Below are 288358 nucleotides of genomic sequence, written 5' to 3'. Positions count from 1 at the left end.
TCCTAGGACAGGATTAATCTGCAAAGAGGGGAAACCATGCATACCACAGCACAGCTCCCCTCTGTTCATTGCACATTTTCATGGAGTAGGACACAACAGAATTTAAACACACATGCTGCTAGCACAGAATTTCTATATTACAGGCATTAAACAGTTAGTGTCAGATTATGTGGAAGGTGTATCACATGTTTGACGAATAACCCAAACACCAATGTAACCAGATTGATTAAAGCCCTAAGTGAAATTGAGGAAAAAGTTACTTGTAAGTCTCCTTGTCTTCCACAGGAACCAACTCACCCATTCCAAGTGGGAGATAACGTGCTGATAAAGAAATTAAAGTAAGGAAAATTTGCAGGAGACTTCACCTACGGACCACCGACTACAGTGGTAGCCGTGACCCACAGAGCTGTACTTACAGAAGAAGCACCTACCTGGGTCCATGCCACCAGAGTAAAACTGGTAAAGGAGGGACCCCAAAAGGAGGTAATAACGGGGACAGACAGTCCTGAACTCAAAAAAGGACAAAGTAAGGTACTAACGGGAGCAGACAGCTCTGACCTCCACCAGGATGCACGCCCTCAATTCTGGAAGATGACACAGATGGTCCACTTGGACTGTGGGATTACTGATGATCCTAATGACTCTGCCGGAGGATAACAAAGCTGAAGTTGCTATAACTCAGAAAGGTGAAATCACTACCTTCTGGTACAATTTCTCCAGTACTCACTTTGCAACTTACTCCTTCTGTTTATGCAGCATAATGAAGTGCAGTCCTTCCACGAGATGTGGCAACCACTATAAGAATGGAAAGGCTTATATCTGTATTACTAATCCTTATTGTGGTAATAGATGCGCATACTGGGGGTCAGTAGGATGGAATACAGTAGAAGACTGGGGGTATAAACCACAGAATGCCCTTAATCGAAAGGATAAGAATGGTAAATCCTTGATTAGTAAAATGACAATTATCAATGGAGGGGACTGTCACATAGATGTTAGCCTATATCTTACAGGGTGGGCATGCCCTAAGATGGTGTCTGAGATGAAAATAATTATAAACATAGAAAACCCCAACAAAGGTGATGAAGGAGATTACGTGCTGGGATGGTACTTTCACAACATGGGGGGGGGGGGGGGGGGGGGGGCAGAGATTTCAATGGTCACCAAACACTTTGAAATAAGATATATGTGTCAATCCTCAGAATGGACATACCCTTAGAAACAAACATACCCTCTAAAAACCCATATACAGTCCCTAGGAAACATACTGGCTATTTCTGACCTTACCTATGAGGATACCATGGCAGCATGGCAGCAGAAACTGGGTTCTCTGATGCCAACCTATGGTTAGAATGGATGAAGTACAGTGCAGCTTCAGTAAATAAAAGTAATTGTTATATATGTGGGACCGCTAAGCCTCACCTAGGTACTCTGCCCTTAATATTGCCCTCTAGTGTCGAGGAATGTTTTTTGCAATTATTTTCAAATTCATCTAGTAACCAGTCTGCATGTGAAGAATGGAAGCAAAAATACCCACTGCTCATAAAAACTCCCCGCCCTGGTGCAGGTATACATATCTATCCTGGAAACTATACCTGCCACAGAGGGGGAGATCAAGGAAGATCCGTGGGTAATTTCACTGAAGGATACTGTGCAACTTACAGTGAAACAGATACCTCACACAGAATCAAGTATACTCGATTGGAGATGTATATTCTCTCTAGTATAGCGACACCAATGAGAATAATTGGACACTGGTGACGTTGCTGGTTGCTATACAAAGCTGGGAAGAAATATAGTAACTAAACTATTACATGACAGGTGATTAGAAGGTCTAATGATAAAGGGCCAAGAAAAATTATAGTTTAAGTCCCATATATCAGTCCTCAAATGTAGGTAAAGCCAGAAAACCAAATACAAGGTAGATGAGGGATCACTACATAGGTTGATAGGTACCTACACTTGAGGACCGATATATGGGAAAGACTCTGTGAAGTCGAAACGTCGCACAGTTGGTGAATAAATCTCTATACTAGACAGAAGACAGTGAGTGCTGCGGTCATCAAATCTCTCTTTAAATAGGACATACTTTTGTAGGTAACCATCACCATACTCTGATGAGATGCTAGACACTATAGGCCTTCCTGGGTGTGCGGTGGCATTTTTGTGCCAGAAATTTTTGGAAGGTAATACATATCATTGGAATGTGGAGTAAAGCAATTTTTTATACAGTATTTCAGAAAATCATACTCTTCCTTATTTAGGACCCCTAGTATATGTGTGTAATATACAGCTTACAATAAGTATTCTATCATTGTTCTACATGGAATTCATTTGGTTAAATATTAAAGGGGTATTCCCATCACAGACAATGGGGGCTGTGACACAGCGAGGGGTTTTGTCTGGGAATGCAGGTATTTTGCTCCCAACATGTGCGGCTGGGCTGGTTTCCAGCCAGGTGAGGTCAAATACCGGACCGGAGTTTAAGTGCCGGTCTGGGTTTTGGCAGCACCTGGCTGTCCTTAAATAGGCAGCTGGGCTGAGCAGCTGAGTCTCTGTGTTGGGATCTGAGGTTTTGTGCCGGACTGGAGGGCTGAGACCCATGTGCAGGGGGAACAGGCCCCCTAAAGCCTGCTGTGGACTACTGGAGGCAGAACTGCCAACAGGGTGACTTGTGCAATATGAACTTTCCATTGTGTGTGAATTAACACCAAAGACTGCAAAGTGACGTGTTGTTTTGTGCAACTGCTACAAGTTTGAATAAACACTGAAGTTTGAGTTAAGAACTTGTATTTCGCCTCTGTACTGTGTCCGCTTACCCTATATACCAGAGCTTAACCCCACAGGGCATATCGATAGGATATGCCCCCATTGTCTGTGATAGGAATACCCCTTTAATATTAGCTTTTATGCCAACCTTCCGAATCAAATTCTGGGTGACGACAAACAGTGAAAGTGTCTAACATTTTACAGCCAAGTAGGTATGTCTGCAATATACTATACCCGTTGAAGGGGAAGAGCTGCTGTTACAAGTCATGTAGTGTAATTGGTTTCTTGGCAAGATTACTCTATTACAACAATGTTGGTCATGGGTATAATATGACATCTAACTACATTCTCTGTACTTATTCGAATTTCACAAGACACATGTTTACAGACAATACAAAAAAATCATAATGAGGCAAAACCTGTCAGCAGGATATTGGCCTTCAAACTGCCCACATTACCTTATCAATCCTTTCATGTCATCTCTGATGGCGTTCTTTTTCAAAGTTCTTCTGACTTCTGAATGCATAAAAAACATCTATTGTTTAATTGTATAAAATGCAATACTGAATCTTTTCCCACAAAACCATATATCAATCTGCTCAGCTCGTCCTGCTCTATATGCTTCCTGCAGATTACATTGCATTTTGTGGTAACAGGTTTTCTTTAAAGGGATCCTGTCACCATGAAAATCCAAAACAATCTGTAGGCAGCATGTTATAGAGGAGGTGCTGAGAAGACTCATTATATAGTTTTGTGGGAAAAGATTCATTATAACTTGTATTTCCTTCTTTTAAATTCCTGCTCACTCTTGGCTTTAAAGTCAAGGAGGCGGTCCTATCAGTGACTGACAGCTCTCTCTGTATACACAGTCATAGAGGATGGGCTGTCAATCACTGATGGGACCTCCTCCTTGACTTTAAAGCCCAGAATGTGCAGGAATATATAAAATACAGATTTTACTAATTCTTTTCCCATAAAACTATATATTAAAGTGTAACTGCTGTTTAATTTTTTTTTTTCCTAATGGTATAGTACACCCTGCTGGAAAAGTGCTTTTGTGATTTAAAATTTGATCATTTTCAGTTTTACCTGCTAATAACTCCCACAAATGCATGCTACTTTCCTATTCAGCAGCTCTCATCTCATAGCATTGCCATGTGCAGTCCGTCTTTTCAGTATTATAACAAGAGACGGGTGAGCTCTGGGAGGAGGAGCAAAGTGGAGGGGGGATGGCTGCTTTAGATGGTGATATCTTCTCAATGGTAGCAGATAGAAATATGCAACTGGTCTTGTTTGAAAGATGACAGTGCAGGCTTTCATTCAAGACCAGAATGACAGCTCTAGAAATAGAGTTGGGAATAATCGCGGGTTGGGAATAATCGCGGGTAAAATCTGCTTTTACTTTCAGCTTTATTCAGAGCATCCCGATTTCTATCATTGATATCTTCCCCCTAGATTTATGTAATTCTGGTATTGTCTTAAAGCTTGGAATGTCAGACAATACAAAGCCCATATTTCTAGCTGGTACCAAGCCAAACATATAAGCAGCTAAAGCTGAAATGCCCTGATGAGGCGAGTGGCTTTAATGTCCGACACCGGAACCCACATCCTCTCCTCAGGACCATAACCCTTCCAATGAACGAGGTACTGAAGAGAACCGCGGACAATGCGAGAGTCCACAATTCTGGAAACCTCAAACTCCAGATTGCCATCAACCAAAATCGGAGGAGGAGGCAAAGAGGAGGGTACCGTGGGCTGGACATATGGTTTTAAGAGAGATCTGTGAAATACATTATGTATCTTCCAAACCCGTGGAAGATCAAGACGGAAGGCAACAGGATTGATGACTGACAAGATTTTATAAGGCCCAATAAACTTGGGACCCAATTTCCAGGAGGGAACCTTCAACTTAATGTTTCTAGTAGACAACCACACCAGATCACCCACATTCAGGTCCGGACCAGGCACACGTCTCTTATCAGCCACACGCTTATACTTCTCACTCATCTTTTTAAGATTACTCTGAATCTTTTGCCAAATGGTAGACAAAGACGAGGAAAATCTCTCCTCCTCAGGTAAACCAGAAAGAGCCCCTCCCGAGAATGTCCCAAACTGCGGATGGAACCCATATGCACCAAAGAATGGTGACTTATCAGAAGATTCCTGACGACGGTTGTTCAGAGCAAACTCAGCAAGAGGGAGAAATGAACACCAATCCTCCTGGTTCTCTGCCACAAAACAGCGCAAATATGTCTCCAGATTCTGATTGAGGCGCTCAGTCTGACCATTCGACTGCGGATGAAAAGCAGAAGAGAAGGACAGCCGAACCCCCACGCGAGAACAGAAAGCCTTCCAGAACCTGGACACAAACTGCGTGCCTCTATCGGAAACAATATCAGAGGGAATGCCGTGCAATTTAACAATATGGTCAACAAAAGCTTGCGCCAACGTTTTAGCATTGGGTAAACCAGGAAAAGGTACGAAATGAGCCATCTTGCTAAAACGGTCCACCACCACCAGGATCACCGACTTCCCCGAGGAACGAGGAAGATCCGTGATAAAGTTCATGGACAGGTGTGTCCAAGGACGGGAAGGAATGGGTAACGGGAGAAGGGAACCTGAAGGCCGTGAACGAGGGACCTTAGCGCGAGCGCACGTCTCACAAGCAGCCACAAAACCCTCCACCGACTTACGAAGAGCCGGCCACCAAAATCTCCGAGCAATGAGATCTACCGTGGCTCTACTCCCGGGGTGACCAGCAAGAACCGTATCATGATGCTCCTTAAAGAGTTTGTGACGTAGCTCAGGAGGCACGAACAACTTCCCAGAAGGACAACGGGCAGGTGTCTCAGTCTGGGCAGCCTGGACCTCGGCCTCCAAATCGGAATAAAGAGCAGAAACAACTACCCCCTCCGCCAAAATGGGACCCGGGTCCTCGGAGTTTCCTCCTCCCGGAAAACAGCGAGAGAGAGCATCAGCCTTCACATTTTTTATCCCAGGTCGGAATGTAACAACAAAATTGAATCTGGAGAAGAACAGAGACCATCTGGCCTGTCTCGGATTCATACGCCTGGCCAACTCCAAGTATGCCAGATTCTTATGGTCGGTAAAAACGGTGATAGGGTGCCTGGCCCCCTCCAACCAATGGCGCCATTCCTCGAAAGCCAACTTGATGGCCAACAACTCCCTATCTCCCACATCATAGTTTCTCTCTGCCGGGGAGAGTTTTTTAGAGAAAAAGGCACAGGGTCGCCACTTGGCAGGGGAAGGGCCCTGGGACAAAACCGCACCCACACCCACCTCGGAAGCATCCACCTCAACAATAAAAGGTAAGGAAACATCGGGATGCACCAAGACGGGAGCAGACGCAAAATTCTCTTTAATCTTAGAAAAGGCTGTAAGCGCCTCCTCCGACCAAGAGGAAAAATCCGCCCCCTTTTTTGTCATGTCAGTGAGGGGTTTGACAACAGAGGAATAATTCAAAATGAACTTTCTGTAATAGTTCGCAAAACCCAGAAAGCGCATCAATGCCTTCTGATTCTCAGGAAGCTCCCACTCAAGTACAGCACGGACCTTCTCGGGATCCATGCGAAAACCAGAAGCAGAGAGGAGAAAACCCAGAAATTGAATCTCCGATACCATAAAAAGACATTTCTCCAGCTTGGCGTACAATTTATTTTCCCGCAGAATCTGCAGAACCTGAAAAAGATGATCCTGATGGGTCTGAACATCAGGGGAAAAAATCAAAATATCATCAAGATACACCAATACAAATTTCCCCATTAAATGATAGAAAATACTATTAACAAAATGCTGAAAGACGGCCGGAGCATTCATCAGGCCGAAAGGCATAACGAGATTCTCAAAATGCCCGTCAGGGGTATTAAAGGCTGTTTTCCATTCATCCCCCTCTCTGACCCTGACCAGGTTGTACGCGCCTCTCAAATCCAATTTGGAAAACACCTTGGCCCCAACAATTTGATTGAAGAGGTCCGGGATCAGAGGAAGGGGATAGGGATCGCGAATCGTGATACGATTCAGCTCCCTAAAATCTAGGCAAGGTCTCAGAGAGCCATCTTTCTTTTTAACAAAAAAAAAACCCGCGGCCACAGGTGACTTTGAGGGACGAATATGCCCCTTTGAGACTCTCGGAGATGTAAGTTCGCATAGCGATTCTTTCCGGTTGTGAGAGATTGTAGAGGCGTGCTTTTGGCAGCTTGGCGCCGGGAATGAGGTTAATGGGACAGTCAAACTCCCGCTGAGGAGGTAGCTCCTGAACACCGCTCTCGGAAAACACGTCCGAGAAATCAGAGAGAAATGATGGCACCGTTTTAGTAGACAGCTCTGCAAAAGTCGCTGTGAGACAATTTCTCTACAAAAATCACTCCACTCATTTATTTGCCTTCCTTGCCAATCAATAGTGGGGTTATGTCTAGTGAGCCAGGGTAACCCCAAAACTAGAGGAGACGGCAATCCGTTAAGGACAAAACAAGATATATCCTCCACGTGAGTGTCACCTACAGCTAGCCGGATATTGTGAACAATGCCCTTCAGAGATCTCTGTGAGAGTGGAGCAGAGTCAATAGCAAAAACAGGTATATCTTTATCTAATGTGCAAACCTGAAAACCATGCATGGCTACAAATTGAGTGTCAATAAGATTGACGGCCGCTCCACTATCGACAAAAATCTCACAAGAAATGACTTTGCTCTCTAGCGCCACCCTGGCAGACAGGAGAAAACGGGAACTGCAGGTCAGAGGAAAAGCATCAAATCCTACATCAACTTTGCCCAAAGTAGCAGATGAAGCAGAACCTGATGATTTACCTTTTGAGATTTTTCTCTTATTATCGCTCTTAGTACGGTTCAAGAAACTCCTAGACGGACAAACATTTGCCAAATGACCTATGCCCCCACAACAAAAACAGACCATACTCTGAGGACTAAATCCTCTTTTATCAGGGGCAAGTCGAGCTAGCTGCATGGGCTCCTCCTCAGAGGGGAGCGAGACAGGATGAGACCCCTGCACACTGAATGAGTCCGCACCACTGCCCCTAGACTGACAATGGTTGGACAGAGAGGTCTCGTTTCTTTCTCTTAGACGCCTGTCAAGGCGTACCGCCAATGACATGGCAAACTCTAAGGACGTTGGTCTCTCATGGAAAGCAAACGCATCTTTTAATCTCTCCGAGAGACCATGACAGAACTGACTCCGGAGTGCAGCATCATTCCAACCCGAATCAGCTGCCCATCTCCGAAATTCAGAACAATAAAGCTCCGCAGACCGTTTGTTCTGGCATAAAACACGTAGGTTAGATTCGGCCAGAGCAACACGATCCGGGTCATCATAAATCTGCCCCAGGGCCACAAAAAATCCCTCCACGGATCGAAGGGAGGGATCCCCTGATGGCAGCGAAAAAGCCCAAGTCTGAGCATTTCCCCTGAGCAGGGAAATGACAATCCTCACCCTCTGCTCCTGATTACCAGAAGAGTGAGAACACAAGCAAAAATGGAGTTTGCATGCCTCTCTGAAACGAACAAAATTCTCACTGCCCCCGGAGAACGTCTCCGGAAGTGAGACCTTTGGCTCGCAACAGACTCCATAAGCCGGAGCAGGGCCCAATGCTTGAAGCTGGGTCATAGATTGACGGAGATCCGCTACTTCCAAAGAAAGCCCCTGCATGCGGTCAACCAGGTCAGAAAGCGGATCCATGTCAAAAAAGGACGGTTTTGGTGGATTATAATGTCACGGCTGTATGTGAGCAACAATAGAAATACACAGTACAGAGCAACTGACTGGACCCAGAACTAGGGAGGATAAAGGGTGACCCCTGTCCGACCCTCAACGCTCTCCCTATTCTGCTAAAGCACATGCCCGGATCCCAATGGCGGAACGAGGCATGCCCACGTGCCTAAGACTAATGACCACTGTAACCCCTACAATAGTGGAAGGGGCACGGCCACCAGTGCCCTACTCAGTATATGGAGGGAACCGTGGCCACCTCAGATCCAGTCAGAAAACAAACAGGAACACAACAATGTCTGCAGACTTAGCTGAAGGTGTTGCAGCCACAGAGAAGACGGATCCAAGGACAGGCTGGCAATATCCGGAGTGCTAGCTGCAGCAGAACACAGATCCAGTGAACTGATAGCTACAAGGGAAGAAACTAAAGCAAGAGCTACAACTGAAGTGTGAACTATAATCCACATCCTATCATAGGAGGAGGGGTGATATAAAGAGAGGGAAATCAATCACATGAAAAACAGCTGTGGTGAAAGAAACCAAAAGTAAACAGAGTAGTGAGAACTCCTCCCAGCTCTAGTAGTGACATCATCACAGGAGTGGAGAAACAGAGCTGTGAGAACGTCCCAAAGCTCTGGTAGTGACACCAGGAAAGAGCTAGAGGGCTGCAAAAGGCAGCAACATGTAGGTAAATCCCCTGCAAACAAATGTGGATAGGGAAATGAATTAAAATAAAAATAAAATAAAAAAAATTAACCAATATCAATTGGACAGAGGTCCCATAGCAGAGAATCGGGCTTCACGTCAGCAGAGAATCAGTCTCTTCATGCCATAGCAGAGAATCTGGCTTCATGTCAGCAGAGAATCAGTCTCTTCATGCCATAGCAGAGAATCTGGCTTCATGTCAGCAGAGAATCAGTCTTCATGTCATAGCAGAGAATCAGGATTCACGTCACCCACCACTGGAACAGGCCACTGTCACATATTTAGGCCCAGGCACCCAGGCAGAGGAGAGAGGTCCCATAACAGAGATTCAGGCTTCATGTCAGCAGAGAATCAGTCTTCATGTCATAGCAGAGAATCAGGCTTCACGTCACCCACCACTGGAACAGGCCACTGTCACATATTTAGGCCCAGGCACCCAGGCAGAGGAGAGAGGTCCCATAACAGAGATTCAGGCTTCATGTCAGCAGAGAATCAGTCTTCATGTCATAGCAGAGAATCAGGCTTCACGTCACCCACCACTGGAACAGGCCACTGTCACATATTTAGGCCCATGTACCCAGGCAGAGGAGAGAGGTCCCATAACAGAGATTCAGGCTTCATGTCAGCAGAGAATCAGTCTTCATGTCATAGCAGAGAATCAGGCTTCACGTCACCCACCACTGGAACAGGCCACTGTCACATATTTAGGCCCATGTACCCAGGCAGAGGAGAGAGGTCCCATAACAGAGATTCAGGCTTCATGTCAGCAGAGAATCAGTCTTCATGTCATAGCAGAGAATCAGGCTTCACGTCACCCACCACTGGAACAGGCCACTGTCACATATTTAGGCCCCGGCACCCAGACAGAGGAGAGGTTCATTCAACTTTGGGTTGCCCCGCAATATAATGGTAAAATGAAAATAAAAATAGGATTGAATGAGGAAGTGCCCTGGAGTACAATAATATATTGTTAAGGGGAGGTAGTTAATGTCTAATCTGCACAAGGGATGGACAGGTCCTGTGGGATCCATGCCTGGTTCATTTTTATGAACGTCAGCTTGTCCACATTGGCTGTAGACAGGCGGCTGCGTTTGTCTGTAATGACGCCCCCTGCCGTGTTGAATACACGTTCAGACAAAACGCTGGCCGCCGGGCAGGCCAGCACCTTCAAGGCATAAAAGGCTAGCTCTGGCCACGTGGACAATTTGGAGACCCAGAAGTTTAATGGGGCCGAACCATCAGTCAGTACCTGGAGGGGTGTGCACAGGTACTGTTCCACCATGTTAGTGAAATGTTGCCTCCTGCTAACACGTTCCGTATCAGGTGGTGGTGCAGTTAGCTGTGGCGTGGTGACAAAACTTTTCCACATCTCTGCCATGCTAACCCTGCCCTCAGAGGAGCTGGCCGTGACACAGCTGCGTTGGCGACCTCTTGCTCCTCCTCTGCCTTCGCCTTGGGCTTCCACTGGTTCCCCTGTGACATTTGGGAATGCTCTCAGTAGCGCGTCTACCAATGTGCGCTTGTACTCGCGCATCTTCCTATCACGCTCCAGTGTAGGAAGTAAGGTGGGCACATTGTCTTTGTACCGGGGATCCAGCAGGGTGGCAACCCAGTAGTCCGCACACGTTAAAATGTGGGCAACTCTGCTGTCATTGCGCAGGCACTGCAGCATGTAGTCGCTCATGTGTGCCAGGCTGCCCAGAGGTAAGGACAAGCTGTCCTCTGTGGGAGGCGTATCGTCATCGTCCTGTGTTTCCCCCCAGCCACGCACCAGTGATGGGCCCGAGCTGCTTTGGGTGCCACCCCGCTGTGAACATGTTTCATCCTCATCCTCCTCCACCTCCTCCTCATCCTCGTCCTCCTCGTCCTCCAGTAGTGGGCCCTGTCTGGCCACATTTGTACCTGGCCTCTGCTGTTGCAAAAAAACTCCCTCTGAGTCAGTTCGAAGAGACTGGCCTGAAAGTGCTAAAAATGACCCCTCTTCCTCCTCGGCCACCTCCTCTTCCATCATCGCCCTAAGTGTTTTCTCAAGGAGACATAGAAGTAGTATTGTAACGCTGATAACGGCGTCATCGCCACTGGCCATGTTGGTGGAGTACTCGAAACAGCGCAACAGGGCACACAGGTCTCGCATGGAGGCTCAGTCATTGGTGGTGAAGTGGTGCTGTTCCGCAGTGCGACTGACCCGTGCGTGCTGCAGCTGAAACTCCACTATGGCCTGCTGCTGCTCGCACCTGGTGGGCACATCGCATATGAGGCGGTGAGCGGGAAGGCCGAAGTTACGCTGTAGCGCAGACAGGCGTGCAGCAGCAGGGTGTGAACGCCGGAAGCGCGAACAGACGGCCCGAACTTTATGCAGCAGCTCTGACATGTCGGGGTAGTTGCGAATGAACTTCTGCACCACCAAATTCAGCACATGCGCCAGGCAAGGGATGTGCGTCAAACCGGCTAGTCCCAGAGCTGCAACGAGATTTCGCCCATTATCGCACACCACCAGGCCGGGCTTGAGGCTCACCGGCACCAAACACTCGTCGGTCTGTTGTTCTATACCCCGCCACAACTCCTGTGTGGTGTGGGGCCTGTCCCCCAAACATATGAGTTTCAGAACGGCCTGCTGACGTTTAACGCGGGCTGTGCTGAAGTTGGTGGTGAAGGTGTGTGGCTGACTGGATGAGCAGGTGGAAGAAGAGGAGGAGGAAGATGAGTAGGAGGAGGAGGAGACAGGAGGCAAAGAATGTTGCCCTGCGATCCTTGGCGGCGGAAGGACGTGCGCCAAACAGCTCTCCGCCTGGGGCCCAGCCGCCACTACATTTACCCAGTGTGCAGTTAGGGAGATATAGCGTCCCTGGCCGTGCTTACTGGTCCACGTATCTGTGGTTAGGTGGACCTTGCCACAGATGGCGTTGCGCAGTGCACACTTGATTTTATCGGACACTTGGTTGTGCAGGGAAGGCACGGCTCTCTTGGAGAAGTAGTGGCGGCTGGGAACAACATACTGTGGGACAGCAAGCGACATGAGCTGTTTGAAGCTGTCTGTGTCCACCAGCCTAAATGACAGCATTTCATGGGCCAGTAGTTTAGAAATGCTGGCATTCAGGGCCAGGGATCGAGGGTGGCTAGGTGGGAATTTACGCTTTCTCTCAAATGTTTGTGAGATGGAGAGCTGAACGCTGCCGTGTGACATGGTTGAGATGCTTGGTGACGCAGGTGGTGGTGTTGGTGGTACATCCCATGTTTGTTGGGCGGCAGGTGCCAACGTTCCTCCAGAGGCGGAGGAAGAGGCCGAGGCGGCGGCAGCAGCAGAAGAGGCCGAGGCGGCAGCAGCAGAAGAGGTAGCAGGGGGAGCCTGAGTGACTTCTTTGTTTTTAAGGTGTTTACTCCACTGCAGTTCATGCTTTGCATGCAGGTGCTTGGTCATGCAGGTTGTGCTAAGGTTCAGAACGTTAATGCCTCGCTTCAGGCTCTGATGGCACAGCGTGCAAACCACTCGGGTCTTGTCATCAGCACATTGTTTAAAGAAGTGCCATGCCAGGGAACTCCTTGAAGCTGCCTTTGGGGTGCTCGGTCCCAGATGGCGGCGGTCAGTAGCAGGCGGAGTCTCTTGGCGGCGGGTGTTCTGATTTTGCCCACTGCTCCCTCTTTTGCTACGCTGTTGGCTCGGTCTCACCACTGCCTCTTCCTCCGAACTGTGAAAGTCAGTGGCACGACCTTCATTCCATGTGGGGTCTAGGACCTCATCGTCCCCTGCATCGTCTTCCACCCAGTCTTGATCCCTGACCTCCTGTTCAGTCTGCACACTGCAGAAAGACGCAGCAGTTGGCACCTGTGTTGCGTCATCATCAGAGACATGCTGAGGTGGTATTCCCATGTCCTCATCATCAGGAAACATAAGTGGTTGTGCGTTAGTGCATTCTATCTCTTCCACCCCTGGGGAAGGGCTAGGTGTATGCCCTTGGGAAACCCTGGCAGCAGAGTCTTCAAACAGCATAAGAGACTGCTGCATAACTTGAGGCTCAGACAGTTTCCCTGATATGCATGGGGGTGATGTGACAGACTGATGGGCTTGGTTTTCATGCGCCATCTGTGCGCTTTCTGCAGAAGACTGGGTGGGAGATAATGTGAACGTGCTGGATGCACTGTCGGCCACCCAATTGACTAATGCCTGTACCTGCTCAGGCCTTACCATCCTTAGAACGGCATTGGGCCCCACCAAATATCCCTGTAAATTCTGGCGGCTACTGGGACCTGAGGTAGTTGGTACACTAGGACGTGTGGCTGTGGCAGAACGGCCACGTCCTCTCCCAGCACCAGAGGGTCCACTAACACCACCACGACCATGTCCACATCCGCGTCCCTTATTAGATGTTTTCCTCATTGTTCCCGTTCACCACAATTTTGAGAATGGCAAATTTGGGAATAGTTTTTCAACCCAGAACAAAAACTGTGCTTTTACGGTCACTACAAATAATTTGACCAGCTAAAACAGTACAGATTTGGTTAAATATAAATATGAGGCCTATTTTTTTCGCGCTGTGTGACAGATATACCTTTAATCACAGAATTAGACTTGTATCTGCACGGTAGCGTGTGTTTTAAGTTTTTCAGAATGACACTATCAGCACCTTCAATCTAAGATATCCTTTTTGGGATAGATTTAAAGTAGGCCTGATATAGCAGAAACTACTAATTTTGAGAATGGCAAATTTGGGAATAGTTTTTCAACCCAGAACAAAAACTGTGCTTTTACGGTCACTACAAATAATTTGACCAGCTAAAACAGTACAGATTTGGTTGAATAGAAATGTAAGGCCTATTTTTTTCGCGCTGTGTGACAGATATACCTTTAATCACAGAATTAGACTTGTATCTGCACGGTAGCGTGTGTGTTAAGTTTTTCAGAATGACACTATCAGCACCTTCAATCTAAGATATCCTTTTTGGGATAGATTTAAAGTAGGCCTGATATAGCAGAAACTACTAATTTTGAGAATGGCAAATTTGGGAATAGTTTTTCAACCCAGAACAAAAACTGTGCTTTTACGGTCACTACAAATAATTTGACCAGCTAAAACAGTACAGATTTGGTTGAATATAAATGTGAGGCCTATTTTTTTCGCGCTGTGTGACAGATATACCTTTACCCACCTCAGCCCCTATAGCTTAAACACCCTGAAAGACCAGGCCACTTTTTACACTTCTGACCTACACTACTTTCACCGTTTATTGCTCAGTCATGCAACTTACCACCCAAATGAATTTTACCTCCTTTTCTTCTCACTAATAGAGCTTTCATTTGGTGGTATTTCATTGCTGCTGACATTTTTACTTTTTTTGTTATTAATCGAAATTTAACGATTTTTTTGCAAAAAAATGACATTTTTCACTTTCAGTTGTAAAATTTTGCAAAAAAACGACATCCATATATAAATTTTGCTCTAAATTTATTGTTCTACATGTCTTTGATAAAAAAAAAATGTTTGGGTATAAAAAAAATAGTTTGGGTAAAAGTTATAGTGTTTACAAAGTATGGTACAAAAATGTGAATTTCCGCTTTTTGAAGCAGCTCTGACTTTCTGAGAACCTGTCATGTTTCCTGAGGTTCTACAATGGCCAGACAGTACAAACACCCCAAAAATGACCCCATTTCGGAAAGTAGACACCCTAAGGTATTCACTGATGGGCATAGTGAGTTCATAGAACTTTTTATTTTTTGTCACAAGTTAGCGGAAAATGATGTTTTTTGTTTTTTTTCTTACAAAGTCTCACATTCCACTAACTTGTGACAAAAAATAAAAAGTTCTATGAACTCACTATGCCCATCAGCGAATACCTTGGGGTGTCTTATTTCCAAAATGGGGTCACTTGTGGGGTAGCTATACTGCCCTGGCATTCTAGGGGCCCAAATGTGTGGTAAGGAGTTTGAAATCAAATTCTGTAATAAATGGCCGATGAAATCCGAAAGGTGCTCTTTGGAATGTGGGCCCCTTTGCCCACCTAGGCTGCAAAAAAGTGTCACACATGTGGTATCTCCGTATTCAGGAGAAGTTGGGGAATGTGTTTTGGGGTGTCATTTTACATATACCCATGCTGGGTGAGATAAATATCTTGGTCAAATGCCAACTTTGCATAAAAAAATGGGAAAAGTTGTCTTTTGCCAAGATATATCTCTCACCCAGCATGGGTATATGTAAAATGACACCCCAAAACACATTCCCCAACTTCTCCTGAATACGGAGATACCAGATGTGTGACACTTTTTTGCAGCCTAGGCGGGCAAAGGGGCCCATATTTCAAAGAGCACCTTTCGGATTTCACTGGTCATTTTTACAGAATTTGATTTCAAACTCCTTACCACACATTTGGGCCCCTAGAATGCCAGGACAGTATAACTACCCCACAAGTGACCCCATTTTGGAAAGAATACACCCCATTCGCTGATGGGCATAGTGTTCATGGAAGTTTTTATTTTTTGTCACAAGTTAGTGGAATATGAGACTTTGTAAGAAAAAAAAAAATCATCATTTTCCACTAACTTGTGACAAAAAATAAAAAATTCTAGGAACTCGCCATGCCCCTCACGGAATACGTTGGGGTGTCTTCTTTCTAAAATGGGGTCACTTGTGGGGTAGTTATACTGCCCTGGCATTCTAGGGGCCCAAATGTGTGGTAAGTAGGTAAATGACCTGTGAAATCCGAAAGGTGCTCTTTGGAATGTGGGCCCCTTTGCCCACCTAGGCTGCAAAAAATGTCACACATGTGGTATCTCCGTATTCAGGAGAAGTTGGGGAATGTGTCTTGGGGTGTCATTTTACATATACCCATGCTGGGTGAGAGAAATATCTTGGCAAAAGACAACTTTTCCCATTTTTTTATACAAAGTTGGCATTTGACCAAGATATTTATCTCACCCAGCATGGGTATATGTAAAATGACACCCCAAAACACATTCCCCAACTTCTCCTGAATACGTAAATACCACATGTGTGACACTTTTTTGCAGCCTAGGTGGGCAAAGGGGCCCAAATTCCTTTTAGGAGGGCATTTTTAGACATTTGGATACCAGACTTCTTCTCACGCTTTGGGGCCCCTAAAATGCCAGGGCAGTATAAATACCCCACATGTGACCCCATTTTGGAAAGAAGACACTCCAAGGTATTCAATGAGGGGCATGGCGAGTTCATCGAAAAAAAAAATTTGGCACAAGTTAGCGGAAATTGATTTTTTTCTCACAAAGTCTCCCTTTCCGCTAACTTGGGACAAAAATTTCAATCTTTCATGGACTCATTATGCCCCTCAGCGAATACCTTGGGGTGTCTTCTTTCCAAAATGGTGTTATTTGTGGGGTGTTTGTACTGCCCGGGCATTTGAGGGTCTCCGCAATCATTACATGTATGCCCAGCATTAGGAGTTTCTGCTATTCTCCTTATATTGAGCATACGGGTAATGAGATTTTTTTTTTCCGTTCAGCCTCTGGGCTGAAAGAAAAAAATGAACGGCACAGATTTCTTCATTCGCATCAATCAATGTGGATGAAAAAATCTCTGCCAAAAAAAGAAAAAGGAGGGGAAAGGCGTCTGCCAGGACATAGGAGCTCCGCCCAACATCCATACCCACTTAGCTCGTATGCCCTGGCAAACCAGATTTCTCCATTCACATCAATCAATGTGGATGAATAAATCATTGCCGGGATTTTTTTTTTTTTATATATATACAAAGTGTTTGCCAAAGTATATGAACACCGCCACCTCCTCAGCTCATATGCCTCAGCAAACGTATCTTTTACTGCAGAGGAGAAATCTCGTCTTGCAGCGCCACATACACCGACTTGCGTGTAATCTGACAGCAGCGCAATGCTTCTGTCAGAATGCACATCAGTGCTGCAGCTAGTCGATCGGTTGGTCCACCTGGAAGGTAAAAAAAACAAAACAAAAAAGAAAAAACCAGGCCGCAACGCAATAAATTTATTAACTTTAGAACAGAACATATTAACTTTTTTTAACTTTTTTAACTTTTTTACTTACCGGTAATTTTTTTTTTGTTTAGTTTTTTTTACCTTTATAGAACAAACCTCTCCTTCCCCATGGGACAATGTGCAAAGCGCAAATCGCCCAAAGATGTGGCGAAGTACGTTATGCACTTTATCCCAGGTGAAAGGAGAGGTTTGCAGCAGCTGTGAGTAAAAGGGCCCTAATAGCCCTGTGTGCCTGTCCTGTGAGATGCAATCCCTATGCTAGGTGTACCTGTGTGTGGTACTTCCGGAAACACTCTCCTAAGCATAGGGCAGGGTGGTCAGGACAGTCAGGACAGAAATAGCGGGTGTCACGCCTTATTCCACTCCTGCTACAGAAACGACATTTTTTTCGGGGTGGCGGTTGGGTTGAGGTACCAGCAACGACACTGGGGAAATGTCGCTCATGTAGACGGCTAACTACACTGGTGGATGGGGCCACGGAACCTTCTGGATACAGGAGGTTCTCGATGATCTCTTCCTGGAATTTGAGGAAGGATCGTGTTCTCCCAGCCTTACTGTAGAGAACAAAACTATTATACAGAGCCAATTGAATTAAATATACAGACACCTTCTTATACCAGCGTCTGGTTCTGCGGGAAACTAAATAGGGAGCCAACATCTGGTCATTGAAGTCCACCCCTCCCATGAGCGCATTATAGTCGTGGACTGAGAGGGGCTTTTCAATGACACGGGTTGCCCTTTCAATTTGGATTGTCGTGTCTGCGTGAATAGAGGAGAGCATGTAAACGTCACGCTTGTCTCTCCATTTCACCGCGAGCAGTTCTTCATTACACAAGGCAGCCCTCTCCCCCCTTGCAAGACGGGTGGTAACGAGCCGTTGGGGGAAGCCCACGCGACTAGTTCGCGCGGTGCCACAGGCGCAAATCCGTTCTAGAAACAAATGCCTAAAGAGGGCCACACTTGTGTAAAAATTGTCCACATAAAGATGGTACCCCTTGCCGAATAAGGGTGACACCAAGTCCCAGACTGTCTTCCCACTGCTCCCCAGGTAGTCAGGGCAACCGACCAGCTCCAGGGTCTGATCTTTTCCCTCATAGATCCGGAATTTGTGGGTATAGCCTGTGGCCCTTTCACAGAGCTTATACAATTTGACCCCATACCGGGCACGCTTGCTTGGGATCTATTGTTTGAAGCCAAGGCGCCCGGTAAAATGTATTAGGGACTCGTCTACGCAGATGTTTTGCTCAGGGGTATACAAATCTGCAAATTTCTGGTTGAAATGGTCTATGAGGGGCCGAATTTTGTGGAGCCGGTCAAAAGCTGGGTGGCCTCTGGGATGGGAGGTGGTGTTGTCGCTAAAATGCAGAAAACGCAGGATGGTCTCAAATCGTGTCCTGGACATAGCAGCAGAGAACATGGGCATGTGATGAATTGGGTTCGTGGACCAATATGACCGCAATTCATGCTTTTTAGTTAGACCCATGTTGAGGAGAAGGCCCAGAAAAATTTTAAGTTCGGAAACTTGGACTGGTTTCCACCGGAAAGGCTGGGCATAATAGCTTCCCGGGTTTGCGGTTATAAATTGTGTGGCATACCGGTTTGTCTCTGCCACGACTAAGTCCAAGAGCTCCGCAGTCAAGAACAGCTCAAAAAATCCCAGGGCCGAACCGATCTGAGCTGTCTCAACCCGAACTCCAGACTGGGCGGTGAAAGGGGGAACTACTGGTGCGGCTGAAGTTGGTGACTGCCAATCAGGGTTTGCCAGCACCTCAGGGACTCTAGGGGCTCTACGGGCCTGTCTGTGCGCTGGCTGCGACGGGGTAAATACTGCATGTGCCACCGTACCAGCTTCAACTGCCCTTCTGGTGCTCGCTACTTCACCAGGTTGTATGGCAGTGCTGGTACTAGGTCCAGGAAGGGCTGCGCTGCTGGTGTATGCCTCACCACGTGATCCGGCAGCGACAGCCCCACTCTGCTGCTCTTGAAGCGGATCCTGCGCAACCTGTGGTCTAGCGACACGGGGTTGGGTACGCCTGGTTCTATCAGGGACCTCCACCTCCTCGTCCAAACTTTGGGTCAGAGAGCCACTGCTTTCTACAGGTTCATATTCTGACCCGCTAGATTCGTCAGATGAGGGTTCCCATTCCTCATCCGACTGGGTCAGAATCCTGTAGGCCTCTTCAGAAGAATACCCCCTGTTTGACATTTTGGACTACTAAATTTAGGGGTATTCCCTGAGACTACCCAAGAAAAAAAGCAAGCCTGTCTTACAAAGGGGAGGCTAGCGAAGTACCGGAGGCCGCTGCGGTTGATAAAAAATATCAAAACTGATTTTTTTATCGCCGCAGTGCGTGTAAAGTGAATGTGCAGTGATCAAAAAAAAATAATTTTTTGTCACTGCGGTGGGGCGGGCGTGGGTGAACGCACGTGTGGGCGAACGATCAGGCCTGATCGGGCAAACACTGCGTTTTGGGTGGAGGGCGAGCTAAGGTGACACTAATACAATTATAGATCTGACCGTGATCAGTTTTGATCACTTACAGATACTATAAAAGTACAAATGCTGATTAGCGATACGCTAATCAGCGAATAAAAGTGACTGCGGTGCGGTGGGCTGGGCGCTAACTGACGCTAACTACCTAACCAAGGGGCCTAAACTATCCCTAAAACCTAACAGCCAATACTAGTGGGAAAAAAAAGTGACAGATTACACTGATCACTTTTTGTCTTTCACTAGTGATTGACAGGGGCGATCAAAGGGGTGATCAAAGGGTTAATTGGGGTGCAGGGGGGTGATCTGGGGCTAAGGTGTAGTGTTGGTGCTACTCACTGTGAAGTCTGCACCTCTGCTGGATCCAACTGACGAAAAGGACCAGCAGAGGAGCAGAGAAGCCATATAACAGATCATATTTACTAATATGATCTGTTATATGGCTTGTGATTCGATTTTTTAAAAATCAGCAACCTGCCAGCGACGATCATTGGCTGGCAGGTTGCTGATGCAATTCTCCTCAAACTTTTGCCGGCCCGCGATGCGCATGCGCGGGCCGGCTGTGACCGAAATCTCGCGTCTCGCGAGAGGACGCGCCGGCGCGTCCGGGCGGAATGAAACAACCACCTCCAGGACGCGTCGCTGCGTTCGGCGGTCCGGAGGTGGTTAATCACAGAATTAGACTTGTATCTGCACGGTAGCGTGTGTGTTAAGTTTTTCAGAATGACACTATCAGCACCTTGAATCTAAGATATCCTTTTTGGGATAGATTTAAAGTAGGCCTGATATAGCAGAAACTACTAATTTTGAGAATGGCAAATTTGGGAATAGTTTTTCAACCCAGAACAAAAACTGTGCTTTTACGGTCACTACAAATAATTTGACCAGCTAAAACAGTACAGATTTGGTTGAATAGAAATGTGAGGCCTATTTTTTTCGCGCTGTGTGACAGATATACCTTTAATCACAGAATTAGACTTGTATCTGCACGGTAGCGTGTGTGTTAAGTTTTTCAGAATGACACTTCAATCTAAGATATCCTTTTTGGGATAGATTTAAAGTAGTCCTGATATAGCAGAAACTACTAATTTTGAGAATGGCAAATTTGGGAATAGTTTTTCAACCCAGAACAAAAACTGTGCTTTTACGGTCACTACAAATAATTTGACCAGCTAAAACAGTACAGATTTGGTTGAATAGAAATGTGAGGCCTATTTTTTACGTGCTGTGTGACAGATATACCTTTAATCACAGAATTAGACTTGTATCTGCACGGTAGCGTGTGTGTTAAGTTTTTCAGAATGACACTATCAGCACCTTCAATCTAAGATATCCTTTTTGGGATAGATTTAAAGTAGGCCTGATATAGCAGAAACTACTAATTTTGAGAATGGCAAATTTGGGAATAGTTTTTCAACCCAGAACAAAAACTGTGCTTTTACGGTCACTACAAATAATTTGACCAGCTAAAACAGTACAGATTTGGTTGAATAGAAATGTGAGGCCTATTTTTTACGCGCTGTGTGACAGATATACCTTTAATCACAGAATTAGACTTGTATCTGCACGGTAGCGTGTGTGTTAAGTTTTTCAGAATGACACTATCAGCACCTTGAATCTAAGATATCCTTTTTGGGATAGATTTAAAGTAGGCCTGATATAGCAGAAACTACTAATTTTGAGAATGGCAAATTTGGGAATAGTTTTTCAACCCAGAACAAAAACTGTGCTTTTACGGTCACTACAAATAATTTGACCAGCTAAAACAGTACAGATTTGGTTGAATAGAAATGTGAGGCCTATTTTTTTCGCGCTGTGTGACAGATATACCTTTAATCACAGAATTAGACTTGTATCTGCACGGTAGCGTGTGTGTTAAGTTTTTCAGAATGACACTATCAGCACCTTGAATCTAAGATATCCTTTTTGGGATAGATTTAAAGTAGGCCTGATATAGCAGAAACTACTAATTTTGAGAATGGCAAATTTGGGAATAGTTTTTCAACCCAGAACAAAAACTGTGCTTTTACGGTCACTAAATATAACTTGACCAGCTAAAACTGTACTGATTTGGAGGAATAGAAATGTCAGGCCTATTTTTTACGCGCTGTGTGACAGATATACCTTTAATCACAGAATTAGACTTGTATCTGCACGGTAGCGTGTGTGTTAAGTTTTTCAGAATGACACTATCAGCACCTTGAATCTAAGATTCAGGTCTATTTTTTAGGCGCTGGGTGACAGGCTCAACTTGCCCCTGATGTAGTATATGGCCAAAAAATAACCACACTATTGATGGTTAAATGCACTTGGGTGACACAGGCTCAGCCTGCACCTGATGTAGTATATGGCCAAAAATTAACCACACTGTTGATGGTTAAATGCACTTGGGTGACACAGGTTCAGCCTGCACCTGATGTAGTATATGGCCAAAAAATAACCACACTATTGATGGTTAAATGCACTTGGTGGTAGCTTGTGCTGGCGCACCACAAGCCACAAAATGGCCGCCGATCACCCCAGAAAAAAGTGATATAAAAACGCTCTGGGCAGCCTAAAAAAAGTGAGCAATTCAATATTAGCACTTCAATGATCCACAGCTGGAGATCGATCACTGAATTAAGTCTTTTGGAGGAGTTAATCTGCCTAATCTCGCCCTAACGTCGCAGCAGCAACCTCTCCCTACACTTGTATCAGCAGAGTGACGTGCAGCGCTACGTGACCCAAGCTTATATAGAGGCTGGGGCACATGCTGCACTGGCCAATCACAATAGTAGGCAAGGCTGTGATGGCCTCTTGGGGCAAGTAGTATGACGCCTGTTGATTGGCTGCTTTGCAGCCTTTCAAAAAGCGCCAAGAAAGCGCCGAACACCGAACCCGAACCCAGACTTTTACGAAAATGTTCGGGTTCGGGTCCGTGTCACGGACACCCCAAAATTCGGTACGAACCCGAACTATACAGTTCGGGTTCACTCATCCCTAATCACAATGCCTTCTGATTAGTGATGGTAGGTTCGAATGTGTCCTGCTTTGGACGAATCCGAATCTTTTTGGTGCTTTCACTAAAAACTATGAGTTCCCGATTGCCGTGCCTTTTCTATACATTATTGGCTCTGCTGCGGCTGAATGACGATGGCCTCCAGTAACTGGAGACTATGCAAGTCTTGCGAATGCCTCACTATATTATAGAATGAATTTAAACCCGGATTCGTTATGGATTGCAGCGCAATCAACGGGTCATCCAGGTTTGGCTTCTTTAATAAAGTACTATAGTGACCATGGCAAAAAAGAGCTCCCTAGGTCTGTCATGTGCAGCTGCTTTAGACATTGCTTAAAAAAATGCCTGTCAGTTTTACACTGAGAGGCAAAAAGTTTTGGGAATTCAGCTATTTTAATGGAAAAATGTACATGCTTAGGTCTCATCTGGTAAAGGCATTCTTGAGACTTCGTAAATGCTTTCCTCGTGTACAGTAGCGATCATTCCGAATTTTTCTGCCTGTTACAGAGCAACACAGAATGATGTTTAGAGAGTTCTGACCATATCAATTAAATATGACGTCTCTCAGATTAAGAGAAAAAGTTGGCCAAGTGCAGAGTTTTTTCGTCAGTGTTATAAAAAATGTTCAATGAACCATTGCAAAACAGTGTTTCCTTTTTCAGATGCATGCCAACTACTTGGATCAATGAAGGAAGTAGGTCATATTAGTCATGAGGACGCTATGTGCCGTCTTGCTTTCCATTAAATGAAACATGGTTGTCTACCGCATGAGTTGATCCTGTATCTAAACAAGATTGCAACATACCAAAATAATAATCAGCTTAAATTGGTTTGGCTATTTATAATCTCACATAACTACTCATAGAAACCATTTACTTATAACGCAATTTGATAATTGATAATCTATATTGTTAGTTCAATCAGTTTCAATGCTTTACTCATGTCTTGCCCAAACAACGTTTAGCTCGCCTATTGTTATAAGAACACCAAGAACTGTAGCTGAATTACTTTACCATTTCCTGTCCAGATTTTCTGCCCTATAATCGCTAATGAGCGTTCCTAGGAACGCTCATTAGCTATTATCTGGCAGTCTAATACTCCTCTCAAAATGCTGAAAGATCTGGATTTGCTGGTGGCAGATCATGCTGTGTAATGATGAGTAATGGCATAACAATCCCTCCTCCCCATGTTGCAGAGGACATCTCTGCATGTAATTGCAGCAGTGTCCTCTGCTAGCTATCTGGCGACTGCCGGGAGGGAACGCTTCCCTCCCAACAATCACTACAGCGATCTGTAGTCTTTTACTTGTAATTACTGTAAGAATGATCTCATTCACCGACAGCAAACAAATATCCTGATAATGGTGAGGAACTGAAACCCAAAAATTATTAGAAAAGTTGTAGAAGTCTTTATTTACATTTATTAAAGGGGTTTTCTGGGGTTAAAATATTGATAGCCTTAGACCTATCCTAAGTCCTATGCCGTTGCATTAATCAATCACATGGCCTATGTGCAACTTAAGGCCTCTTTACACTGCCCGATGTTCTAGCAGATTACTGGCCAGCACGGTGGATCAGTGGTTAGCACTGGTGCTTTGCAGCGCTAGGGTTTGAATCCGACGAAGGGCAACATCTGCATGGAGTTTGTTTGTTCTCCCCGTGTTTGCATGGTTTTCCGTATATACTGATAGGGAACTTAGATTGTAAGCCCCGTTGGGGACAGCTTGATGCTAATGTCTGTAAAGCGCTGCAGAATATATCGGCGCTATATAAGTGCATAAAATAAAATAAATAAATGACTGTTGGGTAGGGATGAGCAGACCCAAACTGGAAAGTTCGGGTTCGTACTGAACTTTGCGAGTTTGGGTACCCAGACCCGAACCCGGACTTTTTCCGTGTTCGGGTGACTTTATTATTTTCCGTTATAACTTGGTTATATCGCAAAATAATAGCATTCTTAAGACAAAATGCAAAACAATATGGCCACTTAGGAGTTAAAAAAACAACTTACCTCATCCACTTGATGGTAGCAGCTTCTTCTATTTTTACTGAACAGGACCTGCAATGTGCACAATGACGTCACCGTGCTCTCCCATGTCATGACGTCATCACGCATATCGCAGGTCCTTTTTGGCAGGTCCTGTTCAGTGAAGAATGAAGAAGCTGCGGCAGCGCTATCAAGTGGACGAGGTGAGTTGTTCTTTGTTTGTTTTTTACCCCTAAAATGGCCATATTCTTTTGCATTCTGTCTTAACAATGCTATTATTTTCCGCTATAACCATGTTATAATGGAAAATAATAGAGCGAAGTTCGGGTCCCCATTGACTTCAATGGGGGTTCAAGGTCAAGTTTGTGTCCTGAACCCGAACTTTGACCTGAAGTTCGGCCGAACCCAGCGAACCCGAACTCCCACAGGTTCGCTCATCCCTACTGCTGAGTGTTTCTACGAACACTCGTTAGCGATAATCTGCAAATGTAAAGGTGCCAATGATTACCAGATGAATGAGCAAAACACTCAACAGGTAATAGAATCGTTCATGTGGACACTTAAATTGTTTTCTGCTGGCAGCAAGATCTTTGCTATAAGCTACAGTAAGCCAGAACTGTCCAGTATTTCCCTGCTGCCTGGGAGCTTTCAGCATGGAAGGTGTTTCTTATATTCCTTTCCTGATCACTCAGGCTTCTCTCTTGCCAGCATTGATCACACAGATCCATATAGAACCAATTTTTGCCCCAACTACAGGAATCTATGTTCATTAGCTAGTCATTAGCTAGTTCATTAGCTAGACCCCTAGACGAAGGTTCGCCGAAATGCGTATTCGGGGCTGGCACCATCCTGGAGGGAGCACAGCATGGGTAACTGTTCTTTGTCCATTTGACGGTATGTGATATAATTGCACTTGCACTTTATTGTGAACTTATGCTTGTGTATATAGAAATACAGTATATATGAACTTTGTATCCGCTGTGTCCTTCCTCCAGATGATGCCGCCTTTTCCCTGCACTTATACTCCTTTTTAATTTATGTATGTTATATATGTTTTTGCAATCATGTAATAAATTGATATTGATTTATAAGCTGTCTGGTAGTAATTTATAGGTATTTATTGATCACACAGATCAGTGTTGGTCAGGAAGAGAAAGGTGCGCAGACGCAAAGTGCTGTAGAGTGCTCTGCCAAATCATTAAGGAAGCAATTATGGGGGTCTGGCACTGCAAACTATAATGTGCGGGCACTTTTTTAGCAACATTTTATCCTGCTAAAAAAAAATTGTCTTATAGTCCAAAGAATATTGTATAAATAAAAACGTAAATTGCAATCAAATATAGACAAAAGAGCTATGCACATTGTAGATTGCAGTGGTGGCTATAACCCCTGGAAACGAGCAGTGTATAATGAATCAAGCCAGCAAAGCAGGCCATATGGACAATCATAATACATTAGTAAGTGTCTTGAATTAATTTTCTCTACATGTGAAATGCAATTTACTGAAATGACACAATCCCTTTAAAGTTTATATGGAAATAGATATTACTATGACGCCTTTGTTCTTTAACCCCTTAGGGACCCATGACGTATTGGTACGTCATGTGTTGTTCCGATCACCGCCGCCCAGAAAACGGTGATCCGAACAAGGTGCCTGCTCAAATCATTGAGCAGGCACCTCGGCTAAATGCGCGTGTCGGCGATCGCCGCAAACCGCAGGTCAATTCAGACCTGCGGTTTGCAGCTTTTACCTGGTGCGGCAGCGGTGGTCGGTGGTGCCATCGGGTCCCTATGCGGCTGTAGGGGGGACCCGATGGCATGGAAGGCACCGCGATGCTTAAGGAAGGCATCGCGCTGCCTTCCGGTGAAGAGCCTGTGAGATCCAGCCCCCTGGATCTCACAGGCCGGAAGCTGTATGAGTAATACACACTGAATTACTCATACAGCCAATGCATTCCAATACAGAAGTATTGGAAAGCATTGTAAAGGACTAGACCCCCAAAAGTTCAAGTCCCAAAGTAGGACAAAAATAAAGTGAAAAAAAAATTTAAAAAAATATAGTTTTCCCCCCAAAAAATTAAGTTTCAAGTAAAAATAAACAAAAACGTAATTTTCTCCAAATAAAGTAAAAAAAAAAAGGTAAAAAATAGGGGAAAAAAAAGAAGTATACATATTAGGTATCGCCGCATCCGTGTCGACCGGCTCTATAAACCTGTGACATGAGCTAACCCCTCAGATGAACACTGTAAAAAATAAAAAATAAAAACTGTGCTAAATAAACCATTTTTTTGTCACCTTACATCACAAAAAGTACAACAGCAAGCGATCAAAAAGGCATTTGCCAACCAAAATAGTACCAATCTAACCGTCACCTCATCCCGCAAAAAATGAGCCCCTACCTGAGACAATCACCCAAAAAATTAAAAAACTATGGCTCAGAATATGGAGACACTAAAACATCATTTTTTTTCTTTTAAAAAAGCTGTTATTGTGTAAAACTTACATAAATAAAAAAATATATACATATTTGGTATCGCCGCGTTCGTATCAACAGGCTCTATAAAAATATCACATGACCTAAATCCTCAGATGAACACCGTAAAAAAATAAAAATAAATACTGTGCTAAATAAACCATTTTTTGTCACCTTACATCACAAAAAGTGGAATAGCAAGCGATCAAAAAGTCATATGCACCCCAAAATAGTGCCAATCAAACCGTCATCTCATCCCACAAAAAATAAGACCCTACCTAAGATAATCGCGCAAGAACTGAAAAAACTATGGCTCTCAGAATATGGAAACACTAAAACATTATTTTTTTATTATATTGTGTAAAACTTACATAAATAAAAAAAAAGTATACATATTAGGTATCGCCGCGTTCGTATCGACCGGCTCTATAAAAATATCACATGACCTAACCCCTCAGATGAACACCGTATAAAATGTAAAATAAAAACTGTGCTAAATAAACCATTTTTTGTCACCTTACATCACAAAAAGTGTAATAGCAAGCGATCAAAAAGTCACACGCACCCCAAAATAGTGCCAATAAAACCGTCATCTCATCCCGCAAAAATCATACCCTACCCAAGGTAATCGCCCAAAAACTGAAAAAATTATGTCTCTCAGACTATGAAAAACCATCATCTCATCCCGCAAAAATCATACCCTACCCAAGGTAATTGCCCAAAAACTGGAAAAATTATGGCTCTCAGACTATGGAAACACTAAAACATGATTTTTTTTGCTTAAAAAAAGAAATCATTGTGTAAACTTACATAAATAAAAAAAAGTATACATATTAGGTATTGCCGCATCCGTGACAACCTGGTCTATAAAAATATCACATGATCTAACCTGTCAGATGAATGTTGTAAATAACAAAAAATAAAAACAGTGCCAAAACAGCTATTTCTTGTTATCTTGCCTCACAAAAAGTGTAATATAGAGCAACCAAAAATCATATGTACCCTAAACTAGTACCAACAAAACTACCACCCTATCCCGTAGTTTCCAAAATGGGGCCACTTTTTTGGAGTTTCTACTCTAGGGGTGCATCAGGGGGGCTTCAAATGGGACATGGTGTCAAAAAAATCAGTCCAGCAAAATCTGCCTTCCAAAAACCGTATTGCATTCCGTTCCTTCTGCGCCATGCCGTGTGCCCGTACAGCTGTTTACGACCAGCTGTAAACGACAGAATCAGGGCCATAAATATTGAGTTTTGTTTGGCTGTTAACCCTTGCTTTGTTACTAGGAAAAATGGATTAAAATGGAAAATTTGCCCAAAAATTTAGATTCTGAAATTTCATCTCCATTTGCCAATAACTCTTGTGGAACACCTAAAGGGTTAACGACGTTTGTAAAATCAGTTTTGAATACCTTGAGGGGTGTAGTTTATAGAATGGGGTCATTTTTGGGTGGTTTCTATTATGTAAGCCTCGCAAAGTGCTTGCTTCTAAACTTCTAAGCTATGTAACATCTCCAAAAAATGAAATATCATCCAAAATTATCCAAATATAAAGTAGACATATGGGGAATGTAAAGTAATAACTATTTTTGGAGGTATTACTATGTATTATAGAAGTACAGAAACTTTTAAATTTGCAATTTTTTTCAAATTTTTTGTAAATTTGCAATTTTTTTATAAATAAAAATGATTTTTTTTTACTTCATTTTACCAGTGTCATGAAGTACAATATGTGACGAAAAAACAATCTCAGAATAGCCTGGATAAGTCAAAGCGTTTTAAAGTTATCAGCACTTAAAGTGACACTGGTCAGATTTGCAAAAAATTGCCAAGTCCAGAAGGTGAAATAGGGCTTAAGGGGTTAAGGTCATTACATTTTCTTTCTCACTATGTCAAACACCATGCACTATGGCCAGTTTTATAGGAAGCCAGTTCTATCTGTATATTGTTTGGAGGGAAACTGTTGTAACCAAAGGAACACAACCTAAACATTGGAAGAATATACATTGCCTATGCAAATAATGAACCCACTTTGTGTTTCAAACACATGACCTGTACAATCTAAATCAGGGGTGCACAACCTTTTTTGGTCTGGGGGCCGTATTGTCACATCGCACTATTTCAAGGGGCCGCAAAAAAAAGTTAATCAGTGCTCGTTTGCATCAGCCTACTACACAGGCTAATGCAAAGTGACTGGGGAGGAATGATCACTACCACAGTCATTCCTCCCTCATTCACTTCTATCGATTATCGGTAGCACATTCCTGATTACACGGTGAGATGTGCTGACGATAATTGTACATCTTTCATCCTGATAAAATATGCAAATCAGCCGACAAACGAGTGATTCCTTGTTTATCAGCTAATCAGCGGCACGATTATACCGCCAGATATGAGGAATGAGCGCTCCTACGAACACTTGTTCCCAGTAATTGTCCTGAATATTGTGCCGTGTAACAGGGGCTTAGAGATTTCCTGGTAAAAAATTATTTTTAGCATGCTCCTGCAGCATTGCCCTGAAACAGAAGATTCATACTTTCCTGCTCCCTGCCGCTCCCGCTGTCTCCATCTTCTGGTTCTGGCGCTGTTTACTTCCGGTTGGATATGGGCATAGTCACTTGTACCTCTCCAGCCAATGACTGGCTTTAGTGGTGATGTGGCCACAAGCAGCGTTTCAGCACTAAAGTCAGTCATTTGCTGGAGAGGTGCTCCGGGACCGAAAGATGGAGACAGTCAGAGCAGCACTGAGCAGGAAAGTAGGAATCTTCTGTGTCAGGGACTATGCTTCAGGAACTCCTTTAAGTGGCAGGGTTCCCTTCCTGCCTCCTATTCACTAATGAGCGCTTTCCTTCACTGCAGAGGACAGCGCTCACTGGTTATTACCACCTTCTGCACCCCCAGATATACTGTAGCCTAGGTGCACTGCAATAACCAGTAGGCATTTTCCCTGAGGGCTCACGCACACGGCCATTGTTTTGGTCCGCATCTCAGCCACATTTTTTGTGGCTTGGATGCAGACCAATTCGCTTCAATGGGGCCGCAAAAGATGCGGACAGCACTCCATGTGCTTTCCGCATCCATTACTCCATTCTGTAAAATACAGAACACGCATGGCTGGTGTCCTGCGGACCAAAAGAAAAGGTACGGTCGTGTGCATGAGGCCTTACTAGCCAGGAAAGCACTTTGTTCTGTCCCCAGATGCAGATCCAGTTGTTTTCTGTGTGTTTATCAGTTTGACATTGAATTTAACTGTGTTGTAATTCATTTGCATTATATTGTATGGTAACAGCACCATCTACTGATGAGTTCATGTATCTCATCCAGCCTGTTTTTCCTATGCATTATGGGAGTCCCAGGGCATTGTGGGTAGTTCCTGGTTCTTTCTAGTCTTGTGCTGGTATATTGCAAGCAGCAACCATCTTGTGTTTTAGGAGCCACGCTCTCTCACTGGTTTCCTGCCCCATCATCTGTTATTCAGCCTCTTTTCAAGCATAGTCGGTAAGGACACTATCTATGTGACATTTACTGTAGTTTTTTACATGTTTCTTGTATCTGATAGCTCATGTACTGGGTGTATAGCAGATTATTCTGTGTCTTATGCCATGTACCATGGATATTTATGTTCTAAAATATTACTGTTTTATTCTGTAGTTTCACCTTTCCTGTTAATCTACTATCAATAAAGAGAAAGTAAGGCTACTTTCACACTTGCGTTCAGAGCGGATCCGTCTGGGGTCTGCCCAGACGGATCCGCTCATATAATGCAGACTTGGGATCCGTTCAGAACGGATCCGTCTGCATTATATTGTAGAAAAAATTCTAAGTGTGAAAGTAGCTTCAGACGGATCCGTCCAGACTTTACATTGAAAGTCAATGGGGAACGGATCCATTTGAAAATTGAGCCATATAGTGTCAAATTCAAACGGATCCGTCCCCATTGACTTACATTGTAAATCTGGACGGATCCGCTCGCCTCCGCACGGCTGAACGCTGCCAGACTGATGCATTCTGAGCGGATCCGCATCCACTCAGAATGCATTGGTAGCTGGATGGATGCGTTCGGGGCCGCATGTGAGACTCTTCAAACGGAGCTCACAAGCGGAACCCCGACGCTAGTGTGAAAGTAGCCTTAAGGCCTCTTTCACACTACAGTATGTCCATTTCAGTGTTTTGCGTTCCGTTTTTCACGGATCCGTTTTTCCGTTTTCTTTGTTTCCATTGTGTTTTCATTTCGGTTCCGTTTTTCCGTTCCGTTTTTCCGTATGGCATATACAGTAATTACATAGAGAAAATTGGGCTGGGCATAACATTTTCAATAGATGGTTCAGAAAAAAACGGAACGGAAACGGAACACATACGGATGCATTTCCGTATGTGTTCCGTTTTTTTTGCGGACCCATTGAATTTAATGGAGCCACGGAACGTGATTTGCGGCCAAATATAGGACATGTTCTATCTTTCAACGGAACGGAAAAACGGAAACGGAATGCATACGGAGCACATTCCTTTTTTTTTGCGGAACCATTGAAATGAATGGTACCGTATACGGACCGTATACGGACCGCAAAACGAAAAAAAAAAACGGTAGTGTGAAAGAGGCCTAAAGCAGTACAGTTTTCTCCTCTTATCAAGACAGAGAAGGTTTAGCTACATGTCAGATTACACACCGTGCTAACGTGTATGAGGACAGTATACACTTATGACCAGGCCTGAAAGGGCCTTAATGACCAGTCACTTTTTTGTGATTTAGCACACGTGTTTCAAAATAACTTTTGCAACTTTTTATTATATAACACACGGCTTTTTAATATATTTTTTTTAGTTTTATTAGTTTTAAAAAAAAAAATTTTCTTAAGCCATTTTTATTCAAACAATAGCTCATTATTTAAATATGCGAGTTATTATAATTAGTTCCCTATATGTGTTGGATGATTTTATTATACAATATGTATAGTTTCACATGAATGGGGTGATAATTGTAATGGTTTTGGTTGGTGTGGGCATTTTTGTCTTTTATGTATTTTACTATTTTTTCTTAACTTATTTTCTTAATATATTTCTGCTACAAAAAGACCTTTGGGGGACACTGAGTTTTTATTTTGCACATTTTCCTTTTTTTTTTTTGTATTTTATTTATTTTGTATTTTTTTTTTTATCATCACTTTATTATTTATTTTCTAAATATATTTTTGCCACATATGACAATGAACAATTTTATTTAGCACTTTTTATGGTTTTCTTTTATTAGTATTTTATTTATTTATCTTTTTGCCAAAAAATATTTTTTTTATATATATATATTTCTGCAGCACTGTATGACACTGACTTGTTTTTTTATTTTGCACTTTTTTCTTTTTTTATTCGTATTTTTTTATATTGTGTTTTCACATTTTTTTTTTTACTTTTAATATATATATTTGCCACTTAATTTGTTCCGAAAAGGTCCATAAAAGACCTTTTGAGGACACAAATTTTCTTTTTTTGTACTATTTCCAATGTAATTGGAGCATCCAAAGGAGCCACATTTACAGGGAAACCAGCCTGCTGAGGGGGGCTTTGTACAGGGCAGAGCTGGTGAGGCTCTGCAGTCCTCTGCCCCTGACACCTGGTAATCATTTGATCGCAGGGTCTAAACTGCACAGGGCACCGCTCACCTGTGTGAGGAGAAGGCAGAAGCGCTGATACCCTGCTTCTGCTTTCTCCTCGGGTCTTGTGCTGTCTCTGACAGCCGTGGACCCGTCCCGCTCCTGCTACAGTTCGGGAGCAGGAGGAGCTGTAATCCTGCAATTGTGCGGCGCTCCAGGCAGAAACACAGCTGATCGCACAATCGGTTGTTTTTCTTCCCAGCAGGACGGGGGCCGCAAACCATGACTCTGGAAGCTGCATGCGGCCTGCGGGACTCAGGTTGTGCACCCCTCATCTAAATAGTCATAAGACTAGCCTGAGTTTAATGCTACAAATTGGTAAGTTTCCTAATAAGATAAGCAGGCAACCCCTAGCTCTCCTAGTCCTCCTTAGGACCCATTCACACAACCATATATTTGAGTCCACAATTCTGTGGAACGTGTATGGACCCATTCATTTCAATGGGCCTGCAAAAGATGCGGACAGCACATGAGTACTTCCGTTCCGTGGCCATGCAAAAAAGATAGAACATGTCCTATTCTTATTCTACCCTATTCTACAAAAATAGGCACTTCTATCATAAGGCTGGCCATTCCGCAAAATGCGGAACTCAAACGGCTGGTATCCGTGTTTGCCTGAATGAGCCCTTAGAGTGACAAAAAATCCTCTTGGTGCATGGACAAACAGGGTTGGCTCCCAGATACCAAGTCCGCCGCAAAAGTGGAAGGCATCTAGTACTTTGGATTAAAATAAAATAACTTTATTTAGGACACATAGAAAATCTAAAATCCATGTTGGATCTTAAATTTTCCATATATCCTGAAAAAATCTATTTGATTTTATTCCCAAGTCTTGAACTCCTTCCACTTTTGCAGATAAATGTATTTTTGTTATTGCCAGGGAGAAGGTGAGTTTTTATTTCTCCCTGGCTGTGACGCTCTCCGCTGTGATTGGATCGCGGCACAGCCAAAGAGAAGGAGACGTCCAGCGGAGTTTCCTCCTCCCTGTACTGATGCTATTCATTAGCATATCAGGCGGGCAAAGTGAATGGGGGCCACAGTGAAGGAACGGAGCGCCGGACAGACACACTAGTAAGCGATATTACATCAATGAATTATGCCCTACACAACCCCCTACTTATTTCATAATGTTTGGACCCATGAAAGATCCTCTTTAAGTCTATAAGCATTAAATTATCCCTCTTGTATTCATATGAGTTTTCCAGAGCCCAGTTCTAAATAGAAATACTGTAAAAAAATATAAAAAATTTATTGAGCATAGGCTTTAAAAGTTATGGACACCTTTGACGTTGAACAATTACTTTACACATACACTGAACAAAAATATAAACGCAACACTTTCGGTTTTGCTCCCATTTTGCGTGAGCTGAACTCAAAGATCTGAAACATTTTCTACATACACAAAAGACCCATTACTCTCAAATATTGTTCACAAATCTGTGTTAGTGAGCACTTCTCCTTTGCCAAAATAATCCATCCTACCTCACAGGTGTGGCATATCAAGGTGCTGATTGGACAGCATGAATATTGCACAGGTGTGCCTTAGACTGCACACAATAAAAGAAAACCAGTCAGTATCTGGTGTGGCCACCATTTGCCTCACGCAGTGCAACACATCTCCGTCGCATAGAGTTGATCAGGTTGTTGATTGTGGCCTGTGGAATGTTGTTCCACTCCTCTTGAATAGCTGTGCGAAGTTGCAGAATATTGGCAGGAACTGGAACACGCTGTCGTATAAACCGATCCAGAGCATCCCAAACATGCTCAATGGGTGACATGTCCGGTGAGTATCCTGGCCATGCAAGAACTGGGATGTTTTCAGCTTCCAGGAATTGTGTACAGATCCTTGCAATATGAGGCCGTGCATTATTATGCTGAAACATGAGGTGATGGTCGTGAATGAATGGCACAACAATGGGCCTCAGGATCTCGTCACGGTATCTCTGTGCATTCAAAATGCCATCAATAAAATGCACCTGTGTTTGTTGTCCATAACATACGTCTGCCCATACCATAATCCCACCGCCACCATGGGCCACCCAATCCAATCCACAACGTTGAAGTCAGCAAACCGCTCACCCACACAACGCCACACACGCTGTCTGCCATCTGCCCTGAACAGTGAAAACTGGGACCCATCCGTGAACAGAACGCCTCTGAGACCGGTTTCTGACAGTTTGTGCAGAAATTCTTTGGTTATGCAAACCGATTGTTGCTGCAGCTGTCCGCGTGGCTGGTCTCAGACAATCATGGAGGTGAACATGCCAGATGTGGAGGTCCTGGGCTGGTGTGGTTACACGTGGTCTGCGGTTGTGAGGCCGGTTGGATGTACTGCCAAATTCTCTGAAACGCCTTTAGAGACGGCTTATGGTAGAGAAATGAACATTTATTGCACGGGCAACAGCTCTGGTAGACATTCCTACAGTCAGCATGCCAATTGCACGCTCCCTCAAACGTTGTAACATCTGTGGCATTGTGCTGTGTGATCAAACTGCACAATTCAGAGTGGTCTTTTATTGTGGGCAGTCTAAGGCACACCTGTGCAATATTCATGCTGTCTAATCAGCACCTTGATATGCCACACCTGTGAGGTGGGATGGATTATCTCGGCAAAGGAGAAGTGCTCGCTAACACAGATTTAGACAGATTTGTGAACAATATTTGAGAGTAATGGGTCTTTTGTGTATGTAGAAAATGTTTCAGATCTTTGAGTTCAGCTCATGCAAAATGGGAGCAAAACCAAAAGTGTTGCATTTATATTTTTGTTCAGTGTATTAGTAGTTACCTTCTGTAAAAAAAAATAGTTTCAGACTGTAATCTTCATTTGTTTATTTTTTAAATCCTATTATTCAGTTTACAGCTTGCTCATAGTTTGAGACCTTTCTCATGTGGCTGTACCCGAAAAGGATTGTTTCAATCACAACATTTTTTAGAAAAATGTTGTAACTTCACGAGATCTTTTAGACAAAGCCAGTACTGAATTAGAAAAGAATGGAAAATATAAAGAATGGACATACTTCTCCTTCCCTCGGGCTCCACTTTTGGCTTCGGCTCAAAAAAACAACATGAAAAACTGCAGTAGATTTTTCCCAAAAAATGATGCATGTGACACCACCAGTTGTGTCACTCACAGCTTTTTGTGCCAGTTTTTTATGTAGATTTTGAGCCAAAGCAAGAAGTTGATCTAGCAGGATCCTGTCCTTCCGTTATATCTCTCGTTACTCTCCAACCCACTATTGGCTTTGGCTCAAAAACTAGCACAAAAAGTTATGTGTAACCTGACCTTTCCTCTGATTCTTCCCCCCTGATAACTGTCTACTGCTTTCCTCTCTATTTACAGCCTGCATGAGCTGCCCTATCCCCTCCACACACATCTGAGATGTTCAACTTCCTGCTGCTATCTCTAAGGCCCCTTTCACACGGGGGAGAACTCCGCGTGGGTGCAATGCGTGAGGTGAACGCATTGCACCCGCACTGAATCCGGACCCATTCACTTCAATGGGACTGTTCAGATGAGCGGTGATTTTCACGCATCACTTGTGCGTTGCGTAAAAATTGTAGCATGTTCTATATTCTGCATTTTTCACGCAACACAGGCCCCATAGAAATGAATGGGGATGCGTGAAAATCGCAAGCATCTGCAAGCAAGTGCGGATGCAGTGCGATTTTCACGCATGGTTGCTAGGAGATGATAGGGATGAAAGCAACCCCGGACCCCATTAAAGTTTATTCCCTCTATTATTTTCTCTAACATGGTTATAAGGGAAAATAATAGCATTCTTAATACAGAATGCTTAGTAAACTGTAGATTGAGGTGTTAAAAAATAAAAAAAATTTACTTACCTGTTCCAATTGATTGCGCAGCCGGCATCCTCTTCTTGCTTCTTCTTTCAGGACCTGCAAAAGGACCTTTGGTAACGTAATCGCGCTCACCACGTGGTGAGCGCGGTGACGTCAGCGCAGGTCCTGCTGAATGCAGATAGAACTGTCTGGCAGTGGCTTTCTCCACTCTTCCCTACTCTGTATGTGTACTGGGACTCAGTAGGGAGTCGCGGGTGATAGTATATATACAGTGGATATAAAAAGTCTACACACCCCTGTTAAAATGTCAGGTTTCTGTGCTGTAAAAATTAGACAAAGATAAAACATTTCAGAACTTTCTCCACCTTTAATGTTACCTATAAACTGTACAACTCAATTGAAAAACAAACTGAAATCTTTTAGGTAGAGGGAAACAAAACAAAAAAATAATAATATGGTTGCATAAGTGTGCACACCCTTAAGCTAATACTTTGTTGAAGCACCTTTTGATTTTATTACAGCACTCAGTCTTTTTAGGTATGAGTCTATCAGCATGGCACATTTTGACTTGGCAAGATTTGCCCACTCTTTGCAAAAACACTCCAAATCTGTCAGATTGCGAGGGCATCTCCTGTGCACAGCCCTCTTCAGATCACCCCCACAGATTTTCAATCAGATTCAGGTCTGGGCTCTGGCTAAAGTCCCACCAAGCACCACTACACTACACTACACCCCCCCCCCCCCCCCGTCACTTATTAACCCCTTATTAGCCCCTGATCACCCCATATAGACTCCCTGATCACCCCCCTGTCATTGATCACCCCCCTGTCATTGATTACCCCCCTGTAAAGCTCCATTCAGATGTCCGCATGATTTTTACGGATCCACTGATAGATGGATCGGATCCGCAAAACGCATCCGGACGTCTGAATGAAGCCTTACAGGGGCGTGATCAATGACTGTGGTTATCACCCCATATAGACTCCCTGATCACCCCCCCTGTCATTGATTACACCCCTGTCATTGATCAACCCCCTGTAAAGCTCCATTCAGACGTCCGCATGATTTTTACGGATGCACTGATAGATGGATCGGATCCGCAAAACGCATCCGGACGCCTGAATGAAGCCTTACAGGGGCGTGATCAATGACTGTGGTGATCACCCTATATAGACTCCCTGATCACCCCCCTGTAAAGCTCCATTCAGATGTCCGCATGATTTTTACGGATGCACTGATAGATGGATCCGATCCGCAAAACGCATCCGGACGTCTGAATGAAGCCTTACAGGGGCATGATCAATGACTGTGGTGATCACCCCATATAGACTCCCTGATCACCTCCCTGTAAAGCTCCATTCAGATGTCCGCATGATTTTTACGGATGCACTGATAGATGGATCCGATCCGCAAAACGCATCCGGACGTCTGAATGAAGCCTTACAGGGGCATGATCAATGACTGTGGTGATCACCCCATATAGACTCCCTGATCACCCCCCTGTCATTGATTACCCCCCTGTCAAGCTCCATTCAGACGTCCGCATGATTTTTACGGATCCACTGATAGATGGATCGGATCCGCAAAACGCATCCGGACGTCTGAATGAAGCCTTACAGGGGCGTGATCAATGACTGTGGTGATCACCCCATATAGACTCCCTGATCACCCCCCTGTCATTGATCAACCCCCCTGTCATTGATCAACCCCCCTGTCATTGATCAACCCCCCTGTCATTGATCACCCCCCCTGTCATTGATCACCCCCCTGTCATTGATCACCCCTCTGTAAGGCTCCATTCAGATATTTTTTTGGCCCAAGTTAGCGGAATTTATATTTTTTTTTCTTACAAAGTCTCATATTCCACTAACTTGTGTCAAAAAATAAAATCTCACATGAACTCACCATACCCCTCACGGAATCCAAATGCGTAAAATTTTTTAGACATTTATATTCCAGACTTCTTCTCACGCTTTAGGGCCCCTAGAATGCCAGGGCAGTATAAATACCCCACATGTGACCCCATTTTGGAAAGAAGACACCCCCAGGTATTCCGTGAGGGGCATATTGAGTCCATGAAAGATTGAAATTTTTGTCCCAAGTTAGCGGAACGGGAGACTTTGTGAGAAAAAAATAAAAAATATCAATTTCCGCTAACTTGTGCCAAAAAAAAAAAATTTCTATGAACTCGCCATGCCCCTCATTGAATACCTTGGGGTGTCTTCTTTCCAAAATGGGGTCACATGTGGGGTATTTATACTGCCCTGGCATTCTAGGGGCCCCAAAGCGTGAGAAGAAGTCTGGTATCCAAATGTCTAAAAATGCCCTCCTAAAAGGAATTTGGGCACCTTTGCGCATCTAGGCTGCAAAAAAGTGTCACACATCTGGTATCGCCGTACTCAGGAGAAGTTGGGGAATGTGTTTTGGGGTGTCATTTTACATATACCCATGCTGGGTGAGAGAAATATCTTGGTCAAATGCCAACTTTGTATAAAAAAATGGGAAAAGTTGTCTTTTGCCAAGATATTTCTCTCACCCAGCATGGGTATATGTAAAATGACACCCCAAAACACATTCCCCAACTTCTCCTGAATACGGCGATACCACATGTGTTACACTTTTTTGCAGCCTAGGTGGGCAAAGGGGCCCATATTCCAAAGAGCACCTTTAGGATTTCACAGGTCATTTACCTACTTACCACACATTAGGGCCCCTGGAAAATGCCAGGGCAGTATAACTACCCCACAAGTGACCCCATTTTGGAAAGAAGACACCCCAAGGTATTCCGTGAGGGGCATGGCGAGTTCCTAGAATTTTTTTATTTTTTGTCACAAGTTAGTGGAAAATGCTTATTTTTTTTTTTTTATTTTTTTTTCATACAAAGTCTCATATTCCACTAACTTGTGACAAAAAATAAAAAGTTCCATGAACTCACTATGCCCATCAGCGAATACCTTGGGGTCTCTTCTTTCCAAAATGGGGTCACTTGTGGGGTAGTTATACTGCCCTGGCATTCTAGGGGCCCAAATGTGTGGTAAGGAGTTTGAAATCAAATTCTGTAAAAAATGACCTGTGAAATCCGAAAGGTGCTCTTTTGAATATGGGCCCCTTTGCCCACCTAGGCTGCAAAAAAGTGTCACACATCTGGTATCCCCGTACTCAGGAGAAGTTGAGGAATGTGTTTTGGGGTGTCTTTTTACATATACCCATGCTGGGTGAGATAAATATCTTGGTCAAATGACAACTTTGTATAAAAAAATGGGAAAAGTTGTCTTTTGCCAAGATATTTCTCTCACCCAGCATGGGTATATATAAAATGACACCCCAAAACACATTCCCCACCTTCTCCTGAGTACGGAGATACCAGATGTGTGACACTTTTTTGCAGCCTAGGTGGGCAAAGGGGCCCATATTCCAAAGAGCACCTTTCGGATTTCACAGGTCATTTTTTACAGAATTTGATTTCAAACTCCTTACCACACATTTGGGCCCCTAGAATGCCAGGGCAGTATAACTACCCCACAAGTGACCCCATTTTGGAAAGAAGAGACCCCAAGGTATTCGCTGATGGGCATAGTGAGTTCATAGAACTTTTTATTTTTTGTCACAAGTTAGTGGAATATGAGACTTTGTAAGAAAAAAAAAAAAAAATCATCATTTTCCGCTAACTTGTGACAAAAAATAAAAAGTTCTATGAACTCACTATGCCCATCAGCGAATACCTTAGGGTGTGTACTTTCAGAAATGGGGTCATTTGTGGGGTGTTTGTACTGTCTGGGCATTGAAGAACCTCAGGAAACATGACAGGTGCTCAGAAAGTCAGAGCTGCTTCAAAAAGCGGAAATTCACATTTTTGTACCATAGTTTGTAAACGCTATAACTTTTACCCAAACCATTTTTTTTTTACCCAAACATTTTTTTTTTATCAAAGACATGTAGAACTATAAATTTAGAGCAAAATTTCTATATGGATGTCGTTTTTTTTGCAAAATTTTACAACTAAAAGTGAAAAATGTCATTTTTTTGCAAAAAAATCGTTAAATTTCGATTAATAACAAAAAAAGTAAAAATGTCAGCAGCAATGAAATACCACCAAATGAAAGCTCTATTAGTGAGAAGAAAAGGAGGTAAAATTCATTTGGGTGGTAAGTTGCATGACCGAGCAATAAACGGTGAAAGTAGTGTAGGTCAGAAGTGTAAAAAGTGGCCTGGTCTTTCAGGGTGTTTAAGCACTGGGGGCTGAAGTGGTTAAATAAGGCCCCAGTTCCAGCGGAAGAAAAACAGACCCAAAGCATGATGCTGCCACCACCATGCTTCACTGTGGGTATGGTGTTCTTTTGGTGATGTGCAGTGTTGTTTTTGTGCCAAACATATCTTTTGGAATTATGGCCAAAAAGTTCAACCTTGGTTTCATGAGATCATAACACCTTTTCCCACATGCTTTTGGGAGACTTCAGATGTGTTTCTGCAATATGTAGCCTTTTTCTTCGTAAGAAAAGGCTTTCGTCTTGCCACTCTACCCCATAGCCCAGACAGATGAAGAATACAGGAGATTGTTGTCACATGTACCACACGGACAGTACTTGCCAGATATTCCTGCAGCTCCTTTAATGTTGCTGTAGGCCTCTTGGTAGCCTCCCAGACCAGTTTTCTTCTCGTCTTTTCATCAATTTTGGAGGGACGTCCAGTTCTTGGTAATGTCACTGTTGTGCCATATTTTCTCCACTTGATGTCTTCACTGTGTTCCATGGTATATCTAATGCCTTGGAAATTCTTTTGTACCCTTCTGACTGAAACCTTTTAACAATGAGAGCCCTCTGATGCTTTGGAAGCTCTCTGTGGACCATGGCTTTTGATGTGGAATGCGACTAAGAAAATTTCAGGAAAGACCAACTAGAGCAGCTGAACTTTATTTGGGGTTAATCAGAGGCACTTTAAATGATGGCAGGTGTATGCTGACTCCTATTTAATATGATTTTGAATGTGATTGCTTAATTCTTAACACAGCTACATCCCCGGTTATAAGAGGGTGTGCACACTTATGCAACCACATTATTTTTGTTTTTTTTGTTTTCTTCCCTCCACCTAAAAGATTTCAGTTTGTTTTTCAATTGAGTGATTGTCATGGTCTTACCTTCTTGCTGTTCTCCTTCGTTTGACATGTGCTGGCGGCCATCTTGGTTTCTGGGTTTCTTGTAGCCTCCCACCCTGCGGCTCCTCCTTCCCACTGGGAGGAGCTGGATGCCTAGCTCATATATATAGGAGGTCTGTGGCTTCAGTTCCCTGCTTGGTCCTCCTGTGTTCACATGCTTCTAGACTGCTGCTGCTTCTGGTTCCTGATCCTGGTTTCGTCCGACTACCCTGCTGGTTCCTGATCCTGGTTTCGTCCGACTACCCTGCTGGTTCCTGATCCTGGCTTCGCAAAGACTCTGCTTCGGTTTCGCCATCCGTTTGGACTTTTGCTTTACAGCTTTATTTTCAATAAAGCCTTCTTATTTTCACTTATCTCTTGTTGTACGTCTGGTTCATGGTTCCGTGACAGTGATACAGTTTATAGGTCACTTTAAAGGTGGAAAATGTTCTGAAATGATTTATCTTTGTCTAATTTTTTTTTTATAGCACAGAAACCTGACATTTTAACAGGGGTGTGTAGACTTTTCATATTCACTGTACATATTTATGTCATGCGTTTTATATAGGAAAAAGCACTATTCCTACAGCATGCTGCATTTTGAAAAGAAAAAAATGCCCTATTGCCTTACCGCTAACATTTGTCTGCTGCATTGTTTTTGGAAAAAAAAGTATCAAAAGCACTGAAAAAGCTAATTTATACTAAAAATGCTATGTGTGACACCCGTACACTGAGAGAAGCAGTAGCAGGCAGGTGAAGGACGTAAAGTGGTTCTCCGGGAATTAAGAAAATGAAAATACCTAAATATCACTTTATTATAAATATATTCCCAAATACTTTTCATTAGATATAATGGCTTGTTTTGTCTAGGCGCAATCATTAGGAGAAATAAAATGGTCACCGTCCTATTACATAGAAACATAGCATGTGTCGGCAGATACAATCCATTTGGCCCATGTAGTCTGCCCAATATCCTGAATACTATGAATAGCCCCTGGCCCTATCTTATATGAAGGATGGCTATCACTTCTGCAGGAAGGCTATTCCATGCATCCACTACTCTCTCAGTAAAGTAATACTTCCTGATATTACTTTTAAACCTTTGCCCCTCTAATTTAAAACTATGTCCTCTTGTAGCAGTTTTTCTTCTTTTAAATATTCTCTCCTCTTTTACCTTGTTGATTCCCTTTATGTATTTAAAAGTTTCTATCATATCTCCTCTGTCTCGTCTTTCTTCCAAGCTATACATGTTAAAGAGGACCTTTCACTAGAATAAAAAATCTAAACTAAGCATACAGACATGGAGAGCGGCGCCCAGGGATCTCCCTGCACTTACTATTATCCCTGGGCGCCGCTCCGTTCTCCCGGTATAGGCTCCGGTATCTTCATATGTTCGGCTCAACTGGGTGGAGCCTGCCGGCGTCTCCTTCTCCCAGGCTGTAGCGCTGGCCAATCGCAGCGCTCAGCTCATAGCCTGAGAGGTTTTTTTTCCTCTCAGGCTATGAGCTGAGCGCTGCGATTGGCCAGCGCAACAGCCTGGGAGAAGGAGACGCCGGCAGGCTCCACACAGTTGAGCCGAACATATGAAGATACCGGAGCCTATACCGGGAGAACGGAGCGGCGCCCAGGGATAATAGTAAGTGCAGGGAGATCCCTGGGCGCCGCTCTCCATGTCTGTATGCTTAGTAAGGTTTTTTATTCTAGTGAAAGGTCCTCTTTAAGGTCCTTTAATCTTTCCTGGTAAGTTTTATCCTGCAATCCATGTACTAGTTTAGTAGCTCTTCTCTGAACTCTCTCCAAAGTATCAATATCCTTCTGGAGATATGGTCTCCAGTACTGAGCGCAATACTCCAAATGAGGTCTCACTAGTGCTCTGTAGAGCGGCATGAGCACTTCCCTCTTTCTACTGGTAATTCCTCTCCCTATACACACAAGCATTCTGCTAGCATTTCCTGCTGCTCTATGACATTGTCTGCCTACCTTTAAGTCTTCTGAAATAATGACCCCTAAATCCCTTTCCTCAGATACTGAGGTTAGGACTGTATCACTGATTTTATATTCTGCTCTTGGGTTTTTACACCCCAGGTGCATTATCTTGCACTTATCAACATTAAATTTTAGTTGCCATATTTTTGACCATTCCTCTAGTTTTCCTAAATCATTTTCCATTTGGTGTATCCCTCCAGGAACATCAACCCTGTTACAAATCTTTGTGTCATCAGCAAAAAGACACACCTTACCATCGAGGCCTTCTGCAATTTCGCTGATAAAGATATTAAACAATATGGGTCCCAGAACAGATCCCTGAGGTACCCCACTGGTAACAAGACCATGGTCTGAATATACTCCATTGACTACAACCCTCTGTTGTCTGTCCCTCAGCCACTGCCTAATCCATTCAACAATATTGGAGTCCAAGCCCAAAGACTGCAATTTATTGTTAAGCCTTCTATGTGGGACGGTATCAAAAGCCTTACTAAAGTCTAGATAAGCGGTGTCTACTGCACCTCCGCCATCTATTATTTTAGTCACCCAATCAAAAAAATCAATAAGATTAGTTTGACATGATGTCCCTGAAGAAAACCCATGCTGTTTTTCATCTTTCAATCCATGGGATTTTAGATGTTCCACAATCCTCTCCTTAAGTATGGTTCCATTAATTTCCCCACTATTGTTGTCAGGCTTACTGGCCTATAGTTGCCCGATTCCTCCCTACTACCTTTCTTGTGAATGGGCACAACATTTGCTAATTTCCAATATTCTGGGACGACTCCTGTTGCCAGTGATTGGTTAAATAAATCTGTTAATGGCTTTGCTAGTTCACCGCTGAGCTCTTTTAATAGCTTTGGGTGTATCCCATCATGCCCCTGTGACTTATTTGTATTAATTTTAGACACACAAATCCTGTCCTAATCACACAGCAGAACAAGTTACTTCACAATACTGAGCTAAAGTGCTGCCTCATCTTCCTCTCCTACTTGTTGGGGAATATAATCTTGAATAAAGATGATAAAATCTTCAGCTGAATCTCTGTGGGGATGGAGTTAATGAGGAGACATGAAGTACAGAGAGGAAGGACAGGACAGACTGTGGTAATAGAGACTGCATACAAGTGCTGCTGCTCATTAGCCATCCCCACCCTCCTCTCTGTACTTCATGTCTTCTAATGAACTCCATTCCTCCAGAGATTCAGTTGAAGATCATATTAAACTGTATTCAGGATCATAATTCCTGACAAGTAGAGCAGAGAGGAGGATGAGACAGCTCTTTAGGTCAATGTTGTGAAGTAACTTGTCCTGCTGTGTGATTAGGACAGGCTTTGTGTACTAATAGGTCAGTGGTGTCACGACTGTGACTGATCCAGACAGGTCTGGGAGGAGAAGGTCGCAGCGACTTGCTACTCGCGATAGCTTGTGAGTTTGCTCCGTGGTTCAGGGTATGTCATCTGGGTTTTGCCTTGTGAACCTTTTTGTCCTGACTGGGAGTTTGTAGGCATCCTTCTCAGGTGAGTCCTGTCTGCCACTCCCAGCTACTATATTAGTTTCACTTTCACTTGCAGTCTTTGCCAGATATAGTCCTTACTTTCAGTTCTATTCTGACCTTTGAAGGAGATCGTTTGATGGTGTTGCTGTGGAGCTCTTGTCCGGCGTGGACTGTCGTGATTGGGATCGCCTTCTCTGCTCGTGACTGGATAAGTCTATCTCTGATATAGTTTGTTTGTTGCTGTCTTCCCCTGCTGTTCTCCTAGACATGAGTGATGGTGACTAGTGCTCCCATCGGCCTTTCCCCACTCTAGGCTTGTTAGGGTGACTGAGGGTTTAGGCATCCTGCTCGCCGCACGGGTTCACACCCCGTCTAGGGTATCAGGGCAGACAGGTGCCAGCTTAGGGTTAGTCAGGGGTGGCCATACTATTCCCATCCGTAGATAAGGGTCCCCCTTCCCCTCCAGCTGGTGCGACACGACTGCTGCTGGGGTAGCGGTCGTGACAAGTGGACATTTTATTTCTCCTAATGATTGCTCCCCAGAGAAAATGAGGCGTTACAACTAATGAAAGGTAATTGGGAATATATTTATAATAAAGTGATATTTACGTATTTTCACTTTCTTAATGCCTGGAGAACCCCTTTAACCTCTTCAGGACACATGACGTACCGGTACGACATGTTGTCCTGGTACTTAAAGAGGATCTTTCACTAGAATAAAAAATCTAAACTAAGCATACAGACATGGAGAGCGGCGCCCAGGGATCTCCCTGCACTTACTATTATACCTGGGCGCCGCTCCATTCTCCCGGTATAGCCTCCGGTATCTTCATACAGTCAGGTCCATAAATATTGGGACATCGACACAATTCTAACATTTTTGCCTCTATACACCACCACAATGGATTTGAAATGAAACGAACAAGATGTGCTTTAACTGCAGACTGTCAGCTTTAATTTGAGGGTATTTACATCCAAATCAGGTGAACGGTGTAGGAATTACAACAGTTTGCATATGTGCCTCCCACTTGTTGAGGGACCAAAAGTAATGGGACAATTGGCTTCTCAGCTGTTCCATGGCCAGGTGTGTGTTATTCCCTCATTATCCCAATTACAATGAGCAGATGAAAGGTTCAGAGTTCATTTCAAGTGTGCTATTTGCATTTGGAATCTGTTGCTGTCAACTCTCAAGATGAGATCCAAAGAGCTGTCACTATCAGTGAAGCAAGCCATCATTAGGCTGAAAAAACACAACAAACCCATCGGAGAGATAGCAAAAACATTAGGAGTGGTCAAAATAACAGTTTGAAACATTCTTAAAAAGAAGGAACGCATCGGTGAGCTCAGCAACACCAAAAGACCCGGAAGACCACGGAAAACAACTGTGGTGGATGACCGAATAATTATTTCCCTGGTGAAGAAAGCACCCTTCACAACAGTTGGCCAGATCAAAAACACTCTCCAGGAGGTAGGTGTATGTGTGTCAAAGTCAACAACCAAGAGAAGACTTCACCAGAGTGAATGCAGAGGGTTCACCACAAGATGTAAACCATTGGTGAGCCTCAAAAACAGGAAGGCCATATTAGAGTTTGCCAAACGACATCTAAAAAAGCCTTCACAGTTCTGGAACAACATCCTATGGACAGATGAGACCAAGATCAACTTGTACCAGAGTGATGGGAAGAGAAGAGTATGGAGAAGGAAAGGAACTGCTCATGATCCTAAGCATACCACCTCATCAGTGAAGCATGGTGGTGGTAGTGTCATGGCGTGGGCATGTATGGCTGCCAATGGAACTAGTTCTCTTGTATTTATTGATGATGTGACTGCTGACAAAAGCAGCAGGATGAATTCTGAAGTGTTTCGGGCAATATTATCTGCTCATATTCAGCCAAATGCTTCAGAACTCATTGGACGGCGCTTCACAGTGCAGATGGGCAATGACCCAAAGCAAAAGAGGGATAGAGGATGGCTCACCTCTGGTTGGTGATGACCCAAAGCATACTGCAAAAGCAACCAAAGAGTTTTTTAAGCAAAAGGAGTGGAATGTTATGCAATGGCCAAGTCAATCTCCTGACCTGAATCCGATTGAGCATGCATTTCACTTGCTGAAGACGAAACTGAAGGGAAAATGCCCCAAGAACAAGCAGTAACTGAAGACAGTTGCAGTAGAGGCCTGGCAGAGCATCACCAGGGATGAAACCCAGCGTCTGGTGATGTCTATGCGTTCCAGACTTCAGGCTGTAATTGACTGCAAAGGATTTGCAACCAAGTATTTAAAAGTGAAAGTTTGATTTATGATTATTATTCTGTCCCATTACTTTTGGTTCCTTAACAAGTTGGAGGCACATATGCAAACTTTTGTAATTCCTACACCGTTCACCTGACTTGGATGTAAATACCCTCAAATTAAAGCTGACAGTCTGCAGGTAAAGCACATCTTGTTCGTTTCATTTCAAATCCACTGTGGTGGTGTATAGAGCCAAAAATTTTAGAATTGCGTTGATGTCCCAATATTTTTGGACCTGACTGTATGTTCGGCTCTACCCAGTTGAGCCTGCCGGTGTCTCTTTCTCCCAGGCTGTAGCGCTGACCAATCGCAGCACTCAGCTCATAGCCTGAGAGAAAAAAAAAAACTCTCAGGCTATGAGCTGAGCGCTGCGATTGGCCAGCGCTACAGCCTGGGAGAAAGAGACGCCGGCAGGCTTAACTGGGTGGAGCCGAACATATGAAGATACCGGAGGCTATACCGGGAGAACGGAGCGGCGCCCAGATATAACAGAAAGTGCAGGGAGATCCCTGGGCGCCGCTCTCCATGTCTGTATGCTTAGTTTAGATTCTAGTGAAAGGTCCTCTTTAAGGACACATGACGTACCGGTACGTCATGTATAGTTCCGATCGCCGCCGCCCGGGGGTGATTGGAACCCGGTGCCTGCTCAAATCATTGAGCAGGCACCTTGGCTAGATGCGCCGGGGGGTCCTGTGACCCCCCATGTCGGCGATCGCAGCAAACCGCAGGTCAATTCAGACCTGCGGTTTGCTGCGTTTCCGGGTTATTCGGGTCTCTGAGGACCCGATAACCCGGAACAGGATGGTGATCGTGGTGTGATTTTTACACCACCAATCACCATTCTGTGATCCTGAGAGGTGATGGTGACATCACCTCTCAGGATTGCCTCTGATTGGTAGGTGGGCGGGCGGCGGGAGGTTCAAATCTTGGCAGCGCTCCTCTCCTCCTCCTTTTGTGTCCGGGGAGCACGTGTGGATCTCAGCCAGCATCACCCCATCTGTGCCCCAGCACCCATCCTTGCCCCAGAACCCGATCTGTGTCCCAGCACCCATCCTTGCCCCAGAACCCGATCTGTGCCCCAGCACCCCCCATCTGATCAGCCAGGTAATTAGGGAAAGGCTAAGGAAAGGTTGGGCTAGGCAGGGATATAAAAGGGAAAGTTAGTGGGAAAAAAAAGTTTGAGTAGGGTGTGTGACCCTAGACCCCCCAGGGGTGCTGCTGCTTGCCCCCCTCCCCCCACAACTTTTTTGGGGCACAGGTAGTTATTTTAATTTATTTTTTTTGTGTGCGTACGCTGACTGTGGCCGGCACTCTTAGCGTCCGGCCACTGTTAGCGCATCGCACACCCCACCGCTGATCAACTTCGGACGGTTGATCAGCGGTTTCGAATTTTAGTAAAAAAAAAATTGAACATTTTTTAGCCTTTTTTTAGTTGTTTTTTTTTTTCTGTTAGTTTTAGGGATAAGTCCGCGAACACCCGTGCCCCCACACACACGCACACTGAATAAAGATTTACACGCACGCACACACACACACTCCCCTATGGCCCGCCCGATGTTCTCGGCCGAGGAGGCATACGCCCAGCTTGCCTCCGAGTCCGAGAGTCCCAGTGAGGATGAAGATGACCCCACTTTCCTGTTGTCATCCGCGTCCTCCTCCTCATCTAGCGATGATGATGAGCCCCCAAGGCGGCGGAGACGCCACCAGGCGGAGCAAGGGGACCGCCATGATAGGGACCCTGTGGCCCACCGTAGTACGAGCAGCTCTGGGGCTCGTACTAGTTTTCCAGCCCACCAGTTAAATCCACCGGAGCCCCCTGCCGGTGAACTTGTCTGGTGTACCTCAGAGCGATTTGAGCATGTGATTCCTGATTTTGTAGGCCAACCAGGAATCCAGATTTCCACAGTGGGCTTCACTAAATATTACTTTTTTAGTAATTTTTTCAGTGACCAACTGGTAAATCTAATGGTGGAGCAGACGAACCTGTACGTCCAACAGTTCGTTGCTCAACACCCGGGCTCCTTTTTGGCTAGGCCCGGTGGCTGGACGCCCGTCAGTGCAGCCGAGATAAGGACATTTTGGGGCCTCGTGCAGCATATGGGCCAAGTCAAGAAACCTAGTGTCAGGCATTACTGGAGTGGGGACGTCCTCTACCAGACCCCACTTTACAGTACGGCCATGACACGCTCCCGGTTTGAGGCCATCCGGAAATGCCTGCATTATTCAGATAATGCAGCATGTCCCCCCCGAGGTGATCCTACCTATGACCGCCTGTACAAAATCAGGCTGGTCATCGATCACTTTGGGGCCAAATTTGTACAAGCCTATGTACCTGGAAGGGAGGTCGCGGTTGATGAGTCTCTCATTGCGTTCAAGGGGAGACTCATTTTCCGCCAGTATGTTCCCTCAAAGCGGGCGAGGTATAGCGTGAAGCTGTACAAACTTTGTGAGAGTACCTCAGGGTACACTTACAAGTTTCGTGTGTACGAGGGGCGAGATTCCCATATTCAACCCCCAGAATGTCCCCCCACTCTGGGTGTTAGCGGGAAACTTGTGTGGGACCTTATGCACCCACTGCTAGATAAGGGTTACCACCTGACGTGGATAACTTTTATACCAGTATCCCCTTGTTCCAGTCCCTCGCCGCCAGATCCACGTCCGCTTGTGGGACCGGGTGGAAAAATCAACGCGGCCTCCCTACCACTGGAAACCTGTTGCTGGTCAGATATAAGGACAAAAGGGATGTCCTTATACTGTCCACAATTCATGGTAACTGCATCACAACGGTCCCGGTGCGAGGTACCGCGGCAATGGTCCTCAAGCCCGATTGTATCATCGTCTACAATCGGTATATGGGAGGAGTTGATCTCTCTGATCAAGTCCTCAAGCCATATAATGCCGCGCACCCGCCCCTCAGGCACCAGGTGTTCTACCGAGCTGAAGGGGAACCCGTGCCCTGCGCCGTGCCCGCGGTCCCCGAGTAGGGGTAACTCCCCCTGCTTCCTGACAGATATATAATGGCCACCTCTGTATTATTAGTATATATAATAGCCCCCTCTGTATTATTATAATATATAATGGCCCCTCTGTATTATTATAATATATAATGGCCCCTCTGTATTATTAAGATATATAATGGCCCCTCTGTATTATTAAGATATATAATGGCTCCCTCTGTATTATTATAATATATAATGGCTCCCTCTGTATTCTTAATATATATAATGGCCCCTCTGTATTATTAGTATATATAATAGTCCCCTCTGTATTATTAGTATATATTATGGCTCCCTCTGTATTATTAATATATATAATGGCCCCTCTGTATTATTAGTATATATAATAGCCCCCTCTGTATTATTATAATATATAATGGCCCCCTGTGTATTATTAATATATATAATAGCCCCCTCTGTATTATTATATATAATGCCCCCCTGTGTATTATTATAATATATAATGGCCCCTCTGTATTATTAGTATATATAATGACCCCTCTGTATTATTAGTATAATAATGTCCCCCCCTGTATTATTAGTATATATAATGGCCCCCTCTGTATTATTAGTATATACACTGCTCAAAAAAATAAAGGGAACACTTAAACAACACAATGTAACTCCAAGTCAATCACACTTCTGTGAAATCAAACTGTCCACTTAGGAAGCAACACTGAGTGACAATCAATTTCACATGCTGTTGTGCAAATGGGATAGACAACAGGTGGAAATTATAGGCAATTAGCAAGACACCCCCAATAAAGGAGTGGTTCTGCAGGTGGTGACCACAGATCACTTCTCAGTTCCTATGCTTCCTGGCTGATGTTTTGGTCACTTTTGAATGCTGGCGGTGCTTTCACTCTAGTGGTAGCATGAGACGGAGTCTACAACCCCCACAAGTGGCTCAGGTAGTGCAGCTTATCCAAGATGGCACATCAATGCGAGCTGTGGCAAGAAGGTTTGCTGTGTCTTTCAGCGTAGTGTCCAGAGCATGGAGGCGCTACCAGGAGACAGGCCAGTACATCAGGAGACGTGGAGGACGCCGTAGGAGGGCAACAACCCAGCAGCAGGACCGCTACCTCCGCCTTTGTGCAAGGAGGAACAGGAGGAGCACTGCCAGAGCCCTGCAAAATGACCTCCCGCAGGCCACAAATGTGCATGTGTCTGCTCAAATGGTCAGAAACAGACTCCATGAGGGTGATATGAGGGCCCGACGTCCACAGGTGGGGGTTGTGCTATCAGCCCAACAACGTGCAGGACGTTTGGCATTTTCCAGAGAACACCAATATTGGCAAATTCGCCACTGGCGCCCTGTGCTCTTCACAGATGAAAGCAGGTTCACACTGAGCACATGTGACAGACGTGACAGAGTCTTGAGACGCCGTGGAGAACGTTCTGCTGCCTGCAACATCCTCCAGCATGACCGGTTTGGCATTGGGTCAGTAATGGTGTGGGGTGGCATTTCTTTGGAGGGCCGCACAGCCCTCCATGTGCTCGCCAGAGGTAGCCTGACTGCCATTAGGTACCGAGATGAGATCCTCAGACCCCTTGTGAGACCATATGCTGGTGCGGTTGGCCCTGGGTTCCTCCTAATGCAAGACAATGCTAGACCTCCTGTGGCTGGGAGTGTGTCAGCAGTTCCTGCAAGACGAAGGCATTGATGCTATGGACTGGCCCGCCCGTTCCCAAGACCTGAATCCAATTGAGCACATCTGGGACATCATGTCTCGCTCTATCCACCAACGTCACGTTGCACCACAGACTGTCCAAGAGTTGGCAGATGCTTTAGTCCAGGTCTGGGAAGAGATCCCTCAGGAGACCGTCCGCCACCTCATCAGGAGCATGCACAGGCGTTGTAGGGAGGTCATACAGGCACGTGGAGGCCACACACACTCATTTTGACTTGTTTTAAGGACATTACATCAAAGTTGGATCAGCCTGTAGTGTGTTTTTCCACTTTAATTTTCAGGGTGACTCCAAATCCAGACCTTCATGGGTTGAAAAATTTGATTTCCATTTTTTAATTTTTGTGTGATTTTGTTGTCAGCACATTCAACTATGTAAAGAACAAAGTATTTTAGAAGAATATTTAATTAATTCAGATCTAGGATGTGTTATTTTTGTGTTCCCTTTATTTTTTTGAGCAGTGTATAATGGCCCCCTGTGTATTATTATAATATATAATAGCCCCCTGTGTATTATTATAATATATAATGGCCCCTCTGTATTATTATAATATATAATAGCCCCCTGTGCATTATTATAATATATAATGGCCCCTCTGTATTATTAGTATATATAATAGCCCCCTCTGTATTATTAGTATATATAATGGCCTCCTCTGTATTATTATAATATATAATGGCTCCTCTGTATTATTAGTATATATAATGGCCCCTCTGTATTATTACTATATATAATGGCCCCCTGTGTATTATTATAATATATAATGGCCCTTCTGTATTATTATAATATATAATGGCCCCTCTGTATTATTAGTATATATAATAGCCCCCTCTGTATTATTAGTATATATAATAGCCCCCTCTGTATTATTAGTATATATAATGGCCCCTCTGTATTATTAGTATATATAATGGCCCCCTGTGTATTATTATAATATATAATGGCCCCTCTGTATTATTAGTACACTGCGTGCAGAATTATTAGGCAAATGAGTATTTTGACCACATCATCCTCTTTATGCATGTTGTCTTACTCCAAGCTGTATAGGCTCGAAAGCCTACTACCAATTAAGCATATTAGGTGATGTGCATCTCTGTAATGAGAAGGGGGTGTGGTCTAATGACATCAACATCCTATATTAGGTGTGCATAATTATTAGGCAACTTCCTTTCCTTTGGCAAAATGGGTCAAAAGAAGGACTTGACAGGCTCAGAAAAGTCAAAAATAGTGAGATATCTTGCAGAGGGATGCAGCACTCTTAAAATTGCAAAGCTTCTGAAGCGTGATCATCGAACAATCAAGCGTTTCATTCAAAATAGTCAACAGGGTCGCAAGAAGCGTGTGGAAAAACCAAGGCACAAAATAACTGCCCATGAACTGAGAAAAGTCAAGCGTGCAGCTGCCAAGATGCCACTTGCCACCAGTTTGGCCATATTTCAGAGCTGCAACATCACTGGAGTGCCCAAAAGCACAAGGTGTGCAATACTCAGAGACATGGCCAAGGTAAGAAAGGCTGAAAGACGACCACCACTGAACAAGACACACAAGCTGAAACGTCAAGACTGGGCCAAGAAATATCTCAAGACTGATTTTTCTAAGGTTTTATGGACTGATGAAATGAGAGTGAGTCTTGATGGGCCAGATGGATGGGCTGTGGCTGGATTGGTAAAGGGCAGATAGCTCCAGTCCGACTCAGACGCCAGCAAGGTGGAGGTGGAGTACTGGTTTGGGCTGGTATCATCAAAGATGAGCTTGTGGGGCCTTTTCGGGTTGAGGATGGAGTCAAGCTCAACTCCCAGTCCTACTGCCAGTTTCTGGAAGACACCTTCTTTAAGCAGTGGTACAGGAAGAAGTCTGCATCCTTCAAGAAAAACATGATTTTCATGCAGGACAATGCTCCATCACATGCGTCCAAGTACTCCACAGCGTGGCTGGCAAGAAAGGGTATAAAAGAAGAAAATCTAATGACATGGCCTCCTTGTTCACCTGATCTGAACCCCATTGAGAACCTGTGGTCCATCATCAAATGTGAGATTTACAAGGAGGGAAAACAGTACACCTCTCTGAACAGTGTCTGGGAGGCTGTGGTTGCTGCTGCACGCAATGTTGATGGTGAACAGATCAAAACACTGACAGAATCCATGGATGGCAAGCTTTTGAGTGTCCTTGCAAAGAAAGGTGGCTATATTGGTCACTGATTAGTTTTTGTTTTGTTTTTGAATGTCAGAAATGTATATTTGTGAATGTTGAGATGTTATATTGGTTTCACTGGTAAAAATAAATAATTGAAATGGGTATATATTTGTTTTTTGTTAAGTTGCCTAATAATTATGCACAGTAATAGTCACCTGCACACACAGATATCCCCCTAAAATAGCTAAAACTAAAAACAAACTAAAAACTACTTCCAAAAATATTCAGCTTTGATATTAATGAGTTTTTTGGGTTCATTGAGAACATGGTTGTTGTTCAATAATAAAATGAATCCTCAAAAATACAACTTGCCTAATAATTCTGCACTCCCTGTATATATAATAGCCCCCTCTGTATTATTAGTATATATAATAGCCCCCTCTGTATTATTAGTATATATAATGGCCCCTCTGTATTATTAGTATATATAATGGCCCCCTGTGTATTATTATAATATATAATGGCCCTTCTGTATTATTATAATATATAATAGCCCCCTGTGTATTATTATAATATATAATAGCCCCCTGTGTATTATTATAATATATAATGGCCCTTCTGTATTATTATAATATATAATGGCCCCCTGTGTATTATTATAATATATAATAGCCCTTCTGTATTATTATAATATATAATAGCCCCCTGTGTATTATTATAATATATAATGGCCCTTCTGTATTATTATAATATATAATGGCCCCTCTGTATTATTAGTATATATAATAGCCCCCTCTGTATTATTAGTATATATAATAGCCCCCTCTGTATTATTAGTATATATAATGGCCCCCTGTGTATTATTATAATATATAATTGCCCTTCTGTATTATTATAATATATAATAGCCCCCTGTGTATTATTATAATATATAATAGCCCCCTGTGTATTATTATAATATATAATGGCCCTTCTGTATTATTATAATATATAATGGCCCCCTGTGTATTATTATAATATATAATAGCCCTTCTGTATTATTATAATATATAATAGCCCCCTGTGCCTTATTATAATATATAATGGCCCCTCTGTATTATTAGTATATATAATAGCCCCCTCTGTATTATTATAATATATAATGGCCCCTATGTATTATTATAATATACACTCACCTAAAGAATTATTAGGAACACCTGTTCTATTTCTCATTAATGCAATTATCTAGTCAACCAATCACATGGCAGTTGCTTCAATGCATTTAGGGGTGTGGTCCTGGTCAAGACAATCTCCTGAACGCCAAACTGAATGTCAGAATGGGAAAGGTGATTTAAGCAATTTTGAGCGTGGCATGGTTGTTGGTGCCAGATGGGCCGGTCTGAGTATTTCATAATCTGCTCAGTTACTGGAATTTTCACGCACAACCATTTCTAGGGTTTACAAAGAATGGTGTGAAAAGGGAAAAACATCCAGTATGCGGCAGTCCTGTGGGCAAAAATGCCTTGTGGATGCTAGAGGTCAGAGGAGACTGGGCCGACTGATTAAAGCTCATAGAAGAGCAACGTTGACTGAAATAACCACTCGTTACAACCGAGGTATGCAGCAAAGCATTTGTGAAGCCACAACACGCACAACCTTGAGGCGGATGGGCTACAACAGCAGAAGACCCCACCGGGTACCACTCATCTCCACTACAAATAGGAAAAAGAGGCTACAATTTGCACGAGCTCACCAAAATTGGACTGTTGAAGACTGGAAAAATGTTGCCAGGTCTGATGAGTCTCGATTTCTGTTGAGACATTCAAATGGTAGAGTCCGGATTTGGCGTAAACAGAATGAGAACATGTATCCATCCTCTGATGGCTACTTCCAGCAGGATAATGCACCATGTCATAAAAGCTCAAATCATTTCAAATTGGTTTCTTGAACATGACAATGAGTTCACTGTACTAAAATGGCCCCCAGAGTCATCAGATCTCAACCCAATAGAGCATCTTTGGGATGTGGTGGAACGGGAGCTTCGTGCCCTGGATGTGCATCCCTCAAATCTCCATCAACTGCAAGATGCTATCCTATCAATATGGGCCAACATTTCTAAAGAATGCTATCAGCACGTTGTTGAATCAATGCCACGTAGAATTAAGGCAGTTCTGAAGGCAAAAGGGGGTCCAACACCGTATTAGTATGGTGTTCCTAATAATTCTTTAGGTGAGTGTATAATGGCTCCTCTGTATTATTAGTATATATAATGGCCCCTCTGTATTATTAGTATATATAATAGCCCCCTCTGTGTTATTATAATATATAATGGCCCTTCTGTATTATTATAATATACACTGCTCAAAAAAATAAAGGGAACACAAAAATAACACATCCTAGATCTGAATTAATTAAATATTCTTCTGAAATACTTTGTTCTTTACATAGTTGAATGTGCTGACAACAAAATCACACAAAAATTTAAAAATGGAAATCAAATTTTGTAACCCATGGAGGTCTAGATTTGGAGTCACACTCAAAATTAAAGTGGAAAAACACACTACAGGCTGATCCAACTTTGATGTAGTGTCCTTAAAACAAGTCAAAATGAGGCTCAGTAGTGTGTGTGGCCTCCACTTGCCTGTATGACCTCCCTACAACGCCTGTGCATGTTCCTGATGAGGTGGCGGACGGTCTCCTGAGGGATCTCCTCCCAGACCTGGACTAAAGCATCTGCCAACTCCTGGACAGTCTGTGGTGCAACGTGATGTTGGTGGATAGAGCGAGACATGATGTCCCAGATGTGCTCAATTGGATTCAGGTCTGGGGAAAGGGCGGGCCAGTCCATAGCATCAATGCCTTCGTCTTGCAGGAACTGCTGACACACTCCAGCCACATGAGGTCTAGCATTGTCTTGCATTAGGAGGAACCCAGGGCCAACCGCACCAGCATATGGTCTCACAAGGGGTCTGAGGATCTCATCTCGGTACCTAATGGCAGTCAGGCTACCTCTGGCGAGCACATGGAGGGCTGTGCGGCCCTCCGAAGAAATGCCACCCCACACCATTACTGACCCAATGCCAAACCGGTCATGCTGGAGGATGTTGCAGGCAGCAGAACGTTCTCCACCGCGTTATCACGAGGGTGTTAAGAACCACGACTGACTCCGTTATACCAGGGGTCAGGAAGTCGCAGCGGTTGGCTGCACGCTCTATGTTAGATAGGGCTGTTTCCTTATGGTAGCTTTCTGGGTTTGCTTTGCAAACCCTTCTGGCTCACTCAGGGATCCGTAGCTCCTTCTCCTCAGCTGTTCCTTGTCCAGCACTCCCAAACCTCCTTATATTCCCCTCTCACACTTCTCTGGTTGCCAGATATAGAGCTTCCTGCCTGGACATCTATTCTGACCCTCTGGAGCTGTGTTGCTGCGTTCTCTGGTAGTTGGTCCAGAACGCTACCCTCCGGATCCCTGTTGGACCTTTGTGGTCTATTGTGGTCGCCCACCTGGGTGTATGTGTTTGTCTGTCCTCTCCCTGGTGTTTCCCTCTTAGTGACTGTGGTGCGGACTAGCGATCCCACCGGCCCGTTCACTATCTAGGGCTCATTTTAGGGAAAGCCAGGGTTTAGGCACGTGATCGCCGCACGGGTGAGGAACCCGTCTAGGGACGTCAGGTGCCAGCCGCAAGGTGAGTTAGGGGTCACCACCTTTCCCTCTCCCTTGGGCAGGGTTTTCCCTTTTTCCTCCCTGTGCGTGACGCCGGTCATTACACGCGTCTCAAGACTCTGTCACATGTGCTCAGTGTGAACCTGCTTTCATCTGTGAAGAGCACAGGGCGCCAGTGGCGATTTTGCCAATCTTGGTGTTCTCTGGCAAATGCCAAACGTCCTGCACGGTGTTGGGCTGTAAGCACAACCCCCACCTGTGGACGTCGGGCCCTCATATCACCCTGATGGAGTCTGTTTCTGACTGTTTGAGCAGACACATGCACATTTGTGGCCTGCTGGAGGTCATTTTGCAGGGCTCTGGCAGTGTTCCTCCTTGCACAAAGGCGGAGGTAGCGGTCCTGCTGCTGGGTTGTTGCCCTCCTACGGCCTCCTCCACGTCTCCTGATGTACTGGCCTGTCTCCTGGTAGCGCCTCCATGCTCTGGACACTACGCTGACAGACACAGCAAACCTTCTTGCCACAGCTCGCATTGATGTGCCATCCTGGATAAGCTGCACTACCTGAGCCACTTGTGTGGGTTGTAGACTCCGTCTCATGCTACCACTAGAGTGAAAGCACCGCCAGCATTCAAAAGTGACCAAAACATCAGCCAGGAAGCATAGGAACTGAGAAGTGATCTGTGGTCACCACCTGCAGAACCACTCCTTTATTGCAGGATTGATTGTCACTCAGTGTTGCTTCCTAAGTGGACAGTTTGATTTCACAGAAGTGTGATTTACTTGGAGTTACGTTGTGTTGTTTAAGTGTTCCCTTTTTTTTTTTGAGCAGTGTATAATGGCCCCTCTGTAATATTAGTATATATTAGTGTGCCTCAACTCTGGTCCTCCTATCTGTCTGGCTCTACCACAGTATTGGGGGGCAGCAGGATAACAGTGTTGAGGTACAAGGAGGGGAGGATGATAGTAAAGTGAGGAATCTAAAAATGCTTTCTGTGAAACTTTGTAGAGACGCAGCTGAAAGAAGGTATCATGGCAGTCTTATCTCCGGATGAAGACATTGAGGAAAGTCGACATCACAGGGGATGTCACTGGATGGATGAGGTATGTGGTGCTGTATTCTACTGTATATTTCGTAGCAATGTATGTTATGTCCATCCACATATCTGTTTCACGGTAGGGTTGGGGGGTGGATTGAGAATATGGCCCACGCTGCCGCATCCTGGCCCCAGACTTCAGGTCAGACTGTGCATGTTCTGAATTCTGGGGCCTCACACCCATCTACTACATTATCTGTACTCAGAGAGTTATCACTGAGTTATCTCTTGTGTTACATAGGACTGCAGGTGATATCTACTACATTATCTGTAAAAAGGGGCGTATCCACAGGTTGGGGGGGGGGGGGGGGGGTTAATACATGGCTTACCCCGGGTGCTGGCAACCCACGCTACGCCACTGGTCTAGCTTAATCTTCTATCACAGGAGAGACACAAGAGCTACTAATGGGTTTTTATCTAATGCGCATGGCCAGCATTCATTTAGTCGGCTTATTCTTCTAAGACAAATGTACATATGAATGGACTGACACACAGAGGCATGGACAATAGCAATGACTTGTCTCCTGTTTCAGTATTATTTTCCCATTGTTTCAAGTAAAAGCGGTAGGATGTGACTTGTATGCTCTAGAATTTAGGAGGAAGCATTTAAAGTTCTTTTACTTCACTATTAAAAGAAATCTAGTGGAAAAAAGGGAAGGACTGCACAGTCCAGTCACCATTCTATTGCAGTAGATGGAATGTCAGTCATTGCTGTGGCACCCAGCTTTAACACAAACAGATATAACCAAGAAATAAGTGGAATAATTAAGGGGTTTACTGCATGTCTAAGGCCTCTTTCACACTTGCGTTGTTGGGATCCGGCATGCACTTCCGTTGCCGGAGGTGCCTGCCGGATCCGGAAAAACGCATGTGTACTGAAAGCATTTGAAGACGGAACCGTCTTCCAAATGCTTTCAGTGTTACTATGGCACCCAGGACGCTATTAAAGTCCTGGTTGCCATAGTAGGAGCGGGGAGCGGGGGAGCGGTATACTTACAGTCCGTGCGGCTCCCCGGGCGCTCCAGAATGACGTCAGAGCGCCCCATGCGCATGGATGACGTGATCCATGCGATCACGTGATCCATGCGCTTGGGGCGCCCTGACGTCACTCTGGAGCGCCCGGGGAGCCGCACGGACGGTAAGTACACTGCTCCCCCGCTCCCCGCTACACTTACCATGGCTGTCAGGACTTTAGCGTCCCGGCAGCCATGGTAACCACTCTGAAAAAGCTAAATGTCGGCTCCGGCAATGCGCCGAAACGACGTTTAGCTTAAGGCCGGATCCGGATCAATGCCTTCCAATGGGCATTAATTCCGGATCCGGCCTTGCGGCAAGTGTTCCGTATTTTTGGCCGGAGCAAAAAGCGCAGCATGCTGCGGTATTTTCTCCGGCCAACAAACGTTCCGTACCGGAACTGAAGACATCCTGAACGGATTACTCTCCATTCAGAATGCATTAGGATAATCCTGATCAGGATTCTTCCGGCATAGAGCCCCGACGACGGAACTCTATGCCGGAAGACAATAACGCAGGTGTGAAAGAGCCCTTAGGGCTCTTTCACACTTGCGTTCTTGTCTTCCGGCATAGAGTTCCGTCGTCGGGGCTCTATGCCGGAAGAATCCTGATCAGGATTATCCTAATGCATTCTGAATGGAGAGAAATCCGTTCAGGATGCATCAGGATGTCTTCAGTTCCGGAACGGAACGTTTTTTGGCCGGAGAAAATACCGCAGCATGCTGCGCTTTTTGCTCCGGCCAAAAATCCGGAACACTTGCCGCAAGGCCGGATCCGGAATTAATGCCCATTGAAAGGCATTGATCCGGATCCGGCCTTAAGCTAAACGTCGTTTCGGCGCATTGCCGGAGCCGACATTTAGCTTTTTCAGAGTGGTTACCATGGCTGCCAAGACGCTAAAGTCCTGGCAGCCATGGTAAAGTGTAGCGGGGAGCGGGGGAGCAGTATACTTACTGTCCGTGCGGCTCCCCGGGCGCTCCAGAGTGACGTCAGGGCGCCCCAAGCGCATGGATCATGTGATCACATGGATCGCGTCATCCATGCTCATGGGGCGCTCTGACGTCACTCTGGAGCGCCCCGGGAGCCGCACGGACTGTAAGTATACTGCTCCCCCGCTCCCCGCTCCTACTATGGCAACCAGGACTTTAATAGCGTCCTGGGTGCCATAGTAACACTGAACGCATTTGGAAGACGGTTCCGTCTTCAAATGCTTTCAGTACACTTGCGTTTTTCCGGATCCGGCGTGTAATTCCGGCAAGTGGAGTACACGCCGGATCCGGACAACGCAAGTGTGAAAGAGGCCTTAGGGTACTTTCACACTAGCGTTTTTCTTTTCCGGTATTGAGTTCCGTCCTAGGGGCTCTATACCGGAAAATAACTGATCAGTTTTATCCCCATGCATTCTGAATAGAGAGTAATCCATTCAGGATGCATCAGGATGTCTTCAGTTCAGTCGTTTTGACTGATCAGGCAAAAGAGAAAAACGCAGCATGCTACGGTTTTATCTCCGGCGAAAAAAACTGAAGACTTGCCTGAATGCCGGATCCGGCATTTTTTCCCATAGGAATGTATCAGTGCCAGATTTAAAATACCGTCCTTCTGGTCTGCACATCCGCTGACAGGAAAAAAGGTGAAAAAAAATAAGCTGGATCAGTTTTTCCGGATGACACCGGAAAGACGGATCTGGCATTACAATGCATTTTTCTGACTGATCAAGCATTTTTAAGAGTGATCAGGATCCTGATCAGTCTTACTAATGCCATCAGTTGGCATACGTTTTACCGGATCCAGCAGGCAGTTCCGGTGACAGAACTGCTTGCCGGATCACTCTGCAGCAAGTGTAAAAGTAGCCTAATACTGATGGCTAGTGATGAGTAAAGCGAGTTTTGGATGTTACATCCAAAGTCGCTTCGTTCAAAACTTTGGATTAATACTGTACGGAAATCCGTCTCCGTACAGTATTAGAATGTATGGGTTCTGATGAGCCAAAGTTAGTTATTCGCGAAGTTGCGTGTGACTTCATTGAATGACTTCGGAAAACCGGCTGTAAAACTTGAAACCGAACTCGGGTTCTATTCCGATGTACCAGTCACTACTGATGACCTATCTTCAGCATAGTATACAACCGGATGCCCGCCCGCTGGCACGTGCACTGCCAAGCCGCTCAGAGCAGTGCCGACCCTTCAGGATACACACTATCTTCAGGATAGGTCATCAATATCAGATTGGCGGGGGTCCCACTCGCGGCACACCCACCGATCAGCTGTTTGAAGAGGCTTACCAAGCCTCTCAGCTAGCCAAAAACTGCAACATCCATTGCATAGTGGCCGTGCTTGGTATTGCAGCTCAGACCCTTTCACCTGAATGAGACTGAGCTGCACCTAGGCCATGTGACCGTCACACAAGCCTAGGAAAAGGTCGTAGCGCTCCATATCTTCAAAGAGCTGATCACATGGGTGCTAGGAGTTGGACCCCCACCAATCAGATATTGATGACCAATCCTCAGGAGCAGGTGGCACGACATTTAGACAGCATTGAAGAATTAGGCTACCTGCACACATTGTGGATTACGTGCAGTTTTTCCGTGCAGATTGTTGTGCGGAAAAAAGGCTTCGTAATACAGTACCAGCAAAGTGTAGGAGATTAGACAAACCTCATGCACACTTTGCTATTTCATTCCTTGAAGAAACTGATCTGCTTCACAGCTGTTTACATCTGCAGCATTTTAAATACGATTGCGATTTTTGGTGCAGAATTCTCCCTTTTCAAAGGAAGGGTGAGATCTGTGGAAAATCTGCACCAAGTAGCACCAGTATCCGAGTGGATCTTCTGCATATTTATCTGGATCCACTTGAACCGTTGTGACTTAAAGGGGTTATCCAATCCTCCCCCCACATATGCCGGGCCCCTAACAATGAATATACTTACCTGGCTCCCTGCGCCGCTCCTGGTGCACGGATTAAAATATCCCATGTCGGGGGGAGCCAATGGCAGGCGGGGACGAGCCTCCCTAGTATCGCGGGTGACGCTAGGGAGGCTCGTCCTCGTCCCCGCCTGTCATTGGCTGCCCCCCCCCCCCCCCCGACACCGGATGTTTTCATCCGCACACGAGGAGAAGCTGCAGCAGCGGTGCGGGGACCAGAAGCGGCGCAAGGAGCCAGGTAAGTATATTCAATGTGAGGGGCCCGGCGTTTGGGGGGACATTTTATAGGATTAGATAACCCCTTTAAGAGCCCATTACACTGCCGAATATTCGGGAAGATTATATTTGTATGAACGCTTGTTAATGATGATCTGCTTGTTTAAAGGGGCCGCTGATTACCCATTGGGTAATAGGATCGTTGGTTTGGTCACCTAAATCATTGTTTGCCGGCAGAAAATCGTGCTGTCTAAACAAAAATGATTCCGTATGGGGATGAGCGATGACATTAGCTATCACTCCCCCCCATACTGTGGAGGCTAAATGCAGAGGTCACCTCCACTGACGAGCAGGCGATTGTTGGGAAGGAAAGCTCCATCAAGGAAGGTGCCTTGTTTGCATCTATTGTACGTACACTCCATGGCACAGCGCAGGGCAGTTTCACTACAACAGATTTAACAATTGGGCTTTTGTAGCAGAAACTGTACAGCAGAAACTGGGGGGGGGGGGGGGACGGGGACGACACACCATCGGTAGGAGCTGCTGATAACCTCTCAATAGAGCAATTTTTTTGTGTTCTCCAGCGACACATTGATCCACATTTACTAATGTGAATGAACCTAGATGCTGTGGTGCAATTTGGCACCTTTAGGTCAGAGAAATGATCTGCGCCTAGACCGATCAGAGCAAGCCCTTAATTTAGGCCTATGTATTATGAATTTGAATTACTGCAACTTTCATGCTCCTCGTTGGCTAAAAATACTCTTCATAAATGGCAAATTTTTACTCCTCCGGAAAAAAATGTAGTGCGACCTCTACATGTATGCAGATCAGGAGGGCACAGAAGCTGGGACCTGGCTGTAACTGACAACCAGGCCCCTGCTGTATACCCTGGCCCCTTCCCCCTCATCAAGACATTTACTATTGAAAAACAAATTGAAAATAAAAAAAAACATATCAGGGGATATAAAAATATCAGGGGAATGCTGTAAAAAGATTAAAATAAAAACTATGCCAGAACAGGCATTTTTTAGTCACCTCCCTTCACAAAAAACAATATCAAACGATCAAAAAGTCATATGTTCCACAAAATGGCACCAATGAAAATGTCAACTCATCCCGCAAAAAACACAACACCATCTCCAGAAAAATAGAAAAAATATGGCTCAATATGACACAAAGTGGTAAAACGTAAAAAAAAAAATATAAAATTGGTATCTGTGTAATCGTGACTGACGTATTGATCAAAAAGTCATATATACCACAAAATAGAATCAATCCAATCATAATGGCAACTCATCCCACAGCTCTACTGAAAGAGAAAAGAAATGTATGGTTTACAGAAAATGGCTGTACTACTACCCCAGAGGGTGTTCAAAGCAACGTGGCGCCCGCAAACCAATCCATCATAATCTGCGCAGTAAAAGCCAAAAGATGGTATTTTCCATCTAAACCCAAACAGCAGTTTACAGCCACATTTATAGCATTTCAGTACCCAGTAGAACCTGTCTAACAATCTAAAGGGTGTGGTGTGTCTCAGATGGCATGAGCTGGGCACAGCATATTGGGCACTGAAATGCCATATCTGGGGAAAACTGGCAAATTTCATTTTGCACCGTCCCTTGCTCATTAATTTCAGCAAAATAACTATGGCGTCCAAATTCTCACTCCACCCCTATTTTACCCCAGAGCCTCTTCAGTTGTCCATGCAAAATGCGTAAATCACCACATTGGGCATTAAGTGCACATGGTGCTGTTCTACTCCTGAGCCATGTTGTATGTCCAAACAGGGGATTAGCGCCACGTGTAGGGTGTTTCTAAAAGAACAGGAAGCACAGCTTAAAGGGGTTATCCGAGTTAACTTAACATTATCTTTATGGCTTTATTTCTCCTATACCTTAGTTTTCCTAAATCACTTACTGTACCTATCTTGTGCCGTTTCTCTGCTACACTAAACAGTCATGTGACCGCCCACGTCATCAGCTGTGACGTTCCGTTGACATGGAGCTCCCTGCTTGTCGGAGTGACTAAGTCATGTCAACGGAACGTCATCAGCCTTGGCCACGCCCCCACCTCTCTGCATTACAGTCCGTGAGGCTGTGAGTTGATCGCGCATGCGCGATCCTCAGGCTACTTTCACACTAGCGTTCGGAGCGGGTCCGTCTGATGTTTCATCAGACGGATCCGCTCCTATAATGCAAGCGTTTGCATCCGTTCAGAACGGATCCGTTTGCATAACAGTTTATTTCAGATCTGATTTTTCACTTCGGAAAACTCAGATCCGACAGTATATTCTAAACACAGAAGCGTTCCCATGGTGATGGGGACGCTTCAAGTTAGAATATGCTGAGAACTGTGTACATGACTGCCCCCTGCTGCCTGGCAGATGCTGCCAGGCAGCAGGGGGCAGACCCCCCCCCCCCTCCTGTATTTAACTTATTGGTGGCCAGTGCGGCCCCCCCTCCCTCCCCAGTATTAATTGTAACCAGTGCGGCCCCCCTCCCTCTATATTCATCGGTGGCCAGTGCGGATATTAAATATGACCAGTGCGGTCTCCCCCTCCCTCCCTCCCCAGTATTAAATATGAGCAGTGCGGCCTCCCCCTCCCTCTATTCATTGGTGGCCAGTGCGGATTCAAAGTATTGTGATCAGTGCGGCCTCTCCTCTCGACCCCCCCCCCTCCCATCATTGGTGGCAGCGGAGAGTACCGATCGGAGTCCCAGTTTAAATCGCTGGGGCTCCGATCGGTTACCATGGCAGCCAAGACGCTATTGCAGTCTTGGCTGCCATGGTTACTTAGCAACAAATAGCAGCATTATACTTACCTGAAGAGCTGCGATGTCTGTGACCGGCCGGGAGCTCCTCCTACTGGTAAAGTGACAGGTCTGTGCGGCGCATTGCCTATAGACCTGTCACTTACCAGTAGGAGAGGCCGCACTGATCACAATACTTTGAATCCGCACTGGCCACCAATGAATAGAGGGAGGGGGAGGCCGCACTGCTCATATTTAATACTGGGGAAGGAGGGGGAGACCGCACTGCTCATATTTAATACTGGGGAGGGAGGGAGGGGGAGACCGCACTGCTCATATTTAATACTGGGGAGGGAGGGAGGGGGAGACCGCACTGCTCATATTTAATACTGGGGAGGGAGGGAGGGGGAGACCGCACTGCTCATATTTAATATCCGCACTGGCCACCGATGAATATAGAGGGAGGGGGGCCGCACTGGTTACAATTAATACTGGGGAGGGAGGGGGGGCCGCACTGGCCACCAATAAGTTAAATACAGGCAGCAGGGGGCAGTCATGTACACAGTTCTCAGTATATTCTAACTTGAAGCGTCCCCATCACCATGGGAACGCTTCTGTGTTTAGAATATACTGTCGGATCTGAGTTTTCCGAAGTGAAAAATCAGATCTGAAATAAACTGTTATGCAAACGGATCCGTTCTGAACGGATGCAAGCGTTTGCATTATAGGAGCGGATCCGTCTGATGAAACATCAGACGGACCCGCTCCGAACGCTAGTGTGAAAGTAGCCTAACTGCGGCTAATAGCTCAACCCCTCCCACAAATATTCATGAGGGAGAGATGAGTCATTGTTGTTACTGCTGCATGTAAACACAGCAATAACAGAACCTGGAAAAGGTGTAAGGATCGTTCTTTTTTCAAAAAATCAAGCTTGACTAATGTATATGTATATCCTGATTAATTTTGTTAGGTTTTATTTTTTTTCCCATAACTCGGATAACCCCTTTTAAGGCCTCTTTCACGCAACCGTTTCTTTTTTCTGTGTACGGGTTGTTTTTTCCGGTCCGTATACGGAACCATTCATTTCAATGGTTACGCAAAAAAAAAAAAAACAGAATGTACTCCGTATGCATTCCGTTTCCGTATTTCCATTTTTCCGTTGCGTTAAAAGATAGAACATGTCCTATTATTGCCCGCAAATCACGTTCCGTGGCTCCATTTAAGTCAATGGGTCCGCAAAAAAAACAATACACATACGGAAATGCATCCGTATGTCTTCCGTATCCGTTCCGTTTTTGCGGAACCATCTATTGAAAATGTTATGCCCAGCCCAATTTTTTCTATGTAATTACTGTATACTGTATATGGCATACGGAAAAACGGAACAGAAACGGAAACACAACGGAAACAATGATCGGGACAACGGATCCGTGAAAAACGGACCGCAAAACACTGAAAAAGCCATGTGGTCGTGTGAAAGAGTCCTAATAATAAGAGGGCTTGCTTTTCACACTGGCACAACATATGAAATGGCAAATCTGTAGAAAAATTTAAATTTTTACTTTGTACCATCTGCTGTGAATTAGTTTTTGCAAAACACCTGTAAGGTCCAGTTGCTAACTATATCTCTTGGTTAATACTGTGAGGGGTGTGGTTTCTAAAATGGGGTAACTTCTTCTTTTTTTGTTTTTTTAACCTCAGAGCCTCTGTAGTTGTCAACCATTGTTGTATAAATCCCCAAACTAGGCCTGAAACGCACATTGTGCCCATACAGCACTCCACAAGCACACATGAGGTGTTTCCACATTCAGGGTAACAATGGGTAACACATTGTGGAATCCTTTTTCTCCTGTTGTGAAAATGAAAAATCTGGAGCGAAAGCAACTTGTATTTGAAAAAAAAAAAAAAAAAACATTTTTCACTAAAGGTTTAACAAGAATTTCAAAAATCAGTTTTAAATAATTTGAGGTGTAAGTTCTAAAATGGGGTAATTTATAGTGATTTCTATTAAGTCCCTCAAAGTGACTTCAGAACTGAATTGGTCCTTAAAAAAGTTGGTTTTGGAACTTTTCTTGAAAATGTTAAAAATTGCTTCTTAAATTCTAGCAATTTTCTAATGTTTCCAAATTTTCTGTACATTTTGGACACCTCAATATGACCCATCTTGATACCAATATTTGTCTATGGTGATTACATGCCTTTGTGCTTGATTTTCGACAACAGGGTCCACATACTTCTGACCAGTTTGTGTCCAAAAATGTACTTACTGTATGTTGCAAGCTTATGAGCTACATTCATATACGTCAAATGCAGGGATGCTCAACCTGCGGCCCTCCAGCTGTTGCAAAACTATAACTCCCTGCATGTCCTAATAGCTGAAGGCTGTCCAGGCATGATGGGAATTGTAGTTTTGCAACAGCTGAAGAGCCGCAGGTTGGGCATCCCAGGTTTAATGCTAACAAACCTATTCTTTACTCATAATGATTAAGGTCTGTACAACTGTACACATAGAGCATGTGTGCCATAAAGCTATAGGTACCACATGTGCCACCTCTGTATGGCACCATATCACAGCTTTCCCATATCTGTGCTTAGGGCAGAATACCAATGGCCTTCGACTCAACTGAATTTCCACAGTAAGCCTTGAAAGAGGAGCTGTCACCTCTCCTGACCCATCTGTTTTTCAGAACTACTTGCATTCCCCATGTAATAGCAATTCTGGAGCCTCTTGTTATGTAATAATCTTATTAATGATTTGCCAGCAGGGGTGGTATCCGGATTAAACAACCGTGGTGGTTTCTGTCGTGGTATATGCCAGCGTTTAAATTCCGCCATGTGAACGGGCCCTTAGTGTGTTTTTTAATGCAGATAGACAGGTACAGGAAGGGATACAAAATAGAGAAGTATCAGAGTACGGTCACACGGCGTGGTCATTATATAGTAGATAAATGAGACAGTCTATGGCTACATGCACACGACAGCCTTAAAAACGGACACAGTTTAATGGTCATTTGTATCCGTTTTCCATGGCCGTTAAAAATGGATGAATTTGAGTGGCTTTTTTTTTTTTTTTTTTTTTATAAAATCCCAACCCCTGCAGTATACATAATGTCCCCCATAGTGGTCCCCAGCAGTAATAATGTCCCCCATAGTGGTCCCCAGCAGTAATAATGTCCCCCATAGTGGTCCCCAGCAGTAATAATGTCCCCCATAGTGGTCCCCAGCAGTAATAATGTCCCCCATAGTGGTCCCCAGCAGTAATAATGTCCCCCATAGTGGCCCCCAGCAGTAATAATGTCCCCCATAGTGGTCCCCAGCAGTAATAATGTCACCCATAGTGGCCCCCAGCAGTAATAATGTCCCCCATAGTGGTCCCCAGCAGTAATAATGTCCCCCATAGTGGTCCCCAGCAGTAATAATGTCACCCATAGTGGCCCCCAGCAGTAATAATGTCCTCCATAGTGGTCCCCAGCAGTAATAATGTCCCCCATAGTGGTCCCCAGCAGTAATAATGTCACCCATAGTGGCCCCTAGCAGTAATAATGTCCCCCATAGTGGTCCCCAGCAGTAATAATGTCCCCCATAGTGGTCCCCAGCAGTAATAATGTCCCCCATAGTGGCCCCCAGCAGTAATAATGTCCCCCATAGTGGTCCCCAGCAGTAATAATGTCACCCATAGTGGCCCCCAGCAGTAATAATGTCCTCCATAGTGGTCCCCAGAAGTAATAATGTCCTCCATAGTGGCCCCTAGCAGTAATAATGTCCCCCATAGTGGTCCCCAGCAGTAATAATGTCCCCCATAGTGGTCCCCAGAAGTAATAATGTCCCCCATAGTGGTCCCCAGAAGTAATAATGTCCTCCATAGTGGCCCCTAGCAGTAATAATGTCACCCATAGTGGTCCCCAGCAGTAATAATGTCCCCCATAGTGGTCCCCAGCAGTAATAATGTCCCCCATAGTGGTCCCCAGCAGTAATAATGTCCCCCATAGTGGCCCCCAGCAGTAATAATGTCACCCATAGTGGCCCCCAGCAGTAATAATGTCCCCCATAGTGGTCCCCAGCAGTAATAATGTCCCCCATAGTGGTCCCCAGCAGTAATAATGTCACCCATAGTGGCCCCCAGCAGTAATAATGTCCTCCATAGTGGTCCCCAGCAGTAATAATGTCCCCCATAGTGGTCCCCAGCAGTAATAATGTCACCCATAGTGGCCCCCAGCAGTAATAATGTCCCCCATAGTGGTCCCCAGCAGTAATAATGTCCCCCATAGTGGTCCCCAGCAGTAATAATGTCCCCCATAGTGGCCCCCAGCAGTAATAATGTCCCCCATAGTGGTCCCCAGCAGTAATAATGTCACCCATAGTGGCCCCCAGCAGTAATAATGTCCTCCATAGTGGTCCCCAGAAGTAATAATGTCCTCCATAGTGGCCCCTAGCAGTAATAATGTCCCCCATAGTGGTCCCCAGCAGTAATAATGTCCCCCATAGTGGTCCCCAGAAGTAATAATGTCCTCCATAGTGGCCCCTAGCAGTAATAATGTCACCCATAGTGGTCCCCAGCAGTAATAATGTCCCCCATAGTGGTCCCCAGCAGTAATAATGTCCCCCATAGTGGTCCCCAGCAGTAATAATGTCCCCCATAGTGGCCCCCAGCAGTAATAATGTCACCCATAGTGGCCCCCAGCAGTAATAATGTCCCCCATAGTGGTCCCCAGCAGTAATAATGTCCCCCATAGTGGTCCCCAGCAGTAATAATGTCACCCATAGTGGCCCCCAGCAGTAATAATGTCCTCCATAGTGGTCCCCAGCAGTAATAATGTCCCCCATAGTGGTCCCCAGCAGTAATAATGTCACCCATAGTGGCCTCCAGCAGTAATAATGTCCCCCATAGTGGTCCCCAGCAGTAATAATGTCCCCCATAGTGGTCCCCAGCAGTAATAATGTCCCCCATAGTGGCCCCCAGCAGTAATAATGTCCCCCATAGTGGCCCCCAGCAGTAATAATGTCCCCCATAGTGGTCCCCAGCAGTAATAATGTCACCCATAGTGGCCCCCAGCAGTAATAATGTCCTCCATAGTGGTCCCCAGAAGTAATAATGTCCTCCATAGTGGCCCCTAGCAGTAATAATGTCCCCCATAGTGGTCCCCAGCAGTAATAATGTCCCCCATAGTGGTCCCCAGAAGTAATAATGTCCTCCATAGTGGCCCCTAGCAGCAATAATGTCCCCCATAGTATTCCACAGCTGTAATGTTTTTTCAGCATAAAATAAATAAATCACTCACCTCTCAGTCGCTCCTCTCTTGATTGTGAAGGACCTACGCTCAGCGTGACCATGCTGGGAGTGCACGGTGACGTCATCACGCAGGTCCTTCTGCAGATCCTTCACAATCATTAGAGCAACTGCCTCTGCACTTGCAAGCTGATAAGGTGATTATTTTTAACCCCTAAATGGACAAATTGAACTAGGGTGCCTGTTTTGAATGGCTGTTAGACAAGTGTGCTCCTGTCCTGTCTAAGCAGCTGTTTAAAATGGTCCCATCGATTTCAGTGGGGGCCGTCTGCCCATGAAAAGTGCCAAAAACTGCCCAATTTTAACGTTTGTGTGCATATATCCTAATTGGCTGGCCATGTCCCAAACGCCCTACGACCCCCACCTTGTGGTCCTCCCCTCGAGTCCCTCAGACCTTTCCTTATCCTTCTTTTAGATCCCCGTCCCCTGACTTTGCTCATCATAAACCTGACCCAAAAACGGCGGCTGTGTGACCAGAGCCTGCAGGCAGTCAGCAGCACGGGCTCGTGTCCGCTCTGCCCCCTGCACGTCCAGTCACACTGTCTCCGAGCTGCGGCACAAGAGGACGCTCACACCGAGCTGCAGCCCCTTTAAGAAGCACGATGACCTGTGTGTGGGAGGAGGGGCCGCATCCTGACAATCAGGTGCACGTCTGAAGAAGGGATGATGTCATCGCTGGAACGAGACCTGCCCGGGAGCACACACAGGCAGAGCAGGAGATTTCCCTAATTGCAGCATTCCAGATGGGAGGATGAGGCGCCGCTCCGGACGGTGAGTTCCCGCCTGTCCCCGCTGAAGGTGACACACGCAGCGCGCCGTGCGCATTATCCAACTTCTTATATAAGAACCGCAGGCCGCACAGCTGTGCTCAGGAGCCAACCACTGGCACTGCCAGCCGGGCCTAGCGCGCCGACACCGGCCACTTACCGCCATATATATAGCCATGTTACTAGGCGGGTCTGGGGAGGAGAAGCGGCGCCCTGTACGTTACTGGGGTATGGACTAATGGCAGGAGAGCCAGCTCTGCCAGTCCTGCATGGACAGGCCCTGGAGGCCCTGCTGTGCACACGCTGCCACCTGTGGCTGTCCAGCATGCTGGGGGTTGTAGTGCTGCAGGTCACTGATGTGTTATTGTATCTGTGGGGAAATAATGGCCTATTTTCTAGTGTAAAATTAAAGTCCTCAGCCCAGTCAGGTCTATCTGTATGGTCCCTATTACATATTCTCTGTAATGGACCTCTGCATGCCACTCAGGGCTGTAGAAAAGTTGAGTGACAGCCATTATAGTCACCCGCCTTGGCATGACCCGTCACCCAGCATCCCAAGAACCCCAGCTGGCAAAACTGCCAGGATCTGGGCTGTATTGCTGTATATGTTGGCTGATTTGCGGTCAGGACTTTGGGAAATCTGGGTGACAACCAATGTGAAGAGCGTTTCAGCACCCCAGGGTGTTGTCAGCTGGCTCTTCTACACGACCTGTGTACTATTGTACTGTCCCTTCTGGCCATTTTAATTTTTTTTGCCAGAGTGTTCATGACTGAGTTGGGCAGTGGATTAGAGGCCAAAGTTGAATGTGCCACATACGCTTTAAGTATACACTGTGGTCCCCTCCTCTTGGTGGTCACTTTTGGCCAGTAACTATACCCTGTGGTTCCCTCTTTGGTGGTCACTTTTGGCTAGTAACTATACCCTCTGGTTCCCTCCTTGGTGGTCACTTTCTGACAGTAATTATACCCTGTGGTCCCCTCCTCTTGGTGGTCACTTTCGGACAGTAATTATACACTGTGGTCCCCTCCTCTTGGTGGTCACTTTCGGACATTAATTATAAACCGTGGTCCCCTCCTCCCTGGTGGTCACTTTTGGCCTGTAACTACACCCTGTGGTCCCCCCCTCTTGGTGGTCACTTTCGGCCTGTAACTACACCCTGTGGTCCCCTCCTCTTGGTGGTTACTTTCTGCCAGTAACTACACCCTGTGGTTCCCTCCTCTTGGTGGTCACTTTCGGCCAGTAACTACACCCTGTGGTTCCCTCCTCTTGGTGGTCACTTTCGGCCAGTAACTACACCCTGTGGTTCCCTCCTCTTGGTGGTCACTTTCGGCCAGTAACTACACCCTGTGGTTCCCTCCTCTTGGTGGTCACTTTCGGCCTGTAACTACACCCTGCGGTCCCCTCCTCTTGGTGGTCGCTTTCTGCCAGTAACTACACCCTGTGGTCCCCTCCTCTTGGTGTTCGCTTTCTGCCAGTAACTACACCCTGTGGTCCCCTCCTCTTGGTGGTCGCTTTCGGCCTGTAACTACACCCTGTGGTTCCCTCCTCTTGGTGGTCGCTTTCGGCCTGTAACTACACCCTGTGGTTCCCTCCTCTTGGTGGTCGCTTTCTGCCTGTAACTACACCCTGTGGTCCCCTCCTCCTTGGTGGTCGCTTTCGGCCTGTAACTATACACTGTGGTCCCCTCCTCCTTGGTGGTCGCTTTCGGCCTGTAACTATACACTGTGGTCCCCTCCTCCTTGGTGGTCGCTTTCTGCCAGTAACTACACCCTGTGGTCCCCTCCTCTTGGTCGCTTTCGGCCAGTAACTATATATACACTGTTGTCCCCTCCGGCCAGTAACTAGTGAGGGTCACAGAACCAGCTCCTGGATTACTAAGAAGGTTTGGGGAAGATGCAGATAATGTAGTATGGCTTTAGATGGTGATGAACGCCCTTGAACCCAGCCTGATACCTGGGCTAGATGCAGACTATAGTCCTGCTGTGTTTGATGGCATTTACATTCAATGGACAAGCATATATTGTGGTCCACATAAGGTGACCATACATGGCGTTCACTAGCTGGAGACATACTCTCTGCTGTGACACATTGACTTCGATATGAGGAAGTTTCACTATTTACACGGCATGACTGATGACATCACCTTTTTATGGAGAACATTATATTACAATGATTGTTACTCTTCAGACTACGAAAGCCGTACAATATCTCTAACACCTTCTCTGTGCACCTGCACGCTGACCGAGCATGCATGTGTCCTGAACAGGGAGAGGGGAAAAGGCCATTGACTGACAACTGAAGTGGTGGCTTATCTCCCTAAGATCAAGAGGTTGAAATCAACCTGCCCTTCCTTATCCCCCTCCTGCCATTGAGAGGCCACCATACTTAGATGGTCGTCCACTTCCGTTGATATTGGTGGGTTGGCCAACATCTATCAGTTGTGTATGGCCAGCTTTACCCAGGGCTAAAGACAGCCGCTGTGTGGATGCTTGGGGATGGGTCATCTATCAATGCCATTCATGGTAAACCGGTATAATCTGTTCTGTCAGGATGTGAAAATGAGTGAATCGGTTTCTGGGAAAGCTTGGTGGCAATTATAGTTTCTGCAAGGCCTGTCGCCCAGCTGTCCAAGTGCCAAAATACGGATACCGGCCGTGTGCATTCTGCAATTGTCTCGCTCCCATCCATAGAAATGCCCGCAAAATGGACCAGAGTAGGACATGTTCTATACTTTGCGGAACGCATATCATTTCACGGATGCGGAGAGCATATGGATGACATCCCATAGAAACAAAACACAAAATGTGGACCAAAACTATGGTCATGTGCATGAGGCTTTAGACATCTGATAGCTGAGATTACATCTCTGTGTACCCTGCTCTGGGCTGGGACTCTGGGAAAACTAGGTGACAACCAGGTCCAGTAGAAACAGATAAAACGAGTTATTTTCTAAAGTGAATAAGGCAAATTGGGAACATAACATATCAAATTGTAATCAGATTTTTCGAGGGAAATTAGCTTTAATCCGTAATTGGCTTTCAGTTCTTTCTCCTCTAAAATGCATGTCTCTTCTAGCCCTAATAATAAGCCACAAAACATTTGTCAGTTTTGGCAGCGGTGATACTTGGGTTTAGTTTAGCTTTCGACGTTTATGTCAGTGTATGTCTGTGTGTCAATGCTTATGTTGCAGCAGATGTCTTCAGCTTCTCCAGATGATCACCCAACGTGGTGGACCACAGTATGGAAGTGCTCTGTGGTATTTTCCGCAGTTTTTTTCATCTTTTTGTGTGTTAACGATAAAATGAAATTCTAAGAAACAGATGAACAATTCAGATTCCAAAACTGGATTCCAACCATTAAAAGTTACCATATGTTCTAATAAGGTAAATTTATCTTCCAGACTAAACACACATGAAAAAGATCCAGACGTTTTATTTTAACAGGGAGCCATTGTAGCCTCTTGTATAGGAAGGCAATGTGATGTGTCTTCTCCAAAATACTTTCACGTACCCAGGTATGTTGAATTGTATGAATCAGTGAACTAAAGATAACCATACCCCATAGCTGATATGCCCTCCCCCATATGCTGCCCGTACACATGCATACTTGGCATATTTTCTCAGTGGGGATAATTTACTGCTGCCAAACACTTCTGTCTGCAGCTTATCTCCCTTGGGAACAAAAGGATCGGGCATGTTGAACATACCCAACCATTGTTTCCTCTACCATCTGTTATTGGGGAAGAGTAGACGCCCCCCACCCCCTACACATTACATCTGGGCAGTCCCGGTCAAATGGGAGGGGGGGGGGGGGAGTTCCTCTAAGGCCCCATGCACACGACCGTATCCAGTTTGCGGTCTTAAAATCGCCGATCCGCAAAATACAGTTGCCGTCCGTGTTGCATGCCCATTATTTGCTGACCCATTGACTTCAGTGGGTCTGCGGTTTGCATTTTGTGGACAAGTATAGGACATGTTCTGTCTTTTTTTCAGTACAGACATACGGAAGCGGAAAGCACATTGATCATTTGTGTGCTTTCCGCATCTTTGTGTCCATTCCACAAAAAGATAGGATATTTCCGCAAAAAAGCATATACATATTTTACGTATCCCCGATTTGTGGACTGCAAAACTGATACGGTCGTGTGCACGAGGCCTAATGTGTCCGACCATCCTCAGTGTTCTAACATTCCAGCTTTAGGCCCTTCATAGAGGGTAGCTGCTTTGTCACTATGGCATTGAATGCCACTATATAGAAGTGGTCTCCAACTGATGACACCCCGGAAGCTGTTAGACCATGCTGGGGGTTGTAGCGGACAGGTTAGAGACCACCACTATACATATTATTGATGGGGTTATCCCTACAGAACACAGTTCACATGTGACTCGTCTTGATTTACAGTCTTTTTTTTTTTTGTTGGAGCTACTTTTGTGTGCCTCATGGTTCAGTAGAAGGGCTTGGTGCAGGCTGCAGGGGAGTGGGTAAGGGCTGGCTCATGGCTTTATTGGGGCGGTTTTACAGGAAGTTTGGGGGTAATGGAAGTCTATAAGTAACCTTCTTTATTGTAGATTCCATCATCTTTGATAGGAAAAAGTGCACTTCATGCAACATTCATATATATTTTTTTTTTTGTCAAAATGGATACTGCACTGGAATTTGATAGATGTCGGATGTCGGTGGTATCAGTCGTATGACAGATCTGGTAACTGAACATACCCCAGTTGCATGCATGATGGTTGTTGTACCCTACTGTGAGTTGGGGTTAGGAGAGATGGCTAAATATAGTCAGCTTTAGTTCATATTCTCTCTTTTCCACTTGTAGCTTAGGTACCGGCCTGGTACAAATCCCCACTGGTTTAGGCCTCATGCACATGACCGTATTCCTCATCCGTGTGCGATCCACATTTTTTGTGGATGGCAAACTGACCCTTTAATTTCTGGGGGATCGTTCACACATACATATTTTAGTGGATCCGTTTGTCCACTACACAGATGATACAACATGTCTTATTCTGGTCCGTATAGAAGTCGAGAATAGTCACTTCCGTGGATGGCAGTGAGAAAAATGCAGAATGCATATGGAAGGTATCAGCATTTTGTGGGTGCCTGGTTTGCAGACCGAAATATGGACACAGCGTTGTACTGACCCTGCTATAGCAGAGGGATGCTCGGTGGTACTTTGTGAAGAAAGTGTGGCCACCTCACCCACATCTGATCTAAATGAGAAAATCGGAGTATATTTCGAGTAACTTCTTAGGCCTCTTTCACACGGGCGTTGCGGGAAAAGGTGCGAGTGCGTTGCGGGAACATGCGTGATTTTTCAGCGCGAGTGCAAAACATTGTAATGTGTTTTGCATGCGCGTGAGAAAAATCTGCATGTTTGGTACCCAAACCCGAACTTCTTCACAGAAGTTCGGGCTTGGGATCGGTGTTGTGTAGATTGTATTATTTTCCCTTATAACATGGTTATAAGGGAAAATAATAGCATTCTGAATACAGAATGCATAGTACAATAGCGCTGGAGGGGTTAAAAAATAAAAAATTAACTCCCCTTAATCCACTTGATCGCGCAGCCCGGCTTCTCTTCTGTCTTCTTCTTTGCTGTGTGCAGGAAAAGGACCTGTGGTGATGTCACTCCGGTTATCACATGGTCTGTCACATGATCTTTTACCATGGTGATTGATCATGTGATGACCGGAGTGACTTCACCACAGGTCCTTTTCCTGCACACAGCAAAGAAGAAGACAGAAGAGAAGCCGGGCTGCGCAAGCAAGTGGATTAAGGTGAGTTAAATATATATATATATATATATATATATATATTTATATTTATATATTTTTTTTTTTTTAACCCCTCCAGCTCTATTGTACTATGCATTTTGTATTCAGAATGCTATTATTTTCCCTTATAACCATGTTATAAGGTAAAATAATGATCGGGTCACCTAGCAACCGTGCGTGAAAATCGCACCACATCCGCACTTGCGGATGCTTGCGATTTTCACGCAACCCCATTCATTTCTATGGGGCCTGCGTTACGTGAAAAACGCACAAAGAGGAGCATGCTGCGATTTTCACGCGATTTTCACGCAACGCACAAGTGATGTGTGAAAATCACAGCTTGTGTGCACAGCCCCTTAGAAATGAATGGGTCATGATTCAGTGCGGGTGCAATGCGTTTAACTCACGCATCGCACCCGCGTGGAATACTCGCCCGTGTGAAAGGGACCTTAAGGGTTCACACCTAAGGTCGTGGGTTCGCAATATACAGGCACTGGCTGTGTGTGCACCATATCGCAGATGACGACCCATTCAGTTGAATGGGTGAGCAAGGCTGATGATGTGGTGCGGAACGGAGGCATGGATCGGAAGCCCAGGGAAGCACCACATTGTCTGTACCTCCGCACCACAAAAAAGTGGTGCATGCACTACTTTCTTGAGGTGCGGCCCATTGGATGCGGACCGCAGACCCCATTCAAGTGAAGGGGTACACAGTCGGTGTTCGTGCATTGCAGACCGCAGCATGAGCCCTACTCAATCAGTACATTACCTGGCAGAACCTTTTGTTCCTAGTATTGGGGAAAAAAAATCCCTGGTTGGCATCCAGTGATAAACAAGGTTCTGGAGGTGCACCGTGTAGATGGTGTGTAGGTGTATCCAGATGGAAATGAGTGTGCCTATTGGATCGGTTAGAAATAAGAGCTATAGGATTTATATCTAACCATATTCTCATAAGCGCCAGCCTACAGACTATTTTATCTGGCATGGGTGAATGGAAAATATGTTTTTTCATAGTTGGTTTACGTAGTCAAGATATAAAAATAGAAGATGATCAACATCTTAAAGGCACGTTACACTGAGAAATGAAGAAGTAAAAATAAAGGACAACAAGCGCCCATTTGTCAGTCTCCAAGAGAAACCGGTTCTTTCTCTTCAGAACTCATTCAATTTTGGCAGGACAGTCTTGCTTGGTTTACATTGTGACGAGGACAAGTACAGTAGGGGAAGTTTCTGCTGCAGCAAGCTGCCTCCCAGCCAAAGCCCCCCTAAGCTGGGAAGCCTGTTTACACTGGCGGATTTTCTGCCGTCTATGACAAAATCGCAAAATATCTCCTTTGTAAAAAAAACATATAAGGTGCGGTAGATGGGTGTTTACTGTGTCCCTCTGTACGGAAAAGGGTATAAGGCGTATACAAAAAAAAAAAAAGTATGCTCGCTCATACCAGCCTAACAGGGCTAAACCTCGGCTGACAATGTCTTTTTTTCTGTTAAATAGTAGACCCTGTTTACAGCGCTTTCTTGTAAGTCCAAGCAGGGGAGCAGCCGATCCATTAACGCCCCGCCAAAATGCAAGATGGATGGGAGTTGCCTGCCGCAAGTTTGTTGTGTGATAAAATTGGTGCACTAGGAGGGGCATTAAGCAGCTTTCATGATTGTGTGTGGTCTATAAAACATGGTCCGTGTGACAGCCGAATTTCCCAAACCGACTGCGACTCATATGAGCTAAACTCGCTGCACCCTAGTGATGTATGATGCTATGAGTTGCAGCCTGACCACGGGTCTACCGTCTAAGGCTCCATTCAGACGTCCATAGTGCATTGTGGATCCGCAATACACCCGGGGGCATTCACACAACTGTATCCATTTTGCAGTTTGCTTAACACAGATTCTGCCCATTTACGCTCTGCATCCTTTTTATTTTAAATTTTTGTTATAAATGTGTGCTGTCTGCATTCTTTGCAATCCCATTGACATTATTAGGTCTGCATCCATTCTGCAAAAAACGAGGATTGGATGCGGACTGAGAATACGGTTGTGTGGCCGCAGTGCAGTACTACCTTTGGCCGTGGACTGAGAATACGGTTGTGTGGCCGCAGTGCAGTACTACCTTTGGCCGCAGTGCAGTACTACCTTTGGCCGCAGTGCAGTACTACCTTTGGCCGCAGTGCAGTACTACCTTTGGCCGCAGTGCAGTACTACCTTTGGCCGCAGTGCAGTACTACCTTTGGCCGCAGTGCAGTACTACCTTTTGGCCGCAGTGCAGTTCTACCTTTGGCCGTGGACTGAGAATACGGTTGTGTGGCCGCAGTGCAGTACTACCTTTGGCCGTGGACTGAGAATACGGTTGTGTGGCCGCAGTGCAGTACTACCTTTGGCCGTGGACTGAGAATACGGTTGTGTGGCCGCAGTGCAGTACTACCTTTGGCCGCAGTGCAGTACTACATTTCCACTGCAGTGACTGCTGCAGGAGTTATGTCTGGCTGTCTGTGACTTCCCTGGCAAAATGATTTGACTGTCGCTGCTGCTAAGTGCAACGCGCACAATTTTTTTGAACTTGAGCAAAAATCTTGTTACCTTTTTTTGTATCCATACATCACTCTCTCCGGTTTTGAAATGGGTGGGAAAGTAGGCATTGTTAGCTATGGTAATTTGTTTAGTTCCATGCTTGGCACTGCAACATTTTTAAAGGGGTTGTCCGGGTTCAGATCTGAACTCAGACATGCCTCTATTTTCACCCAGGCAGCCCCCCTGACTTGATCATCGAAGCAGTTCATGCTCCGATGCTCTCCTTTGCCCAGGGCAAAGGCATTTTCTGGAGTTCCGGTGACGTACCGTGCTCTCCATGGGGCTGCCAGGAAGCCCGGTGACATCACTGGCACTGATGGGCGGGCTTTAGCGCTGCCCTAGCCTGTAAAATGGCTAGGGCAGCGCTAAATCACGCCCATCAGAGCCGGCGACGTCACTGAACACACTGCGGAAGCTTCTGTCCCCGGCAGTGTGTTATTGTAAACAAAAGAGCCCGTGCCCTGCACGATCTAGCAAAGGGCAAGGGAGCGCATTGGAACATGAAATACTTTGATGCTAACATCAGGGGGGCTGCCTGGGTGAAATTATGGGTATGTCCGGGTTCAGAGCTGAACCCGGACAACCCCTTTAAGCCCTCGGTCACACTTCAGTGATTTGGTCAGTTATCTTGAATTTGAGCTTGTGAGCCAAAACCAAGAGTGGAGCCACCACATAGATAAGGTAAAATGGAAAGATTTACACCTGTGCTTTTGACCTGTGCCTGGTTTTGTCTCACAATCACTGACCAAATAACTGAAATGTGAACTAGGCCTAAGGAGTGTAGTACACCGACAGATTATCTGACCAGTTTCTGGCCAATCAGACCAATGGTTGGCATGTATAATAACAGATCTGTGTGTGTAAACGGCCATCTGACCAATGTCTGTCATATAATCTGTTGGTGTGATACAGGCCTAAGAGGTGGCAAACGCACTCCGGTTGGGATTTGGAGTAAAGAAAAACCGGAGTAGCATCTCTAGACAAAAGTGTGAGGATCAAAGATGCGCCTAATTTAACAAATGACGTGTGACATTTGATAAATTTGGTGCGGATTACACCGGCACACAGGCTCAAGCAAACCTGACTTCAAATATTACCCTCATGGCTAATCCTCCCCTCCCCCCCATGAGTCCTGTTTCACTCCACCCCACAGCTTTTCCTGTATGAGGTCTCTTCCATACGTCATTGTTTTGTTCAGAGATTTTCCATAAGTGATTGTGAGCCAAAACCAGGAGCGGGTGAAAGGCACAGAACAGATATGACTGTATATTTCTGTCTGCATTGCGGAATGTATGAAGACCCCCCTCATTTCAATGGGGCCATAAAAGATGCGGATAGCACACTGCGTGCTGTCCACATCCGTACTTCCGTTCCGTGGATAGAACATGTCCTATTCTTGTCCGTAATTGCAGACAAGAATAGGCATTTTTACACAGGAGAAAGAGCATCTGATCTGTAGAATGCACACGGTATCCGTATTATGCGGACCTCCAAAAACGGATCTGGTCATGTGAATTAACCCTAAACCTTATCTCTATGTAAGCTCCAATCACTGATGGAAATCACTGACCAAAACACTAACGTGAATTAGGTCTAAAGGTGGCCATACACATTAGTCTAAAGTTGATCAAAATAGATGATCTGAACCAAAATGATGTTTCATTGGGGGAAAAGTAACCACAAACGATTGTTAGCTGGCCGATGACAGACTGTCATTGTCTGAAAAGTTGGCCGCGTTGAATAATTTAGTTTTATAGCCGGATGGAAGAACGTTCCCAGAAAGATCTTGAGTCCATCGCCCGACTTCGTTGAACGTGTATGGGCAGTCTGATCGACTGTAACGACCAATATTGACTAACATTTGTATGGCCATGTCTGCTGGCAGATCCTTCACCAGATGTTTGTTCAACTGCTGTTCAAGCATCTCCTATCTGATGTGTATGGCCAGCTTTAGTTTATGTGCAGAAATAGATGCCAATCACTGTGTGGTTGGGGCAAGGAGGACTCGGACTTTGAGCCTTGCCAGTTTTTAAACATTTACATGAGAATGGCACAGAAAACTGCCACTTTACGATGCAGCGAGGGCCTCCTGACTGCAGGTCTGTTGTACTGTACGCACCATCATCTGTACTATAGACTAATAGTCAGACCGGATCTCACTGGGGATTTCAATCAAGTCATAGGAGCCTCCTGTTCGGTCGTGTGAGCCAATTCTTTCTGCATGAATAGCTTGATAAATGTAAGGGGACGTTCACTTGACGGCTATTACATGGGAATTTTGGAGTGGACAGCCGCACTGAAAACCCACCGGCGGCCACATCCTTTCTGCCTCCCAGGCGCGGAGCTCATAGGGAAATGTCCCTTCTTGGCTCGGCCGTGGCTTTAAGCCGCCGCTCAACGATGTTCAGCACCACCTCCCATTATAATGAACGGGAGGAAGTAAGGACGCGGCCGCTGGCCGGTTTTCACGAAATTTTGGTGCTGCTGTCTTGTGTCAAAATTTTGCTGTATAAGCCGTCATGTGAAGGTCCCCTAATGCCACCTCACCGTTGGGATTCATGCATATGACCATTTTTCACTTCTGTGCTGTCCACATTTTCCGCAGACATTGCGCAGTGTTTTTGCGGACACGTTTTTCCATTCCATAAATTATGGAACATGTCTTACTCTTGTATTGCGGACAAGAATAACCTTTTCTATTGATGGGAGTGAGCTAAGTACAGAATCAACAAAGGTATCTGTCGTTTGTGGATCGAAATAGGGACACGGCCGCGTGCATGAAGCCTCGGGTGAAAAACCTTATATTTGACGACTGCAGTGTATATTGTCTACTTGGTGCCATGCACAGTTGATGTAAGGACAATTCAAAATAATTCCTTGATTATATTACCAATCTGTCCACTGGCACAAAAATAAAATTCCGTCCATGTAAACTGTGTTGTGAATTCATGCAGATCTGGCTGGTAGAGCATGCTGTGCAGAGGGCCGTGCGACGCCGTCACGTGATCCTAGGCCCTCTCCAATATTCCCGTTTGTTGACCCACTTACTGCAAAGGAAAAGGCGGCACTTTGTCTGATAACTTCAGCTGGCTGCACGGATGAAAACAGCCTCGTGGTGCTAAGCCATTGCTGATGGGAACGGTGATGGTTAATACGAGAGGAGGGAGGGAAGACGAGGATGCCTTGTATTGGCGGTCTATTTTAGGTAATAACGGCGATTGCTTGGTGTGATGCTGATAAATGCTTTGAATAGAGGTTCCCATGGAGGAAGCTGCACTGTCTTCTCGATCAGAAAAGGGAGCATCAATTCGGACAGATATCCTGTATATTTTTAGATATTGTGTGTGTTTACTTGTAGTGTAATATACTGTATATATATGTGTGTGTGTGTGTGTGTATATATTGCAGATGTGTGCGATTTTCAATATATATTTTTTTCTTCTCTATTTTTTGCACGCTAAGCTGTAGCAGAAAATAAAAGGAACAGGTGTAATCACGTCTCCTCTCATGGCTGGCAGTGCGGAGGAGCTGGTTTGTGTGTCTGTCAGCTCATGAGAGATCAGCGTTCTCATTAGCATAGCTGTCAGTGGCTTCAGCCTCGGGGACTGCAGTCCTGGGCCGGAGCACCTCGCTCTGAAGCTGTCTTTATTTAGCCTGCTTTTCCCTAGCAGAATATTCTTTATGGCGAATCAGGAAGCCGCCCCAACCAATCAGAGCGCAGAGATTTGGGAATGGTCGTAAGTTGTCATGAAAACAAAGATGTTGCTTCAGCTGTGATATGCTAATGTACTGCCTTTGATTTGCTCCGCCAACTTGGATACAGCCAATCCTGGAAAACTTTGTGTGGATAGACGCCTAGTTATGTTTTGCTTTTGATATGCAATGTGTGTATGTGTATGTGTGTGTGTATATAATATAATATAATATATATATATATATATATATATATATATATATATAATGTATGTATTTTTTTAATCGCCATTTGTAGAGTGACATGTGTATGCTCCTGACGGAGAAAGACTTGTCCGAAGTTTAACCCCACGTTATGTAAACCATGGATGCGGTCTGGTTCTCTCATGCGGTTATGGTCATTATTGATTGTTGAGTTCTGTTTCAGTTGAAGCAATCAATAAAGGCAATGTGATGAGCGTCGTCTGGGACTCGTCTCATAAACTGTCACAGTGCAAATGCTTGCTGCCGGATATCTGGATGTGGACGGGTGTGAACAGACAGGTGTGCACGGTGTGTTGTCCACATCCAATCCACAAAAAAATGTGCATAGGATGCGGACTGAAAATACGGTCGTGTGAAGTATAACAATACCTTTACATTAATTTAAACTGGCTGTACTTGTTCAATGACACTGGGCAAAGGATGAACGATTGTTTTGGGGATTGGTTGACCGTGCGCAAAAAATCGTTTCTCTGACTGACGGGGGAAAATTTCAAACATGCACCGTGTGCTGTCCGCATCAGTATGTCCGTTCTGTAGCACCGCAAAAAAAATATAGAACATGTCCTATTCTTGTTCGTTTTAGGCATTGTTACAATGGATCCGCAAAGAAAAACGGATGGCATACAGATGTCATCCGTTTTTTTGACGGATCTGCAATTTGCGGACCGCAAAACACATACGGCTGTGTGCATGTGGCCTTTAGACTAATAAGTACGTGACCATATTGGTTTTGCTGTCCACAACTCGCAGATCCACAAAACACAGATACAGTCCGTGTTGACGCAATGACTTCGATTGGTCAGTGGCCTGCATTTTGCTGCCAAGTATAGGACCTGTTCTGTCCACAAAAGGATATAAATATATCAGCAAAATGTAGACCACAGACCATTTGAAGTCAATGATTCCACCAAAAAAAAAAAAAAAAATGCAGGTGGCACACAGACTGCATCTGTATTTTACGGATCCGCTGTGAATATTTCATAACTTAGTATTATGCATAAAGTTGCTATTATTTCCAAAATATTTATTTTATTTTATAATAATGATTAACATCTAGATTTTTTTAATTTATTTTTATTGTGTTTTCTTTACTGTTCAGCTTGGAGCCAGTTGCTCTTGTCTTTGGCTAGCTTTAGCGGATTAAAGGGATTGTCTGACCTAGAAACAAATTTTAATGAGGGCTGGAGGAGTGTTTAAATGGGAAAAAAATGCACTGACCTACTGAACACTGCTCTGTTCCAGTGTCTAAACTCATATCTCCGCTTTTTCCGGATCTTGTCTGTGGTCATGTGCACCAGTGCAGCCATTCAGTGGCCTTAAAGGGGTTGTCCGAGTTATGGAAAAAAAAAATATAGCACTGTAAATCTGATGGTCAGCGATATATAACTAAGCTAAACAAGTTTTAGGCAAAAAAATATCTATTTTCTCATTTCCCTGGTTCTCTTCTGGCCTTTTGTTTACCTGCAATAACAACAATCTCTGCCCCTCCCCCTGCTCTGCTAAGGGAGTGAATACAAGAGCTGCCCTGGGTGACATGTCTGCCTGCTGGGAGACGCAGCAGCATGTTGTATGTGTAGGACTACAGGTCCCAGCTGTATAATGACACTGCTAAGGGAGTGAATACAAGTGCTGCCCTGAGTGACATGTCTGCCTGCTGGGAGACGCAGCAGCATGTTGTATGTGTAGGACTAAAAGTCCCAGCTGTATAATGACACTGCTAAGGGAGTGGATGCAAGAGCTGCCCTAAGTGACATGTCTGCCTGCTGGGAGATTCTGCAGCATGTTGTATGTGTAGGACTACAGGTCCCAGCTGTATAATGACACTGCTAAGGGAGTGAATACAAGTACTGCCCTGAGTGACATGTCTGCCTGATGGGAGACTCTGCAGCATGTTGTATGTGTAGAACTATACGTCCCAGCTGTACAATGACACTGCTAATACACGCAGAATCTTCCCTCTACTTGCAATGCTCTGCAGAACTTCTCTTTCAGCTCCTGTGCCCAGCATTTGTCTCCTCACTGCCTGCAGCTACACAGTAAACACTTCAGCCCTGAGTCTGTGTAGCTGAAGGGGTTAAGAATCTTGGGAGAGAGCAATGGCAATGCAGGGGGGCGTGGCCAGCACAGTGACTCCTGTACAGATCTCTCAGGCTTGTGCACCAACATTATCAGAGCAGGGAGAGAAGCTGACATCACGTGTCATGTGACCCTCAGTGAAATCTGAGAAACCAGCCACTGGAGATAAAGTGAGTTAATTGGAAAGCTGTTACATTTGCCTAGTTAGAAACATAGAATATAAAAATAACTCGGACAACCCCTTTAAATGTGATGTGCCCTGAAGTGGTGAGTGACCACTGAATCTCTGCAGTCACCACTGAGACCAATGAATGGCTGCAGTGTGCATGTGACCATGGATGGGGCGTCACACTTGCAGCCTGCAAGGGAGCGAAGATGGAAGCCATGCCTCTGGAACAGAGCGTCGTTTAGTAGCTGAGTACATTTCTTTTTCTTTTATTTAAACATTCTCCCTCAGTAAAAATTCTGTGGAGTTGGACAACCCCTTTAAGGTAATTTATTACCGTATATACTCGAGTATAAGCCGACCTGAATATAAGCCGAGGCCCCTAATTTTACCCCAAAAAAATGGGAAAAATTATTGACTCGAGTATAAGACTAGGGTCAGTGCCATCCACAGATCCCCCCCTCCCCTAAACAGTGCCATCCACAGATCCCCCCCTCCCCTAAACAGTGCCATCCACAGATCCCCCCCTCCCCTAAACAGTGCCATCCACAGATCCCCCCCTCCCCTAAACAGTGCCATCCACAGATCCCCCTCCCCTAAACAGTGACATCCACAGATCCCCCCCCTCCCCTAAACAGTGACATCCACAGATCCTCCCCCTCCCCTAAATAGTGCCATCCACAGATCCCCCCCTCCCCTAAACAGTGCCATACACAGACCCCCTCCCCATAGCAGTGCCATCCCCTGATCCCCCTCCCATAGCAGTGCCATCCACAGATCCCCCTCCCCGACACCCCCAGGAGTACATTTATAAACTAATCAGTAACTTTAACTTTAATCATTGCTGATCTCTTTACTTGAATACCTTACTCTGTCTTAGCTCCGGTAACAGCAGTAAGTACGTGCGGGCGGCGCTCACTCACTGACGTCACGTGCCTGCGCCGCCTAGTGGGAGGAGCAGGCGCGTGACGTCAGTGAGTGAGCGCCGCCCCCCTTCACTGCCTGCTATTACCGGAGCTAAGACAGAGTAAGGTATTCAAGTAAAGAGATCAGCAATGATTAGATCAGCAACTTTAATAAAGAGATCAGCAACTTTAATAAAGTTAAAGTTACTGATTAGTTTATAAATGTGCTCCTGGGGGCGGCGTGGCCCTGTATATTCTAACCCCCAGGCAAGCGTTCCTGTCACCATGGGAACGCCTGGGGGTTAGAATATATCATCGGATCTTCTAACTCAGTGGCCTGCCTGCCGCCCAGAGGCTGGAGCCTCCCCAGCCTCTGTGTCGGCCCGGCCCTGCCGCGCGGATGTGCTGGGAGCTGACCGGAGCAGCTGTAAAGGTAGTAACAGCTTCTCTGGCCCCCAACATGTCATGGTCTGTATTATGACAATGTAAGTTGCCATAATACAGACCTAGACTCGAGTATAAGACGAGGGGGCTTTTTGAGCACAAAAATATGTGCCAAAAAACTTGTCTTATACTCGAGTATATACGGTATGTGTTATACGCCACTTTTTGACATAGGTCACAGATTTTGTCACAAAGGTGTTTTTCAACAAAATCTGTGACTTTATCCTGCTCACGCCACTTTTGCGAACTGGTGGAGAAAAGGGGGCGTGGGCGGTTCGGCTGGCTTGTCTCATTCTTCATTTTCCACGTCAGTTTATGGCGTGGAAATTGGCCGTAAACTACGCCAGCATAGGAGCTGGCGTAGATTAAAGCCTGCTGCGCGGCAGGAAGCCCCAAAGTTAGGGCTCATGCACACGACTGTATGTATTTTGCTGTCCGAAAAATATGGATGTTGTCCGTGTGCATTCTGTATTTTGCGGAATGGAACAGGTGGCCCCTAATGGAACAGTCCTGTCCTTGTCCGTAATGCGAACAATAATGGGACATGTTCTATCCTTTCGCAGAACAGATATACGGTAATGGAATGCACACAAAGTAACTCCCCTTTTTTTTTTTGAGGACCCATTGAAATGAATGGGTCAAAAAAAAAAAAAACAGAACTGACATGGAAAGAAAATGTGTGTGCATGAGCCTTTATGTAGAGGCCCCATATTGTTTTCAGCAGGACTGGCTGGTACAGCTATTGAAGGTGGATGGGCACCCTCTGCAGCCAATTGCTCTTACGTTGTACTCCCCCCGGCTATTCATTTATTGACGGAATTCCAAGCTTTGGGGTGGAATTACTAGGTGTAATTTAGTGTCTTGTTTATAGTTAAAGAAGGCCTTCAGTTCCTCTGATAAAATACTTGTATTCGCCATAAAATAACAATTCTGAAATCTGGAGCATATTTATTTTATTCCAAAGGAATGAATGAATTGACAACAATCGTCTTCTGACAACAAGTTGTAAGGCCCCTAAAGATCAGGCTGCTGAAGCTCCCCGTATCCAGCATTGACGGATACTGCAATGTACTGTCTGATCCCCATTGACTATAATGGGATCTGGCGGTGATCCGGCTGCTTTTCCGGCATAAATGCTGGGTTTTGGCCAGATAAATACCGCTGTATGCTGTTTTTTTTTTATTTTATTTTTTTATCCGGTATACAGCTGACATTTATGTTGTAACAGCCTGTCCTATCAAGCTATCGGATTCGCAACACTAGTGTGAACGTAGGCTAAGGGCTTATGCACACGACCGTTCGAGTTTTTACAGTCTGCAAAGCACAGATACCGGCCATGTGCGTTCCGCATTTTGGGGAACAGAACGTCCTGGCCTCTATAGACCTGTCCTATTCTTGTCCGTTATACTGACATGTTCTGTTTTTTTTTTTTGTGGGTGCAAAGGAACAGACATACGGACGCATCTGACTTGCACAAAATGTGAATCGGATGCATAAAAAATATACGTTTGTGTGCTGGAGCCCTAACCCAGATGTGTCACCAAGGGAATAGTTGCACCCAGTTGTCAATTTAATACATTTCCAAGAATAACAGGGGAAGGACACTTCAGTGTTCAGAAAGGATGACTCAGAATACAGATATTTACTAAAACACACTTCAGGAACGCTGATATTTAACCCCTTAGGGACTTGGGGCGTACCGGTACGCCCTGTTTCCCGAGTCCTGAGTTAAATGAAAGTGCAGAACCCCTTTAAGGACTCGGGGCGTACTGGTTGCGGCGCAGCAGGGGTTAATAGGAACAGGATGCCCGCTGAAATCATTCAGCGGGCATCCTGTCACAACGCCCCTCCCCCCCCGTATCGGTGATCGCTGCAAACCGCAGGTCAATTTACCTGCGGCGGTGCCATCGGGTCCCCATGTGGCTGTAGGGGGGACACGATGGCATGGAAGGCAGTGGGATGTCTAAGGAAGGCATCGCGCTGCCTTCCGGTGAAGAGCCTGTGAGATCTAGCCCCCTGGATCTCACAGGCCGGAAGCTGTATGAGTAATACACACAGTATTACTCATACAGCCAATACAGAAGTATTGGAATGCATTGTAAAGGATTAGACCCCCAAAAGTTCAAGTCCTAAAGTGGGACAAAAAATAAAGTGAAAAAAAAGTTGAAAAAAATAACGTTTTCCCCCCAAAAAATTTAAGTTTCAAGTAAAAATAAACAAAAAAGTCATTTTCCCCAATCAAAGTAAAAAAAATTGGTAAAAAAAAGTATACATATTAGGTATCGCCGCGTCCGTATCGACCGACTCTATAAACATATCACATGACCTAACCCCTCAAATGAACACCATAAAAAATAAAAACTGTGCTAAATAAACCATTTTGTCACCTTACATCACAAAAAGTACAACAGCAAGCGATCAAAAAGGCGTTTGCCCACCAAAATAGTACCAATCTAACAGTCGCCTCATCCCGCAAAAAATGAGCCCCTACCTGAGACAATCGCCCAAAAAATTAAAAAACTATGGCTCAGCATATGGAGACACTAAAACATAATCTTTTTTTGTTTTGAAAAAGCTGTTGTGTTAGGCCTCATGCACACGACCGTTGTTTTATTCCGTGTCCGTTGTTCCGTTTTTCGTGATTTTCTGCGGACCCGTTGACTTTCAACGGGTCCGTTGAAAACTCTGCTAATGCACCGTTTGTCATCCGCATCCGTGGTTCCAGTCCGTCAAAAAAATATAACATGTCCTATTATTTTCGCAGAAAACGTTTTGCGGACCAATTCAAGTCAATGGGACCGCTAAAAAACACGGAGGCACACAAGATTGTCACCCGCGTCCGTTTTTTCCTATCATTTGCATGGCAAACCTGTCAGATTTTTCCTTTATGTCTGGTGATCCTTCAAAAATAAAGGAAGACACACGGAAACGGATCACGGAACCCCATTTTGCGGAACGGAACACAACATCGGTCGTGTGCATGAGGCCTAAAACTTACATAAAAAAAAAAAAAGTATACATATTTGGTATCGCCGCGTTCGTATCGACCGGCTCTATGAAAATATCACATGACCTAACCCCTCAGATGAACACAATAAAAAATAAAAACTGTGCTAAATAAACCATTTTTTTGTCACCTTACATCACAAAAAGTGTAATAGCAAGCGATCAAAAAGTCATTTGCACCCCAAAATAGTGCCAATAAAACCGTCATCTCATACCCTACCCAAGGTAATCGCCCAAAAACTGAAAAAATTATGGCTCTCAGACTATGGAAACACTAAAACATGATTTTTTTTTTGCTTCAAAAATGAAATCATTGTGTAAAACTTACATAAATAAAAGAAAAAGTATACATATTAGGTATTGCCACATCCGTGACAACCTGGTCTATAAAAATATCACATGATCTAACCTGTCAGATGAATGTTGTAAATAACAAAAAAAAAAAAAAAACGGTGGCAAAACAGCTATTTCTTGTTATCTTGCCTCACAAAAAGTGTAATATAGAGCAACCAAAAATCTTATGTACCCTAAACTAGTACCAATAATACTGCCACTCTATCCCGTATGCGCATTGAATGTCTGACCGCTCCGAGCTGAGATCTCAAATGCGCCGAATACAGCCGCGCACGGCGCATGCGCGAGAACTCGTCCGCTGCGTCACACGGAGGAGGACATGGGCGGGCTGGAGGGACGCGCTGGGCGGCGGCTGTGTATGAAGGTAGACGGAGCCTCTAGGTGCTAATGACGCCCACATAGCACCTAGAGGCTCATTAGCATATTTATAAAAGTTAGTTTTTTAGCAAAACCGCTGCCCCACAAGTGATTATAGTAGGATGGTTGGCCAGAGCAGACACTAGCAGATCGCTAGTGTCTGACAACTAATTATGTCATACGAAGTGATAGAAACCCTTTAAGGTGAAATAGGGCTGAGTCCTTAAGGGGTTAAAGGAACACGGCTGTCAATTTTTTATTCTCACGTAGTAATCGCCTATATATGAGTATTCTATTTTTCACAAAAAATGTGTGATGTTCCCTTGCCTCTATGGATATCAAACAATTTTCCTTGACTTTCTCAGATCATTCACTGTGACCAGAGGCAGAAAGGGGGATGAATGACTAAATTAGTAGGGATCGACCGATATTGATTTTTTAGGGCCGATACCGATACCGATAATTTGTGAACTTTCAGGCCGATAGCCGATAATTTATACCGATATTCTGGGAATTTTCATTTTTGAGAAAAAAAAAAAAATTCCTACACAAATCTGCTGAAAATTAATATGTTTATTGTTAATGTGTATTTTTTTTTTATAAGTCTTTTTCATTTATACTTAATATTTTTGTGTTTTTTTTTTTTTTACTAACTTTTAGCCCCCTTAGGGACTAGAACCCTTGTCCTATTCCCCCTGATAGATCTCTATCAGGGTGAATAGGATCTCACACTGTCCCTGCTGCTCTGTGCTTTGTGCACACAGCAGCATGGAGCTTACCATGGCAGCCAGGGCTTCAATAGCGTCTTGGCTGCCATGGTAACCGATCGGAGCCCCAGGCTTACACAGCTGGGGCTCCGATCGGAGGAGCAGGGGAGAGGGGATCCTGTGGCCACTGCCACCAATGATTAATACTGGGTGGGGGGGGGGGGCGCACTGCGCCACCAATGTTTTTACTATTGGCCGGGATTGGGGTGGGGGGCGCACTGCGCCACCAATGATTAATACTGGGGGGGGGGGCGCACTGCGCCACCAATGAAGATAAGTCTCTCATTCATATACAGGAGGCGGGAGCTGGCTGCAGAATCACATAGCCGGCTCCCGACCTCTATGAGCGGTAGCTGCGATCCGAGGCACCTGAGGAGTTAACTACCGCGGATCGCAGCTATCGCTCATAGAGGCCGGGAGCCGGCTATGTGATTCTGCAGCCAGCTCCCGCCTCCTGTATATGAATGAATGAAAGGCTTATCTTCATTGGTGGCGCAGCGGCCACAGCCCCTCCCCTCCTCTTGTCTTCTCTTCAGTCATTGGCGGCAGCGGCAGCAGCACAGGGGGAGGAGACACTGCTTCCTTCTCCCCTGTGCTGCGGAGGGAACACAGAACGCGCTGAGAGCAGCGCGTTCTGTGTTCCCCATACGTTATCGGTATATCGGCAAAATAGATGCCGATAACGTTCAAAATCCTCAATATCGGCCGATAATATCGGCCAAACCGATAATCGGTCGATCCCTATAAATTAGGCCTAGTTCACATGGCTGATTTTTAAAGTTTCTGCAGTGAGACAAATATGAAGAAGTCCGAAGATGAAGGCTACCACCAGTTAGTCGGGTTTTTAGTGCCTTTCCTAAGATTTCCACCTTTGATGGGTTCAGTCACTGGTCCTAGTTGCTATAGGCAATGCATTCCACACATATACTCTCTCAACCTCTTATCCTAATTCTACTAATCTACTATTATACTATAACAATTTTTCTTGGAAACCGCAGCAAACGAAACAATGGGTTCCCTATCTACATAGGTGGTTAATCTCTGTGGACTGCTACAGTGTGATAATATTTTGTATAGTTTTCAGTGGTATAGTTCTGCTAAAATAGAGCCAAAAGTTCTTAGAAAAATTGCTTTCTATGAATATTGAATTTAAAAGAAATACCTCATTCTGACAGAAGTGGCCCTTTAAGAGATTATAAATATAATTAAGGAATAAAGAGATTTATCTACCGGTCAGTTCAGTTAGTCTGGGAAGATGTTTTTTTTTTTCAGTTAACCCTTGGCATCTGTGCTTAAAGGGGTTCTCCTGGTCTTTTAAAAAAAAATCAATTCACCCGCGATGCTAGGGAGACTTGTCACCGCCTGGCATTGGCTGCCCCCTCTTCCCGACAACGGAGAAGAAGCAGCGGGGACCAGGAGCGGCGCGGGGAGCCAGCTAAGTAGAATCGGTGTGAAGGGCCTGGACATATGGGGGGCATTTCCAGGCTTGGATAACCCCTTTTAAAGGGATCATCAGGGGACTAAAAAAGATGTTTCTTTAATTGTTGTATTCATTGTAATGTCCCTTAGGTGCATATTCTTACCCTATCTGCCCCTGTTCACCTGCTTCAAGTCTCAGTGCAGTCCAGAAGTCCCATGTGGTTGGGTGATGTCTTGACCCTGTATCATGTGACCACCGGCCCTAAACCCCCTCCTTGGTGTTGGCTCTTCACTTGAATAAATTTGGTTAAAGTCCTATTGAGGATGTTGAATGGAGGGAGGAAAGGAGGTTGATTCCTCCCTAGCATTGGCTTTCCATACAAAGCAAGGCCAGTCCTCTGCAATTACGTCTCTGTGGTCTGTGTATTATCAGTAGGGTTTAGTAAAGTGCGATTCGGATTATGGATCCGAAGTCGCTTTATTCAAAACTTCATTTGAATGCTGTACAGATCCACAAGGTAATACTACTTCACAGTACTGTAGGATTCGCCATTTCAGGTGAACCATATTGTGTGAAATGGCCAATCCAACATCACCTGAGGTTCTTCAGCGTGTTCACGAAGGTGCATCTGGCACTTTAGGAATCGTCGAACCCACTTAACTTGTAAACAGGTAAGGATAGGTTAAAACTGACACTTCCAGTCTGTGTCTGAGTAAATTCTAGCCTAGATTGATATATCGCATCACCCACCTTCCCATTGGTAAACACTGAGCTGATTATAATATGGTGGATTTCAAAATTCAAAACTTTTCCCCCACCAAATATTGCAGCCTCCCTCCCAATTAATATGTTCACTCATACAAGTACACTAGTTAAAAAAAGTGTGTCCAGATTTTTGTCTCACCCTGTATATTAAGGTGTGATGTATACAATACATATCCTATTCAGGTCCGTTTTGTGGACAAGAATAGCCCAGAAGGTATCCATATTTTGCAGATCTGTTGTTTCCGGGGGCGGATTGGCCATAGACCCTACAGGGAAATTTCCCGGTAGGCCAATGCCCCAGGGGGCCACCCAAGTCCCTCTCTCTGCTGATGACCAGGTACATAATGAGCACACAGCAGTAATGAACGCTGTGAGAATCAGGTACCAATGTATCCAGCCAGCGACCACACATGCCCTCCTGAATTCAACTGCTATGTACCACATCCCACCTCCTAAGCCTGCTCCATAGACTGGATGAGGAGGACAGAAGATGGTTGCTATTGATGGGCACCACAGAGGGACTGCTTATGGGGCAGTATATTGTGCTAACTGTGTTATTTGGTTCTGCTGGGGTGGTATTTTGCCCTATGGTATTGTTGAGCCGCCTACTTGTGTTGCCATGCCTTCTGTTAATTTGGACCTGCCTACAAAATAGGGCCACTTTAAATTCCCAGTCCGCCCCTGGTTGTTTCTGTAGTGAACTACAAACACGGTCATATACATGTGTTCTTTTAGTTTCTCAGTAGGGCACATTCAATGCTGGCTCAGCATAGGCACATACAGTACATCTGTATTAGGGTTGTAGCGGGTATCGAATTATCGATACCATACAGAAGTATTGATTGGGTATCAAAGAACATGGCGCACGCTGCTTTCAGCGTGTGCCATGTTCTCCTCAGCAGCACAGGGGAGAAGGAGTCTCTCACTCCCTCCCCCCTGTGCCGCTGCTGCCGCCAATAAGAAGAGAGTGGCGGAGGAGGGGAGGGGCTGTGGCCTCTGCGCCACTAATGTTGATAACTCACCCATTAATACAAATATAGGCGGCGGGTGCCGGCGGCAGAATCACATAGCCGGCACCCGACCTATATGACAGGGCTCTGCGATCCGCGGCACCCCTCAGGTGCGGTCACCTGCCGCCTATATTTGTATTAATGGGTGAGTTATCAACATTGGCGCAGTGCACCCCCCCGCCTCAGTATTATAATCATTTGGTGGCAGTGACCACAGGGTCCCCTCCCCTCCTCCTCATTGGTGGTGCAGTGGCAGCTTCTGATCGGAGCCCCAGCAGTGTAATCCTGGGGCTCCAATTGGTTACCATGGCAGCCAGGACTCTACTGAAGCCCTGGCTGCCATGGTAAGCTTTCTGCTGCTGTGTGCTCAAAGCACAGGGCAGCAGGGAGAATGTGAGATCCTATTCACTCTAATAGAGCTCTATCAGGGTGAATCGGACAAGGGATTAAAAGATCCCAGGTTCTAGCCCCTAAGGGGGCTAATAGTTATTATATAAAAAGTTTAGAAAAAAGGTTGAAAAAAACAAACCCCAAAATATTAAGTATAAATCTCCTCCTTTCCCAATTTTACATATAAAATATATGAATAATAAATAAACATATTAAATATCGCCACGCCCAAAAAAGTGCAAACTATTAAAATATAAAATATCTCCTATGCAGTGAACGCCGTAACAGAAAAAAAAAATACATATAAACTGCATGATTCGCCATTCTTTTTAGTCAACTTGGCCCCCCCCCCCCCCCCAAAAAAAAAAAAATAGGATTGGACTGTTCGATTATGGGCCGGACGTTCAATAAAATGTGGAATGCACGTGGCTTTTTTGGTGTTTTAGATTTTTAACGTGGTATCGCGTATCGCAATACTTTTTTATGGTATCGAAACCGAATCAAAATTTTGGTATCGCAACTACCCTAATCTGTATTCTACTTTAAAGTGTATGTTTATTATAACCACTGTTTAACAGCCAGTTCAGATGGCAGAATTTGCAGGCGGGATTTTGGATTGGCAGCTGCGTGGTGTCACCTACCATTGTTTGCAATGAGAGGCAGCACTGCTGTTCACGCAGTTAGCGGTTTAAATCCACAACTGCACCAAGAATTTATTGTAGGTGGTGCTGGAGTAGAGTATGGGGGCTGCACGGGAGAAATCTTGTAGACGTGAGGAGCAGACAAGAGGACAGCAAAGCATGAGATCTTTGGAAGATTGGAGATGTACAGGGAGGTTAAGTCATAGATGTGTGAAGGGGGTAGGTTGTGTATGGCCTTGTATGTAGTGGAGTTCAATGGGCAATGATTAGCCAGGGAACAGATTGGCAAAGGAGAGAGGTGGACTTATTGGGCAGCAGAGATGTATTGGAGTTTTGCAAGTATGTTAGATGGGAGAAAAGGGTGTTGCAGTGGTCTAGGCAGAAGATGTTGAGGATGTGCCACCAGCATTTTAGTTGACTCTGAGTTGAGGAAATCTTTTTGAGTTGGAGGTGGTGAGGGCTCCAGATGTGTGGTTTAACTAACAGGGCAAAATCTGATGTTGTTCCAAGGCAGTGGACTTGTGAGACTGGAGAAAGCGTGAAGTCATTAATTGTGATAGGTTTAGTGGGAGGGCTGAGTAAGATAGGGAAAGATGATGAAGTTGTCTGTCTTCATGTTTAGTTTTAGAAAGGGGGAGGTGGAGGAGGACATTGCTGATAGACCTGCTGGAATGCTGGATATTAGGGAAGTAACATCTGGGCCAGGGAAGTGAGGTTGAGTGTCATCAGCATAGAAGTAGTATTGAAAGCCACGGGGGTCAATAAACTTTCCTAAGCCAAAGGATAGATGGAGAAAAGTAGGGATCTAAGGTCAGAGCCCTGGATCCCTACAGTGCTCAGACTGTGGCTTTAAAGTGACACTGTACTTTGAACAAACTTTTGATATGTTGTAGGGACATATCATAAGTTTAGATCATTGAGACCCCCACTGATCTCTAGAACAAAAGGAGAGAAGTGTGTGCATTTTGCACCCTGTGTCCTCGCTGCCTGACAGGAACCAAGGCGGACTCGATAAAAAGTCTGTGGGCTTGTCTTGCTCCCATCTCGTGCAGCGAGGAAAGAGCTCAAAGTGCTTAGACCCCCACCGATCTAAACTTACGATGTGGCCCTACAACATGTCAAAAGTTTGTTTAAAGTACAGAGTCACTGTATAGAATACTAATATGCCAAAAACTAGAGCCTGGCAATGGAGCTGCAGCCAGTGTAGGAATGGAAGTGCAACCTCTGGGTGCTCAGGCAACCGAGGCCAGAGGTTTCAGTAATGACATGGGATGCGTCCTCGTTCACCCAGTAGATGGGAGTTTAAAGGTTTATGGCGTATCCTGTATATCTCTAAATATATTGAAGCGGGTTTAGTTATATAAATGACATTTTTTGATTGGTCTATATGTACACTAGGTGGTGTGTGTATGTATAATATATATATATATATATATATATATATATATATATATATATATACACCAATTTTTGTGGTGCACCAAATGACCATCCCCACCTATTTTCATGCAAATTTCTGATGATTTGAGCACCAAATGTTCCCAATAAGGACACCTATGCTGCATGGTGGTATGTTTACTGAGGTGATAATTAAATCTCCTGACTGCCAAGGGGTTTTCGATGCTGGACTGGCAACAGCCTTATTCACATGACTGTGCGATTACTTTTTTTTGTTGACATCCATCACACGGCCGTTTTCAGACTACTGAGAGTATATCTGTGTATTTACACCTATTTCTTTTAAATGACTGAATACTGGCTAGGAAAAAATAGAACATGTCTGTTTTCACGGCCCGACAGCGCCCATGAGTCAAGGGGTCTGTTTTTAATGGCTGTTTTTCAGAAAAACTGACAGAATAACCGTTTTTAACAGCTGTTTTTCTTCACATTCTTGTGAATGTGGTCTTAGGCCTCTTCCACATGGCTATGTCTGTATTTTGGTCCACAAACGACAGGTCCACAAAATATGGATGTAGTCTCTATGCCATCAGTTTTTTTTATTTTTTTGGTGGACTTATTGACTTCAATGGGTCTTTAGTCTGCATTTTGTGGACATGTTCTATCCTTTTGCAGAAAGCAGACTGCTAATCCATGTGCTTTCCACACCTGTACATCTGTTCCGCAAAAAGATGGGACATGTTCTACACTTGGCTGCAAAAAAAATTGAAGTTAATGGGTCCGCAAAAAATGCAGATGCAGCATGGATGGTATCCGTATCTTGTGGATCCGCAATATGTGAACCGCAAAATGAATACAGCTGTGTGCATGAGGCTTTCGGAATACCTTAGATGACCATTCTCGACCAATTTCTGAATGAACAGGAGACTGCTAGAATTTGTTGCCACTTTGCTGCATAGTTGTTACCGTGCTGCTCGGGGGTCTCCGCTATCTGCACATTACAAGGTCTCACACAGCCTTGACATGGAAACAGTATGCCGAATGTAGTTTTATATTGGAGATCTGATGTAAATTTTCTCATTATCACACACTAAGTAGAAACATTCAAGGCAGATATTCAGTGTCTTTCAAAAATACTGAAGAAATGAGTGCATAGTCCAGCCATTATGTGAATAGAGAGATGCCAGGAAGAACCCTCCAAGGTTTGTGAGGGAGGAGTAGGGGGAGGGTGACTGGGAAGAAGCAGGAACAGGTTGGGGTGGAGGATGCTGGAACAAATGGATTTAGTCTTCCTGTCAAGTCTGTGCAGAACGCCCGTTGTGCACCTGGTGTCGCATAAATACGGTATTTCATGTGTGCTTTGATACTGCAGTACCCCAGACCTAGAAGTATCTGCTTGTAATGTGCCTCCCATACAGTGAAGATTTTTCAACATGTGGACTTCAAACCTGCGTCCTAACTTGTTGCTTCTTGAGGCAGAAAGCATGGCAAGTAACCACAGGAGCATTAGCAATGTCACAAATTGCAAATCCGTGGAGGGTCTGCTTCAGATTTCTATCATGGATTACGAGCCGGATGCGCTTATCAACTGTTACATAAAGCACATATGAAATTTTTATAACAATGATAAAACTAATAACAATCTTGAGCCTTTTGGATTAATGGCCATTTAAAGAGGATATGTTACCGTATATGCCGGCGTATAAGACGACCCCCAACTTTTACACTGAAAATATAGAGTTTGGGATATACCCTCCGTATAAGACTACCCCTTTTTCAACACACACCAAAGAAAAATTTAAAAAGCATTAGATCTGATTTCAATATGGTAATTTTAATTCAAATAAGTATGACATGCTGTTTGCATGCCATCCCTGCATCCCACCACCATCCCTAGGTACCACCGCCATCCCATGGTATCACCACCATCCCTGCATTCCACCACCTTCCTTGTCCTGCCTCCCAGACCCTAAACATGTGCCACCTATACTCTGAACATGTTTTTGTTATGTTATGTTATTCTTCATATTCACATTCACATATGCACATCTGCGCCGCACTTATATACGCCGCACGGAGATCTCGCACATGCGCAGGAGCGAGATGCGAGCAGCCGTGAGGATCCCGTGTATCCACTCTCGCCGCATGAAATCTCGCACATGCGTAGGAGCGAGATGCGAGCGGCCGGGAGCATGGCGGTACAAGGAGCATACAAGGTACAGAGCAGGGGGGAGGCATACAAGGTACAGCGCAGGGGGGGCATATGCCGTGGGTTACATCGCAGCTCTCAGCTGCTGGGGATACAAGACAATAGCCCGGGCTCTCTCTGTTGATAATTCGGGCGTCCCGGCACTGCAGCGCCCGCCATACCCGGCGTATAAGACGACCCCCCACTCTAGAAAATATTTTCTAGGGCTCAAAAGTCGTCATATACGGTACCACAAAATGCAGTGCAATCAGCAAGCTGCAGGCTATAGAGCAGGAGGAGCTGAGCAGATTGTATTATGCAAATGAGCCATGCGAGCATCAGGAGGCATGCTTATGCAGTTTAAGCGCTGCTCCTGCGATGCCATAGGCGCTCTCTTATGAAAGGTCTAGCGCTGTCAATCTAATGGAAAGGGGGGAGTGATTAAAAGCAGAGAGGCGTCATAGTTGAGCACCAGGGGCGTCCCTGGAGCGGTGCTCAAACCGCATAGGCCTGCCTCCAGGTTCTCGAATGTCTAATTTGCATAGTTTTAAAAGTTCATATTTCTCTGGAACTGTACTACCGACAGACATAAGAAAGGTATCATTTTACTCAGATGATTAACCCTACCAGGGTAGGGTTGATCCTCTTTGAATGAATGAATGAAATACAAGTTTTACTGACTCAGTTCCCATAAAACTATACATCAATCTGCTCAGCTCCTCCTGCTCTATAAGATGCTGTCTTCAGCTCAGACACCATCTTCAGTGTGACAGGTTCCCTTGGCCTGTGTGGGTGAGTAGCTCTGTCAGACTGAGTGACAGAATTACAGGGGTAGGTTTCAGTATTGTGAAATCCTCAGTGACTAATGCTACTCTCAGACTACTCATGTTTGTTTTTCCTGGTTGTCAGTCTTACATCATTGCATTAGTTATTTACAAGCCTACATTTCACTTTGACAGGGGGATTTGTATGGGTTATGTAATGGAACAGAATGTTGCAACAACAAATCCCTTGTATTCTCCTCAACTGATCCATTTAAGGCTCATGCAGACGTCCGTGGAACATGGTCTGTGAGATACCGGACTGGCATCCTGCTTGGTGCAGGAGCGCACGGCGTCATTGGTTGCTATGACGTTGTGCGCTTTGTGCCGCCGCTGCTGTACAGTAATACACTTGTATGATCTATACGAGTGTATTACTGTACAGCAGCGGCGGCACGAAGCGCACAGCGTCATAGCAACCAATGGCGCCGTGTGCTCCTGCACCAAGCAAGATGCCGGTCCGGTATCTCGCGGACCGCGTTCCACGGACGTCTGCATGAGGCTTTACATTGGAAAATAATTTTAATTCAAGACACCCTTTTCTTACTCTTCTTAAGTAAGTTGGAAAATGTAATGTGTTTGTTAGCGGTATTAGGGTTGTGTCGATACCAAAATTTAGATTTGGTCTCGATACCATAAAGTATTGCGATACTCTATACCAGTGATGGCGAACCTTTTACAGACCGAGTGCCCAAACTGCAACATAAACCCACTTATTTTTCGCAAATTGCCAACACAGCAATTTACCTTGAATACTACAGTCCAATATAGAATATCTTCCATGTACTTTATCATTTATTTACAATATCCTGCCTACATTCAGTGCGCTGCCTGTGCTGTTCATAGTGCGCCCTGCGCTGCTGAATGGCAGGAAAAGTCTAAGGCATATTGGTACATCATAGACTTTTTCCAGGGTGTGGGTGCCCACAGAGAGGGCTCTGAGTGCTGCCTCTGGCACCCGTGCCATAGGTTCGCCATCACTGCTCTATACCATTCGATACCACGCAAAAATAAATAAAACGGCAAAAAAGGCCTCATGCATTCCGCAATTTATGGAACGTCCGACCCAAAATCGAACAGTCCTATTCTATTTTTTAGGGGGCAAGGTGACAAAAAAAAATGGCGAATCGCAGGTTTTTTCTTTTACGGCGTTCACCGCATAGGAGATTTTGTTAGTTTGGACTTTTTGGATGTGGAGATATGTAATATGTTTATTGTTTTATATATTTTATATGTAAAATTTGTAAAGGGGGTGATTTATACTTTAACTATTTCCCCCCTTAGGGGCTAGAACCTGGGATCTTTTAATCCCTTGTCCTATTCACCCTAATAGATCTATAGAGCTCTATTAGGGTGAATAGGACCTCACACTCTCCCTGCTGCCCTGTGCATAGTACACACAGCAGCAGGGAGCTTACCATGGCAGCCAGGGCTTCAGTAGAGTCCTGGCTGCCATGGTAACCGATCGGAGCCCCAGGATTACACTGCTGGGGCTCCGATCAGAGGTTGCCACTGCCACCAATTAACTTGCAAGTGGGTCACAGGGGAATGTGGTTACGGGCTCAGTAGGATCCATAAAGAATGGTGGACGTCGCTCACCAACTCTGTCCAATTCTTCCTTTATTATTTATAAGAAGGCATACAGCAGAATCGCCCTGATTCTGCTATATGCCCTCTTTTAAATAATAAAGGAAGAGTTGGTGAGTGCCTTCCCCCATTCTTTATGGATTGTGTTTGTTATGTGAGCCCCTCAAAATCATTCTTTTGGAATTTTGCTTGAAAATGAGAAAAATTGCCTCTAAAATTCTAAGCATTCTAATGTCCTAAAAATAAAATAAAATTCCCCCCGAAAAAAATATTCTGTAAATATTGAAATGTTTGTTATAAATAAAAGAAAAACATATTGACTCAAATTTACCACTTACATGAAGTACGATGTGTCACATGAAAACGTTCTTGGGACCAATTAAATAAGTAAAAACATTACAAAGTTATCCCATAAAGTAACACCTCAGACTTGCAAAAATAGGCCTGGTCAGAAAGGTGAAAACTGTCTCGGTCTTGAAGGGGTTAGTATAAACCCCAGATGCAGCCAATGAAATGTGATTTAAATTGGCAGTTGTACCCCTAACGTCCTGTAGGGCAGTGGTGGCGAACCTATGGCACGGGTGCCAGAGGCGGCACTCAGATCCCTCTCTGTGGGCACCCATACCCTGGAAAAAGTCTATGGTGTACCAATATGCCTTAGGCCCCTTTCACACGGGTGAGTATTCCGCGCGGATGCGATGCGTGAGTTGAATGCATTGCACCCGCACTAAATACCGACCCATTCATTTCTATGGGGCTGTTCACATGAGAGGTGATAAACTCACCTTCTCCACTTGATCGCGTTGCTGCCGGTCTCTTCTTACTACTTTAATCATGAGCTGCCGGCTAAAGGACCTGTGGTGATGTCAGATCACATGGTCCAATCACATGTTCCATCACCACGGTGATGGATCATGTGATTGGACCATGTGATATGACATCACCACAGGTCCTTTAGCCGGCAGCTCATGATTAAAGAAGTAAGAAGAGACCGGCAGCAACGCGATCAAGTGGAGAAGGTGAGTTTATTATTTTTTATTTTTTAACCCTCAATTGACCACCTACTAAGCATTCTGTATTAAAGAATGCTATTATTTTCCCTTATAACCATGTTATAAGGGAAAATAATACAGTGAATAGACTGTCGTCTTAGCAACTATGCGTGAAAATCGCACCGCATCCGCACTTGATTGCGGATGCTTGCGATTTTCACTCAGCCCCATTCACTTCTATGGGGCCTGCGTTGCGTGATAAACGCACAATATAGAGCATGCTGCGATTTTCACACAACGCATAAGTGATGCATGAAAATCACAGCTCATGTGCACAGCCCCATAGAAATGAATGGGTCCAGATTTAGTGCGGGTGCAATGCGTTCACCTCCCGCATTGCACCCGCGCGGAAATCTTGCCCGTGTGAACTCAGCCTTACTCACTCATAAACATGGATGATCATGGAGGAGGTTACAGAGAGGTACTAGACTGTATGGTTGTGAATAAAGCACTTTAGAAGTTTATATCTCAGTCCATGTAGCTCCAGCAGTCTGCTTGTCTGTGTGTGCTTCTCCATAGACGTGCATTGACATGTGTAATATGATCCTCCTGTGGAGCCGCTCCCGTCTAGGATTGGATTAAGGCTCAATTCACACCTGAGCGTTCTGAAACGAGCGCTCTGTATGCGCGATTGTACGGGCGTTTACAAGCGCGCATACAGAGACAAGTGTGCACACAGTGTCGCGCGTTCCCGAAAGTCTATGTACGGGAACGCGCGACAAGCGCCCAAAAAAACGCTACCGAGCTTGTGTGAGCGTCGGGCGTTTTACAGCGCGATCGTACGCGCTGTAAAACGCCCAGGTGAGAACCATTCCCATAGGGAAGCATTGGTTTCTCCTTGTTGAGCGTTTTACAGCGTGTAGGAACGCGCTGTAAAACGCTCAGGTGTGAATTGAGCCTAAAGGGGTTTCCGGTAATTATTGTTTTTTAACATAGTGTCAGGAAGTTTCATACTTACCTGCTTCATGTTGTTCCAGACCTCTGAACTGCCTCTGCTGTCTCTATCTCCCTGCACTGTTTACATACGGTAGGCATGGTCATATGACTACAAGCAGCACATCACTTTTGTAGACATGCATATGACCATGCCCATGTAGTGCTGGATGTTTGGGGACCAGATAGAGACAGCGGAGGAGCAGGTATGTGTGATTCTTCTATTTCAGGGAGCAGGCTGCAGGCACTTAAAAAGACTAAACAAAACCCTTTAAAGGGTTTCTGTCACCCCGCAAAACTCATTTTTTTTTTTTTTGGATAGTTAGATTCTTCATAGTGCGATATAGCAGAATATAATGCTCTTACTTTCATGCGGCCGATTCTTTATAAAACGAACTTTTATAATATGTAAATGAGGGCTCTACCAGCAAGTAGGGCGTCTACTTGCTGGTAGCTGCTGCAGAAATCCGCCCCCTCGCCGTGTTGATTGACAGGGCCAGCCGTGATCTCCTCCTCCGGCTGGCCCTGTCAGTAATTCAAAAATCGCGCGCCTCGCGTCATTCGGCGCAGGCGCTCTGAGATGAGGAGGCTCGTCTCCTCAGCACTCCCTCAGTACGCCTGCGCCGATGACGTCTTCTCTTTCGGTGATGTCATCGGCGCAGGCGCATTGAGGGAGTGCTGAGGATACGAGCCTCCTCATCTCAGAGCGCCTGCGCCGAATGACGCGAGGCGCGCGATTTTTGAATTACTGACAGGGCCAGCCGGAGGAGGAGATCACGGCTGGCCCTGTCAATCAACACGGCGAGGGGGCGGATTTCTGCAGCAGCTACCAGCAAGTAGACGCCCTACTTGCTGGTAGAGCCCTCATTTACATATTATAAAAGTTCGTTTTATAAAGAATCGGCCGCAAGAAAGTAAGTAAGAGCATTATATTCTCCTATATCGCACTATGAAGAATCTAACTATCCAAAAAAAAAAAAAAGAGTTTTGCGGGGTGACAGAAACCCTTTAAGGCATTTTTCAAAATGAAAAGCAATTAGCAAGGTGGGGTTGGGGAGGTAAAAGGCTACAATTGGGTATCCACAGATTGGAGAACACTAGACAAACTACCCAACTGATAGGCTAACTATATCTAGCTACTGAATATTGCATGATAGAACATATGTAGAGTCCTTGTGCAGAATAACACATTCAGCATTTCTGAGCCATGTCTCCAGAGAACGCAATAACGCCTGTACAAGAGTCATAGATGCCTGTTCAGGCCATTTTACATGGTACCATCGTACCAATACACCTCAGACTTATTCCCTGCCATTTTTCCGCAGGGAGCGCTGTCAACAGCACAGGCAGCGCAGCAATGCTGCTGGTGCATGAAATAACCAATAACAAAGCTCCATACAACGAGGGCCTTTGTTATTGATCGGTTTGGAGGGGCTGCCGGAGCGATATGTCCTGCAGCTGGCAGGAGTAATAGATGTAAGGAGGAGGGGCTAACTCCTGAGCCATTGCTATTGCAGGAGAGTAGGGATGAGCAGCGCGCTCTGCCCGATTACAGTTGTGAACATGGCGGCAGTGGAGTTGAAGAGGATTCCTGGAGCGGTGGATAACTACAGCCTGGACATCCAGTTTGACGTGCACTACAAGGTGACAGTGCAGTGTGTAATGTATGTAGTGCAGTGTATAGTGAGTGCATGGCAGGCTATTATAGCGATAAAGTACAGAGGCGTGTCCATTCTGCTGGAGCTCTCACCCTATCACAGCTCAGGAGGCGTGTCCATTCTGCTGGAGCTCTCACCCTATCACAGCTCAGGAGGCAGTTGAAAGATGAAACTGAGCATGTGCGGCCATCTCAGTGAGCCGGACAAGGAAATAAGAAAAGGAACAAAGAGCAGGTGGTGCTATACAGATACATTTTATTGAAGAACTCAGTGGCTGTGCTACACTTTTATAATTAAATGCAATTACAGAAGTATTCAGATCCAGGTGCTGGTTTGAAAACTGTAGAATATATTTCCTGGGACAAGCCCTTTAACAGATTGTGAAACGGAGTGAACAATTATATAATGCTGTTACATAATGGGTTCTTTTTTTTACGTAGTGGCGGTTAACAACCAGGTTACAAGGCAGTGGCTGGTTTCATCTTCCTTATATTGTGCTCTATTTTTGTTAAGCTGGGTAATACATTATTTTCTCCCCATACTGCATAGAATGCCTTCATTATGTATGCTTTGTTTTACAAGCCTAACCTCTTTTATGTAGTGGCTGGCACAGCATGAACAAGTAGTGGGATACTGGGGTGACCGTGTAAGTCCTGCCCTGTTCTTGAGTGTGTACCATGCTCTGCACTCTGCTTATAAAACCCTCTTTGTATTCGGAGACGCGGGCACCTGCTGTTTGGTGTTCTCAAAGTTTGTTGATGTAACAACAGGGCTTTCTTCTTCTCCTAATATCTGCGCAGTAATACCCTCATGGGTGTACGTGTTTTCAGTATAATTATCGTGTGTATGAGTTGTTTGAATTTAAGCTACGATAGTTTATTAGCATAAAATTATTGTCCACAGACCATAATGGCTGAAGGGAAATTGTGAAGGGACATGCATCTTACCACTGTGGTCGAGAGAACAAGATCGCCCTCATTTATCAATGTATTTGGCCCAGTTTTTGACTTGACTGTGCCAAGTACTGTTGCCAGTGTTCATGGGTTCCAAAATCGCAAAGCCACTTTTTTGCCTTGCTTGCCAAAAATTGAGAAGAAGGTCATGGTCCTAATGGATTAGGCGTGGTATCCATGAGTTAAGGCTGGGACGTTGCACGTGATGATTATCAGTGGTGTTGCAGTGTGAGACCCAACATGATCTGACTGTGACATGACAGTCACAGAAGTGCAGACCTGGTGGATTTTGTTGAAGCTCACAACTTTTCCACCATTGCCTTTTAATGTAAGTCACGTGCTGCAGGCTACTCGATTGTGACTTATCTGTGTCTTAGCTCTGATTTGGGAGCCAAATCACAGATGTAAAATAGTTACGCAGCAGCAAGATATATATATATATATAACTATTTTTTTTTTTTGGTGCAACTTTTCAGTGACTTGCTGTCGTGTAACACTTTCTAACCTTGTCGCCCCAACCTTAGGGCTCATTCTGACAATTTTGTGGAACTAGTGCGGACCCATTCATTTCAAACAGTACCATGTGCTGTCCGCATCCCTAGTTCCGTTCCGCGACCCCACAAAAAAATAGAGCATGTCCAATTGCGTAACGCACACGGGCCAGTATCCGTGTTTTGTGGACCACAAAGCACTACGGTGTTATTTGGTTGAAGACATATTAGTTCTATGTCAGACAACCATCAAATGTGTTTGGGGCATCCCAATGGCTACTTTTGGTGGAAGATATGGATCGGGTATGTTGGATTTCAACGTCCCCTCTCCCCACTCGGCTGAGCATGCATGTTTATGGGAGAATCGGGAGAGATGGCTGTCAGTCTAAAAAGCTTTCAACAGACAGTTATCTCATGTGTATGGTCAACATATGATTTATCTTGTGTGTGTTCTGCCCAATCAGATGATTGTACAGTTTGTTGGTTCTGATGCAACATATGCCTTTGTCTATCTGGACTGCTGAAATATCAAACTGACCCAGGGCCCCCATGCACATCACAGTATTGTAGGCCGAACCCGCTGTTTTTGTTTGGACTCGCAATCGAATGTGTGTGGGGAGCTCCTGCGTTTTCCCTGACCGAGGAGAGAAGGATCGGGCACTTTGAATTTCAATGACCGATCTGTTTGTTCTCCTGGGAGATAGGCTACCACCAGAGGTGTCTGCCGTTGTCTTTCTCCTCCGCCCCACTGAAAATGCGTACACACCCAACCAGGCAAAGCGTTTACGTGGGAGTTGGGAGAGATAGCGGTCGCTGAATGAGCGTTTGGCCGACAGCTGTTGAAGGTCACTTTTACTATGGTGTGTTCAAGCAATATCATAGTGAGTTTTTAGTGTCGCTTGAAGAATTATGCCATCTTACAGTACATGGCAAAATCCAGCCATGTGCTTTGGGTGGTTCGGTGAGACAGAGTCAAGGATGAGAGAGCTGCTGCTTAATAGTTATGTAACATGTTTTTAGGGAGTTTTGGTGGAGCAATAGCGAACGTTTGACAAGGGAGTATGTAGGTCAGCAGACTTGTCATGATATTTAGGGCGCAGTCACTGTCTGTATGCTTCCACCTGCATTAGAAATATAGGTAGACCATATATACTGTATGTATTCCATTTCATATCCATCGGTATCTAAACAGTAAAACTGTATGTTTTACAGTTTAGATACTACAATTCCCAGCATGCTCCATTTATTACTGAGAGCAGAGCAAGTGTGCACACTGGGAGTTGTAGTTTCACAACAGCTGGAGTGCCGCATGTTGCCCACCCCTGCCCTAAGGTCTGTTATGAATTTATGGATCAGGTTTTTTCTCCCTGTGACGCTCTGCGCTGCGATTGGACATCGCTACAGCCAGGGAGAAGGAAAGACTCTGTCTCCTCCTCATTGCTCCGATGCACAGTATTGGCATACTGAGCAGGAGAAATCAGACGGGGCGTAGGAGGCATATTTTAAAAAAATCAAGCAGGGTGACCGCATCAGCAGGGGGTACCCCGCAAAAACAGGTATATATCTCCCTTAATAAAATCGCATGAAAGGTCCTCTTTAATGCCAGAATTATAATTTTTTTGGGTTCCCTCTTTTCAAAGTGCCACTGTGATATGTTCCCCTCAATGTGTATAATGGCATTTTCCTTGCATATGTCAGCATGGTGTAGAGTACTTTTACACTGGTTGGAAGACTGATCTCATGACTATGGCCAGCTGACAGATAGGACCTGAAACACAATCATGTTCTGCTCGAGCCCGTGACAACCATCCAGTTATTTCTGTGTGGCTGCACAGCTAGTCAAGGGTAAATTAAGACGTGGGAGAATTATTTTGGGTTTGTGTTTTTTGTGGGGTGCAGTTCTACTTTGACTCTCTGCTTTTCAGTAATTGCAGATCTCCTCCAAGGCGAAGGAGAGATTTGATACGTGTACAAGTTATATAACATAGGGTGAGGTCAAACCGTTTCCAACATGTACCAATGTGTTTTTTATAATTACATTTTTCTGTCTCTTTACCAGGTGCCTGATGTTTGGAAGATGCTCAGTAAAAGGCTTAAACCTTGTGAAATGTCTCCATCCATGAATCAACTTGCCATATTGGACATCGCCTTTGTGCTTTGAGGGCATGTATTTACCAGTTGGAAGGAACCCTGAGAATGATGGAGAGCTTTCAAGACCACGTCTCATTAGACCAGCCATCAAATTCAGTAAAGTGATCGCTGTTGTGGATTATTCCAGCGGCAAGAAAGTACGATAAAGATCTGACTGTATTGGGTTTAGTGGAATTAAAGCTGAGGAGGTTCTCTTGCCCTTCCCTAACCATCCCAGATATTATTTAATCCCATCTGTTCAGCAGAGTTCACAGTCTTCCTTGTCATTTTTTCTCTCCAAAGGCTGCTGTTTACTGTGGGAGGTGAGGTTTGGCAGACTTGGCAGCACACCACAAAACAATGCAGCACAGTAATTAAGTGACACAACCCTTTGCATTTTTCTCTGTCATATAAACCTCTCAGCTGCTTGGGATTTCCACTCATAAAGGAGCTGGGCTGGGATGAGCATCTCGTAGAGCATGGATTTGTAAAAGCTTTTATTAGGAGTGTCTTGGAATTGGGAAAGAAAAGCAAAACTAACAAAAGATTCCTTCAGTATCGTGCTGCAACCTGCTGTAGTTGACGTTGTCTGCTGGTCCTCCTTGTGCTTCACAGGGGGCACCAAGTCATGTGAGGATTTGTTGCTGTGACTAGGAGCTGCTTTCAGCCTTTTTCCCTGACATTCCTGCCCTGCGTCACTCTTTTGGAGGGAACTAAGACACCTCCGTTTGCCACACTGGACATTGCTGAACACTTAACCTGGACAACTAACTGAAAATCTCAGCGTCTTATTTCCTATGGTTGTTTTTCCCCGGAGGCTTTTCTTTAACTGGTTCATGTGGAAGAAGTTTTTCCTTGATTTCAGCAAAATCTTTTGTCCTTCAGCATCACTTGTAGACCTGGCCCTTTCTCATGGGTGAAACAGAAAGGGACATTTCTTCCTGATAACCTTCTTTAGACCACTGATCCCAGCGGAGGATCTCGGACCTGCGAACCCCTGTCATTTTATTTACTTTTATTCTTGCACTGGACTCAATGATGTCTTGGAAGAGAAGTTATTTTTCTACGGGTCGAGGAGGGGTTCAAGAGATGTTTACACCGCGCAATTCCATATCGATTGCTCCAAGCAAGGGCCTGATTAATGAACCGGGACAAAATAGCTGCTTCCTCAACAGTGCTCTGCAGGTACGGAGATGCTGTGGTCATTGAGAGGTTCTGACTGCTTCATAGTCTGTTGCATTGGTTTTATCAGTTCTTTTCACAACTTTGTATACATGGTTGTGGGCTGGTCATACCAGTAATTCTTGCGATAAGATGCTCAAGTGATATATTCTGTATATAGGTATTTTATCTCTTACCGTATCGCATTTGTAAACATTTCCATAGAAACCATTCGTCTTGTAGCCAGCGCAGATAAACATAGATGCAGCATGATTCCATTAAAGGGGTTGTTCAAGAATGGGGAGGTTTTTGGCAAAACCTCTAAAGGGGAGATTACATACCTACTTCCTGGGGCAGTCTCCCCACTCCGTCCTCTCCTAGCCTGCAATGCTCTGCTGGTCTCCCTCAATGTAAACACCTTGTTTGACATCGCCGCAGCCAATCACTGGCTGTGGCAGAGACCGGATTCCCTTGTTTCATGTGACTTTTAGGTCTCATTCACACGACCGTAAATTTTGTCTGCATCTGCATTCATCTCAATGTGTCCGCAAAAAAAATGCGGACAGCACACATCCATATGTCAGTTTCGTAGCCCTGCAAAAAAGATAGAATATGTCCCATTCTTGTCCATTTTACGGACAATGATAGGCATTGTTACAATGGATCCGCAAAAAAAAAAAAAAAAACTGGTACAACACTGACATCACACAGATGTCATCCGTATTTTTTTGCGGACCGCAGAAGACATATCGTGTGAATGCACCCTTGTAAGGGGAGCCGCTCCACGGCCTCCTCGCAGCTTACCAAGCACAGCTCCATCCATTGGATACCACCTGTGCTTAGTATTGCAGCTCAGCCCCATTTACTTAAATGGGACTGAGCTGTGCCTAGGTTATGTGAAGGATCAATGTGATGTCACCGGCCTAGGAAGAGGCTGTGTTGTCACTCACCGGAGTGCCACTGCCTTTTCAAAGAGCTGATCATCAGGGTTGCTGGGAGTTGGACCCCCACTGTTTGGATATTGATGACTTATCCGGAGTATTGGACATCAATATCAGTCTCGGACAACCCCTTCAAAAGCCACTACTGTTATTCTATCAATAAAAGGTCAAGTAGTAATAACTACTTACCCATGATATTATATGCCAATATACCCCTAGTCTCTCTCTATCTATCTATCTATCTATCTATCTATCTATCTATCTATCTATCTATCTATCTATCTATCTATCTATCTATCTATCTATCTATCTATCTATCTATCTATCTATCCATACATCCTTGTGCGTATATATCATGCCAGGACTTATGTTACTGCTGCAGCAGCAGCATTATGCATAAAGCAATCTTTAGTTTTGTCACATAAGGGCTCTTTCACACTTGCGTTGTTGGGTTCCGGCATAGAGTTCCGTCGTCGAGGCTCTATGCCGAAAGAATCCTGATCAGGATTATCCCCATGCATTCTGAATGGAGAGAAATCCGTTCAGGATGTCTTCAGTTCCGGGATGGAACGTTTTTTGGCCGGAGAAAATACTGCAGCATGCTGCGCTTTTTGCTCCGGCCAAAAATCCTGAACACTTGCTGCAAGGCCGGATCCGGAATTAATGCCCATGGAAAGGCATTAATCCGGATCCGGCCTTAAGCTAAACGTTGTTTCGGCGCATTACCGGATCCGACGTTTAGCTTTTTCTGAATGGTTACCATGGCTGCCAGGACTCTAAAGTCCTGGTTGCCATGGTAAAGTGTAGTGGGGAGCGGGGGGGCAGTATACTTGCCGTCCGTGCGGCTCCCGGGGCGCTTCAGAGTGACGTCAGGGCGCCCCACACGCATGGATGACGTGATCGCATGGATCACGTCATCCATGCGCATGGGGCGCTCTGACGTCATTCTGGAGCGCCCCGGGAGCCGCACGGAGGACGGTAAGTATACTGCTCCCCACTACTACTACAGCAACCAGGACTTTAATAGCGTCCTGGGTGCCATAGTAACACTGAACGCATTTTGAAGACGGATCCGTCTTCAAATGCTTTCAGTTCACTTGCGGTGTTACGGATCCAGCGGGCACCTCCGGCAAATGGAGTGCACGACGGATCCGGACAACGCAAGTGTGAAAGAGGCCTAACACTGTTTTCCTTGAGCTTTTCACTTTCACACTAGCGTTTTTCTTTTCCGGCGCTGAGTTCCGTCCTAGGGGCTCAAATCCGGAAAAGAACTGATCAGTTTTATCCTAATGCATTCTGAATGGAGAGTAATCCGTTCAGGATGCATCAGGATGTCTTCAGTTCAGTCTTTTCAGAAAAACGTAGCATGTTGTATTTTTACCTCCGGCCAAAAATCCTGAATACTTTGACTGAACGCCAGATCCGGTCTTTTTCCCATTGACTTGCATTAACGCCGGATCCGGCGCTTTGTGTTCAGTCAAACCGGATCCGGCTTTTGCATGTTAAACCCGAAAAATGTGAAAAAAAAGTTAAAGTCCATAAATGGCAGATCCGTTTTTTCCAATGCATTTTTTCATTGTGATCAAAATCCTGATCAGGATTCAAATGTAATCCGTTTTCACTAGGGGTGCACCGAAATTCCGGCGGCCGAAAATGGGCCTAATCCATTTCGGCCGATATTGGTTCATATCGGAAGAAAATATGATAGCCCCGCCCCGCCGCTCCGGTATACTAATATAAGATGTCATATTCATTTATTGGTTATTAAACATGCCCCCTCAGTCCTATTAATACCTTACATCCTAATCGCATCTGTAGAATTCAGGCGGGCGGCAGCGTAACTCTTGTCATGTGCCTGAATGAAGCCGGCGGCGGAGGCAAGTGACGTCAGTGAGAGACGCGCCGGCCGCCCGGCTTGGGCTGCCTGAATTCTACAGAAGCTATTAGGATGTAAGGTAGTAATAGGACTGAGGGGGCATGTTTAATAACCAATAAATGAATATAACATCTTATATTTGTATACTGGCGGCAGCGGGGGGGGGGGGGGGGGGGCGGGGGCGATCTGTGGATGGCACAGTTATGGGCTGGGGGGGTCTGTGGATGGCACAGTTATGGGCTGGGGGGGTCTGTGGATGTCACTGTTATGGGCTGGGGGGGGGGTCTGTGGATGTCACTGTTATGGGCTGGGGGGGGGGGTCTGTGGATGGCACATATATAACAGTGCCACCCACAGATCCCCCCAGCCCATAAGTGACATCCGCAGATCCCCTCCTGTAACAGTGCCAGCCACAGATCCCCCCCCCCCCCCCTGTAACAGTGCCAGCCACAGATCCCCCTGTAACAGTGTCCGTCATCCACAGATCCCCCCCATAAGTGTCCGTCATCCACAGATCCCCCCCATAACAGTGTCCGTCATCCACAGATCCCCCCCATAACATGCGAGAAAGCTGAGCAACTTTTGTTCTTGAAAAGAAACCTGCCACTTTTACTTAAATAGAAAGCAGTCCAAGTTGTGTGTAGTTATTTTATTTACATTTAAAAAAAATTGTGTAGCCCAGCAAAAATTTGTTCTTGACCTGAGGCTACGTCTGTTTACAGTTTGAGGTTGGTTTTACAACTGTTTCTTGCACTGTTGTTTTGTACAATCACTTGTACATGTTGTTTTGTACAATCACTTGTGTATGAGGAACCACCATGTTATATAATATGATTTATTAAATTCATGAAAAAGAATTATTAATAAAATCATTTAAAAAAAAGTATTTTAAAAGTGTTTGGGCAAAAAGGCGGTTTCGGTTTTCGGTCAAGGGCATCCTAAATTTTCGGTTTCGGACCAGAATTTTCATTTCGGTGCACCCCTAGTTTTCACACGTTTTTCCGGATCCGGCGGGCAGTTCCAGTGTTGGAATTGAACGCCGGATTAAAACAACGCTAGTGTGAAAGTAGCCTAAGTTACGGCTGTTTAACCGCCTCACGTCCGCCCATAGACTATAAACGTCCTATGGGTGGACGTCTATTTCTGACAGCACGTTTTAGAACGTCCTGTCAGAAATAGCAGCTGCACGCTAATCGTGCAGCTGCTGATCGGGTTGCCCGCTGTCAGTGACAGCAGGGCAACCCTAAGACAAGGCAGGGACAGTGCCCAGGTGTTCCTGCCTTCACGATCGCTGCAGACACAGCGCTCACCGAGCGCTGTGTCTGCAGAGAAGGAAGCGCTGTGCGCTTGCTGTTCCGGCCCGGCGGTCATGTGACCGCCGTGACCGGAGAGTGCAGGGGCTGTGTGAGGTCTCTCAGAGACCTCGATCAGCCCTGCTGTGAGGCTGTACAGCGCAGGATTGCTGCTGTACAGCCTCTATAGGGGTGCATTTGTCCTGTAACTGGGGCTACTATGTCAGCCCCAGTTACAGGAGAAATCAACAGTGAAAAAAAAAAGAAAAAGTGAAGCAAATGTCCCCCAGAGGTCTTGTATGACCTTATGGGGGACGAAAAGTGTAAAAAAAAATAAAAAAAATAAAAAAAATAAAGGGTTGAAAAAATAAAATAAAATAAAGTTTGACATGTAAAAAAAAAGAAGTTCCCAAGTAAGGAATAAAAAAAAAAAATTAAAAATAGAAAAAATAAAATAGACATATTAGGTATCGCCGCGTCCGTAAAACCCAGCTCTATAAAAGTATCACATGACCTAACCCCTCGGGTGAACACCGTAAAAAAAAAAAAAAAAAAAACTGTCAAAACAAGCAATTTTTGTCACCTTGCATCACAAAAGGTGCAACACCAAGTGATCAAAAACGCGTATGTCCCACAAAATAGTACCAATAAAACCGTCACCTCATCCCGCAAAAAATGAGCCCCTACATAAGAAAATCTCTTGAAAAATAAAAAAACTATAGCTCTTAGAACATGGAGACACTAAAACATCATTTTTTTGGTTTCAAAAATGCTATTATTGTGTAAAACTTTAATAAATGATAAAAAGTATACATATTAGGTATCGCCACGTCCGTAACAATCTGCTCTATAAAAATGTCACTTGACTGAACCCCTCAGGTGAACGCTGTAAAAATAAATAGAAACTGTGCTAAAACAACCAATTTTTTGGTCACCTTGCCCCATAAAGTGTTATAATGAATGATCAAAAAATCATATGTACCCAAAAATAGTAGCAATTAAACTGGCACCTTATCCCCTAGTTTCCAAAATGGGGTCACTTCTTGGGAGTTTCTACTGTAAGGGTGCATCAGGGGGCTTTAAATGGGACATGGCATCTAAAAACCATGTGGAGTTCCTTTTCTTCTGCGCCCTGCCGTGTGCCCATACAGCAGTTTATGACCACATGTGGGGTGTTTCTGTAAACCGCAGAATCTGGGTAATAAATATTGAGTTTTGTTTGGCTGTTAACCATCGATGTGTTAAAGAAAAAAATTGATTAAAATGGAAAATCTGCCAAAAAAGTGAAATTTAAAAATTTGATCTCCATTTTCCTTTAATTCTTGTGGAACGCCTAAAGGGTTAACAAAGTTTGTAAAATCGGTTTTGAATACCTTGAGGGGTGTAGTTTCTACAATGGGGTCATTTATGGGGGTATCCACTATGTAGGCCCCACAAAGTGACTTCAGACCTGAACTGGTCCTTATAAAGTGGATTCTGGCAATTTTCTTAAAAATTTGAAGAATTCCTTCTAAACTTCTAAGCCTTCTAACGTCCTAAAAAAATAAAATGACATTTCCAAAATGATGCCAACATAAAGTAGACATATGGGGAATGTTAAATAATAAATATTTTATGAGGTATCACTTTCTGTTTCAAAAGCAGAGAAATTGAAATTTAGAAAATTGCGAATTTTTCAAATTTTTGGGTAAATTTGGGATTTTTTCATAAATAAAGGTGAAATATTTTGACTCAAATTTATGACTATCATGAAGTACAATGTGTCACGAGAAAACAATCTCTGAATGACTTGGATAAATAAAGGCGTTCCAAAGTTATTACCACATAAAGTGAGATATGTCAGTTTTGCAAAATTTGGCCTGGTCAGGAAGGGGGCAAAGGGCCCAGATGGGAAGTGGTTAAACATTTACAGTATGAGGACCTTCTCAAGATGGCTCCTATGCCAGTTCTCTGAGGCCAAAACTGCTTTCCCTCACTTCCCATACACACTTGATGTAGCCAGCAGCTCCCTGCCAGCCAATCAGATTGGATTACTGAAAGACACGCCTCCTCACTCTGAAGCCTAATGCAGGCATGTAGTGTGAAGAACCGCCCCTCCGTCTTCTTAGCCGGAGACAGACAAGCCCTAGCAACTGTATTTTAAGGGAGCAGTGGAAAGGGATAGAGGATATTAATGCAAGCTGTTATTATAAGGTAATTTTCAGATCTTTTGACAATCATTGACCGACTAATTCAGCTGTACATGCCTAGCCCATGCCTAATAAACTAGCAAAAAAAAAGAAAGTTACCCTTTAAAGAAATAGGTGGCATATAAGTCCTGCGGCACCCACAGTCTGCTATAATCACTGGAGGAAGCAGTGGGCGACCATATATTTCCAGCAGAGGATGACTATTTACACGACAATCGATAATTATGTATGAATAACCCTTTTTTTCCCCAGTGATGAACCATACGTATCATTTGTTATTTTGGGCAGTTTATTGTTAGAAGAATCTGTACATATAAGCCTTCATAATGAGTCGGCTTTGTATAGAGGGGACATTTATCTGTAATGTTAGGTTGGCCGACATTACTGCTACCCAGAATGTATTACACAGTATGCGCTATGGGCTAACTTAGCGGAGGAGCCCTTATGAAGTTGTGTTGTTTCCTATAAATTCTCCCAAAATACAAGCACGGTGGGGCAGATGAGCTAAGCCGAAGACCAGTCTTGGTATAAGGTCTGTCAGCATCAATTGCACCAAATTTGTTAAGAGGCACGGGTCCCTCAATAGGTTTGGCCCACCCTTAAGCAGTCCATGTGCCAGAAATGTAACTCTAAGGCCTCCTGCACACGAACGTATTTTTTTGCGGTCCGCAAAAACGGGTCCCGTTTTCCCGTGATCCGTGACCGTTTTTTCGTCCGTGGGTCTTCTCAAACGGATCCGTCCTGAATTACAATGCAAGTCAATGGGGACGGATCCGTTTGACGTTGACACAATATGGTGCCATTTCAAACGGATCCGTCCCCATTGACTTTCAATGTAAAGTCTGGAGTCCCTTTTATACCATCGGATCTGAGTTTTCTCCAATCCGATGGTATATTTTAACTTGAAGCGTCCCCATCACCATGGGAACGCCTCTGTTAGAATATACTGTCGGATATGAGTTAGATCGTGAAACCTCATTTCCGACAGTATATTCTAACACAGAGGCGTTCCCATGGTGATGGGGACGCTTCTAGTTAGAATATACTACAAACTGTGTACATGACTGCCCCCTGCTGCCTAGCAGCATCCGATCTCTTACAGGGGGCTGTGATCAGCACAATTAACCCTTCAGGTGCCGCACCTGAAGGGGTTAATTGTGCTATCACATCCCCCTGTAAGAGATCAGGGCTGCCAGGCAGCAGGGGGCAGACCCCTCCCCCCTCCCCCCTCCCCAGTTTGAATATCATTGGTGGCCAGTGCGGCCCCCCCCCCCTCCTCCCTCTATTGTAATAATTCCTTGGTGGCACAGTGTGCGCCCCCCCGCCCCCCCCCCCCTTCCTCCCTCTATTGTAATAAATCGTTGGTGGCACAGTGTGCGCCCCCCCCCCCCCCTTTTCCTCCCTCTATTGTAATAATTCGTTGGTGGCACAGTGTGCGCCCCCCCTTCCTCCCTCTATTGTAATCGTTGGTGGCACAGTGTGCGCCCCCCATGGGCCCTCCCTCTATAGCATTAACAACATTGGTGGCCAGTGTGCGGCCTCCCATCTACCCCCCCCGATCATTGGTGGCAGCGGGTTACTAGCAATAGTACAATAGTAAAAGATTCATACTTACCTGGGAGCTGCGATGTCTGCTTCCGGCCGGGAGCTCCTCCTACTGGTAAGTGACAGTTCATTTAGCAATGACACTTACCAGTAGGTGGAGCTCCCGGCCGGACACGAACATCGCAGCAGCCGGTAAGTATGAATCTTCTACTATTGTACTATTGCTAAGTAACCATGGCAACCAGGACTGTAGTAGCGTCCTGGTTGCCATGGTTACCGATCGGCGCCCCAGCGATTAAACTGGGACTCCGATCGGAACTCCGCTGCCACCAATGATGGGGGGGGAGATTGGAGGCCGCACACTGGCCACCAATGTTGTTAATGCTATAGAGGGAGGGGGGGCCGATGGGGGGCGCACACTGTGCCACCAACGAATTATTACAATAGAGGGAGGGAGGGGGGGGGCGCACACTGTGCCACCAACGAATTATTACAATAGAGGGAGGGGGGGGCCGCACTGGCCACCAATGATATTCAAACTGGGGAGGGGGGGGAGAGTCTGCCCCCTGCTGCCTGGCAGCCCTGATCTCTTACATGGGGCCGTGATCAGCACAATTAACCCCTTCAGGTGCCGCACCTGAAGGGGTTAATTGTGCTGATCACGGCCCCCTGTAAGAGATCGGGTGCTGCCAGGCAGCAGGGGGCAGTCTTGTACACAGTTTGTAGTGTATTCTAACTAGAAGCGTCCCCATCACCATGGGAACGCTTCTGTGTTAGAATATACTGTCGGTTCTGAGTTTTCACGAAGTGAAAACTCAGCTTTGAAAAAGCTTTTATACAGACGGATCTTCGGATCAGTCTGTATAAAAACTAACCTACGGCCACGGATCACGGACACGGATGCCAATCTTGTGTGCATCCGTGTTCTTTCACGGACCCATTGACTTGAATGGGTCCGTGAACCGTTGGCCGTGAAAAAAATAGGACAGGTCATATTTTTTTCACGGCCAGGAAACACGGATCACGGATGCGGCTGCAAAACGGTGCATTTTCCGATTTTTCCACAGACCCATTGAAAGTCAATGGGTCCGCGAAAAAAAACGGAAAACGGCACAACGGCCACGGGTGCACACAACGGTCGTGTGCAGGAGGCCTAAGCCACCTATGAGTTGACGTAGATTTGAACTCTCATTTCTGCTAGTTTCTCGTGTAAATGATGCTAAAGCCCTTGCCCCACCTGCTTTTCTTGTCACTTTTGAAAGGTGGATGGAGAAGCTAAAAGTTGCAAATAAAAGTGTGTGTGTGTGTGTGTATGTGTATATATATATATATATATATATATATATATATATATATATATATACAGTATATATTTAGATAGATATATATATATATATATATATATATACAGTATATATTTAGATAGATTTCTGTCGTCTGTCTGATCTTTATGCACAGCCAAATGATTCTGCTCCAAATTTGGCAAATAGGTACATCAGCTGCTTAGAAAGCTTTCAGACTGGGTCCCAGCTCTCTAGGTCTTACTGTTCTTAAGATATTCCCAAAAAGGCAAATATGGCACCATCACATGACCTGTATTAGCCAATACAAGGTCGCAAGTCCTTTAGTCATATCCTAACTGACATACACACGGTCACATGACCATTGTTAGCCAGTAGAAGCTTGCAGGTCCTTTAGTCTTTGCCTCACTGACAGTTTTACACCAGGTTTCCATAACCACTCCATGCCATTTTTCATCACTGTTACAGGTCACCGTTAAGGGGGCAGGGTGCTGTGGAGGTCACCGTTAAGGGGGCAGGCCACTGTGAAGGTTACAGTTAAGGGGGCAGGCCACTGTGAAGGTTACAGTTAAGGGGGCAGGCCACTGTGAAGGTTACAGTTAAGGGGGCAGGCCACTGTGAAGGTTACAGTTAAGGGGGCAGGCCACTGTGAAGGTTACAGTTAAGGGGGCAGGGTGCTGTGGAGGTCACCGTTAAGGAGAATGGGACGTATTGTGGTAGTCACGGTTATGGGGGCACGGTGAATGTCATCTTTTAACCACACACAAAAAAAAAACCCCAAACAAAATACACCCGTGCAAAGCCGGGTCATTCTACTAGTAGCCTATAATAAAGGAATGCATATGCAGTTTCAAGGTGTAATCACATAAGCATCCAGTGATCTGTGCTGTAAAGCTTATAATTGCCAGAAATGAACAGTTGTACTTACTGTACCTGATATACCAGTAATGGACTCCTAGATTAGTGAGTATGATTGACCTTACCTTAACAACCTGCATAGTTTGCGATGTCAGGTGGCGTGTGTGAGTTATACGCTGTGACTGTCATCCAGGGGTTGTGTAAAACGTGTGTTTTGTAGAACCTGAACAGCAGGGCACAGCGGAGGAGAGTCTGGGGAATAGGTTGGGATAAAGAAGTGATCTGTATGTACCTAGTGGATCCAGGGCCACCGCTCCAATTCTCCCAGATTCTCGTCAGAGGTGGCACCCACTACATACGCCATCATCATGCCAGCTACCAGGACACTCATCCATCCCTTTTTTTTGTGGTCCATATTCTGACAGTGGGTGACTTTATTTATTTTTTTCTGTTCTACCTCGGTTACCATGAATCCCCCCCTTTTGAAATACTATAATTAGGGATGAAACATCCAAAGTCGATTCGCATTAAACCTCGTTCTAATACTGAACGGAGCAGGAGCTTCGTACAGTATTAGAATGTATTGGCTTCATTAATTTGTACCGTAAAAACCATTTCCCGAACTCTGGTTCGGTTCCAAGTAGTACCTTTTTACGGTACAAATTAATTTAGGAAGTTATTGCGGGACTTCTTGCAAGACTTTGTACAGTATTGGAACAAAGTTTTATGCGAATCCACTTTGGATGTTTCATCCGAAGTCGATTCGCTTCTCCCCAACTATAATGCCTGGATAGCTGAGAAGACAGGTGGGCAGATTTACTAATCCCATAGATGCCGTAGACTGGCACCAGATTAATCACAGTGGCTCCAGCTGGATGACATATTTGGTGCAGGGCTAGACGCTTTTGTCTAACTTTATACCACCTGTAGGTTGGTTTAGTTTGCAACAGAATTGTACTCCAAAATTGTGGCGCAATTTTAGTGCAAAACTGAACGTCATAGACCATGCCTCTTTGCAGTTAAGCCACACCCATTGTTACTTAGCCACTGCTTCTTGGCAAGCTAGGCCCTGAGGATTTCTCCAAATCTACCTGTGCCAGATTTTGGTGCAGTTTATGTCTAAGTGTACTCGCATTGTGGGTCATATAGTAAAATGTAGGAGGTAATTTTCAATCAGAAATAAGCCTATATTAGGTCATCTGCACCACAAACTGCAACTTTTCCCAGCCCAGGTCTAAATCAAGCGGGCATGGTGGGGTAGGGGACAGGCCGGCAGGCCAGTCTTATTCATCATTTTCTACGCCTGTTTTAGACCAGCGCTTGATACGCTGAAGTTATGGAGAGGCCTCTACATAACTTTGGGGGATCCAGCGCAGGGGCTTATTAAGACTAGCGTCTAAAAGGCAAGTCTTAATAAATGACCCCCGTAATTCTTATCTCTGAACTCCATTTACTCTCCTGCAGTAAGTTGGCAAGCAGCCTGGGATCGGCTCAGAGATGAGACAGCTGTCCACACAGTACAGTAGTTCAGGCTGACTGGGTGAGACTTCAATATAGATAAATCGTGTTGTTCCTGCTACTTGTGGGACAAGGAGGTGAGAAAATTGGGGTGTACGGTACCCTTTTAACAAATTTTTACCCATTGCTGTGCAGGGAGTATGTAACCAGGTTACAGGTTGGAGAAATAGGAAAAATGTGGGTTTTGTTTTAATAGCGTTCACTATGAGATAAAATGGATCCATTCTCTTCATTCTCTGGGTCAGTATGATTACAGTGGTACCGGGTTTATATAGCTTTTTTTGTGTTTTACCTTCTGGTACCTTGGAACCGAACCAGAGTTCAGTAAAAGATTTTTTTACAGTAGAAATGTATTTCTGAAGTTATTATTCGAAGTCCCGGGAGACTTCGCAAAGTAATAACTTCGGCTCATTGGAGCTAATACATTCTAGTACTGTACAGAGCGAGCGCTCCATACAGTACTCTAACAAAGTTTAATGCGAATCGACTTCGGATGTTCCATTCGAAGTCGATTCGCTCATCCCTAATCAATATATTCCAATGCAGTGCTGCCACCTGCAGGCCTGAATTGCAATACATCAGTAATAAGCCTAGAAGCCTAGTACAGGCTGTGGCCTATTACAACAATGTAATGCCTTCCCGATTTCACCCACGGGGAGGCGTTCCTGCATGGAAAGCATACGCATCCGGGTTTTTTGCCTTACAGATGCCGTGGTCACATTTGACCATGGAGTCTGGAGGATTAGGGTACTTTCACACTAGCGTTGTTAGAATCCGGCAGGCAGTTCTGTTGCCGTAACTGCCTGCCGACTCCGGAATTCCGTATGCAAACGGATATTTTTTCTTTTTTCGGATCCGGATCCGGTAGACTTATTCATTGAAATACTGGATCCGTCTTTCTGGTATCATCCGGAATAACGGATCCGGTATTAAATTTTTTCAAAGCTAGAAAGAACTGCGCATGCGCAGACCGGAGAAACAAATCCGGGGATGCGGCTATTTCCGGAACACTTGGTACCGGATCCGGCATTAATACATTTCAATGGAAATGAATGTCGGATCCGGCAAATGTTGTAGTGTATCGGGATTTTGGCCGAAAAAAATACCACAGTATTTTGTCTGGTCAAATACCGTAGAAGGGACGGAACGGAAGACCTCCTGATGCATACTGAACTGATTGCTTTCCATTCAGAATGCATTGGGACAAAACTGATGCGTTTTTTTCCGGTATTGAGACCCTTTACCGGATTTCAATACCGGAAAATAATAATGCTAGTTTGAAAGTACCCTTAAATGTCTGTGATTGGCATTACCGCCAATTGCAGACATTAGCCTCAGGATTCTGCTGTGTGAAACAGGCACCTGGTAGCTATGGAGCTAACTCTGCTCCGGAGCGGACACCATCTTTAAAGACCCGACATCTGCCGTACATGTACAGCGGATGTCTGGAAGGATTAACCCCTTGGTGACCTCCACCCTACATGTATGGCGGAAGTAGGCACTTTAAAGATGGCACCCGCTCACAGAGACCTGCGGCGAATTTATGTCAAATGTGACCACGGTATCTGAGCTGAGGATTTGTGCTTCCGTGCCTGTAACGGCATTCCCCAACTGAGACTGGGGAAGCTGTAATATCGCAGTGATGGTTCTGAGACTCAAGCATCCTCCAATACCCATCACAATAATAAGAATGATGGGTCCTCACACCCAATCTCCACAAACCTTGACTGTAGCTCTACACACGTCATCTACATATTAGGGAGCATTCACACGACCGTATAAATGGATCCGCATCCGTTCCGCAAATTTGCGGAACGGGTGCGGACTTATCAATTTCAATGGGGCCGCAAAAGATGCGGACAGCACACTGTGTGCGGTCCGCATCCGTTGTTCCGTTCCGTGGCCCCGCAAAAAAAGATAGAGCATGTCCTATATAGTGCCGGCCAGGTGTGGTCTGCAAAATGCGGAACGCACACCGCCGGTATCCGTGTTTTGCGGACCTCAAAACACTTACGGTCGTGGGAATGCTCCCTTAGAATGCCCATGCAACCTAATATATGTGGGACGGACCATACAGACCCTAATGAATAGAATCAATAAGAACAGGTCCAATATAAGAAAACAATTTCTAAAACACAGTGTCTCAAGATACACCACAAAGTACCATGGAGGGAACTCAAAGGGTTTAAGGATAACTCCCATCAAGCAAATCCCGACTCGCCAAAGGAATGATATCCAGTATATCAGGAGAAGAGAGATGTACTGGATTTTCTAACTAAAGAGTCTAAACCCTTATGGCCTGAATGAGGCCTTTGAAATTAACCTGTAGGCATCATACGTTCATAAATCTACATATCAGGTCACTAATAAGAAATACCCTAGTCATTCAAACCTATCCATCAATTGCACATACAATGTATCCAAGTAGGAGTAAAAAAGTGACAAGAAAAACATTCACCATACACTTTTTTTATTTCACCATATTCTAATTTACGAGCACCTAATTTTTATAAGTGTTTAAATTTATGTTTTTAATTTTATGAGGATATATAAGAGGACCCAGTACTGGGGTGTGTGTGTGTGTGTGTGTGTGTATAGATAATATATACACAGTGCTGCCCGTAATTATTCATACCCCTGGCAAATTTTGACTTAAAGTTACTTTTATTAAACCAGCAAGTAATTTTTTTGATGGGAAATGACATAGGTGTCTCCCAAAAGATCATAAGACGATGTACAAGAGGCATTATTGTGGAAAAAAAACAATTTCTCAGCTTTTATTTACATTTGAGCAAAAAGTGTCCAGTCCAAAATTATTTATACCCTTCTCAATAATCAATAGAAAAGCCTTTATTGGCTATTACAGCAATCAAATGCTTCCTATAATTGCAGACCAGCTTTTTGCATGTCTCCACGGGTATTTTTGCCCATTCATCTTGAGCAATGAGCTCCAAATCTTTCAGGTTGGAGGGTCTTCTTGCCATCACCCTGATCTTTAGCTCCCTTCACAGATTCTCAATTGGATTCAAGTCTGGACTCTGGCTCGGCCACTCCAAAACGTTAATGTTGTTGTCTGCTAACCATTTCTTCACCACTTTTGCTGTGTGTTTTGGGTCATTGTCATGCTGAAATGTCCACTGGTGCCCAAGGCCAAGTTTCTCTGCAGACTGCCTGATGTTGTCGTTGAGAATCCTCATGTATTGTTCTTTTTTCATGGTGCCGTTTACTGTGATTAGGTTCCCTGGTCCATTGGCTGAAAAACACCCTCAATGCATTAGGTTCCAACCACCATGTTTGACAGTGGGGATGGTGTTCTTTGGGTTGAAGGCTTCTCCTTTTTTACGTCAAATGAAGGAAACATCATTGTGACCAAACAATTAAATTTTTGTTTCATCTGACCAGAACACAGAAGACCAGAAGTCGTCTTCTTTGTCCAGATGAGCTTTTGCACAGGCCAAGCGAGCTTTTGTGTGCCTTATCTGGAGATGTGGCGTCCTCCTTGGTCTGCATTGTGCAGTGTCCTTTGGATTGTCTGCCTTGAGACATTGCCACCAGCAGAGCCCAGATTCACCAGGATGGCCTTGGTAGTGATCCTTGGATTCTTTTTCATAGAGATGGGACGAATCCAATTTTTTTCAAATCCGAAAAGGTTCTCGAATATATTGAATCTTTCGAATCTCGAATCCTACGAATCCTGTACATAATTGTGTGAACGGTGTAAGAAACAAAGTCAGACCGCGTCAGTTTGTCTGAACCTCCACCTCCCAGTCACGGTCGCACCCTATATGACCGCGATCGTTACGCCCCCTCTCCTATCACTACAGAACATACAGGGTAGTACAGCGCCTCTTACATCCAGTGACGTCTCCTTTGATGTAGATGTTCTCTTTCCTCATCTTCTCCTTTCAGACCTTCAGACCAGACCACCATTTTTCAGCCATTTTTCGTCTCTGCAGTTTGACAAAAACAAAATCTTAGTTTACTACTTTTCCATCATCCTCCCATCTTCTGGACAAATCATCCTAACGCCCCCAATACTGTTCCGCTGTGCTCCCCAATACTATACTGCAGAAACAGATAATACCTCTGATAATACTAGTACCACAGAGATCCCCATATAAAATACCCCTTCTTTGTGGCCTCAGTAGATGCCCCCCAATAATGTGCCAATAAGAAGTGGCCCCACAGTGCCACCCAATAATGTGCCAGTAAGTGTCCCCATAGATGCCCCCCTAATCATGTGCCAGTATCAAATGCCTCTCTCCTCCCCCCATGTGCCAGTATCAAGTGCGGAGTGCCTCTCTCCCCCCCATGTGCCGGTATCATAGTGTCATCTCCCCCCCAATGTGCCAGTATTATAGTGCCATCTCCCCCATAATGTGCCAGTATCATAGTGCCATCTCCCCCCCCCATAATGTGCCAGTATCATAGTGCCATCTTCCCCCCAATGTGCCAGTATCATAGTGCCATCTCCCCACCAATGTGCCAGTATCATAGTGCCATCTCCCCCCATAATGTGCCAGTATCATAGTGCCATCTCCCCCCATAATGTGCCAGTATCATAGTGCCATCTCCCCCATAATGTGCCAGTATCATAGTGTCTTTCCCCCCCCCCCCCCCCCCAATGTGCCAGTAGTATCATAGTGCCTCTCACCTCTCCCCTTCGCCAATGTGCCAGTAACTGCTAAAAAAAAAACACTTTTACTTACCTCCGCTGCGATGCAGGCCTCTTCTGGCCTGTGTCCCGCGCTGTACGGCTCAGGCGGCGCGATGACGTCATCGCGCCGCCTGCATCGGCCTCTGATAGGCTGCGGGCCTTGTGCCGGCAGCCTATCAGAGGAACAGGGAAAGGAAACGCCTCTCCCTCCCCTGTCGCAGCAGCGAAGCGCTCATCTTCTAGAGTGCCCTGCCGCCGCCACCACCAGTCTGGGCACCACCGGGATTCGACTGATTCGTATCCGGTAAATTACGTCGGGATTCGAGTCCACGAATCCAGCAAGATTCGAGGGATTCGTGGATTCGACAAATCCCCCGTCCCATCTCTACTTTTTCACCTCTCTAACTATACTCCTGGCCAGCACAGGTGTCCCTTTTGGCTTCCTACTACGTCCTCTGAGATTTTCCACAGTGCGGAACATCTTGTATTTTTTGCTCAAATGTAAATAAAAGCTGAGAAATGTTTTTTTTCCCCACAATAATGCGTCTTGTACATCGTCTTATTATCTTTTGGGAGACACCTATGCCATTTCCTGTCAAAAAATTACTTGCTGGTTGAATAAAAGTAACTTTAAGTCAAAATTTGCCTGGGGTATGAATAATTATGGGCAGCACTGTGTGTGTGTGTGTGTATGTATGTATATATGTATATATGTGTGTGTATAATATAATTATACATCTCCATACGTGGGATTTTTTACTTTATGTATTTTTTTCTAATTTATGTATCTTTGATCGTCATTTTAGCTTCAAAGCCACTCCCTGGCTACTTCCCCTTCCCCTCTATTTATTTTCCCCCTTTCATTCCAACAAAATTCTAAGACTATAGATGTACACCTACTTCTCTCAAAGCATCCTTGCGTCCATAGTCTCCATGGCACTCAGACACTCTGCTAATTGCTCCACCCCCATCCCCTTCTCCTATCAGTAGAGCATAAGCATAGCACAGCGAGGGTTAGGGAAGCTACCATTAACTCAGCGCCTTCTTCATAGATGGAGCACCCTGTATTCCTGCCTTCACAGATCGAGTCAATATTGCGGTCACGTTTTCGCACGAACAGTGATCACGTGACACCGATTCGACATGATAGGAGTTTTTCTCCCCTGCATTACGGGCTCCCCCTAAGCCCGTCCCACTTCGTATGATCGTTCTGGTCTAATTACCTCCTCTTCTTTGCATAATAGCGGTCCATTTCTTAACATAAGACTTGTGACATGATTATGCGATCACAAGACCAAGGTCCTTTGCCTAGACCAGGGGTGTCCAAACCTTTTTCAAAGAGTGCCAGATTTGATGAAGTGGACATGTGCGAGGGCCAACCATTTTGCCTGACATTCTTTGAACCATTAAAATTAAATGCAAATTAACGTTTTCATTTGACTCACAGGCTCTTGTAAAAAATTGCTGTTGTGACATTAAAACAGCTGCAAGTTGCTTCAACGTTTCACTGCGGTCGCGCACTGTAAGCTTGACGTATGTGCTATGTCTCGACTGGTAGTGTCCCTTGACATTAAATTCCTTATAAACAGCCACAGTCTCTTGGCATATCAGACAAACATAGTGATTCCGTATTTCAGTGAAAAAATATTACACTTTCCACCTGTCCTGGAAGCTGCATCCCTCACTGTCAACTTTTCGTTTCTTATTTGTAGTTGCCATTATAAAAATTGGCCGGAAGGGGAGAAGTTATGGGGAGAGTACTAGGAGCACAAGCAGATAATCAAATTATAGCACAGTGAGGGGTTAATGAAGGGTATGACAGCTTGCTACCACAGATTCCTATAATGCTCCTTTGTCTGCTTTATTATACAATTATCCTGAGTTCATAGCCCTGCCTGCCTGTCAGTATCTTTATTTTTTTTCTTTAATAGGCTCAATAGCCCTTATGGTCGCCCTTGTGGCTGTGTGAGGGGAGAAGGAAAGGCCAAATATAGATGGCCCCCCAGTGAGTCCCTGAGCACCGCTCAGGACTCCTTTGATCTCTTACCGCGGGACTTGAAGTCATTAGCCTGCGCAGGGAGAAGGAAAGCCCAAATCTCGCGATGTCCGAGATCTCGCAAGATTAGGGCTTTCCTTCTCCCTGAGCCCAAATCTCGCGATATCTCGGACGTCGCGAGATTTGGGCTTTCCTTCTCCCTGAGCCGGCTGATGACGTCAAGCCCCGCGGTGAGAGATCAAAGGAGTCCTGAGCGGTGCTCGGGGACTCACTCCGGGGGACATAAGATCTACATTTAGCCAACTTAGCTGTGGGGCCTTATCAATCCGGACTTTGGACATGCCTGGCCTAGACCAAAGGTACTTTATGAATCTATAATAAATGCCCCGAAATTTTTTATTTTACTATGAAAAAACATTAGAACAAGTTCTTTTGTATTTATTGTAATAAAATCCGAACACCAGCACATACAAAAATATTTCTAATCAAGTGAATGTATTTTAATTTGCATGCTTTTACTTATTTCATAAAAAAATCTGAAACGATTTAAATCGCTAGTTAATAAGGCTTGATTTAAATCAGTTTTCTACATAACTTATAATATGCAAGTAGATGAAGATTTTTAGAATAACAACTTTTCATATAAGGCTACTTTCACACTAGCGTTCGGGGCTCCGCTTGTGAGTTCCGTTTGAAGGCTCTCACAAGCGGCCCCGAACGGATCCGTCCAGCCCTAATGCATTCTGAGTGGATGCGGATCCGCTCAGAATGCATCAGATTGGCTCCGTTTGTCCCCTGCTCCGCTCAGCAGGCGGACCCCTGAACGCAGCTTGCAGCGTTCGGGTGTCCGCCTGGCCGTGCGGAGGCAAACGGATCCGTCCAGACTTACAATGTAAGTCAATGGGGACGGATCAGTTTGAAGATGACACAGTATGGCTCAATTTGCAAACGGATCCGTCCCCCATTGACTTTCAATGTAAAGTCAAAACGGATCCGTTTGCATTATCATGACCAAATGCATGGATCTAAGCGTTTGCATTCTAGGAGCGGATCCGTCTGTGAAGATACCAGACGGACCCGCTCTGAACGCAAGTGTGAAAGTAGCCTTAGTTTGATTAGGTTGATTCTGTATTCATAGGTTTGTAGAAGTTAGGATTAAGGTCTTTTTCTCAACTCTGTTCATGTTATAAAATTTTTGCTGTGAATTAAGAGGCATGTGATCTCTGCTGAGTCAAATTCAGTTTTGAGAACTGCAAAAGTAAACCAAGCATCTGCGATAATATCTTGTAGACCGAGAAACTACCCAATAATCTTACAAAAACCTCTGTAAGAGCATGACATTGTGAATGGATTAATGGAATTTACCCCAAAAAATTAACAGCCTTATTCTACATAATTAAAAAACAAATCTTTATTTCATGATGGAATAACCTTTGGATGGTAATATATTTTCCTCCAAAAAGCTTTTTTTTTTTTATCCACCGTGCTATATATATATATGTCTTTATGTACCCCATGTTTATATCTAATTGTTTAACCTGAGGAAGGGGATCTTAAAGAGGACCTTTTACTACAATAAAAAATCTAAACTAAGCATACAGACATGGAGAGCGGCGCCCAGGGATCTCCCTGCACTTACTATTATCCCTGGGTGCCGCTTCGTTCTCCCGGTATAGGCTCCGGTATCTTCCGATTTTCGGCTCAACTGGGAGGAGCCTGCCGGCGTCTACTTCTCTCAGGCTGGAGTGCTGGCCAATCGCAGCGCTCAGCTCATAACCTGAGAGAAATCAAAAACTCTCAGGCTATGAGCTGAGCGCTGCGATTGGCCAGCTCTACAGCCTGGGAAAAGGAGACGCCGGCAGGCTCCACCCAGTTGAGCCGAAAATCGGAAGATACCGGAGCCTATACCGGGAGAACGGAGCGGCGCCCAGGGATAATCGTAAGTGTAGGGAGATCCCTGGGCGCCGCTCTCCATGTCTGTATGCTTAGTTTAGATTTTTTATTGTAATGAAAGGTCCTCTTTAATTCCCCGAAACGTGTTTGTTTTTTATTGAAAACCTATTTAATTGGATTAAAAAGTTTGAAACTCAAGTTTGCCTTGACCGGTTGTGGCGAAACCAACCTCGCCACTGGGTTTTGGAGGGGCCTGGTTGCCAGCCTCTTGCCCCAGGATTATGGGCCCTCTCATCAGTCCATGCAAAACTTAAACCCCATGGCGATTTGACTGTGTTTGTGGCATCTGAGCGCTCAGATCCAAGCCATATGGGGACATGTGGGGTTTTGAGGTGTGTGACAGAACCATCTGTCTGTGTAATTGTATTGTATGTTATGTGAGGATACCCAGATAGCTAATGTTATTGTATTTGTGTATTCTGAGTGCTATTCACCTAATGATATGCACTCAGACTTGAGCTATCTGGGAATATGTTAAATGTCTGTGTTTGCTGTGAGGGTGTGACATTGTGTGTTTGGGTGGTGATTCCTGTCCTGTTGTTCCCACATGTGTATTGGTGATTTCCCTTTGTCCTGAGAGATGATTGAATTGCTCCTCGGGTGTCTCCAGGGCAGAGAGGAGGAAACCATGATGCATTGTGTGGATGTGTTGTGTCTGTGTATCCTGAGTGCTACGTATCTGTCCTGTGTCACAGTCTTCCTTCTGGTCCCCTAGGGGCGTGTACACCAGATGGGGACCTGCATAAATACGGGCGGGTAGCCCTCAATAAAGTGTTCCTGTTTTACACTCAACATAGAGCCTCCTCTCATGTGTGTGGGGATTGCTATACTTGTTTACTCCCCTGGCTATTACTCCTAGCTCTTGTAAGAGCTGTTCCTTTTCCTGGTTCCTGTGGTGGTATCGGTGTCGAGCGGAGTGCTTTGAGTCCTCGGGAGGCACTGGGAGCATTTATCAACGGAGGTACCCGGTCGGGGTGCCAGGAGTTCCGTTACATTGGTGGCAAGCGGCGGGATCGTTCCCACAGCCAGAAGGACAGCTACAGGAGACACCATTCCCTGGAATTACAATTTGAGGGCAACGCATGTCCCAGTACAGCGACCCTGACAGCAGCAGGATGGAACCAGCAGTGGCATACGATGAGGAAGACCTGGATGGCCGGGATGCATTAAGGAAAGGCATCTGGTACCAGGCCCTGGACAATGTACAATACCAGCGAGGCGAGAGTCTCCCCAATGAAGAGCAGCGATTGCAGAAGCAAGTGGCCCTGCGGATGCCCTTCCTGGGAGAGCAGCCCCTGGAGGAATGGGTGAAGGAACTAGAGCACCGGGTATGGCAGGAGCTATGGCTGGAGGATGCCTACCAGGCGCTCTGGTATATGGCACAGTATATACCCTGGACAGCTGAGCATGACAAGCCGGAGGGAGAGGAGTTTGATGGTCCTGGCTTGTTATGGGAGTCCTTTGCAGAGCCTGACTTCGGGAGCCCTGCACAGTCCAGACTTCAGGACATTTTCTACGAGAGGTAGGCTAGGCAGGATTGGGATGACCCCCATGAGGTAGAGAAAGACCTGGCTCACCTAGCAACCCTGGAGTGGGAACTGGAGCAGGACTACAAAGATCTCTTCCACTCCATTGGGAAGGCTCAGCAGGACAGCAAGAAGTCAGACTCAGGTCCAGAGCCCTTCAGCTGGGAGGTTATTGTGGATGTTTACTGGGAAGAACCCCAGGTGGCCAGTGGAGATGGGACCGAGGTCTCTTCACTGCTCCTGCAGGGAATTGGGAGCCCAGTCTCCATTCCCCAGCGGCAGGCTGAGTTACAGGGGGCAGAGACGGTCAGTCCTGTCCCCCAGCGGAAGAGTGTCCTACAGGGAACAGAGAGCCCAGTCTCCTTTCCCCAGCCACAGGACACTGTATTGGGAGCGGAAGCAGTCGGTCTCCCTTCCCAGAGGCTGGAAGTATGTATGGGAGAGGAGCTTGTTACCCCCTCTCCCTATTGGCAGTGTGAATTGCAGGGAATTGGGAGCCCAGTCTCCATTCCCCAGCGGCTGGGTGATTTACAGGGAATTGGGAGCCCAGTCTCCATTCCCCAGCGGTCGTGTGATTTATTGGGAATTGGGAGCCCAGTCTCCATTCCCCACAACAGTGCAGATGGGACCGTGGTCTCTGCACTTACAGCACAGGGGGTAGGGACAGTCGGTCTCCCCCTCCAGCAGCAGAGCTGGGTATCCAAAGGGGAGACAGTCGGTCTCCCCCTCCAACAACCAGGCTCCAACCAGGCTTCTTCCGTGATAGCGCTGGCACCAGGGCAGAGTACCGCTGATCCCTGCCCACAAAGCAACCTCCACTCCAAGCCAGGGAGCAACACAGAGACCGGGAGTACCAGCTACCAATATAACCTTGGTGGACTCACTGGACAGAGACAGGCTACCAAATTCAACAGGTCCAGTATTTGGTTGTGGGTGGGCTGCCAGACTAACTCAGGTACCGACCGGCGTGAGGTCAGGTATCTGGTTAGTCTTCCCTGGGAGGGGGAGATGTGTGGCGAAACCAACCTCGCCACTGGGTTTTGGAGGGGCCTGGTTGCCAGCCTCTTGCCCCAGGATTATGGGCCCTCTCATCAGCCCATGCAAAACTTAAACCCCATGGCGATTTGACTGTGTTTGTGGCATCTGAGCGCTCAGATCCAAGCCATATGGGGACATGTGGGGTTTTGAGGTGTGAACCATCTGTCTGTGTAATTGTATTGTATGTTATGTGAGGATACCGAGATAGCTAATGTTATTGTATTTGTGTATTCTGAGTGCTATTCACCTAATGATATGCACTCAGACCTGAGCTATCTGGGAATATGTTAAATGTCTGTGTTTGCTGTGGGGTGTGACATTGGGTGTTTGGGTGGTGATTCCTGTCCTGTTGTTCTCACATGTGTATTGGTGATTTCCCTTTGTCCTGAGAGATAATTGAATTGCTCCTCGGGTGTCTCCAGGGCAGAGAGGAGGAAACCATGATGCATTGTGTGGATGTGTTGTGTCTGTGTATCCTGAGTGCTACGTATCTGTCCTGTGTCAGTCTTCCTTCTGGTCCCCTAGGGGCGTGTACACCAGATGGGGACCTGCATAAATACGGGCGGGTAGCCCTCAATAAAGTGTTCCTGTTTTACACTCAACATAGAGCCTCGTCTCATGTGTGTGGGGATTGCTATACTTGTATACTCCCCTGGCCATTACTCCTAGCTCTTGTAAGAGCTGTTCCTTTTCCTGGTTCCTGTGGTGGTATCGGTGTCGAGCGGAGTGCTTGGAGTCCTCGGGAGGCACTGGGAGCATTTATCAACGGAGGTACCCGGTCGGGGTGCCAGGAGATCCGTTACACCGGGTTTTGGAGCGCCAAAGAGCAGGATTTCTTCTTACCTTCACTGCTACTAAGAGGGCATACTTGGAAAGCATTATCTCTATTAGAGGCACTATTATTAGTGAGGGCAGTCTGGGAGAGAATTATTTCCATTGGTGGGACTTTTGAGAGCACTTTAAGGACTATCTGTATGGCACTGTTATTTCAGCAATATAGTTTTTGGGCATATTGGGGAGCACAGTGGACACAGTATTGAGGGTAGCAGCAGTATGTAGTACTGTTGGGGATGATGGAAACCGTGAGGAATCTAAGATGTCTGTGTGGCAAGACTCACTGAGGGGTTGGACTGAGAATTAGGCACAGTGGTGGGGGCACCATTTCAGTTTTCACCTCAGGCAGCAGAAAAGCTAGAACTGACCACAACCTCCAACTGTATCTGCATCCTGAGGATGCAGATACAGTTGTGGAAAGACAGAGAACTGCTGCTGGGAATAGCGGTTCCTGGCTGTCCTGATTAGGGCCCCCAGACATAACTTTTCTTGGGGCTCCAGAAATGCCAAGTCCGGATCTGATTTGCATGGTGCCCCCTGTTTTTCATTGTGCCCACTTGACAAGTCAAAAATCGCAAGTTTATAAAAGTCACATCCATCTTCAAAGTGAGAATTGTGGTTCATCCTGTAGTTAGAGCTTTCTTTGATTTCTTTTTTTTTTTTTTTTTGCCTTGCTGTCATAAGCACATCTTTTTTGAAACCCTATATATTTGTTTACTTCAGCAGCACTAAAGCTCAATATTGAGCAATTTGCCACAACCACAGATTACAATGATCTCAATACGTGGTATTGCTATGTCTTCTGGCCTTTTCCACCATGGATTGGATCTCTTCGGGGCAAGAGGGTTCCTTATACCCCTCTTTCTTTTCATTCTTTGTTATGTTTATTTGGCAGTGGTAAACTGGTAGCAAATGCACCTCGGGTGGCTGTGGCTTGACACCACTTTGTACATGGATTTAAAATGTAGACTGTTCTTCAAAAGTGTTTTTTCCTTAACAGCAGAAACACGTTTCTGGGCAGATTTTGGCCTTATAAATATTTGATGGTGGAGTCAGCGTGTACATTGTGTTTTTAGTAGCTCCACTTGATTCACTCTCAAAGAATCTAAAATTATTGGGCTGTGCCAAGGTTACAGCGTTAATTCTTAATGTCACGGCTATTTTAATAACCTAAGATAATTTCCTGCAAGCCATCAACTGGGGTGTTCCTTCATGGTGTTATGACTAAGACGTTATTTATAATCTCTGATGCTATTGCTGTTTGCATAGCTTTGAGCTTTAGTGGGTTAGACCAGAGGATCAACTGGCCACTGAAATATTTCCCTACTTGCTGGGTAACCTTGGAGAAAGGCAATCTTCTTAGAGACAAGCTGTTCTCAATACACTCCCTGCAATAAGAATAATGTTCCAGCTCGTTGGAATATGCTTACCTAGGAGTGCTGCATACTTGATGATAGGCTTATTCCAAGTCAAATATTTGCAGTGGTCCAGCTATTGTAATGTTCCTAGTCCTCCTAAAATAACAATTCTGCAACATCTTTTTCTTAGATCTGTGTTGTGCATTTCCAGGCGAATGGAATTTATTCAAAAATGTATAGGATGAATTAGAGAGGAACAGCAGAGTTTTAAAGGAGTGGTCTACCTTCAGGAGCCTTTTGAACAAAATCCCCCCCCCCCCCCCCCTCTCCCCCGTGCCAGACGTGCAGAGAGACGCATGCTCCCTTGCTTCCCACCACTGATATAGTCGGTCCCCTGGCGCCACACTCCAGTCCCTGCTGGTACACTTACTGTTTGGTCGTGTGCAGCAGTGTCACACCATGTGTCATGTGACCCGAGGACACCTCATCTATTCAGGCAGTCAGTGGCCACATGACCACTAGCGGACAGGACGTTTTGAAGTGGTAGGGCGGTGGAGGACTGAAGAGGGGGAGCAGGTATATTTGCTTTGCAATGTAGGTCCAGCAACGTGGGATGGTCTGGCCAAAAGGCCCCTAAATGTGAACAACCCCTTTAAGAAAAGATGCTCCATAATTGTTGTTTTTATTGGTGATGCAAGTACTAAAACTGACATGTCGGTTTTGAACTGTCCTCTTCTACGAGTTTTTCCACAAAGTATGCTAAAAATGTCTGTTAAAAATATACCTTATTCTTTCTGAAATTCTTTAAAGGAGTTTTCTAGCACTTTGATATCAATGACCTATTCTCAGGATAAATCAGTATCAGGTGAGGGTCCGATATATTGGCCAGCTCTGCTGATCGGTTGTTTGAAGAGGCCACAGAACTCTGAATGCTGCAGCCTCCTCACAGCATATCAAGCGCAGCGTCGTACATTGTTTGGTATTGCAGCCTAGGCCTAAGCTTCAAAGGGCAATAGGCCAATGAATGTGACATCACTGGCCTAGGATGTCAAATAGCTGCTGATGGTGGTGCCGGAAGTCAGACCTTCATTGATCAGATATTAAAGGGGTTATCCAACCCCAAAAATGTCCCTCAATGCCCGGGCCCCTCACACATTGTGCATACCTCGTTCCTGACACCTGAGTCGTTTCTGCTGCCTGCACGGCCATCGCTGCATCCCGCCTGTCGCATGGATCAAAACATCCTGCAAGGGGAGGGATACAGCCAATAGCATGGAGGCATTGGGGATGAGCCTACCCGCACAATTTGGAGATCCAGCGACGGCCCTGCAGGCAGCAGAAGCGACGCAGGTTTTTGACCTAATAGACCAATATTGAACTCCAGGAAAGCCCCTTTTAAATCTAAAATAACTAAAGCACAAAGCAGACGTATGTATTATGACACAAGTATGCAGGGTCTGGCCACAAAAAGTGCCATTTGGTTAAAAGTTCTCTTACCAATGACTGAGAGCTGTTTTGTATACAGGCCATCACTAGTGAGAATATAGAGAAATACTGCCATAACTATAAGGTCACTGTATTATTTATTAGCAGCTGTTAAAGGGGTTGTTGAAGACATAAAATGTGGCAAATAGCAGGGGATGTGCTAAAATAACAAAAGGAGTATTAAAGGGGTTGTCTCACTTCAGCAAATAGAATTTATCATGTAGAGAAAGTTAATACAAGGCACTTACTAATATTTTATTATCCATATTTCTTCCTTTGTTGGCTGGATTCATTTTTCCATCACATTATACACTGCTAGTTTCCATGGTTATGACCACCAGAGGTCGCAGTACATTTTTTCCGGAAGAGTAAAAATACTCCTCTTGCCATTTTTGAGGAGTATGAAAGCTGCAGTAATACAAATCCATAATATATAGGCCTGCGCTTGTTCACATATGTGTTGGAGGCTGCGTTTGGAGCCTCTGTTGCAGATTCTGTCAAAAGACCAGACAAAAAGGCCTCACATGCAGCACTTTTTTGTCCGGTAAAAGACGGAAACTGAACGGACTCCTTCATAGTTGGCGGAGTCTGTTCAGCTTCTTCCCTGTCAGCTAGGCTGGGTTCACATCAAGTTGTTGTTATGCATTTAACGTACACACAAAAAACGTATATATGTTAACAGACGCCACCATACCATAGAATTCCATTGTAAAAACAAAAAAAAAGAAGAAAAAGTATGTTAGCCTATATATTGTTTTGCTGGACTTTACAAGATGGAAAAACGTGGTACACTACACTTTCCCATCCTGCAAAAAAAAATTAAAAAAAAGTATACTTTTTTTATTTTTACAATGGAACTCTATGGTGACGGATGCCACAGTATGGCATCTGTCTGAGGCGTCTGTTAACATATAAGTTTTTTGTGTATGTTAAGCTTATGACAAAAACCAGCACTTCCATTATATTCGTTATTCTGCTCATCTAACGGCGCAGAACAGAAATATATAGTGGTGGTGTGAATGTGGCCTAAGAGGTGGGTACTTATGTGGGGGAACCATTACTAATCTAAATAACAGCATGCAATTATAGCTAAGAGATAAAGTACAGTCCAATATACTGGATCTTCCCTGTACGTTATCACTTGGCTATAATAGCCTGTCTGCATTCACTACATGCGCCACATACATCGGTGTGCAGGATGTGGGGCGGGGTGTGATGATCCCACACTGCACCACATACATTACACGCACTGCACTACATACATCACAGGCTGCTGCGGTCACCTTGTTCTGTTCCTCCATCTTGATGTCCGGACATAGTCATAGTCTTCTTGATGTCTGGGACATATCTGCTGTGGTCCTTGAGCAGCACGCCCTGCTCTCATTGGTACAGCCATCCTCCGGAGCCGGCCCCTCCTCCTTTCATCTCCCACCAGATTCTCCTGCTGCAGAGGTCTGCATTGCTCCGGCGCCCACCCAAACTAACCAATAGCTCCGTGCTGTGAGGAGCTTTGCTATTGATTATTGCAGGCACAGGCAGCATCGCTGCGCTGCCTGTGCCGTTCACAGTGCTGAATGTAGGGGAAAAGTCTAAGGCGTATTGAGTAAAATGTGGCGTCAATGACACTTGTATAGGCGTTATCGTGACCTCTGATGACCACCCTGCAATCCATCAGTGGTGGTGGTGCTTGCACACTATAGGAAAAAGCATCGGCCTCTATAGTGGCTGGGATGTGGGACCGCACATATGCTAATGCTTTTTCCTATAGTGTGCAAGCACGACCACCGCGGATGGATTGCAGGGTGGTCATAACCAGGGAAACAAGCAGTGTATAATGTGATGGAAAAATGAATCCAGCCAACAAATGAAGCAATATGGATAATAACAATCCATTAGTAAATGCCTTGTATTAACTTGTTTTACATAATAAACTCGCATTTGCTGAAGTGATAAAACCCCTTAACTCATCTGATAACATTGTGATCATCCCGCATTTGACTGCTGCAGCCAATGGGTGAACATATATTGCCTGCAACGGTGACCTGTTGGTAGTCACAATGTCGTCAGGACAGCAGCAGAGAGCTGCGGTGGTTTTTCTAGGTAAGTAATTTTACTTTTACGTTGTACTGGTGACCCTCCTACAGAGTTATCATGGTCTTGTTTTACTTTGTATTAACCTGGACATGTGATCTGTCTTCACAGGTTTTGTGGCATCTTGATATTTTCCGCCGGAGCTTCCGCCAGTTAACCACACATAAATGTATGGGTGACTCCTGCATATTCTGTGCACTCAAGGTAGGTAATGCTAAGCGATAAATTATTTCTAGGATACCTTTAATATCGCACTTTTAAATACAGAAAATAAAATAAAACCTTTTTTTTATTACCGTATTTTATGTTTTTTTTTTGACTAATGTATGTGCTGTGGTTATGGATTCTAGGAGATCGTCTTCTATCTTTTTTGCTGTGATAATAAATGATTTAGATTTTTATAATGGGATATTTTACAGACCAGTTAAACGTTGGTTGAGATATTGTTAATTCAATCATTTCCAGTAATGGCCTATAGTGGTTTAAAGGTGGATACACACTTTTTTTTTTTTTTTTTTTTTTTTTTTTTTTAAAATAGTCCTTTGTGAGAATGTGTGAGATTTCCTTAATTTTCTAAAATCCCTGATGTCTAATATTATGTTTAGCCTGGCTGGCCATAGCTTCCAGGCCCATAGCAATCAACTTATCATAACGGTGGAGGCTGCCATGCCACAACCCCTGTAAAGATAACATAATTCACACGGTTTCATGTTAAGCCTGATTTGTAGGTTCTGTACATATCAAATAACTACTGCACAAAAAGAATGCCAGAGGAGGCAGCAGTTGTGCCCACAAGCACACATGGAAGTGGGACAACCACAGTCTCACTGTAGTGGCTGGGACTGGTGAAAATCCCAACCTAAAAGTGGTAGCGCTTAAAGACCACCATTAGTACTGGCTTTCTTTGTTTCCGGTCTGTAAGCACGAGACCTTGTGATAAAGCCTTTTAGGGCATAGATGTGCATTTCATATACACAAGCATTCAAGTGGTTGTTCAACCTTGAAGCCAACAAGCTCTTTGGTCCTGACCTGTGCCTTTGAAGCCCCTGCAACATTAAAAAACCAAAGAATCACCTGGCCACTTTCCAGACTCTGCAGGGACCGGAAGTGGATGGGATTGGGGCAGCGTCAAGACTGTGAACAGGCGATTCTTTGTTTTTTAATGTTCAGGGGCGCAGCCACCTATCTTTCTAAAGCAGTATTAATTTACCTTTTAGGAGCTTTGGAAAGCTGGGTGACAACCAGTGCGTTTTGCTGGAGAGCAGTTGGGCCTATACTCAGTGTTGACTTGATGCTGTATGTATATAATGTATGTACTGTACCAGCTGTGATGTACATATGTCCCTCATCCCCCATGGTGTCAGAGCGTTGCGTGTATTGGATATAACCAGTATCCCCCCCCCCCCCAGATATTTTACCCAGTTTTCCCAGACTGCAAAATGCCATATATGTCTAGTTGTATATTGATAACTCCCCATATTATGCTATAAGTAGTCCAATTAGCTATTGAGGAGCCTGGAAAAGCTGGATCAGAATCGCTGTGCAACTGTTATCAACAGATCTGCCTAGTTATGGAGTGATAAATCCTACATATTGCAGCATAGCTAGGCAGAAAGCTGGGTAACACAGCATGTGAAGCTATAATAAAGGTCTGCTGAAAGCTATATCTGACATGTGACTGACTCAGAACTTCCGTCATTTTCAATGTTCTCTGTCGGATGGACAACAGTGTAAATGGTTAGCAGAGATGTGGGTATAGCTTTACCTATAGGAAGCATTTGTACAGATGGAGATTTTTAAGTAAACTTATGGGAGAATTTATCAAGACTGGCATTTCATACTTTAGGCTTAAAGGGGTTGTCCCAGAGATGAACCCGGACATACCCAGAATTTCACCCAGGCATCCCCCCTGATGTTAGCCGATGCTCTCCCTTGCCCTGTGCTTGATCGCGCTGGGCAAGGACATTTTTATTTACAATAACACACTGCTAGGCGGAGGTCTCCGCCCAGAAGTGTGTTCAGTGACGTCACCAGCTCTGATGGGCCAGCTTTTGCGCGGCCCTAGCCGTCTAACAGAGTAGGCAGCGCTAAAGCCCGCCCATCAGTGCCGGTGACATCACCGAGCTCACTGCTGGGTGGAAACGCCACCTGGCAGCCCTATGTTGAGCCCTGAACCTGAACAACCCCTTTAATCAGAAATGCGCTGAAGTAAGATGTGCCAAATTAATCAAGAGGTGCAGATCACTTAAAGGACATCTATCAGCAGATCTGTACCTATGAAACTGGCTGATCTCTTACATGTGCACTTGGCAACTAAAGGCATCTGTGTTGGTCCCACTTTAATATCTGCCCGCATTGCTGAGGAAAATGTTTAATGTTTTAATATAGTCAAATAAGCCCAGAGGAGCAACGGGGGCGTTTCTATTACACTTAGTCTTTGAGTGACAGGGCCAGACAGTGAAAACATTATCACAACTAGCCCTGTCAATCAAAGTAGATAGTTGCAGAGAGAGCTGAGCCTCTAGTTATAACAGCAATGCCCCCGTTGCTCCTAGAGGCTAATTTACATATATTCCAACCTCATTTCTCTCAGCAGTGATATGAAGATTGGTCTGTATGCTTGTGGTGAGGTCAACAATAGGGATCGACAGATTATCGGTTTTACCAATATTATCAGCCGATTATTCAGGATTTTGACCGTTATCGTATCGGCATCTATTTTGCCGATATACCGATAACGTATGGGGAACAAGGATCGCGCTGCTGACAGCGCTTTTCGTGTTCCCTCAGCAGCACAGGGGAGAAGGAAGCAGTGTCTCCCTCCCCCTTTGCTGCTGCTGCCACTGCCACCAATGGGAGTAGAGAGGACAAGAGGATGGGAGGGGCTGTGGCCACTGCGCCACCAATGAAGATAACTCTCTCATTAATTCATATACAGGAAGCGGGAGCTGGCTGCAGAATCACATATCCGGCTCCCGACCTCTGAGCGGTAGCTGCGATCTGCGTTAGTTAACCCCTCAGGTGTAGTGCCCCCCCCCCCCAGTATTAATCATTGGTGGCGCAGTGCGCCCCCCCCCCCAGCCCCAGTATTAATCATTGGTGGCGCAGTGCGCCCCAGCCCCCACCCAAGCCCCCCCAGTATTAATCACTGGTGGTGCAGTGCGCCCCCTCACCCAAGCCCCCCCAGTATTAATCACTGGTGGTGCAGTGCGCCCCCTCACCCAAGCCCCTAAGTATTAATCATTGGTGGCAGTGGCCACAGGGTCCCCTCTCCCCTCCTCCTCAGTGGAAGTTCTGATCGGAGCCCCAGCAGTGTGAGCCTGGGTCTCCGATCGGTTACCATGGCAGCGAAGACGCTATTGAATCCCTGGCTGCCATAGCCAGCTCCCTCCTGCTGCTATCAGGGTGAATAGGACAAGGGTTCTAGTCCCTAGGGGGGCTAATGGTAAAAAAATAAATAAAAAAATACACACCAAAATATTAATTATAACAATAAACATATTCATTTTCAGCAGATTTGTGTAGGAATTTTTATTTTTTTTCAAAAATGAAAATTCATCGGCTATCTGCCTGGAAGTTCATTTATCAGTATCGGCCCTAAAAAATCTATATCTGTCGATCCCTAGTCAACAATGACAGATTAAGTTTCAGGGATTAAAAGTCCAAACGGCTTTTATTTTCCATCCAATTCAAGACCGTGTCATGCAAGTTCATTAGTCACTTTTATGCATCCACGTTTGTGACATACACAAAATACACCACTTAGCCCATCTGAGTGCTAACTATACATCAGGTTACCTCGCCTATGTAGTTCAAATGCAAACACTGGGATCAGGCTTCGCACAGCCAACAGGTTATGCAGCTTCCAGGCACTGATATAGAATGAGACTCTCATCCCTGTGTTTATCCCCGCAGTAATGAGTCCAGCAGCTGGGTTTATCTTAGGCTAAGGGAAAATGCCGTACTGGAGTGGGAGGGAATGCCAGGTCCCTCTACCAACCTACCCCACCATTCCATAAAAATCCAGGAACATGAAATACTTTAAACAAAAATGCCTCAGCAAACTACACTGTGCTGAAACAACACAGCTTTCTTAGCTTCTTTTACCTCCCCTGTCTGAGAATTTTGGGCGAGATATAGACCCCTCCAGTACTTTACCATACACAGTGTTACAAAGTCTGAAGTTGTCATTCATGTATCGTCACTAGCAATGCTTCCACAAGTTACAGTATTGTCGGATGATTTTATTGTGAAGATTGCACATTGCATTGGCCCAGTGATATTGGGATACGTGAGCAGAAGGGTACAGAGCTGATAGGTTCCTATTATGTGGAGGACTGGGTGGATGGGGAGCCTACTCTCAGAATGGGCTGATGAGATGATTGTTTGGTAAGTGCTTCCCTTTCCCATTGATGGACTCTGTTTTTAATACAAATAATTCATTGTGTTGCTCTGACCTACTTCTTTCAATCAGATTGCCACAGAAATTAATCATCATGTAACAAACATCAATGAGTTTTTCTGAATGAGTGGGTTTTCACAGGATCTTGGAACTCCCCTCCTATATTAGGTGACCCAAAAAACAGAATCTGTTTCCGAGAGGGTGAATAAATTCCATCAGGATCTTGGTAATGGCCTTGGATACATGCACTGAATGCCAATAAGAGTGCTAGCTACCTGTCTGACTAATGAGACACACAGAGCCGTATATGTTCACATACATACACTATGCTGAAAATGCGGCCAGGCAGGATGCAGTAATGTAGCACAAATGTATAAGAGATTAATGAAAATGCAAGATAATTGGGACTTGTTCAGCGCTGACATCATCATAATTACACGTCTCGCTCTTGTTTAGCATCACAATAGATTCATGGTTTTAAGAAATATTTCTAAAACTATTTATATTGGACACCCTGTTACAGTTTTGCCTGTTAAAGGGGTTGGACCAAGACTGAAATCAGTGAAGGCCTGACTGTAACCCTCCACCGATCATAGGAGCAGGTTGTGTCGGACTGGGATACCTAGGGCCCACCAGTAAAATTCATTTTGGGCGCCCAATGTACAGCAACATGCAAATATTACCTGCTCTCAGAGAGGCAGACAACAAGACTATTTTAGGGTTCTCTGCAACAACTTCAAAAGGTGGGTCCCAGAAAAGATGGAACTGGCTGACCCGCATCTATTCCTAGAGGCCATCTAAACCTTCCAATGCGTCTATAATAATAAACTGGATTGTCTACCCAGTTTTTTATATTGATATAGGTTATTTGAGATGCTGTGCTGGTGGAAAGGGGGCCCACCTTTCTCAGGGGCCCACCGGGGAATTCCCCTGTGGGCCAGTCCGAGCCCGAGCAGGTTTTACCCATTCAAATAAAGTCAGTGGAACATATTGCTAGGCTATCTCAGGCAGTCACGTATAGCGTCATTTATCAAACTGGAGTAAAGTAGAACTGGCTTAGTTGCCCATAGTAGCCAATCAGATTCCACCTTTCATTTTTGACAGCTCCTTTGGAAAAGGACCCCAATAAAGTTTGTATGGAGCTGCAGTGCTCATGCTCCATTGCTGCTTCTGGTGAGGGACATAGGAGCCCTATTCTCGTGATCAGTGGAGATACCAGCAGTTGGGACCTCTGTTCCATATGCTGCATTGTTTAGCTGTAAAAAAAAAAAATTGGAGAAAAAAATGCAATTGCATCTTTCTTTTATGGGTCTCATTTTACGATATTCACTGTGTCTTAAGAACGATGTGTTACCTGTATATTTATTTTGCAGGTCAGTATGATTACGGCAAATTTATATATTTTTATGTTTAAGAAAATAAAGAAAACTTTGAATTTTTTTTTTTTTTATTTGCATCACCATGTTCTAACACCCATAAGGCTGAATTCACATCAAGTTTCTATCATCCGATTAGCAGACCCATTTAAGTTACCCAAAATGCAAATCCAAATGGATGCTGGCAGAAGGACATTCAATTGCATCCTTTTTACATAGATGGCATGTTAAAAAATTTATCTGTCACTGTCCAACTTTTTTAGGAGCTACGAAAGCAGACTCTGCCATGCCATGAAGATTGAAGTCAATATAAAACACATGCCCTTCTGTTGGCATCGATTTTCATTCTTCTTTTGGGCATCTGTTAAGTAGATGATAGAAACGTGATGTGAACCCAGCATAATTTTTTTTTTTTTTATATTTCCATTTAAAGAGCAGTGTAAATGCTTTTTTTTGTGGCACAGTGTGTAGTTTTTGACATCCTTTTTGGGTTTATGACTTTTTAATCATTTTTTATAGTTTTTTTTTGTGAGGTGAAACCAAAAATTATCAACTTTTTGAGTTACAGTATTCACAGTTTGGTTTAATTTTATATTTCAGTAGTTTTGGCATTTTTAGACGCTATGAGAACAAATGTGTTTATTTTTTTTGTTGTTATATGTAAAATGGGGAAAGGGGGTGATTTTTTTTTTTTTTTTTTTTTAAATTTTAACTTTTTTTTTTTTTACCTTTTAAGTTTTAATCTCTCTAGGGGCCTGAACATAGTTTTCTGATTACTTATTTTTCTGTTTTTCTATTGACCTCTGCCTAAGGGGTAGATTTAAAGGGGTTGTCCTCTTCTGTAATATTGATGACCTGTCCTCAGAATAGGTCATAAATATCAGATCGGGGTCCTGAGTGCCGGCAACCCTGCCGATAGGCAGTTTGAAGAGACTGCAGTGCTCGTACGAGTGCTGCTTTATTTTCACTGTTTACTTGCTCGCCATCAACATTGCAATGGTGAGCAGGTAACAGTGAGGGGAATACAGCACTTGTGCAAGGGCCCTGGCAGATCTGATATTGATAACTTATCCCGAGGATAGGTCGTTAGTATTACAAAATCGGACAACCCCCTTTAATAATCCTATTACAGTAATTAGACATTGTAAACTTGGACAAGACTGAGTTTTGTGTAACTGCACACTACCTGTTGGTTGGCTTACTTTGCAGTAATATTCCCGGATAATTCTGCCGCATATTGAAGCATCTGGGAATGTAGCCTTAAAGGGGTTTTCCCATTATTCGATAGCTTTGGGTCCCACCTCTGGGACCCACACTTACACAGAGAATGGAGCCCTGAAAGTGATGGAGGGTGCACTGTGCATGCTTGCTCGGTTATTTACATCAGGCTCATAGAAGTGAATGGGAGCGGTGGCTGCACATGCGCGGTGTGCTTCCATTAAATTCTATGGGGAGAGCACTTGGCGGTGGCCGTACCCGGGCTGTCCCTGGGGTCTCCAAGCCACCACTTTCCCTGCTCCCTTTGCCCCCATTGTCTGAGATGGGAATACCCCTTTAAGTAAACAATGGTAATTAACTTTTTCAATGGCTTTGTCACGAGCTAACACTATGCCATGTATTATCAGTGTCAATTTTAGCTCTGCTACATTTATTTGTGTGTATGTGTGTGTGTGTGTGTATGTATGTATGTATGTATGTATGTATGTATATGTATATGTATATATATATATATTATAATATAATAGAAGTGATATTACTGGTCCAGTGTTTTCTTGGACAAGGTTCTAGTGAGCCAACTCCAGCAATGTTTTTATATTCATGGACTTGCAACTAATTTACAATTGTATTTCATGGACCCGTCCTCATGTTTTTACAAAGGTAAATATGAGCCACAAGTCTTCTGTGGAAATCTTTCATTTAACATTTTTGCAGTGTGTTAATTAGGACGTGGTGACGGACTAACTCAGGCATCTTCCTAAAGATCTAAAAGAAAGGTTTTTGTATGTTTCATCAGTGCGAAAAAAAAGAAAAAGCTGACCACACATTTTAGATAGTTGATGCCTGAAAGCTTGTTAAAGGGTAATTAACTTTTGATATGTCAGAGTCATACAAAAAATCTGTGGGGGGTCTGAGTGCTGAGACCCCCATCAATCTCTAGAACAAGGGGAGAGAAGTGCGCATAGCACACTCTCTCTCCTCGCTGCAGAGGACGGATTTGAGACAGGCCTATAGAATTCTATGGAACCTGTCTCGTGCAGCAAGGAGAGAGAGCACAACATGCTTGCGCTTCTCTCCTATCGGAGGTCGCACTACGTTTTTTGCAGAAGAGTAAAAATACTCCTCTGACCATTTTTGAGGAGTATTTTTACTCGAGGAGGAGTATGAAAGTTGCAGTAGTTCAAATACATAATACGTAGGCCTACACTTGTTCAAATATGCGTTGGAGGCTCAGTTTGGAGCCTCTGTTGCAGATTCTGTCGAAAGACCAGACAAAAAAGCCTTGTATGCAGCACTTTTTTGTCCGGTAAAAAGACAGATCCCGAACAGAAACTGAACTGATCCCATCATAGTCGGTGGAGTCTGTTCAGCTTCTTCCCTGTGGGGTGACAGGAGCAGGGGGGAGCAGGGTCATTAGTGGGGTGACAGGAGGAGGCGGGAGCAGGGTCACTAGTGGGGTGACAGGAGGAGGGGGGAGCAGGGTCACTAGTAGGGGGGGTCCTATTATATTTTGTGTCTCCCCTTGTATTTCTGTAGGTCATGTTCTTATCAAAACTATTCTGCACACCTAGAGACTACGTCCTCATCCTGCAGCCGGAGGGGGTGCTAGTTATGGGACGATAGCAAGGTGGAAAGAAACAACAACTCTCCCACCCCCCAGCCCGCTCTACCCGGTACTGGGGGCAGCTCTTCTCTCAGACCGGGGACCAGTCACATGAGTCTGCGGCTCCTTACCTCTCCAGCGGCCCTGTCATGTTTCCCGGGGTCCTCAGGCAGTGCACACCGCTCTTCATACAACAGCCACCCCCTGGAGCCGGCCCCTCCTCCTTCCAACTCCCGCCGGCTTCCCCTGCTGCAGGACCTGTAGGCGTGCCCTATACCAACCAATAACAAAGTTCCTTGCTGTAAGGAGCTTTGCTATTGGTTATTTCAGGCACAGGCAGCATCGCTGCGCTGCCTGTGCCGTTCACAGTGCTGCTGAATGTAAGGGAAAAGTCTAAGGTGTATTGGTACACCTTAGACTTTTTTCATAGAGTAAAACAGCCTGAACAGGCGTCTGTGACGCTTGTACAGGCATTATTGCGACCTCTGTCTCCCATCATTCTAGAGATTGGTGTTGGTCTCTGCACTCAGACCCCTACCGAATAAAACTTTTCATATGTCTCTGTGACATATCAAAAGTTTTTTAAAAGGTTAATGACCTTTTCAGCCAACAGCTATTCCTTTCCCCCATAAACATGCATATGCGCTAGGTTCAGCAGAGCATGAATGTGATCTGAATGAGAAGAGAGAAATAAGTTGCTGCCAGTCACAAAAAAGGATTGTGAATGTTCAAATCAAGCTGATGTCGGGGAAGAGTCAGAAGGCCCTCACACATATTAGATGGTCAGCTGATCCAGCTGAAATTGGCGCTTTTGGCCAACATTAGATATTGACGTGTGGTTAGTTTTAGGGTGCTTGTACTGTATATGGCAGCTAAGAAGTCCTCACTGTGAATTGTGGATTATTTATGACTTTGGGTGAGTGTAAGTTTTAATATACAAGGTCATCCTCTGGGACCGTTGCCAGCAATCTCTTATGCTGGCCATGCGCATGAGAGAAATGTTGTCTGGAATGGCTGATTTGTACCATTTCAGCGTATTGTCTTTTGAATAACTAGCAAAAATGATAGTTCACGATAACAGACAGCAGATATTTTTGGCAAATTGACAGGTTTATGGTATGATCTGCTGGATTTGGCTGATCATTTGTCATTGTGCTCAAGGAATAGGGAGTCAAATAAAAAAGACTTCTTGGTCGGACAGTTTAGTCTGGCCTGTTGCTGGGAACGATCCATGGACAGCCGAACATGATCTTAGATGTATGGCCAGCTTTAATCTGCTACATTTATTTCCTTTACCACTCCTGTTAGTAGATCTAAGGCTATGCCTAGATGTTCAGCAGTGCCAAACTTGAGGCCATTTGGACTTGTCTACTAGAGACCTATGCTACGTCTGTGGCAGAAAATATGTGCAAGCTTACAGGTAACAGATGTATCGGTTGCCAGAAAGTAGCAGTAGAGTAGAGTAGAATTAAAGCCAGAATAGTCAGTAGAAGCCAAAACAGCAGACGAGGGGTTAATCCAGAAACGAGTCGAGGAGCCAGTGCCAGGAGAATCTTTAGATGCCTCATCAGTAGACAACTGGTAAATCCTTAAACTGAGGTCAATACACAAGAAGGTCCTACAGAAATGTGGCACTGATTTGAGCACAAGGAAAAAAGAACAAGCAAAGAATCATAGGCACTGACAAGCAGTAAATGCCGGACTTAAAGTGTAACGGTCATATTTTTTTTATTTGCTAGTTTATTAGAGCTAGGCATGTATACCTGAGTTAGTCTGTCAATGATTGCCTTATAATAACAGCTTGCATTAATGTCCTCTGTCCCTTTCCACTGCTCCTTAAAAGACAGTTGCTATGGCTTGTCTGTCTCGGTCTAAGAAGACAGAGGGGCGGTTCTTCACACTACATGCCTGCATTAGGCTACAGATTGAGGAGGCGTGTCTTTCAGTAATCCAGTCTGATTGGCTGGCAGGGATCTGCTGGTTACATCAAGTGTGTATGGGAAGTGAGGGAAAGCAGTTTTGGCCTCAGAGAACTGGCAGAGGAGCCATCTTGAGCAGGTCCTCATATTGTAAATGTTTAAACAGCCGTAACTAAGTGAAAAACCACAGTGGTATGTGACGAAACTAAAGATTGCTTTGTGCATAATGCTGCTGCAGCAGTAACATATGCTAAAATTGATAATTTTTTATTTATGAAAACATGACCGTTACCCTTTAAATTCCCCGCCTAGCTCTAGGATTGGATGCCGAGCCAGGGACCTGATTGGCCAGGCTCACTGATGGGCTGACCAGCCAGAGCTTGGCTGGTCAGCATGGCGCACCTCCTGGAACAACCGTTTGCTGGAACATGGATGGGTAAGTCAATGAGCATAAGAATCTGCAGGAAAACCTGAGAGGGCATAAATTTACGCTCCCTTATTACCATATGTACCAGAAGCCACAATATCTTTACAAGATATCTGCGATGACCAATAGTTTAATACGATCTTGGTAACTGACAGTCATGGGAAGATTGTCATGGCCAGGCCGAATTGTCAGTTTTTGCCTACAGTTGTGTGGAATTAGAAAAATATTTTCTTCATAAAAAAACCCAAACAGGATTTCTGCTGAACCCCTTTAAGTCAAAATGGAGTATAACTGATTTGCACTTGTCAGATACATCCATATCTAGTGATATGACTTTTAGTAAATCACCACAATCTGTATTGACCATGCATGGTGAAAAGCAGAGAAGACAAAAATACAGACCATTTTGGATGTTAACCCCTTAGGGACACAGCCTTATTTCACCTTAAGGACCAGGCCATTTTTTGCAAATCTGACCAGTGTCACTTTAAGTGGTGATGACTTTAAAACACTTTGACTTAGGGCTCTTTCACACTTGCGTTATTGTCTTCCGGCATAGAGTTCCGTCGTCGGGGCTCTATGCCGGAAGAATCCTGATCAGGATTATCCTAATGCATTCTGAATGGAGAGAAATCCGTTCAGGATGCATCAGGATGTCTTCAGTTCCGGAACGGAACGTTTGTTGGCCGGAGAAAATACCGCAGCATGCTGCGCTTTTTGCTCCGGCCAAAAATCCGGAACACTTGCCGCAAGGCCGGATCCGGAATTAATGCCCATTGGAAGGCATTGATCCGGATCCGGCCTTAAGCTAAACGTCGTTTCGGCGCATTGCCGGAGCCGACATTTAGCTTTTTCAGAGTGGTTACCATGGCTGCCGGGACGCTAAAGTCCTGACAGCCATGGTAAAGTGTAGCGGGGAGCGGGGGAAAAGCATACTTACCGTCCGTGCGGCTCCCCGGGCGCTCCAGAGTGACATCAGGGCGCCCCAAGCGCATGGATCACGTGATCGCATGGATCACGTCATCCATACGCATGGGGCGCTCTGACGTCATTCTGGAGCGCCCCGAGAGCCGCACGGACTGTAAGTATACCGCTCCCCTGCTCCCCGCTCCTACTATGGCAACCAGTAGTTCCGTCTTCAAATGCTTTCAGTACACTTGCGTTTTTCCGGATCCAGCGGGCACCTCCGGCAACGGAAGTGCATGCCGGATCCCAACAACGCAAGTGTGAAAGAGGCCTTATCCAGGCCATTCATGACACTGGTAAAATGAAGTAAAAAAAAAATCATTTTTATTTATAAAAAAAATACCAAATTTACCAAACATTTGTAAAAAAAATTGAAAATTTCCAAGTTTCAATTTCTTTACTTCTATAATACATAGTAATACCTACAAAAATAGTTATTACTTTACATTCCCCATATGTCTACTTCATGTTTGGATCAATTTGAGAATGATATTTTATTTTTGGGGGATGTTACAAGGCTTATAAGTTTAGAAGCAAATCTTGAAATTTTTCTGAAATTTTCAAAAACACACTTTTTAGGGACCAGTTCAGGTCTGAAGTCACTTTGTGAGGCTCACATAATAGAAACCACCAAAAAATTACCCCATTCTAGAATCTACACCCCTCAAGGTATTCAAAACTGATTTTACAAATGTCGTCAACCCTTTAGGTGTTCCACAACAGTTAATGGCAAATGGTGATAACATTTCAGAATTTAGATTTTTGGGCAAATTTCCCATATTAATCCTTTTTTTCCAGTAACAAAGCAAGGGTTAACAGCCAAACAAAATGCTATATTTATTGCCCCGATTCTGTAGTTTGCAGAAACACCCCATATGTGGCCGTAAACTACTGTACGGGCACACAGTAGGGTGTAGAGGGAAAGGTGCGCCGTATGGTTTTTGGAAGCCAGATTTTGCTGGACTGTTTTTTTTTTTTTTACACCATGTCCCATTTGAAGCCCCCCTGATGCACCCCTAGAGTAGAAACTCCATAAAAGTGACCCCATCTAAGGAAATACACCCCTCAATGTATTTAAAACTGATTTTACAAACTTTGTTAACCCTTTAGGTGTTGCACAAGATTTAATGGAAAATAGAGATACAATTTCAAAATTTCACTTTTTTGGCAGATTTTCCATTTAAATATTTTTTTTTTTCCAGTTACAAAGCAAGGGTTAACAGCCAAACAAAGCATTATTTATGGCCCTGATTCTGTAGTTTACAGAAACACCCCATATGTGGTCGTAAACTGCTGTACGGGCACACGGCAGGGCGCAGAAGCAAAGGAATGCCATACTGTTTTTGGAAGGCAGATTTTGCTGGACTGTTTTTTTTGACACCATGTCCCATTTGAAGCCCCCCTGATGCACCCCTAGAGTAGAAACTCCAAAAAAGTGACCCCATTTTAGAAACTACGGGATAGGGTGGCAGTTTTGTTAGTACTAGTGTAGGGTATATGATTTTTGGTTGCTCTAAATTACACTTTTTGTGAGGCAAGGTAACAAGAAATAGCTTTTTTTACACCGTTTTTTTTTTTTTACGGTGGTCATCTGAGGGGTTAGGTAATGTGATATTTTTATAGAGCCGGTCGATACGGACGCGGCGATACCTAATATGTTTACTTATTTTTTTTATTTATGTAAGTTTTACACAATGATTTCATTTTTGAAACAAAAAAAAAATCATGTTTTAGTGTTTCCATAGTCTAAGAGCCATAGTTTTTTCAGTTTTTTGGCGATTATCTTGGGTAGGGTATGATTTTTGCGGGATGAGATGACTGTTTGATTGGTACTATTTTGGCGTACATGCGACTTTTTTGATCACTTTTATTACCTTTTTTGGGAAGTAAGGTGGGCAAAATTTCAATATCCTCATAGTTTTTATTTTGATTTTTTTATGGCGTTCACCGTGCGGGGAAAGTAACATGACCGTTTTATAGATCAGGTCGTTACGGACGCGGCGATACCCAATATGTGTAGTGTATTTTTTTTATTTTTTTTTATTCAGTGATAAATGTGTTTTTTTTTTTTTTTTACTTTACTTTTTTCACTTTTTTTTTTGTTTGACCCAGACCCACTTGGTTCTTGAAGATCCAGTGGGTCTGATGTCTGTATAATACAGTACAGTACACTATATAGTGTATTGTACTGTATTTTACTTACACTTTGAACAGATCTATGCCTTTAGCACAGATCTGTTCAGCACCATGGACAGCAGGATGCCTGAGAAGGCGTCCTGTTGCCATGGGAACCTTCCCCGTCTGCTCAGTTGTGGCCACAACTGAGCAGACGGGGAAGGGTAAGGAGGGGGGCTCCCTCCCTCTGTGACCCCATCCTGTCTGGGGGCTGCAAAGGCACAGCAGCCCCCCGATGGGAGAGGGAGGGAGCTCCTTTACTGTTAACCTCTGCTCTTCCATACCGCGGTCCGTACGGATCGTGGTATGGAAAGGGTTAAACGGCTGACATCACAGCACAGATGTCAGCTGTTTATACCAGAGTGTCAGCAATGTGCTGACACTCTGTTATAACCATTGTACACCAATGAATATTTAAGAGGAGGCGTGGGATCGCGATCCCGCCTCCCGCACGGCCTGCAACCCCCCCCCCCCCTCCTGCACCACCCGCCGCCATAAAATCACTCAGGGGTGCAGGGGGAGTGAAAATCTATATTTCGGGCATTTTAAAGTTTCTGATCCCCGCGGTCATCAGAATCTGCAGAAAGTGCAGCAAACCTTAAGGACTCGGGAAACATGCCGTACCGGTACGTCATGTGTCCTTAAGGGGTTAAAGGGGGTTTTAAGAGACTGTAAAAGGGGATATTAATTATTGATATTTTGGGTAATCTCATTATTAATCTTCATAAATAGGCGTGAGTCGTCTGATGACTCCGCCTATTTATACAATAAAATGAACTAACTCTGTTGCCTTTACACTACACTGAACTATGTTATACTACTACTATACTACGACGGCGACTACTAAAAACACTATACACTGTATTATGAATAATAAAGTATTTATTACACAATAGCAAGTATACAGTCTAATAATACGCTATCTATATATATATATATATATATATATATTTATATATCAATGGTTATAAATATATATACATAGACACACACACCACAGTACAGTAATACAACACTACAACACAGCAAGATAATATTACACCTAACTACACTACACAATACAATATAATATAAAATTCCACCCCACAAACTAGCTATACGAGCTAAAAGCATTGGTGGTATAGGGAATACTCAGCCACTAATGCTCATCTTCCAGGGGTTGCTCGTTCCTCCCAGGGGATGATCCTCGCTTGGGGTTAACTTCCCTCAGCGCATCGCTGCCTGCGCTTTCTGGGGCTGGTATTTTCCTTCCCCCAGCTGCAGAGTTACCTGTGCTTTCTCCATGGGAGGGGGGGGGGGAAATCTTCTCTTCTGACTGTCGGCTGCGCTCTCCTTTCTTCTGGGGGGGGGGGGGGAGGGGTTCTGCTTTCTGAGCGCAGTGCCGCTGGGGTATTTAAACTCGCTCCAGTTTCCTGCAGCCAGGTCCACGTGGGCTGGCGCAGTGATGTGACGTCACTGCACCAGCCCACGCGTCCTAGAGCGCGCCCCCAGGCAGGAGGATCCTTTAATCCTCCCGCCTGTGGAGATATCGCATACCCCGTGATAGGTACGCGGCACACAGGGGCTGGGAAGCTCTTTGTTCTCCTGTCCCTCTTATGCATAGCATCTCCGGAGATGTTATCAAAGGGCAGAGGATCTTTATTGATTGGGGGGAAATACTGGCCTTTAAAATATAAATATATATATATAAATATATATATATATATAATATATATATATATATATATATATATGCTTGGGGCACATCTATAAATATATATATATATTATATAAAACCCGGACAGACCCATATACTGGGTCCAGATACAGGAGACCCATATGTCCCCACTGGCCATAGAGGGCGAATATACACTCACCTAAAGAATTATTAGGAACACCATACTAATACGGTGTTGGACCCCCTTTTGCCTTCAGAACTGCCTTAATTCTACGTGGCATTGATTCAACAAGGTGCTGATAGCATTCTTTAGAAATGTTGGCCCATATTGATAGGATAGCATCTTGCAGTTGATGGAGATTTGAGGGATGCACATCCAGGGCATGAAGCTCCCGTTCCACCACATCCCAAAGATGCTCTATTGGGTTGAGATCTGGTGACTGTGGGGGCCATTTTAGTACAGTGAACTCATTGTCATGTTCAAGAAACTAATTTGAAATGATTAGAGCTTTGTGACATGGTGCATTATCCTGCTGGAAGTAGCCATCACAGGATGGATACATGTTCTCATTCTGTTTACGCCAAATTCGGACTCTACCATTTTAATGTCTCAACAGAAATCGAGACTCATCAGACCAGGCAACATTTTTCCAGTCTTCAACAGTCCCAATTTTGGTGAGCTCGTGCAAATTGTAGCCTCTTTTTCCTATTTGTAGTGGAGATGAGTGGTACCCGGTGGGGTCTTCTGCTGTTGTAGCCCATCCGCCTCAAGGTTGTGCGTGTTGTGGCTTCACAAATGCTTTGCTGCATACCTCGGTTGTAACGAGTGGTTATTTCAGTCAACGTTGCTCTTCTATCAGCTTGAATCAGTCGGCCCATTCTCCTCTGACCTCTAGCATCCACAAGGCATTTTTGCCCACAGGACTGCCACATACTGGATGTTTTTCCCTTTTCACACCATTCTTTGCAAACCCTAGAAATGGTTGTGCGTGAAAATCACAGTAACTGAGCAGATTGTGAAATACTCAGACCGGCCCGTCTGGCACCAACAACCATGCCACGCTCAAAATTGCTTAAATCCCCTTTCTTTCCTATTCTGACATTCAGTTTGGAGTTCAGGAGATTGTCTTGACCAGGAGCACCCCCCTAAATGCATTGAAGCAACTGCCATGTGATTGGTTGACTAGATAATTGCATTAATGAGAAATAGGTGTTCCTAATAATTCTTTAGGTGAGTGTATATGCATATATCAGACATATATACATATATATTCAAATCTCACTCTTCCCTCTACAATCCCCCTGTTGTCGAGTACATGACAATAACTTGAGGAAAGGGTTGGAATATATTTGCCCCCTCAACCCCAATATTGGTGACAGTTCAGGAAGGACTGAAGTATAATCCGGCCCTTAGGTACCTAGGGGGTATGAATGGGCAGTTAATAAGCCCACATATATATATATAACCTGGACAGACCCATATGTCCCCACTGGCCATACAGGGCCAATATATATGCATATATTAGACATATATATTTAAATCTCACCCTTCCCTCTACAGAGACCTAAATACTGATGACCTATCCTCAGGATAGTTCATTATATGCGATTGGATGGTCTGACACCTGCCAGACAAAACTGCCAGACAGAAGAGAGAGACCATATTAAAGGGGTTGTCTGGCCTTGGAGCTGACAATCCCTGTGGTCCAACCCCTACCCCCCCTGAAAGTAACAAGCGCCACTAACCTGTCCCAGGTCCTGCTGCTGCTCTGTTTCCAGCCACTTCTGGTCTCCGTTGGACAAGGAAGCGACTGGCTCCCATGATTGTGGCCAATAACAGGCCTTGGTGCTGTGATGTACCATTCAAACCTCTGTTATAGCCAAGACTTGAGATTAGCCACAGCGGTCACGGGAACCAGTGGCTTTCTGCTTTTGCGGGGATCGGCAGTGGTCGGAAATAGAAAAGCGGTGGGCCTGGGACAGGTGATTGGCATTTGTGGGGAGATGAGTCCTTGAGGAATTATCAGTTCCAACGCACAACTCCTTGTGAAGCATGAAATATAGCAGCTGCAATTTTTTTCATGATTATTTTATTCACATTTAGACTTCCACATTTGCAGTGAGCAGTTCAGGTCGTGACCAGCCTGCAAGATCTGTGAATACCGGGCACTACGGTGTGCTGCCAAGATACCGTCCAGCCCCATTCACTATAATGAGGATGGCAGAGATTTGGCTGCTACCCGGCAAATATGTCATGAAGCAACCAGACGAAAACTGCTGTGTGTGGCAGTATTTGTCCGACCGCTCCTCGGCATATTTGCCGGGTTGTGGCCGGATCTCTGCCATCCCCATTATAGTGAAGGGGGCCAGACAGTAACTTTGTAGCGCCTGGTATTCAGGCTTACTGAAAATGTACAACAGGCCTTATCGGACACTGTGCTCTTTTTCTTACATTACCAACTGCACATACAGTTATATATAGCTCTCATTTATAGAGGACCTTTCATCAGTTTTTCACAAAGGCTAATTATGGTATTACCTTGTAGGGCAGCGCCCACTGATGCCATGGGTGTATTGTCCAAAAAAAAATTTTTTAAATCCCCAGTTCGTCCGCTGTGGTCCCCCGTTATTTTGGCGCGCTGTATTGTAATAAGCTGTAACTTCGAAACTGGGTAAAGACGCAGTCTTCTGCTGTGGGCGTCTCCAGGGAGAAGGAGACGCCCACAGCAGAAGCCTGCGTCTCCGCCCCGTTGAGAATTTACAGCTCATTACAATACAGTGCGCCAGAATAACGGGGGACAACAGCGGACGAACCGGCGGGGGGTGAAAAGAAAAAATACACCCATGGCATCAGTAGGGGCCGCCCTACAAGGTAATACCATAATTAGCCTATGCCAAAACTGATGAAAGGTCCTCTTTAAGGGCTCATTCAGACGGCTGTATGCTGTCCGCAAAAATCAGTTTTTTTTGCAGATTAGATGCTGTCCCATTTATTTCTGTGGGGCCCTTTTCTTCCATTGCATGGCTCAGCAAAAAAATGAAACATGTCCTATACTTGTCAGTGAAAATCAGGACATGGCCCTGTTGAAGTCTATGGATCAACAAAAAAACTGAATGCAATCCGGTTTTTTTGTAGACATGCTGAGCTGTCCGCAAAAAAACGGATCCGCATTTTTGCGGACAGCATATGGCCGTCGGAATGAACCCTAAGGCTACTTTCACACTTACATTGTTGTTTACTGGTATTGAGATCCGGCAGAGGATCTCAATACCAGAAAATAAATGTTTCCATTTAGTCCATATGCATTCTGAATGGAAAGTGATCTGTTCAGGATGTCTGCCGTTCCGGCAGCATTCCGTTTTGTGACCGGACATGTAATAAAATAAGTATATTCGTCAGAAATCGGGGGCATTGCACTTTGCGTTGTCTGGGAGTGATTGTCACATGTGTATAGGAAACTGGTTGGGGCAGGGGAGCCCATACCGTTTTGCTTTGGGGCCCTTTGAGAACTGTGTACGCCCCTGGTCAGCAACCCATGTTAGTGCAGAAAGATTGCTCTCTGCTCTCAAAATAGTTTGGATTTGAGGGCATCTGTGAAGGAGGGTTCGGCAATACATTTTCTGAGGATGACTTAGTAGATTTCTTAAAATAATGAACTGCATAAGTGTTTTCCAGTTATGTGAAGGAAATTGCTGGAAAGTATCATGTTCGGTAATGCTTCAGGTTGCCCCATCGGAAAGTACCAAAAGGTTTGTGAGCGTCTTCAATTCAGGATGGCAAAATGATATTTTTAGATTGTATGAGAATGAATGTGGAGAATGTACAGTTGAAAATTTCCAAAAGTAACTTAATTAATGTAATTCCTAACATAATATCAAATCTATACATGTATTAAAGGCAGATGTGAAAAAAACTGTTACTATAAATTTATTGCTAATGGGAAGCCGTTATTTTGATAAATATGAAATTCTATAAGAAATATTTCTTCCTTCCGCTACATTAATAAAGCAGCTCTGGCAGTGGTGGGGGTCATTGTTGATATTGGTTTCAGTGGTGGAATGAAGGCTTTATTTGTTCTGTTAACAAAAGTACTTTGTCCTAGGGCACAGGCTCTGTGCCAAAATAAATCACAGGTCCTACATGATGAGCTGTGCTTATGTTTTCATAAAAGATGACCTAAAAGGAGAATATTTTACAAGTATATAAAATAAAAAAAAATCTAACATTACTGGGGTCTTTGACATAACAAACCAGGGGAAAGCGGGCTAAAGGTGCTGTAGTCAGATGTCCAGGCAATGCGTATGGGTACTGAAAATGCCATCTATGTGCCACCAGTCATGTTCAGTCAAGATGAGAAGAGGAGTATATGTCTCTCCAAATGCCAGGAAAGTATTTCTAAAGCCTGTGACTATCATTTGCTCCAACCAAGTTTGTGTAGCATGTACAGGGAGTTTATCATACTATTCCCCATCATGGTTTGGTTGTTGGTTGGTGTAGTCACCTCACCTTTTGACTTTCCAGTGGTTGGAGTAGTTGATGGGAGTACATTTCGGGGGAGTATGAGAGGCCAGTGATTTCATGAGTTACTTTATTGCAATATTTTTACAATTTCTATGATTATGATCTGTACATACAACTATCTCTGCTGTCATAATGAAGTAGAATTGTATGATTATCTGTCACATCGGCTGGGTCTTCAGACTACTATGTCATGTACATGGGGACTTTCCCTCAATAGATGTCATGGTAGAAGGGCAAGTTGAATTTCAGTACCCTCTCATTTTGTTCTGGCAGTAGATAAGTTACAGCTGAGGTATCTGGCAGCAACGTTCTCCTTTCGTGCCATTGAAAACATACTTTTGTACATGTCCAGGTCTCTTTGGGTTCTGGTAAAAATATATATATATATTTTAAAATAATTTTTAAGAATAGTTTTGGGAGTTTCTTTTTCAACTCTATTGCTAAAAGTTGGCCTAAAGTGTACCTAATCTTTTACATAAAAAAAAAAAAAAAAAAAAAAAAAACTGTTAAAAATGCCCTAAAACAATTCTTATAATATGTTTTATGAACTGATTTTATTGTTTTACTTGCAAGACAGGCCCCCTAAGTTCAGGCCTTTCCTTAGCGCTTTCCATATATGCCATATATGCAGTGTACGGCTTCTAATTTCTACAACATGCGCTGCAGTGAGCACTGTACCGGCAGGAGCAAACATTGCTGCACCTTCCTGTCCTTGCTCTCCTAAATCCTGGCATAGCACATGGTTGCAGGGTATCCTGCTTCAATGTTCTATTCAGAGGTGTAAGTGGAGCTGGCACAGGCAGGAGCACTCTACTTTACAGTGCTCACTGCAGTGCATATTGTAGAAATCAGAAGCCATATACTGCATATATGGCACTGGTGGACTGAGTCTTTAGGCACTGCAGTGCTACAGAAAAGCCTGGAATTCAGGGACCTGTTTTGGTAGTAAGACCATAAATTATATTCCAAACATGATTCTTGGGGCATTTGTAAAAAAATAAAAGTTTAAATGTTTAGGTACACTTTAAAGGGAACCTGTCATCAACTTTATGCTGACCTCACTGAGAACAGCATAAATTAGTGACCGAAATGCTGATTTCAGCGGTGTGTCAGTCATGAGCTAATAGTAAGTGGTTGCTGAGAACCAGCATTATAATCATTGCAGTCCAGGCCAGGAAAAGAGTCAAATCTACCTGAGAAGAGTCCTGGTTATTCAGAATCTCCTGCTCTCCCGCGCCCATCTGCTGATGGTTGGCAGTTCTCTCCTAGAGAGAGAGAGGGAGTTGGCAGTTCTCCTAGAGAGAGAGGGAGAAAACTAGGTAGAAGCCTGTCAGTCATCAGTAGGTGGGGAAGGAAGAGGAGGAATCCATGAATAACCATGACTATTCTCAGATGGCCATAACTCTTTTCCAGGCCCAGAGTCTGCAATGATTGTGATGTTGGTTCTCGGCAACCACTTACTTTTAACTTATAAATGACAGACCGCGGAAATCAACTCACCTGTCTCTACTTTATGCTGCCGTTAGTATGGGCAGCATAAAGTTGATGACAGGTTCCCTTTAACAGGAAGACAGGCAGTCTATGTATGTGCTGTGTCTAGATGTTTACACTCTTGCTCATAGGCTAGTTTCGGGCAAGGGCGTTCACTCTTGGAAATGCGTCCATGTGGGAGCTGTATTTGCCATTATGGACACTACTCATCTGAAGTGGATTAGCAGCATCAGAATGATTTATGATCTGGTGAATTCACTGTGAGTCTACTAAACTACAATAATGGCATTGTGTAACTACAGTTCAGCGGACTCGCGGGAAGGAAGGAATTTACAACCTCATAAGTCTGATGCAAATCCACTTCAGATAAGCGGTGTCTTTAACGGGAAATACAGCTCCCACACAGAGTGTATTTCCAGGAGTGAACATGCTGGTCTGCAACTTGCCGTAGTAAATCTGGGTCAGTTCTTCGTAGAAGTATATTGAAGTCTTTTTAAAGCTGTGAAAACTCCTAAAAAAAATTAAAATACCATACTCTGCGTTTTGCATCTTGATAAAATGTCACTAACCACTAAAATGGCACACAGCAAAATGTTGTATATGTAGATATTTTGCTATAGGTTTCCCGAACAGACATTGTGTATGAATGCTTCCTAAGTGGAGTAATAGAAGATTTATGGTGCAAGTTGGGTACCTGCAATGCTCCAAGCTTCCCTGAGATGTTAACCTGTGGATTGTTACTGAGGAGACTGCAACCATATCCGTGCATGTGACTCTAAGAACGAATGGCCCACATAGTGATGAAAGCTCCTAGTTATTCTTTCGTGGTGCATAAACAGCGGTGTAAATAATGAAATAAAATGTCCCTGTGACTCCTTATCTGGGAATAAGTGCTGAAGTTGTAATGTTACAGGAACACCGAAAATATCCTAGCACTTCTTACAGTGCCTTCACCTCATGCGTTCTCTTAGGCTACTTTCACACTAGCGTTCGGGGCTCCGCTTGTGAGCTCCGTTTGAAGGCTCTCACAAGCGGCCCCGAACGGATCCGTCCAGCCCTAATGCATTCTGAGTGGATGCGGATCCGCTCAGAATGCATCAGTCTGGCTCCGTTTGTCCTCCGCTCCGCTCAGCAGGCGGACCCCTGAACGCAGCTTGCAGCGTTCGGGTGTCCGCCTGGCCGTGCGGAGGCAAACGGATCCGTCCAGACTTACAATGCAAGTCAATGGGGACGGATCCGTTTGAAGTTGACACAATATGGCTCAATTTTCAAACGGATCCGTCCCCCATTGACTTTCAATGTAAAGTCAAAACGGATCCGTTTGCATTATCATGAAAAAAAAAAAAATTTTTTTTTTTTTTTTTTGTTCATGGTAATGCAAACAGATCCATTCTGAACGGATCTAAGCGTTTGCATTATAGGTACGGATCCGTCTGTGCAGATACCAGACAGATCCGCACCTAACGCAGGTGTGAAAGTAGCCTTAGTTATTTTTTTTCTCATATTACAATTAAAACTGAGAAATGTATAAAGAAATGATCTGTGTCCCAGGAGCTCATCCATGACCCCTTCATATTCCTGAAATATTCCCTGTTAAAAAGATCTTCATGCCTCACCCCTGCAGCTGGTCAACAGCCGAAGACTGAACAGACACTTAAATGGGTTGTGCGCTGTAATGATATTGATATCAGCATTATATTAGTGATGTTCCCATGTCCCGATTTTAAGTTTTTTTTTACAATATAAAAGAGTGAAGAAGAAACATGGTCCTTCATGGCTACTGCTTAGGAAATGCAAATGAAGAAAAAAATATATATATATATATATATATATATATATATATATATATATATATATATATATAAAATATATGATACACAGCATATGTCCTGTGTGAACTTGGCCACACTTTATTTTTATTTTTTGCCTCGTCTCATGTAATTGTTGTGTGTACTATTTGTCTCTTTTGATTTATGGTTGGATGACTCAATACAGTCTATTTATGGGCCAAAATCTGTTATCTTCTCAGGGGATATTCAACCAGTTTCAGTGTAGCAGTGAGAAGGTGCTACCATCAGATGCCCTTCGAAGTGCCCTTGCCAAGACCTTTCAGGATGAACAGCGTTTCCAGCTGGGTATCATGGATGATGCAGCGGAATGTTTTGTAAGTGCAATACATTTTTATGCTTTTTACTGTTCGTTAAAACACATGATGGAGATCCAGACGTGTGAACTTTTGTCCTAGCAGTCCATGCACATCAAGAGACTTAGACTAATTTCAGACGAGCATGTCCAGTGCGGAAAACGTGCTCCATGTGGAGCACGTTATGGACACTGCTCCATTCACAGGACTGCACTGCATTAGGCTCCATTCACACGTCCGCAAATGGGTCCGCATCCGTTCCGCAAATTGGCGGAACGGGTGCGGACCCATTCATTCTCTATGGGGGCGGAATGGATGCGGACAGCACATAGTGTGCTGTCCGCATCCGCAATTGCGGAGCGCGGCCCCGATCTTCGGGTCCGCAGCTCCGCAAAAGATAGAACATGTCCTATTCTTGTCCGCATCTGCGGACAAGAATAGGCATTTCTATAGGGGTGCCGGGCAGGTGTGTTGCGGATCCGCAATTTGCGGGTCCACAACACACCACGGACGTGTGAATGGAGCCTTATAATGATTTATAATTCTGTGTGTCTCTGCCTGACCTTATGTCTACTGAATTGTACTGACATAATGTCAGTATAATTCAGTAGATGCAAATTCGGCCAGAGACACACAGCATTATAAACCATTATAATGCCGTGTGATCCTTCCTGTAAAAGGAGCAGTGTTCATAATGGGAAATCGGGCTCCCACATGGGCACGCTCGTCTGAAATTATCTTTTAATGTTTGCACCCCTGAAGACCCACAAGTTAAAAGGGTAGTATAGCAGTTTTTTAGGATGATTATGTTGCGGTAGATTAGTATTCACTGCGAGATAATGCAGCAATATCTACTCCACTCTGTCCCTTTGCTATAGTAACCTGGTGGGGTCAGCCAGTCCAATTAATATAGAAGGGTTTAGCAAGAAGTACTAAAGAACATTTTTTATTTAATTATTATCTAAGGTTTTGGCAGCAGCAGCATTAGTGCATTAGCAATATTGCAGAATGCAAGTATGCAGAGTCTTGGCTGCTCAGCCTCCAGATTAGAATGGTCATTTTCTTTTTTGCCAGTTTGGTGAAATAATTTTGTTACTCTGTATGCTGCTAGGATTTTCTGGTTCTTCTTGCTATTCACGTGGCAGACAAGACCTTTACTATGTAATTGCATATGACTTACAGGTAGTTCACTACAGCTGTTGCTTTGAACTACTAGTGGCACTACCTTATACTATACTGCGGCCTTAAGAGACGTACATGATCAGAATACATTCAATAAAATATATACCGTACCTTTTTTTATTTTTTTATTTTATTTTACTGTGTAATATGATAAATGCAGTTATCAACATATATGTATAAGCCAAAAGTGTAGTATGTAAATCTTGCCCAGTCCTTATTTACATTTATACAGTAGTATTGAGGTAAAATACTAGTTTGTAGCCTATTAGAAGTATTTTTTTTTTCTTTTTTGCAGGAAAACCTTCTGATTCGCCTCCACATTCACATCGCAGACGAATCCAAAGAAGATATCTGCACTGCCCAGCACTGTATTTCTCATCAGAAGTTTGCAATGACCTTATTTGAACAGGTATTTTAGTTGTCTAAAGATGGTTTGGAATGACCGAAAAGGAAATAACTTTTGTGGACCCAATGTCGTGTATATGACTGGATATGTGTCCTTTCCTAAAACTTTTGACGTCAGCAGTTTAGATTGGTGGAGGTCCTACTTCTGAGACTCCTACTAATCGCAGAAATGAAGGGGCAGAAGAGCTCAGCTGAGTGCTGTGCTCCTTATAACGGTGTCCAGCTCTGCAGGGCTCCTAGCTGAATAGACACGTTGCTTAGCTGAGCACTTCAGCCTCCCTTTTAGAGTTCAGTGGTGAGGTAAGTCATCTGTGAGCTTTGTGCATCCATATGCCCTTTCTGCAAAAGGTAGAACATGTCCGGTACTTGTCTGCATAATGCAGACCTGTTAAAGTCAACGGGCCCTCAATAAAATGTGGCATGCATATGGCCCGCATCAGTATTTTGCAGATCTGTGCTTTGCGCACCGCAAAAAATGCTTATGGTTGTGTGCATGCGGCCTTAGGGTCCATTTAAACATCCGTAGTGTATTGCGGATTTGCAAATTGTGGATCTGCAATACACCCGGCCGAAACCCCCATAGAACTGCCTATTCTTGTCCGCAATTGCAGACAAGAATAGGACATGTTCTATTTTTTTCCGGAGCCACGGACCGGAAGATCGGGGGCGCGCTCCGGAAATGCGGATGCGCACAGCACACTGTGTGCTGGCCGCATCCATTCCTGCCACATAGAGAATGAATGGGTCTGCACCCGTTCCGCAATTTGCAGACCGGATGCGGATCCATTCTACGGACGTGTGAATGGACCCTTAGGCTCAGATGTGAAAAGTCATTTGATAGGCTTCTTTGGCCGTTTATTTTCACTGCTTTGTAAGTATGCAGGGCTCACAGTTCTTAGATGTCTTTATTTGAACTGCATTAGGGATGAGCTAGCAAGGCAAGATTTGTTTCCTTTGAAGTTAACCAAATTTTTGGAAACATTCAGTTTAGACACAAATTGATTTGTCATAAGAGAGCGAGAGCCTAGTATAAAAATGTTTCTTAACAGTATGTATGCGTTGTCTAAGGGGTACTCTTTCTCATTATGGAGAGCCTATGGTACATAGAGTATTCTAGGCCAGGCGATGCCCCTAGTATGCAGAATACGTGTGCAGTATTGTAGGCCAGGTGACGTGCCTGGTATGCCGAGTACATGTGCGCAGTATTGTAGGCCAGGCAATGCTTCTCTGGGTTGCAGGGAAAGATATTCAAATTAGCAACCCATCTGATGCTGGTAGATGTTAGACATGATAATTTGCATATATTTTACCCAGAAATCCAGAGAGCTTGTATAATAGTACCCACCCAGAGGTTCCCCCTAAGGCCTTGCAACTAGAAATGTTGTTCTCATCTGCTTTTCTCTGATTTAGGGTCCATGAAAAACAAATCTTCTGTATGTATTCCATTTTTTATTTCTCACTCCTTTTAGTACAACTGATATGATCTGTGCTTAGATTTGCAGATTGGGCACATGAGTCAGCGCGCAATCCTCAAAAAAGCATAGCTCACTTCAGAATAATATGGTCATGTGCATGAGCCTTTACCTGTATAGTCAGTATCTCCTGTGTCAGATTTCTGTAGACAGTACCTGGTGTATAGATACTGTAAAGCATGGTAATCAGCAGAACAGACTTTGTTCTGTATTATCTGTGCATGAACTAGGCATGTTCAGAATTTTCTGTTAATCTTCATCTGTACTGTATGCTCTGTTCACACCAGCGCTGGGAGCCTCTATTGAGGTTTTTAGCACAGTTTACAGCACTGGTGATTCTCTGCCCAAAATACCAGAATCCCTAAAGCTCCTCAATAGTCAGTGGTGTACATCAAGGTTTGCTGATATGAAGTTGTCACGGCTCTGCTGTTCTGGTATTTCAACTGTTTCCATTGTGCAGTGAATAATTTTGCTTTTGCAGTGTGTATGTACCAGCTGTGGAGCCACATCAGACCCTCTGCCTTTTATTCAGATGGTGCATTACATCTCTACTACTGCTCTCTGGTAAGAGGAAGCTCCCTTTAGTTTTACACAACCTGCTATTTCCTATATGTTTGTCAGCTCATTCCTACAGATTGTCATAGTAAACCACATACAGTAGCCCTCTGTAAAACAACTGGTGAATTTTCCAAAATTCCAGTTTTATATATACACTCACCTAAAGAATTATTAGGAACACCTGTTCTATTTCTCATTAATGCAATTATCTAGTCAACCAATCACATGGCAGTTGCTTCAATGCATTTAGGGGGGTGCTCCTGGTCAAGACAATCTCCTGAACTCCAAACTGAAGGTCAGAATGGGAAAGAAAGGTGATTTAAGCAATTTTGAGTGTGGCATGGTTGTTGATGCCAGACGGGCCGGTCTGAGTATTTCACAATCTGCTCAGTTACTGGGATTTTCACGCACAACCATTTCTAGGGTTTACAAAGAATGGTGTGAAAAGGGAAAAACATCCAGTATGCGGCAGTCCTGTGGGCAAAAATGCCTTGTGGATGCTAGAGGTCAGAGGAGAATGGGCCGACTGATTCAAGCTGATAGAAGAGCAACGTTGACTGAAATAACCACTCGTTACAACCGAGGTATGCAGCAAAGCATTTGTGAAGCCACAACACGCACAACCTTGAGGCGGATGGGCTACAACAGCAGAAGACCCCACCGGGTACCACTCATCTCCACTACAAATAGGAAAAAGAGGCTACAATGTGCACGAGCTCACCAAAATTGGACTGTTGAAGACTGTTAAAATGTTGCCTGGTCTGATGAGTCTCGATTTCTGTTGAGACATTCAAATGGTAGAGTCCGAATTTGGCGTAAACAGAATGAGAACATGTATCCATCCTGTGATGGCTACTTCCAGCAGGATAATGCACCATGTCACAAAGCTCGAATCATTTCAAATTGGTTTCTTGAACATGACAATGAGTTCACTGTACCAATATGGCCCCCACAGTCACCAGATCTCAACCCAATAGAGCATCTTTGGGATGTGGTGGAACGGGAGCTTCGTGCCCTGGATGTGCATCCCTCAAATCTCCATCAACTGCAAGATGCTATCCTAGCAATATGGGCCAACATTTCTAAAGAATGCTATCAGCACCTTGTGGAATCCATGCCACGTAGAATTAAGGCAGTTCTGAAGGCAAAAGGGGGTCCAACACCGTATTAGTATGGTGTTCCTAATAATTCTTGAGTTGAGTGTGTGTATATGTGTATATATGTATGTATATATATATATATATATATATATATATATATATATATATATATATATGGTGCTCAATTAGTATATAAACAAAACTATCTACAACTTTCTAATGTACTTTATTTCCATTATTGAGATCTGTCCTTTTCTCAGCTGAGAAGGTGGATGTGGTAGTAACCAGGCTAGACAACGCGTCAGCAGTGCACAAATCTTTCTGGTAGTTTACTACAATATATCGCTCTGGAGTCTATGCGCCCAAAGCATTGCAAAGGCTGCAATTGCTGCATCTTAATCTGAACAAGAGTGTGTTCATTCTCTGATGGCAAACAAATATATAGAAGTATAAGTATATTATAAAGTTGTATACATTTACATTTCTACAGTAAGTATAAGTTGCTGCCCTGCTTAAAGGGGTTCTCCGGGCTATTAATATAGATGACCTATCATCAGGGTAGGTCATAAGTATCAAATCAACGGGGGTCCGACAACCGGCACCCCCGCCGATCAGCTGTATAAAGAAAAGGTGTGCCGTCTCTCTTCCTGCTCGCTGCTGCTTTGCCATAGACATAGCAGCAGTAAGCAGGAAAAGAGAAGGGAGACGGCATGTGCATACGGCGTGCTCCTTCCCTTTATACAGCTGATTGGTAGGGGTGCCAGGTGTCTGACCTGTCCTGAGGGTAAGTGATCAATATTAAAAGCTTGGGAAACCCCTTTAAGAAATTGCTTTTCAATGAAAGCTAGCACCTCACAACTCAATTTGTCATCCTCCCTGCACGATGACCTCTACACAAGTCACAGAGCATGTCCTTTCTCCTAGTAGTCAGTCGGTGTCATTACTAAAGTTTAGTGTTGAGCGAACCCGAACTGTAAAGTTCGGGTCCGTACCGAACTTTGCGATTTTTAGTACCCGAACCCGAACTTTGTCGGAAAAGTTCGGGTTCGAGTTCGGTGTCCGGGCATTTATTAAAGCTTGTTGAAAGGCTGCAGGGCAGCCAATCAACAGGCTTTTAAGCTGTGTACCCTTAGAAGCAATCAAGGCCATGCTTACTAATGGCATGGCTGTGATTGGTCAGTGCATCATGTGACCCAGCCTCTATATAAGCTGGATCACGTGTAGCACCGTCCATCAGCTCTCAGTAGTGAAGGAACAGGAAGCAGGCAGCTGAAGTGAGGGACAGTGTTAGTGCAATTTTTTAATTTTTTTTGTGTGTGGGTGCAATGCAACATTGTACTTTGTACCCCTGACACAAATATAATAGTTAATCCGTCTGTTAGGTGCACGTCATATACCCATTTATTGCGTGAAGTACACCTGCACTGCATACGTGACAGGGAAATTGATATGGTTAATCCGTCTGTTAATTCAGTGGGTGACCTCAAAGAATGAGGAGAGCATCAAATAAGGGACGTGGCCCTGGTCGTGTTGCAGGGAGAGGACGTGGTCGATCTGTGCCCGCTACATGCCCAAATAAAACACCTTCCTCAGGTGCACTTGGGCAACAGAACGTTCAGCGTTATTCTCTAGGCCCGAATACCGGTGTACGAATGGTGAGGCCACAACAAGGACAGGCGATAGTAGATTGGGTGGCTGACAGTGCCTCAAGTTCCTTCACATTGTCTCCCACCCGGGCCCCTGCTGAAAGCGCAGAATTGGCACCTGCAGCCCATGGGCATCTGTCTTTCACCTCACCCCCTTGCAAATCAGCCAAGCAGTCTGAGCCCCAAGTCATGCAGCAGTCTCTTCTGCTTTTTGATGACTGCTGTCAGGGTTTCCGAGGGCCATCCACATAGCCCTGCTCCAGAAGTGGAAGAGATTGAGTGCACTGATGCCCAACCACTTATATTTCAGGATGTGGACATGGGAGGACCACCGCAGCATATCTCTGATGATGAAGAAACATAGGTGCCAACTGCGGTGGCTTTCTGCCGTGTTCAGACCGGCAAGGAGGGCAGGGGAGAAGAGTGGGTGGAGGATGATGAGTTCCTAGACCCCACATGGAATGGAATCAAGGTCATGCAACTGACGTGTGCAGTTCGGAGGAAGAGGTGGTGGTCACACAGCACCAGCCGCACAGCAAAAGAGGGAGCAGTGTGCAAAAGCAGAGTGGCCGTCCCCTAGCCAGTATGCCTGCTACTGCCCACCGCACCCAGGGACTGAGCACACAAAAGCCAGCTCCAAGGAGTTCCCTGGCGTGGCAGTTCTTCAGACAGTGTGCTGACGACAAAACATGAGTGGTTTGCACGCTGTGCAATCAGAGCCTGAAGCGAGGTACAAATGTTCTAAACCTGAGCACAACCTACATGACCAGACATCTAAGTGCAAAGCACGAGCTGCAGTGGAGTAGACACCTCAAAAACCACGAAAGATCTCTGGCTCCTCCTGGTCCCTCTTCTGCTGCAGTCTCAGCCTCTTTATCCACCTCTGGAGTGACAGTGGTACCTGCCACCCCGCAAACAGAGGATGTGGCAGCAACGTCGCCACGTCTGTCACCAAGCATCTCCACAATGTCCCATGGAAGCGTTCAGCTCTCCATCTTCCAAACACTGGAGAGAAAGAGGAAGTACCCCCCTACCCACCCGCGATCCCTGGCCCTGAATGCCAGCATTTCAAAATTCCTGGCTCTTGAAATGCTGTCATTCCTTCTGGTGGAGATGGGGACTTTAAAAAAAACTTATGGCGGTGGCTGTCCCACAGTATGTCGTGCCCAGCCGCCACTACTTTTCCAGGCGAGCCATCCCCGCCCTGCACAACCAAGTGGCAGACAGAGTTAGGTGTGCACTGCGCAACGCCATCTGTGGCAAGGTTCACATAACCACCGATATGTGAACCAGTAAGCACGGGCAGGGATGTTATATCTCCCTAACTGCACACTGGGTAAATGCAATGGATGCTGGGCCTGAGGCGGATAGCAGTTTGGCGCATGTCCTTCCGCCACCGAGGATTGCAGCACGTTTCTCTTTGCCTCCTACTCCGCTTTCTTCTCTGCCACCTCCTCATCCAGACAGCGTAACACCTTCACCACCAATTTCAGCACAGCCAGGGAGAAACGACAGCAGGCTGTTTTGAAACTCTGTTTGGGGGAAAAACCCCACACGCGCAGGAGCTGTGGACGGGCATGGAACAACAGACCGATGAGTGGTTGGTGCCACTGATCCTCAAGCCCGGCCTGGTGGTCTGCGATAATGGGTGAAATCTCCTAGCAGCTCTGGGCCTTGCCGGTTTGACGCACATCTCTTGCCTGGCGCATGTACTGAATTTGGTGGTGCAGAGGTTCCTGAAAAATCACCCCGATATGTCAGAGCTGCTGCATAAAGTGCAGTCCGTCTGTGCACGCTTTTGTCATTTTCACCCTGCTGCTGCTCGCCTGTCTGCGCTGCAGCGTAACTTTGGCCTTCCCGCTCACCGTCTTGTATGTGACGTACCCACAAGGTGGAACTCCACCTTGCACATGCTAGCCAGACTGTGCGAGCAGCAGCAGGCGATAGTGGAGTTTCAGCTGCAGCACGCACGGGTGAGTCGTTCTGCGGAAAAGCACCACTTCACCACCGAGTGGGCCTCCATGCGGGACGTGTGTGCCGTGTTGCGCTGTTTTGAGTACTCCACCAACATGGCCAGTGCCGATGACGTTACTATCCCACTTCTATGTCTCCTTGAAAAAAACGCTTCGGGCGATGATGGAGGAGGAAGAGGGATCATTTCCACGGTTATCAGGCCAGTCATTCACAAGTGGCTCGGAGGGTGGGTTCCTGCACCAACAGAGGCCAGGTACACAATTGTCCAGCCATGGCACAGTTCTGGATGATGATGAGGAGGAACTGTGTTCACAGCAGGGTGGCACCCAAAGCAGCTCATGGGCATTACTGGAGTGTAGCTGGGGGGAATACAGAGGACACAGACGATATACCTCCCACAAAGGACAGCTTGTCGTTTCCTCTGGGCAGCCTGGCACACATGAGCGACTACATGTTGCAGTGCCTGCGCAACAACCCCCAAGTTGCCCACATTTTAACCAGTGCTGATTACTGGGTGGCCACCCTGCTGGATCCCCACTACAAGGACAACGTGCCGTCCTTAATCCCGTCACTAGAGTGTGATTGGAAGATGCGCGAGAACAAGCGCACGCTGGTAGACACTCTGCTGATGGCATTCCCACCTGACACTGGGGGCTCAGTGGAAGCACAAGGCGAAGGCAGAGGAGGAGGAAGAAGTCTCCAACGCAGCTGGGGCACCGCCAGCACCTCAGAATGGAGGGTTAGCATGGCCGAAATGTGGAAAAGTTTTGTCAGCACGCCACAACAACCAGCACCACCAGCTGATACGGAATGTCTTAGCAGGAGGCAGCATTTCAGCAACATGGTGGAGCAGTATGTGTGCACACGCCTACACATACTGACTGATGGGTCTGCCCCATTTAACTTCTAGGTCTCGGCCAATGTGGACAAGCTCACGTTCATTAAAATGAACCAAGCATGGATCCCACAGGACTTGTCCGTTCCTTGTGCAGAATAGACAAGTATACCGTCTGCACCCAGCCATTGTTATACTCCAGCACACTTTCTCTTTGTTTTTCTTTTTTAGATTTCCCAATGTTTTGGGGTCTTACCAAATTTATAAAAAAAACGACAAAAATAGTGTTGACTACCTCCTACACCACTGCTTTTACCTACACCGCCACGTCCACCGCCTCCTCAACCTCCTACTCCACTTAGACCTCCGCCTCCTAGTTTAAGATCATTATTTTTAACTTTTTTTTATTCTATGTTTTAATTCCTTTCCCTATCCACATTTGTTTGCAGGGCAATTGTCCTGCTCTTACCCCTATTTTGCTTACTTTTGCAGCCCTTTAGCCCTCTAACTTTTTTAGAGCCATTTTAGTGCCCCAAAGTTCGGGTCCCCATTGGCTTCAGTGGGGTTCGGGGTCAAATTCGGGTCCCGAACCTGAACTTTGCAGGGAAGTACGGCTGAACCCAGCGAACCTGAACTTCCAGGTCGATTCGCTCAAGTCTAATTATGACCACCTTGCAATTCAGCATTAGTGGTCGTTCTTGCACTCTATAGAAAAAAGTGCTGGACTGTGCGCACTCCCATGGTCCTGGCCACCAGAGAGGCCAGCGTGTTTTTCTATAGTGTACAAGCACGGTCACCGCTGCTGGATTACATTGTGGTCGTAACCATGGAAATGAGTAGTGTATAATGTGAGGGGAAAATTTTTTCTTGCCAGCAAAGGAGGCAATATGGATAATAACAATACATTAGTAACTGCCTTGTATTAATTTTGTCTACATGATAAATGCCATTTGCTGAAGTGAAACAACCCCTTTAGTATTTTCAGTAATTATATACAGTACAGACCAAAAGTTTGGACACACCTTCTCATTCAAAGAGTGTTCTTTATTTTCATGACTATGAAGGCATCAAAACTATGAATTAACACATGTGGAATTATATACATAACAAACAAGTGTGAAACAACTGAAAATATGTAATATTCTAGGTTCTTCAAAGTAGCCACCTTTTGCTTTGATTACTGCTTTGCACCCTCTTGGCATTCTCTTGATGAGCTTCAAGAGGTGTATATATATATATATATTAGATAGATATATGTAATAGCCGTATACCATGCATTAGGTAGCATTATTTGGCACTGCCCTTGAGCAATCACTGCTCTAATTCCTCTATTATTTATTCTGCTTACAATGTAGTAACCAGGCAATATGTATGTTGGAACGGCGAGAAAAACCAACCCCTGATATGTTTGGAGAATTACTGCAGAAAGCTAGTACAATGGGAGACTTGAGGAACTGTCCTGTGAGTACACAGTGTTATGTCATGGAAAATGTACCCATGTTTCCTGTTTTTATTATGTGTGCTGGCAATTTTAGATTATGGACTGTATTATAAAAACAGCATTGAATTTACAGAGCAATTGTGGGGAGAAAATCCGCATCCGTCGGGTGCTCATGAATGCCCCTCAGATCATAACGATAGGACTGGTGTGGGACTCTGATCACTCCGATCTTGCTGAAGATGTTATTCACAGTCTTGGAACCTGTCTGAAACTCGGGGATGTAAGTTTCCTTTCACTATATGTTGCTTGATTTTTTTAGACTAGATAATGTGTAGAGGTCCATATAGCTTCATTTTCTCTCTTCGATTCAAAGCACAATGCCGTAATCTAGTAACATCTGGTATGCAATAAATGTATAGGCAGAAACGAAATAACTGATCCATATATTGTCCTTGTGCCATACAGCCTTGCTTCTGTAATGTGCTTTATTTTTTTTCTATAGCAATTTATATACAGTAGTTAAAGAGGACCTCTTCCTGGTCCTGATGTTACAATATTAATACCTGGCATTTTTTTTTCAGATGCGCTGCTCCATTCCCCCACTGTGCCCTTCCACGCAGGTGAGCTTTTTTTCTCCCCTCCCTGGCTGTGAGCTGCCCAATCGCAGCGGAGACGGAGAAACACGGCAGTCTCCTCCTGTTCTGATGCTACTAATAAGTGAACAGGAGGCACAGCGGGGGAACGGAACAGCGCATCAGAAAAAAAAAGCGTCCTAACATCTACTAGTAACGCCCTACACTGGCAGGTAGTAATATTGTAACGTCAGGTTAGGATTCAGCCCTATTTCACCCTAAGGACTTGGCCATTTTTTGCAAATCTGACCAGTGTCACTTTATGTGGTGATAACTTTAAAACGCTTTTACTTATCCAGACCATTCTGAGATTGTTTCTTTCGTCACATATTGTAATTCATAACACTGGTAAAATGGAGTAAAAAAAAATCATTTTTATTTACACTGCTCAAAAAAATAAAGGGAACACAAAAATAACACATCCTAGATCTGAGTTAATTAAATATTCTTCTGAAATACTTTGTTCTTTACATAGTTGAATGTGCTGACAACAAAATCACACAAAAAAAAAAAATGGAAATCAAATTTTTCAGCCCATGGAGGTCTGGATTTGGAGTCACACTCAAAATTAAAGTGGAAAAACACACTACAGGCTGATCCAACTTTGATGTAATGTCCTTAAAACAAGTCAAAATGAGGCTCAGTAGTGTGTGTGGCCTCCACGTGCCTGTATGACCTCCCTACAATGCCTGTGCATGCTCCTGATGAGGTGGCGGACGGTCTCCTGAGGGATCTCCTCCCAGACCTGGACTAAAGCATCTGCCAACTCCTGGACAGTCTGTGGTGCAACGTGACGTTGGTGGATAGAGCGAGACATGATGTCCCAGATGTGCTCAATTGGATTCAGGTCTGGGGAACGGGCGGGACAGTCCATAGCATCAATGCCTTCGTCTTGCAGGAACTGCTGACACACTCCAGCCACATAAGGTCTAGCATTGTCTTGCATTAGGAGGAACCCAGGGCCAACCGCAACAGCATATGGTCTCACAAGGGGTCTGAGGATCTCATCTCGGTACCTAATGGCAGTCAGGCTACCTCTGGCGAGCACATGGAGGGCTGTGCGGCCCTCCAAAGAAATGCCACCCCACACCATTACTGACCCAATGCCAAACCGGTCATGCTGGAGGATGTTGCAGGCAGCATAACGTTCTCCACGGCGTCTCCAGACTCTGTCACGTCTGTCACATGTGCTCAGTGTGAACCTGCTTTCATCTGTGAAGAGCACAGGGCGCCAGTGGCGAATTTTCCAATCTTGGTGTTCTCTGGCAAATGCCAAACGTCCTTCACGGTGTTGGGCTGTAAGCACAACCCCCACCTGTGGACGTCGGGCCCTCATATCACCCTCATGGAGTCTGTTTCTGACCGTTTGAGCAGACACATGCACATTTGTGGCCTGCTGGAAGTCATTTTGCAGGGCTCTGGCAGCGCTCCTCCTGTTCCTCCTTGCACAAAGGCGGAGGTAGTGGTCCTGCTGCTGGGTTGTTGCCCTCCTACGGCCTCCTCCACGTCTCCTGATATACTGGCCTGTCTCCTGGTAGCGCCTCCATGCTCTGGACACTACGCTGACAGACACAGCAAACCTTCTTGCCACAGCTCGCATTGATGTGCCATCCTGGATAAGCTGCACTACCTGAGCCACTTGTGTGGGTTGTAGACTCCGTCTCATGCTACCACTAGAGTGAAAGCACCACCAGCATTCAAAAGTGACCAAAACATCAGCCAGGAAGCATAGGAACTGAGAAGCGGTCTGTGGTCACCACCTGCAGAACCACTCCTTTATTGGGGGTGTCTTGCTAATTGCCTATAATTTCCACCTGTTGTCTATCCCATTTGCACAACAGCATGTGAAATTGATTGTCACTCAGTGTTGCTTCCTAAGTGGACAGTTTGATTTCACAGAAGTGCGATTGACTTGGAGTTGCATTGTGTTGTTTAAGTGTTCCCTTTATTTTTTTGAGCAGTGTATAAAAAAAATACCAAATTTACAAAAAAAAAATTAAAAAATTTGCAAATTTCCAAGTTTCAATTTCTCTACTTCTATAATACATAGTAATACCTCCAAAAATAGCTATTAGTTTACATTCCCCATATGTCTACTTCATGTTTGGATCATTTTGGGAATGTCATTTTATTTTTTGGGGACGTTACAAGGCTTAGAAGTTTAGATGCAAATCTTTTTAGGGACCAGTTCAGGTCTGAAGTCACTTTGTGAGGCTTACATAATAGAAACCACCCAAAAGTGACCCCATTCTAGAAATTACACCCCTCAAGGTATTCAAAACTGATTTTACAAACATTATTAACCCTTTAGGTGTTCCCCAAGAGTTGATGGCAAATGGAGATGAAATTTCAGAATTTAAATTTTTTGCCAAATTTTCCATTTTAATCCATTTTTTCCACTAACAAAGCAAGGGTTAACAGCCAAACAAAACTCTATATTTATTGCCCTGACTCTGCGGTTTACAGAAACTCCCGATATGTGGTCGTACACCACTGTACTGCCCCACGTCAGTGCGTAGAGGGAAAGGAATGCCTTGTGCTTTTTGGAAGGCAGATTTTGCAGGACTGGTTTATTTACACCATGTCCCATTTGAAGCCCCCTGATGCACCCTTAGAGTAGAAACTCCGAAAACGTGACCCCATTTTGGAAACTACGGGATAAGGTGGCAGTTTTTTTGGTACTATTTTAGGGTACATATTATTTTTGGTTGCTCTATATTACACTTTTTGTGAAGCAAAGTAACAAAAAATAGAAATTCTCTGAAATTTCATCTCCATTTGCCATTGACTCTTGTGGAACACTTAAAGGGTTAACAAAGTTTGTAAAATCAGTTTTGAATACCTTGAGGGGTGTAGTTTCTACTCTAGGTGTGCATCAGGGGGGGCTTCAAATGGGACATGGTGTCAAAAAACAAGTCCAGCAAAAACTGCCTTCCAAAATCCATATGGCATTCCTTTCCTTCTGCGCCCTGCCGTGTGCCCGTACAGAGGTTTACGACCACATATGGGGTGTTTCTGTAAACTAAAGAATCAGGGCAATAAATATTGAGTTTTGTTTGGCTGTTAACCCTTGCTTTGTTACGGGAAAAAATTGATTAAAATTGAAAATTTGCCAAAAAATACCTGTTTTGGCACCGTTTATATTTTTTATTATTTACAACGTTCATCTGACAGATTAGAGCATGTGCTATTTTTATAGAGCAGGTTGTTACGGACGCAGGGATACCTAATATGTTAACTTTTTTAAATTTATTTAAGTTTAACACAATAATATCATTTTTGAAACCCCAAAAACTTTTTTTTGTGTCTCCATAGTCTGAGAGCCATAGTTTTCTCGCCCATTTTCCTTGGGGTATACAGGAGACCTTGGGTATAGCTTAGCTCCCTAGGAGGCGTGACACTAAGTGAAAACTGTTAAGCCCCTCCTCCAGCAGCTATACCCTCAGCCTGGAGAGAGAGACTGCCAGTTTTTTGCTTAGTGTCCAAGGAGGCAAGACACTCCCTGCTCTGCAGGGCTGTTTTCTCCTTGTTGTTTAGTTTTTGATTTTTGTTTTTTTCTTTTTCTTCCAGACCATCAGGGACAACAGAGACGCAATAGACCTCTCTGTTTCTCCCGGGGTTGAGCTGCGCCAGTGCCGGTCACCCGCACTGCTGCCTCCCCCGCAGAATGCAAGGTGGACCAGGGCAGCCTAGCTCCCCTGCATCCCGCCAGGGCAAGGGTCGCCCGCACGCCAAGTCCCTCTTCCAGCGTCCTGCCACTATGGTGCCAGTAGCTGAAGGCGCGACCCTGCTGGAACGGACCGAGGGTGAAGACGGCTAATGGTGAGAGTGTGGCTTCTCCAGCCCTACGTCGTCCCCCCCGGTCTCCTGCGTGCCTGACCCCCGTACTGGTGCCTCTGGAACCTTCTGTCTCTGCTGGACCTAGGCTGGCCCCTGGGGTGCCGCAACGCGGCAATCTGCTCCCTGCTCCCCTCCATGTGGAATACTGCACTCTCAGCATGACCCCCTTCCATGGAGGACATTGCAGACACCTGAAGGTAGCTGCAGATTGCTGCTGGAGGAATGTTGCAACAGGGCCCGGAGGGGCGCACCTAGCTGCCCCTGACACAGGGGTTATGCCGGCGTCCCTCCTCTACCCTCACGGGCATCGGGTCTCTGGGTCCCCCTCCCTCTTACCGGTCGCTGCTTCAGGGCCAGGGGGCCCGCGCCTAGCTGCCCCTGACCCTCCTCTACGGGCACCCGGTCCACCAAGGGCAGGGTTTTTCTGTGCTGGACTTCAGGGTCCCCCCAGCCTACCGGTGCCCTGCTCAGGGCCAGAGGCCCGCTCCTGACGCTGCCAAGGCGCAGGGCCTCGCTTCCGGCCTGCGGGGTGGGCACCCACGGCCTGCATGTACTGAGCGCGATGCTCCAACAGGCCCCGGCCGACCGTCGGTGCATTCTGGTCAGCTGGGCGTCGCTAATTTTGGCCCAGGCTTCGCGGCCTGCTGGGCCGCAATTCCGTCTCTCCTTCCTCGGGCCCCGCGGGGTGGGCACCCGTGGCCGGTATGTACATGCGCCACTCCGGCTCCCTCCAGGTCCCGGCCGACCGTCGGTTCCTCCCGGTCGGCCGGGCGCCGCAAAAATTTAGGCCCCGGCTTCGCGACCTACTAGGCCGCAAAATACCGGCCTCGGTTGGTGGGGGCGGGCACTTCTCCAGGCGCGAATTCTTCCCGCCTGGAGGTCCCCCCGCCCCCAGGGGATCGCTGTGCCCCCCTTCCCCCTCGGCCGGATCTTGGTTAACCTTTTGGGTACCGGCCATCTCCATGGGCCGGCTCCCATCTAGAGGAGACCCTCTATAATCTGGGCTTCCTCATGGGCCTGTATGGCTGGCCCCTTTCCTGCCTCTCAGAGAGGCTGTGCCCCTGTATGGTGGTCCCCTTCTTGCCTCAGAGAGGCTGTGTTTAAAAAAAAAAAAAAGAGGGGGTTAATAAATAACGGAATTCTTGTTGGCTGCGCAGGACGCTGCAGCCTGATCTCAGTAGTGCTGGCCGTATGCATGCCCCCCTTCCATAGGCGGCATGTTGCGCTCCCCGGCTGCGGTGCTGGCCAGGTGCATGTTCCCCTTCTAGGTGGACCCTTGCCCTCCCGGGATACGGCGCTGGCCAAGTGCATGCGCCCCCTTCCGCCCTTTCTATAGGCAGAATTCGTCACCCTCTCCAGTTATGGTGCTGGACATGTGCATGACCCCCTTCCTAAGTGGAATACTGCACTCTCCCTGGCTGCAGGCTGGCCATGTGCATGACCCTCCTTCTATAGGCGGAATACTGCACTCTTGCTGGATTCGCTGCCGGCCATGTGCATGACCCCCTTCCATAGGCGGAATGCTGCACTCTCTCTGGATTCACTGCCGGCCATATGCATGACCTCCTTCCATAAGCGGAATGCTGCACTCTCACTGGATTCGTTGCCGGCCATGTGCACGACCCCCTTCCATATGCGGTATGCTGCACTCTCACTGGATTCGCTGCCGGCCATGGGCATGCCTCCTTCCCTCAGGTGGCATACATACACTCTCACTGACTGGGGTTGTTCTCTCGCCGTTAAGTTTCTAGCCATGTGCATGACCCCCTTCCATGGCGGGGTGCTTGCACTCTCACTAGATCCGCTGCCGGCCATGTGCATGACCCCCGGTGTGCTGCACTCTCACTGGATTCGCGGCCGGCCATGGGCATGCCTCCTTTCCTCGTGTGGCATACGTACACTCTCACTGACTGTGGTTGTTTTCTCGCCGGTACGTTGCTGGCCATGTGCATGACCCCCTTCCTTGGCGGGGTGCTTGCACTCTCAATGGATGCGATGCTGGCCATGTGCATGACCCCCTTCTCTGGGTAGAATACTGCACTCTCACCGGATACGTTGCTGGCCTGGTGCATGACCACCTCTCATTCCATGGGTGGAATTTTGCACGCTCATGGGACTCACGGCTGTCCTTGTACATGCGGTGCTGGACTCGTACATGTCCCCCTTCATTGGCGGAGTAGTTGCACTCTCCCTTGAAATTCAGTGTTGGGTGGATTATTGCAACATCACTTAATGCTAGGATAACCCTGTGCATGTTCCCCTTTCACTAGGCAGACCTCCTGCGTTCCTACTTGATACTGTGCGGCCATGTGCATGGCCCCCTTCTGTGCGGAATATGGTATGTCCTACTTCTCTGAAGTCGGTACTGGCCTTGGGCATCACCCCCTTTTGGGGCGGGCCTTTGCACTCTTACCGACTGCAGTGTTTGCCAGGTACATTTCCCCCCTTTCTGGGCGGACTGCTTGCGTTCCATCGCATGCCATACTAGTCTTGGGCATAACTCCCTTCCGGGCGGCACTTTGCACTTCCATTGATACTGTGGGACTCTGTGGCTGGCCCCCTTCGCTGAGTGACTATTTTGCAGTGAGCGGACGTTCTTGTGCGCTCTGCGTTGTTTGGGCCGTGTATGCCTTCTCCTCCCTTAGGTGGGTTGGCCTTCTCACTGCTTACGGGGCTACTCGTATGTATGCCTCCCTTCCTCCTGCGACATACTTGTTTCTCTTGGGATACGATGCTTGCCGCAAGCTTTGCACTCTTCTCTGCAGTGATAATTCTGCTTCCACCTGACCCGGACGGGTTCTGCTTGCTTTCTACTGCACCGAGCTAGGCGGTACTCATTCTCTGTTTTGGATTGTATATTGCGGTTCCGTTGTGACGGTATCCGCCATGTTCGTTGGCCCTTCCACCTGGGGAGTGTTCGTGGTTCCTAGATGCGTACCCATTCGTCCTCCGGCTGCATGGCTTCCCTGCGCAAGCGATCACATGAACGAGAGTGCTGTCTGCAGCGCCCTTCGAATTCTACGTTGGCTCTGGCGGGACTACGGTTCCCTTGCCTACTACCAATTCCTCCTCTTCGGATGCAGTGTGGTATGAGTCCTTCCTATGGGCGCCTTCTGCGATTCAGTTCTGCTCTGCTACCAGGTTCGGGCCGCTCCCCTCGGGTAGGTCACCCAACTTCTCTTGGGTGCTTGATTATCCAGGTCTGGGGGACCTCCACTTTGGGTTCTTTAGGGTATTTGCCTTCTGCGAGGCGGTGAGCCGGGCGTCTCAGAGTAGCTTCTTTCTCGCCGGCTCTGTTTTGGCTCTCGCTCGGGGCATATCACTCCATGTGGCTTCTGCTCTGGCCTGGCTTCAGAGGCTGTTCCTTCACTGCCCTCCCCTCTGGGGAGGGCATGGTTGTTCACTTGGATGGTTCCGGTGTTCCTTGTGGCCTCGTACCGTCTCACTCGTTCACACTGGCTGTACTTGCTGTGCGCCCATTTACCAGGTCTACCGCGTTCTGTCTCCCGCTTGGGTGCAGATTGCGTTTTCCATTCTAGGCGATTGTCCTGGGGTAGACTTACCTTCTCGGTAACGTGGGAGGATTACCCTTCGGTCAAGATTGTCTTTAGATCTCCCACACCGGGACGGTAGATCCCCTTCCTCTGGTGGTAACATCAACATGGACTTTAGCCTGTCTTGTCCTGGCATCTGTTGGATGCTGGGCGGACCCTTTCGGTTCCTTCTGTCTGCCCTTCTGCTTCCCCACTCCAGGTGGATACGGGACAACGTTGCTCGGGGGCCGACGGGACCAGTTTTGCCGGACTATTCTGCTCGTGTTACTTGTCTGCGCCTGATCACGTTGGGTTTTTTCCCGCTTGCCCAGGCGATTCCAGCGGGCGCGCTAGTGTTCGCTCCTGGCCGTGCTTCGTCCAGGATCTGTATCAGACTTTGAGTTCTTACCTGGGGTTTTGCGGGAAACTGGGCATTCCCCCACTCTGCTTTTCTCTCCCCATGGTCCTGTCCTTCTCCAGTCCGGCCTGGACCTGGGACTGGGACTCTGTTCCTCGAAGGGTCAAATGTCGGCGCTGTCCATCCTCTTCCAGCGTTCCCTGGCCCCTCTTGGGCCTGTCAAGACCTTCTTCCACGGAGTGGCTCATTGGTTCCTCTGTACCGTCCCCCGGAACAAGCTTCCCCTTGGAGCCGTTACAGAAGTTCTCTCTGCTCCTTCTGTCCTGTACGGTTATTTTTCGGTAACCATCGTGTCTCTCAGACGGGTGTCTGGATGGCGGCCCTTCTTGTTCCGAGCATTCTGTCCTTCCCCAGGACAGGACAGTTCTCCATCCCGTCCCTTCCTTCCTTCTGAAGGTGGTATCTGCCTTTTCATCTCAACGAGGCCATCGTCCTCCTTTTACGGACACTTCACCGATTGGACGTTGTTCGGGCCTTGCAATTTTTACTTGGCGATCACCCGCCCTTGTCGGCGCTCAGACTCTTGTGGTTCTAGGAGGTCCTCGCAACGGTTTGACGACCTCCAGGGTGGCTTTCGCCCGCTTCATCAGAATGGTTATTGCTGAGGTTACCGCGCCAAGGGCAGGGTTCCGCCTTCGTTGTCGCCGTTCATTCCACCAGAGCGGTCGGTGTCTCCTGGGCTGGAGACATTGGGCTTCGGCCGCGCAATTGTGCAAGGCGGCCACTGGTCTTCCTTGCACGCCTTACCAAGTTCTACAGGGTGCATACTCGGCGTTCGGCGGATGCTGCCTTGGGCTGCCTGGTTTTTGCAGGCGGCGGTTCCTTGATGCCTTCGGGTGCTTCGCCTTGGAACTGTTGTTCCCCCCCCCCCTCTTGGACTGCTCTCGAACGTCCCAAGGTCTCCTGCGTCCCCCAAGGAAAATGGGTGAGAAAGCGAGATTTTTGTATAACTTACCAGTAAAATCTTTCTCGCTCTTCCTTGGGAGACACCCATTCATTGTTTTTTCGACACGGTTTCCGGACTTGGTTTACCCCGTTGAGTAGTTGGCTTGTTGGTTCCACTTGTTGGACATTGGCTTTTCTCACTACTTGGACACGCAACTGGCAGTCTCTCTCTCCAGGCTTAGGGTATAGCTGCTGGAGGAGGAGCTTAGCAGTTTTCACTTAGTGTCACGCCTCCTAGGGAGCTGAGCTATACCCAAGGTCTCCTGTGTCCCGCAAGGAGGAGCGAGAAAGAGATTTTACTGGTAAGTTATACAAAAATCTATTTTTTTTTTTTTGGGCCATTGTCTGGTGTAGGGGCTCATTTTTTGCGGGTTGAGACGACGGTTTGAATGGTACTATTTTTGGCGTACATACGACTTTTTTGATCACTTTTATTACTTTTTTTGGGAAGTAAGGTGGGCAAAATTTCAATTTCATCATAGTTTTTATTTTTTATGGCGTTCACCATGCGGGGAATGTAACATGACCGTTTTATAGATCGGGTCGTTATGGACGCGGTGATATATAACATGTGTAGGGAATTTGTTTATTTATTTTTATCCGGGATAAATTTATTTTATTTTTTTACTTTTTTTCACTTTTTTTTTAATTTTTTTTTTTACCCAGACCCACTTGGTTCTTGAAGATCCAGTGGGTCTGATGTCTGTATAATACAGTACAATACACTATATAGTGTATTGCACTGTATTTCACTCACACTTTGTCTGAACAGATCTATGCCTTTAGAACAGATCTGTTCAGCACCATGGACAGCAGGATGCCTGAGAAGGCGTCCTGTTGCCATGGGAACCTTCCCCGTCTGCCACAACTGAGCAGACGGGGAAGGGGAGGGAGGGGGGATCCCTCCCTCTGTGACCCCATCCTGTCCGGGGGCTGCAAAGGCACAGCTGCCCCCCGATGGGAGAGGGAGGGAGCTCCCTCCCTCTTCACCTCTTCCATACAGCGGTCCCTACGGACCGCGGCATGGAAGGGGTTAAAACGGCTGACATCTGCACAGATGTCAGCCGTTTGAATCAGAGTGTTAGCAATGAGCTGACACTGATTCAACCACTCGGTCATCCTGAGAATAAACGGGGGGCGGGCGGAAGATCGCGCACCCGCCCCCCACACTGCCTCCCTCTCGCACCGCTGCAAAAACCCCCGCTGCGCCCACAGGCACAAAAACACAGAGGTCTGCAGGGGGGGGGGGGGGTTTAACATCTAAATATAGGCACTTTGATGTTTCTGATCTTTGTAGCGATCTGCAATGCAGGGGGGGTCACAGGACCCCCCCTAGGCATTGTCACAGGGTGCCTGCTGAATGATTTTAACAGGCACCCAGTTCCGATCACTGCCGGCTGTGCGGAAGTGATCAAAACTACACAGGACGTACCGGTACGCCCTGGGTCCTTATGGACTCGGCAAACATGGTGTACCGGTACGTCCTAAGCCCTTAAGGGATTAAAGGGGTATTACCATCTGAGATAATGGGGGAATATCACTAGGATATCCCCTTATTTTCTCATAGGTGCAGGTCCCGCACCTACGCCGAGAACGGAGTGGGGAAGGTGGTGGCCAGAGGACCCTGGGTTTCCCCGGGTCTGGCCACCACCAAACGCTCTCCCCATAGTAGTGAATGGGAGCGCACCCCGCTTGCACGGCCACTGCTCCCATTGCTTTCTATGGGGCCAACAGAAATGGCAGAGCCAGCGCTTTGATATTTTTGGCAGTCCCATAGAAATAAATGGAAGGCTGATGCGCATGCGCAATGCGCCCTCCACAATCTGCACCTACCATTTTAGCGATATGCCCCCATTGTCTGAGATGGGGAAAACCCCTGAAACAAGGTTGATGTGACTTATTTTACACGTTAATTTGTATTACAGTTTTCCTTGCAGAGTTCTACAGGGTGGGCCATTTATATGGATACACCTTAATAACATGGGAATGGTTGGTGAAATTAACTTCCTGTTTGTGGCACATTAGTATATGTGAGGGGGGAAACTTTTCAAGATGGGTGGTGACCATGGCGGCCATTTTGAATCCAACTTTTGTTTTTTCAATAGGAAGAGGGTCATGTGACACATCAAACTTATTGGGAATTTCACAAGAAAAACAATGGTGTGCTTGGTTTTAACATAACTTTATTCTTTCATGAGTTATTTACAAGTTTCTGACCACTTATAAAATGTGTTCAATGTGCTGCCCATTGTGTTGGATTGTCAATGCAACCCTCTTCTCCCACTCTTCACACACTGATAGCAACACCGCAGGAGAAATGCTAGCACAGGCTTCCAGTATCCGTAGTTTCAGGTGCTGCATATCTCGTATTTTCACAGCATAGACGATTGCCTTCAGATGATATGTTAAAACCAAGCACACTATTGTTTTTCTTGTGAAATTCCCAATAAGTTTGATGTGTCACATGACCCTCTTCCCATTGAAAAAACAAAAGTTGGATTCAAAATGGCCGACTTCAAAATGGCCGCCATGGTCACCACCCATCTTGAAAAGTTTCCCCCGTCACATATACTAATGTGCCACAAACAGGAAGTTAATATCACCAACCATTCCCATTTTATTAAGGTGTATCCATATAAATGGCCCACCCTGTATATTAAACCTTGGGTGTTTTATTTACCTGCTTAGAGTACTTGTTTTTCTCAGTTATTCTATAGAGTTACAGATGATAGAGCGAAGCACTCTGAACTTTATTTGGTTGGGATGATCTGTTACTACGGCAAACATTACTCCACCTTCTTCTTTCAAACCAAAATACGCAAGTGGATGTACTTCGATGATGCCCATGTCAAAGAGGTAATCCAAGTACTTTAACTAACCATAACTTTGTCTCAGATTGCTTGGTGGAAGTTTCTGCGACGTTTTAGTTAGGATAAAGCCAATTATTGCACTGAGTTACCCAACCTTTCACCGAACGTTGATTGTGAAATGATACTTTTGTATTTCCCACCACTCTTGCTACAGTTCATATAGTGTACGCTCAGTGCACATAGAAGCCAATTTCTTGTGAGACCTTGTACTTGCCCGTAAGCTTACATTATGCAAAAGGCAGACAATCCCATGTTTACATGTATGCTTTGGGGTTATATTTGTCATTTTGTTGTTCTAGATTGGTCCAAAATGGAAAGACGTAGTGACAAAATGCATAAAGGGGCACTATCAGCCATTACTACTTTTGTACGCTGATCCCAGAGGTACTCCTGTATCTGTTCCAGATGTTTTGTCTCAGATGGATATACGACAATATAGCAGAACTTGCTATGATAGTGAGGACTCTGGTAATTATTTCACTTTTTCATCTTTTGCTGCCTATCCCCTTTTTTCTTTATTTATGTGTGATTTCTGCCACGACAAAAAAAAAAAAAACTCCTTCATCCCGACCTAAATGATGTAATACACATGAGGAAAAACTCCATGACCTACATTTTTCTGAGAGTAAATTGTTTGGTAAGAGGCACTTGCTATTCCTTCTCTTCTTCCAGTCGACCGTAAGTGTTAATGTGGCAGTGTTATTTGCAATTTTAGGCCAGTTCAGATCAACATTAACACATTTATGTGGCCTGCAAGAACCCGATCCTTCTGCCTCCGCCATCTACAATACTCAATAGGTGGGGTGCGTTAAGCAGACATTAATCTAAAATGTATGGCCATCTTGGGAAATAATCAATATCTGCTTTGTGTAATTATCAGTGCTTTTAGCATTCAGTCTTTTCTCTTGAACAGAAAGGATGCAGGTAATGTTGATCTTTAGATGTCCTAAACATAGGGCAATGGGTATCATAAAAGGGAAGTGCAGAATTGTAGTGGTGAATTACTAGCTTCATTTCAGTATCCTTCTTTGTTGTTTTATTCTGCATCCTTATCTAGAAGCTGCATGCATAGCATTTGACACAGTTGTGAATTCTTTGTTGTGCCTTAGGCAGGGAGCCCTCTATCTCCAGCGACACCAGGACAGACTCCTCCACGGACAGCTATCACTTCAAACATTCACATCATGAATCTGTAGTCAGCCACTTCTCCTCTGACTCCCAAGGCACTGTCATCTACAACCTGGAGAACGATGCAGCATCACAGAGCAGTAGAGATACAGGTACCACCACTCAATGGCCCTGATTTATCATTCCTACTCTCTAGGGCTTTTGCGACTTTTTGCACTCGGAAAAATCTTGCGACGTCTTGTATTTTTACACCACTCACTTCAGTTTTGCAATGTAATTATCTATGTTAATGAGTTTCACTCCGGATTTATCATTGATACTTTTTAAAAAGTTGCAAAAAAAAAAAAGTTGCCGTCTCACTCCAGTAGAAGGGTGGAGTAGGAAAACTGGAGTAGCTTTTCTACACAAATGTTTTAGGTTTTAGGATCAGATAAATTTATCATACAACATGAGACATTTGATAAATGTGGTATAAAGTACACGAACACAGACTGGAGCAAAACTGACTTCTGATATTCCCTTCATGATAATCAGGTGTCTGATTTTTAAATAAATATATTCTTTTTAAGTTGAGCCCCGCATATGCATCTAAAATAAAATGTCCATAATACAATGTTGCATAAAAATTGAATCAATGTAAAATTTGCATTTTAAATTTGAAAAAAAAAAAAAAAAAATGTTTTTAATGGATCTATAATTATATAAAACTGCTTATTTTCTTCGGAACCTGAAGGCATAATAACCTCTGTGCTCTGAGGCCATTACTTTAGTTCCATCCTTCACTCCATGTGTCTATCACCTGGTCCTGACAGCAGCAGAAGGTCCTGTTTATCTGCCTGTAGTCTGTGTCTATAATGATGGCTACCCTAGATGCAATATACCATAACTTTCAGACTTTCCAGGTTTAGACAACAGCAAATTAGAAAATAATATTTTTTTTTACTTCCGTGGTCATTTTTGCTAATTTTATTAGTCTAGAGTAGAGTTATGTTAGGATAGGTAAAGTAGAGTAGAGCAGGTTAATCGTTTTAGTCGGCTACTGTTAGCCCTAATGTTCTGACCATTGAAACAAACAGCAATGGTGCATGTATTCACATGAAAGGAGTAAATGTGTCTTCTATCATGCGTGTCTCCCATGTTGTTTGGTAGTGTCTTCAGGTATATTATGCATGTTTTTTTTCTTTAAAGTTTACCTGCATGTTGTCTCCCTTGCAGTGGTGGTGCAGTGTAATTACACCTTCAAGAGAATGGGAAAGGAAGGTTTCATTTACACTGCACCGCCACTACAAGGGGGGGCGGAGGACAGGTAAGCTTTAAAGAGGTCCAGCGCTCACACAAGCGCTGCGTTCCCTTCAACCAGCTGCCTGGGGGATGCTGAACCCCTGTCAATCTGATATTAATGACCTGTGCTGAGGATAGGTCATTAATATCCTGACACTAAGTATCTTTTACGCTCTCCTTAGCCACTACATTTTACAGAAACACACTCACAGCTCTTGAGCACATACACTATAAACACACATCTGTGCTGCATGCGCAATATATATACACACTCAACTCAGCAGCAGACACAGCTCTCCAGAACACCCACTATACGCACAGCACTGCTACATGCACAGTAGAAATATACACACAACACTACTAGATGCACACTAGATGTGCACACAACACTGTTGTTTACACAGTAGATACACACACATACCTTCTATATGCACAGTACATATACATACACAGCACTGCTACATGCTCGGTAGATCTCGGTAGTACTCGGTGAGTAGATACTCACGGAACTCTGCTGAACACACATACAGTACACAAATACATCTCTGCTGCATGCATGGCACACCTGCAGGCATCCTACACAAAATGTATTATTGTGTATTATTGTTCACAGTCAGGGTGGTCCAGCAGTGCCAGACCCCTGACTACTTCCTTAATGATCCATCAGAGCGCTCTTTGCCCGATCGATGAGAGAACTGCACACCTCTCTCTCCCTGCCCGATACCGATCTGTGTTATCAATGCAGGTAGAAGAGGGGGCTGAAGCACCATATCCAGGCCAAGTTGGGCATTGCGAGAAACAACTCTCACCATGCTGAAGGTCCTAATGCAGCAGGAAAGGAGATGAAAGCTCTGACGACCTGCAACTTGATGACCTTTGATCATGTCACCAATTGGAAGAGTCATACCAAGAAGAAAAGGACTCTACAGTGGATATTGTATTGTAAAAAAACTTGTGATGTTTATTAAAATGAAAAGTATGAAAAGCTGAGCAGATTGATATATAGTTTTGTGGGAAAAGGTTCAGTAAAACTTGTCATTTATACATTTATATCTGCAGCCCTGAAAAGTGCTATCAGTACAGGAGGGGGGTTACCAGTGACTGACAGCTATGTCTATGCACACTTATACATACAATGCTATCAATCACTGATAACTTATCCCTCCTGTACCGATAGGTATTCACAGGAAGTGAAAAAATCTAAGATATAAATATATAAATTACAGGTTTTACTGAATCTTTTCCTATGAAACCATATGTCAATCTGCTCAGCTTCTCCTGCTCTATAACATGGTGCTATCAGATTGCATTGCATATTTTTTTTTTTTTGGGTGACAGGTCCACTTTAAAGAGGTTGTAGCACTAGTAACACTTATTTCCCGTCCACAGAGAATAAATGTTTGTTCCCTGGGAGTACAGTGCTGCACACCAAAGTCCCATAGAAGTGAATGGACCAGTGAACGTAGCTCCACTGCATTCTGATGGAGCAGTTCCATGACACTTGGAACCCGCAGTCTGAACGCCAGGACGCCCAGTGTTGAAACACTTACCCCCTATCTAAAGTATAGAGAATAAGTGTTATTAGCGGCATAACCCCTTCAATAAACATCATGCGTTACAGTGTACAATACAATATCCACTGTAGAGTCCTTTTCTTCTTCCTGGTGTGACTCTTCCCACTGGTGACATCATCAAGATGCAGTTGGTCGGAGCTTTCATCTCCTTTCATGCTGCCTGGGGATCCTCAGCTTGGTGAGAGCTGTGTTTCTCGCAATCCTCTGCTTGACGTGGACATGGTGCTTTAGCAGTCAGGGGTGTCTGACACAGCTGGACTACCTTGACTGTGTAGTATAAAACACAGATTTTTTTTTTCCTTGCTAAAGTGTCTCATAATCTAAAAAATATGGTATGTCAATTGCAGTTTTATGTCCAAATATTATCCAGAATGTATTAAATATTGAAGGTGGAATTTTCCTTAAAGGGGTTTACTGATGTTTTACCTGGAACAGATGTAAATATTCCTCTTTCTCCTTTGATGTAATCAATAGAACCATTGTATTGCGTGCAAACCAATTCAGAGCTCAGCTGTTAATATCATCATGAGTCTCACATTTGTGGGAATTTATGCCTCAGTTACTCTGAAGAAAGCCAACGTGTGATAACACATTAGGTATTTCGCGGTTTCCATGATATACAGCACATTTTTATAACTAGGTTGTAGGTTTCTGTGCAGGTATCCTCATCTTCTAGGGTTTTATGGTGTACTTTCTTGTATACAGGACACCTGACAGATAGTGAGTGTAGTCAGAGACATTTTTCAAGGAAGGGACCCATAACTGACCGAAAACGAAGTTCCAGTCGGCCTCGGAGAAAAGGAGATGAGTCCCAATCTTCAGGTTATCACAGTGAAGGTCTGACCTGCACTTTTACTAGTGGTCCTGCTTGATATCACTTTTTCCTTCTTTTTTTTTTTTTTATTAGTTTTGATTCCTGTTTTAATATGTGGCTTTTTCTTTAACTACTTGTTCATTGTATTAGGTGAAACATTAAAGGAGAAGCAAGCTCCAAGAGCAGGTCTGAAGCTTTCCAGCAGTTCCAGTAGGTTAAGAGACTTTAAGACAACTGTTAGCAATATGATTCACAGTAGACCATCACAAACGACACAGAGCATACATCATGTTGGAAGTGCAGTGGATCAGGCAGAGATCAAGCCACCATCAAACTTAGTAATAAGACCCAGTGACTGGGAAATTGAAAACGGCAGCAATGAGATGAAATCTGGGTTATCTGGCAGGTATCGGCCTACTTGGCGCCCGACACGTGAGCCATTAAATGTTGATAGTATCTTCAGAAATGAGAAGAGGAAAAACACAGGATACAGTCCACTCAGTCCCTTCTCAGAAGACTCTGGTAAGGGGATGTTCCTTTGCCCATTTGCTCGTCTTTTGTTCCTCTCTTCTCCTTTTTTTAGGAATGCATCTGTGTTAATAGATTATTGATGAGGATGGAGAGGGTCTGTCCGCTGAGACCCCAGTGATCATAATTGGGAGTTTCAATGGAACTGTTGTTGAGCATGCACCTTGTCACTCCATTCCACCTCCGTTACTTTTACAGAAACAGCCGGACACGGCTGCTTGATCAGTGCCATTTGTATGGAGTAGCAGGGTGCATGCTTTATTTGATGTTTTATTCAGTATCCTAACCACAGTCTTGCTCCTGGGGTGAATGTGGGCTTGGGGTTCCCCCGTTCTTGAAATTGGTAGGGGTTCCAGCATTAAAGGGAACCTGTCATCAACTTTGTGATGCCCATACTAACAACAGGATAAAGTATAGACAGGTGAGTTGATTTCAGCGGTCTGTCATTTAAAATTTAAAAGTAAGTGGTTGCCGAGAACCAACATCACAATCATTGCAGACTCTGGGCCTGTAAAAGAGTCACGGCCACCTGAGAAGAGTCCTGGTTATTCATAAATTCCTGCTCTCCCTGTCGACCTGCTGATGACTGACAGGCTTCTACCTAGTTTTCTCCCTTTCTCTCTAGGAGAGAACTGCCAACCATCAGCAGGTGGTGGAGAGCAGGAGATTATGAATAACCAGGACTCTTCTCAGGTAGATTTGACTCTTTTCAAGGCCTGGGCTGCAATGATTATGATGCTGGTTCTCAGCCACCACTTCCTTTTAGCTCATGAGAGACACACCGCTGAAATCAGCATTTCTGTCACTACTTTATACTGCCCTCAGTGAGGTCAGCATAAAGTTGATGACTGGTTCCCTTTAAATACCTCTGAACATCTATATTTGGATCAGTTAAGTTATTCCAATGGAGGCAAGTTGTCTATAGTGAACACACATTGCTCAAGTAATACATAAACCATGTTTTATATATCGGGTAGGGGGTGGGTTGATTTTAAAATGTTAACCTTTTTGGTTTTATCTAGGTATTACCAAGCGCCTTATACAGGGTGGGCCATTTATATGGATACACCTTAATAAAATGGGAATGGTTGGTGATATTAACTTCCTGTTTGTGGCACATTAGTATATGTGAGGGGGGAAACTTTTCAAGATGGGTTGTGACCATGGCGGCCATTTTGAATACAACTTTAGTTTTTTCAATAGGAAGAGGGTCATGTGACACATCAAACTTATTGGGAATTTCACAAGAAAAACAGTGGTGTGCTTGGTTTTAACGTAACTTTATTCTTTCATGAGTTATTTACAAGTTTCTGACCACTTATAAAATGTGTTCAATGTGCTGCCCATTGTGTTGGATTGTCAATGCAACCCTCTTCTCCCACTCTTCACACACTGATAGCAACACCGCAGGAGAAATGCTAGCACAGGCTTCCAGTATCCGTAGTTTCAGGTGCTGCACATCTCGTATCATCTGAAGGCAATCATCTATGCTGTGAAGACACGAGATGTGCAGCACCTGCAACTACGGATACTGGAAGCCTGTGCTAGCATTTCTCCTGCGGTTTTGCTATCAGTGTGTGAAGAGTGGGAGAAGAGGGTTGCATTGACAATCCAACACAATGGGCAGCACATTTAACACATTTTATAAGTGGTTAGAAACTTGTAAATAACTCATGAAAGAATAAAGTTACGTTAAAACCAAGCACACCATTGTTTTTCTTGTGAAATTCCCAATATGTTTGATGTGTCACATGACCCTCTTCCTATTAAAAAAACAAAAGTTGGATTCAAAATGGCCAACTTCAAAATGGCCGCCATGTTCACCATCCATCTTGAAAAGTTTCCCCCCCTCACATATACTAATGTGCCACAAACAGGAAGTTAATATCACCAACCATTCCCATTTTATTAAGGTGTATCCATATAAATGGCCCACCCTGTAGTTTTTACCCTGTTGGTACTTCGAGTAACTGTTATAAGTTGTGGCTATATATTCTGAATCATGATATAGAGTTACATCATATGCACTTGCATGTGTTGGGATAGAGTTGGCTTCTTAAAGGGGTTGTTGGACGTTATTTTCTTTTTTAACAGGCTCAGAATATGTTAAAAAAATTAGTCACTTCACCGATTTCATGTCTCTCCTCTTCTGACACTTCTTGAGTCCTCCACCAGTCTCTTCCTTGCCCCTCTCGTCACATAGAAAACTACCACTGAGCCAGCCCCTTTGACATGTAGGAATTGACTGCACGAGCCAATCCCTTATTGAGGTGGGTCACCGCGGTGGACATGATTGACTGAGTGTTTTGTTTATTGCGTGTCGAGAGGAAGCAAGAAGAGACCAGTGGAGGGACCCAGCAAGCATCAGATTGAGAGTGGCAGCATTGTTAAGGGGAGTATGACTTTTTCATTTTTTTTAAACTTCTCCTGTCTTTGTGTAACCGAATGGTCAGACAACGCCATTAAAAGGGAACCTGTCACTACAATTCTGGACTGTTATCTGCAGCAATACATGTACTACTGCAGATGAGTCCAGATGACCATTTTTATTTTCCTACTGGCCCCAGTTGTAGCACTCAAAGCTGTGCTGAAAAACACAGTGCACACTGCTGTGCCATGCCACCACAATAGAGAGGACTCTTGTGCGCATGTACAGCAGTCCTAAAACTGTATTTCATAACAGCTTTAACCCTTAGACCAGTGGAAGGGGGGCATTAGGAAAATAAAAAAAATAACTATCTGCATTACCTATCTGCAGTGTTAATGCATATAGTAGTCCGAGATCATGAGTCCCATTTAACAACTTCCTTACTGCCGTACTATATACAGCAGAAGTAGGGTCTTTTAAATATGGAGCACGCTCAGGATCTGAGTGGGCGCCATAGCCACCCAGAGCTAATGTCTTTGGTGATAAAGTCGGTCGCAGGCATTTAACCCCCTCAGATGCGATGGTCAATTGTGACAGCATTTGAGAGGCTTTTCTCTAAAGGATCTGAGGCTACCACAGTAATAGTTCTTATGGAGCCCTGCCTGGGACTTGGCTTCATAACAACATAGCAAATCTCCCAATTGCAATGGTTATTCATTGCAGGCTATGGTAGAAGTGATCTAATGCTTGCATGTTAAAATCCCCTAAGGGGACTTTAAAAAAAAATATATATAATAATTTAAAATGTTAAATATTTTTTTTTAAATCATCACCTTCCAATTTTAAAAGTAGTATTATAGAAAAAAATACTTTGCATTGCCGCTTCCCAAAACACTTTTTACGATTAAAATAGAAATTTATTTATCCCATACAGTAAATGCTGTAACAGAGAAAAAAACTAAAAGAAATCGAAAAAAAAAACAAGAGCAGATCGGGAACATAAAGTGGCCCTGGGAAAAAAAAACTAAAAGTGGCTGCAAGTTGTAGAGCCTGAACTGACAGAAGGCTGGGCAACTTAAGTAGATGGGGCCAGCAATATCGCAGTATAGCACCAAATACCACAGTGCAGCATAATATACTGCCCTATGACCATCAGGATAGTGATATAGTTGAATTGAAGTGCATCTGGTGCTCCTAGACTTAATTAATGCTGTGAGCCTCAGATCATTATGTACCAGGCCAGTGTATGTGAGGAGGGCATAGGTGGCCCCTTGGGCATGGGCCTACTGGGAAATTTCCCTGTAGTGTATATGGCCAATCCATCCCTGAATAAAAAGTGATCTAAAAGTCACACATATATACATACCCCAAATGGTGTCAATTAAGGCCTCATGCACACGGCCGTGTTCCGCGGCCGAGAGCGGTCCGTGGTAAGCCGGCCGGGATTCCTTCTGACAGCAGGAGCGCACGGCGTCATTGGTTGCTATGACGCCGTGCGCTTCATGCCGCCGCTGCTGTACAGTGATACACTTGTATTAAAATACAAGAGAAACGATAAAAATGTGGCATCGCTGTAATCGTATTGACCTGCAGAATGGATCGAACATATTTTTACCGCGTATGTGTCAGAATTGTAGATATTTTTTTCAATTCCACCGCATCTGTAATTTTTTTTTCCAATTTTAAATGGTGCCATATGCAATATTAAATGGTGCCATTGGAAAGAACAGGTTATCCCATAAAAAAAACAATACCTCATATGAATATGTGTGCAAATATATATTTTTTTAAGTTGTAGCTCTGGGAAGGCAAACAATAAAAAATCACTAAATCAGTCTACAGTGAAGTGGTTAAAAAGAACCTGTCGCCATGAAATGCAGTGCAATCTGCAGACAGTAGAATCTGAACAGTAGAATTGTGAGAAAAGATTCAACAAAAAATTTACTTTAGGTTTAAACCTCTGCTCTTTCTGAGATCAGTTGCCAGTGGGCCACTTTATCAGTGGTTGACCTCATTCCCTGTATAATACGTGCATACACGTAGGTAGCTGTCACTTGTAGGTGGCCTCCTTGAGCAACTGAGCTCACAAAGACCAGAGAGATATTTGGAGAAACTTTTCCCACAAAACCATGTATCAATCTGCTTAGCTTCTCCTGCTCTATAATATAACATTCTGCTTGCAGATTGCACCGCTGGTCATGGTGACAAGTTCTCTTTAAAAGGGTGTCCAAATGTGACGGCTGCGGAACAATACAAAGTCATGTATTTTTGACAGCCATCACTATGAGCGCTGGGGAACAGTACAAAGTTGTGTGTGTTTGTGTGGAGCATGCAGAACGGTTTATCCTATTGTAAATTGGCCAACCTCTTTAGATAACAGTATTACTCAATGCAGGTTTTTTTTTTGTTTTTTTTTTGCTATGGAAATCTTGATAATGCTGGGATCCGTCTGTCCTGGATTCTAAGAAAGGCCAATGTTGGCTGCCTAATGATGGCAAATACTGTTATGTCATTGTGTCCCTAAATAGCCATATATTCATGTTCGTCAGCATGCATTAAACTACATAGAGTGAAATGTGATGAGAAAATCAACTTTTATTCCCTTTAAAAGCCAAGGAATTCACTGTCAATGATCGGAGGGAAAACGCCAATACTGATGCAAAGGAAAAACCTCCATGTGTGAAATATAGGAGCTGGGGTGTCGGACGTGGTGCTCCTCCTCACCTTGGGGATCAGCAGCAGCCTCGTCTTATCCAGAGGATGGAGTCCGGCTATGAAAGTAGTGAACGGAACAGTAATAGTCCCATCAGCATGGACTTGCCTTTATCGGAGAATTGTAGTGCTTTTCGGTAAATACCTTTTTATAATTATTAAGCATACAGGAAATGCATTAAAACCACATCCAGTCAAAATATACCATGCAATTATAATACACAAATACAGTTTGAACTATGTAGATTAGCAAAGGGAACCCTGTCCATAGGAGCTTACTGGTTTGTTTAAAAAAATACCTCTTATGAATAAGCCATCAACTCCCTGTGAGACTGTTTGCCCGGACACTTAGCAGAAATGCATCGTGGTTTTGTGATGCTTGTATAGGTACAAGTGCACTCGTGTATGGGCACTCTTTAAAATGTTATACCTCATTGTTTTTCATTGTGTTCAGTGTTTCTAAACAGTTACAGGTTTAGGTGAAGAAAGAGGCATTTTTCTTCAACAAAGTATATTACATTGTTCATATGCTATTGATTAGGAAAAATACAGAGGCATGCTATGTCATTGTTATAATATCTAATATGTTTACTTTGACACTGGACACTGCAGAACCTTGATGTAAGGTTTTTTGACTGCCAATAATATAACTCGCTCTTCTTTTAAAAAAATTTTTTAATGTCATTTTATTTTTACCAACCCTCATATTAAGACAGATTTTTATTAAATATAGTATACTATTAGGTCTAGAATATTACTCATTTAATAGTAGTAGGCCTTATAATAGGACAGCTCTTTTACTAGGAGATATTTCTTAATTGAATAGTCACTGAGATGATATTTTGAAAAAAAATAAATATTACTGTACTAAATGTATAGAGCACCCTCTTGGTGCCTGTGTATTACAGTAAATTATCACCCTATCATATGTTTTAACTGTTTTATTCTGATTATTTTAAGGGAATATCACTCAAGGAAAAGTCCCGGTACAGCTCCAGCTCCTACCTGGCGAAACATTCCAAAGTCTCAGAGTAGCAGTGCATTAGATATGGCAGACTCTGCCTCAAGTGTCTGGGTCAAGGTCCATCCCTCTCATGTTGGTAAGATATTCTTTACTGGTATCTTTTCATAAACGGGCCTCACAGTCTGCCTTCTTTGTATGAAATCTGACTGAAAAAATTGTGGCATGCATCATTAGATTCCCTGTTATAGACATATACTTCTAGTAGAGAATAACTCAGTAATAGGACTTAATACAGAGAACCATACAGTGGCTCAGTTGGAAATGTTTTCATGGTACGATGCTGGTAATCTTTGGAAGACCTATAAAACTCACTCTTTTCATAATCCCGGTTTAATATAACAGAACATAATTTTTCTTGGCGTAGTCCTGTGGCTGTTCAGCACTTTTCTGTGTTATAATTCTAGCAACAGAGAGTCCAGGACCCATGAAGAGTGAATTGGATGAACTTCAGGAAGAAGTTGCAAGAAGAGCACGGGAGCAGGAGTTGCGCTGGAAGCGAGAAAAAGAGATTGAGGCAGCCATGGGATTCAACCCACGACCTCGACGGTTTTTAGATTTGGATGAGTTACAAAACCAGGGTAACTTATTTCTTGTTTCCATATTATATGCACATCCTAAAGCATGCAAGATGTTTTTAGGAAAAAATTCTGGTCCTGAATTGTCATGAAATATTTTATTTTTCCTCTACTGTCCCTAAGTTCCTACAGTACAGACCAAAAGTTTGGACACACCTTCTCATTCAAAGAGTTTTCTTTATTTTCATGACTATGAAAATTGTAGATTCACACTGAAGGCATCAAAACTATGAATTAACACATGTGGAATTATATACATAACAAACAAGTGTGAAACAACTGAAAAAATGTCATATTCTAGGTTCTTCAAAGTAGCCACCTTTTGCTTTGATTACTGCTTTGCACACTCTTGGCATTCTCTTGATGAGCTTCAAGAGGTAGTCCCCTGAAATGGTTTTCACTTCACAGGTGTGCCCTGTCAGGATTAATAAGTGGGATTTCTTGCCTTATAAATGGGGTTGGGACCATCAGTGGTGTTGAGGAGAAGTCAGGTGGATAGACAGCTGATAGTCCTACTGAATAGACTGTTAGAATTTGTATTATGGCAAGAAAAATGCAGCTAAGTAAAGAAAAATGAGTGGCCATCATTACTTTAAGAAATGAAGGTCAGTCAGCCGAAAAATTGGGCAAACTTTGAAAGTAAGGGCTATTTGACCATGAAGGAAAGTGATGGGGTGCTGCGCCAGATGACCTGGCCTCCACAGTCACCGGACCTAAACCCAATCGAGATGATTTGGGGTGAGCTGGACCGCAGAGTGAAGGCAAAAGGGCCAACAAGTGCTAAGCATCTCTGGGAACTCCTTCAAGACTGTTGGAAGACCATTTCAGGGGACTACCTCTTGAAGCTCATCAAGAGAATGCCAAGAGTTGGCAAAGCAGTAATCAAAGCAAAAGGTGGCTACTTTGAAGAACCTAGAATATGACATATTTTCTGTTTCACACTTGTTTGTTATGTATATAATTCCACATGTGTTAATTCATAGTTTTGATGCCTTCATAGTCATGAAAATAAAGAAATCTCTTTGAATGATAAGGTGTGTCCAAACTTTTGGTCTGTACTGTAGCTGGTATCATACTGATCAGTGATGGTCAGTTCGCAGTGTTCGCCAGCGAACACATCCGGGCTGCCATCTTTAGTAAGGTAGACTCACCCGTCCGGCGATGCACAGGTAAGCCCTTACCTGTGCCGGGAGCCGGTCTGAAATCAAATGCAGTCACCGGGAGAAGGCAGTTCCGAGAACAGCAGCCGGGGGCCTTCATGTGATCTAGATCATGTGTCTAGAATTTTGAAGATTGTGATTGTATATTTGATGAATTAGTGGGATCACCTACACTAGTTGGTTTAAGACTGATGTCCTTTTTTTTTTTATTATGTGCATCAGTCTATTCTCAGTATTTGCTAGTCCATACTGTATCTGTGCTTCAGAACACTCACATGTTGCATAGTTTCAGTGCACCTCATCTGAAATTGTAATGACTGGTCCTCTAGTAGTTTTACAAAGTTAAGTAAATTGTGTTTTAAACACCACAGTTAAAGGTGTTCTCCAAGATTAGACTAGATCTAGCCAAGTGGGCCAAATGACATTAAAAAACAAGACTCATTACTTACCTGATAAATTCCCCTGTGTTCCTGACAGTTTTTGTGTATTTGGCTGCAGTGTTGACAACATGATCGCTGCAGCTGGTTACTGGTGGTGCACTGCTGAGGCCAGTGGTTGGATGCAATAGTCTACTGTTGTTAATGGAACATCATTGCTGTACCCAAGTAAACAAAGCCTGGTGAGGAAGACTGAAGTGACGGCGATGGAAAGTAGTGGGATTTAAAAGAGAAGTCATGGGTCATTTTATTAATTTAATTATTATATTATTTTTTTTTTTAGGTCATTTTTATCTCTGTGGCTAGATCCCCAGGCAACCATTTTAAAGGAGTTTTCCGGGATTTCAATTTTTCAATATTGATGATCTATCCTCAAGACATCAATATCAGATGGGCGGGGGTACGACACCCCGCACACCTGCCGATCAGCTGTTTGAAGAGAAGGCTATGCTCCATGCGAGAGCTGCCTTCCTTTCATTGTTTACCTGCTTACCGACCTTATTATTGCAGTGGCTAGCAGGTGTATTACAAGCCGTCCTATTCACTTCAGTGGGACGGCTCGTTCGTATACACTTGAATCTAAGAATAGGTCATCAATATTAAAATCCTGGAAAACCCCTGGAGAGCCCTAATCGATTCTCATTTTACAATTTCCAACTCCTCTTCTCAATGTCCTTCTTTATTAAAGGGGTTTTCTGGGAATTAAGAAGATGAAAATACTTAAATATTACTTTATTATAAATATATTCCCAATTACCTTTCATTAGTTATAATGGCTCATTTTATCTAGGGAGCGATCATCAGTGCAAATAAAATGGCCGCCATCCTATTAGTAAAACCTGTCCTAATCGCACAGGAGGACAAATTACTTCAGGACACTCGGCTAACGAGCTGCCTCATCCTCCTCTCCTATTTGTCCTGGATTATGACCTGAATACAGCTGATAAGATCTTCAGCTGAATCTCTGTAGAAATGGAGTTCATGAGGAGACATGAAGTACGGAGAGGACAGACTGAGGTAATGCAGGGCTGTGGTAATGGAGACTGCATGCAAGTGCTGCTGCTCATTGTCCACATCTCCTCTCTGTACTCCATATCTCCTCATGAACTCCATTCCTTCAGAGATTCAGCTGAAGATCATAATCCCTGCCAAGTAGAGCTAAGAGGAGGATGATGTAGCTCTTTACCTCAGTGCTGTGATGTAACTTGTCCTGCTGTGTGTTTAGGACAGGTTTTGTGTGTAGTAATAGGACGGTGGCTTTTTTATTTTCCCTGATTGCTTCCTAGATAAAAAGAGCCATTATAACTAATGAAAGGTATTTGGGAATATATTTACAGTAAAGTAATATGTAAGTATTTTCATTTTCTTAATTCCCGGAGAACCCCTTTTAAGGTAGTTTTAAAATGTCACAAAGACATATAGTTTACTCCAGTTTTCTTACAGTTTTGCTTAGTAAATCTGCACCTGTGTGTTGAATAGATTTATAAACTGTTACTATAAAAAACGTATGCCAGAGATAACCCATGAGACCATTATTATGGGGTTGTGCATCATTTTGTGAAATACCTGTGTACTGTAGTTGTCACAAAAGATGCCAAATTGAACAGAGAACTTCGCATGTGTTCAACATACCATAAAATGATTTACAAAAAAAAGTAATTATGGTACATGACAATATATTTCAGCTTCAAGGTTGACTTAAAGAGAACCAGTTCAAGAAAGAAAATTGACATTAACTGGGGAGCAAACAGAGCACTTAACTGGTGCCTTCTTTCAGCGGCAAATCTCCCAGTTTCTGGGCTTTTCTTCTGCCATCCAAGTTGCTTCTCAGACTACCTGATGCACACTGTGCATTTGGTAGTCCAAGACACTTCCTGTTTGTCCAGCCCTGCTCTTGGATTGGCCAGCACCACTCACATGATCTTTTCTGGCCACTCCAAGGATAGCAGGAAGTATCTAAGTGCACAGTGTGCATCAGGTAGTCTTGAGAAGCCGTGCAACCATCTTCAATGACAGAAGAGGAGTCTGAGAATTCGCAGATCTGCAGCTAAAAAGATCAAAAGGATGGCACCAGGTAAGTGTTCTGTTTATTCTGCCATCTAATGTGAATTTATTTCTTGAACCGTAGGGTGGCTTTAAATGTTTGGCTTTCTAGGCTACGTTCACGATAATTTTTTTGTTTTGTTTGTTTTTTAGAACATTAACACCACAGTGATGAATGTCAGTGCTATTTGGCAGGCATTTTATTCTATTGTGACTGGCACAAGCTTCTCTGAAAACATTGCTTTTACTTAGATGTAGTTGCTATGCGGTAGTTGGGTGACTTTTAGATGCTCCCTTGTGACCATAGAAACTGTATAAAGGAACTGATTGAAGATGTAGATTTTGATGTAAGCCCTATAAGAAGCAATTAAGAATTGGACAATTTATATGTGGCTATTACAGGGAGGAGTGACAGCTTTGATCGATCCATTCAGGATGCAGACTCTGTCTTTGAGCAATCTCTGAGGCTGGAGCAGAAGGGAGATTACACTACAGCTTTGGCCTTGTGTAATGAAGCTTTTTGTAAGTAACTCATAACCAATGCTTTACTCCGCTTTATTTTAACATGGCATGCGTAACATTTTGTGGCTCAGCTATTGGCTGTGGAAGGTGACCTCTGTCTCTCTATTTCAACAGAATCTTACAAACTGCTGTTAACTCAGATTAAAAAAAAATACTTCATCGCTTTATTTCAGCTTCTGTTGCTTGCCAACATTACTACAAAAGAGACTTTGCAGTGTGGAAACAGTGCTCTTGGCCTCAATTATATTTTATGTGACAAGTATAACAAAACATCTTTCATCTGAGTGAAGCTTGAATCAGAATAGATGCTTTACTTTTCTTTCCACTTGAAGGTCATGCATTGTTCAGCTTTTTGGCCAAATTCATCACAGTGATATTCATTTGTAACATTGTAGAAGGCTAGAACATATAGAAACCATATTCTTTCCCAAATATGTATGTTTATTTAATGGGGAATAAGCCACAGGGAAACTCTTCTCCCTTGGAAAACCGTATGCCTCATCACTCTTCCCCACTAGCTTCAGTTAGGAGGCCTCCATACACATAGGTTAGCTCAGCCAACAATTCTCTTGTTCATATGGCCAGCTATAGAGAAGATGATTGGTTTTTTCAAACCCTGTTCCAAAGGAACTCGTAAGACTTCCTGCTCCTGAAAAAAAAAAAGCATAGTTTCATATACAGTAGGTGCCAGTGAGCCCTTAAAATGTGTTTAGAATTCTAGTGAAAAACTCGTAGTACCTGGTGACCTATTTTTTTTTTTGTAATTACTGCAGGAAATGCAACATCACATTTCCTGTCATGAGTGACACACAAAAACGTATTTTATTATGTCCTTGAGATATATTAATTTTGTAGGACATATATTTTTTTTGGTGTTTTTAAGTTTATTTTATGTGACTGTCCCATCATTAGATGGTGGACCAATAAATTCTCTGCTCCATCTATGGAGGCCTAGATAAGGCAAGATATCAATATGCTACACGTCATGCATTTCCCATGTCACCCTCTAGTCTGCAGGGTATTGTCACGAATAAAGGGGAGGGGAGGGACACAGAACTAGGCCTCAAGGCTAGGGAGAGGGGAAAGGTCACCTCCTAGTAAACCCCTAAACCTAGCCCTGACTCCTGTCAGTGTGTATAGACCCCGAAGGTGGGAAAATACATACGCCGGAACTTAGACCCTAGGACCCCTGAAATGCCCTCGAGGTAGTGAAAGGGAATGAGACTACTGGTTCCTTCCCAGGTGAATGAACCAGCGTCTCCCTGAGGCCTAGTAACAACAAGCACAGGGGAGCAACCAATACCACTTAAAGGGAACCTGTCACCTGGATTTTGGGTATAGAGCTGAGGACATGGGCTGCTAGATCGCCGCTAGCACGAACGCATTATCCAGTCCCCATAGCTCTGTGCTTTTATTGTGTCAAAAAAAGATTTTATTGATATGCAAATGAGGCAAAGATGAGTCCTGTTTCCTCCATACTTCAGAGATGAGTCCAGCATTCCCTGACTCTGAGCCCAGCCACGCTCACTGTGAAGGAGCCCAACACCGCCCCGCATCCTCCGAATCTCCTCCTTGCTCCCAGACGTCACAAAGCTAGAGCGCCGTTATCTTGCGATGCGCGAGCTAGCGCATGCGCAGTTCGTTCCCTGAGGCTGATGCCAGCACAGGGAAGGAACACTATGCCGACACTGTGCATGCGCTAGCTCGTGCATCGCGAGTTTACGGCGCTCTAGCTTTGTGACGTCGGGGAGCAAGGAAGAGATTCTGAGTATGCGGGGCAGTGCTGGGCTCCTTCACAGTGGGCGTGGCTGGGCTCCGGAAACGTTAGTAACAGCTCCTTGGGCTTTTTACTTGTCTCATTTGCATATGTATCAAATTGTTTTTTTTTTACACAATAAAAGCACACAGAGCTATGGGGACTGGGTATTGCAAATGGGCTAGCGGCGATCTAGCAACTCATGTCCTTAGCTCTATACCCAAAATCCAGGTGACAGGTTCCCTTTAACTTAAAGAAAATGGATGAGCAGGAACACAGGGAAGGTCCACACACAAACTATTCCAAATCCAAGCAGAGAATATCAGCCGCATGGTATGAAGTGTTAGACCAAACTAAATAGGGAATGCAGTAATGACCACAGCAAGCAACAACACTGAGAATCAAAAGACTGTCAGTTAACCCCGCGTGCAGCCAGTCTTTCAGATTTTATAACCTCTGTCACAGGAGGTACCGTGACAGGTATACCCAGTCAGTCCCGGAAGATTGTAATAATTTATTTATATTTTTTTTTAATACCATTCATTGCAGCTGCCATAAAGCAATGCCTATACAGCTTTACTGTATATACAAACAATGCAGGAAGGAAGTGTGTGTCTGCAATATTCTGTCTGTCTTCATCCATACCCCACAACTCCATTGATTTTTTAAAATAAATAAAAATTATAAAAAAACGAATTTCTCCCAATATAATTTAATAAAACTAAATACATAAGACATGTTCCATTTAAAGCCGCCCTGTCACCAGGATCAACCCTTTTAAACCAGACATACTAGCTGGTAGGGCTCATCAGGCTGATTAAAACCATACGTTTCTTTTGTCTGTATGCTAAACAGCTGCAGAGATATGTGTTTTTATTCATATGCAAATAAGTTTGAACACCAGGAGGCGGGGCTGCATCCTTTGAGCACCTTATAACACCCCCTGTGCTCTGCACACTCCCCCCTCCCCTTGATTGACAGGGCTAGACATGCTGAGGGCAGAGCTGTGTCCTAGCATCTACATATTATGTACTCTATGTACTATAGCTTCACCCTTATACCCTTATCATATTGAGAATAATGTTTTTAGGGTTAAAAAGTTAATACATAAGGCTAGTTTCTTTATAATCATATATTGTGCCTGTGAATAAACTAGTAAGTTTTCAGTAGTGTTGAGCGAATCAAGCTTCGGATCCTAGATCTGAAGTCGATTCGCTTCAAACTTCGTTTTAATGCTGTACGGAGACCTGTCTCCATACAGCATTAAAATGTATGGGCTCCGGCAAGGTGAACAAAGATATGACCGAAGTCTCTGTCATATTTGCCTCGCCGGACCCCATGCATTTGAATGCTGTACGGAGACAAATCCGAAGCTTGATTCACTCAACACTAGTTTTCAGGTATTTAAGAAAAAAGAAAAAACGCTATTGACAATGTAGTGAGGCCTTTTATTAGTTTTTTTATTTTTATTATATGATTAATTATGGGTTAAATGAGGGAGGAAAAAAATTTACCACATTACCACATAGAGAAGCATGTTTCTATTCTTATAAGCTAACACATATTACTGGTGTCTAATCATATATTTTGCTTGTGAATAAACCAGTAATGTGTATATTAGCTTTCTGAGCAGATCTCAATGTGGTGAAGCTATAGTACATAGAGTGTATGGTATGTATAAGCTAGGACACTGCTCTGCCCTCAGCATGTCTAGCCCTGTCAATCAAGGGGAAGGGGGAGTGTGCAGAGCACAGGGGGTGTTACATAGCAGTGCTCAGACGATTCAGCCCTGCCTCCTAGTGCTCAAACTTCTCATTTACATATGAATAAAATACAGATTTGTCTGCAACTGTTTAGCATACAGACAAAAGAAAGGTATAGTTTTAGTCAGCATGATATGCCCTACCAGGCAGTTTGTCTAGTTTAATGAGGTTGATTCTTGTCACAGAGCCGTTGTAGTAAGCTAATTTTATTATGTATTCACATACATTTTATTCATCTCCTGACAATGATCTGCTCAAGTTTCTCACATCTCCACTTCATGTCTTGAGTGTATAAAATCATAAATGAAAAAAAGAAAATCTGTATACTTTAATGTAAGGTAATTCCTGTAGGAACAAATGTTTTGAAATGGAGCACAGTAGTATATTTTTGGGTGATGACGTTCCCTTTAGAAGGTATGTGGTTAAAGATGAGCCTGTTCCTGCTGCTAGTCTTTCCATAACAGTTCTGTTGGCTCAGTTAACATGCTCAGGGTGCATTGCTTACATACGTGTGCATTGTTGATAACTCTTAGGATGCATTAAGTTTGGTTTCCCCCTCTGTATTGCATGTTTCCATGTTATGCTCTTTTTGGCATCCTATTTTTTATCATTTTGGTTTGTGTGCGTGCATTTGTTTCTGCTATGTTTTCTTTTGCATTTTAGCTAAATTCAGACTTGCCATGCATGATGCCAGATCTAGCACACACTGCAGAGCCCTAGCAGATAAGAAGTTGCAAATGTGTTTACGAAAGGCACGGACTCTTCAGGACCGCATGCTGCCGCCGACAATTCCTCAACCGCTGCCACCAGCTTACCCCTCTCCACAGGGGGGAGCTATAAACCAATCTTCAAGGTAGCTGCCATGAAACTTCCTTGACTAGGAATGAACTGGAAAACTGTTGCTCTTAACATGACTTAGAAATCATTCAAAGGAATACTATACATAAAATAAAAACTGACTGTATGTTGATCAACATGGGGTATTGCATTAGAACCACTCTATTTGTGTTGGCAACTTGGCAAAGTCGTGGGGAATTATGATTATCACATTTAAAGCGACACACAAAGTTTACACAAAGTGAAAAAATCTGCTGCAAAATGTGCAGAAGAATCAACCTGCTTTGCAAAATTCCATCACAGATAGGGCATGATGCAGCTCTATTTCTTTTTCTGCATGTAATGCAGATTTTGTAAAACCTCATTGACCTTACAATGCAAAGTGCCATAATGTAAATGCACTTTAACCTAGCCTTAGGTGAACCAAGTGTGAGCCCACCCAGTCTACTTTAAAGAGAACTTGTCTCAATAAAAATGCTGGGCAATTTGCAGGAGGCATCTTAAAGAGCAGGAGAAGCTGAGCATGATATGAAAAGGTTCAATGTATTGCTTTCAGTCATTGTTCATTCTGAGCTTGGGGGTCACGTGGGTGGTCCTGATCAGTGATTGACAGCTTTCTCTATATAAGCAGTCAGATACGGAGATAGTTGTCAATCACTAAGGAGGACCATGCACATGACTCCTAAGCTCAGAATGAGCAGATATTTAAATGTATAAATTGCAAGTTTTACTGAATCTTTCCCACAAAACTATATATCAATCTGTTCAACTCCTTTGATTCTAGAACATGCTGCTTGCTGCACTACTCTTTATGGTGACAAATATGCTTTAGGTCATTTTACATGTCCTGACAAGATGGTTTCAATTTCTCTCTGCCGCACTGATCATTATACACCCAGAGTATTTTATTTTGTTCTGGAGATATAGTCGTCCTTTGAGTGAAATCATCTTGGTTGGAGAGAGAAGCAAGATATAGTTATCCATACATTAAATAAACCATTTCTTTAGCTGTGTTGACTAGCTTTACAAGCACTGAAATAAATTCATATGTAGAGAGGGCGTATATATATTGCTAAAAGAGACCACAAGCCTTCCAAGCTAATACAGTAAAGAAGTTCATAATTGTTCTTCTGCATTAATTCCATTGCGTCTTAGTCATTTTACTGTTATTTGCATTTGTTAATTTGTAAGTGCTTAACTGATTTCACATTTGTGATGTTCTGTCATATTCCGTTTTTGGATTTTTTTCAATCCAATGCACATGTTTTTGCTGAAATATGAAAAATATATATTTTGCGGGCATTTTACATTCTCCCAACATAAGATATTTTTTACCATACATACACACATACATATATATACAATATGAAGTTGATCTTGCATGCATGGATTTTGTGTATGGTCAATGCACCATATGTCATTTTCAAGTTATCAAAGATACATTTTTGCAGCGTTGATATCTAGAATATATATTTTTCATAATTAGCCTTGATTTCCTGTATTTAAGTAATATGGCAAATGATATCTCACCTCCTTGCAGTGACCAGGCTATCTCGGACAAAGTTTCAGTGAACCATCAGGTAATGGCAGAGACAACCGCAAAGGAGGACTTCACATCCACTCCATTACCACACCCGTTTGCTTCTAGCCATGAGTTGCTTCCATCATCTGCTGAGTCTTCCAGCTTGTCAACTTCAGAACATTGCCCATGTAGCAAAACATTTTCTAACTACCGTGCTCCTTCAGGTCCTAATTCCCCAGAGAGTGCCTCAACTCCTACACAGAGCACGGTTGATAAAATTTTAAGAGTGGATGATTGTAGCCCAGACCTACAACTCAAAAACCCAAAAGGTGATCAAGCTACTGCAGGAAGCCCTAATAGTGCTAAGGTGACTGAGGAACATGAAGCTAAAGATGGTCCTCTGCGGAAGATTAAACTCAATGGCATTAAATCTGGTTCTTTACCATCATTGTTATTTCCCTGGGCACGTCGGGCACAAGCTCAGTCTCCAGATAGAAACAACCAACCCAGCCATTGTAACAAATCTGTTAGTACAGAAATTCATACAAATGAAGATAAGGTTGGTTCTTGCATTGTCCCAACGGTCTCTCCAACTGTTACAAATAGTTTTACTGTTCATCCAGCTGTCGTCTCCACAAAAACAAACAGCCAGGACAACTTATTAGATAAACAATGTGAATTAAATGTCTTTGAGACTAGCAAAGTTGAGGCACCTAAAAGTAAGGGGTTGGTTCGTTCTCTCGCACAACAATTTCAGCGGCTACAAGGGGGCTCACCAAAGAGAAGCAGTTTTGGCGTGAATTTTACTGGAATAGACAGCTCTGAACAGAAGTTTTCACCAGTGGGGCAAATACAGGATTCCCTGAACCTTTTGGAAACTGAATCAGGTCTGCAGTCTCTGGTCATGCAAGAGAATAAATCTGTCAGTACGGATCAAGCAAGTACTTCTCCAGATTCCGAGGATTCATCATATAACATAAATGGATCCAGTGTAAACCATCTGAACAGCCATAATGCAGTGCCGCTTAAGGAAGTTCTACAAGGAGACATGGCTAACGGTGTTAACCGTGACAAGTTTTACTACAAAGCTGAAAAAAAGGTGAAATTTGGAAGCACAGTGCATTTGCCAGCTTCTGTGCCCACGAACCAGTGGGTTGATAGTGTTAGCAGATATTATAATGCCCAAGAAGATGATACTGATGTGGAACACCATGCTCGTCCAAGTTTCTCCAATCGAAAGTCAGTAAGGTATGGCTTATCAAAGAGCTCAATTGATCTCCGGCAGGATTGGAAACAGGATGCTGAGCATGGTGTTAGAGAGTTGGATACCTGGTATAACATCAGCCTTCAGACTTGTCCAGGCAACAGGACTCTGCAGTGGAGATCTGAAAACTCTAGACAGGCATTTGGAAAACCATGTAAGTGTTATTGTCTATTTAGCAGTGTATGGGAGGGGGGCCTTTATTATCAACTGTGCACCATAATTGTGGCAAAAAAAGTCGAAATGTTTTATTCACATTTGTTTTTGTACGAAAAATGTGAATTTTTTTAATGATTTTAAAAAGTGCACTTTTGAGTTATATGAGTAGAGAATAGCAGGAGGAGAGGTATGGCATAAATTTGAGTTCACATCTACGCCCGCTCGTGGCTGCCATAGATTTCCATTGGCCCCCAGATTGAAAGATGCATACAATTAAGAGGCCTGTGCATTGCCAGTCTTAGTACATTGTAGCCTGTGTTTAATCTGTGAAATATTGCAGGTTGTTTTGTGTGCACCCATGTAATCCTCTTTAATTGTTTCACCAATGCTAAATTGAGTGACACAATTCATAATGTAACTTAATAAAGTAAAATCGTATAATACTGAAGTAAAAACCATTTTAGACATATTTGACTCAAGGAAGCTCACACCGCATTTTACAAGGGAGGGATCATGTGTACTGATCAAAAAAAAATCTCGAATATTCAAAATTACGAATATATATCACTATATTCTAAATACTCGCAAAAAATTCGCAATTCGAATATTCGTGATCAACACTAATAGCTACTAGAGAAGGGTTGTTGATCCAGGGAGTTATTCGGATTGCCTTATTGGAGTCGGGAAGGAATTTTTTCCCCCCTTAAGTGGGGAAAATTGGCTTCTACCTCAGTTTTTTTTTTGCCTTCCTCTGGATCAACCTGCAGGACAACAGGCCGAACTGGATGGACAAATGTCTTTTTTTGGCCTTATATACTATGTTACTATAGTTTAAGAACAAAACAAAAAAAGAAGAAAAAAAAAAGTTTTCCATTCTTCTGATTCATCAGAAGAACAGCAAAATAAAGAAAAATGGACCCTTTATTTTGAGCATCCGTTGTCCTCATTTCACATCCAATTTTGTCAGTTCCATCAGAGATCCCTTATTTTAGACAGGACAAAAAGTCCTCCACGCACAAAGGACTTTTTTCCCCATGTAAAATAACAGATCTCTGACTGAACTGACAAAATCTGACCCAAAATGAGCACAACAGATGCTCAAAATAAAAGTTCAGAAACTGAATGGAAAACTAAATAGTCATGTGAACCCGGCTTTAGTCAATTAAGAAAATATTTGTACTTGTTGTTCACTTGTAGTAACTGTTCTAAAAAGGATTTATTGTGACTAGTTTGCTTTATTAATGTTTCAATAATTTTCTGTTTGCCCTAAAGTTTTGGACAATACATCTGCAAGAAAAATGCAGCATGCTGCTGGTAAAGGTCTGTCAAGAACACCAACGGCTGAGATAGAACGCAGTCTCTGTGGAAGCACACATTCCCCTGTGTCTAAGGTATGTTTGCCAACTGGCTGGTCAGAACCAAACTTAATTCTTTGCTATTCGGCTGCTTTCAACAGAGCGTGTAAGGTCCAGCAAACACATCCATTATGACTGCCACATTTCCCACACCAAACACGGTTCCTCTGTTGCAAACTCACAGCCTTATAATGATGCTGTAAATTCCTGCCAGAAAGCCAGTGTACTGTACTCGCATAATGGCAAGAGCATAGTCCAGTCCAGTCCAGCAGTGTTTGGTCTGGGAAATGCAGTAGTCACAACAAACGGACGTGTATATGTGAACTAAGCCTTAGGCTTACAGTGGCTGGATACACATAATGCAGCCCAGCGAGCACTACTAAGCATGTCATATTTTTTTCTAGTTAGTGTTTTTGGGGTAGTAGTTCATTGGATTTATTCTCATGGTAGAGTCAAGACATGGTTTCTGCCATGATTTTCATAAAATGGCCACTTGTCCATTCGCAGCAGCCATGTCACCAGATGGGCAACCTCAGGAGCCCACATTTAGCAGCCATTTATGGTACAGTATATCTTGTGGATATGCCATAAATGTCTTAAGGTATGAATGCCACCTTAATATTACAACTGCAAAAAGAAATAAATTGCAACCAGTTAAAGGTTACCAGGGGGAATCAAATTACTTCTGGTTCTCCAATAGAAATTTGACTGAATGTAGAATGTTTTTTACAGTAGTCTCAAGTTAGCCAGTTGGGCTGTTGAGAATCTGTAGTTTTCATGCAGCAATCTCCCTGATATAATTTCTTTTAGTTAGGGGGCAGTTCTCCAACCTTACCGTTGTCTAACTCTGAAATGAAGGGACCCTCAAAGGTATTTTTTTTGTATTTGTGAAAGCTAACAATATACGTCAAAACAGTCCACAAGATTGGCCAACAAGCTAGTGTATGTGGGGACAGCCCAACAGTCCTTCTGGGTATGAATAAGGTTAGACTCGGCATGCCCAATATATATTTTTTTCCCTATAGGGATAAGTGCTGCTAGAAGCGTCAGGCAGTGATTTATTTTCTCTCACTTTTGTAATAAGCACTCGGCTCCATGACCATCTTGTGTTGCATTTAGTACAAGCAGCTTCATTATGGATGATGTTGCTGTATGTGTGGCATGAAAATGATGCTGATTTCAGATAATTAACTAAAACAATGGGATTTTAATACATGTACTATAGGCCATGGACAGTCTTCAAAATAAGTGCTATATAAAATGCACAATGATCCTGGTAGCACATGTGAATGTAAATCGGGTAAACTAGAGGAATGGCACGTCATGCTGGTTGTATCCCAGATTCTCCCTATTTTCTTTAATCCACTCATTTCTATATTAATAAGCATAGATAACCTATCTGCTGCTATATCCTGTACAAAACTGTTTTGCTTGCCCTTTTCTTGCACTTTTTCCAATATACTAACCTTCATTCCATGATGGACGGCATTTTCTACAAAGTAATTGAGCACAATATTGCAGTCATAAGATTTATTTGTGAAATATACAAACTTGTATACACTTTTCTGACAAGAAGTATTTACCACATCAGAGATGCCCCATTATTGCTGATCTGGTTTCTAAGCATAAAAAAGTTTATTAAGGAAATTCATATAATAGAAATCAAATGGCGTTCCTAGAAATCAAATTAGGATCCTAAAAAACTGGATCGGTCATTGTTTTTAGTGACAGATCCAGTTTGTTCCGTTTCAATGATCTGACAAAATGGAATGCTGGCAGAACGGAAGGCGTCCTGATGCATCCTGAACGGATCTCTTTCCATTCAGAATGCATGGGGACACCATGTTGGCCCAGTTTTGAGATCATCTGCTGCTTTTCAAACCCGGAATGCCAAAACACATATGTGAAAGTGGCCTAAAAGGGCTAGAAATTAGTGGCATTTGGTGCAATATATTCTGAGCATTCCTGCCAAATTGTGTATGCACCTGCAGGTCACTCATGGCAGAGACCAAAGCAGGAAGTTGGAGGAAGAGGAGCTGTACAGTGCAGAGAATTTCCGAAGGCTGGCAAGGAGCCTCAGTGGGACTGTCATCCCTAACAGAGAAGAGACTCTTGTCTCTTCTCACAGTTTTGTAAGTAATACAGATTTGATTGACATGTTTGGTAACATTAAATTAGACCCAATATTTATACATCAAGTTATAGGCAGCTATTCATAGGCAGATTTAAAATGTGGCGCCGTGTGTAAATCATGGATGACTCTGATGCTGATGCTACCTTCTTTACTTTTCTTATCCCCAGACACTTATGTTTTCTTCACTTATTTTGAATTCACTTCTGTTTGCATGTTTGAAACGCTTAACAATTTTCTCAAGTTTTTTCTTCTTTCACTTGTATTTTAGGAATAGTTGGCAAACGTGTTTGCTAGATATCAGGACTGTAACATCATGGCTATATGGCTTTAGTACCTGTGCCCAATGGGGCTCATACAGGTGCATCTCAATAAATTAGAATATCATCAAAAAGTGAATGTTTTCCAGTAATTCAATTCAAAAAGTTAATGTATTCCAGTAATTTAATTCAAAAAGTGAAAGTCCTTATATAGATTCATTACATACAGAGTAGCAAAAAAATGTCCAGCTCCTTTTCCTTAAAAACCAATGCTTTATTCTTTCACATATTCAATTAAAATCCATGTGTACAAACGGAGAAACTGTAGCACAATGTGACGCGTTTCGGGCCACTTGTATATGGGCCCTTCATCCAGACATGTCATGTCTGGATGAAGGGCCCATACGGTGCATTCCGGTCAGCCGGGCGCCGCCAAATTTTGACCCAGGCTTCACGGCCTGCTGAGCTGCGATTCCGGCGCTCCTTTCCGGGCCCCCTGACTCCTCCGGCCCGCGGGGTGGGCACCCGCGGCCGGTATGTGCATGCGCCGCTCCCTCCAGACCCCGGCTGGTACTCCCGGGCACCGCTAAAATTTAGGCCCCGGCTCGCGACCTACTAGGCCGCAAAATTCCGGCCTCGATTGGAGGGGGCGGGAACTTCTCCAGGCGCAAATTCTTCCCGCCAGGAGATTCCCCCGCCTCCAGGGGATCGCTGCACCGCCCCCTGGCCGGATCCCTATTAACCTTCTTGGTACCGGCCGGCTCCCATCTGGAGGGGACCCTAAGATGCTGGCCCCTTTCCTGCCTCTCAGAGAGGCTGTGCCCCTATATGGTGGCCCCCTTCTAGCCTCAGAGAGGCTGTGTTTTTAAATAATAATAAAAAAAATAAAAATAAAAAGTGAAATAACAAAATTCTTGTTGGCTGCGCAGGACACTGCAGCCTGGCCTCAGTAGCACTGGCCATATGCATGCCCCTCTTCCATAGGCGGCATGTCGCGCTCCCCGTCCGCAGCGCTGGCCAGGTGCATGTTCCCCTTCTAGGCGGACCCTTACCCTCTCCCGGGATATGGTGCTGGCCAGGTGCAGGCCGCCTTTTCTGTAGGCAGAATTTGTCACCCTATCCAGTTACGGTGCTGGCCATGTGCATGACCCCCTTCTGTAGGCGGAATACTTCACTCTCACAGGATATGGTGCAGGTCATGTGCACGACTCCCTTCCATAGGCGGAACGCTGCACTCTCGCTGGATTCGCTGCCGGCCATATGCATGACCTCCTTCCATAGGCGGAATGCTGCGCACTCTCAGGATTCACTGCCGGCCATATGCATGACCTCCTTCCATAGGCGGAATGCTGCACTCTCTCAGGATTCGCTGCCGTCCATATGCATGACCTCCTTCCATAGGCGGAATGCTTCACTCTCGCTGGATTCGCTGCCGGCCATATGCATGACCCCCTTCCATAGGCGGAATGCTGCACTCTCTCAGGATTCGCTGCCGGCCATATGCATGACCTCCTTCCATAGGCGGAATGCTGCGCACTCTCAGGATTCACTGCCGGCCGTATGCATGACCTCCTTCCATAGGTGGAATGCTGCACTCTCTCCGGATTCGCTGCCGGCCATATGCATGACCTCCTTCCACAGGCGGAATGCTGCACTCTCTCTGGATTCGCTGCCGGTCATATGCATGACCTCCTTCTATAGGTGGAATGCTGCACTCTCTCTGGATTCGCTGCCAGCCATATGCATGGCCTCCTTCCATAGGCGGAATGTTGCACTCTCACTAGATTCGCTGCCGGCCATGGGCATGCCTCCTTTCCTCAGGCGGCATACGTTCATTCTCACTGACTGTGGTTGTTCTCTCACCAGTATGTTGCTGGCCATGTCATGTGCATGATTCTCATCCATGGCGGGGTGCTTGCACTTTCACTGGATGCAATGCTGGCCATGTGCATGACCCCCCTTTCGGGGCGGATTACTGCACTCTCGCCGGATACGTTGCTGGCCATGAACATTGCCCTCCTCATTCCATGGGCGGAATTTTGCACGCTCACGAGACTCATGGCTGTCCTTGTATATGCTGTACTGGACTCGTACATGTTCCCCTTCATTGGCGGAGTAGTTGCACTCTCACGGAATTCGGTGTTAGGTGGATTATTTCACAATCACTTAATGCTAGGATAACCCCGTGCATGTCCCCCTTTCTCTGGGCGGACCTCCTGCTTTCCTGTTGGATACTGTGCGGCCATGTGCATGGTCCCCTTCTGGGCGAAATATGGTATGTTCTACTTCTCTGAAGTTGGTACTGACCTTGGGCATCACCCCCTTTTGGGGCGGGCCTTTGCACTCTTGCCAACTGCAGTGTTTGCCAGGTACGTTCCCCCCTTTCTGGGCGGACTGCCTGCGTTCCATCGCATGCCGTACTAGTCTTGTGCATGACTCCCTTTCAGGCTGCACTTTGCACGCCCGTAGATACTGTGTGACTCTGTGGCTAGCCCCCTTCGCTGAGTGACTATTTTACAGTGAGCGGACGTTCTTGTGCGCTCTGCGTTGTTTGGGCCGTGTATGCCTTCTCCTCCCGTAGGTGGGTTGGCCTTCTCACTGCTTCGGGGCTGCTCGTACGTATGCCTCCCTTCCTCCTGCGACATACTTGTTTCTCATGGGATACGATGCTGGCCGCAGCCTTGCATTCTTTTCTGAAGAGATCATTCTGCTTCCACCTGACCCGGACGGGCTCTACTTGCGCTCTACTGCACCAAGCTAGGCGGTACTCGTTTTTCGGGTTTGGGGTTCTGTTGCGACTGTATCCACCACGTTTGTTGGCCTTTCCACCTGGGGAGTGTTCGTGGTTCCTAGATGCGTTCCCATTCGTCCTCCTGCGGCATTGCCTTCCTGTGCAAGCGGTCACATGGGCGAGAGTGCTGTCTGCAGCGCCCCTCGAATCCTACGTTGACTTTGGCGGGACTACGGTTCCCTCGCCTACTACCATTTCCTCCTTTTCGGATGCAGTGTGGTATGAGTCTTTTCTATTGGCGCCCTCTGCTCTGCTACCAGGTTCGGGCCGCTCTTCTCAGGAAGGTCACCCAACTTCTCTTGGGTGCTCGGTTGTCCAAGTCTGGCGGACTTCTACTTTGGGTTCTTCAGGGTAATCGTCTTCTGCGAGGCGGTGAGCCGGGCGTCTCACAGTGTAACGGGTTTTCTGCCTTTGAGCTGTCCTACTATGACTTCCCTGTTGCCCACTCCTCCTTTCGGTCGGAGGGTGTTATGCCGGCCTCTGTCTCAACTTTTTTTCTTGCCTGCTCTGTTTTGGCTCCCGCTCGGGGCATATCACTCCGATGTGGCGTCTGCCCCAGCCAGGCTTCAGAGGCTGTTCCTTCACTGCCCTCCCCTCTGGGGAGAGCATGCTTGTTCGCTTGGATGGTTCCGGTGTTTCTTGCGACCTCGTACCGTCTCCCTCGTTCACACTGGCTGTACTGGCTGTGCGCCCATTTATCGGGTCTACCGCGTTCTGTCCTCCCGCTTGGGTGCAGATTGCGTTTTTTCCATTCTGGGCGATGGTTCTGCTGTAGACTTACCTTTTCGGTAACTTGGGAGAACTACCCTTCGGTCCAGATTGTCCTTAGATCTCCCACACCGGGACTATAGTACCCCTTCCTCTGGGGGCAACATCGACGTGGACTTTAGCCTGTCTTGTCCTGGCATCTGTCAGATGCTGCGATGACCCTTTCAGTTCCTTCGGTCTGTCCTTTGCTCCCCCACTCCGGGTGGGTACAGGACAACGTTGCTCGGGGGCCGACGGGACCAGTTTTTTGCCGGACTCTTGTGCCTGTGTTACTGGTCTGCGCCTGATCACATTGGGTTTTTTCCCCGCTTGCCCAGACTATTCCAGCGGGCACGCTAGTGTTCGCTCCCGGCCTTGCTTCGTCCAGGATCTATTATCGGACTTAGAGTCCGTACCTGAGGTTCTGTGGGAAGCTGAGTTTTCCCCACTCTGCCTTTCTCTCCCCATGGTTCTGTCCTTCTCCAGTCCGGCCTGGACCTGGGACTGGGACTCTGTTCCTTGAAGGGTCAAGTGTCGGCGCTGTCCATAATCTTCCAGCGTTCCTGGCCCCTCTTGGGCCTGTCAAGACATTCTTCCACGGAGTGGCTCATTGGTTCCTCTGTACCGTCCCCGGTACCGCCCTGGGAACTACATACTGAGCTCTCGGCGCTCCAAGCTTTCCTTTGGAGCCGTTACAGAAGTTCTCTATACTTCTTCTGTCCTGTACTGTTGGTTTTTCTGTAGCTATCGTGTCTCTCAGACAGGTGTCTGAATGGCGGCCCTTCTTATTCCGGGCCTCCTGTCTTTCCCCAGGACAGGGCTGTTCTCCATCCCGTCCCTACTTCACCGATTGGACGTTGTTCGGGCCTTGCAGTTTTACTTGGAGATCACCGGCTCTTGTCGGCGCTCGGACTCTTGTGGTTCTAGGAGGTCCGCGCAACGGTTTGACAACCTCCAGGGTGGCTTTCGCCCGCTTCATCGGAATGGTTATTGCTGAGGTTACCGCACCAAGGGCAGGGTTCCGCCTTCAGTGTCGCCGTTCATTCCACCAGAGCGGTCGGTGTCTCCTGGGGCGGAGACATTGAGCTTCGGCCGCGTAATTGTGCGAGGCGGCCACCGGTCTTCCTTGCACGCCTTACCATGTTCTACAGGGTGCATGCTTGGGCTCCGGCGGATGCTGCTTGGGCCGCCTGGTTTTGCAGGCGGCGGTTCCTTGATGCCTTCGGGTACTTCGCCTTGGAGCTGTGGTCCCCCCCTTCTTGGACTGCTCTCGAACGTCCCAAGGTTTCCTGTGTCCCCCAAGGAAAATGGGCGAGAAAACAAGATTTTTGTATAACTTACCAGTAAAATCTCTTTCTCGCTCTTCCTTGGGGGACACAGCATCCACCCATTCATTGTTTTTTTTCTACACGGTTTCCGGACTTGGTTTTCCCCGTGGGTAGTTGGCTTGTTGTTTCCTCTTGTTGGACATTGCCTTTTCTTACTATTTGGACACGCAACTGGCAGTCTCTCTCTCCAGGCTGAGGGTATAGCTGCTGGAGGAGGGGCTTAACAGTTTCCACTTAGTGTCACGCCTCCTAGGGAGCTGAGCTATACCCAAGGTTTCCTGTGTTCCCCAAGGAAGAGCGAGAAAGAGATTTTACTGGCAAGTTATACAAAAATCTCATTTTTCCAGCAGGACTTGACACCTGCCCAAAGTACCAATACCTGGTTTTATAACCACGGTATCACTGTGCTTGATTGGCAGGCAAACTCGCCTGACCTAATCCCCATAAAGAATCTAAAGAGTTGTCACAGTCTCTCCTGACACAGGGGTCAGAATATCTAAGAGACTGTCTGCACGTGATGTGATCTGACAGTCTCTCTGGTTTCACTTGCTTCTGTGTTGTTGCTGGGTATGACCACACCTCTGGTCTCAGTTGTAGCTTAAGTGTTCATTCCATCTCCTCTATTTAGTCTGACCTCACTCATCATGCTATGCGGTTGTTAGCTCCTTTTGGATGTTGGAAGTGCTCGTCCTTATACTTCAGAGTTAAGTGTCTTTCCTTTATTTCTTGTTGGTTGTTTTCCCCTTCCTTTTGGTATTAGGCTTTTAAGGAGTCTCCTGTTCCTTTAGCTGGGAAGGAACAGGTTTTCTCTTGTCCTGACACTATTTCCAGGGCCCTTCAGGGTCAGATAGGGCCCTAGGTTCCAGCACATGAACATTCCTACCTTTTAAGGTCTGTTCATACTGATAGTAGTCAGGGCTCGGTTTAGGGATTCACTAGGTGGTGACCTTTTCCCCTTTCCTTAGTTTCCAGGCCTAGTACCTTTTCCATTCCCTCTTGTGGTCAGTGTGGAGTATCTACCCACACCATGCTGTGACAGGAGTATTGTCAAGAGTAACATGAGAAACACCAGACCCAACAACCTGGGATTCTATAACACCTCAGCAGTGCCACAGGCCAATCGCATCCATGCTATGCCGCATTGATGCAGTAATTCCTGCAAAAGGTGCCCCAACCAAGTATTGGGTACATATACTGTATTTACTTTTCAGTAGGCCAACATGTCTGTATTAAAAATCACTTTTTTAATTGGTTTTATACACTCACCTAAAGAATTATTAGGAACACCTGTTCTATTTCTCATTAATGAAATTATCTAGTCAACCAATCACATGGCAGTTGCTTCAATGCATTTAGGGGTGTGGTCCTGGTCAAGACAATCTCCTGAACTCCAAACTGAATGTCAGAATGGGAAAGAAAGTGGATTTAAGCAATTTTGAGCGTGGCATGGTTGTTGGTGCAGACGGGCCGGTCTGAGTATTTCACAATCTGCTCAGTTACTGGGATTTTCACGCACAACCATTTCTAGGGTTTACAAAGAATGGTCCAGAAAAACATCCAGTGTGCGGCAGTCCTGTGGGCAAAAATGCCTTGTGGATGCTAGAGGTCAGAGGAGAATGGGCCGACTGATTCAAGCTGATAGAAGAGCAACGTTGACTGAAATAACCACTCATTACAACCAAGGTATGCAGCAAAGTATTTGTGAAGCCACAACGCGCACAACCTTGAGGCGGATGGGCTACAACAGCAGAAGACCCCACCGAATACCACTCATCTCCACTACAAATAGGAAAAAGAGGCTACAATTTGCACGAGCTCACCAAAATTGGACTGTTGAAGACTGTAAAAATGTTGCCTGGTCTGATGAGTCTCTATTTCTGTTGAGACATTCAAATGGTAGAGTCCGAATTTGGCGTAAACAGAATGAGAACATGTATCCATCCTGTGATGGCTACTTCCAGCAGGATAATGCACCATGTCACAAAGCTCGAATCATTTCAAATTGGTTTCTTGAACATGACAATGAGTTCACTGTACTAAAATGGCCCCCACAGTCACCAGATCTCAACTCAATAGAGCATCTTTGGGATGTGGTGGAGCGGGAGCTTCGTGCCCTGGATGTGCAGCCCTCAAATCTCCATCAACTGCAAGATGCTATCCTATCAATATGGGCCAACATTTCTAAAGAATGCTATCAGCACCTTGTTTAATCAATGCCACGTAGAATTAAGGCAGTTCTGAAGGCAAAAGGGGGTCCAAAACCGTATTAGTATGGTGTTCCTAATAATTCTTTAGGTGAGTGTATAATCTAATTTCCAAGATACTAACTTTTGAGTTTTCATTAGCTGTAAGCCATAATCCTCAACATTAAAATAAATAAACTCTTGAAACAGATCACTGTGTGTGTAAGGAATCTATATCATATGAGTTTCACTTTCTGAATTGACTTATTGAAATTAACTTTTTGATGATATTCTAATTTATCGAGATGCATCTGTAGTTTGTTTTCTGTATCAGACACATGCACACTTAGGGCCAACTTTATAGGAAGCCAGTTGATCTATTAGTGCAGGGATTCAGCAACCTTCGGCACTCCATGTGCTGTGAAACTACAACTTCCAGCATGCACACTTTCTTGGCTGTTATTGTAACTCCCATAAAAGTGAAAGGAGGATGCTGGGAGTTGCAGTTTCAGAACAGCTGGAGTGCCGGAGGTTGCTGATCCCTGTATTAGTATGTTTCTAGAATGTGTGAGGAAACTCCCAAACACAGAGGGAACATGCAACACCATGCAGGTGTTGAATTATGGTCAGAATGGAGCTCCAGTGCCTATAAGGCCGAGTTCACACGAATGTGTGTGATTCGTGGCCGTATTGCGGGCCGCAATACACGGCCACAGTTCTGTGTGCATTCCGCATCATGGATGCGGACCCATTCACTTCAATGGGTCCGCAAATCCGGAATCGCGGAACGGCCGCACGGGACGGGACCCCTTGGAAGCACTACGGAGTGCTTCCGTGGGGTTACGTCCTGTACTTCCATTCCGGAAAAAGATAGAACATATCTTTTAGCGGAACGGACGGATCGCGGACCCATTAAAGTGAATGGGTCCGCGATCCGATGCGGATGACCTACGGCCGGAGATCGTGCATTGCGGCCCGCTTTTTGCGGGCCGCAGCACAGGCACGGGTCACACACGTTCGTGTGAACTCTGCCTAACACTGCTATCATGGCACAAGTTGATTCACTGCATGATGAGAGATTATTACAAGTATGGATTAACACTTCTGACAAGTAGGCTTTGATATCACAACAGGCTCTGTTTTTTTTTTTTTGTTTTTTTTTTTTAAGCAATCATTTGCAGCTTTAGCCAAGCACTACATGTTATTGCATTGCTTTTTGGTGACGGGTGTTTGACTAATGTGGGTCCTGTTTTCTGGTCTGCACCCACCCTTGTTTGTTAGACTGCTTTGTGTATGGGTGTGTGTCAGTATTAGTTTTTGTTTGTGGTGCTTGATGTTTAGCCACATATTGTCCTACACAAGTGCTCTCTGACAAAATGTTATCCTGTTTCACATTAGCCATCTTGTTTATGGTTGTATTTATTTTTTTCTGTTTCATTTGTTAAAAGGAGGCATCCAATGAGAGGAAACCGCTTGTGGACAGCAGTCATCGCTCTCACAGCTCCTCCTCCTACCCTTATACCCACAATCCTTCTGTTTTATCCTATGAACCCCAGCACTACCCAACCCAGATGCAGCACCCATCTCATGAGGTACTGGCGCCCAGCATGGTGGGTGAGGCACACAGGCCACCAGGTAATTGCACACAACTCTCCTGCATGTTTTATTTATCTCTTGTATGGTATTTGTATACTTCATTGAAAGCCATTCGCTTTTCCCCTTATATCCTTTGTGCTGTGTTGAATTGGCTGTGCTTTTTCTGATTTTATTACCCTGTACTCAATGAGAAGAATGCTTGGATGGTTCTATAAGGCTGTACAAGCGCTAGTGTGAAACTAATCTAAGAATATGGTGCCCCACAGTTTAGGGCTCTTTCACACTTGCGTTGTCAGGATCCGGCGTGTACTCCATTTGCCGGAATTACACGCCGGATCCGGAAAAACGCAAGTGAACTGAAAGCATTTGAAGACCGATCCGTCTTCAAAATGCGTTCAGTGTTACTATGGCAGCCAGGACGCTATTAAAGTCCTGGCTCCAGAATGACGTCAGAGCGCCCCATGCGCATGGATGACGTGTCCATGCGATCACGTCATCCATGCGCGTGGGGCGCCCTGACGTCACTCTGGAGTGCCCGGGGAGCCGCACGGACGGTAAGTATACTGCTCCCCCGCTCCCCACTACACTTTACCATGGCTGCCAGGACTTTAGCGTCTTGGCAGCCATGGTAACCATTCAGAAAAAGCTAAACAACGGATCCGGCAATGCGCCGAAACGACGTTTAGCTTAAGGGCGGATCCAGATTAATGCCTTTCAAATGGGCATTAATTCCGGATCCGGCCTTGCGGCAAGTGTTCAGGATTTTTGGCCGGAGCAAAAAGCGCAGCATTCTGCGGTATTTTCTCCGGCCAAAAAACGTTCCGGTCCGGAACTGAAGACATCCTGATGCATCCTGAACGGATTTCTCTCCATTCAGAATGCATTAGGATAAAACTGATCAGGATTCTTCCGGCATAGAGCCTCGACGACGGAACTCTATGCCGGAAGACAAGAACGCAAGTGTGAAAGAGCCCTTACAGGCTGTGTACAACTTTGAAACCATTCAGTGTATCTAACATAAAATAAAATAAAATAAAGAAGCAACTTTGCAAACCGTTTTGATTAAAGATATTCTAACCTTCTGTTGTTGCAAATTGCAAACAAATCCTGTGCAATCTGACCCAGCAGATGTGTTACTCCTTTCCATCTGTCGCCTACTATTTACTAACATGCACTGGTAGGTTAGCAGGAAATGGTGCACAGATGAAAGAGAATATGACTGTATGATCAGACTTCACAAGGATTATTTGTAGTCTGTTACCGTGGAGAATACTGTCTGCAGAGTGTACATAGGGTTTTTGCCAAGTTTTATACCTATACCCTATTGGCAGGACAGGAGATAAGTCTAAATGGAGGGGTTTCACTGAGACCCCCACAAATCATGAAAATGGGGTGTTTTGTGCCCCCACCCCCCATATGAATGGAGCAGTTTGAAATTGCCAAGCACCATACTCCTGATAAGAGCTATGACCACTGGGAACCCCACTTACCAGATAGACTGATATCCTGAGGGCAAGACAAATCTTTTAAGCCTTAAGGGATTTTTCCATAAATCTTCACTATAAACTTATGGCCCCTAGCATACATTACCTTATAAGAGTCCCTGCCACTTTCTGCTCCTTGGCAACTGTTCAGCCATCTTCTGGTCCCTGGATTTTTTTTACTTCCAGCTGGGTTATGAAAATGGTCATCTGCACCACTACAAGCAATGACTGGATTCAGCCTTGACGTGTCCCTAAGCGGCACATCACTGCAACGTCATGTGCCACTTGCAGATACCTCACAGCTGAAGCCAGTCATTGGTGCAGCTGCGCAGGTGACAATGTCCATACCCCAGCCAGAAGTAAACAAGCTTGGGGACTGGAAGACGGCCGAACAGTTGCCAAGGTGCAGGACCGGAGTGGTGGGGAACAGGTAAATTGGAGTCTTTCATTATTACATACATGCTAGGGACCATAACTAAAGAGTGAAGATTCTTGTAAAGCCCCTTTAAGACTTCAAAGGTTTGTCTTGTTCAGAGAATAACGGATAAAATTCTAACTGGTAAAGGCTCTGACTACCTGGACGCCCCACCAATCATGAGAGTAGGGGTCCTTTTATCTCCCCATATGAATGGAGCAGAGGTCAAGCATGCGTGCTGCCCCTCTAGAGATGGGACCCCCACAATCATACATTAATGGTGTATCCACAAACATTATTTGTAGTTAAACATGCTTTATGTTTTACTTTTTATATTGGATTTTTCCTATAGATTTATATGCACTAAAGGGCATACCTTTGTGTTGTGCTACTACACTAGAGCGAAGTGCTGCTCCTCTTTGATTTCACACATTACCGCATATGTGCGCCACCTGGTGGCTGTGAGGTTAAATGTAAAATGCAGTCTTGTTTTAAAATTGGACAAGAATGTTTAGCATTAGACTACAATAAGTATATTCTTACACATAGCATCTTAAAAATGAGCCATATGATACAGCTCTCTATTTGACAGACTTACAGATTGTGCTATTAAATAGCCTATATAAACTGATGCTGGAATAAAACACCTTTGCATGTCACGGTTTCACTATGTTTGTAGTGGTTCATATATGTTGTAAATGGCATACCCATTTAGTATGATTAGGGAGACTACCCTTCAAGCCAGTAATCACCTGTGACAGCTTAATTGTCAATCTTCGGGTGATATCTTTCCCCTTGTCTACTACAAAATCTCACATTATTGTGGATCTTGTCTGTTATTAAGCAGAGCCACACAAGCTGCTACATAAGTAACATTATAGGACCTGTCTGTTTTTTACCATCCTTTTTGTTATAGTCCCCCACAAGTGATCCGATCGCAGGGTTTTCTGCTATGATAATTAGTGGTCAGCTGTTAGGGCATGTTCACATCTGCATTGGAGGCTCCGTTCACGGCCTCCGTCAAAGATCTTATCAAAAATAGCGGTGAGTAGTCCTGCATGCACTAAGGAAGCTGCAGGGAGGCTCATCTCCATGTCAATCCAGACACAATTTAGCTCTTTTTGCCACGTTCTTGACTGACTTTTTGATTTGGCAGCCTTTTATGCCCAATTTACCTATACTTTTGAACAATAACGATTACATATGTGTATGGGAACCTCTGCTGTTTTCCCTCTAGGCACCATGGTCCTTCTTACACCTGTCTGCCCTTCTATACATTGATATTGCATCATGTATGTCAGTACTTTAATACTTTATTGCATTTTTACTTTTTTAGTCAAATGTTAAAACTTATTTTTGAGTCCTTCCTAATATGTTTTAAGTGAAGCCAAATTGCTAATGAAATGTATTTGATTCAATAGAATTAATGGTTCGTATGTTCTCTCCCCTTTAACTTAAGGAGACCCAACTGTCCAAAAGCTTTTGGCTTTGCCTGACAGGAGTGAAAGTGTCAGAGTTACCGAACACTCAGATATGGAAGTGAGCTATGCAACTCTCCCAAGGGCACCCAAGATTGGTTCTAGTTTATACTCAACACAGAGGTCTTCACCTGGAGCTATGGAACCGAATATTCCAACCTACCAAAAGTGGTCAGGTCACACAGTGCAGGCAAACGGACCTGACCCAATCATGGGTAATTCCAGCTTATTGGGCTCTCCAGGCAAAAGCTTACAAAATGGTCTGTTTCAGCAAGAATCAAGCTACGGGGGCTATCAGACCTATAAGATGAATCGCAGACCATCGCCATCTACAGAGTACTGCACCTTAACTATGCCACGTAGCTCTTCCATGGGTAGAGGAGATTTGATGGTGAATGCTTTTGCTCCACAGCCTAGAATGCAGGGTCCTAGGAGAGTAGACATGCCACCAGAGGAAGACTGGAGACAAAACAGTTGTTCCCCTCAAATGGGCAGATGGAGGCAGCATCCAACATATTCCCCACATCGGACCTATTCTTCTGCCTCTGATATGTACGGTACAGCCATCTGGAGGGGTTCTTCTGCCTTGCCTAGAAATGGGAGGTAAATGTATTGGTATAGCTATCCAGAATGCTTACAAGAAGCTGCCAGATTTGCATCTTACACCTTTGATCCAAGCCTGTTACATGAAGGTTATTTGTTTGTAGTGTGATCGCCAGTCTTGTCTTAACACCTTTAAGCCTGTGGACAGTCCCTTTGTACTAGATGTTTGGTCAGGATTTGGAATTGTAATTACTATTTTAGATTGTCCAACTGGTGCAGGAGGGCTTTGCAATGAAGTAACATCAGAGCTAGCAGACGACCATACTCTACAAGCTCACCGCTCCTTCAGGTGTGTGAATTGCTGACAAATCATTCTTCCACTCAACAAACTATGAGAACAATTGCTGATTTCTTACCTTGTCAGCCTTGTGCTCAATTAGCAATAATATGCTTAAAAAGAGAGCGTTACAATATGTACAGGGTGTTTATCAACTACTCAGTCAAGGAGTAAAACCTAAGTATTTTGGAAACCATTGCCTTTGCTCTTTCAGACCCTGCTTCAGTTAGCAATATTTATATGTTGCAGTGGTGATACTTAGAGTAAACTGTTTTTGTTATGTGTTGGTTTCCTTTTGGTGTCTATGCGACCAAAAGACCATATCCGTTAAAATTACCCATGCACTGCAATTCTACAGGGTGTATAGTATAGTTTGTCCTTCCTCAAATTTACCTTAATAGCTTTTGCTGCCAGAAAAGGACATAACTACTGGCAGAGAGAACAATATCCAGAAGACCAGGCACTCGGGCAGTTGGTCTTCCAGTGGCACTCTAAACCAGCATGCAGTCAAGGGACTGGAAGTATTAGTTCGAAAGCAAACCCAGCATTAACCATGCAGATAGTTAAGCACAAATCTTGACTACTGTAAGGGAGGTGGGAGAGGAGGGGGGGCAATGCCACAGATGTTGAAGAATGCCATGCCCACCCCTTTTTCCTTCTCTCCAGTAATTGTAGCAAGTTGAACAGATGACTGTTATCACTGCATGCTTAAACCCTGATGTTAACAGCTAGAAGATAAAGTAAATATTTTAGTGTCAAAACATTTGCTTTTGTAAGTATTTTTCAAATAAATATATAAAATAGTTCTATTAAACCGATTCTGTGTTTTTTTAATTTATTTTTTATAGCTTGGTAAACCTTTTGTGAAAGATATGAGCTCTAAAGTAATTGACTATTAAAGAATGTTTTTATGGTAAATGGGTGTTTTGTGTCATGACTGTCGGCACTGTACAAGAATGACTGCAGCCCTGTGATCATGCCTCCTTAAAGGGGTTGTACGATCTCAGACATTGGGGGCATATCACTAGGATATTCCCCCCACAGTCTGATAGGTAAGGGTCCCGAGAAGCGTTCAGCTATTTTCTGCGCTTCCATAGAAATGAATGGAGGGTGGCCGTGCATGCATAGTGCGCCCTCCAGGACTTTGCCGGCTCTGTTCTAAGTTTAGGTGCGGGACCCGCACCTGTCATACATTGGGGGCATATCCTAGCAATATTCCCCTATTGTCTGAGATGGTACAACCCCTTTAAGTAATGCATGGCAACATTCTTTTAAAGGGCATTTGTTAGCAGATTTATACCCATGAAGCTGGCTGACCTGTTGCATGTGCACTTGGCAGCTAAAGGTGTTGGTTCCATGTTCATATGTACTCACATTGCTGAGAAAAATGACGTTTTATTATATACACAAGTAAGCTTAATGGGGACATTGACCTTACTCCTAGAAGAGAAATAATGGAAAGATTCAGACTCCAGCACTCACTTTTTTTTGAAGTGTCAAGTTCTCCATCTTTATTTTAGCAATAGTGCACAGACAATACAGGACTCAAATTCTCTCTGGTGTAGGCTGTTGACGCGTTTCGAAAGATTCTTATTTGGTTACGTGCTAGGGGCTCAATACCAGAAAAGAACTGATCAGTTTTATCCCCATGTAGTCTGAATGGAGAGCAATCCGTTCAGGATGTCTTCAGTTCAGTCTTTTTGACTGTTCAGGACGGAGATAAAACCGTAGCATGCTGCGGTATTATCTCCGGCCAAAAAAACGGAACACTTGCCTGAATGCCGAATCCGGCATTCTTTTCCATAGGAAAGTATCCGGCATTCAAGATATCGGATGATAAACGGAGAGACGGATCCGTTCTTGCAATGCATTTGTGAGACGGATCCACATCCGGATCCGTCTACAAATGCTTTCTGTTTGCATGCAGATTTTTTGCCACAGTATTAAAATGTATTGGCTCCGATGAGCCGAAGTTATTGCTTCGAAGTCTGCAATAACTTCATAAATTAATTTGTACTGTAAAAAAAACATCCAAAGTTTTATTTCAAACTTTTTATTAACATGTAAAGAGAATAATAATATTCCATAAAGTGCTCCATAACCATGCTTAGATGACAGAGTCAAAACACCATCATGAGTAACAGAGACTGACCTTCTTCCCCAAATGGATGCAGCACCCCCTTGTCTTTTGAGGGGATTTGACAAATGGGAAAAATGTTTTAATAAAAATTACTTGATTTAAAAAAAACAAAATTAGGAATAGTGCTATTAATCTCATCTTGTATATCATAAAAAAATAAGTGAAATAATAGGAGACCCAGCCCTGGACCTTGGGGTACACCACGTTTAACTGGGGACCATTGAGAATAGGAATCATTGACCACAACTCACTGGACATGGTCCTTCAGCCAGTTTTCAATCCAATTGCAAAGTATACTATCTAAGCCTATAGACCTTATTTTACTTATTAAACGTCTGAGGGACAGTATCAAAAGCCTTTGCAAAATCCAAGAAAACTATACAGTCGCATGCTTTCCAGGCATCTACTTACCGCCTCTTAAAAATAATTCAGGTTAGTCTGACAACTTCTGTCCTTTGGAAACCCATGCTGGCTATCACTTGATATTATTTGTGGTCACATACCTCCTGTATGGTCCCTTCAAAGCCCTTGAAATATTTGCTCACAATGGAAGTTAAGCTTACAGGTCTATAATTACCTAGAGAAGATTTAGATACCTTTATGAAACTTTTTGAACATGGACACTACATTTGCCTTGCAGCAGTTGCTTGGCACTGTACCATTCACTAGACAATTTCTAAAAATTATGAACAGGGGCACAGCAATAACTGAACGGAGTACTTTAAGAACTCTTGAGTGTGATCCATCTGGAACCTTGTTCATATTTATATCCTTCATATCCTTGTTCCCTTGCTGCACTTTCTTATAGCGGATTTTATTTCACTCATACCCCCCGCACCAGCTGCAAACATGGTGGAGTTGGTCTCCTTCTATCAGACAACTGCTCCTACAGCTCAACTCCACTGCCACCCTCTATTACGCTCCCTTCATTCGAAGTACACACTGTTTACATCTATTCTTCCTCCAAGTAGCTGTCATTCACCGCCCCCCAGGCCCAGCCACCATCTTTCTTGACCACTTCAACACCTGGCTCCTACATTTTCTTTCTTCTGACATCTCCACTATCCTCATGGGTGACTTCAACATCCCCATTGACACTTGCCACTCAGCCGCCTGTTACCTTCTATCACCCTTTTCCTCCTTTGGCCTCTCACAGTGGTCCTCCGCTCCCACCCACAGAGATGGTCACACTCGGGATCTGATCTTTACCCACCTCTGCTCCCTATCTAACCTTTCCAATTCGCCTCTCCCCCTATCTGACCACATCTTACTCACCTTCTCTTCAGTGATCTCTTCTACTGCTCCCCTGGTCCACACACTAGCACACCCCTGCAGGAACCTTAAACATCTCGACTTTTGCTTGCTTTCTGACTCTCTTCTGTCACTCTCTACCATTTATTCCCTCCAGGACGCAGATGCTACCACCACTCTGTATAACAACACAATAAGTACAGCTCTGGACTTTGCTGCCCCCCTAACACACAACAAAACCTAAAAAAATCAACAGACAACCCTGGCACACCAGCCTGACCAAAAAACTCTGAGAAGCTTCCGGAGCTGCAGAGCAGCAACTGAAGAAATCCCATTCTAAGGATCACTTCACCACATACAAGCAATCCCTCCTCATTTTCAAATCCTCACTCGCTGATGCAAAACAGGCCTACTTCTCATATCTTCCCTGTCCCACAACCCTAAACAACTTTTTAACACTTTGAACTCTCCTCCCCCAGCGCCCCCACCCTCACCTCTAATCTCAGCTGAGGACTTTGCCACGTACCTCCTGACGAAGCCTACCTGGCGAAACACGTGTTGAGGTCGAAGCAGTGGGGGAACCGTGTCACCATTTTTCAGCAGCAACATGGGTAGGTAACATGGTATCTGGATTAGGGTGGGACTAGTGATTTACAGTTATTGTTATATGCCATCTTTATGAGTAGTATTGCATTGTCCAATTACACCCTACAGCATCCATTGCTTGGACGCTGTGAATAAGAGCTAGGTAGTTGTTCAACACTAGGGGACAACAATTGCACCCGCAACTACTCCAATATTCACAGCTTCTGTTAATTGTCTGTTACCTGCTGTATATGGTCACATTATCCCCCATTGTGATTCTCCACATTGCAGAGCCCTTTTGTGGCGCAGTCTCCATGTTCTGTCCCTTTTGAGTCTCACCTGTGATGTTCATGTGATTTATAATTATATATATATCCTTGCTCTTTTTTTGTACGACTTTGTCACATACATCAAACAAAAGATCGTTAACATCCGAGAAAGCTTCAGTGTACTGTCCCCAGAGACCCTCTACACAGCTGCTCAGTCCTCTTCTTCCAAAACCAGCTTCTCCACCATTACAGAAGAAAAACTTTCCACCCTACTCTCCAGATCACATCTCACCACCTGTGCACTTGACTCAATTCCATCCCACCCCATCTAATCCCTAACCTGACCACAGTGTTTATCCCAGCCCTAAGGGTACTTTCACACTTGTGGTAGAGGTTCCGGCAATCCTGACGCAAACGGATGGCATTTGTCAGATGGATCCGGATGTGAATCCGTCTGATAAATGCATTGAAATACCGAATCAGTCTCTCCGTTGTCACCCGGAAAAACGGATCCAGTATTTTTTATTTTTTTGCATTTTTAAAGGTCTGCTCATGTGCAGACCGGAAAACCGGATCCGTTTTGCCGGAACACTTAATGCACTAATACATTTCAATGGAAAGTGTTCAGGATTTTTGGCCGGAGAGAAAACGACAGCATGCTGCGGTCGTTCAGGGACTGAACTGATGCATAGTGAACGGAATGCTCTCCATTCAGAATGCATTAGGATAAAACTTTTTCCCGGTATTGAGCACCTGTGACGGAACTCAACACCGGAAAAGAATAACCTCTGGTGTCTTCTTCTCTGGTTTTAAACATGCTACCTTTACACCCATCCTCAAAAAGCCTTAACTTGACCCATCTTCTCTGTCCAGTTATCTCCCCATACCACTTCTTCCATATGCCTTAAAGCTACTTGAACAACATGTCCATTCTGAACTATCCTCTCCTCCTTCTTTGACCGGCTACAATTTGGCTTCCGACCCCACCACTCAACTGAAACTGCCTTTATCAAAGTCACCAACTACCTGTTAACAGCTAAAACCAAAAAACATTACTCTCTCTGTCCTCCTCCTCCTTGACCTGTCCTCTGCCTTTGACACCATCGACCATTCCCTTCTGTTACAAACTCTCTCATCTCTTGGCATCACTGACCTGGCCCTCTCCTGGATCACATCATACCTCACAGACTGGATATTTAGGGTCTCCCACTCTCACACCACCTCCTTGTCTCATTCCCTTTCTGTTGGTGTCCCACAAGGCTCTGTCCTAGGACCCCTGCTCTTCTCTATCTACACCCTCGTCCTGGGACAGCTCATAGAGTCCCATGGCTTTCAGTGTCACTTTTATGCTGACGGCACACAAATATACTTCTCTGGTCCAGAAATCACCACCTTACTATCCAGAGTCCCACAATGCCTATCTTCCATACAGGGCCGGACTGGGGATAAAAACCAGCCCTGGAAAAAGTTGCATACCAGCCCCACAGCATTGCGTCATTATTTACTTGTTTATAAAAGGGGAAAGCATTAATTTTAAAACACGTGTGTAAACACGAATACGAACTTTGCCCCACGATAGCTCTTTTGTAGAACCACCATTGTTCATATTATCACAGTGTTTTCCCAACCAGGATGCCTCCAACTGTTGCAAAACTACAACTCTCAGCATGCTCAGACAGTGTTTTACCACGCCCTTTGACCCGCCCCTTTTTTGTTGGCCACCTATTTAATGATTGTTGCATGCAACATTTTACTTGACCAGCTATTTTAGATATTCTACGGCAGTCCTGTTACAATCCCCCCTCCCTTCAATGAGCCTTTCGACCAAATAATAAAAAAAATCTGCAAAGTAAAATCGATAATAAAGATCAACTAAAAACAAACATATTTCACATGAAAACTTACAATTACTTGGCTTGGCCCTTGGGGATCTCGGACACCACTTCACCACTTTGGCCGAGGGCTCGGTGGAGCTGATGTTGTCTTTTATCCTAATGAGAAAGATTTCAAAATAAGGATTTGGAGAAGAGGCAGAGGAATAGCAGAGCAGGGAGAGGATGGTGCTGCTACTAGGGAGTCATACCATAGGGGAGTAATAAAGCCCACCGTAATGCCCCCCCCCCCATAGTAATAATTCTCCTTATAATGTGCAAAACATACCCCTTTGTAATGCCCCCAGTTGAGCTAATGTTCCCATAATGTGCCAATATAAAATACCCTTTCTCAGTGTCCCTGTAGATGACCCCATAGTGCTCCCCCCCTTCCCCATAGTACCCACCATAATGTGTCCCAGTATAAAATGCCCATATACAGAGCCCCCCATATAAAATACCCCTTCTTTTTAGCCTCAGTAGATGCCCCTATAGTGCCACCCAATAATCTGCCAGTAATAAGTGCCCCAATAGATGCCCCCAATCATGTGCTAGTAAGATGTGCCCCATAGATGCCCCCAATCATGTGCCAGTAAGATGTGCCCCCATAGATGCCCCCCAATCATGTGCCAGTAAAAAGAACCCCCCCCCACCGTGTGCCAGCAGCCAGAGCCCCCATATCATGTGCCAGTAGCCAGAGTGACCCCCTATCATGTACCAGTAGCCCCCTATCATGTGCCAGCAGCCCCCCTTATTATGTGCCAATAGCCCCCCTTTATGTGCCAGTAGCCCCCCTTATGTGCTAGCAGCCCCCATCATGTGCCAATAGCCCTTATGTGCCAGTAGTCATCCTTATGTGCCAGTAGCCCCCCTTATCATGTTCCAGTAGCCCCCCTTATGTTCCAGTAGTCGTCCTTATGTGCCAGTAGCCCCCCCTTATCATGTACCAGTAGCCCCCCCATCATGTGCCAGTAGCCCCCCTTATGTGCCAAGTCATCCTTATGTGCCAGTAGCCGCCCCTTATCATGTGCCAATAGCCCCCCTTATCATGTGCCAGCAGCCCGCCTTATGTGCCAGCAGCCCGCCTTATGTGCCAGCAGACCCCCTTATGTGCCAGTAGTTGTCCTTATGTGCCAGTACCCCCCCCCCCCCTATCATGTTCCAGTAGCCCCCCCATCATGATCCTGTATTGTACCTATATAAAAATAAAAAAAAACACTTATACTTACCTCCACCGATGCGATGCAGGCCTCTTCCGGCCTATGTCCCTCGCTATACGGCTCAGGCGGCGCGATGACGTCATCGCGCCGCCTGCACCGGAATCTGATAGGCTGCCGGCCTAGTGCTGGCAGCCTATCAGAGGAACAGGAGGGGACACACCTCTCCCTCCCCTGCCGTAGCATAGACATCTGTATCGCCGTCCTGAGGACGGCGATACAGATGACTATGAAGATGAGCGCTTCCACAATGGCTGGGTTGTTATGGAAACCTGGATTAAAACTGTGTGTATGTGGAGACTAAGCGCCTGCAAGCTTCTATTGGCTGATAAGGGACATGTGACCGTGTGTATGGCAGTTAGAATATGAAGAGAAAGACTTGCAGGCTTGTATTGGCTAATGCAGGTCATTTTTGGGGAATATCTCAGGAACGGTACGTCCTAGAGAGCTGTGACCCCCACAAGATTTCTTTCCAGGTAGCAAGGGATGTGCATGCCAAGTTTCGTTGAAATCGATGGTTGCGTTTTTGAGTGATTGCAGAACATACATATATATATATATATATATATACAGACCAAAAGTTTGGACACACCTTCTCATTCAAAGAGTTTTCTTTATTTTCATGACTATGAAAATTGTAGATTCACACTGAAGGCATCAAAACTATGAATTAACACATGTGGAATTATATACATAACAAACAAGTGTGAAGCAACTGAAAATATGTCATATTCTAGGTTCTTCAAAGTAGCCACCTTTTGCTTTGATTACTGCTTTGCACACTCTTGGCATTCTCTTGATGAGCTTCAAGGGGTAGACCTGTTTTCACTTCACAGGTGTGCCCTGTCAGGTTTAATAGGTGGGATTTCTTGCCTTATAAATGGGGTTGGGACCATTAGTTGCGTTGAGGAGAAGTCAGGTGGATACACAGCTGATAGTCCTACTGAATAGACTGTTAGCTGCTTTTTTCTTGCCATAATACAAATTCTAAGTAAAGAAAAACGAGTGGCCATCATTACTTTAAGAAATGAAGGTCGGTCAGTCAGCCGAAAAATTGGGAAAACTTTGAAAGTAAGGGCTATTTGACCATGAATGAGAGTGATGGGGTGCTGCGCCAGATGACCTGGCCTCCACAGTCACCGGACCTGAACCCAATCGAGATGGTTTGGGGTGAGCTGGACAGCAGAGTGAAGGCAAAAGGGCCAACAAGTGCTAAGTATCTCTGGGAACTCCTTCAAGACTGTTGGAAGACCATTTCAGGGGACTACCTCTTGAAGCTCATCAAGAGAATGCCAAGAGTGTGCAAAGCAGTAATCAAAGCAAAAGGTGGCTACTTTGAAGAACCTAGAATATGACATATTTTCAGTTTTCACACTTGTTTGTTATGTATATAATTCCACATGTGTTAATTCATAGTTTTGATGCCTTCATAGTCATGAAAATAAAGAAAACTCTTTGAATGAGAAGGTGTGTCCAAACTTTTGGTCTGTACTGTGTATAAATATATATATATACACTCACCTAAAGAATTATTAGGAACACCTGTTCTATTTCTCATTAATGAAATTATCTAGTCAACCAATCACATGGCAGTTGCTTCAATGCATTTAGGGGTGTGGTCCTGGTCAAGACAATCTCCTGAACTCCAAACTGAATGTCAGAATGGGAAAGAAAGGTGATTTAAGCAATTTTGAGCGTGGCATGCTTGTTGGTGCCAGACGGGCCGGTCTGAGTATTTCACAATCTGCTCAGTTACTGGGATTTTCACGCACAACCATTTCTAGGGTTTACAAAGAATGGTGTGAAAAGGGAAAAACATCCAGTATGCGGCAGTCCTGTGGGCAAAAATGCCTTGTGGATGCTAGTGGTCAGAGGAGAATGGGCCGACTGATTCAAGCTGATAGAAGAGCAACGTTTACTGAAATAACCACTCATTACAACCGAGGTATGCAGCAAAGCATTTGTGAAGTTACAACACGCACAACCTTGAGGCGGATGGGCTACAACAGTAGAAGACCCCACCGGGTACCACTCATCTCCACTACAAATAGGAAAAAGAGGCTACAATTTGCACGAGCTCACCAAAATTGGACTGTTGAAGACTGGAAAAATGTTGCCTGGTCTGATGAGTCTCGATTTCTGTTGAGACATTCAAATGGTAGAGTCCGAATTTGGCGTAAATGGAATGAGAACATGTATCCATCCTCTGATGGCTACTTCCAGCAGGATAATGCACCATGTCACAAAGCTCGAATCATTTCAAATTGGTTTCTTGAACATGACAATGAGTTCACTGTACTAAAATGGCCCCCACAGTCACCAGATCTCAACCCAATAGAGCATCTTTGGGATGTGGTGGAACGGGAGCTTCGTGCCCTGGATGTGCATCCCTCAAATCTCCATCAACTGCAAGATGCTATCCTATCAATATGGGCCAACATTTCTAAAGAATGCTATCAGCACGTTGTTGAATCAATGCCACGTAGAATTAAGGCAGTTCTGAAGGCAAAAGGGGGTCCAACACCGTATTAGTATGGTGTTCCTAATAATTCTTTAGGTGAGTGTATGTGTGTGTATATATATATATATATATATATCTATATATATATATATATATAATAAAGATTTATTTTTAATGGTAAATGATTGTAGTTCTGCCCCTTTTCTTTTGGTTTAGTTATAATCAGTATGCTGAGCAGAGCAGATTATGGTGAAGTTACAATTTAAGGACTATTTGTTGTAGTATTTAAAGTAGGTACGGTAAGTTAAAGGGGTTTTGTCACTTCAGCAAATAGCATTTATTATGCAGAGAAAGTTTCCATGGTTACGACCACCCTGCAGTCAATCAGTGGTGGCTGTGCTTGCACACTATAGAAAAAAGCATGTGAGCTCCCACGGTCCCGGCCACCAGAGAGGCTGGCATTTTTTCCTATAGTGTGCAAGTACGGACACCGCTAATGGATTACAGGGTGTTTGTAACCATGGAAATAAGCCAGCAAAGAAGGCAATATGGACAATCACAATACATTAGTAAGTGGTTTGTATTAACTGTTTCTACATGATAAATGCTACTTGCTGAAGTGAGACAACCCTTTAAGACCACCCCCGGTCAACTATCAGTGACTGAGAGTTATGTACATATGTATAGACACTCATTCCTAAAGTCATCACAAACGTATTTTCGGTTTGCATTTTTTACAGGTCAAATGCGGACCCATTCATTTCTATGGGGCCGCAAAAACATATGGACAGCACATGGATGTTATATGTGTGCTGTCCGCATCAATTTATCATGTAGATAAAGTGAATACAAGGCACTTACTAATGTATTATTATTATCTATATTACCTCCTTTGCTGGCTTGGTTAATTTTTCTATCACATTATACATTGCTCATTTCCATGATTACAACCACCCTGCAATCCATCAGCAGCGGCCGTGGTTGCACACTATAGGGAAAAGTGCCAGCCTCTCTGGTGGCCGGGACTGTGGGAGCACACATAGGCTGGTGCTTTTTTCAATAGTGTACATTGACACAGTCATGCTGCTGGACTGCAGGGTGGTCGTAACCATGGAAACTTTCTCTGCATAATAAATGCTATTTGCTGAAGTGGCAAAACCCCTTTAAGCTTTTTTTCCCCCTCTGTTTTATAAGGCTCTCTGCTCCACTGAAGCTGTTTTAAAAGCTGTAATACAGCCTCTTTAAGGTCCATCCAATGCTAAGAGGCAGAGACCACCATCCCGTTATTTCAAATTGAAGATTTTCCTAGTTTTAATGAAGGAAAATATAGATTTTATGAAAGACAGGAGACTAACATTATGCTTAGATCTTTCTTGTTACTCCAAGCAGCAAAATAGTTAATAAAAACATAGAACAAAAAATATGTAAATCAGCATTCAGGAGTAGCCAATGAGCAGGCAGCGTAGGTTATATAAGGTTTAGTCCAACATAGTAACGTCCTTCTTTCTTGATGATATGGTGAAGGATAGCAGGAAAATTAGGAAGATAAACATCCATCGTAAACACGTAAAGACTAAATTTGGATTCGATGATCCGTTGAGAACCAAACGATCATGAATATAATAGGTAAAAGATAAACAACAAGGGTCGGGTCAATAGGGTGGGTTAATGTTAGTCTCCTGTTTTTCATAAAATCTATATTTTCCTTCATTAAAACTAGGAAAATCTTCAATTTTAAGTCAAGACAGGAGACTCCATTATGCAAGTTCAAAGCTTATGTTCTAAGATCTGACTATAAACAAATTATTAAGACCTAGTTACTGGTTATTGAACAATACCATGGAAACGTCTGATTCCAGTAGAAAATAAAAAGTTTTAAAAGTTGAGGTCCAGTTGGCTGCTTTTAAAATGTCAGTAGACATAGCTCCTCTAGTGGAGTGTGCTCCAAAACTAGAAGTATCCACCCCAGCTAAGGACATAGTTTGAGAGACCCATCTAGCTAGGGTTGCTGGTGACACTGGTAAATGGGGTTTGCAATATGAAATAAGGAGTTGGGATAGTGATGGATTCCTAAGAGGTAGAATTCTACATTCATAGGATTGTAGACACCTAACTACACAAAGTTTTTCCTGTAAAGAGAAGGCAGGGTAGAAAACCGAAGAGATATTCGTTTTTGTACACCGAACAATAGAAAATTGAGCTCCTTGTGGTAGGAATTGTCTACGAGAAATGTCTAAAGATCGGACATCTGACACTCGTTTAAAAGCTATTAGGCATAGTAACATGGTTAATTTAAAGGACAACAATTTTAACGGAAGGAAATAATTATCCTCCCAATTTAAAAACAAGTTCAATACCAAATTGACCTCCCATAGACGTCCTGTAGAATTATATTTGGGAGTAGGAGGTCTTCGAAACTTTGAAATAATGCCCTTCATAAGTTTGCAAATTAAAGGGGGTTTGCCTCCTGGCAAAGTTTGGATAGGAGAATGAAAAAAGGAGATGGCTGATCGGTAGACATTAATCGTTCTATATGTTTTCCCTGCGTCGAAAGATTCAGACAGGATATTTATAATCTGATTTAAAGATGCATATACGGGATCCAAAGACCGTTGACTGCACCAATCAGACCAAATCTTCCAGTCTGATCTGTAAGAAGATCGGGTGCCTGGAGCCCAGGTGTCAGAGAGGATGTTGCTAGCTGATTGTGAAATTTCGAAATCAACTCCTGACGGCCGGAGATGAACCAGGCTATTAGGGATAGAAGGTTCAATAGAATCAAAGGATGTTGTTGTCCTGTCGGATTTAACCACTTATACCCCCCTAAAGACCAGGCCCTTTTTTACAAATCGGCACTCCACAACTTTAGCGGTTTATTGCTCGGTCATGCAACTTACCACCCAAATGAATTTTACCTCCTTTTCTTCTCACTAATAGAGCTTTCATTTGGTGGTATTTCATTGCTGCTGACATTTTTACTTTTTTTGTTATTAATTGAAATTTAACGATTTTTTTGCAAAAAAATGACATTTTTCACTTTCAGTTGTAAAATTTAGCAAAAAAAATTACATCCATATATCAATTTTTCTCTAAATTTATTGTTCTACATGTCTTTGATTAAAAAAAAATGGTTTGGGTAAAAAAAAAAATGGTTTGGGTAAAAGTTATAGCGTTTACAAACTATGGTACAAAAATGTGAATTTCCGCTTTTTGAAGCAGCTCTGACTTTCTGAGCACCTGTCATGTTTCCTGAGGTTCTACAATGGCCAGACAGTACAAACACCCCACAAATGACCCCATTTTGGAAAGTAGACACCCTAAGGTATTCGCTGATGGGCATAGTGAGTTCATAGAACTTTTTATTTTTTGTCACAAGTTAGCGGAAAATGATGATTTTTTTTTCTTACAAAGTCTCATATTCCACTAAATTGTGACAAAAAATAAAAAGTTCTATGAACTCACTATGCCCATCAGCGAATACCTTTGGGTGTCTTCTTTCCAAAATGGGGTCACTTGTGGGGTAGTTATACTGCCCTGGCATTCTAGGGGCCCAAATGTGTGGTAAGGAGTTTGAAATCAAATTCTGTAAAAAATGGCCGGTGAAGTCCGAAAGGTGCTCTTTGGAATGTGGGCCCCTTTGCCCACCTAGGCTGTAAAAAAGTGTCACACATGTGGTATCTCCGTAATCAGGAGAAGTTGGGGAATGTGTTTTGGGGTGTCATTTTACATATACCCATGCTGGGTGAGATAAATATCTTGGTCAAATGCCAACTTTGTATAAAAAAATGGGAAAAGTTGTCTTTTTCCAAGATATTTCTCTCACCCAGCATGGGTATATGTAAAATGACACCCCAAAACACATTCCCCAACTTCTCCTGAGTACAGAGATACCACATGTGTGACACTTTTTTACAGCCTAGGTGGGCAAAGGGGCCCACATTCCAAAGAGCACCTTTCGGATTTCACAGGGCATTTTTTACACATTTTGATTTCAAACTTGTTACCACACATTTGGGCCCCTAGAATGCCAGGACAGTATAACTACCCCACAAGTGACCCCATTTTGGAAAGAAGACACCCCAAGGTATTTCGTGATGGGCATAGTGAGTTCATGGAAGTTTTTATTTTTTGTCACAAGTTAGTGGAATATGAGACTTTGTAAAAAAAAAAAAAAAATCATCATTTTCCACTAACTTGTGACAAAAAAAAAAAAAATTCTAGGAACTCGCCATGCCCCTTACGGAATACCTTGGGGTGTCTTCTTTCCAAAATGGGGTCACTTGTGGGGTAGTTATACTGCCCTGGCATTCTAGGGGCCCAAATGTGTGGTAAGGAGTTTGAAATCAAATTCTGTAAAAAATGGCCGGTGAAATCCGAAAGGTGCTCTTTGGAATGTGGGCCCCTTTGCCCACCTAGGCTGCAAAAATGTGTCACACATGTAGTATCTCCGTACTCAGGAGAAGTTGGGGAATGTGTTTTGGGGTGTCATTTTACATATACCCATGCTGGGTGAGATAAATATCTTGGTCAAATGCCAACTTTGTATAAAAAAATGGGAAAAGTTGTCTTTTGCCAAGATATTTCTCTCACCCAGCATGGGTATATGTAAAATGACACCCCAAAACACATTCCCCAACTTCTCCTGAGTACGGAGATACCACATGTGTGACACTTTTTTACAGCCTAGGTGGGCAAAGGGGCCCACATTCCAAAGAGCACCTTTTGGATTTCACCGGCCATTTTTTACAGAATTTGATTTCAAACTCCTTACCACACATTTGGGCCCCTAGAATGCCAGGGCAGTATAACTACCCCACAAGTGACCCCATTTTGGAAAGAAGACACCCCAAGGTATTCCGTGAGGGGCATGGCGAGTTCCTCGAATTTTTTATTTTTTGTCACAAGTTAGTGGAAAATGATGATGATTTTTTTTATTTTATTTTTTCTTACAAAGTCTCATATTCCACTAACTTGTGACAAAAAATAAAAACTTCCATGAACTCACTATGCCCATCACGAAATACCTTGGGGTGTCTTCTTTCCAAAATGGGGTCACTTGTGGGGTAGTTATACTGTCCTGGCATTCTAGGGGCCCAAATGTGTGGTAACAAGTTTGAAATCAAAATGTGTAAAAAATGCCCTGTGAAATCCGAAAGGTGCTCATTGGAATGTGGGCCCCTTTGCCCACCTAGGCTGCAAAAAAGTGTCACACATGTGGTATCTCCGTACTCAGGAGAAGTTGGGGAATGTGTTTTGGGGTGTCATTTTACATATACCCATGCTGGGTGAGAGAAATATCTTGGCAAAAGACAACTTTTCCCATTTTTTTATACAAAGTTGGCATTTGACCAAGATATTTATCTCACCCAGCATGGGTATATGTAAAATGACACCCCAAAACACATTCCCCAACTTCTCCTGAGTACGGCGATACCACATGTGTGACACTTTTTTGCAGCCTAGATGCGCAAAGGAGCCCACATTCCTTTTAGGAGGGCATTTTTAGACATTTGGATCCCAGACTTCTTCGCACGCTTTGGGGCCCCTAAAATGCCAGGGCAGTATAAATACCCCACATTTGACCCCATTTTGGAAAGAAGACACCCCAAGGTATTCAATGAGGGGCATGGCGAGTTCAAAGAATTTTTTTTTTTTGGCACAAGTTAGCGGAAATTGATTTTTTTTGTTTTTTCTCACAAAGTCTCCCTTTCCGCTAACTTGGGACAAAAATTTCAATCTTTCCTGGACTCAATATGCCCCTCAGCGAATACCTTGGGGTGTCTTCTTTCCAAAATGGGGTCATTTGTGGGGTGTTTGTACTGCCCTGGCATTTGAGGGTCTCCGCAGTCATTACATGTATGGCCAGCATTAGGAGTTTCTGCTATTCTCCTTATATTGAGCATACGGGTAATGAGATATTTTTTTTTCGTTCAGCCTCTGGGCTGAAAGAAAAAATGAACGGCACAGATTTCTTCATTCGCATCGATCAATGTGGATGAAAAAATCTCTGCCAAAAAGAGAAAAAGGAGGGGAAAGGCGTCTGCCAGGACATAGGAGCTCCGCCCAACATCCATACCCACTTAGCTCGTATGCCCTGGCAAACCAGATTTATCCATTCACATCAATCGATGTGGATAAATAAATCATTGCCGGGATTTTTTAATTTTTTTTATATATACAAAGTGTTTGCCAAAGCATATAAACACCGCCGCCTCCTCAGCTCATATGCCTCGACAAACGTATCTTTTACTGCAGAGGAGAAATCTCATCGTGCAGCGCCGCATACACCGACTTGTGTGTAATCTGACAGCAGCGCAATGCTTCTGTCAGAATGCACATCAGTGCTGCAGCTGCTTGATCGCTTGGTCCACCTAGAAGGTTAAAAAAAAAAAACAGTCCGCAACGCAATAAATTTATTAACATTAACTTTAGAGAACATTAACTTTTATAAACTTTTGAAACAGAACAATAACTTTTTTGCTTACCGGTGATTTTTTTAAATTTTTTTTACCTTTATAGGACAAACCTCTCCTTCCCCATGGGACAATGTGCAAAGCGCAAATCGCCCAGAGATGTGGCGAAGTACATTATGCACTTTGTCCCAGGTGAAAGGAGAGGTTTGTGGCAGCTCTGTGTGAAAGGGCCCTAAGACCCCTGTGTGCCTGTCCTGTGAGATGCAATCCCTACACTAATAGTGTACCTGAGTGTGGAACTTGCGGAAACACTCCCCTATGCATAGGGCAGGCTGGTCAGGACAGTCAGGACAAAATAAGGTGGTGTCACGCCTTATTCCACCCCTGCTGCAGACACGACATCTTTTTCTTGGGGAACGTTGAGTTGGCGTACCAGGATAGACAGACGGGAAGTGTCTGCCATGTAGCCGGCTCACTACATCAGGGCCTTGGGGCACGGACCCTCCTGGATACAGGAGTTCCGAAATGATCTCTTCCTGGAATTTTAGGAAGGATCCTGTTCTCCCATCCTTACTGTAGAGAACAAAACTATTATACATCGCCAATTGAATCAAATAAACAGACACCTTTTTATACCAGCGTCTGGTGCGTTGGGAAACTAAATAGGGAGCCAACATCTGGTCATTGAAGTCCACCCCTCCCATGTGAAGGTTCTAGTCGTGGACAGAGAGGGGTTTCACAATGACTCCAGTTGCCCGTTCAATTTGGACAGTCGTGTCTGCGTGAATGGTGGACAGAAGGTAAACGTACCTCTTGTCCCTCCACTTCACCGCGAGCAGTTCTTGGTCACACAAGGCAGCCCTCTCCCCCCGTGCAAGTCGGGTACTAACGAGCCGTTGGGGGAAGCCCCGGCGACTAGGTCGCGCGGTGCCACAGCATTCAATTCGACTAGATATAAGTGCAGAAAGAGGGCCACGCTTGATTAAAAATTGTCCACGTATAAGTGGTACCCCTTGTGGAGTAAGGGTGACACCAAGTCCCAGACAATCTTGCCACTGCTCCCCAGGTAGTCAGGACATCCGACCGGCTCCAGTTTTAAGTCTTTTCCCTCATAGACCCTAAAACGATATGTATAGCCTGTGGCCCTTTCACAGAGCTTATACAGTTTGACCCCATAACGGGCGCGCTTGCTGGGGATGTACTGTTTTATGCCAAGACGCCCGGTAAAATGTACTAGGGACTCGTCTATGCAGATGTTTTGATTAGGGGTATACGCATCTGCAAATCTGGATGACAAATGGTCTATGAGGGGCCGAATTTTATGGAGCCGGTCATAAGCAGGGTGGCCTCTTGGATGACAGGTGCTATTGTCCGTAAAATGCATAAAGCACATGATGGCCTCAAAACGTGCCCTAGACATTGCAGCAGAGAACATGGGCATGTAATGTATTGGGTCTTTAGACCAATATGACCGCAATACATTTTTTTTTATTAGACCCATGCTGAGGAGAAGGCCCAAAAAAATTTTTAACTCTGAAACGGTGACTGGTTTCCACCGGAAAGGCTGGGCATAGAAGCTTTCCGGATTGGCGGTAATAAACTGTGTGGCGTAGCGGTTGGTTTCTGCCACAACTAGGTCATAGAGATCCGCGGTGAAGAACAGCTCAAAAAACTGAAGGGCCGATCCTAAATGAGCCGTCTCCGCGCGAACTCCAGACTGGGCGGTGAAAGGGGGCAATACGGGTGCGGCGGAAGCAGGGGAGTGCCAATTGGGATTTGCCAGCACCTCTGGGAGACTAAGGGTTCTACGGGCCTGTGAACGCGGTGGCTGCGACAGGGGAGTTATTGCACGTGCCACCGTACCAGCTGGAACTGCCCTTCTGGTGCTCGCCACTTCACCAGGGAATACGGCGGTGCTGGTAGAAGGTCCAGGATGTGCTGCGCTGCTGGTGTATGCCGCACCATAAACAAGATCAGCGCTAGCACCACTCTGCTGCAAATGAGGATCATCATGCAGGGTAGGCAGAACTCTTACATGGGATCGGGTACGTCTGGCCGTAGCAGGGACCTCTACCTCGTCATCCTCACTAGCGGTTAGAGTGCCACTGCTGTCTACAGGTTCATATTCTGAACCACTGGATTCAGCGGGTGAGGCGTCCCCATCGCTTTCATCCATCACGGACAGAATCCTGTAGGCCTCTTCAGCGGAATACCCCTTGTTTGACATTTTGGGTTCACTAAATTTAGGGGGTATTCTTCTGAGACTACCCAGGAAAAAGAGCAAACCTACCTAGCAAAAAGGAGTGCTTGCGAAGTAAAGCTGCGACCGCTAATAAAGATCCAAAAAGCTCAAAAGTGATCTTTATAGCGGCGCAGCGATTTTACGGTGTTTTTGCAGGTGTTTCAGAAAAAAAAAATTCTGTCACTGCGGCGGGGCGGACTGAACGCAAGTGTGCGCACAAGATCAGGCCTGATCGGGCGAACACTGCGTTTTTTGTAGAACCTTAGGTGACCCTAATGTACTTATATAGATCTGATTGCGATCAGTATTGATCACTTACAGATACTATATAGTACTAGTGCTGATTAGCGACAGCGATGACGCTAATCAGCGACTAATCAGTGACTGCGGTGCGGTGGGCGCTAAACTACCTAGCAAGTAGCTAACTACCTGGCAGGAATGAGGGACCCTTACAGGGGGGGTGATCAATGACAAGGGGGTGATCAGGGTGATCAGGGAGTCTAATATGGGCGATCAGGTGCTAAATAAGGGGTTAAATAAATGACAGGGTAATATCTAATGTGAAGTGTGGTGTTTGGTGCTACTTACTGAGCTGCCTGTGTCCTCTGGTGGTCGATCCAAGCGAAAGGGACCACCAGAGGACCAGGCAGCAGTTATATCAGACGCTATTTTCAAAATAGCGTCTGACATAACCATTTCATTCGTCGATTCAAAAATCTACAGCCTGCCAGCCAATGATCGCGGCCGGCAGGCTGCAGATGAACATGTGCACTACGCGTTCCTGTGAACGCGCGCTCCTGTGTGCGCGCGTTCACAGGAAATCTCGGCTCACGCGAGATGACGCCAATCGGCGTTAGCGTAGCCTGGGAGCGCCGCAGAGATTACGCCTTTCGGCGTTAGCTTAGCGGTAAGTGGTTAAAAGGATTGACGGATGAATCGGAAGGATCCGTGGAAAACCTATCGTCATTGCCAGTATCTGGGGAAAGAAACCAGGTTTGAGTTGTCCAGAGTAGGGTTATTAATACCAGAGTTGATTGTTGTGACATGGTTAGGAGAAGAGTTCTCGGGATGAGATTGAAAGGAGGGAAAATTTCCGCGGGCCACGACTGAGATAGAGCGTTGGTACCTAGAGATTTGGATCGGGATGCCAACTGAAAAAATTAGGAAGTTGACGATTGAGTCGAGAGGCAAAAAGGTCTACATACTTTGGACCCCAAAGCGAATATATCTGAAGATATTAGGGTCTAGTTTCCAGTCGCTGGAATCTGAGAGAAATCGGGAATTCTAATCTGCAATGGTATTGAATAAACCTGGAAGGTATTCTGCCTTCAGAGTAATATTTTATGTTTGTCTAGGCAGAAATGCCAAAAATCTTTAGCAATGTTGGCTAACGTCTCTGATCTGGTTCCTCCCAAGCGGTTGATGTATTGTACTGCCGCTATATTGTCCATCCGAAGAAGGACGCAACAATGGGACTTGTGTTTCGTGAAGCTTTTGAGGGCAAAAGAGCCTGCCAAGAGTTCTAAGCAATTGATATGAAGGGAAGATTCTTCCTCGGACCATTTCCCTCCTGTGGAAAGGGAGCCCCACCGAGCACCCCAACCCAATCGACTGGCGTCCGACTCGAGAATTATATTTGGCCGGAATTGAATAGTCTAAGCGCTGCACAGCTCCCCCGTGCAGCGGGGAGCGCGGACACGGCTCTCACAGCCCGGACCGGCAGGAGTGCCGATCCGGGCTGTTTAACACTTTGCATGCTGGGCGCAATGGCGCCCGCTGCATGTAAAGTGGTGACAGAGGGAGCGGACTCACTCTGTCTCCCATCAGCACCCCGAAAATGCAATCGCCGGGTGCTGATTTGTTGGGAAGCTTACCTTGCTTCTGATCAGGGTCCCGAGCCTGTCTTCAGTTATCTCCAGCAGGCTGTGCCTCTCTGGCGCAGCCTGCTGGTCAATGTTTGAATAGCAATGCTATTGAAATGTTATGCATTATAGAGATAATGCATTACATTTTAAAAGCAATCAAAAGACTGTATATTATAGTCCCCTTGTGGGACTATTCAGTAGTAAAAAAAAATAGAAAAAAAATACACATTTATGAAATAAATAAAAAATCCATAAAATAAAAAATATGCTTTTTTTTCCATTGAAAATACGCTTTTCAATGAAAAAAATTGCAAAAAGAAAATATCCCCCATATGTTTGGTATTGCCGCGTCCGTAACGACCCGGACTACATAAATATTACATAAATTATCTTCTATGGTGAACGCCGTAAAAATAAAATAAATAAAAAAGACTGAATTTCTAATTTATTCTTAGTTTCAACCGAAAAAAACGTAATAACAAGTGATCAAAAAACGGAATTTACTCCAAAATGATACCAATGAAAAATACAAGTCGTCCCTCAAAAATCAAGCCCTCACACAACTCCTTATAAAAAAAAAAAAAAAAAGTTATGGGTCTTGTGAAGTGGCAATGCAAAATAATTTTTTTGGGTTAATAAAAGGGGTTTTATTGCAAAAAAAAGTATTTAGTATCACTGTAATCGTACTGACCAAGAGAATAAAGATATTATGTTATTTGTACCGAAAAATGATCGCCGTAAAATTTATAATGTAAAAACGCAGTGGCAGTATTGCTATTTTTCCCCATCTCCCTCCCAGAAAGAGTTAATAAAAGTTAATCAGAAAGTTGTGTACCCCAAAATGGTGCCATTAAAAACTACAACTTGTCCCGTAAAAAACAAGCCCTCATAAAGCTATATAGACGAAAAAATAAAAAAGTTATAGCTTATGAGATTATGAAAAAAGGAAGAAAAACGCTTGGTCATAAAGGCCCAAACAGGCTTGGTCACTAAGGGGTTAAAATGTCTGCAACTGACATAATTGTTGAGGGTTTTTAGGTTGATTGACCGCCATCCCTCTTTTTTACTAAGAAGAGGTTGCTCAAAAAATCCGGAGATTGTACGGGTATTTCTATTAAAGCGCCCTTGGAACATAGTTCCTTGATTTCTGATTGTATCAGACCCTGGTCTGTCTGTGAAAATATTATTGGGTGGGGTATTTGTGTTTGAATTGGATTGTAGCATAAAATCGATTTGGTAACCTCTCACAGTGTTTAATATCCATGCGTCTGTTGAAATCATAGCCCAGACGTGGATAAAATCTTTAATCCGACCTCCCAAGGGAATGTGGGAAGAATGTAGAAGAAGATTCCTTACCTGCAGAGGATCTTGACCTTGGGAATCCTCTATTGCCTCTGGCATGCCATGGTCTTCCTCTTGTGGGAAAGAAAGGGGTGGTGGTGTAGGAGGTGGTTGGGAAGGTAGAGTATTCCTGTTGAGAAGGGGAGGGGCCTCTAAAATATTGTCTCTCATGGGACCCTCTGCTGGGAAACCAGACCTTTAGTTTCCCAGCCCTTCCAAAAACACGGCTTTGAAAAACTCACCTTAAAGAAGTTTGGGCTTTATCCAGGGATGAAAATAGCCCTACATATTTATGTCTTTTACAAAATAGCCTCCGAAGAGTAAACAATCGGAAGATGGGTTATTATCTGGGCTATTATGTACAGTGGCAAGGTATGCTAGTTGTGGGTCTAATCTCATGAGGATAGACCTCTTTCTTTCTGTGCATATAGTTGCATTGGTGTTACCCAATAAACATATTGCCCTTTATGACCAACCTTTCAGGACTGATAAGTCCACTGGATCGCCCGAGGTGGAAGCCTGTTCGGCTAAATCTAAGATTTTTGTTAAAGGACTGACAGCGTCTAATAATCTGTCTTGGATAGACCTAAAGGAACGATCTACTCCTTTTTGGGGATTTTTTCCCGATTTTGACAAAAATTTTACAAGGCTTGGATCAATGTCTGGAGTGTCCGAAATTTTATGAGGGAGAGTGGGTCTAAGGAATTATGATCGTAATTTTGTTTCTTGCAGATTTTTCTAATGGCTTTTTGAGCCATGAAGAAACAAATTTGGACACCTGCGGTAATGGTACCCATTCTCCTGACCTAGGATGTTTAATCGTCCCAGGGTCAAAAAAGGGACACCTGACCCATCTAAAATGATAGGTGAAGAAAAAGTTTCTTCTTCCAGTTTTTTGTCTCCCTCATCGGAAATGTCCTCATATAAAGACACATTCTCACTGTCAGAAGTATTATCCTCTTCACAGGAGGAATCAGAAGGGGAAGAGTTGTATGAGTCCGGATTAACTCTGAAAGCCTTAGGTGCCCGCTTCGTGCCGACAACCTCAGGGGCAGAGGGTTCAACATTAACTGCTTTAGCAGTGGTAATTGTGCTTTTTGAAAAAGCTTTAGATTTGTCCTGATCCCATTTATCCTGTCATTTTTTAACCTTTTTTGGAGTGGGATCGGTAAAAAAGCGCCTTTTTAAGGCAGTTTTTCCCCTATTTAAACCTTCTGCTAAACGGGAAGTGGATTCCTCCGTGGACGGACGGGGTAGTAGGGTCTTTGGAATTTTGGGCAGTTTGCATATTGGTAATAGCCATAGCCACAGATTGTGTGATGATATTTTGTAATGACGACATGGCAGTATCGACCGCACAGATTTTGCCACTGTCTCATTGACAATGGATTGGAGGAGGTCTTCCTCTACAATAACTGAACCTGGAGTTTCAGATATTTTATTGAGGTTTTCCGCCGGACATGGCGGATGAAAATATATATATGTATGCACAGTTAAAGAGGACCTTTGAGTAGTTTAAAAACTAAAAACTAACTATATCAGTGGGCAGAGCGGCTCCCAGGGGTCCCCCTGCATTTACTAATATGAACGGAGCGGCGCCCAGACATACTAGTAAGTGCAGGGGGACCCCTGGGCGCCGCTCTGCCCACTGATATAGTTCGTTTTTAGTTTTTAAACTACTGAAAGGTCCTCTTTAAGGAATATAATGAAAAGATAGTTTGTAAAATAGGTCATGAATTTGCCCACAGTAATAGGAAATACATGTAAAGAATATTATGAAGAATTACCACAAGGTGGCAGTCAAGAATAGAGAATGAGCCGAGTTGGAAGCAGCTGGTAGCCCTGGAGCTGACAGGAAAACCGAATGGGTTAGAAGAAAGCCTTTACTGAGCAGAAAGGGTGCGCAGGCTGAGGACCAGCCGCGCGTGCGCACTGCAGATGGAGCGGTGAGGTTAAGTGAAAATGAGCAGTGACTGCGACAAGAAGGGCAAGGTAACAGAAAGGAAATGCGGTGAAAAAACTAAACGACCAAGCCACCAATAGGGGAGAACAGAATATGGGACCAAATACATACAATAATGTGAGAAACATAGGAAAACAATCACTAATTTAACTAGTGCTTCACAGGATCATGAAGCAGGCAAATGCCAAGCAAACAGGCACAATAATATAATGCATATATGTGAAAACCATATATATATATATATATATATATATATATATATATATATATATATATACATACACACAGTACAGACCAAAAGTTTGGACACACCTTCTCATTCAAAGAGTTTTCTTTATTTTCATGACTATGAAGGCATCAAAACTATGAATTAACACATGTGGAATTATATACATAACAAACAAGTGTGAAACAACTGAAAATATGTCATATTCTAGGTTCTTCAAAGTAGCCACCTTTTGCTTTGATTACTGCTTTGCACACTCTTGGCATTCTCTTGATGAGCTTCAAGAGGTAGTCCCCTGAAATGGTCTTCCAACAGTCTTGAAGGAGTTCCCAGAGATGCTTAGCACTTGTTGGCCCTTTTGCCTTAACTCTGCGGTCCAGCTCACCCCAAACCATCTCGATTGGGTTCAGGTCCGGTGACTGTGGAGGCCAGGTCATCTGGCGCAGCACCCCATCACTCTCCTTCATGGTCAAATAGCCCTTACTTTCAAAGTTTTCCAATTTTTTGGCTGACTGACTGACCTTCATTTCTTAAAGTAATGATGGCCACTAGTTTTTCTTTACTTAGCTGCTTTTTTCTTGAATAATACAAATTCTAACAGTCTATTCAGTAGGACTATCAGCTGTGTATCCACCTGACTTCTCCTCAACGCAACTGATGGTCCCAACCCCATTTATAAGGCAAGAAATCCCACTTATTAAACCTGACAGGGCACACCTGTGAAGTGAAAACCATTTCAGGGGACTACCTCTTGAAGCTCATCAAGAGAATGCCAAGAGTGTGCAAAGCAGTAATCAAAGCAAAAGGTGACTACTTTGAAGAACCTAGAATATGACATATTTTCAGTTGTTTCACACTTGTTTGTTATGTATATAATTCCACATGTGTTAATTCATAGTTTTGATGCCTTCAGTGTGAATCTACAATTTTCATAGTCATGAAAATAAAGAAAACTCTTTGAATGAGAAGGTGTGTCCAAACTTTTGGTCTGTACTGTATATAAATATATTAATTATAAGAGGAAAATCTTTCAATACGTATCTTTCTGGGAGTCAGCAGCAAGAAAGAAGGACGTTACTATGTTGGACTATACCTTATATAACCTACGCTGCCTGCTCATTGGCTACACCTGAATGCTGATTTCCATATGTTTTGTTCTCTGTTTATATTAACTATTTTGCTGCTGGGAGTAAAAAGAAAGATCTAAGCATAATGGAGTCTCCTGTCTTGACTTAAAATTAAGGTTATATTCGTTAAATGCAAATGTGATCGCACACTACATCCAGCACTCTGCCCTCCATGCTGGATGAGACATTGGTTTATATTTTGGCCAAAGCATAGTAAGCCACTCACCGCGTCAAGGCTGTCTCATGAGTGGTCCCTAACTCTTGTTCCTACCTGTTCATGGGCCATGACAGCCACATAAAATCCAGGGAATGCAGGTCAGCATGCAAGCCAAGTACACTTTGCTTGTAACCCCGTCCGGTGCCATTACAGCTTTCATCGGATCCAGGGATGCAAGTACCAACATGCATGCTGAACCCACCATATACTTCTCCTGGAGCCAGATGGCTAATGGTAGGTTCTATACAAGCAGACTCAGTTTTATACTGACTTTAAAACCAGCCTCAAGGACAGATTAACTGGTCAGGTGTGCAATGACTCCAAGGAGATCGCCACGCCTCCAATATATACTACAAAGAAAAAAATAAGGGGTTGGGTCAGCACAACCTGCTGCAGGTGCAGATCACTATGGCGAAATACATATACAAACGGAAAATGCAAATGTGATCGCACACTACATCCAGCACTCTGCCCTCCATGCTGGATGAGACATTGGTTTATATTTTGGCCAAAGCATAGTAAGCCACTCACCGCGTCAAGGCTGTCTCATGAGTGGTCCCTAACTCTTGTTCCTACCTGTTCATGGGCCATGACAGCCACATAAAATCCAGGGAATGCAGGTCAGCATGCAAGCCAAGTACACTTTGCTTGTAACCCCGTCCGGTGCCATTACAGCTTTCATCGGATCCAGGGATGCAAGTACCAACATGCATGCTGAACCCACCATATACTTCTCCTGGAGCCAGATGGCTAATGGTAGGTTCTATACAAGCAGACTCAGTTTTATACTGACTTTAAAACCAGCCTCAAGGACAGATTAACTGGTCAGGTGTGCAATGACTCCAAGGAGATCGCCACGCCTCCAATATATACTACAAAGAAAAAAATAAGGGGTTGGGTCAGCACAACCTGCTGCAGGTGCAGATCACTATGGCGAAATACATATACAAACGGAAAATGCAAATGTGATCGCACACTACATCCAGCACTCTGCCCTCCATGCTGGATGAGACATTGGTTTATATTTTGGCCAAAGCATAGTAAGCCACTCACCGCGTCAAGGCTGTCTCATGAGTGGTCCCTAACTCTTGTTCCTACCTGTTCATGGGCCATGACAGCCACATAAAATCCAGGGAATGCAGGTCAGCATGCAAGCCAAGTACACTTTGCTTGTAACCCCGTCCGGTGCCATTACAGCTTTCATCGGATCCAGGGATGCAAGTACCAACATGCATGCTGAACCCACCATATACTTCTCCTGGAGCCAGATGGCTAATGGTAGGTTCTATACAAGCAGACTCAGTTTTATACTGACTTTAAAACCAGCCTCAAGGACAGATTAACTGGTCAGGTGTGCAATGACTCCAAGGAGATCGCCACGCCTCCAATATATACTACAAAGAAAAAAATAAGGGGTTGGGTCAGCACAACCTGCTGCAGGTGCAGATCACTATGGCGAAATACATATACAAACGGAAAATGCAAATGTGATCGCACACTACATCCAGCACTCTGCCCTCCATGCTGGATGAGACATTGGTTTATATTTTGGCCAAAGCATAGTAAGCCACTCACCGCGTCAAGGCTGTCTCATGAGTGGTCCCTAACTCTTGTTCCTACCTGTTCATGGGCCATGACAGCCACATAAAATCCAGGGAATGCAGGTCAGCATGCAAGCCAAGTACACTTTGCTTGTAACCCCGTCCGGTGCCATTACAGCTTTCATCGGATCCAGGGATGCAAGTACCAACATGCATGCTGAACCCACCATATACTTCTCCTGGAGCCAGATGGCTAATGGTAGGTTCTATACAAGCAGACTCAGTTTTATACTGACTTTAAAACCAGCCTCAAGGACAGATTAACTGGTCAGGTGTGCAATGACTCCAAGGAGATCGCCACGCCTCCAATATATACTACAAAGAAAAAAATAAGGGGTTGGGTCAGCACAACCTGCTGCAGGTGCAGATCACTATGGCGAAATACATATACAAACGGAAAATGCAAATGTGATCGCACACTACATCCAGCACTCTGCCCTCCATGCTGGATGAGACATTGGTTTATATTTTGGCCAAAGCATAGTAAGCCACTCACCGCGTCAAGGCTGTCTCATGAGTGGTCCCTAACTCTTGTTCCTACCTGTTCATGGGCCATGACAGCCACATAAAATCCAGGGAATGCAGGTCAGCATGCAAGCCAATTGCACACCTGACCAGTTAATCTGTCCTTGAGGCTGGTTTTAAAGTCAGTATAAAACTGAGTCTGCTTGTATAGAACCTACCATTAGCCATCTGGCTCCAGGAGAAGTATATGGTGGGTTCAGCATGCATGTTGGTACTTGCATCCCTGGATCCGATGAAAGCTGTAATGGCACCGGACGGGGTTACAAGCAAAGTGTACTTGGCTTGCATGCTGACCTGCATTCCCTGGATTTTATGTGGCTGTCATGGCCCATGAACAGGTAGGAACAAGAGTTAGGGACCACTCATGAGACAGCCTTGACGCGGTGAGTGGCTTACTATGCTTTGGCCAAAATATAAACCAATGTCTCATCCAGCATGGAGGGCAGAGTGCTGGATGTAGTGTGCGATCACATTTGCATTTTCCGTTTGTATATGTATTTCGCCATAGTGATCTGCACCTGCAGCAGGTTGTGCTGACCCAACCCCTTATTTTTTTCTTTGTAGTATATATTGGAGGCGTGGCGATCTCCTTGGAGTCATTGCACACCTGACCAGTTAATCTGTCCTTGAGGCTGGTTTTAAAGTCAGTATAAAACTGAGTCTGCTTGTATAGAACCTACCATTAGCCATCTGGCTCCAGGAGAAGTATATGGTGGGTTCAGCATGCATGTTGGTACTTGCATCCCTGGATCCGATGAAAGCTGTAATGGCACCGGACGGGGTTACAAGCAAAGTGTACTTGGCTTGCATGCTGACCTGCATTCCCTGGATTTTATGTGCCTGTCATGGCCCATGAACAGGTAGGAACAAGAGTTAGGGACCACTCATGAGACAGCCTTGACGCGGTGAGTGGCTTACTATGCTTTGGCCAAAATATAAACCAATGTCTCATCCAGCATGGAGGGCAGAGTGCTGGATGTAGTGTGCGATCACATTTGCATTTTCCGTTTGTATATGTATTTCGCCATAGTGATCTGCACCTGCAGCAGGTTGTGCTGACCCAACCCCTTATTTTTTTCTTTGTAGTATATATTGGAGGCGTGGCGATCTCCTTGGAGTCATTGCACACCTGACCAGTTAATCTGTCCTTGAGGCTGGTTTTAAAGTCAGTATAAAACTGAGTCTGCTTGTATAGAACCTACCATTAGCCATCTGGCTCCAGGAGAAGTATATGGTGGGTTCAGCATGCATGTTGGTACTTGCATCCCTGGATCCGATGAAAGCTGTAATGGCACCGGACGGGGTTACAAGCAAAGTGTACTTGGCTTGCATGCTGACCTGCATTCCCTGGATTTTATGTGGCTGTCATGGCCCATGAACAGGTAGGAACAAGAGTTAGGGACCACTCATGAGACAGCCTTGACGCGGTGAGTGGCTTACTATGCTTTGGCCAAAATATAAACCAATGTCTCATCCAGCATGGAGGGCAGAGTGCTGGATGTAGTGTGCGATCACATTTGCATTTTCCGTTTGTATATGTATTTCGCCATAGTGATCTGCACCTGCAGCAGGTTGTGCTGACCCAACCCCTTATTTTTTTCTTTGTAGTATATATTGGAGGCGTGGCGATCTCCTTGGAGTCATTGCACACCTGACCAGTTAATCTGTCCTTGAGGCTGGTTTTAAAGTCAGTATAAAACTGAGTCTGCTTGTATAGAACCTACCATTAGCCATCTGGCTCCAGGAGAAGTATATGGTGGGTTCAGCATGCATGTTGGTACTTGCATCCCTGGATCCGATGAAAGCTGTAATGGCACCGGACGGGGTTACAAGCAAAGTGTACTTGGCTTGCATGCTGACCTGCATTCCCTGGATTTTATGTGGCTGTCATGGCCCATGAACAGGTAGGAACAAGAGTTAGGGACCACTCATGAGACAGCCTTGACGCGGTGAGTGGCTTACTATGCTTTGGCCAAAATATAAACCAATGTCTCATCCAGCATGGAGGGCAGAGTGCTGGATGTAGTGTGCGATCACATTTGCATTTTCCGTTTGTATATGTATTTCGCCATAGTGATCTGCACCTGCAGCAGGTTGTGCTGACCCAACCCCTTATTTTTTTCTTTGTAGTATATATTGGAGGCGTGGCGATCTCCTTGGAGTCATTGCACACCTGACCAGTTAATCTGTCCTTGAGGCTGGTTTTAAAGTCAGTATAAAACTGAGTCTGCTTGTATAGAACCTACCATTAGCCATCTGGCTCCAGGAGAAGTATATGGTGGGTTCAGCATGCATGTTGGTACTTGCATCCCTGGATCCGATGAAAGCTGTAATGGCACCGGACGGGGTTACAAGCAAAGTGTACTTGGCTTGCATGCTGACCTGCATTCCCTGGATTTTATGTGGCTGTCATGGCCCATGAACAGGTAGGAACAAGAGTTAGGGACCACTCATGAGACAGCCTTGACGCGGTGAGTGGCTTACTATGCTTTGGCCAAAATATAAACCAATGTCTCATCCAGCATGGAGGGCAGAGTGCTGGATGTAGTGTGCGATCACATTTGCATTTTCCGTTTGTATATGTATTTCGCCATAGTGATCTGCACCTGCAGCAGGTTGTGCTGACCCAACCCCTTATTTTTTTCTTTGTAGTATATTCGTTAAATGTATTTTTTCCTGGAATCACAGTGACACTAAATTTGAACTGGATGCATATATCAAAAGCAAACAAAGTGGAGCTAACAGACGGAGGAAATGCCCTTAAGTGTCACAAGGGGGCGTATGGAGACTGAAATCTGTAAGCAAACTCCTCACATCAATTTGAACAAATGTGCCGTTAGAAACCTAGTTATGGTGAATGAGACTGTTACAGTACCTGATAATTTGGATACATGGAGCTAAACTCATTTCTGTTAATATAAGATTGGCACACTCATACATGCGGAGCCCCACGGAGTTTGAACTATTTATTATAACTGTACTTGGTTAAAATATAATAAAATAGAATAAAATACCTTTATAAATAAAATGTATAAGAGAAAATTAAACAGTATATTCAGCTATTTCTATATTGCTCTAGTATACTTATTGCAGATACTGATATTATCCGAAATAAGTACAAATGCCCTGGATATAACTTGGTTACATATATATATCTCTTGTGAACCTGGATCATATAATCACATATCAGGCTTGATAGTAACTATCTGCTGAGTTTCAACAGTAAATCACCAACATACATATGTAACACTTCTTATTTGCGTAGTCCATACACTTCCCAAATAGTCTGTAATCAATTTCTCATGAGAATCCTCTCATGGGCTTTCATTTGAATTTTCGAGAGTATCCGAAAATTTTCTTTCGAAAATATCCGAAAAAAGGGTTTTATCCGAAAGATTTTTCTATCCAGACTTTCATTTATATTGGCATTCAAAAAAACGACATCACAGAATCAATGTAAAAGATCACATGCGAAGATTCTCTATAAACAGAAACTGTGCTGATGTTTTTCGCAAGATGTACGTTAGAGTTATAGTCGATACCAACAACCCACAGGTGTGGGCTTACCTTTCCTTTTTATTCAGCAGTTTTTTTTCGAGTAGTTAGTTCCGATTGCAGCCCGGCGTCCCGGTCTTTACTGTGTCGGTTTTTCAGTACTCTATATTTCGCATGGGATGTGTTCCCAGTAATCACTTTCAGCTGATTCAAGGTAGGTGTATGCAAAAAGCCTCTTTCTTGAATCCTCGATATTCTTTGTTGTTAACAGTGCACTGTTTGATCGGGGTTCAAGTCTTTCAGGGGTGAAACTTACGCCAGACGCGTTTCGGGGATAACTCTCCCCTTCCTCAGTGGCATCACCCCCTGCAAGTAAATGGTGGGTTTTTATATCCTTCAATAATCTTGTGAAAAAAAGGATCATGGGAAAAGAAGGATGGTATCATGGAAAAACCAGTGCCATGGAAGAGAAGGGATATGGATTCCTTCAATCTGGATCCTTCACATACATGGTTATTTTCTCAATGTTGAAAGTATTTCTTCTTAGTATTAGTATTCTTAGTATTTAAGAAGAAATACTTTCAACATTGAGAAAATAACCATGTATGTGAAGGATCCAGATTGAAGGAATCCATATTCCTTCTCTTCCATGGCACTGGTTTTTCCATGATACCATCCTTCTTTTCCCATGATCCTTTTTTTCACAAGATTATTGAAGGATATAAAAACCCACCATTTACTTGCAGGGGGTGATGCCACGGAGGAAGGGGAGAGTTATCCCCGAAACGCATCTGGCGTAAGTTTCACCCCTGAAAGACTTGAACCCTGATCAAACAGTGCACTGTTAACAACAAAGAATATCGAGGATTCAAGAAAGAGGCTTTTTGCATACACCTACCTTCAATCAGCTGAAAGTGATTACTGGGAACACATCCCATGCGAAATATAGAGTACTGGAAAACCGACACAGTAAAGACCGGGACACCGGCCTGCAATCGGAACTAACTACTCGAAAAAAAACAGCTGAATAAAAAGGAAAGGTAAGCCCACACCTGTGGGTTATTGGTATCGACTAAAAAGGAAAGGTAAGCCCACACCTGTGGGTTATTGGTATCGACTACATCTTGCGAAAAACATCAGCACAGTTTCTGTTTATAGAGAATCTTCGCATGTGATCTTTTACATTGATTCTGTGATGTCGTTTTTTCGAATGCCAATATAAATGAAAGTCTGGATAGAAAAATCTTTCGGATAAAACCCTTTTTTCGGATATTTTCGAAAGAAAATTTTCGGATACTCTCGAAAATTCAAATGAAAGCCCATGAGAGGATTCTCGTGAGAAATTGATTACAGACTATTTGGGAAGTGTATGGACTACGCAAATAAGAAGCGTTACATATGTATGTTGGTGATTTACGGTTGAAACTCAGCAGATAGTTACTATCAAGCCTGATATGTGATTAAATGATCCAGGTCCACAAGAGATATATATATGTAACCAAGTTATATCCAGGGCATTTGTACTTATTTTGGATAATATCAGTATCTGCAATAAGTATACTAGAGCAATATAGAAATAGCTGAATATACTGTTTAATTTTCTCTTATACATTTTATTTATAAAGGTATTTTACTGTATTTTATTATATTTTAACCAAGTACAGTTATAATAAATTGTTCAAACTCCGTGGGGCTCCGCATGTATGAGTGTGCCAATCTTATATTAACAGTTATTTCAATTTGAAGGGTGAATCATCAGATTGTGCACCTCCTGTGGTTGTGGGGTCGGTGAGCTATTTCCAAGACATCTATTCAGTGCTAAACTCATTTCTGTTTGATAAATTTAGTAGTTGCTTGTGGCAGTTATTGTGCATCTTACATACAATGCAACAGAAGACTTGGTTTATTAGTAGTTTGGAGCCGTTTTGTATGAACGTATATAGCGCTGACATATTCCGCAGCACTTTCCAGACATTAGCATCAAGCTGTCCCCAATGGGGCTCACAATCTAAGTCCCGTGTCTGTATGTCTTTGGAGTTATCTGCATATTATACTGTATTTGGTGGTGGATAAGTTATGAAATCACTACTTATGTGTTAGGCCAGGTAAAGTCCTTGCACTGGGGCCCAAAACTTCAAATTACACATTGACTTAAAATTGTATAAAGATTTTATGGTTAATTCTAATCATATGAATGTACAATCCTGAGTTTTAGGAGGACGATAACACATAGAAATAGCACCGATCATAAGCAGTTCAATGAAAACTATTCATAACACATTTCTCAGAATTTTATTTATTTTAAGCAAGCAAAGGATATCTCTTTTATAACAAGGCAGCAAAAAGCACAATGGGAAAGATTTACTAATCCTGCCTAAAATGTTGACAGTGTAGACCTCGGGCAGCCTCAAGATACTAAAGATTTATCACATTGGCTGATGTTGGATGATAAATTTGGTGCATAGGCACTTTTTTGGCTCATTTTACACTGACTGTCGGTGCAATTAATTTGCACCATATTGATTTTTAAAGTGAAACTGTCATCAACTTTGTGATGCCCATACTAACAGCAGCATAAAGTAGAGACAGGTGAGTTGATTTCAGCGGTCTGTCATTTATAAGTTAAAAGTAACTGGTTGCAGAGAACCAACATCACAAACATTGCAGACTCTGGGCCTGGAAAAGAGTCATGGCCACCTGAGAAGAGTCATGGTTATTCATGAATTCCTGCTCTCCATGCCCACCTACTGATGTCTGACAGGCTTCTACCTAGTTTTCTCCCTTTCTTTCTAGGAGAGAACTGCCAACCATAAGCAGGTGGTGGAGAGTGCAGGAGATTCTGAATAACCATGACTCTTCTCAGGTAGATTTGACTCTTTTCAAGGTCTGGGCTGCAATGGTTATGATGCTGGTTCTCAGCAACCACTTCCTTTTAGCCCATGAGTGACACACCACTGAAATCAGCATTTCTGTCACTATATTATGCTGCCCTCAGTAAGGTCAGCATAAAGTTGATGACTGGTTCCCTTTAAGCCACCATCCATTCTGCTAAACCATGCCCGTTTCCAGCTAAAACACAGATTTGAGCCAGGTGTGTTGGATTTTTTTACTTTTTTTACTAAATAGGTCTAAAAGAACGCTCCCATACTTTGGGGGACATGTTTAGAGATGCTATTAACAACTGTTCAAAGTGGCCGGTGTGAGGTGGCGTAGCCATCTCTATAATTACTATACTCTATACCAGTAACGTGCCATAGATTATAGCATAAGTCTGCACTAGCTCGCTTGATGGTTGATCTGTGCTTTGGTGCACGGACCTGCAAAGACGCAACACAAATATTGAAGTATGCATCTCTTAATCATACTAAGGATTAAGGACTCTTTCACATGAGCGAGTTTTCCGAACGGATGCAATGCTTGTTGTGACCGGATAGCATCCAGACTGAATCCTGCCCATTCATTTCAATGAGTATGTTTATCACTGATCCTCTATGCTTTCAGGAAAAATCACAGCATTTTTTATATAATGCGTTTTTCACATCGCTCTGGCCCCATAGAGCTTGTGCGAAAAATGGAACGCCTCAGAATATTTTTTACTGATGGTTGCTAGGAGTTTCAGATGAGCGTGTCCTGTGGAGAAATCGCGCTCCGTGTGTGAGAGTGATTCCCTATTATGGACACTGCTCGTTTCTCAGGAGCGCATGGCATTATAATGATTTATAATGCTGTGTGTCTCTGAATGACCTTACTTCTACAGAATTATACTGACCGTATGATGTCAGTATAATTCAGAAGATACAGTTCAGGCAGAGACACACCTCATTATAAATCATTTTTATGCTGTGCGCGGCTGAGAAACGAAACGATAACGGGGAATCACACTCGCACACGGAGTGTGATTTTCATACAGGGCGCACTCGTAGGAAACAGGACTTATTCTTCAGTTTTTCTTCAGGCATGTGAAAAACGCATCAAAAACTGATTGCATAAAACACTGAAAGCAATCACAGACAAAATTGATTCAATGTGTGTGTAAAATTAGCAGTTTTTCCCTGAACAGACCCTGACTCATTCTGTATCACTCATGTAAAATGCCAGTCTTCAAAAATTTCCTCCTTTTACTCTTCAGGGTTGGAATAATACAATTTTAATAACAATTTGTCCATCCGAATTGTATATATCCCTCATGGGGCCATTGGAAATCATTTGTATTCCATACACAGTACACTGTGTGTGCACTGAATAGCCACTTTATTAGAGACACCCATATAGTAGAACTTTGGGCCTCTTTTGACCTTCAGAACCACAGAAATTCCAGAAGTTGTAGAAATAGTTCTGCAGGAATATTGGGCCCATGCGAACAGGATAGTTTCTCACAAGTGCTGTGGATTAGTTTGAGATACTGACATGCTCTCAGGGGCGTAGCTATAGGCTCATGGGCCCTGGTGCAAGAGTTCAATTTGGGCCCCCCCCTACTCCACAGCAGAAGTATATGCCAATCGTTCACCAGCAAGGCAGTTGGCACTGGGATCTCTATGTTATTGGTCAGTTAATACATCAGGGACCCCCTGGCATGGGGCTTATTATCACAATCTCACCGGCGCTCCCACCAGGCGGGTCAGAGCCCGGATTCACTCAGGACAGACAGAGTCGTAGTCACTCACTCACTGGACCGACCGGACCAGGACCCCGGTCGGTCGGACGCTCACCTCAGTAAGTCAGTCAGGTCAGTCAGTGTGTCTCGCAGTCACAGTCACACTCACAGGATAGGAGAGCAGTGGCATAGCGTGGGTTGCCTGCACCCGGGGAAAGCCAAAAATGGTGCCACCCCCCTACCCCGGGCACGCCCCTTTTAACAAATACTGTAGTAGATCACTAGCAGTCCTATGTAACACAGTGATAACTCTCTGAGTACAGATAATGTTGTAGATGGGTGTGAGGCCCCAGAATTCAGAACACAGTGTTACCTGAAGTCTGGGGCCGGATGCGGCAGTGTGGGTCAAATTCTATATACCCCTACCGAGAAACAGATATGTGCATGGATAATATTATTACAGGAGAATGCCGCACCATACCTGTTGCATCCAGTGACGTCTCCTGTGATGTACACTTTTCTCAACGTCTTCATCCAGAGATAAGACCGCCATGACACCTTCTTTCAGCCGCTTCTCGTCTCTGCAGAGTTTCACAGATTATTTTTTAGGTTCCTCACTTTACTCTCATCCTCTCCTTCCTGGTGTCTCAACAACTCATCCTGCTGCCCCCCAATATTGTGCTAGAGCCAGATAGTCCCCCATTCCCCATAATATTATTCCCCCTGTATATTATAATGGCCCCCTCTTCATCATTAATGTAATGGCCCCCACTTTATTATTAATATAATGGCCCCTCTTTAATAACAAAGAGGGGGCCATTACATTAATAATAAAGAGGGGGCCATTACATTAATAATAAAGAGAGGGACATTACATTAATAACAAAGAGGGGGCCATTACATTAATAATAAAGAGGGGGCCATTATATTAGAAACATAGAAATATTAATATAATGTCCCCCTCTTTGTTATTAATATAATGGCCCCCTCTTTATTAATATAATGACCCCCTCTTTGTTATTAATGTAGTGGCCCCCTCTTTATTATTACTGTAATGACCCCCTCTTTATTAATAATATAATGTCCCCCTCGTTGTTAATATAATAGCCCCCTCTTTATTATTAATATAATGGTAGTCTCTCCAGTCTCCACTCTTATTAATACTATGATGTCCACTGACTGAGTACTGTCAGTGGTCCTCCTCTCGTGCCCCCAGTGCCTCTGCAATAAGGGTAAAACGTAGGGTACATAAAAAAAAATTAATAATTAATACTTACCTCTCTCTCCTTCACAGCTTGTGGCATCCTGGTACAGGCGGTCACCAATGCCTCACTCACTGTGCCTTCCCGCGCCGCGTCATCTCGCGAGATCCGACGCAGGAGGTCACAGTGAGGTACGTGACTAAGTCCTGCGTCGCACCTCAATTGAAGCCGCTCCCCCGGCCCCTCCTCCTCACTTCGCCTGCCCAGCTGCCCTGCACAGTGCGCGTCACACAGGGCCTCTCCTCTCGGCCTCCGCTCCGCCCCCTGTAAATCGTATGTTAGTTATTCAGCTGCGGCTGCGTTCTCCTGGCTTGAGGGGGCCCTGTGGGCCCCCCTGACTCAGGGGCCCGGTCGCAATTGCGACCGCTGCGACCCCTATAGCTACGCCACTGCATGCTCTGAAAAGACCATGCTCTGCAGACTTAAGTTCTGGGGACTGAAGGCCAGGAAGGCAAGGAAGACTCGCTGATGTGTTTGTAAAATCAATCAATGACTATATGACCCTTGTGGCATGATGCATTGCCCTGCTTAAAGTGGCTTTCTGCCATAGGGTAAAGAACTGTCATGAAGGGCTGAACTTGGTCGACCGTAGTGCTTAAGTACATTCTAATATCCAAATGTCCATACACAAATATCAGTGGAACAGGGTGTGCCCATTGGCTCATTTCCACAAGTAGTCTGAACAGTTGACACCTGACAAATAGGGTTCATGGATTCATGTTGTTTTTGCCAAATTCTGACCTATTAGCATGGTGCAACAGAAATCAGACAAATTTGCTCAGTGTTATTTGAGCTCTTTTGTCTATGGGAGCCTTTCCTTTTTGTTCCCCTTAGACAGCATTGGCACTGGAACTGGTCATCTGCTGTTGCAGCTCATCTTTGCCAAGGAACATCCAATTGTGTGTTCAGTCTTGTTAGTTGGAGCACCAGTGCTGTATGAAGCTGCCCTTTGCTTGACTGTGCATTGTCTATTCGTCAGAATTTGAGGGGTACTATCACTGCTTATGGGGAGTGCCTTAATCAGCGTGAGGAGGCTTATAGGCCATACATGCTACTTTGGAATTCTCAAGGCCCATTTAAAGGGGCGAACATTGACTTATAGTATAGTTACCTTATATCTGGTGGTATAAGAGACAGAGCTTGCCATAAGCTTATTTGCATCCCTTTCTTCCCTGAATTCCAGAGGAGCATGAATGGCCTATATGTCTCCTTACGCCGATTAAGGCCCTCTCCATAAGGAGAGATAGTACCGCCCCCCCAAATCCTGACCTAGGCCTCTCACCCAGTTAAGCCAGTACTCTCTGCACTGATGAGGGGCAATCACCCCGAAACAGCTGTTTGCAGATGAGGCGCTGGCTTATTTAATATCCAAGTCATGTCTCAAGGCCTATTTAAAGGGTCAAACATTGACTTATTGGATAGCTGCCTTACATCTGGAGGCATTAGAGTCAGAGATTCCTAAGAGCTCATTTGCATCCCTTCTTTACTGTTCATCAGAACAAATCTTAAAGGGAACCTGTCACCTGGATTTTGGGTATAGAGCTGAGGACATGGGTTGCTAGATGGCTGCTAGCACATCCGCAATACCCAGACCCCATAGCTCTGTGTGCTTTTATGGTGTAAAAAAAACGATTTGATCCATATGCAAAGTAACCTGAGATGAGTCCTGTCCCTGACTCATCTCACGTACAGGACACATCTCAGGTTAATTTGCATATGTATCAAATCTTTTTTTTTTTACTCAATAAAAGCACCCAGAGCTAAGGGGACTGGGTATTGCGGATGTGCTAGCGGCCATCTAGCAACCCATGTCCTCAACTCTATACCCAAAATCCAGGTGACAGGTTCCCTTTAAACAATTCTTCTGACCCCCTTCATCAACAAGCTGTTTACATCCATGGGCAGGGGTGTACCTAGCCTTTCTGCTTCCTGAGGCGAAACCTCAAACAGCGCCCCCCCTCCCCAATGCTAATTTCTTAACCTAACCCCATCCCTTCAGCCCATGGCCCTTTGGCTGCCCCCCATCATGCCCCTACCTGGAGCTGCCTGAGGCTATCGCCTCACCTGGCCTCATTGGTGGTGCACCCCTGTCCATGGGATACCCTTCCACTGTGTATCCTCACACACCACTCTCTGTATAGTCTCAGCCCCGTAGCCTGAGCTGTTCATAGTGTGCCCTGCGCTGATGAATGGCAGGAAATGTCTAAGGCATATTAGTACAAAATAGACTTCACCTCACTATAACTCCAACAAATGCATGCCACTTTGCCATTCTTCCCACAGCGGTGTCATGTGTAGGCTGTGGCATTTTTCACGCAACGCAGAACTGATGTGTGAAAAAAAAAAACGCTCATGTACACAGACCCATTGAAATGAATGGGTCAGGATTCAGTGCGGGTGCTATGCATTTACGTCACGTATTGCACCTGCGCGGAAAACTCACTCAAGTGAAAGGGGCCTTAGGCTGTCTAGTCTAATTTTATACCACCTATCAGTTGGTTTACTTTGTGCTAGAATTTTGGCGCACACATTTACTAAGGGCATTATGCCACTATTATTGCGCAAAAAAGTTGCAAATTATGACACACATCACGTGCACTATAATTTGCGGGCTTTTTTTTAAGCTTCTCTGCACTTTTCAGAAGTGCCAAGAAAAAGGGCGTGGCTTAGCAGGAGGAGCTGGGCTTTGTGGCGTGCGCTGAATTTGGCAAGTATGCCAGAGTTATTGCACAAATTCAATAGTAAATCAAATTTTTGGCACATATTTGCTGTATTTTATAATTCTTGGTGCCATTACATTAATAAATATAGATTATTATGCTTGTGTTTCCGCCATAACAGACTATTATACAGTATTTGAGTGAATGTTGTCATTAAGCTGTAATATTAAACTTTTACCAGTAGGTGGCACATTAACCCAAATCATGAAGTGAGCAGAAGTGATCAGATGCCAAAAAAGTGTAGACACCCACAGATATACTATATTTTAATTAAGATTTATGTGCACTAGTGACATAATTCATCAGTGTGTTGCAATTCGGTAATAATGAATTGTACAGGCAGCAATAAATTTATATTTTTGAGTAACGTTTTAAATACTTTCTCTTGCACTGGTTTTCAGCTATATGTCGTTTTATATTTAAAGTAAAATTCTTCTGTTTCCTCCTTGGAATCTGAGGTTTAGACATTGATGTGATTTACATACAAACGAAACATGAGAGATAAGCCCAGTTACTCTTCATTAAAGGGGTTGTCCGATTTTTACTATTGATGACCTATCTGGTGGGCCAGTCCTCTCTTGCAGGTGACAGTTATGGGTAGAAATCTAAGGGTCCATTCACACGTCCGTAACGTTTTTTGCGGATCCACGGATCCGCAAAACACGGACACGGCAATGTGCGTTCCGCATTTTGCCGGCAGAAATAGAATATGCCTATTCTTGTCCGCAATTGCGGACAAGAATAGGACATGTTCTATTTTTTTCGGGAACGGAATTGCGGACCCGGAAGACATCGTGCTGCCACATAGAAATGAATGGGTCCGCAATTCCGTTCCGCAAAATGCGGAACGAAATTGCGGACGTGTGAATGGACCCTAATTGTTAGTGGTCTGTGTCTCCACTGATTATGTTTAGCTATAATCTATGTGCATTCACCTTGCTATATCCATCTCTTCTATAAACTTTTTTCCGCTTTTTACTACCTCAGGGCAAGTCATCAATATCAGATCAGCTGGGGTCTGACTCCTGACACCCCTGCTGATCAGTGGTTTGAAGAGAAGTTTAGTGTACCCATTCACTTCTATAGGAAAGCTCTGTAGCATTTACTTGAACAGACGGAGCCGTCCCATAGAAGTGAATGGGGACGCCATACTTGTAATTACAGCTGCTCACAACTGCAGGTAAACAGAGCAGAGCATATGAGCACTGCCTTCTCTTCAAACAGCTGATCGGCGGGGGTGCCGGGAATGGGACCCACACCGATCTGATATTAATGTCCTGTCCTGAAGATTGGTCATCAATAGTAAAAACCGGAAAACCCCTTTAAAGTTTATAATGGACCAAATGCCTATCAATACACGTAGAAAGGGGTCACTGAGGTATCAAAAAATGTAAGTTGCCCATTGAAGTACTCCAAAGATTAATCCAAGGGCGGTCAAGTATACTATGTCCCTGGATGTCACAAGAAAATATCCCCACAACATGTATGGGCAAGGATAAACTAACAAGGGTAATACTGATAAGCTATAGCCACGCTGTGCAATATTAGATATACAGAAATAATTTCATGCTGATATAATTATGTACTAGCTCCACACAATGCACGGCAGAGAGGTAACTGATATGACTCACCCACTATATACAACTAAAGATGGTCAGAACATACTGTATACGACCATGGCATCCAAAATGAGACCTGTCCCTATAATACAGGAATCACGTAACAATGTGCAAGAAACAAGTCAAGGAGTAGAGAACAAACGATAAAAAAAAATCTATATATATCCTTAATGGAGATAGTCCGGTGCACTCAGTGAAAAAGGAAAAACCTCGATACGCGTTTCGCCATCAAGCTGGCTTCATCAGGAGGCAGTAAGTGAATGTCAAGAGGCGTATTATATAGGTGGCTCAATGCATCACACTTGAGGTGCACACCTGTCATGATGTGGTTCATTCCACCACCACGGTGCTCCCACTCGCACCAGACCGACGTCTCTCAAGACACCCTCTGCTCGACAACGTAATCACATCGGCATGGCAATGGGCATAAATAAGCAAAGCAAGATGGGACACCACAGAGCATGCATAGGGTGCGCCCAGCCTCAGGTATCATATAGATAGCTGTAACAAAATACTTGGCCCATGGAGAAGAGAAACCATTACACACAGACAGCCTCAAAAAAGATACATAAAGTGCATATAATAGATAACCCTTGTTCATCACTAAGTGTAGCAACCATGTCCATATTCAGTAAAGTGACGTGTGCAAAAGACCATAGAAATTAAAAATCACAAGTATATGAAATCAACTGCATACAAATGTATAGAAGATACATTATGGTCCTCTATGGAAGTCCTATCACAGCATTGTACATAAAAGGTGCCCTAATAAGGCCCTGTGCATGACCCCTAATAATCCAGTCCTGCCTGCAGATGAACCAGCTCCATCATCTACTGTCAATACTGTTACCTTGCATTACTTTTAGTGGTCACATGCCATTCCTGCACAAGTCACTTCTGAGGCCATTGATTCTGATGATGTGTCACACTGCTGGGCCACTGGGGACTGCAAGAAGCGGAGATGGGAGCTTTTTGCACAATGCTTGGCCCACTGCCCATTGGTTCCTGGTCTTGGAGAACCCCTTTAATGAAGAACCCAATGGTCTATTCCAAGGATGCTCAACCTGCGGCCCTCCAGCTGTTGCAAATCTACAACTCCCACCAAGTTGCTTAGTACGCTGTGGCCCTACCCCAAGTTACCTGGACCTAAACCTGTTAAGCTATTAGACATTTAGTATGTTTTAAAATTAAATGTTTTTTTTACTAAAGAAAAAGTCCCTTGGTATTACAACCAGTGGTCCAGAAATCCTGGTAATATTGCATAGGACAAATATAGACTAGGTCAGCCCCAGGTGATCTGCAATATACTCCAAAGTTGCATGGTCAGTTTTGCTGCTTGTCCCTAGACACATCAACAAGTCAACTACACAAAGGGAAGTAATCACATATAAATGTAGCAGAGTTGAGTTTTGTCAAGTAACATTCCATACTGTAATAGCAGGACATGTTATGTTATCCATAGAGCTGTGGGTGGCTTAAAATGCTTAAAATGAGGTACCGTAGTTTTTGGACTATAAGACACACCTAGGATTTGGAGGAGGAAAATAAGAAAAAATATATTTTTCCTCAGACCCCCATTCTTCATCAGACCTCAGATTAGATCCCAAAATCAGACCTCCAAGCTCCATCAGCCACAGATCAATCCTCATCAGACCCCCAAGCTCCATCAGCCTCAGATCAGACTCTCAGACCCACAATCTCCATCAGCCTCAGATCAGAATCCCACCCCACCTCCATCAGCCTCAGATCAGACCCCCATCAGCCTCTGATCAGATCCTATCAGCCTCAGATTGGACATTAAAAAAATAAATACATTTAGGCTACTTTCACACTAGCTTTTTTACTGGATCCGGCAGGGTTCAGCAAAAACGATTCCGTTACTGATAATACAATCATCTACATCCGTTATGAACGGATTCGGTTGTATTATCTTTATTATCTTCCAAGACTGATCCGTCATGAACTCCATTGAAAGTCAATGGAGGACGGATCAGTTTTCTATTGTGGCAGAGAAAACTTGCTCTGCATCCCAGGACGGATAGCAAACTACAACATGTTGCGGTTTGCCCTCCGGTATGATAACGCAACTAAATGGAACTGAATGCATTTTGGAGCATTCCATTCTGTTCAGTTCAGTTTTGCCCCCATTGACAATGAATGGGGACAAAACGGAAGCGTTTTGTTCCGGTATTGAGCCCCTATGACGGATCTCAATACTGGAAAACTAAAACGATAGTGTGAAAGTAGCCTTACTTGGCTTGCTCTTGACAGCACTGACACTCACTGCTCCTGTAACGTCCCAGAGTGACATTACCACCTTTCTAGCCCCCACTATCTGCAATGGTGTACCTTGTGTCATCTTATACATGTATTTCCATGTCCTGCATAAAGTGTATTGATTTTTCCTTGCAAATGTAATGTTAAAGTGTAATGTGCCTGGATCACCAGCAGATGGCAGTGGCAGAGTTAGTTTCCCTGGAGAGGAACCTTCTAATTCCATTCCTCTCTAGAGAGGGAGGAGTTTTAGTTGGTGAGGTCAGTCTGGCCTTCCCCTCCATGGGGAGAAGTTGTGTGTAACTTACCCCCCCCCCCCCCCTTCACTAGGGGGAGGGAGCAGGCCTGTCCCTGCAGGACAGGCTCTGCCTGTGAGTGCTAAATGGTTGCATGTCCCCTCCTGGGCTTGCATTGCCCAAAAGCCAAGCTAAGTAAGCTTGAAGCCAGGAAGAAGTTCCTAGGATTACATAAGAGACAGACTACATAAAGCTAAGTTCCAGCAGAAGAGGAAAAGTTCCTATTTAATCCAGCCAACATAGCAAAGCTGAGAGAGTACAGATATAGCAGAGCTGAGAGTGTTTGCCTGCCAAAACTAATGCCAAAACCTGCTGATGACCAAGATAAAGTTGGAAGATTGTTCCTTGATGGAATTTTATGCAAAGTAAAGCTGTTAACTATGTTAATACAAGTCTGGACCCCATTTCTTCTACTTACCCATCATCCAAGTTAATCACCCCTTTTGCACTACTTCAGGTGACCACGTCTGGGATCCAAGGATATCCAGGCAGGAGCACTGTGACACATGCATACAACACCTTCAGGGAGATTGTCGGTCACCCTACACCACTCTGGCAATCCTACGTCTGGGTACCAACACTACTATACTTAAAGGGGACTCCATGTCCTTGTTGCTTCAATGCAACTGGCGTCACGACAACTTGCTCTAACAGAGGGACATATATCGTACAAACCTTTTAAAGGGTAAGGGATACCCCAGGCGTGGGCCCCAAACAGTCCGCTGCACTCCCTGGTCTTCTTTCGGCCCACGCTGCACTGTGACCTGATGTCACACAGCGTCAGATCATAGTGCATGCCTGCATGCACTACGTCCTGATGTTGTACGCCATCAGGAAACAGTACAGAGCGGGGCCCAGAAGACCAGGAAGGGTGAGTACAGCCATGCAGCACTTCTCTCACTGCTCCCTGCGCCTCTTGCATGATGATGACCACTTCCATAATGGAAGCGGTCACTAGCATTTGGACATGGTGCCACTTTTCCCTCACTTTTAGGGGGGGAAAGTGCGTCTTATAGTAAGAAAAATATGGTAAATTTTAATGACTACATTGACAAACCTCGTGACCCTCAACCTGTCAACTATCAGAAGAAAGGCAGGCCTCAGATTCCCTGTTTGCGAATCCCTGGCTACATTTTCCCCACGCTGCAATTGTGACTCCCATAGACTATGAAGGCTGTGCTTTCCATTGAGCTGCATGGTTAAATATCCATTTTCTCCTAATAGGTAAGGGGTCCCTGAAGTGGGGCATGCATCTATCAGGCTTTTATGGCGTATTGTCTGAATATGCCATAAATACCTGTGATAGGAGTTTTAATATTCTGCTCTGTTGATATATGGCGCTATTAAACCCCATATTGCCTGTGCTGATTTTTTTTCTTCTCGTTTGGACCTAATATATTAAATGATTGAAATTAAAGGGCATCTCTCAACCGATTTTGTACTGGCTGACCTGTTGCATGTGCACTTTGCAGCTGATCCCATGTTCATATCTGCCCGCTTTGCTGAGAAAAATGAAGTTTTAATATATGCAAATGAGCCTCCAGGAGCAATGGGGGCTTTGTCGTTACTCCTAGAGGCTCTGCTTTTTCTGCAACTGACTTGCGCTGTCCACTTGGATTTACAGGACCAGGCAGTGAAAATGTCATCACGCATGGCCCTGTCAATAAATAACTGGTTTCAGCGGCATTGTGGTCGCAAGTGTTATGAATTTTATGTTTCAGGAGCCAGGCTGCGGGCATTATATAAAAGCAAGAGTAACCAGGCCAAGCTGGTCCTGAGCTCTAAGGCTGAGTTCACATCACAACGTAATAAATAGACCGCGCTGACTATACAGTGTAAAATAATAGCTAATAGTTAATATCTTAATATGTAGCACATTAGATGATATCCGCTATTGTGTCCACCGTTACTGATTAAAGTAATGTCCGGAGTCAGTGCAAGTTGGTTAATCTAATAAATGATCAACTTGTATAGATCAAGAAAGTATATGTATATATGGTCACTTGCCTGTAATGGGCTGACTTTCGGAATCCTTCCTGATCTTCCTGGTGCTTGTACTGGAGGGTAGCTGTGACAGCTCGATCTTCAGGTTTCCTCTACAAGCGCGCGCGGTCCCGGACGGTGACTCGTGCGCGCGAGGGAAACCCAGGCTGGTGATCCACGAGGACGCTGCTTCCGTGTGATGTCACACTAGGGATGGATGCCTTCTCGGACCAAAACACTCCCAACGCGTTTTGAAATTACCGAATTTCTTCATCAGGGATGAGTATTGGTTGTTCTCTCTGCGAGGAAATGGGCGTCCGTCTCCATGGTCACCAGTTAACCAGTTCCACTCCAAATCGAGTTCATTGGGGAGAGCATCTTATTCATTTTAAATCGAATCTGGTCCCCATGGCGGTACCCCACGTCTGTAGGAAAAAAGTGTCCTCAAATTTAAAATAATTATGTTTTAAAATGAATAAGATGATCTCCCCAATGAACTCGATTTGGAGAGGAACTGGTTAACTGGTGAATGGGCAAGACTGGTGAATGGGCAAGAGACACTCCAAAAAAATTTTATGAAAATTAATAAAAATTATTTTTATTTACAATTCACCCCAACCTTTAGCACAGATAGGATACACTTTTTAGATCTAACTATTACTATCCAGAATGATTTAATATTGACTCAAACCTATTCAAAACCCACTGATAGTAATAGCTATATCTCATTGGAGAGCTGCCATTTACCAACTTGGCTAACCAACGTGCCACGGAGCCAATTCATTAGATTGAGACGCAACTGCACATTGTTAGAGCAGTTTGACAAGGAGGCCAAGGTATTATTGAATACATTTGAAGAGAAGGGCTATAAGACTGCTGAATTGGAGAAAATAAAGTCAGAAATAACACTAATTGATAGGAAGACACTTATACACAAATAGGTTAAAAAGGACGATAATAAAAAAGATCAATTAGAGAATGAAAATGACTCCGCCTTTAAAATCCCAATTATAACACAATATAGCGAAAAAGAGAATGTCTTCAAAAAAATTGTCAAACGCCATTGGGACACCCTCAAACAAGACAAAGTAATAGGGGAAAAAATATCTAAATACCCATGCTTTGTATTCAAGAAGGCCAAAAACTTGGGGAATATAATAGCCCCGTCTGTCAAAACAACAACTAAAAAGAAAAACACAGAAACAATATCTAATATTGAGAACATCAAAACAATAACTTATAACTTTAATTCTGGTTTCTTTCCATGCAAAATTTGTAAAGCCTGCCACATAACGAGTCAGACCAAACCAATAAAAACCATAGAGGGTGCGCAGAGGACATTCGAGATAGAGGGTCACCTCACCTGTCACTCCAGTGAGGTGATCTACTTTATCAAATGTCCATGCGCAAAATTATATGTGGGCAGAACAAAAAGGACTTTACAAACCAGGATAAAAGAACATATGGCCAATATAAAGAAAAAATTATCACCCATTATCTCGACATTTTGCTGAAAAACATGGAGGGATTTTTAGAGGATCTATGTTCGGAGCGTTAGAACACATTAAACCTGACCAACGAGGTGGAGATTATATGAGAGCAATGTCCAGAAATGAAACCAAGTGGATTTTTAATTTGAACACCCTTGCACCAGTGGGACTCAATCAAGAGATTGAATTGTTTGCTTTCCCCTAGAATCCACGATCACAAAATAATTGAAAATGCATATATTAATCCATTATAACAACTATCAGGATAATACAACTTATAATTTCTTAAATTGCATTTTAATTTATAATGTAGTGCACCATCTTATGCATTATAAAACATTTCCTCTGACATTTGGTCATTAGAAGCCTTTAACCCACCCTAATGGTAAAAACAGAGGATATGGTACGTGCCGGTATACTGTGACTTGGAGAGGAACTGGTTAACTGGTGACCATGGAGACGGACGCCCATTTACTCGCAGAGAGAACAACCAATACTCATCCCTGATGAAGAAATTCGGTAATTTCGAAACGCGCTGGGAGTGTTTTGGTCCGAGAAGGCATCCATCCCTAGTGTGACATCACACGGAAGCAGCGTCCTCGTGGATCACCAGCCTGGGTTTCCCTCGCGCGCATGAGTCACCGGCCGGGACCGCGTGCGCTTGTAGAGGAAACCTGAAGATCGAGCTGTCACAGCTACCCTCCAGTACAAGCACCAGGAAGATTAGGAAGGATTCCGAAAGTCAGCCCATTACAGGCAAGTGACCATATATACATATACTTTCTTGATCTATACAAGTTGATCATTTATTAGATTAACCAACTTGCACTGACTCCGGACATTACTTTAATCAGTAACGGTGGACACAATAGCGGATATCATCTAATGTGCTACATATTAAGATATTAACTATTAGCTATTATTTTACACTGTATAGTCAGCGCGGTCTATTTATTACGTTGTTCTTTGATTCACTTCTTCTAGGGTTTAGGCAATTTACTCCCTACTATAGACCAGCAGCGACACACTCCTTGGAGCGTCATTCAGTGTACTTCACATTATACTTTTTTTTATTGAGTAAGGCAGCGCGGGTCTCCTTTGATTGTTTTTTGAGTTCACATCACGTTTTTGTCATACGTTTAATGTATACAAAAAAAAGTATGTCTCAAAAAGTATACTTTTTTGCAGGACTCTGCAGGATGTAAAAGTGTAGTCTACCACGTTTTTCCATCCTGCAAAAGTCCTGCGAAAAAACTTTTACGTTAACATATACATATTACTCTATGGTAACGGATGCTACTGAAGCACCTGTTTAACGTATACGTTGAGGGTGCATTTACACGACGGTATGTATTTTGCGGTCTGCAAAACGGGTGTCTGCAAAAAATATGCATAGCATCTGTGTGATGCTTTGCGGACCAATTGTAACAATGCCTATTCTCGTCCGCAAAACAGACAAGAATAGGACATGTTCTATCTTTTTTGCGGGGCCGTGGAACGGACAGCACACGGTGACACGGTCCGTCTCATTTATTATTTTCAACGCCTGTTTTAGTTGTAGAAAATGTTCTAAAGCTATGCCAGCAATGAAGCTGACGTAGATTTAGACCGGCGGTGGATGCGCCAAAGTTATGTATAGGCCTGCGCCTCTACATAAGTTCGTCGGATCCAGCGCATGACCCCCTAAATGTATTTGTCTTTGCTTGCCATGCATAGAATAGTGGACTCTGGGCAGTTAACCACTTATCTGTGTCTCTGTCTCTTCTTGACAGTCCTTGTACTTCATCTAAGGTTTATAAGCACTTCTTGCATTTCACTATTATAATTACAGCAAGGACCAAGCTCATAGTCCATGCCCCCACACCAGACAAAGTTTTTGCTTTCGTTGCCTAAGAGAAAACAACGTCTGTCATTTCCCAAGCCACTCAGTTTATTTGTTAAATGTGAGAGGAGTTTGCTATCAGATATGAATGTCTCTCTAGTGCCCTGTTTTGTATGGTTGTATTACGTAAGGTGATTGCCGCAGTCTTTCTATAGCAGCTCATCTTCTGTCTTGAAGGGATGGCCATGTGTTGACGAGAGCTTCCAGCAGGCCAGTGTAAGGAGCTGATTATCACTGGGTGTCAAAATAAAAGGGGGAGGAAAGAATAAGACTCAGTGTGAATGAGACACTTCATTGGTGCTTTCATTTATTCTTCACAGGAAGTTAGAAAAGCAGATGCCTCAATACCTCATTAAGAGAATGTGCTGTGTCTTCCACAGAAACAAAATCGCTTTAAGTAGCCACAATATTATGGTAAGTGTCTGTTCACAATCAGCCCTTTCACAGGGAAACATATGGTGGAGGGTTTGTTTAAAGAAACACAGAATGGGATATAGATGAAAAATAAAGAAAAACTCAAATAACGATAGAAAGAAAATGAAAAGTGCTGTAAAGACATGGTGGAAAGTAAACACTCAAGAACGATGAAGAGGTTCACCCAGCTCAGAACTCCTTGCTTAAGTAACATTTCTGCCTTATACTAACCTCTCCAAAGATAGCTAGTCTGGGTTTTGTTGGATTATTACGTTTTAACAATTGGCTGACCTGCTAAAGGTTAAGTCCTACAGTTTTCCTTCGTCGTCTATTGGGGATTTAAATGGAACGCTTCAATGCATAGTATTGATACATACAGTGAAAGCATTGTAGGGAGGCATTAACTGCACCACGTACTCTGCACAGCCCAGCCACCACACTCACATCTTATAAGCAGTTTTGATCTTTTTTCCTGTTTTGTCCCTCTACCAACAAATTCTGCTGGATAAGTCTTCACTATTCCACAGGTGTTGAGAAAGGGCTTGCAGCTTGGATCAGACAGAGTGGAAACACTCGTATGATGAAGTCATCTTGTGGAAAGAACTGACCCCAGAGAATATCATCAATGACACTGCACATCAGGCTGGCCACCTACCGACAAGATTGGTCTCCTGACTGTCCTTCAATGTTGAATATCAACATGCACGTTCAGCCCATTAAAACATCTATGTTTATGGGCCATTTGGAGAGATCTGCCAGTTGCTTGTTTGATCATTTGGCTATTTTAGTCTGTGTTCCCATCACACTTTTGTCCTGTGTCTAATATATAGGTTGAGAAAAAAAAAGTGAAAATATTATAGTATACTTTTTCATCCTACGGGTTCCAGCAAAAAAAAAAAAAAGGATATATTTTTTTTTTCACAGTAGAACTCTATTTTGAAGGATGCAACTATACTGCATCACTGCATCCATCTATACATCATGCGCATATGTTAAACGTGGGACAAAATTGTGATGTGAAAATGGGGGGGGGACAGCAATGACATCATTGGCGGATCCAGGGGGGAGCAACTGCCCCCCCCCCCCGAGAATTCGAGAATATAGTTTTGCTGATTCCCCTGCCCTAACGCTGGCTGCACCCGTCCCATCCCGCACTGTAAATTACAATATCTGTGCCGTGGGTGCCGGCTAAATTCACTGTACATAGGGCGGTGGAGCTGGAGCGGAGGGAGAGCCGTGCGACGTGTTTACAGGCGCACGCAGCCAGGACAGGAGAGGGAATGGTCCTATCTGGGCGGCAGAGGAAGGCAAAAGAGCCTGCCTGAAGCTACTGCGTCACTGCATGCCGGCCCGCGCGCCTGCTAAGTGAGATGATGGTGGCGGCGTCATCATGCTGTAATATGATATTGTTGCTGCAGGTATATTGCAGGGAAGGACGATCATAAATAACCTTCCACAAATGAGACCTGGCTTCAGAGCAGACATTGTGACAAGATGATACGGAGGTTGTCTGATTACCAGCAATTTTCCCTATAGCCAGCGAACAGAGCAGTTAGGGACCTTAGATAATAATATATGGTGCTCCAATAATAAGCTCTAAAGTAGCCAGATACAAAGGGCCAAAGAACATCCAGGCAAATTGCATTAAACAGCATACAGGTCTAACAAAGTGAAGCTTATTGTCTGCATCCCTGGTGGAGTAAGGCAGTCACGGGGTTAATAAATATAAATATATATATATATATATATATATATATATCTATCCCTAATGGCCTAGGGAAGTACAGGTGTTAGTGTTAGCATCCTGGGTGATCCAAAGCATTGAAAGGGCTAATATCAGTTTTCCTGGTGGTCCTGCTCGCATCTGTGACCCCGCTAGCTATACCACTATACTGTATTAATATGGCGCAGTTTCATTGCATTTTGAAGTAACATATTATGTTGATTTGCTTCCTTAAGACACCCCATGTTCCCATTAGGGCACCTGAATATGTGAGAGGACATCCCTGACCAGAGTGAATCAGCAAGACCTTCATGTGAGCAGCTACAACATCTGGGCTGGCAGTACGGTGCCAGAAAACCAGCAATAGTCCTTCAAAATCTGTGACTCCAGGTGCCTGGCTGAGACCCTATATGTATGTTATAATACAGTACGCACTATGCATATAAAGTATGTACCCTGCATCCCTCCTCAGCTCAGTTATATTACCCCCTGTATAATGTACCCTGATACCCTCAGTTATATAACTGAGGGGTATCAGGGGACATTATACAGGGGTAATATAACTGAGGGGTATCAGGGTACATTATACAGGGGGTAATATAACTGAGGGGTATCAGGGTACATTATACAGGGGTAATATAACTGAGGGGTATCAGGGTACATTATACAGGGGTAATATAACTGAGGGGTATCACGGTACATTATACAGGGGGTAATATAACTAAGGGGTATCAGGGTACATTATACAGGGGTAATATAACAGAGGGGTAGCAGGGGACATTATGCAGTGGTTATATACCTGAAGAGAGCTATAAGTTATATTACCCCTGTATAATGTCCATGATAGCCCTCCTCAGTTATATTACCCCTGTATAATGTCCCCTGATATCCCTCAGTTATATTACCCCTGTATAATGTCCCCTGATAGCTCTCCTCAGTTATATTAGCCCTTGTATAATTTACCCTGATACCCTGTCAGTTATATTACCACTGTATAATGTCCCCTGCTACCCTTCAGTTATATTACCAGGGCTTTTTTTCTCAGAGAAAAGGTGGTGGAACTCACCCCACCCTCCCCTGGCCACGCTACTACCCACCCCTAGGACCGCCCCCTAAACCCGCCCCTTTAGAGAACAGGGATACAAGTAAAATTTGGGGGGTCATGCGCTGCAGGACGGCATTGCACACCGAAGTGACTGAACTCATGCCCGCGCAGCCCACAAGTAGCGGAACAATTACAAGAGGGGTGGGGAATAGCCAAATTAAAAAATATTTTGAACCAAAAGGTGTGCTTTTGGTGGGTTTTGAACTAATGGTGGTCTGTGGATGGCACTGTTATGGGGGCTCTGTGGGTGGCAGTGTTATGGGGGCTCTGTGGGTGGCACTGTTATGGGGGCTCTGTGAGTGGCACTGTTATGGGGGCTCTGTGGGTGGCACTGTTGTGGGGGCTCTGTGGATGGCACTGTTGTGGGGGGTGATCTGTGGGTTACACATATATAGCACTTTATGCTATATATGTGTCATTCACAGATCCCCCCATAACAGTGTCCCTGTGAGGTAATGATCCCCAATACAGGGTCTGGGGGCCGGCATCTGGTGTTGAACTTGTAATGGCAGCGGGGCCCGGTGCAGTCACTGTATTCTATTACACCGGGCCCCGCTCACTGTCACTGTAATATTGAGGCATTATTAATTTAATAACAGATTAATGCCGCATTGATGGTATTATATGGTGGCTGTTCATGGTTTGGGGCCCACTTTAGTAAAATCCACTCTGTGTGAGAGAAATTCTTATCCAGATCATTGAGGGAGTTCCAAGTGGTGGTCCCCTTTCATCATTTGGTTGTCTTTATCAGACAAATGGGAAAAAATTGATTTCTGTTTGCAAGAAGATGAAATGAATGAACAGTTGTTTGTGGTGTTTCTTTTTTGCTCTTCTGATTAGACATCCAAAGGTCTTAATCTAGATATTTTCATTAACTTGAAAACTCGCCCGGTGTCTTTATGTGATACTGAAACGAAACCAACCAAGATGCTAGCTAGCACAGTTGAATTAAAGCTACCCTCCAGTTTGACATGAAAATTAAACATTATCTAAGGAATTCTCAGTTAAGTAACCTGGTGCCCTCCTTTTCATTCCTTGTGCCACTGACCCTCCAATTCCTGGACTTCTCTGTACTCCCCCAACATTGTTTCTCAGACTACCTGATGCACACTGTGCTTGGGTAGCCTGAGACATTCTGTGTTCTCTGAATGGCTTGGACATCAAACTCAAATGAGCAGCACTGGCCATTTTGAGAACAGAGTGAGTACCCCAGGCCCAGACTACTGATGCATCGGGTAGTGTGAGAAGTTCACTGAGAACTCATAAATGTAGGCAAATAGGCATTTTTAAACAAGAGAAATCCTCTCCCTCTCTGTGCGATTTTCTCCCTCTTTGTACTCACAAACTCAGTAGCAGGCAGGCCGGGCAGCGTAACTCACTGACGTCACGCGCCTGCTCCTCCCATTTTATGAATGAAGCAGGCGGAGCAGGCGCGTGACGTCAGTGAGTTACGCTGCCGCCCGGCCTTCCTGCTACTGAGTTTGTGAGTACGGAGAGAGGATCGCACCGCAGAATCGCAGTGGATTAAGTTGCTCACAACTAGGTTTTATTTTGTTTGCGGCGGCGGGCGGACGCCCATGAGGGGGCGGGGAGAGTCAAAATAGGTGGCGGAACGCCGTTTCGGGGCGTTCCGCCAGAAAAGAAGGCCTGTATATTACCACTGTATAATGTCCCCTGCTACCCTTAAGTTATATTACCCCCTATATAATGTCCCCTGCTACCCCTCCTCAGTTATATTACCCCCTTATAATATACCCTGATATTCCTTAGTTATAGACAGAGCATTTCTTCTGCTCACACAGGTTAAATAAAATAGTCTGTTCTATAAGCACCACATTATTTTCTGTCCGCCGCCACAAAACAATATGGAAGTGCCCCTCCCGAGACCAGGCTCTGGATCCGCCTCTGAATGACATAATATGGTGCTATTTATCAATGGAATTGCTGGGCTGTGTAAGAGGGACTATTTTTTAAAGAGTTCCCAAGAGAAAAGTGGCCTCCGTAGTTTGTAAGTGGAAGAAGTTTGGAACATCCAGGACTCTTCCAGGGTCTGCTTGGTGTGCTGTGGGGTTGTGGTGCTGGAGGACTGAGAGCCGAGGACACGGTTCTGTGAAAGGTTTGCAAAGTGGTAGCTATAAGCCATGGGAAAGGGAGTTTGAGGGTGACAGACATCTGTATTTTGCAGATCCACGTTTTGTGGATCGCAAAATACATACGGTCATGTGCAAGAGGCCTAAGGATTGGGTATTGACGAATGAGAGGGAGGTAGGAACACATAAGACCTTATTTGGTAAATTTACAGAAGAAATGGGTTGGTTAGATGTCTGAGGGGAAAGATTGATCTGATGTTAGCGAATGAACTAGGATTTAATATGATTTTATGTCTTCTCTTAGGGCTCTTTCACACCTGCGTTCTTGTCTTCCGGCATAGAGTTCCGTCGTCGGGGCTCTATGCCGGAAGAATCCTGATCAGGATTATCCCAATGCATTCTGAATGGAGTGAAATCCGTTCAGGATGCATCAGGATGTCTTCAGTTCCGGAACGGAACGTTTTTTGGCCGGAGAAAATACCGCAGCATGCTGCGCTTTTTGCTCCGGTTAAAAATCCGGAACACTTGCCGCAATGCCGGATCCGGAATTAATGCCCATTGAAAGGCATTGATCCGGATCCGGCCTTAAGCTAAACGTCGTTTCGGCGCATTGCCGGAGCCGACATTTAGCTTTTTCTGAATGGTTACCATGGCTGACGGGACGCTAAAGTCCTGGCAGCCATGGTAAAGTGTAGCGGGGAGCGGGGGAGCAGCATACTTACCGTCCGTGCGGCTCCCGGGGCGCTCCAGAGTGACGTCAGGGCGCCCCAAGCGCATGGATCATGTGATCGCATTGGACACGTCATCCATGCGCATGGGGCGCTCTGACGTCATTCTGGAGCGCCCCGGGAGCCGCACGGACTGTAAGTATACTGCTCCCCCGCTCCCCGCTCCTACTATGGCAACCAGGACTTTAATAGCGTCCTGGGTGCCATAGTAACACTGAAAGCATTTTGAAGACGGTTCCGTCTTCAAATGCTTTCAGTACACTTGCGTTTTTCCGGATCCGGAGTGTAATTCCGGCAAGTGGAGTACATGCCGGATCCGGACAACGCAAGTGTGAAAGAGCCCTAAGATTAGGAGGGATGGTTGGCACTCGTGTTTCTTTTAGGTATTTGGATATTGTAGTGACTAACATGTTGAATTAAATGTTTCACCATTATTGCAGAAGGGACATGATGCAATAAGATGCATGTTTTTCTATGTTAACTAGACACATTACTCGATCAAAATAATTATATTGTATTACCACAGGTATTATTTGTTTTATAGAATGCCCCGGTGGTAATAGAGGGTCGCTCTTTAGAACATTAAAGAGTATCATTAGGAATTTTCTTTGGAAAGGTAGGAGAGCACATGTAAAAATGGAAGAATGGTATTTATTGTGGGATAAAGAAGGAATTTTTTTTTGTTTAACAGTTACATTTGATAGAAAATATAGAAATAGTAGAAAAGAGGGGGCTATTTTCAAAGTCTATTTTGGGTATATCTTATTTAAGGGCTCCCAACTGATGTTTGCTGAAAAAAATCTGGGACACCATTAGAAACAGATTAAAAATTGAGGGATTCTGGGATTTAACACCAATCTGGGGTAATAATTAATGTAATATTAGACTCATTGAGAACTCCAAGCTAGAGAGAGAAAAGGAGATCATTTATCTTCATCAATTATTAGTGGACAAAAAAAGAAAGCCGTTTGATGCACTTAAAAAGGGATTTCAGTTTGAGACTTCTTTTTTAGATTTTTTTGCAATGCTGCTATGGAGTAAGGTCATATCTTAATGTTCAATGGTTCAGAATGGAGGATCATCAGTTATTTGATATTATAAAACCTGCTAACACTTTGACCAAAAGTTTGCTTTCAAAAATATATTAAATATTAGGATCTAATTGGTTGAAATCTGAAAAATATATATCAGCTTCAGCACATCCTGTTGCCGCTTCCCCACTATAGTGCTACACTGCTTCCAGCTACCGACTGATGACTGACTGGTGCTGCACGCGGATAATTCGGAGGTGGAAGTGGAGGAAGAGGCGGAGAAGTGGGGGTTGGAGCCACTAATGTAGGTGGTGGCGGAAACCCTGATGGAATTATGGCCCCCAATCCTTGGCATCGGTAGCACCTGTGCCATACCAGGGTACGACTCACTCCCGGCCTCCACAACATTCACCCAGTGTGCCGTCATGGAAATGTAGCGTCCCTGGCCAAATGCACTTGTCCATGTGTCCGTGGTTAAGTGGACCTTCCCAGTAACTGTGTTGGTCAGGGCACGTGTGATGTTACGGGACACATGCTGGTGTAAGGCGGGCATGGCAAACCTTGAAAAATAGTGGCTGCTGGGGACTGCGTAACGCGGGACGGCCGTCGACATCAGGCTGCGGAAGGCCTCAGTGTCCACAAGCCTAAATGGCAACATTTCCAGGGCCAGTAATTTGAAAAGCTGCGCATTTAGTGCTATGGCCTGTGAGTGGGTGGCTGGGTATTTGCGCTCGCGTTCAAATGCCTGGGGTAAGGACATTTGGATGCTGTGCTGGGACACGGAAGTGGATGTGGTCGCTGATTGTGCTTGCAAAGGTCCAGGTGCAGGGTGGGAGGCATCTGGGCCTGCGCCTTTGACAGGGGATTGGCCAGCACGTAACACAGAGGAAGAGGAGGCAGTGGTGTGACCCGCAGACACAGATTGTGGACCCAGGCGTTCGTCCCACTTATTACGGTACTTGGATGCCATGTGGCGGATCATGCTGGTGGTGGTGAGGTTGCTAGTGTTCACGCCCCGGCTCATTTTGGTACGGCACAGGTTGCAAACTACTATTCTTTTGTCGTCCGCACTTTCCTTGAAAAAAGCGCCATACTGCGGAACACCTACCCCCTGGCAAAGGAGATTTCCGCAAGAGGGTGCTCTGTGAAACAGTTGAGGGCTTGTTTGGTGTGGCCCGCCTTCTCTGTTTTGCCACCCCACTACCTCTTCCAGCCTGTTGCGGTGCAGCAGATCCCTCCCCCTCTGTACTTCTGTCCTCGCTCGGCTTTCCACCTTCCAGGTTGGGTCAGTGACTTAATCGTCCACCACTTCCTCTTCCACTTCCTCACTCTGCTCATCCTCCTGACTTGTTGACCTAACCACTACTTCAGTGATTGACAACTGTGTCTCATCCTCTTCATCAACCTCTTTAGACAGTAATTGCCGTTGAGTTATTGGCAATTGTGTCTCATCATCATCCACCTCATTAAACAGTAATTTCTGTTCCCCACCATCATCTTCTTGTGATTGTGGATGCTCAAAAGTTTGGGAATCAGGACACAAGATCTGTCCCTCTTTAAGCGTGCTTGGCGAGAGGGCCAAATCAAGGAATGGCGCTAAAAAGAGCCCTTTGGAATATCTGAGTGTGAGATCACTTATTTGCCCAGACTCTCCATGGTGGGAGGAAGGAGGATCAGGGTGAGGATTGGGTTGAGCAGACTCTTGACTACTGAGACTGGACTTAACCGACTGGAAGCATATTCTGCTGCAATCCAACCTACCACCTCGTCGCACTGGTCTGACTTCAAGAGTGGTGTCCTGCGCCGCCCTGCAAGCTTGGACATGAAGCTAGGTATCGTGGACTGTCAGAAGCGGACACCGTCTATTGAAAAAGTACACTGTATGTCACAGATATTTTTTGGATGCGCACACTTTACACTGGAGATGTGACGCAGCTTATGACACTGTATGCAATGGACACCGTCTACGGAAAAAGTACACTGGATGTCAGATATTTTTTGGATGCGCACACTTTACACAGGAGATGTGACGCAGCTTATGTCACTGTACGCAGCGGATACCGTCTACGGAAAAAGTACACTAGATGTCACAGATATTTTTTGAATGCGCACACTTTACACAGGAGATGTGGCGCAGCTAATGTCACTGTCCGCAGCGGACACTGTCTGCCAAAAAAGTACACTGGATGTCAGATATTTTATGGATGCGCACACTTTACACTGGAGATGTGGCGCAGCTAATGTCACTGTCCGCATTGGACACCGTCTACGTAGAAAGTACACTGGATGTCAGATATTTTTTGGATGCCACACTTTACACAGGAGATGTGGCGCAGCTAATATCACTGTCCGCAGCAAACACTGTCTACAGAAAAAGGACACTGTAGGTCACAGATATTTTTTGGATGCGCACACTTTACACAGGAGATGTGGCGCAGTTAATGTCACTGTCAGCAGCGGACACCGTCTACGGAAAAAGTTCACTGGATGTCACAGATATTTTTTGGATGCGCACACTTTGCACTGGAGATGTGGCGCAGCTAATGTCACTGTCCGCAGCGGACACCATCTACGGAAAAAGGGCACTGTATGTCACAGATACATTTTTTCAGCGCACACGTTACACTGCAGATGTGGCACTGGTTATGTCACTGTCAGAAGCGGACACCATCTATTGAAAAAGTACACTGTATGTCACAGATATTTTTTGGATGCACACATTTTACACAGGAGATGTGGCGCAGCTAATGTCACTGTCTGCAGCGGCCTAACTATTGTACGTTATTTAGCGCAGGATGTAAAGTTTTAGTAATTTAGCGCAAGTTGCGCTAAAAATATAGATTGCTGCTGCCACATACAATAGTCTTTAAAAGGACTTTTGGGTCTCTGAAAAGTTTTGGTGGTAAAAATATTCTTAAATAACTCCCTACACTGTCTGTCCCTTCCTCAGCACAGCAATCCCTGACTAAGAATGAGCCGAACATGCGTCATCGGGTGATATATAGTTCCGGCCAGCCAATCACTGTAATGCCATTAGCCAACATGGCTACCGCATTATAGTGAGGGCAGTACTTACCTGCACGTTTATTGGCTGCACAGCAGCCAAAAAACGTGCAGGGCAGAGACTCGAGGATTGCGCTCGAGCAAGTACGGTATTCGGCTGAATGCCGCCATGTGCCGAGCATCAAGATGCTCAAGCCAAACTGGTGTTCGGCCGAGCATGCTCGATCATCACTAATAAAGTTCTTTCCTCCTCATGACTTGGTTTTTGCTCTGGTATGCATTCTGAGCTGGGCGACCTTATATAGACAGAGGTGTATCTTTCTAAATCATGTCCAATCAACTGAATTTACCACAGCTGGACACCAAAGTGTAGAAACATCTCAAAGAGGATCAAGAGCTAAACAGCTAAGTGTCATAGCAAAGGGTCTGAATACTTATGTCCATGCAAAATTTTAGTGTTTCCTTTTATTTCTAAAATTTTCTTTTCATTCTTTTTACTTTCTCATTATGAGGAATTGAGTGCAGATTAAAGGGGGAAAACTTTTATTTTTATTTTTATAGCACAAGACTGCAACATAAAAAAATGGGAAAAAACAGAAAGGGTCTGAAGATTTTCCAAATGCACTGTGTGTGTATGTGTGTATATATATATTAGAAGGCTGAGTTTTCTCAGCCTGTATTTGTGGGAGGGGCGTAGATATACATATATGCCCCCAGGGGGTGCATGCTGCTTGTACGTGCGCTTCCGGTGGGTGCAGTTTCCTTACCTCAAGCAACACGTCCTCTCCCTCACGGCACGCCTTCAGGTAAGCAGGGCCCCGACAGGGTTTTATCTTGGGCAGCGCAAGTTTACTGGCTTCTCGGGTAAGCCCGCCCCCCTCCCCTGCTTCCTTTCGCTGCTTTCAGCCTCCGCATCCCCCTTATGGCCACCCGCCGCACGCTGCCGGGCCGGCTCCGGTCGCATCTCCTACCGCCGGCACTGCGAGGTCACATGGGCTGCGAGATCTGAGCTTCGCCGCTCGGGCGTCCTTTTTCCCCGGCAACAGAGCTCGCGTCCAGGCCGGAATATACAGCTATTCCGTTCACTTGGACGATTTTTTGTGATCTGCTTCAGCATTTTAGGAAAATTGGGTAAAAAACTGATATGACCAGGACATGTGGATGGTCATATATAATAAGAATTTTTGCTGCAGACTTTGTAGCAAATTTGCAATGAATTCGTGGCAAATCCACACCCATATCATCCTATGCATTGCTAAGGGTAATTTAACCCTTTATATGCTTATGGAAGAGAATGAAGGCAAAACTTGCAAGCAGACAGGAGATACTGGCATACTTTGAATCAGGATCCCTCTCTCTTCCCTTGCCGCCTGCAGAGGTTGGAGAAAGAGACTTGTTGGAGCTCATTTTTGTTAAGTTTTTTCACGTGTTTTTGGCTAGCACATCCTAATATTTTTGCCTATGCCTTGCCTGTTGCTTTCAGCTCTTGCTGCCCTCACAGTCGTCATCACCAGGTTCAACAAACCCCTCTTTTGCCTCCTTGCTTTCTGTCTAGGTCAAAGGCACGGTCCTCATCTCTGCTTGTTCTGCTCAAGATTTACGTTTATTTCATGCTTATACCTTCTGCATTCACAGGTTTGTGTTTTATTTTATGTATTTTATTATGCCTAACAGGTCATTTAATTTTCATGCTTCTAGGGTCACCCGCCATAGTTCATTTTCCTTTGGGGTCAGCCTGCCACGTCGGCCAGGTTTACGTTTGTTATACATCTACCGCCTGTCATGCTACTCAGGCCACGTAGCTCAAATTGATCAGGGCCAACCTGCCACGCCGGCCTGGTCACGTTTGTTAATGTTAACTACTTGCCACATTACTCAGGCCACGTAGTACAATTCGTTTAGGGTCAACCTGCCACGTCGGCCAGGTTTACGTTTGTTAATATCTTCTGCCTGTCATTTACTCAGGCCATGTAGCTCAAATTGATCAGGGCAAACCTGCCATGCTGGCCAGGTCACGTTTGTTAATGTTAACCGCCTGCCTCAGGACACGTAGTACAATTCGTTTAGGGTCAGCCTGCCACGTTGGCCAGGTTTAAGTTTGTTAATATTTTCTGCCTTTCACGTTACTCAGGCCACGTAGCTCAAATTGATCAGGGCCAACCTGCCACACCAGCCAGGTCACGTTTGTTAATGTTAACCGCCTGCCACATTACTCGGGCCACATAGTACAATTCGTTTAGGGTCAACCTGCCACGTCGGCCAGGTTACGTTTGTTAATATCCACTGCCTGTCTCAGATCACGTAGCTCAAATTGATTAGGGCCAACCTGCCACGTCGGCCAGGTCACGTTTGTTAATGTCAACCACCTGTCACGTTACTTGGGCCACGTAGTACAAATTTGCTCAGGGCTAACCTGCCATACCGCCAGGCTTACGCTTCTAGGTCATTAGCCTGGTCCATCACCCAGGCCACATAGCTCATATCACAACCGGGCCTCCGCCCGGCAGGTCATTATTCAAGTTCCATTGCCTATTACGTTGCTGCCTGTACTCGTGTTTACGCCAATCTGGTTTGCTCCACTCGCCTTCTAATCATGTCATTGCAAGGTCCCGTCATTCAATTGCTTCTATAGTTATTTGCATTCGTATTTTTTCTCCAGGTTTCAGCTAATCTCGACCCAGGTAACAGTGCACCCAACAGCCGGTCACTTCCCTCTCATCGCCTTAATTTTCTTACTTCCACGTTCTACCGAGTCGCTCTCCCGCAGTCTTGTGGGATCGCTACCGTCTGCTCTCAGCTATCAAACCAATTCATCTTCTATTCTATTGCACATTTCGGGGTTGCACTGGTTCGTTCGAGGTCATGCCTAGGCTTAATTTTTTCTTGCTTCACAGTTGCAGTCATGTCGCACGTATCTGATATCGAAGACGCTGTCTCAGTTCCGGAATCTCAACCCTCCGATCATGCTAGCTGCATGTCCCTGCGAAGCTGGACCGTACCTAAGTTAATTGCGGAACTAAACCATCGAGGCATTCGCCATC

The 288358-nt window shown here is 44.5% G+C and overlaps 1 protein-coding gene across 7 annotated transcripts; it reads left to right on the top strand.

Moving 5' to 3' along the window:
* The first annotated feature begins 71830 nt into the window (after positions 1-71830).
* On the top strand, positions 71831-226700 carry USP54 (ubiquitin specific peptidase 54). Of its 7 annotated transcripts, none has more exons than XM_040437940.1 (23): positions 71834-72002; positions 109743-110998; positions 139544-139636; positions 163218-163352; positions 164809-164922; positions 166872-166954; positions 173859-173964; positions 174078-174224; positions 186019-186168; positions 186482-186650; positions 187292-187462; positions 190871-191002; positions 191130-191501; positions 196487-196724; positions 197548-197687; positions 198016-198189; positions 202229-202348; positions 206531-206720; positions 208245-209644; positions 210919-211037; positions 212993-213133; positions 221890-222076; positions 225396-226700. In XM_040437940.1, exons 2-23 carry the CDS (start codon positions 110849-110851, stop codon positions 226019-226021), a joined length of 5157 nt encoding a protein of 1718 aa, XP_040293874.1. In that variant the 5' UTR covers positions 71834-72002; positions 109743-110848; the 3' UTR covers positions 226022-226700. The 7 variants fall into 7 exon arrangements, with proteins under 7 accessions (XP_040293881.1, XP_040293878.1, XP_040293874.1 ...); XM_040437943.1 differs by having other exon boundaries at positions 71834-72029; XM_040437941.1 differs by lacking the exon at positions 71834-72002 and adding an exon at positions 83472-83549.
* Positions 226701-288358: the final 61658 nt, after the last annotated feature.

The sequence above is a fragment of the Bufo bufo genome, chromosome 6 (assembly GCF_905171765.1).
Source record: "Bufo bufo chromosome 6, aBufBuf1.1, whole genome shotgun sequence".
NCBI lineage: Eukaryota > Metazoa > Chordata > Amphibia > Anura > Bufonidae > Bufo > Bufo bufo.
Note: the sequence above shows the minus strand (reverse complement) of the source record. Positions and strands in the feature narration are given on the sequence as shown.

Bases quoted from the DNA above. Each gene is read 5' to 3' on its own strand.
- USP54 (XM_040437940.1), top strand. From the start codon at position 110,849: ATGATGTCTTGGAAGAGAAGTTATTTTTCTACGGGTCGAGGAGGGGTT. The intron at 110,999-139,543 runs GTACGGAGATGC...CTGTCTTCACAG, and splicing joins TCCTCAACAGTGCTCTGCAG to GTTTTGTGGCATCTTGATAT. The intron at 174,225-186,018 runs GTAAGTTTCCTT...TGTTTTTCTCAG, and splicing joins CCTGTCTGAAACTCGGGGAT to TTATTCTATAGAGTTACAGA.